General features: G+C 49.1%; 7 protein-coding genes, 1 long non-coding RNA gene, 2 other non-coding genes and 1 pseudogene across 20 annotated transcripts in view; 7 read left to right on the top strand and 4 right to left on the bottom strand.

Annotated features, from left to right (window-relative positions):
* CEP89 (centrosomal protein 89) overlaps positions 1 to 48,130 on the bottom strand; it is an 82,655-nt gene extending 34,525 nt beyond the window's left edge. For 2 of the 4 annotated variants that reach the window (XR_012513882.1, XM_003937315.4), the window contains exons 1-13: positions 48,003 to 48,130; positions 42,905 to 43,011; positions 35,157 to 35,315; positions 33,588 to 33,774; positions 28,726 to 28,828; positions 23,139 to 23,167; positions 20,708 to 20,750; positions 16,643 to 16,861; positions 14,035 to 14,177; positions 9,300 to 9,350; positions 8,263 to 8,346; positions 5,732 to 5,835; positions 635 to 750 (exon numbers count right to left, since the gene is read on the bottom strand). Coding sequence is in view for 3 of the 4 variants with exons in the window: in XM_003937315.4 (XP_003937364.2) it covers positions 635 to 750; positions 5,732 to 5,835; positions 8,263 to 8,346; positions 9,300 to 9,350; positions 14,035 to 14,177; positions 16,643 to 16,861; positions 20,708 to 20,750; positions 23,139 to 23,167; positions 28,726 to 28,828; positions 33,588 to 33,774; positions 35,157 to 35,315; positions 42,905 to 43,011; positions 48,003 to 48,041 (1,384 nt within the window). In the remaining variant the exon portion in view is untranslated. The remainder of the gene's footprint in view (positions 1 to 634; positions 751 to 5,731; positions 5,836 to 8,262; positions 8,347 to 9,299; positions 9,351 to 14,034; positions 14,178 to 16,642; positions 16,862 to 20,707; positions 20,751 to 23,138; positions 23,168 to 28,725; positions 28,829 to 33,587; positions 33,775 to 35,156; positions 35,316 to 42,904; positions 43,012 to 48,002) is intronic. The other 2 variants (XM_074386595.1, XM_010347870.3) reach the window with 2 other exon arrangements.
* A 262-nt stretch (positions 48,131 to 48,392) lies between these two features.
* FAAP24 (FA core complex associated protein 24) lies at positions 48,393 to 55,914 on the top strand. Of its 2 annotated transcripts, XM_039466748.2 has the most exons (5): positions 48,393 to 48,441; positions 49,013 to 49,131; positions 49,254 to 49,390; positions 50,788 to 50,940; positions 52,840 to 55,914. In XM_039466748.2, exons 2-5 carry the CDS (start codon positions 49,026 to 49,028, stop codon positions 53,089 to 53,091), a joined length of 648 nt encoding a protein of 215 aa, XP_039322682.1. In that variant the 5' UTR covers positions 48,393 to 48,441; positions 49,013 to 49,025; the 3' UTR covers positions 53,092 to 55,914. The 2 variants fall into 2 exon arrangements, with proteins under 2 accessions (XP_039322682.1, XP_074242690.1); XM_074386589.1 differs by lacking the exon at positions 48,393 to 48,441 and having other exon boundaries at positions 48,449 to 49,131.
* An 813-nt stretch (positions 55,915 to 56,727) lies between these two features.
* RHPN2 (rhophilin Rho GTPase binding protein 2) lies at positions 56,728 to 136,669 on the bottom strand. Its single transcript, XM_003937316.4, has 15 exons — positions 136,568 to 136,669; positions 117,922 to 118,037; positions 97,470 to 97,598; positions 95,296 to 95,371; positions 90,122 to 90,199; positions 88,633 to 88,757; positions 83,655 to 83,821; positions 77,527 to 77,714; positions 76,963 to 77,119; positions 73,483 to 73,602; positions 70,793 to 70,987; positions 68,742 to 68,818; positions 66,663 to 66,809; positions 65,667 to 65,822; positions 56,728 to 58,998 (listed from the first exon to the last, which is right to left on the bottom strand). Exons 1-15 carry the CDS (start codon positions 136,634 to 136,636, stop codon positions 58,738 to 58,740), a joined length of 2,061 nt encoding a protein of 686 aa, XP_003937365.1. The 5' UTR covers positions 136,637 to 136,669; the 3' UTR covers positions 56,728 to 58,737.
* LOC120362810 (large ribosomal subunit protein eL37 pseudogene) lies at positions 80,004 to 80,355 on the top strand (annotated as a pseudogene).
* A 12,652-nt stretch (positions 136,670 to 149,321) lies between the features above and the next one.
* Positions 149,322 to 200,627, top strand: GPATCH1 (G-patch domain containing 1). 2 transcript variants are annotated; one of them, XM_003937317.3, is made up of 20 exons: positions 149,322 to 149,450; positions 158,021 to 158,155; positions 160,349 to 160,434; positions 163,923 to 164,083; positions 164,735 to 164,832; positions 166,435 to 166,493; positions 166,885 to 167,124; positions 169,357 to 169,504; positions 172,646 to 172,725; positions 178,106 to 178,310; positions 180,644 to 180,943; positions 182,260 to 182,438; positions 183,299 to 183,426; positions 184,552 to 184,688; positions 185,030 to 185,196; positions 188,441 to 188,657; positions 190,721 to 190,828; positions 196,109 to 196,206; positions 197,608 to 197,750; positions 200,354 to 200,627. In XM_003937317.3, the coding sequence occupies exons 1-20, from the start codon at positions 149,378 to 149,380 to the stop codon at positions 200,382 to 200,384; spliced, it is 2,793 nt and encodes a 930-aa protein (XP_003937366.1). In that variant the 5' UTR covers positions 149,322 to 149,377; the 3' UTR covers positions 200,385 to 200,627. The 2 variants fall into 2 exon arrangements, with proteins under 2 accessions (XP_003937366.1, XP_074242688.1); XM_074386587.1 differs by having other exon boundaries at positions 149,345 to 149,413.
* LOC104652818 (uncharacterized) lies at positions 184,661 to 238,681 on the bottom strand. 4 transcript variants are annotated; one of them, XR_012513879.1, is made up of 6 exons: positions 238,449 to 238,681; positions 232,711 to 232,989; positions 230,442 to 230,561; positions 207,046 to 221,675; positions 197,150 to 197,237; positions 184,661 to 184,740 (listed from the first exon to the last, which is right to left on the bottom strand). It is a non-coding gene; the product is annotated as an uncharacterized LOC104652818 (long non-coding RNA). The 4 variants fall into 4 exon arrangements; XR_012513880.1 differs by lacking the exons at positions 184,661 to 184,740; positions 197,150 to 197,237 and having other exon boundaries at positions 213,618 to 226,557; XR_012513881.1 differs by lacking the exons at positions 184,661 to 184,740; positions 197,150 to 197,237 and having other exon boundaries at positions 213,618 to 225,589.
* Positions 191,531 to 191,669, top strand: LOC120362934 (U4 spliceosomal RNA). Its single transcript, XR_005578719.1, has one exon. It is a non-coding gene; the product is annotated as a U4 spliceosomal RNA (small nuclear RNA).
* On the top strand, positions 202,281 to 236,312 carry WDR88 (WD repeat domain 88). Its single transcript, XM_003937318.3, has 11 exons — positions 202,281 to 202,618; positions 208,424 to 208,534; positions 211,372 to 211,460; positions 213,642 to 213,705; positions 215,079 to 215,217; positions 217,059 to 217,188; positions 221,351 to 221,538; positions 225,787 to 225,869; positions 230,343 to 230,411; positions 235,244 to 235,336; positions 236,139 to 236,312. The coding sequence occupies exons 1-11, from the start codon at positions 202,337 to 202,339 to the stop codon at positions 236,310 to 236,312; spliced, it is 1,422 nt and encodes a 473-aa protein (XP_003937367.2). The 5' UTR covers positions 202,281 to 202,336.
* Positions 238,682 to 238,804: 123 nt separating the features above from the next.
* TRNAT-AGU (transfer RNA threonine (anticodon AGU)) lies at positions 238,805 to 238,878 on the top strand. Its single transcript has one exon. It is a non-coding gene; the product is annotated as a tRNA-Thr (tRNA).
* Positions 238,879 to 247,937: 9,059 nt separating this feature from the next.
* LRP3 (LDL receptor related protein 3) lies at positions 247,938 to 261,070 on the top strand. 3 transcript variants are annotated; one of them, XM_074386585.1, is made up of 7 exons: positions 247,938 to 248,524; positions 250,390 to 250,437; positions 255,033 to 255,192; positions 256,857 to 257,071; positions 257,449 to 258,565; positions 258,785 to 258,917; positions 260,129 to 261,070. In XM_074386585.1, exons 1-7 carry the CDS (start codon positions 248,452 to 248,454, stop codon positions 260,207 to 260,209), a joined length of 1,827 nt encoding a protein of 608 aa, XP_074242686.1. In that variant the 5' UTR covers positions 247,938 to 248,451; the 3' UTR covers positions 260,210 to 261,070. The 3 variants fall into 3 exon arrangements, with proteins under 3 accessions (XP_074242686.1, XP_039322359.1, XP_074242685.1); XM_039466425.2 differs by lacking the exon at positions 260,129 to 261,070 and adding an exon at positions 259,201 to 259,853 and having other exon boundaries at positions 247,940 to 248,524; positions 255,054 to 255,192; XM_074386584.1 differs by lacking the exon at positions 260,129 to 261,070 and adding an exon at positions 259,201 to 259,853 and having other exon boundaries at positions 247,940 to 248,524.
* Positions 261,071 to 261,089: 19 nt separating this feature from the next.
* Positions 261,090 to 278,182, bottom strand: SLC7A10 (solute carrier family 7 member 10). Its single transcript, XM_003937319.3, has 11 exons — positions 277,885 to 278,182; positions 267,958 to 268,162; positions 265,622 to 265,773; positions 265,279 to 265,404; positions 265,056 to 265,209; positions 264,210 to 264,333; positions 264,021 to 264,124; positions 263,608 to 263,704; positions 263,273 to 263,422; positions 261,505 to 261,682; positions 261,090 to 261,220 (listed from the first exon to the last, which is right to left on the bottom strand). Exons 1-11 carry the CDS (start codon positions 278,033 to 278,035, stop codon positions 261,090 to 261,092), a joined length of 1,572 nt encoding a protein of 523 aa, XP_003937368.1. The 5' UTR covers positions 278,036 to 278,182.
* Positions 278,183 to 282,640: the final 4,458 nt, after the last annotated feature.

Here is a 282,640-nt window from a genome sequence, read left to right as displayed (position 1 = left end):
GACCCTGTGTTATTTCAGATGTTTACCTCTCGTGGTCTTTCCCATTTCTAAGGTACTATTTTACCCTAAAACCAGCTCTGCTGAGTCTAGCACTATCACCTACAAGTGATTTACAAACTCATAGGATGATTAGAGACAGTGTAGTTTAAGAAAGCAATCTAGGCCGGGCGCGGTGGCTCAAGCCTGTAATCCCAGCACTTTGGGAGGCCGAGGCGGGTGGATCACGAGGTCGAGAGATCGAGACCATCCTGGTCAACATGGTGAAACCCCGTCTCTACTAAAAGTGCAAAAAATTAGCTGGGCATGGTGGCACGTGCCTGTAATCCCAGCTACTCAGGAGGCTGAGGCAGGAGAATTGCCTGAGCCCAGGAGGCGGAGGTTGCGGTGAGCCGAGATCGCGCCATTGCACTCCAGCCTGGGTAACAAGGGCGAAACTCCGTCTCAAAAAAAAAAAAAAAAAAAAAAAAAAGAAAGCAATCTATGCATTGAGGGTAATGACTTGGAAAGGTTTAAACAGTCGCATTTCAGTAAAGAATGTAAAACATGAAGGGGACCCCAGCAGGAGGGAGGTAACAGGGTAAGATGACAATAGTGACATCAGCGTGTGGCAAGCGCTCAGCCGGAAAGACCTCACCTTCTTGGAGGTGCTCCTGGTGGCTGTCCTTAGCCTTCCTTTGCTGAATCTCCAACTGCTCCAGCAACAATTTGTTTTCCTCTAAAACCAGTTTTGCTTGAGTCTGAAGCTGCCGCCTGCAATTGATTTACAAGATGAACTACTGTGATTCAGGTGCTGAATGGCTACAGAGACACTCTGGAATCTAAAAGGAAGCCATGGGTACTTTATAGGTCATGAATATCAAGCCATGTCTTCATGTTAAACATATTAACACAGCAACAAACCCTGCCATTTGCAGTAAGCTGGAGGAGGCCAGCCATGAGGTCTGAATTACAGACTGCTTCAGAAACACTCTTAGATGTCAAATTTCAAACACGTACAAAAGTAAAGAGAATAGAGTAGGAGACTCCCACGTGCACAATACCCAGCTTGAGCAGTCACTAAATGGCTGATGAGGTTTCATCTGTATAAACCTCTAATCCTGCCACTCACTATATTATTTTGAAGCCCATATGGCATATGTTTAAAGCATTTAGAAAGTTCCCATTTTAATTGTAAAATACTCCTCCATAATCAGCAGCATATTTGCAAAAAAAAAAAATATATTACTCTTAGCAGGCTTTGAAATGGTTTCCTTCCTCTCAGCAAGAGCAAACCCTCTCCTTCCAGCACAATGTAAATCCCAGCCCAGCTCAGCCCTCCAGATCACAAATTCTGATTAGAACGAGCTGAAGGGACCTTAGAAATCACCTAGTTAAATGCTGACCACCCAAAGTACACTGGGTGGTAAGTTTACTTAGTAAGCAATAGACAATCTCGATTTGCACTTAAAACCCTAAAGGTGAAATGGAGGAAGGAAAGAGATCAGATGAAAGGAGTCGGGCTTTAACACTGGTGTGGCCCCAACCATGGCTGTGCACTGGCTCCTGGGCACTGTGGGGGTGCCTCTTGCCTGCTACTGGCACCCATGGAGTAGGTTGCCATGTTGTCGGGAAGGGCCTCACCCCAAACTGGTCTGTGCCAGCCTCCTCACTCCCACCACAAACTGGGCAGCTCCACGATGGTCTGTTTTATGTTTCAGACTTACTTATTTTGAGATAGGTTCTCACTCTGTCGCCCAGGCTGGACTGCAGTGGTGAGATCTTGGGCCACTGCAATCTCTGCCTCAGCTTCCTGAGTATCTGGGATTATGGGCATGCACCACCACACCAAGCTCATTTTTGTATTAATTTTTTTGGGTAGAGACAGGGTTTCACCATGTTGGCCAGCCTAGTCTCAAACTCCTGACCTCAGGTGATCCTCCTGCCTTGGCCTCCCAAAGTGTTGGAATTGTGTGAGCCACCATGCCTGGCTGCATTTTGGACTAATTTATAAGACTTCTTTATTTGTTCATTCATTCATTTGTTCATTTATTTCCTGCTCCCTCCCTTCATTCATTTTGTTTTTTATTTTTTAGAAACAGGGTCTTGCTCTGTCACCCAGGTCATGCTCGGTCATCCAAGCACCATCACAGCTCACTGGAGCCTTGAATTCCTGGGCTTAATCAATCCTGCGTCAGCCTTCTGAATAGCTAGGTGCATGCCATCACGCCCAGCTAATTTTTTTTTTTTTTTTGAGACAAGGTCTTGTTCTGTCACCTAGGCTGGTCACAGCGGTGTGATCATAGCTTACTGCAGCCCCAAACTCCTGGCCTCAAGTGATCCATCTTGGCCCCCCAAAGAGTTAGGGTTACAGGGATGAGCCACCCAGCCTGGCCCATTTCTTTTTTAAATTAAAGGGATCCCCCATTCCTAAAAAAAAGTTCAAAATCTCAGATTTGGGTTAACACTCCCTCTTATTTTATTTATTATTATTACTTTTTTGAGACAGAGTCTTGCTCTGCTGCCCAGGCTGGAGTACAGTGGCACGATGTTAGCTCACTGCAGCCTCTGCCTCCTAGGTTCAAGTGATTCTCCTTCCTCAGCCTCCTGAATAGCTGGGATCATAGGCATGCGCCACCATGCCCAGCTAATTTTTTTTATTTTTAGTAGAGACTGGGTTTCACCATGTTGTCCAGGCTGGTCTCAAACTCTTGGCCTCAACTGATCCTCCTGCCTTGGCCTCCCAAAGTGCTGGGATTACAGGCATGAGCCACTGTGCCCAGCCACCCTCCTATTTTATAGAGAAAGAAACAGACCCATTAGGCCTGAGGTTACCCACTGATTCAGGGGAAGTTAGGGAAAGAAATACAAAATTTAGTTGCAGCCCAGAAGTTCATTGAGAAATTACTGGCAACCAAGCAGAAAGCGTCTGCTGGGCCAGATGCAGTGGCTCACACCTATAATCCCAGCACTTTGGGAGGCCGAGGTGGGCAGCTCACCTGAGGTCAGGAGTTGGAGATCAGCCTGTCTAACACGGTGAAACCTTGTCTCTACTAAAAATACAAAAAATAAAAAATAAAAAAAAATTAGCCAAGTGTGGTGATGGGGGCCTGTAATCCCAGCTACTCGGGAGGCTGAGGCATGAGAATCACTTGAACCAGGGAGGCGGAGGTTGCTGTGAGTTGAGATCATGCCTCTGCCCTCCAGCCTGGGTGGCAGAGCAAGACTCTGTCTCAAAAAAAAAAAAAAAAGCAAGCATCTGCTGAAGGATGAAGTCCGTGTACCGAGTGCCACGTGCAGGTTTAGCAGCCATGCACGTGTGCAGGTACCGAAAGCAGTGAGGAGCTCTGCCCACCAAGTGTGATGCTCCAGCTGGAGGGCAGTGAATTCAAAGGAAGGCGCTGGTGGCCAGGGAGGCCCCGAGCAAGCCTGACGCTCTCCCCATGCCGGTGTGGGCCATCACACTTGAGCAGAGGGCAGACTTCAATCCCAGCAAATGCAGGACTGGAGAACACTGCAGGGCTGTGGATTTGAAAGCAGGGCCTGTCTTTCTTTCCTTTGTTTAATTGTTTTCATTTTAAGGAAATGCAGACAAGTTGGATGTGTAGCTACATACAAGGCTAGGGAAGGAATCTGGGGTTCTGGAATCTCACAAGGTCTCTTGAGCCCCAGCCTGGCTAAGCTGCTTCCCAGGGCACTGTTCAAGGATGGCACGAGGGGAGACACACTAGGAACCCTGGCGGAAGGAAATCCAAGCTCAGGATTTGGAGGTCACAGAGCACCAAGACCCAGGAGTTGCCCGGGTCAGGCCCACCTGACACATCGGTGACCACAAAATCAGGGAGAACCAATAGTAAGAGTGCTGTTGACTCAACTCTAGATTTCTAAACATCACATCTAGAAAATACTTCATTTTTCCCAGTGATGTTAAGACATTAGAAAACACTAAATATAACATACCTATTCAAAGCGAGTAGTTTTGGTTTTCTTCGTCCTGCCTAGATACTGCTTTTAACCTTTTAAAGACACGTACTTTCTCTAATTCAGTTAACAGGCATTTGCTGTTGCTGTCCTAGATGCGGGGCCACACACACAAATAAACAGGACATTGGTTCTTGCCCTTGAGGAGTTCACAAAGGAGAAGAGGGAGGCAGATGTGGAGGCAGACAGGACAGGCAGGCGCAGTGTGGCAGGTACCAGGACCAGGGCATGTGTTTAGGGCCACATCAGAACTAGAGACAAGGGGCTGGGCACTGTGGTTTACACCTGTCATCCCCAGCACTTTGGGAGGCCAAGACGGGAGGACCACTTGAGCCTAGGAGTTCAAGATCAGTCTGGGAAACAGTGAGACCCTGTCTCTACAAAAAAAAATTTAAAAAATTGGCTGGGCATGGTTGTGCATGGACCTGTAGTCCCAGCTACTTGGGATGCTGAGGTGGGAGGATGGCTTGAGCCCAGAAGGTTGAGGCTATAGTGAGCTATGACTGAGCCACTGCACTCCAGCCTGGGCAATAGAGTGAGACCCTAACTCTAAAAAACATCAGAAACAGAGACACAGAGTGCGGTGGCTCACGCCTGTTAATTCCAGCACTTTGGGAGGCCAAGGCGGGCAGACCACTTGAGATCTGGAGTCCGAGACCAGCCTGGCTAAAATGATGAAATCCGTCTCTACTAAAACTACAAAAATTAGCCAGGCGTGGTGGCATGTGCCTAAAGTCCCAGCTACTTGGGAGGCTCAGGCAGGAGAATCGCTTGAATCCAGAAGGTGGAGGTTGTCATGAGCCAAGATCATGCCATTGTTGCATTCCAGCCTGGGCAACACAGCAGGACTCTGTCTCAAAACGAGAAAGGAAGGGGGGAGGGAGAGAGAGAGTGACACAAGGGAGCAGTAATGGCCCTCCTGAAGGCAGTGCTATAGACAAGGCACCATTTCAGCAGGACCCTAGAGGGTAAGGAGTGCAGAAGAGGCTTTTGAGGAAGGACAAGTTGGAAGTGGGGCAACCTCAGCTGTCAGGGCATCTGCCAGGGCAGGATGAATGGAAGCTAGTCATCCAGGCTTCATCCTGAGCTTTCTGTTCTCAAACCCTGGGAGCTATCACTGGGGCCTAAGAAGGGATGAGACTGTCCAGGTCTGAGATGGGAAAATCACCCTAGAAAAATACCATCTCAGAAAATAAAAAGCAGAAAGCAACTCTATTTCAGGTTTGAGAACCTACTTAGAATTTTAAAAGTCATCTTGAAAATATAAGTTTATCTTGAAAATGTAAGTTTAGAGACGGGCGCGGTGGCTCAAGCCTGTAATCCCAGCACTTTGGGAGGCTGAGGCAGGTGGATCACGAGGTCGAGAGATCGAGACCATCCTGGTCAACATGGTGAAACCCCGTCTCTACTAAAAATACAAAAAATTAGCTGGGCATGGTGGCGCGTGCCTGTAATCCCAGCTACTCAGGAGGCTGAGGCAGGAGAATTGCCTGAACCCAGGAGGTGGAGGTTGCGGTGAGCTGAGATCACGCCATTGCACTCCAGCCTGGGTAACAAGAGCGAAACTCCGTCTCAAAAAAAAAAAAAAAAAGAAAGAAAATGTAAGTTTAGAATAATTTATTAGGGTTTTACTGTATCTTATGAATTTCTTAGAAACTCTCCTTTAAAATATTGTAGTTAAAAATGTAATTATGTATTTCGTAATTTTATAACGTATTTTCCTATTATCACGTTTTTTAAATTAGCAAAAGAGCAGAAACACCACGCCACTTGCCATTCCTCAGTGGTAACAGGACTACGCTTATTTAACTCCTGGTGCAATTCTTCATTTTCTTTCACCACTTCCTGGACTCGCATCCTAAACATTCTCATTTCCTCCTGAAATAAAATATACGTAAATTACAACACACACATACACACACATCTCCATTTCTCCATTCTGGTGCTGTTCTGTGGCTAAAATCAAACGGTAACAAGCCTTTAGCAAGGTCTCACAACAGGCCAGCCTCCGACTCTCGGTACTGGCACAGGCGGTGCCTGCTCTCACGGAGCTTACGGTCTAGTGAGAAAGCACCAGTACAAAATGTAAGGCTGAGTATAAGAGGCAAAGCACCCGGGCTTCCAAGGACTCGATTCCTCATTTGATAACGTTGTTCTGCCACTGCCGAATACTGACATAAAAGGCAGAGGTGCCCATCAACACTGTCATTTTTCCTTTGTTTAAAGACTCAGGAAAAATGGGAGGTTTTTAATGTAAAAAAATAAGAACGTTTCATCCTTAATTAAAGCTAGATTTGGTGGGAAAGGGGTTAGTTAGTGTGGGAGTTGGAGGAAGCTCTTATTTATTTATTTATTTTTGTTTTGAGACAGGGTCTCGCTCTGTCTCCCAGGCTACACTGCAGTGATGCAATCATACCTCACGGCAGCCTCAACCTCCTAGGGCTCAAGCACTTCTCCCAGCTTAGCTTCCCAAGTACCTGGGACCAAAGTTGTGTGCCACCACGCCCAGCTGATTTTTGTATTTTTTGTGTGCCACCGTGTCAGGGTAATTTAAATTATTTTTTAAGGACCCTCCCAGCTCAGCATCCCAGAACAACCAACATTTCTCGACCTGCATCCTGGCAATCTAAAATCGCCACTTAAATAAGGAACACAGAGGAAGGGGCAATCTTCCTGCCTGAGTCTCTCATAATGCTGGGATCACAGGCATGAGCCACCGTGTTCCGCCAAGGCTCTTAGTTTTGTCCCTGACAACCACTGGAAAGTGTCTTACTAGCGCCATCAGTGTGCAGAGCCTCGTGGGCCATCAGCCGCAACACGAAGTCTGTGGCTAGACCTATTTTGACTCCTAACAGCCTGTGTCTGTTTCAGCTCCCACCAGTCTGTGCACGTGACAGTTCGGCTGAGCCTCCTCCATCAGGCCTTTTCCAGTTTCTGTGTCCTGTGCTGTCCTCTGGTGAGAATCCGAGGTGCCAATATTTACTCTGGTGTGCTTCTAAAATACTCTACTCCCAGCTGTCAGTGTTTACGCTTACACCCTTTTAACTTGAAGCGGCACTGCCATGTGTCCCCTCCTCTCGTCTCTCCACGCAGACACACTCACTCATGGCTGGCAGTCCATGTGACTCTTTTTTGGAACAGGGGTCAAGCAAACTATAGTGTGCAAACCAGCTGCCTGTTTTTGTAAATAAAGTTTCATTGGAACACGGCCTCACCCATTATCTACATGTTATCTTCAGCTGCCTTCATGTTGCAACAGCAGGGCTGAGCAGGTGCAAACAGAAAACTGCATGGCCTCCAAAGCCTAAATTATTTATTAATTGGCCCTTTACAGAAAGTGTGTGCTGACCCCGATTTACAGGGAGCACCAAAATAATATTATTAGTTATTAGGATTGTTACATATTCAGTTAGTACAAGGCTTATTCATGCTCTTACAAAATTAAGTGTCCAACACTAAGACTAAAGGAAAAGGAGCAAAATTCCTTTCCATGGGACATGGACACGGGACAGCATCACTGACACGGAACAAGCTGGAAGCCTCTTAAAGGACCCTCCCCAGCTCAGGATCCCAGAACAACCAACATTTCTCTTGCTGGATCTTTCCAATTTCAGGGATCTATATGGCCACTTAAATGAGGTACCCAGAGGAAAGCGGGAGGCACAGAAAGCGTCTACAACACCCACACAGGCTTGGCCTGCTGCGGTTAGAATGTGAGCTCTGCTGCCCGAAGCCATTCCATGAAATGGCAGTGGACAAGGCAGAAATGGATAAAAACCTCACTTCCTATCCATTTCCAACAGCTCAGTAATCGGACTTCCCTGGGGTCAGCTCATCCTAGAATTAAGAAGCATCTAAGTTTGCCTAAAACATCTCTAGCCTATTTCCTTCCCATGTCTGCCCAAATGGTCCTTCTAATGGTGGTATTGGCAGCTGCAGAGTACCAGGGAAGAAGGGTTTCCCTCCTGCTGTCTTCCCTGCACCCCAAGATCTCAGCCCAGATGGGCTGGCTGTCCAGAAAGCCATGGCTTTCCACGCAGCCCGGCCCTGGCCCTCCAGACCTCTCTCCTCGCTCCCTACCCACCCCTCCTGCTCTCCCAATCACTCCCTTACTTCCTCCCCTCTGCCTTCTTTCCCACACTCCCTCCATCCCACCCTGCCACACTCCTTCCTTCCTCCCTTCTGTCCTCTAATAAACATTTGATTAACTGTAATATGTTGGGCATATCCACATTCAAAATGTTTCTGTAAAATTTGAAGCGGTCCTATATTTTTATAAATCTTGTCTCTTCTGTGCCAGCCTACCTTGAGGGTGGCATTGAGCTCGTCCTTCTCTTTCATTATATCTTCATAAGCCAGCAACAATGGTGACAGGTACTTTGTATCCAACTGAAGACAGAGAGTAAAAGAAGGTTAATATATTTCATACATCTAAACACAACCAGCACATTTTTCAAAGGCAAGAAGATACATTTTTTTGAAATGGTTTCTTTGGTGGTGGTTGTTACTGTTTTTTAAGGACCTTCCTAGCTCAGGATCCCAGAACAACCAACATTTCTCTCCCTGGATCCTTCCAATTTCAGGGATCCTTCCAATTTCAGGGAACCCAGAGGAAGGCAGGAGGCACAGGAAGCATCTACGACACCGATACAGGCTTGGCCTCCTGTAGTTAGAATGAGCTCTGCTGCCCGAAGCCATTCCCACTCTGCCATCCAGGAGTACAGTGGCATGATCTCAGCTCTCTGCAACCTCTACCTCCCAGGTTCAAGTGATTCTCCTGCCTCAGCCTCCCAAGTATCCAGGACTACAGGCATGCACCATCATGCCCAGCTAATTTTTGTATTTTAATAGAGACAGGGTTTCACCATGTTGGCCAGGCTGGTCTCAAACTTTTGACCTCAAGTGATCCACCTGCCTCGGCCTTCTAAAGTGCTAGGATTATAAATGTGAGCCACCGTGCCTGGCCTGAAATGTTTTGTTTTGTTTTGTTTTGAGACAGAGTCTCACTCTGTCACCAGGCTGGAGTGCAATGGCTCGATCTCAGCTCACTGCAACCTCTGCCTCCTGGGTTCAAGTGATTCTCCTGCCTTGGCCTCCTGAGTAGCTGGGACTACAGGTGTGTGCCACTACACCCAGCTAATTTTTGTATTTTTAGTAGAGACGGGGTTTCATCATGTTGGCCAGGATGATCTCGATCTTTTGACCTTGTGATCCATCCGCCTCAGCCTCCCAAAGTGCTGGGATTACAGGTGTGAGCCACCGTGCCCGGCTGAAATGGTTTTTAATGGCTATGCAAATATAATCTGAAAATATGGGCCTGAAATTAAATAACTTTCACTTACCAACCAGGGTGGTATAGGGCCTTTGGATGGGAGGCCTTCAATATTTAAGCTCTAAGAACAAAACATATATTGAAGACAAGTTAAACCACACTTCCTCTGAAATTTCAAGTCTTAGATATTCTTAATCTAGACTGGGCATTGCCCATCTATGTATTTATCTATCTATCCGCCTACCCACCCACCTACCCACCCACCCATACACTCACCCATCTATCTACATATATGTGTGTATATATGAGAGAAAACTTGTTTCTGAAATATTTGAGAGTAATACACAGATATAATGCCCTTTTTCCTCTAAATACTTCTATTTCCTAAAAACAAAAACATTCATTTACTTAACCACAGTACTGTCATGAAAATCAGGAAATAACGCTGATAACAATGCTATTTTCATATATGTATGTGTATATGTACATATGTGTGTGTGTATATATAATAATATATATATATATTTATTACTGCTCCTTGTAGAGCAGGGCTACCCCATGGGTATTGGGCCTAGTATAGCCTATAATATTATTTTCTAACCTAACATACAGATTATCTTCAAATTTCATCTATTTTCCCACTAATGTTCTCTTCTAATAAAGGATCCAATTCAGGGTTACATGTTGCATTTAGCTGTCAAGTCTTTTATGTCTTTTTTTTTTTGAGGGTCTCATTCCATCACCCAGGCTGGAGAGCAGTGGTGAGATCATGGCTCGCTGTAACTTCTGCCTCCCGGAATCAAGCAAGCCTCCCACCTTAGCCTCCTCTCAGCAGGTAGGAAACACATCTGGCTAATTTTTTTATTTTTTGTAGAAATGAGTTTTCATCATGTTGCCCGGCTGGTCTTGAACTCCTGGGCTGAAGTGATCCTCCTGCCTCAGCTTCCCACAGTGCTGGGATTGCAGGCATGAGCCACCACTCCTGGCCCCCACCTTTTTTTTTTTTTTTTTTTTTTTCTTGAGGTGGAGTCTTGCTCTGTCACACAGGCCGGAGTGCAGTGGCACAATCTTGGCTCACTGTAACCTCTGCCTCTCAGGTTCAAGCGATTCTCCTGCCTCAGCCTTCTGAGTAACTGGGACTACTGGTGCCTGCCACCATGCCTGGCTAATTTTTGTGTTTTTAGTAGAGATGGTGTTTCACCATGTTGGCCAGGCTGGTCTCCTGACCACAAGTGATCCACGCACCTCAGCCTTCCAAAGTGCTGGGATTACAGGCGTGAGCCACCCTACCCAGTCTCCGACCCTTTTTAGTCTTTTAAAATCTGGAACATATCTAGTGACTTTTTTCATTGGATGTTCAACTTTCTCAATTAAGAAGCATCTTAGTTTGCCTAAAACATCTCCAGCCTATTTCCCTCCCGTGTCTGCCCAAATGGCCCTTCTAACAATAATTCTAATAATATCGTGACATTATTGAGTGCCTGGATTTTGTTACCTTCCTTTAAAGAGTACTGGTTTCTTTTCCTTCCTCCCTTCTCTCTCTCTCTCTTTCAGCTCCTAAGTTGCTTGTGGATCACCTTCATGCTTCTGAGGCTTGTTTTTTCACCCTGGTCATGGTAGGTCTATAGTGACCTTTCCTAAAAAGTTCATTTAGCCATACCTCTCAGGCATGGCCCTTCTGGGCTCTTGACTCAAAGCAAGGTCTCTCCATTGCGGCTGGGCAGAACTAGAAGGTTCCCAGCGCTGTGTGAGCTCTGGGAACCATGCAGCTCACAGTTCCCTGATCTTGTTTTCTGTCCAGTCTCCTGGAGTCTCCTACATATGTGCAGGGTAGTATTCCACAAGACACCAAGGCACCCCATGCAGAGTTAATGTAAGTAGCTCTTTCTCTCCAGGGCTCCCTCCTTTCTGATATTCGTGCCCTATAAATTCTAGTCTCTTCGGCTTCCCCAGACAGGAGAGGGCTCAGCTCAGGCTCTTCCTCCTTGCTCTGTGATCTGAGACTGCCTCTAGACAGAAAGCAGATCACAGGCTCATCTGTTTATCCTGCTGCTCTTGAGGGTCATAGGCCAGTGCTGCCTGTGTTTAACGTCTATAAACATTTGCATTACATATTCTGTCTGGTTTTCTATTTGTTTACAGCAGGAGGGAAAATCTGTTACAAAATCAATGGCCTAGAAAAAATAATTCTTTTTTTCACAAAAGCTTTCCAATGCAAACACCTTAATATTTATTTAATTACCCATTCACTCTGCAAACATTGGCAACTCACTAAGTCATTATGGACACTGCAATGCAACCCTTGTTATCCAGGATTCTATGACCTAGTAACAGAAATAAGTTCCACTAACACAAATGAACATGACATACAAAAGCAGTATAGGGTAGAATGCTGTAAGTACCTTCAGAGTAATTACAAACAAAAGTCTGCAATGGTTTAAGAGAGAGAGGGGGCTGGGCTCGGTGGCTCATGCCTGTAATCCCAGCACTCTGGGAGGCCGAGGAGGGTGGATCACTTGAGGTTAGTAGTTCGAGACCAGCCTGGCCAACATGGTGAAACCCTGTCTCTATTAAAAATACAAAAATTAGCTGGGCGCAGTGGAACATGCCTGTAATCGTAGCCACTCGGGAGGCTGAACAAGAATTGCTTGAATCCAGGAGGCGGAGGTTGCAGTGAGCTGAGATCGTGCTACTGCACTCCAGGCTGGGTGACGGAGAGAGACCGTGTCTCAAAAAAAAAAAAAGGAGAGATCAATCACTTCTGGCTGGGCTGATCAGGGAAGACTGCATTGGATAATGTGGCATTTGCACAGGGCAGTAGACATGGGAGGAGGCTGTCCCTAGGCCTGCCTGCCTGCCCCATGGTCCTGCACAATGCCCTGATTTAGCAAGCAGGTTTTGAATTATAGGACCCCCAAAAACTTCTTTTTTTTGAGACAGAGTTTCACTCTTGTTACCCAGGCTGGAGTGCAATGGCACGATCTCGGCTCACTGCAACCTCCGCCTCCTGGGTTCAGGCAATTCTCCTGCCTCAGCCTCCCGAGTAGCTGGGATTACAGGCATGCGCCACCATGCCCAGCTAATTTTTTGTATTTTTAGTAGAGACGGAGTTTCACCATGTTGACCAGGATGGTCTTGATCTCTTGACCTCGTAATCCACCCGCCTCGGCCTCCAAAGTGCTGGGATTACAGGCTTGAGCCACTGTGCCCAGGCAAGAACTTTATTTTTTGTTTAAAAGTTAGTATTGGCTGGGCGTGGTGGCTCACACCTGTAATCCCAGCACTTCGGGAGGCCGAGGCAGGCAGATCACAATGTCAAGAGATTGAAACCATCCTGGCCAACATGGAGAAACCCCATCTCTATTAAAAATACAAAAATTAGCTGGGCGTGGCGGCACGTGCCTGTAGTCCCAGCTACTCGGGAGGCTGAGGCAGGAGAATCACCTGAACCCAGGAGACTGAGGTTGCAGTTAGCCGAGATCATGCCACTGCACTCCACCCTGGCAAGAGAGCGAGACCCCGTCTCAAAAAAAAAAAAAAAGTTAGTATTATGTTAAGTGAAAGAAGCAGTCAGTCACACAAGGTCACGTCTTGTATGATTTAATTTCTATGAAATGTTCAGAATAGGCAAATTCATAGAGACAGAAAATAGATTATAGGTGACCAGGGACTGAGGTGGAGGAAGTGGCTGGCAGGGGAAAGTGTCAGGGAGTGACTCCTAACAGGTATGACACTTGCTTTTTTTTTTTTGAGACAGTCTCACTCTGTCACCCATGCTAGAGTGCAGTGACACAATCTTGCCTCACTGCAACCTCTGCCTCCCAGGTTCAAGCGATTCTCCTGCCTTGGCCTCCCAAGTATCTGGGATTTTAGGTGCGCACCACCACATCTGGCTAATTTTTTTTTGTATTTTTAGTAGAGATGGGGTTTCACCATGTTGGTCAGGCTGGTCTTGAATGTCTGACTTCAAATGATCCGCCCATCTCAGCCTTCCAAAGTGCCCGGATTACAGGAATGAGCCACCACGCCCGGCCAACATTTCTTGATTTAACAGAACTGCTGTAAAATTGATTGTGGTTATGGTTGCATAATTCTGTGACTACAACAAAAACCACCGAATGGTATCAGCGTGTGGAGTTGGACTCTGCAACTGTTCTTAGAATGGAAAACTCTACTTTCCTTTCCAAGTTCATGCACTGACAGCAGCTGCAACCTCCAAGAACGTGACTGAGAAGGGAGCAGCCAACGCAGACTTCCATTCTTTCACTTTTTTTTTTTTTTTTTTTTTTTAAATTTTTGAGACAAAGTCTTACTCTATCATCCAGGGTGGAGTACAGTGGTCCAATCTCAGCTCACTGCACCCTTGACCTCCCATGCTCAAGAGATTCTCCTGCCTCGGCCTCCTGAATGGCTGGGGCTACAGGCGTGCTAATTTTTAAAAATTTTTTATTTGTAGAGACTAGGTCTCGCTGTTGCCCAGGCTGGTCTCAAACTCCAGAGCACAAGCAATCCTCCCACCTCAGCCTCTGCAAGTGCTGGGATTCTAGGCATGAGCCACCTCTTCCAGCCTCTTTTACTTTGTATACTTTTGTATTGTCCCAATGTTTTACAGTCTCTATTGCTTTAATTAAAGGGAAGAAGGAAGGGAAGGAAGCAAGAAACAGAATGATCCTTAGAAACACTGTGCCTTGGACAGAGCTTTTCTTCTATCATATTATAATAAGAACCTCTCAAGACTGGAAATCAGTTCAACAGGAAAGACTGAAAAATCTGAAAAGCTGGTTTTTCATGATTGGAAACGTTACCTCTTCCTTGGACAAATGCCTGAATTTTGTCTGATACCGACTGAGTTCTACATTCAAACGATGCACGGTCATTTTCAACCCATCATTTTCGTCCACCAGTTCTTGAGCTTGTTTTCGCAGATAAAGTAACTCAGGTGCAGCAACTAGAAAAAAAAATAACAATTTAATATTATGCTATAAGAAATAATGTCCTATTTATCCTGATGTTATTTAAATTGCAAATCATTTGCTTTCCCCCCCTTTCACACTCAGAGACAATGAACTGTGTGTGTGTCTGTGTGTCTGTGTGAATAAATAAAAGTTACAAAGTTTTCCTTTTCTTTTTTTTTAAAGACAGAGTCTCGCTCTGTCGCCCAGGCTAGAGTGCAGTGGTACAATTTCGGCTCACTGCAACCTCTGCCTCCCAGGTTTAAGCAATTCTCCTGCCTCAGCCTCCTGAGTAGCTGGGACTACAGGTGCCCTCCACCATGCCTGGCTAACTTTTTTATTTTTATTTTTCACAGAGATGAGGTTTCACTATGTTGGCCAGGCTGGTCTCAAACTCCTAACCTTGTGATCCACCCACCTCGGCCTCCCAAAGTGCTGGGATGACAGGCGTAAGCTACTGAGCCCAGCCAAAGTTACAAAGTTTTTTGTTTGTTTTTTTTTTTGAGACAGAGTTTCACTCTTGTTACCCAGGCTGGAGTGCAATGGCGCGATCTCGGCTCACCGCAACCTCCGCCTCCTGGGTTCAGGCAATTCTCCCGCCTCAGCCTCATGAGTAGCTGGGATTACAGGCACGCACCACCATGCCCAGCTAATTTTTTTGTATTTTTAGTAGAGATGGGGTTTCACCATGTTGACCAGGATGGTCTCGATCTCTTAACCTCGTGATCCACCCGCCTCGGCCTCCCAAAGTGCTGGGATTACAGGCTTGAGCCACTGTGCCCGGCCCAAAGTTTTTAAACATTGAACAGTTAACATAATATTGGAAGTTTGTGCATGTACAATAAAGTAAAATAAAAATTCCCATTTGGAAAGGAATAGTCACTGTTTCAGATGACATAAAAATACGTGCTTTGAAAAATCATATCGAATACATGGAAAATATATTAGAGCTAATAACCTTCCTACATAATAGCAATGTTCTATTAGAAAACAAAACAGAAAATAGGCTGGGTTCAGTGGTTCACGCCTGTAACCCCAACACTGTGGGAGGCCAAGGTGGGCAAATCACGAGCTCAGGAGACCGAGACCACCCTGGCTAACACGGTGAAACCTATCTCTACTAAAAATACAAAAAAAAAAAAATTAGCTGGGTATGGTGGCATACACCTGTAGTCCCAGCTACTCAGGAGGCTAAGGCAGGAGTGGCTTGAACCCAGGAGGCGGAGGTTGCAATGAGCTGAGATCACGCCATTGTACCCTAGCCTGGGTGACAGAGAAAGACTATGTCTCAAAAAACAAAAAACCAGAAAATAGATCCCACAAGGTAACAGCACAAATAACTTAAAATGTACCTAAGATAAGAATTATGCAGGGCCTATATGAAAAAAACTGACACCACCTTACTTAAAGCTGTATTATCAGTTTCAGGTAAATAGAAAAAGGTATAGAGAAAATACTGGTGAATATTTATGTAATCTTAGAGTTAAAAATGACTTAATACCAAGGGTATAAGTCATAAAAGAAAAACATCTTATAAATTTAACCCAATTATCAACAAACTAAGAAAATATTATACCTATGAGAAAGGGATAAAATCTTTCATATGTAAGGAGCTCCTGCAAATCTGGAGCCACCAGCCAGTAAAGAAGTCAAGTGTCTGAATGTAAAGTGGACAACTTGGCCATGCATAGTGGCTCATACCTATAATCCCAGCACTTTGGGACGCCAAGCAGGAAAAATCCTTGAGGCCAGGAGTTTGAGACCAGCCTGGGCAACATAATGAGAGCTCGTTGCTATAAAAAGTTAAAAAAAAAAAAACAACCTTAGCCCGGCATGATGGTGCTCGCCTTTAGTCCCCGCTACTTGGGAGGCTGAAGTGGGAGGATCGCTTGAGCCCAGGAGTTCAAGGTATAGTGAACTCTGATCACCCCACTGTAGGCACCTGGGTAACAAGAGTGAGACGCTGTCTCTAAAAAATAAAGTGGGCAATTTTATGAAAGAAAAAGAAAATGACCTGAAAAGATATGAAAAAATATTCAAGCTAATCGATAACAAAAGAAATACAAATTAAAATACTATTTCTTTTTTTTAAAGTACCAGATCAGCAAGGAAAACATCATTGATAAGTCTATGGCAAAGAAGGAGCTTTTATATGCTTCTCTTGGGGATAAAAGCCGACGTGAAATATATGTAAGCAAAGCATCAAGTTCCAAAAGAAGTATTGGAATTTGTTTGTTTTTTAAAATTTAGCTTCTTTCCAACCTGAGGAATTTCTTTGGTGTAATACTGATATAGCAGATGAAATCAAATCTCAACAATCATAAGGATATTAACAAAAAGCCTGAAATATTAGAACATAAATTACCAATACAAATATCAACCAATATCGAAATAAAACATTAACTCAATAATTGACTGAAGTCCCGCTCATTCCTCTAATAAAAGCATCATCCATCCGCACCGTCCTGTGATGCCGCCTTCTCAGCCTCTTCCAGCTTTCGCTTCTCTTTTTCTGTTCCCTTAAGTTTTAACAGTAATTCTTTCCTTGCTTGTTTCATTGCATTTAGTTCAAGGGTGAGGCTTTGGTTCGTATTCTTTAGGTGCACATTTTCTTCTTTTAATGCCTCAAACTTCTCTCTGGTTATTTCTGTATGTCTTTGACGTGTTCTACCAGCTATATCTGAAAGGGTACAGGGGGAAAGTTTTAAAATGTTAATTGATGCTGACAATGTTACATCAAAATCATGTGACTTTATTCCAAAAAGCCCATCAGGCTTGGTGCCGTGTTCTTTGGTCCCTGGGAAGGGAGTGGCTTGTATAGGAAAGAGTAAGTGGCCTGGCGAGGTCATGGCAGTCAGAGAGATACTGAGGGGAGGCCAGAGCTGCAGGAGGCCATGCCTATTGTGATATGGCGTGGAAGGTTCAACTTGCAGGCAGCAGAAGCCAGCGGGGCTTTCAGGCAGAAGTGTGAGAAGAAAGAGGCTCTGGCTCTCAGGTGACTCCCTCAGGCCGGCAGGGAAGAAGGCAAGTTAGAATGAGGCCCAGCCCAACAGCCTAGGGGCAGCATTAGAGTGGGGACAGAGAGAAAGGGACACGTGAGAGCAGGACTCCAGGGCTGGTGGCTGGCTGGGTGCTGGCGGTGAGAGAGCAGCAGACTCAGGACGACCAACCAGGCCTGTGTCTGGCAGAGGCTTCCCCAGATAGGTGCGCACCGTGAAGAGCAGGTGGGGACGGAAGACGAGGAGGCAGGCTAGGGTTAGGACACAGGCCTGAAGGCACCAGGGAGAGAAAAGAGGTCACACGGGACCTTAAGAAGGAACATCAAGGCAGCGGGGTGGAAAACAGCGCTGTTCCATGGGGAGATGTGCTCTGAAAGGTCACAGGAGGTGAGGCTCCCATGGGCCCCTGGCCAGCACTCCTGCTACGGGAGGTACAGGTAGAAGGGAGCTTCCACACAGACAAGGGTAGGATGGCTGGTGGCCCCAGAGAGCCTAGCCCGACCCCTGCCACACACATTCAATCCCTAACATACGAAACGTGAGGCTCAGCAATGGGAACTCCATAGCTACACAGAAACAAGGGAACCCCGAAAAATCCAGAGAAAACAATGGAGATGAAACTGAAGATGGACGCCACAGCCTGAAATGTGCCAAGAGAGGACAGCTAGAAAACAGGGAGGGGTGGCTCCAGGGCCATGCCTTGCCCTGGTAGGACTGGAGACACGAAGTGGCCTAGGAAGAGCTGCTGAGGCTGGGCCTGGTGGCTCGCACCTGCAATCCCAGCACTTGAGGAAGCTGAGGCAGGAAGATCACTTGAGGCCAGGAGTTCAAGACCAGCCTGGGCAAATCGCAAGACCCCCATCTCTATAAAACTCTATCAATAAATAAAATTACATTTTAAAAGAAGCAGCTTGAAACAGCTGATGAGCTGTCCCATTAGACAACCAGAGGCAGAACAGCAGGGGGTTAACCCACCTGACCCAGGGAGCAATAGCAGAAATGAGTGCCCCTCCTCAGGCAGGACACACAGGCCCTGAGGGCAGAGAGGCAGGGCAGAGCAGGGGCCTGGAGAAAACCAGAAGAGGGGTTCCCAAGAATCCAGGCTGGCCTCACATCCTGACCGTCCCCATCAGTCGGTACCGCAGTCGGTACAGCCTGCCAGCCCGCTGGCCCTCCCTCTCTAGGCAGGGTGCAGTAAACAGAGGTAGCATCCCCCTGCCAGCCACAGGGAATCTCAGAGACCCCAAGAGGCAGCAAACAGCAGAGCCAGAGAAGCAGCAAAGGCAAGTGGGCGAGGAGAAGGGGCTACAACACAAACCCCAAGACTGGATGCGCACGGTGACCGCTTTCAGAGACACAGTCGGTGTCTCACAGAAACCATGGAAGTTAACATTCGATTAATACCATAAACTTAAAGCATGGGCCGGACCGCAGGATGCTCATCATGAAGAATGAATACATGGCATAGAAGTTAGAGCCCCAGCAATCGCCCAGAATACAGCACTGAAAATGCTGAGATTGAAAGGGTGCGAATAAACTGGATCTGACATGGAGGAGACTTAAAACAGCATTTCCAGAGCAGTGATGCTGATGGCAGTGGCGGTCCATCTAGACCAGCCACCACATAGACTCTAGAGCAGGGAGGTGTGGCCCAAGCCTCTAGCTCTGCAGAGCAGGCAGGAGCCCCGCCTTCCCTGGGTGCCGCTGCAGCACCCAAGCCCAGCTGCAGACCCAAGAATCTCTGTAAGGCCTCCACTAACCCCCAACAAGCTCGGAAGTGCCTGCTCCCACTGCCTGGCTTCACCCCACTGTGGGCACCCGCTTCAGAGACATGGTCAGGGATGCATGCTCCATAGTGCCATTAGGAGCCAGGGACAAGTGGGAGCCCTGCCCCTTCCGAGTTGGCGAGGCGGCAGCTCCCAGGGTGCTACTGCAAGTCATCCTCCCAAGTGCAAGACCCGGGTGTCTCTGCAATCTGCACCCTCGGAGCCTGGGAAGGCTCCCGTGTTCCTGCAGGCTCACGGGTGTTTGCTCCAGCTACCTGGCCTCTCCCTGCTCCTGGCGCCTGCTCTAATCTCGGAGCAGGGTTGGGGCCAAGTCATGGGCTGGCTGGGAGTGTGCACGCTCAGGGCAGTACTGATATGCCAGCACCCTGCCGCCTCAGCCCCCTCCGGACTTTGGGCACCCATGAGCACAGGAGGGAAAGTAAAGGGGGGCTGAGGGTGGCTCTGCACTGGCCTCCAGGTGCCCCTTGGTGTGAGCAGCCTGGGTGCCATGGACCGAGCAGCGGGAGGCAGACAGGCTCCTGGGTGGAGGCAGGCAGGTCCCCGGTGAGGCTCCATCTTCAGGTCAGGGAGAGCCTGCAGGCTGGGGACCAGGCTGCCCATCTGCGAAACGGCATTGGGAATTTGTGGTGCCTTTTCCAGGCCCACCCATGGCCAACCATGGACCAAATGGTACTCACTTTCTCCCTTCTGAGGTCCATAAAAGCCCTGGGCTTAGCCAGAGCAGAGGAGATGGGATGACCTCTGAAAGGTCACAGGAGGAGCTACCCTCTCTGCTGATAGCTAGAGAAGTCAGAGGACCAGCAGCAGAGAGGAGCAACCACTCTAGGGCCTCCTCTCTGCTGTAAGCTGGGCGGACATCAGGACAACCAGCTGCAGAGAAGAGCCACCCTCTCCAGGGCCTCCTCTTTGCTGAGGCTGCAGAGACAATCAGATGACCTGCCTGCAGAGAAGAGTCACCCACTCCAGGGCCTCCTCTCTGTTGAGAGCTGAACACTTGACAGGACAAGCTGCCTACAGAGAGGAGCTGCCCACTGTGGGTTTCCTCTGAGCTGTCCTAACATTCAGTAAAGCGCCTCAGCATCTTGCTCACCCTCCACTTGTCTGCTTACCTTATTCTTCCTGGACGCAAGACAACAACTCAGGCAAAGGTACACTGGCACCACAGACATTTCTGGCCAGAAAAGCAACACCCTAAAGATCTTGTAACAATGGGGGACCTAACAGCAAAAATTATAACCTCCATTTTGGAAGCTACTGAAGCTTCCCAAACTGTTTGGGTCAGGGGGATGCAACCCATAAAGCATTTTTGGACCTCTCCCTCTGCCTTCAGCCTCAGAGCAGAGCCTGTAACTGCACCCACCTGACCAGCATTGATCCCAGCACATCCCACAGGTCCACGTCCCTTCCCCCAGGGTCCCAGCACACCCCACAGGTCCACATCCCTTCCCCCAGGATCCCAGCACGCCCCACAGGTCCACCTCCCTTCCCCCAGGATCCCAGCACGCCCCACAGGTCCACGTCCCCCCAGGTCCAATTCCCACCCTCCCAGGACCCAAGCACATCCTGCATGGACATACGTCCACTACCTAGTGTTTCGACCCTCTCTTTTGAGACAAGGATGGAAATTCAACAACTAATACAAGAAAAATAAAATGTAATCTTTACTTTCAGATAAAATTAATCTGGATATTCTCCAGAACGACAAGCTTTTCAATATAACATAATTCAAAAGGCAGATACCTGGGGAGGGTGGTGGTTTCTCACGTAATGGAGGTTTTTCATCCTAGGAAAGAAAGAACATAAAGAGGAGTCAGTGCAGAGCATTAGTGTTTTGCAAAGTGGACACAGGCAGCTAGGTCATTAGACAGCAGGTATATAAGCATGCTTTATTTCCTTCATTTTGACGCTTGTTCTTAGTTTGTTTTAGCTTTCAAAACTTTAATATCTTTGTGCTATCCTACAGAAATAAAAAAAGAAAAAATTTAATATCTGCTATTTCTTTTTTCCTTTAAGACAGGGTGCAGCGGTGTGATCACAGCTCACTACAGCCTCCAGCTCCTGGGCTCATGCAATCCTCCCACCTCAGCCTCCCAAGTAGCTAGGATTACACATGGGCCATCACCCCTAATTTTTTTTTTTTTAGCTTTTTTTATTTTTTGGTAGACATGGGGTCTCATTTATGTTGTCCAGGCTGGCCTTGAGCTCCTGGGCCCAAGGGATCCTCCTACCTTGGACTCCCAACATGCTGGGATTATACTGTTTCTTAGACCTGAATTGTAGACCTTAAATGTCTTATCCTCTGGGGGGCTCTCTCAGGCTATAAGGGAAGGCCTGCCTGCGCTTTCTTCCTGCGTTTCTGCACCGAGTTCGGTGACTGCCTTTACAGGCAGATCCCATGAGTGGCAGGCTGTGGGCTCACATTTAAAAGCATGTGCTAGATAGGGCTGTCAGTGGTGTGTGGAGATGCCCACAGCAAACTCCAGCCAGGCCTCTTCTCACTGGGATGGGCAAAAAAGATCCCATCAATGGTGGGAAAGCACATTTGCAAAATGCTGAGAAAGGAACATTAATAAGATATTGCTTCTCAACCCCAAACCTAGAGGAAAGGGAAGGCTGGGAACTTCTGTTAATTTTTCCTTACACATTGGTGTGATATTAAGTTTCTAATTTTTGCTGACAAAGCAGACAAGGTTATAAATTAACTCCCCTGAGAAATGCTTAAGTTCCCATGACATAGTACAATGAGAAACTTAAGTTAGAACTATTTCCATGTTTGCAAATTAGTTATTAAAATTCTCAAGCCAGGCTGGGCACGGTGGCTCATGCCTGTAATCCCAGCACTTTAGGAGGCTGAGGCAGATGGGATCACTTGAGGTCAGGAGTGCAAGACCAGCCTGGCCAACATGGTGAAATCCCATCTTCGTTAAAAACACAAAAATTAGCCTGGCGTGGTGGTGCGTGCCTGTGGTCCCAGCTAATTGGGAGGCTGAGGCAGGAGAATCGCTTGAATCCAGGAGGGAGAGGTTGCAGTGAGCTGAGATCACGCCACTGGACTCTAGCCTGGGAAACAGAGCGAGACTCTGTCTCAAAAAAAAAAAAAAAAAAAAAAAAAAAAAAAACAAAACCTCAGGCCAGCCCTGTCACATCATGGCTGCAATCCCAGTGCTTTGGGAAGCCAAGGCAGGAGGATTGCTTGAGACCAGGAGCTTGAGACCATCCTGGGCAACATAACAAGACCTCATCTCTAAAAAAATGTTCTTTAATTAGCCAGGAGTGGTGGCATGTGCCTGCAGTCCCAGCTACTCAGGAGACTGAGGCAAAAGGATCACTTGAGCCCAGGAGATTGAGGCTCCAGTGAGCCATGATCACACTACTGCACTCCAGCTGGGTGACAGAGGGAGATCCTGTCTCAAAACACAACTTTTAAAAAAGACAAAATTATCTATTTGTTCTACATTCATTCTAATTATAAAGTAGTTTTTTTTTTTGAGACGGAGTCTTCCTCTGTTGCCAGGCTGGAGTACAGTGACGCAATCTCGGCTCATTGCAATCTCCGCCTCCTGGGTTCAAGTGATTCTTCTGCCTCAGCCTCCCAAGTAGCTGGGACCACAAGTGCGTGCCACCATGCCTGGCTAATTTTTGTATTTTTAGTAGAGATGGGGTTTCACCATGTTGGTCAGGATGGTCTCAATCTTTTGATCTTGTGATTCACCCGCCTCTTTCTAATCCTTTTTTACTTTCATCATTAAACTATGAAAAATATTAATTTCCTCATGTCTTAAAAGTATTTAAGGCTGTGCACAGTGGCTCATGCCTGTAATCCCAGCACTTTTGGAGGTCAAGGTGGGTGCATCACTTGAGCTCCGAAGTCTGAGACCAGCCTAGGCAACATGGTGAAACCCCATCTTTACCAAAAATACAAAAAATTAGCTGGGTGTGGTGATGCGTATCTGTGATCCCAGCTATCTGGGAGGCTGAGATAGGAGGATTGCTTGAGCCTGGGAGATGGAGGCTGGAGTGAGCTGAGATCATGCCACTGCACTCCAGCCTGGGTGACATAGTGAGACTCCCCTTCTCAAAAAAAAAAAAAAAAAAAGGTATTTAAAAGAAAAATTATGATGAAAACTCTATTTACTGAGAAAATCAGTTTTTTTTTAAAAAAAGATCTTACCTTTAAATTCAGAACAGAGTGTTTATCATCTGATTAAAAAAAAGAGAGAAAAACTTTTAAAGTAGGTAATAAAATGATACCACTCAGAAAAGTACAGTCACAGAAATTCGCCTTCTACCGAGGAGCTCAACAAGGCCCGGGACAGGGATAAAATTCACAGGGTCACAAGGCAAGTGGGTCCCAGGGCCAGGTGGGGGCCTGACTCTAAATTGTCATCTCTCTCCCAGACCCATTCCTGAGCACCATCTGTGCTCACGTGACTGCAGAACCAAGGGCCAAACTCTTCGGTGGCTCCAAACCTTCCCCGTGCCGGGCTCCTCCTCCCCTTCCGATACTCCTCCCCGCCACTCTCCCCATACATCTTGCTCACCCTTCCCCAGACGGGCCAATGCCAGACTCTTATCTGCCCACCCTCCCCATGTGCGGCATCCCACCTGGTCAGAAAAATAGTTGTTCCTTGAAGCAAACTATCTCAGCGGTAGAGAGGAAAACGAACCCCGCCCTGTTACTCATCTTCCACACATCTGCAATCCAGGTACCCTAGGAAGCAGGTGATCTTATACCCTAGTTTGCCTGTATACATTCATGTTGTGAAAAGCTGAACATCGAGTTGCTTTTTGAGATGGAGATTCACTCTGTCCCTCAGGTGGAGTGCAGTGGCACAATCTCGGCTCACTACAACCTCCGCCTCCCAGGTTCAAACGATTCTCCTGCCTCAGCCTCCCAGTAGTTGGAATTACAGGTGTGCGCCATGACGCCTGACAAATTTTTGTATTTTTATTAGAGTCAGGGTTTCTCCAAATTGGCCAGGTTGGTCTTGAACTCCTGACCTCAGATGATCTACCTGCCTCGGCCCTCAAAGTGTAGGGATTACAGGCATGAGCCACTGTGCCCGGCCCTGAGTTGCTTTTAACTTTCTACTTTTAATTTGCAGAGCAGAAATAACTGGCTGAAAATAAACTAGAAACATGCAAAAAATAGGGGAAAAAACCCTATAGAATTCAGACAACAGAAGAAAATGCTAGAGATACACAAAAAATTCTAAACCTACTTCCTGCTTGGGTGCGGCAGCTCATCCCTGTAATCCCAGTACCTTGGGAGGCCAAGGTGGGCAGATCACTTGAGGTCAGGAGTTCGAGACTAGCCTGGCCAACACTGTAAAACCCCATCTCTACTGAAAACACAAAAATAGCCAGGTGTGGTGGCACTTGCCTGTAATCCCAGCTACTTGGGAGTATGAGGCAGAGGATGCAGTGAGCCAACACTGTGCCACAACACTCCAGCCTGGGCAACAGAGCAAGACACCATCTCAAAAAAAAAAAAATCTACTTCCTGAGGTATTGAAAACACCAATAATTAAAACAAGTCATCACTGAAGAGCTCATTTTTGGCCAAAGTCGTCTTGATCAACTGTTCTTAACCAAACTGCTTTCAGTCAAACGTTCATGGGCAGCCCAGATTACTCTCCTGCATTGAAAACCAGATGAAATGCTGCCTTGCCCTTGAGTTCAGCCTACTGAGCCCTCCACCTCCTGTCACCTTCCCTAATTGGCAGATAACCACCTCTACTGCCCACCTTAGCACCCCAGACCAGTTTGCAATCTGCACCTCCTCCTCTGCAGCTGGGATGACAGGGGAAAGGCCTATGGCTCCGTCATCTCTGGCACACGGCAGGTGCTGAACAAATTTCCAGTGAGCACGTTTAAAGTGATACAACAAGAAAAAATTCTATTCTTAAGAACACCTTGACAATAGTCTTGATTTAGTATCCCATAATGCTACCTCAGACCTGACTGCTTTCATATTTAATAGAGTCTCCTATGTCTCCCTTAAATTCTTCACAAAATAAATCTGGGGGAGCAGGGGGACTGCATGAAATAGAATGGCAAAATGTTGACAGTTGGCTGGGCACACTGGCACATGCCTATAAACCCAAGCACTTTGGGAGGCTGAGGCAGGCAGATGGGTTGAGCCCAGGAGTTTGAGCCCAGCCTGGGCAACAGAGCAAGATCCCATCTTTACCAAAAATACAAATATTAGCCAGGCGTGTTGGAGCACAACTGCAGTCCCAGCTACCTGGGAGGCTGAGGCAGGAGGCAGGAGAATCACCTGAGCCTGGGAGGCTGAGGTTGCAGTGAGCCGAGATCACATCAGCGCACTTTCAAGCCCGGATGACAGAGAACAACCCTGCCCCCACCCCCCCCCAAAAAAATGTAGACAGCTATAGAAGCAGGGAGATACACAGGTTGGGAGTTCATTTTACTAGTCTCTCTACTTTTGTGCACATTAAAAATGATCACAATATAAAGTTTTTGAGGGCAATTAGTGCATTTTCCAAAGGAAAACATGCTATTTCATCTTACTCATCAACTTTTCAGAAAGAGTCCTGTCACCCAGGCTGGAGGGCAGTGGTGGAATTCGAGTTTGGGGTTTTTCAGAAGTATGCAGGGGCTTTTAATGCCCACCACAAAGCAGGCATCACTGCAGGAGCTGCCATCCCTCCCAACCACCACCTGTGCCAGAGGCATGGTCCCAAGTGTGCAGGTGGCCCCTGCCTCTCATCTCCAAATCCACCTTCCCGACCAGTTCATGTTACTGCAACAGCTTCACCCAGCCAGTTGGCGCCGTGGCAGGTTTCCTCTGCAGGGCGCTGGAGAGACACTCGAGGAGCTAGGGCTTTACTTTCTGATTCCAGCTTCCTCCGACTCTTCCTTCCTTGCATTAATTTCTTAAGTTCTATTTTTTAGAGTCTGAGGGTCTCACGGTATTACCCAGGCTGGATTCAAACTCCTGGGCTCAAGTAATCTTCCCACCTTGGCCTCCCAAGTAGCTGGGATTAAAAGTGGGATTACATGCCCAGATCCTTTCTTTCTCTTTCAATTTTTTTTTGTTGAGGCGGGGGGCGGGAGGGAGAGGGGCAGCAACATGCGTTATCTCCCATGGTGGCTTCTCCTGGCCCCCTATCCCAGTGAGTTTCATTAGGGCTGCACTGCACCTCAGCAAACTTCTCAGCCACCTGGCAGGCCACAGCTACATCCTCTCCAGGAAGGTGTGGATCTTGGTTCTGGGTGAGGTTCCTCCAGAGCTGCTTCCTCCTGAAAGCTGACTTTGCATTAGCCCTAGGGACAGCGCCTGCTCCCTTGAGCTGTTACTCCTGAATTCTTGAATATTCTCTTTACTCCTTAGTAGGCAATCCTGTTATTACTTTTTTTTTTTTAGAGACAGGGTCTTACTCTGTCACCTAGACTGGAGTGCAGTGGCACTATCACAGCTCACTGCAGCCTTGACCTCCTTCCTGGGCTCAAGTAATCCTCCCATCTCAGCCTCCTGCACAGCTGGGACTACAGATGTGAGCCACCACGCCCAGCTCCCAAACCTGTTATAATTAATAGTTCTTTATAGTACACTTTCCCCTTTTCAAGTCACTGTGTGTGTTCTGACTCCTGATTGGACCTTGACTGGCATATGCTACATCAAGCCGCACAGTGCAGATGTTAGACAAGGGAGGAGAGAACCAAATTTGGGGACATACGAAGACATTTGGCATGTGTTGTGAGATGAAAGACAGGTAACAAAACAGTGTCTACTTTATATACATCCACACTCTAAATTGTTAAAAGTCATTATCTATGGGAGCACAATTAAGTGTGTCCAGCTTTATGATGCGGTCTGGCTCTGTCCCCACCCACATCTCATCTTGAAATGTAGCTCCCATAATTTCCACATATCATGGGAGGGACCCGGTGGGAGATAACTGAATCTTGGGGGTGGTTTCCCCCACACCGTTCTTATGGTAGTGAATAAGTCTCACGAGATCTGATGGTTTTAAAAGGGGAAACCCCTTTCTTTTGGGCCTCATTCTCTGGTCTGCTGCCATGAAAGATGTCTTTCACCTTCTGCCATGATGGTGAGGCCTCCCCAGCCACGCAGAGCTGTGAATCCATTAAACCTCTTTTTCTTTATAAGTCTTTCGTATATCTTTATCAGCAGCTTGACAACAGACTAATGCACTTTATATATTTATGTATTTTTTTATGATGAGATAGTATTACTTTTGTAATTTAAAAAGAGATACACTTTTTACATAACTCTACTATTTAAAAATTATGCCAATTGACCAACAGGTGTTTTCCGGCCCCAGGATTCTGAGGCTGGCATCCTGTTTTCCTTGAGTAATGATTTACATAAACGTTTCCCTGAGCCTGAGCAACTCTGGAGCTGCTGATAAAGCAGTTGTTGGTTGTCCACTTGATGCCTGGCTCTCATCACTTCTAAAATGTGGAAACTGAAAACGTTTCCCTACCTTTTGCTGTAACATGTTGAATTCTCTCATCGTGATAAATCAAATGATACATGTCCGCGCACTCATTCACCCAACAGACTTTTCCTGATGGGCCACTGTGGGCCAGGTCTTTTCCCAAGCACTGGGACTAGGGAGACCCTATCTCTATCCCTATCTCTATTGCTTAATCCCAGGAGTTCAAGACCAGCCTGGCTAACACAGCAAAAAAAAAAAAAAACAAAAAACAAACAAACAAAAAAACCCCAGCACCTTGTACTTTAAAAACAACCTAATATCCAGGAGCAATTGACTGTGGAATAACTTGTTTTCTTTTCTTTTTGAGATGGGGTTTCATTCTGTCACTAAGGCTGGAGTACAATGGCACGATCTCAGCTCACTGCAGTATCTGCCTCAAGGACTCAAGCAATCTTCCCACCTCAGCCTCCTGAGTACCTAGGACCACAGACACACGTCACCATGTCTGGCTACTTTTTTGTATTCTGGTAGAGATGGGATGTCCATTTTTTGTAGAGACAGAGTCTCACTATGTTGCCCAAGCTGGCCCCAAACCCCTAACTAAACTCAAGAGATCTACCCGCCTTGCACTCCGAAAGTGCTGGGCTTATAGGTGTGAGCCACCACACCCAGCCTTGTTTTCTTGAGACAAGGTCTCATTCTATCACCCAGGCTGGAGTGCAATGGTGCAGTCACAGCTCCATTCTGCGTTTAAGTGATCCTCCCACCTAACCCTCCTAAGTAGCTGGGACTACAGGCATGCACCACCTTGCCTGGCTAATGTTTTTATTTTTACTTTTTGTTAAGACAAGGTCTCCCTGTGTTGCCCAGGCTACTTTCTTTTCTTTTTTTTTGAGACACAGTCTTGCTCTGTTACCAGGCGCCAGGCTGGAGTGCAGTGGCGCGATCTCAGCTCACTGCAACCTCTGCCTCCTGGGTTCAAGCAATTCTCCTAGCTCAGCCTCCCGAGTAGCTGGGACCACAGGCGTGCACCACCACGCTCAGCTAATTTTCCTATTTTTTAGTAGAGACGGGGTTTCACCATGGTCTCAATCTCTTGACCTCGTGATCTGCCCACCTCAGCCTCCCAAAGTGCTGGGATTACGGGCGTGAGACACCACACCCGTACCCTCATTTTCAATAAAAAATAAATTTCAAGTATATTCCCAGTTAAAATCAGAGAGCTAAAGCATGAAGGGGCAGTGGGTATGTTTTTCTAAAAATAAGCAATATTCATTAGGAAAAAATGTTCTTATATTTTATAAAAATTGTGGCTTTTTCTTTTTTTACCTTTTTGTTGTGTCAGCTGTGGTGCAGGAGGTGAGCCTGGAAACCCACCTTGATCGGAAATGCTTTCATCATCTTCACTGTCCACCCCATGTAACAATGGCACCTTTTTGTTATAAAAGACAAAGGACCAAAGAAGTGAGAAAGGTAACCTATATATGTAGCATGTCTCCTAACAAGTTCCAACATCTTTCACACCTTCGCCACTGGGAGTTCCCTCCATGGGCACTTCAGCTGCTTTTCTTAGTGACACACAAAAGGGCTACATCAGGTGGGGCTGGATGACACTTCCAGGCCCTCGGGAAAAGCTTAGGGAGCAAAGGCAACACCATTCAAGTTATGCTAAGGCCACTGAGAGCTCCACAAACCAGCCATGTTGCCAGGACAACTTCCCTTTCTCATCCCTGCCAGGGACCACCCGATACCACGCCACCCTGGTACTGACACCATGTTACTAGTTTCCGCCCATCCCTTTGAGATAAGCTGGAGTGCAGTGGTGTGATCACAGCTCAGGGCAGCCTTGACTTCCCAGGTGCAGGCGATCCTCCCACCTCAGCCTCCAGAGTAGCTGGGACCACAGGCGTGCAACACCACAGCCAGCTAATTTTTTTTTTTTTTTTTTTTGTAGAGACAAGGTCTCCTTATGTTGCCCAGGTTGGTCTCAAATTCCTGGACCCATGTGATCCTCCTGCCTCAGCCTCCCAAAGTGCTGGGATTACAGGCATGAGCACAGTGCCCGGTCCATGTTAGTAATTTTTATGCGGGACAAGAACTGCTGACCTACCCTGAGAGAGGACTCTCATCAAAGCCTGCAATATTCACCAATTATTTAAGTCCACTGTAAACTTCATTTACTGATGGACTCCCCTCTACTGTCCAAGAGTAGCTCATATATAGGTAACCATTCATGCTAGCTATATAGGAGCAACTGACATTTTGTTTCATCCCAACATGGCAGGGCCACAGAGTTGTCCTTTAGAGAGGCCCATGGGCCAGGAATGCGACCTGCCGCTGATGAGGAGGAGACATTTCCATTGGCAGGAACCTGGGGGTAGGGACAGGGGTTGCCTAAGAGGAAGAAAAAGAACAGTGAAGCAGGTCTTTTTTTTTTTTTTAACACACGGTCTCACTCTGTCACCCAGGCTGGAGTGCAATGACGCAGTCATGGCTCACAGCAGCCTCTACCTCCTGGGCTCAACCACTCCTCCACCTCAGCCTCCCAAGTAGCTAGGACCACCATGTCCAGCTAATTTTTAAATTTTTTTGTAGAGATAGGGTCTTGCTATGTTGAACAGGCTGGTCTTAAACATCTGGCCTCAAGCAATCCTCCTGCCTTGGCCTCCCAAAGGGCTGAGATTACAGACATGAGCCACTGCACCTGGCCTGAAGCAAGTGCTATGTGGTAAACTGTGCCTGGAGCTGTCTGGGTGGGCTGCCCTTCAACTCTCCTGATTCTTCAGTAAAATCCTCCTTTTGTGATTAGCTTGGCTTAGCTGGGCTGCACTGCCGGCAATGGAAAGGCTGTCACTGGGGCTGACAAGGAGGTGGTAGCAGGGAACAGCAAGACACCCTTGAGAAGGGGCACTTCACAGTAAGAGCTAAGGGTGCTAGGTCCACCTGCCTCTGTGGACACAATTCCAGGGTGACCTGGCTCTGGAGGAACAGACAGGTCTCCCAAGCTATTCATCGTTTGAAGAAAGAAAAAGTAAATGGACCCATACTTTTTTTTTTTTAGATAGAGACGGGGTCTCACTATGGTGTCCAGGCCAGCCTTGAACTCCTGTCCTCAAATGATGGCCTCCCACCTCCACCTCCCAAAGTGTTGGGACTACAGGCATGAGCCACCGCGCACAGCTAACCTCGAGCTTTTTTATCTCCCAGGAACAAACTGCCTGTTCAACCTGTCAAAAATATATCAAGCAGCTCACTATTCTCAAGGAAATGTGAAATGGATAAAGATGACTTAAAAAGCATCAGGAAGATGCCCAATATGGACAACTGTTTGACAGTATCTACTGTCAACCTAAAGCTGACGGTACATATGCCCTATGACCATACACACACCATTCCTCAGTATATGCCCACCAGAAATACACAGATACGTACATCAAGGGACACATCCCCAAATGTCCACAGCAGCACTATTCCTAAGAGCCCCAAACTGGAAACAATCAAGCCTCTGTCATCAGTAAAACAAATAACTGAATAGCAGTTGTACAATAAAATACACAGAAATAAGAACGAACCAGCCCCTGCTGTATACAGTAACTGAAGACTCCAAAACTCCAAACAGTGCATACCATTCAATTAAATTCATGTAAATTTTCAGAACAGGCAAAGCCAATCTCAGGTTACTCAGGTTATTTTTAAAGATAAAAGCTAATCTTGGCAATGGTTAACTCTGTGGGAAATAGTGACTAAGACGAAGGGAGATTTCTAGGGTACAAGTAATTTTTTTCTTAATCTGAGTGGCAGCTAGTTTTTGAAAATTTACTGAAATACACACTTATGATTTATTCACCTCTTGTGCATATTTTATATATCAATAAATAAGTCTACTAAAAACATACCTTTGTAAAGAATTTGTGATGCTTTCTTTAAATATACTTTAAAAGGCTTGGCTGGATGCAATGGCTCACACGCCAGTAATCTCAACACTTTGGGAGGATCACCTGAGGTCAGAAGTTTGAGACCAGCCTGACCAACATGGTGAAACCCCATCTCTACTAAAAATACAAAAAATTTGCTGGGCGTGGTGGTGGGTGCCTGTAGTTCCAGCTACTTGGGATGTGAGGCAGGAGAATCACTTGAACCGAGAGGCGGAGGTTGCAGTGAACCAAGATTGCACCACTGCACTCCAACCTGGGTGACAGAGCGAGACTCTGTCTCAAAACAAACAAACGAAACTATAATACAACAGTATTATAGTTGTTTACTTGTAGTAAAAGAATAAAAACACAAACTTCCAGCACGCACTCCAAATCCAAGAAAAGATGGGTTTCCAAGTGGGGTTGGAAGAAAAGGTAACATCAACCCTAGTAGTAACACTGCATTATTTATTTTCTACTTTTCACATTTAAAAATTTTCCCACTACACATGGCTCCTAGAGCCACCCTAACAGACATGCCTTAAAAAAACCAAAATATTTGTCCTTCTAACAAGGAAAGAGTCTCTGTCGGTCACTGTATTGCTTTCTTCCAAGGGAAATACAGTAGCAAGCTTTCCCTCTAGAAGAGTGGAGTGATATAACTCTATCTGTAGCATCGATGCAAAGTAACCAGCCGGCAAGTGTACAGGTAGGAGCAGTGGGCCTGACTCTGAGCCCGGGAGAGCCCAGCAGTAGCACCTCCCTCTCTGAGGCTCTGGGCAGCATCTGCCTATTTCAGAGCTCCTTGCTATGAGAAACCTAATTCTACATGTGAAAGTCTGTATATGCTGGAAAATGATGGTGAGTTCATGAAACAACCACATAAGTAAGGATCCCTCAAAATAAGCTCCCTAAGACCATTTAAAATGTATTTTAGGACCAGGTGTGTTGGCTCATGCCTGTAATCTCAACACTTTGGGAGGCTGAGGCAAGAGGACTGCTTAAGCCCAGGAGTTTAAGACCAGTCTGGCTAACATAGCAGGACCCTGTCCCTTTAGAGGAAAAAAAAGCCAGGTACAGTACCACATGCCTGTAGCCCCAGGTACTCAGGAGGCTGAGGCAGGAGAATTGCTTGAGCCCAGCAGGAGGTGGTTATAGTGAGCTATGATCATGCCATTGCACTCCAGCCTGCAGACAGTGAGACCTCATCTCGATTTTTTTTAAAAAGTCTTTTAATGTAGCAGAGGCTAATCAATATACATAAAATCAATAATGGTGTAGTTTAATGCTGCCAGTCTGTATATATAGACACTATGAATAACACATTATAATGATGGTGAAAAAAGAAAAGGGGCTGGGTACAGTGGCTCATGCCTGTAATCCCAGTGCTTTGAAAGGCTGAGGCAGGTGGGTCACTAGAGGTCAGGAGTTCAAGACCAGCCTGGGCAACATGGGGAAACCCTGTCTCTACAAAAAATACAAAAATTAGCCAGGCATGGTGGTGTGTGTCTACAGCCCCAGCTACTTCGGAAGCTGAAGTGGGAGGATCACTTGAGTCCAGGAGGTTGAGGCTGCAGTGAGCCAAAATTGTGCCACTGCACTCCAGCCTGGGGGACTGAGTAAGACCCTGTCTCAAAAAAAAAAAATAAATAAAGATAAAGGAAAAAGAGAAATGGTGCTCTATCTTGCCATTAAAGAAATGTCATCATCTAGTTTCCAAAACCTGGGAGCAGTTTAAAAATCGGGATTTGCAGAGCAGCTGGCAGTGCGGAAGTGTGTTTCCCTGAATCTCTGCGTGTGGTTCCCTGATGTGTGACAGGGCAATGAAGGGAATTCCTCACCGAGTCAGCTAAGATCAATGCACACAGAAGACAGAAACAGAGGCGTGCACAGGTATGTCAGCTCCCACCGAGAGATGCATGGCGATATTCCCCGTCAGGCACGAATTGAAAGAAAGGATGTAGTGTGCAAAATGATACCACAAAGGGACAGGAAATGTAGCTTCCAAGGTGGAAGAAAAGAGCAAGACTGCTAAGCTTTGAATGGAAGTCCACATTAAGAACGTAAAGATGTTCATCTTCGTTTTTGCAGGATAAAGAAGTTTATGTTTTAATCTAACCAGAGAGAAATGAGGCTGGACACGTCTAAAAAAATCAACCCCAAAGCAAATGCTATCGAATGTGGAATAGTGAGAAGAAATCCTTAGCAATGCACTAATTTACCAAAAGTTAACGTCAGGGTGAGGGTCAAGAAGAAAGCTGGGAACATGGAAAACACCTGATTTCTGTGTGGCACAGCGTACACGTCATCACCGTGGCCTCCTTCATCCTTCTGGGCACTGACATACCCCAACTCCTTGCAGCCGGATGACAGCTGAGTTTCAGAGTCCTCTTCTTCCCCATAGTCCAGCGTTTCAAAGGATGGCAAAGAAGATCTTCTTCCCATCTCATTCTGCCAATTTGGTCTGTATTACAACATTCACAAAGAAAACAAAGAAAAAAACCACTTAACACTTGACATTGATACACACACACGTATTAAATGCACTGCCTCCAAGTCCTTACCGTAAATGTGTGATAGTACAAAGTACACAGAAGCTAAAATATGACATTTTCCACCATACATCCTTTTGTACACTCAGCATACCCTTCTAGTTTCTGTTTTTAGAGTTACTGCATACATATACAATTTGTCTTGTTATAAATAAGAACTTTTTCTTTTTTGAAATAGGGTCTCACTGTCTCCCAGGCTGGAGTGCAGTGGTGCAATCACAGTTCACTGTAGCCTCAACTTCCCTGGGCTCAGGTGATCCTCCTACCTCAGCCTCCCAAGTAGCTGGAACTAACCACGCCCAGCTAATTTTTGTATTTTTTGTAGAGACAGGGTTTCACCATGTTGTCTAGGCTGGTCTCAAACTCCTTGGCTCAAGTGATCTGCCCACCTCAGCCTCCTAAAGTGCTAGGATTACAGGCATGAGCCACTGGGCCCAGCCTATTATTATTATTATTATTATTATTATTATTATTTGAGATGGAGTCTCACTCTCACCCAGGCTGGAGTGCAGCAGCGCAATCTTGGCCCACTGCAACCTCCACCTCCCGGGTTTAAGCGATTCTCCTGCCTCAGCCTCCTGAATAGCTGGGATTACAGGTACACGTGACCACGCCTGGCTAATTTTTGTATTTTTAGTAGAGATGGGGTTTCACCATGTTGACCAGGCTGGTCTCGAACTCCTGACCTCAGGTGATCTGCCTGCCTTGAGCTGTTTCTAGATGATTCCTGTACATCCTAAGCTCTCCCCTCAACCCTCTCTTCCTTAGGAGGAAATCGTCCTCACCCCCAGCCCTGTGTCAGCTCAAACACAGGACAAGCAACAAAGGAGATGATGATGAAAAAGGCTTAACCACCACAACTGCCAAGAAGGTCAAATTAGTGTGAATGTCCAGAGATACATGAGAGAGGTGAGGAGGGTCCACTCTCACTGTTCAGGCTGCTGCACGAAGAAACTTACAAAGGGCTGGAAGCAACGCTGAATTCATTAGCTCTGTGCGGCCCTGAAAATGGCCAGGACCCATACAAGTCAAATCTAACAAGATCCACTCTTGTTAGGATTGACTCTTGTTCGAACAGACCCCAGAGCAATTAGGTTGCTGGACAGTGTCCGTTTGACATTGGTGATAAAAACCCAGCAACTAAGACTAGGCATAAATACGTGTATGAGCACCCATGCACCCACACAGGTACATAGGCACACACATGTACATATGCACACACACATGTAGGGAACAGGCTGAGCTGCCCCTCTTCCACCCTGAGAGGAAGCAGAGCCGGCGATCTGGTCCCCACCGAGGCCTTAGCTCTGAGGTGGTGGCGTAGGGCTCGATGAAGCTGTCCTGTTCAACACTGCTCACGTCACTCTCAGACCGGGATCTCCGGCGAGGCTGAGGAATGGCCACCGTCCGCCCAGTCAATGTTGTCGCCAGAATGGCTGCTGCCAGAGCAGATCTGTGGACAAAAACATCCCAGAGACGGTGAGACACGAACACCCCAGGTGAAGGCTGAACAAGACACATGCAGGCTCACCTTCTGCTGGACAGTGTCGACTGAGCACTTACTCTGCACCCATCTTCTACCGCGGGCCATCGGACAATCGCATTCGGTTCTCACACAACTGTATGATTACATACTATTGCCATCCCATTTTCCATAGAAATTAAATGACTTGTAAAAATTTCCTAGCCAAAAGGAGGTAGAATCAGGCCTCTTATCAAGGCAGAGCCAAAAGCCTACATTCCAGTAGTTTTCTTATTAGAAGATGAGAATGGGGAAAAAAAAAAAAGATCTAGAAAGACATAAAATTTTCATCATCAAATTTTAAAATCTTTTAAGATTTAAAAGGACTTTAAACATTTTTTGCAAATTACTCAGGAATATCTTACAGGTAAGTTAGAGGCAACAGATTTAGCTCTGCCTAAAAAAGTAAAACAAAACAAAAGACCCCGTCCCAGCTCGCTGCCTAGGAAAATGTCCAGGTCACAGCACAGGGAGGAGGAACAGGGGGAGCCAGGCAGACTCCCTGAGTTGTAGAGATGGAGCTGAGAGTCAGGGACACCAAGGCAGAGAAACCTGCGGGAAAGAGTGCCAGAGAGGAGAGAACTGCAGAGAAAACCGGGCGATCCGGAGGAGGTCACCCAGTCTCAGCGGAACACTGCACAGCACAGGGGTGCGAGGAAATCACCCAACAGTGGAAGAGGAACCATCCACCAGGATCAGAGAAGCAGTGCCAGGTGCTTACACACGGCCCGGGACAGCAGCTGCTCCCACCGGGCAGACTGGAGAAACCTATCATTCATGAGACGCTGGCTGCAGCACTCAGAAAGGTCTGGCCCCCGGTGCTGGGGAATAATTAGACCCGGCTGCGCACGGCTCCACACCACACCTAACAAATTTTAAAAGAAAGACCTGAAAGGCCGGGCACGGTGGCTCAAGCCTGTAATCCCAGCACTTTGGGAGGCCGAGGTGGGTGGATCACGAGGTCGAGAGATCGAGATCATCCTGGTCAACATGGTGAAACCCCGTCTCTACTAAAGATACAAAAAAAAAAAAAAAACTAGCTGGGCGTGGTGGCGCGTGCCTGTAATCCCAGCTACTCAGGAGGCTGAGTAAGGAGAATTGCCTGAAACCAGGAGGTGGAGGTTGCGGTGAGCCGAGATCGCGCCATTGCACTCCAGCCTGGGTAACAAGAGTGAAACTCCGTCTCAAAAAAAAAAAAAAAGACCTGAAAGATCTAATGGTTTCCAAGCAATTGAACTACGTCCTGGAACAAAGGTCAAGGCGTTTTCAGGAATACAAAACTATCCAGCACTCAAGGTAAAATTCACAAGATCTTGTATCCACTTAGATAAGCAGGTAGGCAAAGAGACAGCAAACCATCATCTAAAATGAAGGCAACCATCAACTGAAACCCACTAAGAACTGAACACACATGTAGAATTGGCAGAAAAGCACATTCAGATAGTTATTACAGCTGTATTTCTTATGTTCAAAAAGCCAAGTAAGACATGGACGACTGTAAAAAATCCCAGCTTCATGAGATAAAAATGACAGCATCAGAGATAGAAAGTATCCTGGATGCGACATATTGCAGAAGATCAGTAAAATTAAAGGCAAAGACAACAGAAAATTACCAAAATAAAATGGAGATGGGAAAAAAAAAAGTTTTTAAGAGGATCAATGAAATATGGGATGAAAAAAACACTGTTTTTTATATTTTGGGTTTGGGGGGGTGGGGGTTGAGATGATTTCACTCTGTTGCCCAGGCTGGAGTGCAGTGGTGCGGTCACAGCTCAGCATAGCCTCAACCTCCTGGGCTCAAGTGATCCTCCTGCCTCAGCCTCTCGAACAGCTGGGACTATAGGCACACGTCACCACATCTGGCTAATTTTTATATTTTTTGTAGAGATGGGGTCTCACTATGTTCTCCAGGCTGGTCCGGAACTCCTGGGCTCAAGTAATCCTCCTGCCTCAGGCTCCCAAAGTGTTGGGTTTACAGGCATAAGCCACCACGCCTGGCTGCTGTTTTGTTTTAAATCACTACATTTTGGTGTAACTGTTACACAGCAATAAATAACTAATAGCCTCATCATCAAATGGTGCTGGAAAAATCAAATCTCCATATGCCAAAAAAACCCCATGGATCTATACCTTACACACTGATACTGTTTGGCTCTGTGCCCCTATCCAATCTCATCTGGAATTGTAATCCCCAAGTGCTGAAGGAAGGAAGTGATTGGATTATGGGGGCAGTTTCTCCCATCCTGTTCTTGTGATAGTGGGTGAATTCTCACAAGAGCTGATGGTTTTATAAATGGTAGTTTCTTCTCAGCTCTCACACGCTCGCTCTCTCTCACCTGCCACCATGTAAGACGTGCCTGCTTCCCTTCCTCTGTGATTGTAAGTTTCCTGAGGATTCCCCAGCCATGCAGAACTGTGAGTCAATTAAATCTCCTTTGCTTATAAATTACCCTGTCTCAGGTAGTATCTTTACAGCAGTGTGAGAACAGACTAATACACATACCATTTACAAACACTAACTGTAAATAGATTAGAGACCTAAATGTAAAGCCTAAAACCATAACACTTCCAGAAGAAAATGTAAGAGAAACCTTTGTGACCTTAGGTTACATAAAGATTTCTTCAACATGAGATACTGAAAGCATGATCCATAAAAGAAAAAATTGTAAGCTGGACTTCATAAAAATTAAGAACTTCTGCTGTTTGAAAGCACTGTTTAAGAGAATGAAAAGACAAGCCACAGATACAGAGAAAAGACTAGCTAATCACATATTTGGTAAAAGACTTGTATTCATACTATGTAACGAACCCTCAGAATGCAATCATGGAAAACAAAAAAAGCCGGGACTGTGATGTCTCCAGGAAGCCCCCAGTCTTCACCCAGGTCTCTGCTTACATCTCCTGGATGAAAAATGTCTTTGCCTCCAACTGAACATGTTCCTGTGTCCAACGGCCTTCCCAAGATGGTTCTGAGATCCGCAACAGGACTTGTGATCAATAAGGAATGCCCAAATTTGTAAATGGGCAAAGGATGTGAACAGATGCTTCACTGAAAAAAACATGCAAAGCTGACAAACACATGAAAAGATACTCAGTACCATTAGCTATTAGAGAAATGCAAAATAAGGCCAGGCGTGGTGTCTCACGCCTGTAATCCCAGCAATTTGGAAGGCTGAGGCAGGTGGATCACTTAAGGTCAGAAGTTCGAGAACATCCTGGTCAGCATGGTGAAACCCCATCCCTAAAAATACAAAAAATAGCCGAGTATGGTGGTATGTGCCTGTAACCCCAGCTACTCAGGAGGCTGAAGCACAAGCAGCACTTGAATCTGGGAGGCGGAGGTGGCAGTGAGCTGAGATTGCTCCACTGCACTCCAGCCTGGGTGACAGACTGAGACTCTGTCTCAAAAATAAGAGACTCCATCTCAAAAAAAAGAAAAAAAGAAAAAAAGAAATAAAAAAAAAACACAATGAAATACTACTACACGCTCATTCAATGTCCAAAACTTTAAAAACCGACTAAGTTAATCCCTCGTGCTCTTCTGTTGTAAACCGGGCCTATCAGAATGGCTCCCACAAAGGCGGGCAGCAAGAAGGATTGTTCTCTCATCAACAAGGCTGTGACCAGAAAGTACCCTATCAGCACTCACGAGCACATCCTATGGAGTGTGCTTTAAGACACTGTCCCTGGCACACACAAAGAGATCTGGAAATTTCCCATGAAAGAGTTGGGATCTCCAGATGTATGCATTGACACCGGGCTCCACGAAGCTGTCTCAGGCAAAGGAGCAAGGAATATCCCGCACTCTACCTGTGTACCACTGTCCAGAAAGGGTTATGAAGATGAAGATTGAGCAAACACGTGCCATACATTGCTCACCTACGTACCTGCCACCACTTTCAAACATCTACGTTCAGTGTGGATGAAAACTAACCACTGACTGTCCAAGTTATAAAAGATCCCCCCCACACACACACACAGTCACTCACACATGTGCACATGAACACACACACACACAGAGGCACTCACACGTGTGCACACGAACACACACACACACAGAGGCACTCACATGTGTGCACACGAACAAACGCACACTGACCAAACCACATGTTGATGAGGATATGAAGCAACTGGACTCGTATACTGTTGGTGGGAACATAAATGGGACAACAACCTTGGAAAACAGCTTGACAGTTTCTTAATAAATTAAATACCCACCTAGTATAAGGCCCAGCTATAGATATTTACCCAAGAGAAATGAAAGTATATATCCAAACATTTGTGTATACTTTTTTTTTTTTTTTAATAGAGATAGAGTTTCACCATGTTGGCCAGGCTGGTCTTGAACTCCTGACCTCAGGTGATCCACCCCTCGGCCTCTCAAAGTGCTGGGATTACAGGCGTGAGCCACCACACCTGGCCTGTGTATACTTTTTTTTAAGAGATGGAGTCTCGCTTTGTTGCCCAGGCTGGAGTGCAGCGGTGCAATCTCGGCTCACTGCAACCTCTGCCTCCTGCGTTCAAGTGATTCTTGTGACTCAGCCTCCCCAGTAGTTGTGACTCCAGGCATGCATCTCCACACCCAGTTAATTTTTGTATTGTTAGTGGAGACAGGGTTTTGCTGTGTTGGCAAGGTTGGTCTTAAACTCCTGAGCTCAGGTGATCCACCTGACTTAGCCTCCCAAATTGATGGGATTACAGGTGTGAGCCACCACATGCAGCCACTGTGTAAATGTTCATAGCAGCCTTTTTCTAGTAACCAAAATTACAAACAAACCAAATATCCATCAACAGGTGAATGGATAAACAAACTGCGGCATTTTCATGGTGAAATACTCCTCGGTAAGGAAAAGGATGGATCATTGACTTTCAGAACACGTGTGAATTGGAATAATCATGCTGAGTGAAAGAAGGCAGTGTATTTTATGTAATTCCACTTATATAAAATTCTGGAAAATACAAACCAATCCATAGTGCGAGAAAGGAGATGAGTGGTTGCCTGGGGATGGGCAGGAGCACAGAAGGTGGCAGAGAGGGGCAGGGGGAAGGAATTACAAAGAAGCATGAAGACTCCTGTCAGAATGATAGCTACATTTATTATCTTGTTTTCTTTTTCAGGACCTATCCTATTCTCTTTTGAAAACTTTTTTTTTTTTGAGACGGAGTTTCGCTCTTGTTACCCAGGCTGGAGTGCAATGGCGCGATCTCGGCTCACCGCAACCTCCGCCTCCTGGGTTCAGGCAATTCTCCTGCCTCAGCCTCCTGAGTAGCTGGGATTACAGGCACGCGCCACCATGCCCAGCTAATTTTTTGTATTTTTAGTAGAGACGGGGTTTCACCATGTTGACCAGGATGGTCTCGATCTCTTGACCTTGTGATCCGCCCACCTCGGCCTCCCAAAGTGCTGGGATTACAGGCTTGAGCCACCGCGCCCGGCCATTTTGAAAACAAAGTTTTTAGGGCTGGGCATGGTGGCTCACGCATGTAATCCCAGTATTTTGGGAGGTCGAGGCAGGCAGATCACGTGGTCAAGAGTTTGAGACCATCCTGGCCAACGCGGTGAAACTTCATCTCTACCAAAAATAAAAAAAATTAGCTGGGTGTGGTGGCTTCTGCCTGTCATCCCAGCTACTCGGGAGACTGAGGCAGGAGAATCGCTTGAACACAGGAGGCAGAGGTTGCAATGAGCCAACATCATGCCACTGTACCCTAGCCTGGTGACAAAGCAAGACTCCATCTCAAAAAAAAAAAAAACAAAAAAAAAAAACCATTTTTTTTTTAGAGGCAGAGAGGGCCTCACTCTGTTGCTCAGGCTGCAGTGCAGTGACATGATCATTGTTCACTGCAGCCTTGATCTCTTGGGCTCAAGTGATCCTCCCGCCTTAGTCTCTGCAGCATCTGGGATTGCAGGCATGCGCCACCATGCTCAGCTCATTTATTTTCTTTTTTTGTATAGACAAGGTTTTGCTATGTTGCCCAGGCTGATCTTGAACTACTGGGCACATGCAATCCTCTGGCCTTAGCCTCCCAGGATCAGGTTAGCCCAAGAATTCAAGAACAACTTAGGCAACATAGGGAGACCCCCATCACTGCCAAAAATTTTAAAAATTAGCCAGGCATGGTGGTGTGCCTGTAGTCCCAGCTACTCAGGAGGCTGAGACAGGAGGATTGCTTGATGCTAGGAGTTGAGGCTGTAGTGAGTCACATTTGCAGTAATGCACTCCAGCCTGGGCAACAGAATGAGACCCTGTCTCAGAAAAAAATCTTTTGTTTTGGCCAGGCCCCGGGGGCTCATGTCTGTAATCACAGCACTTTGGGAGGCAGAGGCAGATGGACTGTTTGAGCCCAGAAGTCCAGCTTGGGCAACATGGCAAAACCCTATCTCTACAAAAAATACAAAAACTAGCTGGGATTGGTGGTGCCTGCCTGTAGTCCCAGCTACCCAGGAGGCTGAAATAGGAGGATGGAATGAGCGTGGGAGAAAGGGGTTGCAGTGAGCCATGATTGCACCATTGCGCTTCAGTCAGGGCAACAGAGCAAGATCCTGCCTTGAAAAAAAATTTTTTAAAAAGAGAAAATTGTCCAGGTACGGTGTCTCACACCTGTAATCCCAGTACTTTGGGAGGCTGAGGTGGGTGGATCACTTGAGGTCAGGAGTTCAAGACCAGCCTGGCCAACATGGTGAAACCTCGTCTCTAAAAAAAATACAAAAATTAGCTGGGCATGGTGGCAGGCACCTGTAATCTGAGCTACTTCGGAGGCTGAGGCAGAAGAATCACTTAAACCCGGGAGGTGGAGGTTGCAGTGAGCCGAGATCATACCACTGCACTCCAACCTGGGTGACAGAGCAAGACTCCATCTCGTGAAAAAAGAAAAAAAGAAAATTATGTGTATAATTCAAAATTCCCTGTTAACCTAATACTTGGGAATTAATGCTTTATATTTTTTAAAAAATACTTATCACGGCCGGGCGCGGTGGCTCAAGCCTGTAATCCCAGCACTTTGGGAGGCCGAGGCGGGTGGATCACGAGGTCGAGAGATCGAGACCGTCCTGGTCAACATGGTGAAACCCCATCTCTACTAAAAATACAAAAAACTAGCTGGGCGTGGTGGCGCGTGCCTGTAATCCCAGCTACTCAGGAGGCTGAGGCAGGAGAATTGCCTGAGCCCAGGAGGCGGAGGTTGCAGTGAGCTGAGATCGCGCCATTGCACTCCAGCCTGGGTAACAAGAGCGAAACTCCGTCTCAAAAAAAAAAAAAAAAAAAACAAGAAAATACTTATCACATTCAATCACGAAATGTGAGAACGTCACACACCTGAAAGGGATAGACCTCAAGTCCATCCATTATCCTCAGAGACACCATCTTCACTGCGTCATTATGGAATCGTGGTAAACATTTGGAAGGATGTAACTCTAACCACCCTACTTGTAATTTTCTGGGCAGTTTGAGCAGTTCCAGGATCCAGGACTTGGGAGCCGGGCACAGGGGTGACCTTGGTGCCTGTCATGTGAGACTCACCTTGGTCTCTCTGGGGACGGGTTGGGGCTGCGGGGAGGAGGTGTGCGGGGCACAGCTGCCTTCGGAGCAATGCTGGCTGCAGGTAAAAGGCCATGGATGATGTGTTTCTGCACAAATGAAATCCAACAGAAGTCACTAGGTTGGGTCACTGGATCACCTGAGTCTTGTCACCAACCCCCTCCCCTGGGCCTGCAAGGGAACACCTGCATTGGCCACCCATGGATCCAAACCCATCAGAAGCCCACTCCTCCCTGCCATCCCGTCCTCATCAGGCCAGACAAGTGCGCACAGCCAGGAGCACCATGACAGCTGCTCACTGTGGAACCTTCTTGTCCTTCCCTCCTCAGAGCTTCCCTGGCTGTCCCCAAGAGTCACCCCCTAGCTCTCCCACATGTCCCACAGCACTGCCCCCAGTGATGTCTCATGTGACTCCCCCTACAGAGCAGGGTGACTTCCTGAGAAACAGGTGACTTCCTTATCTTTTTTTGTTTTGTTTTGCTTTTGAGACGGGGTCTTGCTCTGTTGCCCAGAGTGGAGTGCAGTGGTACAATCATAGCTCACTGCAGCCTCAAACTTCCGACTCAAGCAATCCTCCGGCCTCAGCTGTGCAAGTAGATGGGACTACAGATGTTCACCACTATGCCTAGCTAATTTTTGTATTTTTTGTAGAGATGGGATCTCACTATGTTGCCCAGGCTGGTCTCGAACTCCTGGCTTCAAGTGATCCTCCCACCTCAGCCTCCCAAAGTGTTGGGATCATAGGCATGAGGCACCGCACCTGGCCAACTCTCTTATCTTTATCAATCCTAGAGCACATTGCCTCACACCTCAAAGGGGCTTAATATAAAATTTTAGGTGGCTTATCTCCAAGATGAGTAATGAAAACTAGCTCCTACACACAATCAAAGTCAGAGAACCCCACTTTAGGTAACTGGGAGTCTCTGAGAAGTTTCTGGGTTTAGTCCAATCATTTTTTTTTTTTTGAGACGGAGTTTCTCTCGTTATCCAGGCTAGAGTGCAATGGCGCGATCTCGGCTCACTGCAACCTCCGCCTCCTGGGTTCAGGCAATTCTCCTGCCTCAGCCTCCTGAGTAGCTGGGATTACAGGCACGCACCACCATGCCCAGCTAATGTTTTGTATTTTTAGTAGAGACGGGGTTTCACTATGTTGACCAGAATGGTCTCGATCTCTTGACCTCGTGATCCACCCGCCTCGGCCTCCCAAAGTGTTGGGATTACAGGCGTGAGCCACCGTGCCCGGCTAGTCCAATCATTTTCTTGGCAGGAACTATTCATTCCCACCTACTAGAGGCAGAACACCATGACAGCAATGAAGACACCTTGTCCTCATCCCCGAAGTGGTGAGTAGAGAGGAAAAACACCGAATAGTTACTACAGAACATAGAATTATGGAATGAGCTGGGAGAAAGGCTCTCTCACTAAAAATGACAAAAATAAAAAAAGCATCAGTGAGATGTGGGAGAAAAACACTATCATTTTCTGTTTGGAGCCAGTAATTAGCACAAAGGGCTGGGGTGGTGCAGGCAGGGAAGCACTCCTCCAGGCCTGGGGCCAGCCTGGGAACTTTCAGATGCTTTCCTTCGAGAAAAGCACACAGGCATTTAGACTGGGCTTTCAAAGATGCCCACTGGTCCCACATTTGGAAACATTATGGAATATCATTCTAGGAAGCGGGAACAGCATGAACAAAGGAATGGAGCAAGACATTGGTTGCAGTGCTCTTACGGTTCTCTGTTTTGCTGGAGTACAGAGGCATCTGCAAGTGTGGGGTGGGGGAGAGGTGGGGACAGTTCCCACGGGAAGGGCTTTCAGAGCAGACGGAGGAGATCCCAGGGCCTAGTGAGAAGCACTCACTGGCAGTGGCCCCAGGAAAGTTAGGGAGTGGTTGGCAAGAGACACAAGGCTGGGAAGTGTGGCGCAGCACGGAGGCATCTTTCAGGAGTGAGGGATGGGCAGACCTTCCAGTCATCTCTTACAGCCCCTATCCCCCATTGCACAGTCACCCACAGGAGCAGATGCTCCAAGCAGTCTCTACCCAATACCCCCACTCTGTTTACCTCTCTGAGTGGTGCCCACCACCCTGCATCTGTCAAGGGATTCAACAGTCTCCACGTCTGTTTCCTCCCCAATCCCCACCACCACCTGCTGCACGATAAGAAAGGGTTTTTGTTTGTTTGCTTGTTTTGGAAACAGTCTTGTCTGTTCCCAAGGCTGGAGTGGGGTGGCATGATCTCAGCTCACTGTGGCATGATCTCGGCTCACTGCAACCTCCACCTCCTGGGTTCAAGCTATTCTTGTGCCTCAGCCTCCCAAGTAGCCAGGACTACAGGCATTTGTAGAGACAGGTAGAGACACGGTTTCACCATGTTGGCCAGAGTGGTCTCGAACTCCTGACTCAGGCAATCCACATGCCTCAGCCTCCCAAAGTGCTGGGATTACAGGTGAGAATTACCATGCCTGGCCAGAAAAGGTTTTCTTAACCTTTGAATCCCAGGGGCTGGCGTCCAGTAGGGTCCTCCAAAAGGGCTAAGATTTATTCTTGTTTCTCTTTGAAAGAGTGAATCCCCCATTGCACACTAAACATGTCTCATACCATCACAGTCATTTCCTAACTCTGGTCCCCTCGCCGATCATGTCTCTACCAGGCAGAAAAACCCTGAGGCAGCCCCACTCTCTCAACAGCAGGCACGTGTCCAGCACGGCATACTTGAGCTGATATAACTTGGTTCCTACCAAGAGTTACAGAATCTCTGGGGTGTCAATTTTACTGGCCGGAACCTCTGTGGCCACAGTGCCTTTGCCCAAGTTCTTGTCCCGTGTCCAGGAAGAATGAATGAGGTACGCAGACCTCAGAAGCATGAAAAAGAGTTTTATTTAGTCTGAGACCAGCTCAGAGGAGTGGGTAGCTCCCCTCTGCAGCCAGATCGTCTCATGAGCTCAAGTGTCAACCTCAGCAGAGAGGAGGCCATGGAGAGGGTGGCTGCTCTCCACAGGCAAAAGCCATTCCAATGTCTCTGCAGGTCTCTAAAGCTCTCAGCAGAGAGGGTAGCTCCTCTCTGCTGGTGGGTGGTCTCTGCAGCTCGCAGCAAAGGTTCTCCTCTCTGCAGCTGGTCATCCCGTCCCCTCATCTGTCTGCCCTCTTTGTCTTCTGACCGTCCTTTGCCCTGCTCTGGCTGAGCCCAGGGTTTTTATGGACCTCAGAGGAGAGAAAGTGCATGCTAATTGGTCCATGGGCAGCCATTGGCAGGCCCAGAAGAGGCTCCATGAATTTCTACTCCAGGGGACTGGCAGCCCAGCCCCCAGCCTTTAGGCCCTCCCTAGCCTGAGGCTGGGGCCATTCAGGGCCCCAGGGCTTGGCTCCAATCCTCCTCCAAGATCACAGCAGGTGGCCAGAGTGGAGAGAGGCCAGGTGATGGGAGCAGACACTCCTGAGCCTGCAGAGTTGGAGGGTGGAGGAATTGCCCCTTCCTGGGATGCCCAACAGGGCAGGCTGCAGAGACACCCCGGTCCTGTGCCTGGGAGGGCAGCCACAGCTGCACCTGGGAGCTCCCACCCGCCAACCTGGAAGGGGCAGGGCTCCCACCTGTTCCTGGTTCTTGCCTGCAGCTTCAGGCCCCACAGCTGCAACTACACCTGCACCTGCGAGGGCAGATCCTGCCCTTTCCCGGCTCCCTCAAGAGCACGGAGGCTGGGATCCGCAAGTGCAGTTTGGGTGGCTGTAGCCCCCGCCAGGAGGGTGGGGCTCCTGCCTGCTCCCTAGAACAGGAGGCTTGGGTCTGCAGCAGTTCACAAGGGGCGGGGCTTCCACTGGCTCCATGGAGTGTGCAGCCCCTGCCATCACAAGGACTCAAATTCATTTCCTGCTTCCCCTGCTCTTCCTGGGCAGAGTCCGTGTACTTCAGTACTCAGCCTCACCTTCCATTTCCCCAACAGCAAGTAATTCACTCTTTTTCAGGCCTTGGTATTTGCTGTCTTCTGTACCCAGAACTCTTTCCTTACTCTCCGCCAGGCCCAGGTGAACTCTCCACTCAACTACTGGCGTCATTGCCCTTCTGGTATACACGTCAACAGCAGTTCTTGTTTCACCATTTGGTACAGAATTATTTATGGGCTTGTCTATCCTCCAGACCATAAGCTGTCAATCAGTTGTGGGTATTAGCCCGCAGCGGGCACTCATTAATGTTTGCTGCTTTGAATGAAAACTCAGGCCAGGTGCAGCAGCTCACACTGTAATCCCAACACTCTTAGAGGCTAAGGTGAGAGAATTGCTTGAGCTAAGGTTTAAGACCACCTGGGCAGCAGAGTGAGACCCCATTTCTACCAAGGCACGCACACACACACACACACACACACACACACACATTTTTATGTTTTTTTGAGACAAGAGTCTCACTTTGTTACCCAGACTGGAGTGCAGTGACACAATCTCAGCTCACTACAACCTCCGCCTCTCCGATTTAATTCTCCCACCTCAACCTCCTGAGTAGCTGGGATTACAGGCACGCACCACCACACCTGCTAATTTTTGTGTTTTTAGTAGGATAGGGTTTCACCGTGTTGGCCAGGCTGATACTGAACTCCTGACCTCAAATGATCTGTCCACCTCAACCTCCCAAAGTGCTGGATTACAGGCATGAGCCACCTTGACTGGCCTCTACAGAAGAATTTTTAAAATTAGCCAGGCATTGAGACTTGGCAATGTGAGGCAAATAATAAAATAAATAAAAAATAGCTAGGCATGGTGGTGCACACCTGTAGCCCCAATTACTGGGGAGGCTGAGGCAGGGGGATCACTTGAGCCCAGGAAGTTGAAGCCGCAGTGAGCTATAATCGTGCCACTACACCCCAACCTGGGCGACAGAGCGAGACCCTGTCTTAAAAAATAATAATAAATAAATAAATAAATAAATAAATAAATAAAAAGTTTAGAACAGGAAAAAATCAAGGCTTCTTAAACTGAAAACCATTTCCTCTTGCGCCGCCACCTTGTCTGGATCTCAGACCAAACCCCAAACCCGCCCCAACCCTCTACCCGGCCCCACAGAGCCCCGAGCGCGGCGGGCGAGCATCTACTTACGAACTGGCTCCTGCGGCCTCTCCGAAACCCCAGGAACATCCTTGCGGCGCGACGAGGTCGGACCCGGGGCTGGACTCCTCATCAGCAGATCTCTCTACCGCCAGGGACCACCCACTAAAAGCCCGCTGCTGGCCCAACCCACAACACGCTTTCTCTTCGCAATGGACTTTGCAGTAACCATGTCGGCCATTGGCTCAGTTCGGCCTGCGACCAATCAGAGGTAAGGTTACTGCCACACCAGTCGTTCTTGGCAACCAGCGGGCTCCCGTTCAAATCCCCGACAGAGCGGAAATGTCCGCCCTATTCGTTCTCTTATTGGTCAGGATAGGCGTTCATTTCTGACACCACAGCCTATCGGCGCTGCGGTTGGCGGAGGGCGGGCTGGATGAAGGACTGGGCGGGCACCGAAGGCGTGAACCTGGAAGTGGCGCTACCCCAGGTAATGTGGACTCTAGACTCGGACGGTGGGGTCCCTGCGGCCTCGGTCTGGGCCCAGGATTAGACTAAGGAGCCATGGTGCAGATCCAGCTGGGGTGTCGGGTCTAGGCACGTGATGAAAATGAAGGAAGTGGACACCAGGACAAGAATCTCCTGGTTCTTAGAAAATTTATTTGGCCGCAGACAATTGGCAAAGGGGATTTCGCTGTGTTGCCCAGGCTGGTCTCGAACTCCTGGACTCAAGCGATCCTCCCGCCTCAGCCTCGGCCAGTGTTGGGATTACAGACGTTAGCTACCATGCTCAGCCCAGGATTCTGATCGTGCCTCAGCCCTTGTTGGAACCCAATGCCATTACCACCTCCACCATCACACACCCCCTCTCCAGCCACCCTGGCCTTCATTGAGACCTTTGTGTTTTCTTATTAGTAATTAAAAAGAGAATCTTATTTGGCAGTTCTTTGACAATTCAGTCTGCAGACGGGATCCTGCCCCAGAGGCCCCGGCTTGGAGTGGAATGCAGGGCCGTGTGAGGGAGAGCCTGCTCAAGTGCCGCCTGGCTTTTCCCTCCTTAGGTAGAGACTGACCATGGAAAGGAACCCCTCTGATGGCACGGGCCCCGTGCATGTGCCTTTGGGGCATGTTGTGGCGAATGAGAAATGGCGCAGGTCACAGCTGGCGCAGGAGATGCAAGGTGAGTGGGCTGCCCTCTGCCAGCTCTTGCCACCTCTGACACATTAAAAAATAAAAAAAAGTTTGCTGATTGCCATGTTTTCATCCAAAGCTCACGGAACTCTTTCTTCTCTGTATTTTAAGGGAAAATTAAGCTCATTTTCGAGGATGGCTTAACACCAGACTTTTATCTGTCGAACAGATGCTGCGTTCTTTATGTCACCGAAGCTGATTTGGTGGCAGGAAATGGCTACAGAAAGAGGCTTGTTCGGGTTAGAAATGTAAGTATTAGGCTCGGCGCTGCGGCAACGCTTGTAATCCCAGCACTTTGGAAGGCTAAGGCAGGTGGATCACCTGAGGTCAGAAGTTCGAGACCAGCCCGGCCAACATGGTGAAACACTGTCTCTACTAAAGATATAAAAGTTAGCTGGGTATGGTGGTGCACGTCTGTAATCCCAGCTACCCAGGAGGCTGAGATGGGAGAATCGCTTGAGCCTGGGAGGCAGAAGCTGTAGTGAGCTGAGATCCTGCCACTGCACTCCAGCCTGCTCGACAGAATGAGAATCCATCTCAAAAAAAAAAAAAAAAAAAAAAAAGAAAGAAAGAAAAGAAATGTTAGTATTAGATTCAAGAAACTGAAATTGGCCGGGCGCGGTGGCTCAAGCCTGTAATCCCAGCACTTTGGGAGGCCGAGGCGGGTGGATCACGAGGTCGAGAGATCGAGACCATCCTGGTCAACGTGGTGAAACCCCGTCTCTACTAAAAATACAAAAAATTAGCTGGGCATGGTGGCGCGTGCCTGTAGTCCCAGCTACTCAGGAGGCTGAGACAGGAGAATTGCCTGAACCCAGGAGGCGGAGGTTGCGGTGAGCCGAGATCGCGCCATTGCACTCCAGCCTGGGTAACAAGACTCCGGCTCAAAAAAAAAAAAAAAAAAAAAAAGAAACTGAAATTGCCAGGCATGGTGGCTCACGCCTGTAATCCCAGCACTTTGGGAGCCAAGGCCGGTGGATCACGAGGTCAAGAGATAGAGACCATCCTGGTCAACGTGGTGAAACCCTGTCTCTACTAAAAATACAAAACATTAGCTGGGCACGGTGGCTCACGCCTGTAATCCTAGCACTTTGGGAGCCGAGGCCGGTGGATCACGAGGTCGAGAGATCGAGACCATCCTGGTCAACATGGTGAAACCCCGTCTCTACTAAAAAATACAAAAAATTAGCTGGGCACGGTGGCTCACACCTGTAATCCCAGCACTTTGGGAGGCCGAGGCAGGTGGATCACGAGGTCAAGAGATCGAGACCATCCTGGTCAACGTGGTGAAACCCCGTCTCTATTAAAAATACAAAAAAATTAGTTGGGCATGGTGGCGCGTGCCTGTAATCCCAGCTACTCAGGAGGCTGAGGCAAGAGAATTGCCTGAACCCAGGAGGTGGAGGTTGCGGTGAGCTAAGATCGCGCCATTGCACTCCAGCCTGGGTAACAAGAGCGAAACTCATTCTCAAAAAAAAAAGAAACTGAAATTGAACATTGATTTGTTTCACCACCCCTCTTCCCTCCGTCTCTTGGTATCATTTATTTAAAGTCATTGGCCAGGCCAGGCAGGAAGTGATAGCACTCTTAACCTAAAAAGTAATTTGGTTGCAAAATGATTTACTGTCTTTTTTTTCCTTTCAAGTCCAATAATATTCAAGGAATTGTAGTTGTTGAAAAAACCCGGATGAGTGAACAATACTTCCCAGCCTTACAGAAGTTTACTGTGCTGGACCTTGGAATGGTGCTGCTTCCAGTGGCCAGCCAGATGGAAGCATCCTGCCTCATCATCCAGTTGGTGAGTAGCGATTCCTACACCTTCACAATTCCTACACCTTCACGGTAGCCCTGTCCTCATGCACACTCAGCTGCCCTCCCTCTAGCTGCAACCATGTATCCATTCTATGTCGTTCTCTGCCTTGGTTTATAAAACCTCTTTGCCACCCACACTCTAGGGAAGTATATCACAAAGTGCACAAGTTGGAGACCTGATTTTAGACTCCCAGGCTGTGATAGCTCCATCACTCATTATCCTGCCCTTTTGCTAGGGAAAATGTCAACTAGAGGCTGGGCATGGTGGTTCACGTTTGTCATCCCAGCACTTTGGGAGGCCAAGGTGGGCAGATCACTTGAGGCCAGAAGTTTGAGACCAGCCTGGCCAACGTGGCAAAACCCCGTCTCTACTAAAAATACAAAAATTGCCAGGTGCAGTGGCTCATGCCTGTAATCCCAGCACTTTAGGGGGCCAAGGAGGGCAGATCACCTGAGGTCAGGAGCTCGAGACCAGCCTGGCCAGCATAGTGAAACCCTGTCTCTACTAAAAATACAAAAATTAGCCAAGCGTGGTGGTGGGCGCCTGTAATCCCAGCTGCTCAGAAGGCTGAGACAGGAGAATTGCTTGAACCCTAGTGGTGGAAGTTGCAGTGAGCTGAGATCATGCCATTGCACTCCAGCCTGGGCAATAGGGCGAGACTCTGTCTCAAAAAAAAAAGAAAAAGAAAATACAAAAATTAGCTGGGCATGGTGGCAGATGCCTGTAATCCCAGCTGCTCAGGAGACTAAGACAAGAGAATCACTTGACCCAGGAGGCAGAGGTTGCAGTGAGTGGAGATTGCACCATTGCACTCCAGCCTGGGTGACAAGCAAAACTCCATCTCAAAAAGAAAACGTCAACCAGAAGCTGCTTTGTCTCATCCCCATGTGTTTTTGTTAAGCATTAGCACCTTGTGCAAGTTTTTTCTTTTTTTCAGACAAGGTCTTGCTCTGTTGCCCAATCTGCACACCCGGTGGAGTGCCGTGGCACAATCTTGGCTCACTGCAACCTCTGCCTGCCAGGTTCAAGCGATTCTCCTGCCTCAGCGTCCCGAGTAGCTGGGATTACAGGTGCCTGCCACCACACCCAGCTAATTTTTGTATTTTTGTATTTTTAGTAGAGACGGGGTTTCACCATGTTGGCCAGGCTTGTCTCGAACTCTCGAGCTCACGTGATCCGCCCACCTCAGCTTCCCAAAGTGCTGGGCCACCACACCCAGCCAACACTTATTTTTAAAATCAGTTTAGAGGCTCACACTGCTAATCGCAGCATGGGGGTAAGACCCAAACATCAATTGTGTGTGTGTTGTGTTTTTCTTTTGTTTTGTATGTGTTTAAATCTCCCCCTCTGATGTGGAGCTGGAGTTGAGAGGCACACTGCCGACGCAAGCAGCCACAAATGGCTCACAGATCCCTCTCTACCATATCCTTTGCGTCACGGTTCCTAACTTTCCTTGATACAGTGCTATTGTCTGCCTTTGTATAGCCATCGGTAACTGCAGACCAGGTTTCTCCTTTGAAGCAGGCTTCCTGCAGGGCCTGCGTGAAGTAGGTCTGGTTTGGGTGTAGCCATCATTTAATCCTGCACAACTGAAATATTTCTTAATGCACCATCAGAAAGTGTTGGAATTCCTCAGTGTGTTTTTCTAAACGTTCTGAAAACTCACGTTTTTGTAAATTATTAATGTCTTACTCCTTTGTGTGGTTCACCTTTTAACAACTTCACTCATGTCTGAGAAATCATATTCATGGCATATGAAAACATTTGTTCCCTTAAGTCAAGCCGAACCAAATGGAAAAACTAAATTTCCACAAAACAAATTTTAAGAAAATGGCCAGTTCTCCAGAGGGCGCTCACGTGCTGTTCCTTTCATTTGCGGTTCAGGTTCAAGAGCAAATCAAAGAGCCCAGTAAGAACCCTCTTCTAGGGAAGAAACGGGCCCTGCTGCTGTCTGAGCCATCCCTCCTTCGAACCGTGCAGCAGATCCCAGGAGTTGGAAAAGTTAAAGCTCCCCTTCTGCTCCAGAAGTTTCCAAGCATCCAGAAACTGAGTAATGCTTCCATTCGGGAACTGGAGCAGGTGGTCGGACAAGCAGTGGCACAGCAGGTCCATGCCTTCTTCACACAGCCCAGGTGAGGGCTGGCCTCAGGGACATGGCATCGTCTCCCCAGACCACAAACATCAGGATCTTGTTTTCAGCTTTAAAATACAAGAAAAAGGTCCTGGTGCGGTGGCTCATGCCTGTAATCCCTGCACTTTGGGAAGCCAAGACGGGTAGATCACCTGAGGTCAGGAGTTCGAGACCAGCCTGACCAACATGGAGAAACCCCATCACTACTAAAAATCCAGAATTAGCCGGATGTGGCGGCACATGCCTGTAATCCTCGGGAGGCCAAGGCAGGAGAATCGCTTGAACCCAGGAGGCAGAGGTTGCGGTGAGTCGAGATTGTACCATTGTACTCCAGCCTGGGCAACAGGAACAAAACGTCATCTCAAAAACAAAAACAAACAAACAAAAAAACAACCAAGAAAAAGGGCTGGGTGCAGTGGCTCACGCCTGTAATCTCAGCACTTTGGGAGGCTGAAGCAGGCGGATCACCTGAGGTCAGGAGTTCAAGACCAGCCTGGCTGATACGGAGAAACCCTGTCTCTACTAAAAACACAAAAATCAGCCAGGCATGGTGGCAGGCACCTGTAATCCCAGCTACTTGGGAGGCTGAGGCATGAGAATCACTTGTACTTGAGGGGTGGAGGTTGCAGTGAGTGGAGATCATTCTACTGCACTTCAGCCTGGGTGGCAGAGCGAGACCCTGTCTCAAAAAAAAAAAAAAAAAAAGAAAAAGGATTTCCTAACAGGTATACTTGGAGGTTAAGTTTAATTTTAAAAGTTTAAAAAAAGAAAAGGATTTCCTGTCACAGCAACTAGTGAAAGATGAGGTGATCTGAATGGAGCCTGTGGGTCGTCCTACCTTGGTGTCTGAGTTCAGCTTTTGAAGTTAGTGGGCCACAGAGAGCACTGCCTTCATTCTAAGATTAAAGGGGCTGGTGGGATCTTCCCAAGAGTCAGGGACTCTCATACTCAGCAAAAAGCCAGTTAGGGCTGATTTTAATGTGTGACCTCGACCTGCATCTGTCATGGAAAGTGCCTTCTAAAAAGCTTTGGTGACGCCAGGTGCAGTGGCTAACGCCTGTAATCCTAGCACTTTGGGAGGCCAAGGTGGGTGGATCACCTGAGGTCAGGAGTTCAAGACCAGCCTGTCCATGATGGTGAAACCCCATCTTTAAAAAAAATTAAAATTAAAATTAAAAAAAGAAAAAAAAGGAAAAAGCTGTGGTGGTGGAGGTGACCATCTAAGGAAACAAATGTACAAAGAAACACTGTGTATCCTAAGCCCCTTGTTCCTGGTGTCAGAGCTGCAGTTCTTCAGGTCTGGCCTTCATATACCTGTTCCTCAAGGCTGCTTCCAATGTAAATAAATAATTCCGCTACACTTCTTTCCTTTGTTCCTCCCCCCGCCCTTTTATTGGCAGATACACAGTTTGTTTATAATCACTTTGTATGTCTCCTGCACACAGAAAGTATGGAATCAGAAGCTCCCTTTAAAGTTGAAAACTCAAATGTACATGAGGCAGAAAAGGATGTGTTTGTAAAAATGTAAGACTCACCAGTGGGAGGACTCAAGAAAATGACGGCAGCAGCTGCATCCAGTGAGGGAACCAGGGGTTGGGGATCAAACGGTACGAAGTGCCCATTCAAAAAATAGACACAGGCAGCTGGGCACAGTGGCTCACACCTGTTATCCCGGCACTTTGGGAGGCCAAGGCAGGCGGATCACCTGAGGTCAGGAGTTTGAGACCAGCCTGGCCAACATGGTGAAACCCCGTTTCTACTAAAAATACAAAAAATTAGCCCGGTGAGGTGGTGCACCCCTGTAATCCCAGCTATTCTGGAGTCAGAGGTTGCAGTGAGCCAAGACCACGCCATTGTACTGCAGCTTGGGCGACAAGAGTGAAACGCCATCTCAAAAAAAAAATAGACACAGGCGCAGTGGCTCATGTCTGTAGTCCAGCACTTTGGGAGGCTGAGCTGGGAGGATTGCTTGAGTCCAGGATTTCGAGATCAGCCTGGGTAACATGGCAAGACCCCATCTCTACAAAAAATTTAAAAACTAGCCAAGCGTGGCAGACTGTAGTCCCAGCTACTTGGGAGGCTGTGGTGGGAGGATGGCTTGAGCCTGGGAGATTGAAGCTGCAGTGAGCTGTGATTGTGGCATTGTACTCCAGCCCACCCAACAAAGCAGAACCGTGTGATGAAAACAAGACAAAAACCAAAAAATAAACACAAAGATGCCATCTGTTTTAGAAAATACTAAGATAACCTGAAAACTCTTTAAGTTCTGCTTTGTGTAATGTTAGTAATTTTAAAAAATCAAAACATTAAAAATATTGGCCGAACGCAGTGGCTCATGCCTGTCATCCCAGCGTTTTGGGAGGCCGAGGCAGGCAGATCACCTGAGGTTGGGAGTTCAAGACCAGACTGAACAGCATATAGAAACCCAGTCTCTACTAAAAGTACAAAATAGCGCTTCTCAGCCTTTTGGCTAAGATCAAGTGTAAAAGTACAAAATTAGCTGGGCATGGTGGTGCATGCCTGTAATCCCAGCTACTCACGAGGCTGAGGCAGGAGAATCACTTGAACCTGGGAGGTGGAGGTTGCGGTGAGCCAAGGTTGCGTCATTGTACTCCAGCCTGGGCAACAAGAGTGAAACTGTCTCAAAAAAAACAATATCGTGGGCCAGGCGCAGTGACTGACGTCTGTAAGCCCAGCACTTTTGGAAGCCAAGGCTGGTGGATCACAAGGTCAGGAGTTCGAGACGACCCTGGCCAACACAATGAAACCCCATCTCTACTAAAAATAGAAAAGTTGGCCGGGCGCGGTGGTTCAAGCCTATAATCCCAGCACTTTGGGAGGCCGAGGCGGGTGGATCACGAGGTCAAGAGATCGAGACCATCCTGGTCAACATGGTGAAACCCCGTCTCTACTAAAAATACAAAAAACTAGCTGGGCATGGTGGCGCGTGCCTGTAATCCCAGCTACTCAGGAGGCTGAGGCAGGAGAATCGCCTGAACCCAGGAGGTGGAGGTTGTGGTGAGCCGAGATCGCACCATTGCACTCCAGCCTGGGTAACAAGAGTGAAACTCCGTCTCAAAAAAAAGAGAAGTTAGCCAAGAGTAGTGGCACGCGCTTGCAGTCCCAGCTACTTGAGAGGCTGAGGCAGGAGAATCACTTGAACCTGGGATGTGGAGGTTGCAGTGAGCCGAGACCACTCCGTTGCACTCCAGCCGGGGTGACAAAGTAATACTCTGTCTCAAAAAAAAAAAAAAAAAAAAAGGCCAGGCACAGTGGCTCACGCCTGTAATCCCAGCACTTTGGGAGGCCGAGGCGGGTGGATCATGAGGTCGAGAGATCGAGACCATCCTGGTCAGCATGGTGAAACCCCGTCTCTACTAAAAATACAAAAATTAGCTGGGCATGGTGGTGCGTGCCTGTAATCCCAGCTACTCAGGAGGCTGAGGCAGGAGAATTGCCTGAACCCAGGAGGCGGAGGGTGCGGTGAGCCGAGATTGCGCCATTGCACTCCAGCCTGGGTAACAAGAGCGAAATTCTGTCTCAAAAAAAAAAAAAAAGAAAAGTGCATTAGGAGGAGAAACCGTTTGAAAACCGTTTGAAAGAGGAGGGAATGAAAGTGAAATAAAAGTAAAAGGAAATACTCAGATAAATGAATATGTTTATTTAAATATTTATACAAACATGGCCCTAAGAGCAGCAGATACACTTTCCCAAAGATGGTTGCTTCCTTTAAGATATTGCACAACAGAAAATAGTTATCCTTAAAATTAGACTATATATTTTAGCTATGTAATGTGTACTATGTCAACAGTGAACCTTATTAGATTCACGGTGTCATCCAACTCATAGCAAGATAAAAATCGGCAGGAATGTTATTTTACAAAGTAAAATAGGGCTGGGGGCGGTGGCTCACACCTGTAATCCCAACACTTTGGGAGGCTGAGGCGGGTGGATCACCTGAGGTTGGGAGTTCGAGACCAGCCTGACCAATATGGAGAAACCCTGTCTCTACTAAAAATACAAAATTAGCCAGAAGTGGTGGTGCATGCCTGTAATCCCAGCAACTTGGGAGGCTGAGGCAGGAGAATCACTTGAACCTGGGAGGCGGAAGTTGCAGTGAACCAAGATCTTGCCATTGCACTCCAGACTGAGCAACAAGAGCAAAACTCTGTCTCAGAAAAACAAAACAAACAAACAAAAAAGTAAAATAGAGCACTGGGCATAGTGGCTCATGCCCGTAATCCCAGCACTTTGGGAGGCTGAGGTGGGTAGATCATTTGAGGTCAGGAGTTTGAGACCAGCCTGGCCAACATGGTGAAACCCCGCCTCTACTAAAAATATAAAAATTAGCCAGACATGGTGGCGGGCACCTGCAGTCCCAGTGACTCAGGAAGCTAAGGTAGGAGAATCACTTGATCCCAAGGGGTGGAGGTTGCAGTGAGCCAAAATCACGCCACTGCACTCTAGCCTGGGCAACGGAGCACGACTCGTCTCAAAAACAAAAACCAAAAAAGTCAAATAGAACTTTAAACTTGAATCATTTATATCTTTACCTTGTAAAATATAAAACTACTTTTTCACCCAAGACTTAAAATATCTAATTATGTACCTTCTACTTTAAAAATGAAAAATGTTTTGAGTATCAAACAGTATATGATCTACCTTGTAGATAGCATCTTCATCTAACACTGCCACTGTGTTAGCGATTCTTAACTGACCTCAAACTAGAAGGAAAGCTGCTCCTAGGTTGTTTTTATGTAATAAGTCAAGACAAATTTGGCACTAGACTTTTTCTAGAAATAGCATTCATATTACATTGATATAATAGTAACATCTTAGGCTGGGCGTGGTAGCTTATGCCTGTATTCCCAGCACTTTGGGAGGCCAAGGCGGGCAGATCACGAGGTCAGGAGATTGAGACCATCCTGGCCAACATAGTGAAACGCTGTCTCTACTGAAAATACAAAAAATTAGCCAGGTGTGGTGGCACGTGCCTGTAGTCCTAGCTACTCAGGAGGCTGAGGCAGGAGAATTGCTTGAACCTGGGAGGCGGAGGTTGCAGTGAGCTGAGATAGCGCCATTGCACTCCAGCCTGGGTGACAAAGCAAGACTCTGTCTCAAAAAAAAAAAAAAAAAAAAGTAACATCTTGTTTTAGGTTAATGAATTCCTATTAGGAAGCAGCACTTTGGAACAATTTTTAGTGACACAAATTCAATTCTATCATTATAGTCCTTTGACCTGCCTTAATTCCAGGGTCATCTGAATTCTAGTTTAAGGAATGATTATTAGCCAAACCTAGAAACAACTAAAAATTGTACTAATATAGGTAACCCCAATTTAACTCTAACAGTGACAAAAGTCATAACTATCACCATTAAAAATAGCCGTATTTCATATCGACACTAGTCTATTTACAATATATAATAAATAACTTGCAGCAGTATAGTGACGTGTCTCAAAAAAGTTATTTTTTCAAAAATGCCTAGAGGTTTCTTGTAACTTTCCTTCATAAAAACACATCGAATGAGAGTTTATACTATGAGAAAAACAGGATTTGAGAACAGAGAGATAATTTCCATTATGGCACAAACGTTTAAGGCTGAGTCAGCACCGGAAATGTTCGGGGCCCAAACGTGTCTGTTTCCTCACATTAGTACAGAGAACTGTCTGAGTTGAGAAGGCTGAAGGGGGAGGGCAGCTTCTTCTTGATCTGAGGCCGGGCAACCCCAACTGACGGAAGGCACAAGGTGCTGGCTGACTTCTGTCTGTTCTTGTTGGTGCCCCAGCTCAGGAAGGAAAGCTTCTTGGAGATCTTCTTGGTTTTATCCGTTTTGTCGTCATCCTCAATGGCTAAACAGATCATGGAGTAAGTTTTCTGCATTCCCACGGAGTATGTGGCGCACTTATTATGCTGCGTGTAGAAAAGGAAGAAAAAGAGTGTCAGGCATCATCAAGATAGCTGATAAAATCTACGAAGTTCAGCCGGGTGCAGTGGCACACGCTTGTAATCCCAGCACTTTGGGAGGCCGAGGTGAGTGGATCACTTGAGGTCAGGAGTTAGAGACCAGCCTGGCCAACATGGTGAAACTCCGTCTCTCCTAAAATACAAAAGTTAACCACGGGTGGTAGTGCACGCCTGTAGTCCCAGCTGCTTGGGAGGCTGAGGCACGAGAATCACTTGAACCCCGGAGGTGGAGGTTGCAGTAAGCTGAGATCGCACCACTGCACTCCAGCCTGGGCGACAGAGCGGGACTCCAGAAAATAAATAAAATTAAACAGATACAATTCTGAAACTCAGATGACCAATGCTTGTATAGAATTAGGTTCTTAAAACAAGGACAAACTTTTTTTTCTTTTTTGAGACAGGGTCTTGCTATGTTGCCCAGGCCAATCTTGAGCTCCTGGGCTCAAGTGATCTTCCTGCCTTGGTCTCCTGAGTAGCTAGGGCTCCAGGCGTGCGCCACCAGGTCCAACAAGGATAATTTTTAAGTACTATACTCAATAGTAATAATTCAAGCTGAGGAGCCACAACTCACATTTTAAGGTTCTTATATTTTAATAATACAATGGTCATGAATATGAAAATACAGGGTGGGGCGCGGTGGCTCATGCCTATAGTCCCAGCTACTTGGGAGGCGGCTTAGAGGGGAGGATTGCTTGAGCCCAGGAGGTTGAGGCTATAGTGAGTTGTGATTGTGCTACAGCACTCTAGCCTGAGCGACAGAGACCTCTGTTTCTTTTTTTTTTGAGACGGAGTTTTGCTCTTGTTATCCAAGCTGGAGTGCAATGGCGCGATCTCGGCTCACCGCAACCTCCGCCTCCTGGGTTCAGGCAATTCTCCTGCCTCAGCCTCCTGAGTAGCTGGGATTACAGGCACGGGCCACCATGCCCAGCTAATTTTTTGTATTTTTATTAGAGACGGGGTTTCACCATGTTGACCAGGATGGTCTCGAAGACCTCTGTTTCAAAAGAAAAGAGAAAAGAAGGGAAGAGGGGAATGGAGGGAAGGAAAAAGAAAGAAAATGCAGTGAGCAATAGGTGTCCCTGTCATCGTTATGATCATTATGCAACCCCTGCCACCATCCATCTCTAAAACGTTTTCATCTTCCTCAGCTGAAACTTTGTACCATGAAACACTCTCTACCGTTAACCTTCAAAGAATCATGTAGTATTCAAACTAGAAATCGAAGGAAACTTATCTTCTGAAGACTTCCACATGGTTATTGCCAGCTTCCAAGGTTTGCCTAACATTGAGATTGTTTTGTTCGCCATGTTTATTAATCAACTACTATGTTCTGGCACTAAAATTACCCATACAATCTATCTCTGGAGTGGTTGAGAATATTGGTCCTAATATAAATCCTAAGAGGGGCCGGGCGTGGTGGCTCACTCCTGTAATCCTAGCACTTTGGGAGCCCGAGGTGGGTGGATTGCCTGAGGTTAGAAGTCTGAGACCATCCTGGCCAACATGGTGAAACTCCATCTCTACTAAAAATACAAAAATTAGCTGGGCATGGTGGTGGGCGCCTGTAATTCCAGCTACTCGGGAGGCTGAGGCAGGAGAATCGCTTGAATCCAGGAGGCGGAGGTCGTAGTGAGGTGAGATTGCGCCACTGAAATCTCACAGCCTGGGATTCAGTGAGATTCCATCGCAAAAAATAAATAGATAAATAAGAGTTATGCAGCAATCAAGTAGCGATACTTCGAGCCCCTGAGGATGAAGACAGCTCCTCCTTTTCTAGAAGACTGACCACTAATCCCACCATGTTTTACGGAGAACACATAATGTTATTTAAAACAATAATAAAAATGATCCTGGAGACAGATGTGAGGTCTGCAAGCATTTCCCAACTCTCAGCTGGTCAGAGTCCATTGTATATCAGAACCACTGCCTTATAAATACCCTCAGGTCTCTTCCGCCCGACCCCAGCAATGCCAGCTAGCTCATCTCCACCCTCTGCCTCCCGCAGGGCCTATATCTGAAATGTCCATTGCTGAAGGACATTCACCAAGGCTTCCCTTGGAATTCTAACCCGACCCCAAACCTCTAATAGGCACCCATTTCCTGGCACTCCTGTGTGTCCCTAGTAATTTCATTCCCTTTTCTCCTATATACTTGTTTCTTTTCTTACCTTCTCTCTCCTTCTGAAGCCACTCACACACCGTCCTAAAATCCCCGCTGTATACTTCATGGCATCTGTCCCCAAAGACCAAGCCCTTCTATGTGCCTGGATCCCATTCCCTCTATCCTTCAGGCAGCCCTGCCTCCCAGACCTCTACACACATGCACATGCGTGCATGCACACACACACAGACACACACAAACTCTCTTTCTCTCTCTCTCTCTCTCTCTCTCTCTCTCTCTCTCTCTCTCTTTTTCTCACTCCCGCAATGCATACCGCCACTTTCTTTGAAAAGCCCTGCTTAGGCTGGGCACAGTGGCTCAAGCCTGTAATCCCAGCACTTTGAGAGGCCAAGGCAGGTGGATCACAAGATCAGGAATTCGAGACCAGCCTGACCAATGTGGTGAAACCCCATCTCTACTAAAAATACAAAAATTAGTCGAGCATGGGGACGCGTGCCTCTAATCCCAGCTACTCAGGAGGCTGAGGCAGGAGAATCACTTAAACCCAGGAGGCAGAGGTTGCAGTGAGCTGAGATCGTGCCACTGCACTCCAGCTTGGGCGACAGGGTGAGACTCTCAAAAAAAAAAATTGAAATATAATTCATATATATGCATAAAATTTACCATTTCAATACACTTCTGTGGCTTTTATTTATTATTTTTATTTTTGAGACAGGCTTTTGCTCTGACACCCAGGCTAGAGTGCAGCGGTACAATCATAGCTCACTGCAGCCTGAACCTCCCTGGGCTCAAGCAATCCTCCTGCCTCAGCCTCCTGAGTAGCTGGGACTACAGGCGTGTGCCAGCATGCCTGGCTAATTTATTTTATTTTTTGCAGAGACAAGTTCTCACCATGTTGCCCAGGATGGTCTCGAACTCCTGGGCTCAAGCAAACATCCTGCCTCAGCTTCCCAAAGTGCTGGAATTACAGGTGTGAGCCACCGTGCCTGGACATCAAAGATTTTTAGTATATTCACAAAGTTGGATGACCATCACTACTACCTAACTTCAGAATATTTCCAGCCCCCTAAAAAGAAACCTCTACCTTGTACCTTTCAGCAGTTCTTCCCCGCTCCCGTTGCCCAGCCCTAGCACCAATCTCCTTTCTGTCTCTGGATTTGCCTGTGCTGAGTATTTCACATCCATGGACTCACAGAATCCAATGGCTCGCTGGCCCTCTCTCCACTGACTGCTGTTGCCACCTCTTCACCGAAGTGTCTTTCTTTCCTACTGCCAAATGCAGTCGGCATGGCTGAGCCGCCCTCGTTCTTCACCTCTCAGCTGCATTCAGTGCAATCCATCACTCTCACTGCAAAGCTTTCTCCTCTAATTTGAGAAGCTCCTTTCCTCCCACCTCTCTGATCGCGCCACTGCACTCCAGCTTGGGCGACAGAGTGAGACTCTCTCTCTCAAGAAAAAAAAAAAATTGAAATATAATTCATATACATGCATAAAATTTACCATTTCAATACACTTCTATGACTTTTATTTATTATTTTTATTTTTGAGACAGGCTTTTGCTCTGACACCCAGTCTAGAGTGCAGCGGTACAGTCATAGCTCACTGCAGCCTCAACCTCCCTGGGCTCAAGCAATCCTCCTGCCTCAGCCTCCTGAGTAGCTGGGACTACAGGCGTAGTCCATTTCCTTTGCGCCTGCTTCTCTTCCACTCACCTCTAAATGTTTAGCCTCAGCCCTTGCCCCCATGCAGAGAACTGCATTTTGTCTCACAGCTTTAAATATCGTCCTTGTGCAATGATTCTCAAATATTTATTTCTAGCTGACCTCTTCCTCGAACTGAAGACTTCACATCCCATCTCCTCCTCTATGTTTACGTCTGACCGCTAACAGCATCTGAAACATTCATAACATGACTCGTTTTCTCTCTCCTCCACCTCCATCACACCCCTGTCACCCATCGTTATGAAAAATAACCAGGCCAGGCGCGGTGGCTCATGCCTGTAATCCCAACACTTTGGGAGGCAGAGGCGGGAGGATTGCTCAAGGCCAGGAGTGTGAGGCCAACCTTAGCAATATATCAAGGCCTCATCTCTACCAAAAAAGAAATTTACAATAAGTAGAGGAACAAATTAGCCAGGCATAGTGGTACATACCCGTAGTCCTCAGTACTTAGGAGGCTGAGGCAAAAGGATTGCCTGAGCCCAGGAAGTCAAGGCTACAGTGAGGTATGATTGTACTGCTGTATTCCAGCCCAAGCGACAGAGTGAGACCCTGTCTCAAAAAAATAAAAATAAAAATAAAAAAATAAAGGGCTGGGTGTGGTGGCTCTCACCTGTAATCCCAGCACTTTGGGAGGCTGAGGAAGGAGGTCAGGAGATCGAGACCATCCTGGCCAACATGGTAAAACCCCATCTCTAATAAAATACAAAAATATTAGCCTAGCATGTTGGTGAGCACCTGTAATCCCAGCTACTCGGGAGGCTGAGGCAGGAGAATCACTTGAACCTGGGAGGCAGAGGTTGCAGTGAGCCAAGATTATGCCATTGCACTCCAGCCTGGGCGACAGAGTGAGACTCTGTCTCAAAAAAAAAAAAAAAAAAAAAAAAAAGAAAAGAAATTTAAAGGTAGAAAAATAACCACTACCCCACTACTCACGTGACTGATCAAGCAGAAAACTGAGGCCTCACCTCCCTGTCCACCATCTCCTTTACACAAATCATCCACAAATCCCCCATCAGTTCCACCACCAAACTATGTACCAGGGATGCTCATGTCTCTCCATCTCTATAGCCACCCCCATCACCTCAGCCACTAACATCACCGGCCTGGACAACTGCCATGGCCAGTCTCCAGCAGCAGACGCCCTTCTAAAACAAACATCACACCACGCCAGTCCCCTTCTGAAAAGGCCCAATGGCTTCCAAGCTCCCATCACTGCCACCAAGGCCTCCCTCCCACCTCACTTCCCACGGCTCCCTCCCTTGTCCTGGTGATCTTGCCAAAAGGCCCTCTTTTTGCCTCTCTGGCAGGAGAAGCTTATTCAGCTGCAGGGACTCCGTACCTGTGGGTGCCCCTGCCCAGAAGACCTTTCTCGTCCCTCTGCAACTGGCTGGAACCTCCTCGTCACTCTCGTGTCTGTTCCAGCTCTGCCTAGATAGAGCCTCACCCCTCCCCAGTCATTCCACCGCCGTCACAGGTCTTTTTTCTTTTACAGCACTTATCAAAATCCCGACCATTTATTTGCTGACCTACTGCCAGCTTCGTGGAGGCAGGGACCTTATCTGTGTAATGTAAGCTGGAGCTCTGACACCTAAGAGAGGGTCTGGCACTCGGCTGATCCTCAATCAATATTTGTTGAATGAATAAATGAATGCCGTTACTGACGGAAGGTTGAAGGTACGTCATTAAGTGTGGCAAAGTGCAGAGGAGAACGTCATTAAGTGTGGCATGAATCCTCACGCTTGGGGAAAATTTTTGGTTATTTTGGAGACAGAGTCTCACTTTTGCCCAGCCTGGAGTGCAATGGTGTGATCTTTGCTCACTGCAACCTCCGCCTCCCAGGTTCAAGAGATTCTCCTGCCTCAGCTTCCCGAGTCGCTAGGATTACAGGCGTGCAGCATCACGCCCAGGTAATTTTTTATACTTTCAGTAGAGACGGGGTTTTGCCTTGTTAGCCAGGCTGGTCTCAAACTCCTGGGCTCAAGTAATCCCCCCACCTCATCTTCCTAAAGTACTGGGATGACAGGCATGAGCACCATGCCCGGCCTTCCTTGGGGAAAATTAAAGGCAATACCTGTGCAGGTGAACTTGAAGAGACTCCAATGCTTCCCAAATCTCCCAGAACATGGCTGATACTGTCTCTGGGGCATAGAGAGGGACTTTCACAGGTCATCTTAAGCTCTTCTGAATTACTGGAATTTTTTTTTTTTTTTTACCTTAAGTATGTATTACTTTTGTAATTAAACAATTTGATCAACAAAATACATCAGTTGATTATTTTATCTACAGGTTATTTTTAAAAGTTTGCTAGCCAGGTGCTGTGGCTCATGCCTGTAATCCCAGCACCTTGGGAGGCGAAGGTGGAAGAATGGTTTGAGCCCAGGAGTTCGAGACCAGCCTGGGTAATAGCAAGAACCTGTCTGTATAAAAAATAAAGAATTAGCTAGGGGTGATGGTGGGTGCCTGTAATTCCAACTACTCATGAGGCTGAGGTGGAAGGATCACTTGAACCCAGGAGATAGAGGCTGCAGTGAGTCATGATCACACCACAGCAAACCAGCTTTCCCTGTCTTTGGAAAAAAAAAAAAAAGTTTGCCAATTTTCTCTTTGACCCAAGGTGAGCACATTCCAGTGATTACAAGCTTAGGAGTCCAGTCGTTTGTACCATGTTACACAGGCAGGAGAAAGAGGGCCTGGTAAACACCTCTGGGGCTGAACTCACGTAGATTTCACTCCATACCACTACTGACTGCCCAGGGAGGTATCAGCGCTCACCATGGATGATGTGGAGTCCAGGAGGCTCACGACTTTCATCTCAATCTTGTCCTCACCAAAGCTCTTCAGTAGCTTCATAACCTCGCTCACCGTCAGCCACTTACAATCCACAAGTTGGATGGAGACAATATAGTCTCCTTCCCGGGCTCCTGCCACCTGCAAAAGTATTGTTGAAAATAAGTCAATGTTTAGTTCCTCAAATCCTTCAATCAGTCCCCATTCACAAAATAGGTAAATTTGCATCAAGAAAGCAAAAATTCACTTTGGGTGGCCAAGATGGGGGGAGGTGGGGGGGGGGCAGATCACTTGAGGTCAGGAGTTCGAAACCAGCCTGGCCAACATGATGAATCCCATCTCTACTAAAAATACAAAAATTAGCTCAGTGTGGTGGTGGGCACCTGTAATCCCAGCTACTTGGGAGGTGCAGGCAGGAGAATTGCTTGAACCTGGGAGGCAGACACTACAGTGAGCCGAGATCATACCACTGCACTCCAGCCTGGGTGCAAAAAAAAAAAAAAAAGGGCAAAAATTGGCCAGGTACAGTGGCTCACACCTGTAATCCTAGCACTCTGGGAGGCCGAGGCAGATGGATTACTTGAGGCCAGGAGTTTGAGACCAGTCTGGTCAACATGGCAAAACTCTGTCTCTATTTAAAAATACAAAAAATTAGCTGAGCATGGTGGCACGTGCCTACAATCCCAGCTGCTCAGGAGGCTGAGACAGGAGAATTACTTTAACCCGGGAGGCAGAGGCTGCAGTGAGCCCCAAGATAGCACCATGGCATGACAGTGACTCACTGCAGCCTCCACCTTCCAACGTCTCAAAAAAAAAAAAAAAAAAAAAAAAGACAGCAAAAATCAATCCTTTCCGTTTTGGGAATGTAGCACTCATGAGGCCTTTCACATAAAGTCAGGCCTTTGACATGGGTGAACCCACCCTAAATTCAATCACCCAGATATCTGTGTTTGCTCTCGACCCAGAAAAGCACGTGCTTACCGCAGCAGAGCAGTAAGGATCCAGGAAGTGCACCTGAACGGGGGCGTTCCCTCTCAAGGTGAACCCCAAGTCCCCTTCTTCTGCAGTGAAGTGGATGCTTCGAGGAGGCGACCACCGCTTATTAGCCGAAAACACAGATAAGGGGCCCTTTGGAAGACAGCATCGTTAGGTGTAGGATTTGAAGGCTGGATCAGACACTTGAAACCTAGAGGGAATTTTGCCTGCTGTCCTTGAAGATCTCATTTGGCCTTGGTCAGGGACAAATGACACATCTGGGTAAGACATGCTACAGCGGTCATGCAACAACAGGGAATGCCATCTTCTCAAACATAACCAATATATTTTAAATAAAATTAACTTTTTTATTTTTTGAGACGCTGTCTCACTCTGTCACCCAGGCTGGAGTGCAGTGGCATGATCTCAGCTCACTGCAGCCTCTACCTTCCAGGTTCAAGCAATTATCCTGCCTCAGCTTCCCAACTAGCTGGAATTACAGGTGCGAACCTGTTATTTTTGTATTTTTAGCAGAGATGGGGTTTCACCATGTTGGCAAGGCTAGTCTCAAACTCCTGATCTCAGGTGATCCACCCACCTCAGCCTCCCAAAGTGCTGGGATTATAGGCATGAGCCACCACACCTGGCCAAAATTATCTTAAATAAAATCTCTAATATAAAAAATTTAACGCCAAGCATATCATGCCTGTAATCCTAAGCACTTTGGGTGGCCAATGCAGAAAGATCGCTTGAGGCCAGGGGTTTGAGACCAGCCTGGGCAACATAGCGAGACCCATTCTCTACTAAAAAATTAAAAAATTAGCCAGGCATGGTGGCGCATGCCTATAGTTCCATCTACTCAGGCTGCTGAGGCAGGAGGACTTCTTGAGCCTAGAAGGTTGAGGCTGCAGTGAGCTATGAACCTGCCACTGTACTCCAGCCTGGGTGACAGAGTGAGACTATGTCTCTAAAAAAATTTAAAAATATAAAAAAAATTTTAAATCAACACTACCTAAAATTTATTTCTAAGATATGCTATAGTGCCAGGCACAGTGGCTCTGGCCTGTAATCCCAGGACTTCGGGAGGCTGAGGTGGGCAGATCACTGGAGGCCAGGAGTTTAAGACCAGCCTGGCCAACAGGGTGAAACCTCATCTCTACTAAAAATACAAAATTAGCTGACTGTAGTAGCGCATGCCTGTAATCCCAGCTACTTGGGATGCTAAAGCTGGAGAATCACTTGAACCTGCAAGGTGGAGGCTGCAGTGAGCCGAGATCGTGCCACTGCACTCCCGCTTGGGCAACAGAGCAAGACTCTGTCTCAAAAAATAAAAAAATAAATATAAACGAATAAAATGAAATATGCAATGGTCTGAATGTTTGTACCCTCTCAAAATCTGTATATTGAAACCTCATCATCAATGTAATTATTAGGAAGTGGGGCCCCTTGAGAGGTGATTCAGTCTTGGGGCAGAAACCTCAAGAATGGGATACACGTGGCTGGGCGCGGTGGCTCACACCTGTAATCCCAGCACTTTGAGAGGTGAGGCAGGTGGATCACCTGAGGTTGGGAGTTCAAGACCAGCCTGACCAACATGGAGAAACCCCATCTCTACTAAAAAGATAAAATTAGCCAGGCACAGTGGTGCATGCCTGTAATCTCAGCTATTCCGGAGGCTGAGGCAGGAGAATTGCTTGAACCTGGGAGGCAGAGGAGACTGCACCATTGCGCTCCAGCCTGGGCAACATAAGCGAAACTTCGTCTCAAAAAAAAACCTGAAGAATTGGATACATGCTTTTAAAACAGGCCCAAGGGAACTCATCCGCCTTTTCTGCCGTGAGGACACAGACACAGGTAGAAGGCCCCACCTATAAACCAGAACATGAGCCTTCACTGGATACCGAATCTGCCCATGCCTTGGTCTTGGACTTCCCAGCCTCCAGAACTGTGAGAAGTATATTTCTGCTATTCAAAGCCACCCAGTTCAAGGCATTTTGTTATAGCAGCCCACTTGGACTAAGACACCACTCGCCAAATTGAAGAGCTGTCCTTTTAGGTCATTTATGTAAAGAGCATTCAACATACCAGCTTCTGGAAGAAGTCCGTGATTGTCAGCTTGGAGAACTGGGGCAATATAATTTCAACCTCTTGCTCAGTTTTAGCTAGAAAATAACATTATAAATGGGAGGATAAATGTTTCTGTAATTGAAAAGGATCCTTAAAGGCTGGTGTTGTGGCTCACACCTGTAATCACAGCACTTTCGGTGGCTGAGGCAGCTGGATCACTTGAGGCCAGAAGCTCAAGACCAGCCTGGCCAATATGGTGAAACCCCGTCTCTACTAAAAATACAAAAAAGTAGCCAGGTGTGGTGGCAGATGCCTGTAATCCCAGCAATTCGGGAGGCTGAGGCAGAAGAAATAGCTTGAACCCAGTGGCAGAGGCTGCAGTGAGCTGAAGTCATGCACTGCACTCCAGGCTGGGAGACAGAGTAAGACCCCGTCTCAAAAAAAAAAAGTGATCCCTTGGGAAGGAGACGGTACGGTGCTGTCTCTTAGTCACAGTTCCTTCCCCTCAGGTTTAGACAGTAGTTCAAGAAGATGGAACACAGCTTAACCCCCGACCCCGGGTGAACTCTACCTTCCATTTGGGTACCTCCTGTGAGCCACAGGAGGTATAACTCATTCCTAAGCTGGGACCAAGGAGAGATAACCAGACATGTCCCCCACCTTCCCGATACCTCAAGGGCTTAGTAGGCTTCTTTGGCATTCATAAAACCCTATGAGGAGGCCAGGCATGTGGCTCACACTTATAATCCCAGCTTTGAGAGGCCAAGGTGGGTGGATCACCTAAAGTCAGACGTTTGAGAACTGCCTGGCCAACATGATGAAACCCCGTCTCTACTAAAAATATAAACATTAGCCGGGCATGGTGGTACGTGCCTATAGTCCCAGCTACTCGAGATGCTGAGGCTTGAACCCAGGAGGTGGAGGTTGCAGTGAGCCAAGATCACACCATTGCACTCCAGCGCCTAGGTGACAAAATCGAAACAACTTCTCAAAAAAAGAAAAAAAAAAAAAAAAAAAAAAAACCCTACTGAGAAGTCATCTATGTTTCAGGTGTTCAGGAGCTGTTATGGAAGCTTCATGCCTCACAGGACACAGTTCTGAGATACTGTGCTGTCTGTTTTCATCATCATTATTTTGAGACAGGGTGTCGCTCTCTCACCCAAGCTGGAGTGCAGTGGTACAATCACAGCTCTGTTGCAGCTTGACCTCCTGAGCTCAAGTGATCCTCCTGCCTCAGCCTCCTGAGTAGCTGGGACTATAGGTGCATGCCACCAGAACCTGGCTAATTTTTTTAAAAAATGTTTTGTAGAGATGGGGTCTCACTATGTTGCCCAGGCTGGTCTCAAACTCCTGAGCTCAAGTGATCCTCCTGCCTCAGCCTCCTAATGTGCTGGGATTACAGGTTTGAGCCACCGTGCTCAAACTTTTCATTATTAATGTGTGATATGAGGATTTCCTAGTGAAAAGGAGTTTTGCCAAATCATGACCACTGACAGCTCCACATCCCCACCAGCATCTTCACAGCAGGCTTGGACTACCCTTAACATAAGTCTGGTCAGTTTCTAACAAAGGATCCCAAGACAGGCTGATCATACGTGAGAACAACTGCATAAAAAGAATATCTAGGCCAGGTGTGGTGGCTCACACCGGTAATCCCAGCACTTTGGGAGGCCAAGTCGGGTGGATCACTTGAGGTCAGGAGTTCAAGACCAGCGTGGCCAACATGGTGAAACCCCATCTCTACTAAAAATACAAAAAATAGCTGGGAGTGGTTGTGGGCACCTGTGATCCCAACTACTCGGGAGCCTGAGGCAGAAGAATCACTTGAACCTCGAAAACAGGTTGCCGTAAGCTGAGATTGCACCACTGCACTCCAGCCTGGGCAACAGAGCAAGACTCCATCTCAAAAAAAAGAGAACTCTAGGGCAGAAGCAGCACCTTGGTCCCTGCCTGTGCAGCCCTCCCAGTGCCCAGCATGCAGCAAGGGCTTGCCTGACCCCCACAGGCCAGGCATGCTCTGTCTGCGGCACAGGCACCCCCACACTGGGCACACAGTCTAGTTTACTTACCAACAACATCGGGGGCCTTGATCAGGTTCAGCAGGTCATCGTCCTCCTGGTGCTGGGCGTACGTGAGCCGAGAGCGTTCCTGAGCCGCAGACAGCACTCTCTGCAGCACCTCGATGCTCCGCAGCTTCTTGCACAGGCTGACCTCCCGCACCGACTCCTCGTGATGCGTCAGGGCTCTGCGCAGGTGGGACTTCCCTTTGGACAGAAGCCAGCACCCACGTGACTTGCGGATCCACCAGGTAGAGCGGGAGGGCTCAAGGGGCAGCCCAAGAGGGTGGATGTTCTCTTTTCTAAAGGATCTGCCTGGATAGCTTGAGACTTTTATTAATATACTATTTTATTTCATTTTATATTTTATATTTAGAGATAGGGTCTCACTCTGTTTCCCATGCTGGAGTACAGTGGAGCAAGCATGGCTTACTGCAGCCTCAAACTGCTGGGCTCACGTGAACCTCCCACCTCAGACACCAGAGTAGCTGGGACCACAGGCATGCACCACCACACTTGGATAATGGTTTCTTTTTCTTTTTCTTTTTTTTTTTTTTTTTTTTTTTTTTTTTGTAGAGACAGGGTCTTGCTGTGTTGCCCAGGCTGGTCTTAAACACCTGGCCTCAAGCAATCCTCCTGCCTCAGCCTCCCAGAGTGCTGGGATGACGGGCATGAACCACCGTGCCCAGTTCCAAGCCTTCCTGAAATGCACATGTAATAAGCTCTCTTGTGTCCATAAGACGTTCACTCAACAAATATTTACCAAATGGGCTGGGTGCTAAAGATAAAGCAGTAAAGAAACAGGCTGTCTCTGGATTCCAGGAGTTTACATGTAGTGGCTGAAGACAGGTAACCAACAAGCAAAGAAGTCTGTAATGGATTGGGTGGTGATGTTATAGAGAAAAACAGAGCAGGGTAGGCAGAGATGGTAAGAGAAGACCAGGAATGGGGTTTTCCTTCCACCAGGCAGCAGGGTAAGAAGTGGCTAGATTTGAGATGCATTTTCTAGGTATAGCCAAAGGGATCTGCTAATCAAATGTAGGGTGAGAAAGTAAGAAAAGAGAAGCTTGCGCCTGGTGGTTCGTGCCTGTAAACCCAGCATTTTGGGAGGCAGAGGCGGGATGACTGCTGGAGGCCAGGAGTTCAAAACCAGCCTGAGCAACATAGTGAGACCAACACAGCATCTCTGCAAAAATTTTTTCACAATATTAGCCAGGTGTGGTGGTGCATGCCCGTAGTGCCAGGTACTCAGGAGGCTGAGGCAGGAGGATCACTGGAAGCCAGGAGTTCGAGGCTCCACTGATCTGTGACTGTACTGCTGCGGTGCAGCATGGGGGTCGGAGCAAGATGCTGTAAAGAAAGCAAATCAAAGAAAAGGAAAGAAGAAAGGAGGGAGGAAGGGTGCATGGGGAGGAGAGAAAGAAAGGAAAGAAGGAAAGAATGAAGGAGAGAAAGGAAAGGGAAAGAAAAGGAAAGTAAGGAACAAGGAGAGGGGAGGGGAGGGGAGGGCCGAGGGGAGAGAGCAAGGACGGGAGGGGAGGGAAGGGGAAATGGAGGGAAGGCGATAGGGAAGCGGAGGGAAGGTGAGGGGAAAGGAGAGGGGAGGGGAGGGGAGGAAGAATGGAAGGGGAGGGGAGGGGGAAGAGGGATGGGGTGAAGGGAAGGAGAGGAAGGATAGGAGGGAGGAGGAAGGGAGGGGAGGAGATGGAAGGGGAGGGGAGGGGAGGAGAAAGGAGAGAAAAGAGGTGGGGAGGAGGGGAAGGGAAGAGGGGGAAGGGGGAGGGGAGGAGAGGAAGGATAGGAGGGAAGAGGCAGGGGAGAGAAGGGGGTAGGGGAAAAGAGAGGGAAGTAGAGGGGAGGAGAAGGGAAAAGAGAGGGAAGCGGAGGGAAGGAGGGAAGAGGAGAGGAAAGAAAAGAAGACTGGAGGCGGGTGGATCACGAGGTCGAGAGATCGAGACCATCCTGGTCAACATGGTGAAACCCTGTCTCTGCTAAAAATACAAAAAATTAGCTGGGCATGGTGGCGTGTGGCTGTAATCCCAGCTACTCAGGAGGCTGAGGCAGGAGAATTGCCTGAACCCAGGAGGCGGAGGTTGCGGTGAGCCGAGATTGCGCCATTGCACTCCAGCCTGGGTAACAAGAGCGAAAACTCCGTCTCAAAAAAAAAAAAAGAAGAAGACTGGAGAGTGAGTCCGAGGTTTCTGGCCTGAGCACCTAGAGGGGTAGGAGCTGCCGTCACTGAGATGGGAAGCCGTTTCTGTGTGAATGGGTGGTGCCAGCCGGGAGGGTTAGGGTGGCGGAGGTCTGGTCTGCACATGGGAAGAGATATTCACACTGAGACATGGCAGAGACCAAACCGGGACACTTCATTACCAGTCACTCGGTGTTCTTGGTAATAAAGCCAGGCATAAGGAAATCGAACATCTCCCTCCCTGTGAGCATGGTACAGGCCCGCCCCATGCACCCCGAGGAGGTGGTCAAAGTCCCGGCTCCACAGTAGGAGACCTGGGTGCTTTGGAAGCCGTGAGAACACGGCCTGGGAAGACCTCTGAGGCTGGGGACTGCGCCTCTTGACTTCCGAACCCAAAGTGGCCACAATGGCTGGGAACACCCCTCTCTCCCAGGACCTCTCTCTGGCTGGCTGTGAGCAGGACCAGGTGGGCACCAAGTGGGACCCATGCCTGGGGCAGGGGAACACGTACCCAGCTGTCGGCGCTGCTGCCCGTTCTTCAGTGTGGCCAAGGGTGTCAGCCCCTCCGGCATGCGGTCGTAGAGCTGGGACAGGCACTTCTCCTGGTGGTCCACGTCTGTGCCTGGCTTCACTGCAAAGAGAACCACAGGTTAAATCCCATCTCGTAGACCTGGCCACAGACCCACGGAGAGATTTCTCTTTCCACCACATCTCCAGCTTCCTCTCTTCTGCAGTTTCACAAGGCATTTGGGATCATGGGTCTCCTTTCTGTCCCCTGGACACACCCCAGGCTGTCCAGCCCCTCAAGCTTATTTTTTTTTTCTTTGAGATAGTCTCACTCTGTCACCCAGGCAGGAGTGCAATGGCACAATCATAGTTCACTGCAGCCTTGAACTCCTGGGCTCAAGTGATCCTCCCACCTCAGCCTCCTGAGTAGCTAGGTCTACAGAAGTGCACCACCACATGCCATTTTTGTAAAGATAGGGTCCTGCTATGTTGCCCAGGCTGGTCTCAAATCCCCGGGTTCAAGCGATCCTCCTGCCTCACCCTCCCAAAGTGCGTGAGCCAACATGCCTGGCTACCCCAAAGCTTTTGCTCACTGGGACCAGCCACACTCCAGAGGTTCATAATTTGACCCTGAGCCCTGACACAATACCTCCTCCGACCCACTCACCACACAGAACCTCCTAGCATAGCCCAGACCCCATCATGCCCAGCCTGGACCCCTGCAGTAGAGCCCCTTCCCGCTTCAACCGCACCTTCCCTGGCGCGTGCGTATCCTGCTCTCAAACCTCACAAAACCACTCTCCACTTCCTCAGCACCCTCAGCCTCTGTTCCTGTGCTCACACTTCACGCCCTCTAGGCTGACCCTTCCCTCCTGTGCAGATGGAAAAAAATCAAACTCAAATGTCACCGCCTCTGAGAAGTCATCCACGACTAAACCATGGAGTCCACCTGCTGCCACATTTGTGTCTCTGCAGCAATCACTGAGGTACTATATAGTATTTCTGTTTCCAGACCTGGTCCCGCCTAATAGACTACACGGCGCTAGGAGTGGCAGCTCACACTTTCAGAGAGCATACAGTATACAAGGCACTATTGAGCTTTGCATACAGGCACTTCATTTCCATGACAGCCTGTGAGGTAGGTTCTTGCCATATGCCCATTTTACAGATGAGAAAATCGAGGCAAAGGACAGCTAAGTTACTTGCCCAAGGTTGTACAGTTCATTCATGGCACAGCTGAAATATGAACCCAAGAAGTATGGCTCCTTGGGTTCATATCTCAGCTAGCTCTGCCATGAATTAAAGACAGAAGAGGCTTTTTTTTTTTTTTTTTTTTTGAGACGAAGTTTCGCTCTTGTTACACAGGCTGGAGTGCAACGGCGCAATCTCGGCTCACCACAACCTCCGCCTCCTGGGTTCAGGCAATTCTCCTGCCTCCGCCTCCTGAGTAGCTGGGATTACAGGCACGCGCCACCATGCCCAGATAATTTTTTGTATTTTTAGTAGAGACGGGGTTTCACCATGTTGACCAGGATGGTCTCGATTTCTTGACCTCGTGATCCACCCGCCTCGGCCTCCCAAAGTGCTGGGATTACAGGCGTGGGCCACCGCGCCCGGCGAGGCTGTCTTTTTAATTCCTCAGGAGGCTGCCTGGATTAGTACTCATGACATCAAAAACCCCTGAGCAGGTGCCTGGGCTCATGCCTGTAATCCCAACACTTTGGGAGGATGAAGTGGCCAGATGAGTTCAGGAATTCAAGACCAGCCTGGCCAACAAGGTGAAACCCCATCTCTACTAAAAATCAAAAAATTAGCTAGGCATGGTATGTGCCTGTAGTCCCAGCTACTCAGGAGGCTGAGGCAGGAGAATTGCGTGAACCCAGAGGTGGAGGTTGCAGTGAGCTGAGATTGCACCATTGCACTCCAGCCTGAGGGACAGAGCGAGACTCCGTCTCAAAAAAAAAAAAAAAAAAAAAGATCCCACTTAAGCTATAGGTAAAAGTCAGTGTCCTTGCCTTGGACTCAACATTTAAACATGTGACTCAGTAAATAAGTAAATATGTAATATTTTCATGCATTTTTTTATTTTTAAAATTTTTTATAGAGAAAAAAGTTTCTCACTATGTTGCCCAGGCTGGTCTCGAACTCCTGGCCTCAAGCCATCCTCCCACCTCAGCCTCCCAAAGTGCTGGCATTACATGTGTCAGCTACCTTGCCTGCCCTAATGCCATTTAAAAATATCAAAATTAATGCAGAAAAGCCCATGATGACTAAAACATGCAAATTTCTTTTTTATCTAAAGTTCCAATATAGCTCAGCACAGATTTTTAGTGATCTCTATCTTTATTTAAAATTTCCACCAGGCATGATGGCTCACATCAGTAATCCCAGCACTTTGGGAGGCCAAGGTGGGACAATTGCTTGAGGCCAGGAGTTTGAAACCAACGTAGCCAACATAGTGGGACTCCATCTCTACAAAAAATTTTTTTTTTTTTTTTTTTTTTTTTTTTTTGAGACAGAGTTTCGTTCTTGTTACCCAGGCTGGAGTGCAATGGCGCGATCTCGGCTCACCACAACCTCCGCCTCCTGGGTTCAGGCAATTCTCCTGCCTCAGCCTCCTGAGTAGCTGGGATTACAGGCACGCACCACCATGCCCAGCTAAAAAAAAATTTTTTTTTTAAATTAACTCGTGTGGTGACATGTGCCTGTAGTCCCAGCTACTCGGGAGGCTGAAGTGGGAGGATTGCTTGAGCCCAGGAGTTCAAGAAGGCAGTGAGCCATGATGATACCACTGTACCCCAGCCCCATCTCTAAAAATAAATAAAATAAAATTCCTATCATCACAGATTTTTTTTTGCATCATTATTATTATTATCATTTTGAGATAATAATCTCACTGTGTCGCCCAGGCTGGAGAGCAGTAGTGCGATCTCTGTTCACTGCTATCTCTACCTCCCCGGCTCAAGCCATTCTGCCTCAGCCTCCTGAGTAGCTAGGATTGCAGGTGTGCGCCATGCCCGGCTAATTTTTGTATTTTTAGTAGAGGCGAGGTTTCACCATGTTGGCCAAGCTGGTCTCGAACTCATTACCTCAAATGCTCCACCTGCCTCTGCCTCCCAAAGTGCTGGGATTACAGGCATGACCACCGTACTCGGCCTGCATTAATTTGGATTCTTTTAAAATATTACCTTAAAATGTTATTTATCTTGATTCCTGCATTTTTGGCATTCCCTTAGATTCTAGATTCCAGGTGAAAACTCTTGCACCCAGGTAGAATTAACTTCCTCCCTTCAAAGGAACTTATAACCCCCATCCCCACCATGGCCTGTGCAGCAGCTGCCTCAGTCATGGGTCATTCCCATCCTCTGCCTTCGGCCTGTGAGCATCTCCAGGGCAGGCAGGTAGCTCTTGCTCAGTTCAGAATCCCCCTGGGGCAGCTGGACCATGACCCCGGCCAAACCCCGGAACCCTCCCCAACCCTTACCCTGGTGGTCGATGAGAAGGATGGCCGTGAAGTAGTGGGCCAGGGCCGCGTAGTGGTGGGCCTTCACGCAGGCCAGGCTGGCCCAGGAGTAGGGAATGTTCTCTTTCACCGGTGCCTGGCTCATGGCTGCGTGCAGCTGCTGGTAGACTTCTCCCACCTAAAACAGAGGGGCACTGGGAAGGGGCAGCCTGGCACAAGGGCCCTCATGAACCCAACTGCAGAGAAAGAGCCCTTTCTTCTTCCCATGCAGCAGCCCCTGCAAGGGGCCACTCCAGAATCTGGGAACAACTCCAAGCAACCCCTTGTTCTGTCATTGTCACAGTTAACAGGGAATCAGGCTGCCGTCATTAGGCTGGTTTTTAGGCTGAGCTGCAGATAGAATCAGTGATCCGTATCTGAAACACCAACACTTGCCAAGAAAACTCAAGCCAGCAGCACTGGCCAGAGCTGGCACACTGCCCAGGTCACAGGCAGGCTCCCATGGGAAGTCCCCACTCCTTCCAGTGCCCCTGCGCTGGCATCTCCTGCCCACTCCTCAGAGTCACAGGAACCAGGAAGTCTTACCTTGGCAGCCTCCTGAGCCACCTTCACCAACATGAAGAACTCATTCCGGATCCCGGGAAGGCTGATTTTCTCAAACACGCTTTCTTGGGCTTGTGCAAGCATCATTTTGACAAGCACACTGAGCATGGCAGGACTCATGTCGTAGCTTGGAGTATGGGTAAATGTCTCTTTCAGGTAGTTTAAAACCCCTAAAAGTGGAAAATGTTTTGCCCATTAGTTCAGGTTCATATTGACTTCACCATGTTGCTGTAGAGGAAGACAGGAGGCTGGGTGCGGTGGCTCATGCCTGCAATCCCAACACTTTTGGAGGCCAGAGTGGGCAGATCACTTGAGGTCAGGAGTTTAAGACCAGCCTCGGCAACGTGGTGACATCCCTCTTCTACAAAAACTACAAAAATTAGCCAGGTGTGGTGGCGTGTGCCTATAGTCTCAGCTCCTTGGGAGGCCGAGGCAGGAGATCACCTGAACCCAGGAGGAGGCAGAGATTGCAGTGAGCCGAGATCTCACCACTGCACTCCAATCTGGGTGACAAAGCAAGACTCCATCTCAAAAAAAAAAAAAAAAAGGAAAGATAGGAGAAAAAATGAGCATCCTAAAACAGCATCCTACAACATATTAAAAAATTGGATTCTCAGTCATATGGTCCAGCAATTCCAGTCCTAGGTATATCCCCAAACAAGAGAAAGTGGAGACTTAACTGATACTGGAACACCCACGTGAATAATGTTCTGAACATTATTCACAAGAGCCGAAAAGTGGAAACAACCCAGACATCCGTGAGCGGATGAATGAATAAACACAACGTGGCCTATCCATACAATGGAATATTTTTCAGCCTTAAACAGCAATGAAACTCTGACACATGCTACAATGTAAACGAGGACATGCTAAGTGAAACAAGCCAGTCGAAAAAGGACCAATATTGTAGGATTCCATTTAGATCAGGTAGCCGGGAGAGTCAAATTCACAGAAACATAACAAAGAATAAAGGTTAGCTGGGGCTGGGAAAGGGGGGCAATGGGAAGTTATTGCTTAACTGAGTACAGAGCCTCGGTCTGGATGATGAAAAAGTTCTGGAGAGAGCTGCACCCAGTGGCTACCACCTGTAATCCCAGCTACAAGGGAGGCCGAGGTGGGAGGATTGCTTGACATTAGGAGTTCAAGACCAGACTGGGCAACATACTAAGATTCCTGTCTCTTAAAAAATAAAAAAAATGTATATTTTTTTAAATTTTTTAATTTTTTTTTTTTTTTTTTGAGACAGAGTTTCACTCTTGTTACCCAGGCCGGAGTGCAATGGCGCAATCTCGGCTTACCGCAACCTCCGCCTCCTGGGTTCAGGCAATTCTCCTGCCTCAGCCTCCTGAGTAGCTGAGATTACAGGCATGTGCCACCATGCCCAGCTAATTTTTTGTATTTTTAGTAGAGATGGGGTTTCACCATGTTGACCAGGATGGTCTCAATCTCCTGACCTTGTGATCCACCCGCCTCGGCCTCCCAAAGTGCTGGGATTACAGGTGTGAGCCACCACGCCTGGCAAAAATATATATATATTTTAAATGTATTTATTTTCTTTATTTTTGAGACAAGGTCATGCTCTGTTGTCCAGGCTGGAGTGCAGTGGCACGATTAGGGCTCACTGCAGCCTCGAACTCCTAGGCTCAAGCAGAAGAGCTGGGACTACAGGCATGCACTAACCCACACCCAGCTAATTTTTACATTTTTTATACCGATGGGGGTCTCCCTATGTTGCCTAGGCTGGTCTCCAACTCCTGGACTCAAATGATCCTCCTGACTCAGCCTCCCAAAGTGCTGGGCTTATAGGTGTGAGCCACTTTGCCTAACCAAAAAGAAATTTTTTTTAAGCTCTGGACATATTTAGTGGTAATGGCTGCACAACACTATGAATGTATGAATATATGAATGTACGTAATGCCAATGAACTCCACACTTAAAAGTGGTTAAAATGTGCTTCTGGTTGGTAGGATAATTAAAAATTTAATAAAATAATTAAATGATAATTTCATGTTAAGTGTATTTTATCATAATTTTAAAAAGTTAAAATAGTTCTCCATATATATAAAAATACACACACACACACACACACCACACACACACACACACAATTTTTTTAACACAATTTTTTTTGTTTTTTGAGATAGAGTCTCGCTCTGTTGCCCAGGCTGGAGTACAGTGGCACAAACTTGGCTCACTGTGACCTCTGCCTCCTGGGTTCAAGTGATTATCCTGGCGCAGCCTCCAGAGTAGCTGGGATTACAGGCACACACCACCACATCCAGCTAATTTTTGTATTTTAGTAGAGACGGGGTTTCTCCATGTTGGTCAGGCTGGTCTTGAACTACTGACCTGATGATCCGCCCACCTTGGCCTCCCAAACTGTTGGGATTTCAGGTGTGAGCCACCCCACCCCGCCTTTTAACATAATTTTTAAAAACTGGATTATGGTTTCTGGTCCGGGTCGCAGAAGCAGGATGACGAAGGGAATGTCATCATTTGGGAAGCGTCGTAATAAGACGCACACGTTGTGCCGCTGCTGTGGCTCTAAGGCCTACCACCTTCAGAAGTCGACCTGCGGCAAATGTGGCTACCCTGCCAAGCGCAAGAGAAAGTGTAACTGGAGTGCCAAGGCTAAAAGACGAAATACCACCGGGACTGGTCGAATGAGGCACCTAAAAATTGTATATCGCAGATTCAGGCATGGATTCCGTGAGGGAACAACACCTAAAGCCAAGAGGGCAGCTGTTGCAGCATCCAGTTCATCTTAAGAATTTCACCGATTAGTCACACAATAAATGTTCTGGTTTTAAAAATACAAACAAAACAAAACAAAACAAACAAACAAAAAAACTGGATTATGTTCTGAAACACATTTCTATTGAGTTAAAAAAACAAACAAACAAACAAACAAACAAAAAAACCAGCCTGTTCCCTCAACTCCTGTGTCACCTGGGACAAAATTCCATTATGACGGGCATGGAGGTGAAACCAGACAGCAGGCAGAAGAACTGACTGAGGGGCTCACAGGGGGCCAGGCTCACACATAAAGCCTGAGTTATTCAGCAGTGCAGGGCTTTTCCCTTGGACCTCAAGGAAGATCTATTCTGGCCAGGCAAGGTGGCTCATGCCTGTAATCCCAGTACTTTGGGAGGCCAAGGTGGGCGGATCACTTGAGGTCAGGAGTTCGAGAGCAGCCTAGCCAACGTGGCAAAACCCTGTCTCTACGAAAATTATAAAAATTAGCCAGGTATGGTGGTACACACCTGTAATCCCAGCTACTCAAGAGGCTGAGGTAGGAGAATCGCTTGAGCCTGGGAGGCGGAGGTTGCAGTGAGCTGAGATCTCACCACTGCACTCCAGCTTGGGGGACAGAGTGAGACTCCAACTCAAAAAAAAAAAAAAAAAAAAAAAAAAAAAAAAAAAAAAAAAAAAAAAAAAAATTCAGCCCGTGCACTCCAACGGAAATTTTCATGCTGCAGCCCTCCACTGGCTTCTTTATAGTTTAGAAAATTAACTGTTTGAAGCACTAGCTGACAATCAATCTGTAAGTGAAATAGAATCTCTGACATGAATCTCATCTAACTGGTTCCTCTGGTTTTGTTGCTGAGCAAAAAAAAACCAAAACCCAGCCCTGCAGAGGGAGGGCACCTGCTGCTTGTGAGCTCCCCGGGGGTTCTCTCACACCCCGCACTGTTCTGCTTGCTTCATTTTGTCTACAGTTCGTCTCCACTGCTGTAATCTTGGAGACAGGACACAAGCGTGCCTGCCTAAGATTCCTCAGAAACATGAGTCCAGAAAAAAGATTTACAGCAAAAGAAATTGACTCGTACTTAGACTCTGAGCACATCGCTTCATCCCAAGAGACCAACCTTTTATTTTTTTAAATAACCATTTTTTGAGACAGGGTCTTGCTCTGTTGCCCAGGCTGGAGTGCAATGGCACAATCTTGGCTTATCACAACCTCAGCTGATCCTCCCAACTCAGCCTCCCAAGTAGCTGAAACTACAGGCAATGCACCACCACTCCCAGCTAATTTTGTACTTTTTGTAGAGATGGAGTTTCGCCATGTTGCCCAGGCTGATCTCAAACTCTTGGGCTCCAGCAATCCACCCACCTCAGCCTCCCAAAATGCTGGGATTACAGGCATGAGCCACTGCACCCAGCCTATTTTTTAATTAAAAAAAATTTTTTTTAGGGATGGTGTCCCACTGTGTCACCCAGGCTGAAGCGCTGTGGTGCAATCATAGCTCACTGCAGCCTCCAACTCCTGGTCTTCAGTGATCCTCACATCTTAGTCTCTGGAGTAGCTGGGACCATGGGCATGCACCACTGTGCCTGCTTAATTTTTAAATATTTTGTAGAGACAGGGTCTTGCAATGTGGCCCAGGCTGGTAGGACCAAGCATTTTAGCAGCAGAGATTCCACAATGAGTCAAAGTGGCAAAGCTACGGTTCTTCAGGAGCTTGCAGGGCAAAGTGATATCAGACAATGATCTACACAGGTGGAAGGAGCTCACACCCCTAAGCAGAATGTTGATGGTCAGCCCAGAAGGCAACACGCCATAGCGCTAACGTGAGGACGTGGGAGCTACACTGTAGTCTGCACTGTGCCCTGCTCTTGCATACATCCCCATGCAGAGTCTGACCCAGACACAGGCCCTGCTATAGGTGAGCAAGGCAGAACCCATGGGCATGTGTGAGCCGCACCAGGCTCACCCACAGCACTGGGTCTCGTGACCCCCATCCTCTATATGTGTAGGCACTCGGCTGCTTTTCTCCTCTACCCAGCACCTCTTTCTCATACTAAGTTTCCTCAGTGAGTGGCTGGGAAAAAAGAGGTTAAAATGGGAAAAGCAACTGAAAGTCCCCAGAAGCTGTAATCCCAGCACTTTGCGAGGTTGAGGAGGGTGGATCATCTGAGGTCAGGAGTTCGAGACCAGCCTGGCCAACACGGTGAAACCCCATCTCTATTACAAATACAAAAATTAGCTGGGTGTGGTGGTGCATGCCTATAATCCCAGCTACTTGGGAGGCTGAGGCACAAGAATCGCTTGAATCCAGGAGGCGGAGGTTGCAGTGAGTCAAGATTCTGCCACTGTACTCCAGCCTGGCGACAGAGTGAAACTCCATCTCAAAAAAAAAAAAACAAAAACAAAAAATTAGCTGGGCGTGGTGATGTGTGCCTGTAGTCCCAGCTACTTGGGAGGCTGAGGCAGAAGAATTGCTTAAACCTGGGAGGTGGAGGTTATAGTAAGCTGAGCTCTCACTACTGCACTCCAGCCCAGGCGATAGAGTGAGTGAGACTCCGTCTCAAAAATAAAATAAAGGCTGGGTACAGTGACTCACGCCTGTAATTCCAGCACTTTGGAGACCAAGGCGGGCAGATCACTTGAGGTTAGGAGTTCGAGGCCAGCCTGGTGAACATGGGGAAACCTTACCTCTACTGAAAATACAAAAATTAGCCGGGCATGGTGGCGGGTGCCTGTAACCCCAGCTACTTGGGAGGCTGAGGCAGGAGAATAGCTTGAACCCAGTAAGCAGAGGCTGCAGTGACTGGAGATTGTGCCACTGCACTTCAGCTGGGGTGACAAGAGGGAGACTCTATCTCTAAATAAAATAAATAAAATAAAGATAGTTCCCAGAATAAGGGACCTGGGCTACGAGACATCCTTCGAACGCCTCACTTGACAAAGGGTTGAGATCACCCACCACAAGCTGGAGAAGTTGGCAGAATGCAGGTGATATAAAGGGCACAGAGAGTAACATATACTGATAAGGTACACCTAATACAAGAAAAAGAAGCCTACAGTTTCACTGTTTGAGAAAAGTTCTTCTGATCTTCATGAAGGTGTTGAAACAGTCAATGCACTGCCATCCCAAGGGCCACTTGTTCGGAAAAGATTCATTGTCAGCCACAGGATTCACCACGTGCATCAGCCATCAGGTTTGAATCACTGAGCAAGTTTCTTAATGGGGAGTTACATCAGTGATGGAGACTAGTTTGGCCCTTGAGAGGGATGACCTGCAGACTCTTCAGTGGTGGGGGGGGGGGTCCCCTGATGCCCTGGGCAGGCCCCAGGCTCTGTCCAGGCAGCCCTAGAGGAGACATACCTGCAGCTCTCCGAAAGGCGTCTATGGCACTCTCCAGCCCAGCCTGCGTCTGCCGATTGCACCGGGTCCCGATCTGGGTATAGAGGGCCCCAGTGTTAAAGAGGACACTGGCCTTCTCCAGCAGCAGGTTCTGCTGGCTGACAGGAACCCCAGTGAGGGAGTCGTACCTATGTGAAAGAAATGCATTCCGAGACTACAGATTACTTGGCTAGTTAACGCTACTTTTGTGTGCACGCAAAAAAAATTCTTTTTATTTTTATTTTTAAAGAGTCAGGATCGTGGCCGGGTACGGTGGCTCACACCTGTAATCCCAGCACCTTGGGAGGCCCAGGCAGGTGGATCATGAAGTCAAGAGACCAAGACCATCCTGGCCAACGTGGTGGAACCCCATCTCTACTAAAAATACAAAAAATTATCTGGGCGCGGTGGACCGGGCCTGTAGTTCCAGCTACTTGGGTGGCTGAGGCAGGAGAATCGCTTGAACCCAGGAGGTAGAGGTTGCAGTGAGCCAAGATCGTGACACTGTACTCCAGGCTGGTGACAGAGTGAGACTCTCTCCAAAAATAACAAAAAGAAAAAAGAGGAAGAGTCAGGATCTCACTCTGTTGCCCAGGCTGGAGTACAGTGGCATGATCATAGCTTACTACAGCCTCCAAATTTAGAGCTGAAGTGATCCTCCCACCTCAGCCTCATGAGAATAGCTGGGACTACAGGTACATGCCACCATACCTCCCTAATCTTTTTAATTTTTTTAGAGATGGGGGTCTCACTATGTTACCCAAGCTGTTGTCAAACTCCTGGGTTGCCTGGGTACTGTGGCCAATGCCTGTAATCCCAAGACTTTGGCAGGCCGAAGCAAGTGAATCACCTGAGGTCAGAGGTTCGAGGCCAGTCTGGCCAACTTGGTAAAACTCAGTCAGTCTTCACTAAAAATACAAAAATTAGCCAGGTGTGGTGGCTGGTACCTGTAATCCCAGCTACTCAGGGGGCTGAGGTGGGAGAATTGCTTGAACCCGGGAAGCGTAGGTTGCAGAGAACCGAGATTGCACCGCGGCGCTCCAGCCTGGGTGGCAGAGTAAGACTCCGTCTCAACAACAGCAGCCAAAAAAACCTCATTTCAATAATAAAATTCCAGAATGCACATGCAATGAGGCTTCTGTTTCCAAGCAAGATGACAGGACTAATCACACTGACTGCCACAGCCACACGCAAAAATAAGGTTTCCCAACCAGGGCATCCTCCAGCAGGTGACCAGATAAACACACCGCGGGACATCCAGACAATGGAATATTAGCGCTAAAAATGGAGAAATGAGCCAGCGAGCCATGAAAAGATGCAGAAGAAACATTACGAAGTGGGCCAGGCGTGGTGGCTCACACCTGTAATCCAAGCACTTTGAAGGCCACGGTGGGCAGATCAACTGAGGTCGGGAGTTCAAGACCAGCCTGACCAACATGGTGAAACCCCATCTTTTTTTTTTTTTTTTTTTTAAAAACAAACATTACTAAGTGAAAGAAGCCAACCTGAACACTGCTATCTATCGTACAGCACACTGTAAGATTCCAGCACTCTGGAAAAGGCAAAACCCTGGAGACAGAAGAAAGATCAGGAATTGCCAGGATTTAGGGAGAGGGAGGGAGGAACAGGCAGAGCACAGAGGATTTTTCCAGCAGTGAAACTCTTCTGTAGGACACTGCAAAGGTGGACCACTGTCATTCTACGTTGACTAAAAGCCACAGAATACGCACACACAAGAATGAATCCTAATGCAAACTATGGACTCTGGGTGATAATCATGTGTCAGGTAAGTTCCTCTTATTTAAAAAATGTACCAGGCCAAGCCAGGCATGGTGGCTCATGCCTGTAATCCCAGTATTTTGGGAGGCTGAGGCGGGTGGATCACAAGGTCAGGGGTTCGAGACCAGCCTGACCAACATGATGAAACCCCATCTCTAGTGAAAAATACAAAAATTAGCTGGGAATGGTAGTGCGTACCTGTAATCCCAGCTAGTTGGGAGGCTGAGGCAGGAGAATTGCTTAAACCCAGGAGGCAGAGGATGCAGTGAGCCCAGAGGACACCATTGCACTCCAGCCTGGGCAACAGAGTGAGACTCTATTTCAAAAAAACAAAAACAAAAACAAAACAAAACAAAAAACAAGTACCAGGCCAGTGCAGTGGCTCATGCCTGTAATCCTAGCATTTTGAGAGGCTGAGGTGGGCAGACTGCTTGATTCCAGGAGTTCAACAGCCTGAGCAACACAGCAAGACCCAGTCTTTGTAAGAAAAAAGAAAGTGCCACTCTAAATAATGCCCATCTTTAAAAAGAAAAAGGTCAAGCACGGTGGCTCACACTATAATCACAACACTTCTGGAACTTGAGGTGGGCAGATCACCTGAGGTCAGGAGTTCAAGACCAGCCTGACTAACATGGTGAAACCCCATCTCGACTAAAAATACGAAAATTAGCCAGGCATGGCGGCACATGCTTGTAATTCCAGCTACTTGAATGGCTGAGGTAGGAGAACCACTTGAACCCAGGAGTCGGAGGTTGCAGTGAGCTGAGGTCATGCCACTGCACTCCAGCGTGGGCAACAGAGCGAGACTCCGTTGCAAAAAAAAAAAAAAAAAAAATGTGGACCAGGCATGGTGGCTAATGCCTGTAATCCCAACACTTTAGAGGCCAAGGTGGGTAGATGGCTTGAGCTCAAGAGTTCAATACCAGCCTGGGCAATATAGTGAAACCTGTCTCTACCAAAAATACAAAAAAATTAGCTGGGTGTGGTGGCATGTGCCTTTAATCCCTACTTGGGAGTCTGAGGTGGGAGGATAGTTTGATCCTGGGAGGTGGAGGTTGCATTGAGCCAAGATCACACCACTACACTCCAGCCTGGGTGACAGAGTCAGATTAAAAAAAAAAAAAAAAAAGAAAAAGTGTGTGTGTATATGTGTATGTATATGTATGTACACACACACATAGACACACATATATATAGTTCCTCCTAAATGAAATACGGTAATTACTAACCCCTCATAATTTTTCCTGAAATCTAAAAACTCAGGATTTGTCTTACTTATTTATTTTTTCAGACAAAGTCTCATCTGTTGGTTAGGCTGGAGTGCAGTGGCGCGATCATGACTCACTGCAGCCTCGACCTCATGGACTTAAAAGCGATCCTCCCAGCTGAGCCTCCCAAGTAGCTGGGTCTACAGGCATGCACTACCCATGCCCAGCAAATTTTCCCTAATTATTTTGCAGAGATGGGGTCTCACTGTGTTGCCTAGAGTGGTCTCAAAACTCCTGGGCTCAAGCGATATACCCACCTTGGCCTCCTAACATGCGAGGATTACAGATGTGAGCCACCATACCCAGCCTAGGACTTGTTTTATTGATTGATTGATTGATTGATTGATTGAGACAGAGTTTCGCTCTTGTGCCCAGGCTAAAGTGAAGTGGCACCATCTCAGCTCACTGCAGCCTCCGTCTCTGGGGTTCAATCAACTCTCCTGCCACAGCTTTCCCAAGTAGCTGGAATTATAAGGGCCTGCCACCACGCCCGGCTAATTTTTATATTTTTAGTAGAGACGGGGTTTTGCCATGTTGGTCAAGCTGGTCTCAAATTCCTAACCTCAGGTGATCCACCCACCTCAGCCTCCCAAAGTGCCAGGACTACAGGCGTGAGCCACTGGGCTTGGCCCTAGGACTTGTTTTAAAGTTCACTCATGGACCAGGGGGTGTGCAGACACCTTCTCCCTAATTCATGACTAAGGAGAAACCACCTTTCACCCTTTCAGCCACGCAGACAGCCCGCTGCATTTTTATGAAAAGTCACCTACCTGCTCCAGGTAGGCATCAGTAGCCATCCATCCGCTGTGGAAAATTTTAATTCTGATACGCCCCTGACCTACTAGGAGGTGTTCTTTCACTGACACTCCTAAGGACACTCAGAGAAAGGGTGCACCATCTCCAAAGTATCTTTTTTTAAGTTGTTTTCTTTTTTGAAACAGTTTCATTCCTTTCACCCAGGCTGGAGTGCAGTGGTGGGATCTCCACCCACTGCAACGTCCACCTTCCAGGCTCAAGTGATTCACCTGACACAGACTCCCAAGTAGCTGGAACTACAGATGTATACCACCTTATCCAGCAAATTTTTGTATTGTTTCTAGATACAGGGTTTTGCCACGTTGCCCAGGCTGGTCTCGAACTCCTGGGCTCAAGTGATCTGCCCACCTCAGCCTCCCCAAGTGCTGGGATTACAGGCAGGAACCACTGCACTCAGCCTCCAAAGTATTTGAACTATACTAATCTTTGAAAATACCGAATGGATCTAAGGTCATACCACCCTGACATGCCTGATCCCATCTGGAAATAGCAATTGGGGAAAAGAATCAAATATTCTGCTTACATTTAAAAAAATCTGATCAAAGCTGAGTATGTGGCTCATGCCTGTGGTCCCACTACTCAGGAGGCTGAGGCAGAAGGATCACCTGAGCCCAGGAATTCAAAACCAGCCTGTGCAACATAGCAAGAACCCATTTCAAATGAAACCTGATCTATTTGTTTGGTGCTTTTGTCTCATTGTACAAAACCTTATTTTTTCTCTCTCTCTCTCTCACTCACACATACACATGCATGCCCCTGTCTAATCTGAGACAAGAATCTTGCTTCTGGCTAATTTCACCTCAGAGCCCCCCGTGCTTCCCAAAGATACAACGAGCAAGAAAAAATGTCTTCTCCTTGGCTCCTTTTTTCTGAGAAGCAAGAGGCCACAGTCTGTTGGAGCCATCTCTGCCCAGATCCCCTTCATAAATAAATACCAACGTATTGACATTTTTTTAGACTTCCCCCAGATAAATGCAAGATAGCAAAGGGGGCTGAGGTACGCGGGAGCACCCACAGAGGGGCATCTGTGATGCTGAGGCTCCAAAACTGTGGCTGCTGTGGCACGTGAAGCGCCAGCACAGACCTCAGGCACCTACCAGGTGAACAGGAGTCCCATCTGCCGCGTGGGTGGAAAGAATCGACTCTCGACGAAGCCCAGCTGGATGAAGTATGTCATCAGCAGTTCCACCCCAGCCTCATCCCGGCTGGGTGTCCGACAAGCCTGCAAGGAAAAGAACCCCAGAGGGCAGGATCAGAGGAGGACACAGCTGACGGCCCTTCCCGGAAGGTGCCTTGCACACACCAGCAGGTGTCTGTAACTATTTCTGCAGTATGATGACCTCGCTGCAGGCATCATGAACTATAGGAAGGGTGGAAAGAATCTGCGAGGAATTCAGAAATCCTGGAATCCAGCCCCATCCCTGGTCTCTCCCCTTCTATGGTTTTCCTTTTATTTTGACTCAGAGTCTCACTTTGTCACCCAAGCTAGAGTGCAGTGGCATGATCTTGGCTCACTGCAACCTCCACCCCTCGAGTTCAAGTGATTCTCGTGCCTCAGCCTCCCGAGTAGCTAGGACTACAGGAGTGCAGCACCATGCCCAGCTAATTTTTATATTTTTAGTAGAAACAGGGTTTTGCCATGTTGGTGGCCAGTTTGGTCTTAAACTGCTGACCTCGGGTGATCTACCTGCTTCAGCCTCCAAAAGTGCTGGGATTACAGGCATGCACCACCATGCCTAGCTAATTTTTGTATTTCTACAAAATTACAATGTTGGCCAGGCTGGTCTCGAACTCCTGACCTCAGGTGATCTGCCTGCCTTGACCTCCCAAAGTGCTGGGATTACAGGCATGAGGCACCCCACCTGGACCCCTGCTATGGTTTTCTTTGTTCTGTTTTTGTTTTTTTTCTTTTTTCTTTTTTTTTTTTTTAAATAAAGACGGAGTTTCACCATGTTGGTCAGGCTGGTCTTAAACTCCCAACCTCAGGTGATCCGCCTGCCCTGGCCTCCAAAGTGCTTGGATTACAGGCATGAACCACCATGACCGGCCTTTTTTGTTTGTTTGTTTGTTTTTTGTTTGTTTTTTGAGACAGTCTTGCTCTGTCGCCCAGGCTGGAGTGCAATGGTACAATCTTGGCTCATTGCAACCTCTGCCTCCTAGGTTTAACCAATTCTCCCCCATCGGCCTCCTGAGTAGCTGGGATTACAAGCATCTGCCACCACACCCAGCTAATTTTTTGTATTTTAGTACAGACAGGGTTTCACTATGTTGTCCAGGCTAGTCTCGAACTCCTGACCTCATGATCCGCCCACCTTGGCCTCCCAAAGTGCTGGGATTACAAGTGTGAGCCACCGTGCCCAGCCCCTTCTGTGTTTTTTTTTTTTCTTTTTTCTTTTTTTTCCACTATCAGTTTGCTTTTTTTATGGGAAGAATTCTATGGTTTTCTTATGAAGCAAGTGGAATGGGTGATTCCAGCACCCCCAACCATCACCTCCATCCACCTGCAATTCACAAGCATGCAATAATGGGGTATCCTGAAGACTCAGAAAAGCCACCCTCCCCTCTCTGCTGCACACAAGAACTTACTTGTCTCAGATCCATAAGATCTGCGATTTCATCTTCATATAAATAGCCATCTTCACTGTAATGCTCCAGGATAAAATCCTTTAAGACAAATGAGGTTAGATACTATAAAATGTGACTGAAAACCATATATGTGCCTAACAGTAATATGTCAATTGTGACCCCATTTTTAAAAAGGCAGAATGAAGAAAAACTTATAGGACATTGAACACCGTAGCGATTTTCAAAGAGGCAGAATTTATTTTCTTAATTTTATGCAGTTTTTTTTTTTTTTTTTTTTTTTTTAAATACAGAGTCTCGCTGTGTAGCACAGGCTGGAGTACAGTGGCACAATCTTCACTCACTGCAACCTCCACCTCCCGGGTTCATGCAATTCTCCTGTCTCAGCCTCCCAAGCAGCTGGGATTACAGGTGCCCACCACAACGTCCAGCTAATTGTTATATTTTTAGTAGAGACAGAATTGCACTCTATTGGCCAGGCTGGTCTCAAACTCCTGACCTCAGGTGATCCACCTGCCTCAGCCTCCCAAAGTACAGGGATAACAGGTGTCAGCTGCCGCTCCTGGCCATAGATTTTGTTTGTTTGTTTTTTAAAACAAAACACAACAAGCTGGGCACGGTGGCTCTCGCTTGTAATCCCAGCACTTTGGGAGGCTGAGGTGGGCAGATCACCTGAGGTCAGGAGTTCAAGACCAGCCTGACCAATACGGTGAAACCCCATCTTAAATAATAATAATAATTATAATAATAATTATTATTATTTAAAAAAACAAAAACAAAAACAGAGTTTCACTCCCATTGCCCAGACTGGAATGCAATGTTGCGATCTCAGCTCACTGCAACCTCTACCTCCCAGGCTCAAGCTATTCTCGTGCCTCAGCCTCCCAAGTAGCTGGGATTATGAGCATGCGCCACCACGCACTGCTAATTTGTGTATTTTTAGTAGAGACAGGGTTTTGCCACATTGCCCAGGCTGGTCTCGAACTCCATCTGCCTCGGTTTCCCAAAGTGCTGGGATTACAGGTATGAGCCACTGCGCCCTGCGCCCAGGTTTTTAAATGTTGTCTTGCTTCAGTAACAACTCCATTACTGAAGGCTCCAGAACCATGGCTGCCATGGCATGTGATGGAGTTAAAGTTAATTTTTTGCTTAAAAATGTCTTTGTAGGCCGGGCACGGTGGCTGATGCCTATTATCCCAGCAGATCACAAGGTCAGGAGATCAAGACCATCCTGGCTAACACAGTGAAACCCCATCTCTACTAAAAATACAAAGAATTAGCTGAGTATGGTGGCAGGGGCCTGATATCCCAGCTACCCAGTAGGCTGAGGCAGGAGAATCACTTGAATCTGGGGGGCAGAGATTGCAGTGAGCTGAGATTGCACCATTTCACTCCAGCCTGGGTGACACAGTGAGACTGTCTCAAAAAAAAAAAAAAAAAAAACCTTAACTGAGAAACAATACCTTTCACAATAGCAGCAAAAGTACATTTTGAGGGATAAAATTAATACAATTAAGCAGACAACTATCAAACGTTACTGAAGAATATACGTGATTTCATTCACTGATTCAAAAAATGACTGTGTGTGTGTATGTGTGTGTGTGTGTGTGTGTTTGGAGACAGGGTATCATTCTGTTTTCCAGGATGGAGTGCAGTGGCTCAATTACAGCTGACTGAAGCCTCAAGGACTTGGGCTCAAGCAATCCTCCCACCTCAGCCTCCCAAATAGCTGGGACTAAAGGTGTGAGCCACTGCCTCTGGCCCTATTTCCTTACAATAAAACAAAAGCAGCTGGGCATGGTGGCTCACACCTGTAATCCCAACACTTTGGGAGGCTGAGGCAGGTGGATCCCTTGAGGTCAGGAGTTCGAGACCAGGCTGGCCAACAGGGTGAAATCTCGTCTCTACTAAAAATACAAAAATTAGCCAGGCATGGTGGTGGGTGCCTGTAATCCCAGCTACTCGGGAGGCTGAAGCAGGAGAATCACTTGAACCCAGGAGGCAGAGGCTGCCGTGAGCCGAGATCACATCATTGCACTCCAGCCTGGGCAACAAGAGCTGAAATTCCATCTCAAAAAAAAAAAAAAAAGAAAAAAAAGTAGCTGTCAAAATGCCATGTTTTCTTTTCTAAACTAATAGTTCAAGATGAGCCAACTAACAGGATTATCATGGGAAGTAAAATAAGCCGGGCACAGTATTCTCACAGTGGCTCATGCCTGTAATCCCCCCACTTTGGGAGGTCAAGGTGGGAGAATTGCTTGAACCCAGGAGTTTAAGACTGGGCAACAGTGGGAAACTCTGTCTCTATGAAAAATACAAAAATTGGTCAGACGTGGTGGCTCACACCTATAATCCCAGCACTTTCGGAGGCCAAGGCGGACGGATCACCTGAGGTCAGGAGTTTGAGACCAGCCAGACCAACATGGAGAAAGCCCATCTCTACTAAAAATACAAAATTACCTGGGTATGGTGGTGCATGCCTGTAATTCCAGCTACTCAGGAGGCTGAGGCAGGAGAATTGCCTGAACCCAGGAGCCGGAGGTTGCGGTGAGCCGAGATTGTGCCATTGCATTCCAGCCTGGGTAACAAGAGTGAAACTCGGTCTCAAAAAAAAAAAAAAAAAAAAGAAAAGAAAAGAAAGAGAAATACAAAAATTATCCAGGTATGGTGGTATACGCCTGTAATGCCAGCTACTTAGCAGGCTGAAGTGGGAGGATCACCTGAGCCCAGGAGGCAGAGGTTGCAGTGAGCCGAGATCATGCCACTGCATGCCGGCCTGGGCGACAGAGTCAGACCTTGTCTCAAAAGAAAAAAGAAAAAAAAAAAGAACGTAAAAGATTTCTTTGAAGCAATTTTCGCGATGCTATGATGAATTCCTATAACTGATGCCTGGGCTGTGTGGCACAAAGTTGGGTCACCTTGCACTTCATCCCCTTTCCCCTCCTTGATGGAAGCTGGAGGCAACTGGCTAAAAACTGGAACTGATGGAGTTGAGGAGAGAAGGCAGAGGAGGGTATTCTAGGCACAGGACGGTCTCCTGGACCCAGCTTGGAGGCATGGTCTTTCCTGGGTGCTCCACTGGAGCACCTATCCCACTTCCCACCTGAATGACCCATGGGCCCGCCGGCAGGGCTCGTGGCACTTCTGGCACTCAGCACAGGGCCAGGCACAGGTGGGCCTCTGAGGATCTGCCGAACAGAGGAGTCCAGATACCCAGGAATGGGGCAGGGGGACACATAAGCAAAGACTCTGGTTATTCAAATATTTAAGGGGAGTGAAGTGACATCTTTGATTTCCTTTAAAATTGCATCACAAAAATAAGACAGACTGATATTAGCCATTATTTTCTTTTTTTTTTTTTTTTGGTTTTTATTTTATTATTATTATTTTTTGTTTTTGAGACCCAATTTCACTCTGTTCAGCCCGTTGCCCGGCTGGAGTGCAGTGGCACAATCTTGGCTCACGACATTCTCTGCCTACTGGCTGCATGTGATTCTCTCATGCTCAGCCTCCCGAGTAACTGGGATTACAGGTGTATGCCACTATGCCCAGCTATTTTTTTTTTCTTTTTGAGACGGGGTCTTACTCTGTCGCCCAGGCTGGAGGGTAGTGGTGCAATTTCGACTCCCTGCAACCTCTGCCTCCATCTCCCAAGTTGGAGTGATTCACCTGCCTCAGCCTCCTGAGTAACTGGGATTACAGGTAGGCACTACCACGCCTGGCTAACTTCTTTGTTTGTTTTTTTTTTTGAGGCGGAGTTTCGCTCGTTACCCAGGCTGGAGTGCAATGGCGCGATCTCGGCTCACCGCAACCTCCGCCTCCTGGGTTCAGGCAATTCTCCTGCCTCAGCCTCCTGAGTAGCTGGGATTACAGACACGTGCCACCATGCCCAGCTAATTTTTTGTATTTTTAGTAGAGACGGGGTTTCACCATGTTGACCAGGATGGTCTCGATCTCTTGACCTCGTGATCCGCCCACCTTGGCCTCCCAAAGTGCTGGGATTACAGGCTTGAGCCACCGCGCCCGGCCGCCTGGCTAACTTCTATATCAGGCGTCCCCAAACTACGGCCGCGGGCTGCATGCGGCCCCCTGAGGCCATTTATCCGACCCCCCGCCGCAGTTCAGGAAGGGGCACCTCTTTCATTGGTGGTCAGTGAGAGGAGCACAGTATGTGGCAGCCCTCCAACGGTCTGAGGGACAGTGAACTGGCCCCCTGTGTAAAAAGTTTGGGGACGCCTGTTCCATATGCTTGGTAGAGACGGGGGTTTTACCATGTTGGCCAGGCTAGTCTCAAACTCCTGGGCTCAAGTGATCCGCCTGCCTCAGCCTCCCAAAGTGCTGGGATTACAGGTGTGAGCCACTGTGCCTGGCCTTCAGCCATTACTTTCAATGGCAAAAACCACAATGACCTTTGAACCAACCTATCAGACACAAGAATGCATAGACGGACAGCTATGTGAGGAAGCAATGACAGCAGTACGTTCTCAGAAGAATCTGCGTAGTGAGTACGCAGGGGTTCGCTATAAAATTCTTAACATTTTTTTGAGAAGTTTGGAAATTTTCATAATAAAATGTTAGAGAAAAAAACTCCAGCTATTCTTCCCAAAACATAACCTAAATAGGTTACACGATGTAAGAAAAAAAAAAGATACTATCCATAAACGAGGATATAAGTTTTAAATTTCAAAGCGTATCTGTGATGGATCCTCTCTGACTTGGCCTCCTGGAGAAGGCCAGCCTGGGATTCCAACCTGCCTTGCCCAAGACCCAGGAGGAGCTTCAGAAGCCATCAAAGGCGACAACAAAAATATGGAAGGAATAGATGTACAAATCGTCCACGTCGCTGGCTGAGAAGGGGCTCAGGGTCACTCTGTAGGCATCAACTGATTCTACCTGTTAAGCCTAAGGCCATTCATTGCAAGGGATACATATTTTCTCTATTTCCATTTTTTTCTTTCTTTTCTTTTCTTTTCTTTTTTTTTTTTTTGAAGACAGGGTCTCACTCTGTTGCCCAGGCTGGAGTACAGTGGCATGATCACAACTCACTGCAGCCTCCAACTCTTGGGCTCAAGCGATCCTCTCGCCTCAGCCTCCCAAGTAACTGGGACTACGGGCATGCACCACCGCCAATGGCCTATTTCCATTTTAAACACTGAGTTTGATGCTTTGAGATTTACCTTGAGGACGACTGAAAAGTCGACGTCTTTCGTTTCCTTCAGGCCAAGAGGAATCAGGGGAATCGTAAATGCCTCCCTGTGAGGAACACAACAGGTATATACGAACACCCCCAATCGGAACCCTGTGCACCCCACAGCCTTGCCCCACCAGCAGCCCAGCTAAGGCGCACACCCTCTCCTCACCCCGTCAAGTACTCACCTAGCCCACAGGCTCATTTTGCATAAGGACGATTCTGGTCACACCCCACCCTCTGCTCTAAAACTGACCCCAGCTCCCTAAGACATCTGGACCACGCCACCTAACACATCAGGTCCCTGGCGTCTTGACACTGATTTATCTTCCAGTCTCAACGCCTCGATGCTTCCCTTTTTTTTGAGACAGAGTCTTGCTCTGTCGCCCAGGCTGGAGTGCAATGGCGCAATTCGGCTCACTGCAACCTCCACCTCCCTGCTTCAAGCAATTCTCCTGCCCCAGCCCTTTGAGTAGCTGGGATTACAGGTATGCGACACTACACCCGACTAATTTTTGTATATATATATTTTTTAGTAGAGATGAGATTTTGCCATGTTGGCCAGGCTGGTCTCAAACTTCTGATCTCAAGTGATCTGCCCACCTTGGCCTCCCAACGTGCTGGGATAACAGGTAGGAGCCAGCGTGCCCGGCCCGGTCTCGATGCTTCTTTCAGCAGTTGTGTTTGAGAGTCTGTCGTGTGCCAGTGTCTGTGCCTGGGTCACTTGCTGCTCCCACCTGGGCACACCACCCTGCTGCCCTGGGCCTCCTTTGTCAGCTCCTCGCCCCCTCCTCCTCTGCTCCCCTCAGCGGGCACCACGGCTGTGGCAGCTCTTCAACACCCCCACATTCACAACTCAAGGTTCGTAGGCACCTCTTCTTTGGGGTGTGTCTAGGTGTCCCACCACCAGCACAGGCGATGCCATCAGGGCAGGAGCCCCATCTGACACCTAAGTGCACCTGCCCTCCAGCCCAGGGTCAGACACCATCCACCCCCTCTCCCCGAGCCGACCACCTCACTCAGTAACTCTGGCTGCCCGCCCGGGGAGTGCTCCCTCTGCCTACATTCCCAGGGGCTGGGCCAGCAGGAAGTGAACGGAGCTCAGGCTGTGTTTTGCAAACAGGGATTTGCCTCCCTGACCTGTAACAGGAGACCTCCTTGGGCCTCTCAGCCCTGCCCCACAAGAAGACCAGGAAGGCTGGGCAGGGCAAGGGAACAATGTGGCTGTAAGCTGAACCAGGCTCTGTGGCATAGCTGTGCTATAGGCAGGTGAGACCCATCCCGGGGTTACGGAAAGCTGGATCCTGCTGCAGGCTCCTCCGAGCCACGCAGGGCGGGAAGCAAGGTTTGCTTTTGCAACTGTCCAGGCAACGAGAAGAGGAGGAGCGAGTGTCCTGAGTCCCAGCTCCAGGACACTCTAGCCCCAATGTGGCACTGACAGCACCCTCTGGATGACCCTGGGCCTCCCAGAGTTTTCCCATCTGCACCATAAGGTCCTTTCTTTCCTGCCTACTTCCTAGAAGAGTGTAAAGATCAACTGTGCTAAGAAAGAAACAATCTGCTTAGAAAACAGAATAGTGCAGGCTGGGCGTGGAGGCTCACACCTGTAATCCCATCACTTTGGGAGGCTGAGGCGGGAGAATCGCTTGAAGTTGCAGTGAGGCAGAGTCTTGCTCTGTTGGCTTAGCTGTTGTGCAGTGGCATGATCTTGGCTCACTGCAACCTCTACGTCCCAGGTTCAAGCAATTCTCCTGCCTCAGCCTCTGAGAAGCTGGGATTACAGGCATGTGCCACCAAACCCGGCTAATTTTTGTATTTTTAGTAGACAGGATTTCACCATGTTGGCCAGGCTGGTTTCAAACCTTGATCTCAGGTGATCCACCCGCCTCAGCCTCCCAAAGTGCTGGGATTACAAGCATGAGCCACCGTGCCTGGCCTCACAGATGCCTTTTTGCCCAACACTGCAGGTATTTCCGAACAAACGGGCTCCTCCCCTCCAGTCTAGCACCTTGCTCAACCCCAAATCTGATGGTTCTCTCAATTCCCAAAGTGGGGGCTGCCACTCCCCTGTCTAGAACCCCATCTGGCCTCTTTATGCAGACCCTGAAGGCAGGCAGGCTCTCCGGCTCAGAGGCTTCTGGAAGGTGCGCTGCTCCCACTTACTCTGTGTTCTGATAGACCCCCAATGAGATGTTCAGCCCCTCCAGCTCTTCCTTGAGGATCTGCAGGTCTGAGTTGACAAAGCTCAGCTCCAGCCGCGCTTGCTCCCGCACCTTCGGGTTTGTGGCCACTCTATTCAAAGAGAAGAGGGAGAGAAGTGCCCTCAGCCAGGTATCCCTGCTTCTGGATGAACAGACCCAATCCCCAGTCCCTGCAGGGAGGATCAGGGCACAGCTTGCAGAGGAGTGCTAGGAGTGCCGGGTAAGGTATCTCAGAGACACAGGGCACCTGCCCACCTTGCAGCACATCTGCCAGCACATGGAGTTGGGGACACAGGCAATGACACTGTGAGCTGCAGACATGAACTTTATGACATCCTCCAAAAACTCAGCCTTCAGAAAGCAAAACTGCTCCCGGCCATGCCCTAAAAGGCTGTAAGCTATCCCCTTGAAAAGAAACAAATGATTCCCTCCAGTAGGAGAAATTAAAATAAATAAACAAATAAAAAATTTGTTTTTAAAAAAAGAAAGAAATAGCCGGGCGCGGTGGCTCAAGCCTGTAATCCCAGCACTTTGGGAGGCTGAGGCGGGTGGATCACGAGGTCAGGAGATCGAGACCATCCTGGTCGACACGGTGAAACCCCGTCTCTACTAAAAATACAAAAAATTAGCTGGGCATGGTGGCGCGTGCCTCTAATCTCAGCTACTCAGGAGGCTGAGACAGGAGAATTGCCTGAACCCAGGAGGTGGAGGTTGCAGTGAGCTAAGATCACGCCATGGCACTCCAGCCTGGGTAACAAGAGCGAAACTCCGTCTCAAGAAAGAAATGGATGATTAGCTGGGCATGGTGGCACATGCCGATAGTCCCACTACTCAGGAGGTTCGCTGGAGGCCAGGAAATGGACAGAGCAGTGAGCTATGATCATGCCACCGTACTCCAGCCTGGGTGACAGAGCAAGACACTGTTTCTAATAACCACAATAAAATAAGATGAAATAAAATATAAAAATATAGGCCGGGCGCGGTGGCTCACACCTGTAATCCCAGCACTTTGGGAGGCCCAGGTGGGCAGATCACAAGGGTCAGAATATCAAGACTATCCTGGCCAACATGGTGAAACCCCGTCTCTACTAAAAATACAAAAATTAGCTGGGCATGGTGGCCCGTGTCTGTAATCCCAGCTACTCAGGAGGCTGAGGAAGGAGAATTGCTTGAACCCAGGAGGCGGAGATCACAGTGAGCCGAGATCGGGCCACTGCCCTCCAGCCTGGCAACAGAGCGAGACTCCATCTAACACTAAGACACACACACACACACACACACACACACACACACACACAAAATAAATGAATCAGAAAACAGAGGAAGTGGCAATGCTTCCCAATTCATTCTGAGACTAGTATTAGCAACCCAAATCTAGCAACAGATAAATAGGATTATGCTCCGTAACCAAGTGGGATTTATACCAGGAATGTAAGGTTGGTTTAACATCTGAAAATCAATTAATATACCATATTAACAGAATAAAGGACAAAAAAGTCCATGGAGACTTCAACAGATATTTTTTAAAGTATGTGATAAAATCCATCACAGATTCGTAATAAAAATTCTCAGCAATGTAGAAATAAAAGAGAATTTATGAAATCTGATAAAAGACACCTACGAAAACCCACAGCTAACATCACACTTCATGGTGAATGACTGCTTTCCTCTTCTCACCAGGAACAAGGCAAAGATGCCCACTTTCGCTACTTCTAATCAATAATGAGGCAAATAAAGAAATTAAAGGCATCCAGATTACAAAGAAAGAAAGAAAACTATATTCACAGATGGCATTATCTTATATATAGAAAATCCTAAGGCATCCTTAAAACAATATTAGTACCGATAAATTTAGCAAGGTCACAGGGAACAATCAATACACAAAAATCGAATCTTTCTTATTTTATTTTCTAGACAGGGTCTGCTCTGTCACCGAGGCTGGAGTGCAGTATCACCATTATGGACTACTACAGCCCCAAACTCCCAGGCTGAAGCCATCCTCCAGCCTCAGCCTCCCAAGGAGCTGAGACTACCCCTTATTAGTCTGTGCATGCCACCACACCCAGTTTTTTTTTTTTTTTTTTTTGTAGAGATGAAGTCGCACCATGCTGCCCAGGCTGGTCTGGAAATCCTGGGCTCCAGCAATCTTTCTGCCTCAGCCTCCCAAAATGCTGGGATTATAGGCATGAGCCACCGTGCCTGGCCAATTCTATTTCTATATACTAGCAATGAACCATCTTGAAGTTGAGAAAAACACTTCATTCACAATAGCATCAAAAAGAATAAAATAGGAATCAACACAAGAATCACAAGACACATAAATTGAAAGCTACAAGAACAATGCTGAGATATATTAAAAGAAAAGCTATTTCATGTTTACGGATGGGAAGGCTCATTATTGTCAAGACACCAAGCCTCCTTAGTTGGTACATTCATTCTATGCAGCCTCAATCAAAATTCCACTAACCTTTTTAATAGACAAGCTGATCCTACCATTTATACAGAAATACAAAAAAAAAACCGCCGGGCGCGGTGGCTCAAGCCTGTAATCCCAGCACTTTGGGAGGCCGAGGCGGGTGGATCACGAGGTCGAGAGATCGAGACCATCCTGGTCAACATGGTGAAACCCCGTCTCTACTAAAAATACAAAAAATTAGCTGGGCATGGTGGCGCGTGCCTGTAATCCCAGCTACTCAGGAGGCTGAGGCAGGAGAATTGCCTGAACCCAGGAGGCGGAGGTTGCGGTGAGCCGAGATCGCGCCATTGCACTCCAGCCTGGGTAACAAGAGCGGAACTCCGTCTCAAAAAAAAAAAAAAAAAAAAAAAAAAAAAAACCTACAACAGGCAAAACAATTTCGAAAGATAAAAACAGAGTGGGAAGACATGTTATTTGATTTTAAAACTTGCTAAGAAGCTGAACCGGGCGTGGAAGATCACGTCTGTAATCCTAGCACTTTGGGAGGCTGAGGCGGGTGGATCACCTGAGGTCAGGAGTTCGAGAACAGCCTGGCCAACATGGTAAAACCCCATCTCTAATAAAAATACAAAAAAAAACTAGCCAGGCATGGTGGTGGATGCCTGCAATCCCAGTACTTGGGAGCCTGAGGCAGGAGAATCCCTTGAACCAGGAGGCAGTGGGGCGGGGGGTGTCAGCTGGACACGGTGGCACGTGCCTGTAATTCCAGCTACTCAGGAGGCTGAGGCAGGAGAATTGCCTGAACCCAGGAGGCGGAGGTTGCGGTGAGCCGAGATCACGCCATTGCACTCCAGCCTGGGTAACAAGAGCGAAACTCCGTCTCAAAAAAAAAAGAAGACAAAAGAAAATGAAAATGAAAAGACAAGCCACAGACTGGGAAAAATACTTTCAAAGTATATATCTAATAAAGAATCTGTATCCTGGCTAGATGTGGTGGTTCATAACACTTTGAGAGGCTGAGGAGTGTGGGTCACTATTTAAGCCAGGAGTTCGAGTCTGGCCTGATAAACATGGTGAAACCCCATCACTACTACAAATACAAAAATTAGCTGGGGCTGGTGGTGCACACCTGTAGTCCCAGCCACTTGGGAGGCTAAGGCAAGAAAATCGATCGCTTGACCCCACGAGGTGGAGGTTGCAGTGAGCTTAGCATACACCACTGTACTCCAGCCTGGGCAACAGAGTGAGATTTGCTCTAAAAAAAAAAAAAAAAAAAAAAAAGTTTTGAAGTAGAGCTTTTGAAACTTACTCAAAGACCTTACAGGCGCTCCCTCACGTTAAAGATTAGGAATCACCACTAAAATAACAGAACCAGTAACAACCACGTCCTAAATGAGGCCTGTGCTGAGCCTGTGTCAGTGAACCTTAGACTAGAGAAATCATACTCATGTCACGGATGAGGAAGCCCGAGGTTCATTAGCCAACAGCTCCAGCCAGCCAGAGAGACTGAGTATCTGACCTCTGTCCCTTTCTCTGCTGATGAAAACCCAGCCACCTGTCACCTGACTGTTTTGCTCACCACCTGGCCACCCTTCCCGCCAAGAGCAAACGCCAATGCCTTTCATTCACCCACAGTCGGCTCTCTCCTGAGGTTCTTCTCCCCGACCTCGCCACATGTGGCAGCACTCACCCTCTTGTGGCCCTGGAAGCCTGCACACGTGCACATTTGGATTCCCCCAGACAATAAGATATTGGAATTTCAGCTTGGTGAATTTCATCAATTTAGAGATTTGTGTGTGTGTGTGTGTGTGTGTGTGTGTGTGTGTGTGTGGCTATGACACCAGTGAGAAATGCATTTTAGGCCAGGCACAGTGGCTCATATCTGTAATCCCAGCACTTGGGGAGGCTGAGCCAGGCAGATCACTTGAGGCCAAGAATTCAACATCAACCTCAGCAACATGGTAAAACCCTATTTTTTTTTTCTTTATTTAAAAAAAAATTTTTTTTAATAAGAAAAAGAATAAAGAAGAGGAAGAAAGAGAAAGAGGAAGAGGGAGAGAGGATGGGGGTATTGCTTTATTGCCCAGGGTAAAATGCAATCTAAATATGGGTATGCCTATAATTGTCCTTAATAATGGAGATATAAAAGAAAATGAGGGAAGAGAATAACAAACGAGGAGCCAACCAACATTTCGTTTAAACTTCTAAGTTGATATGATGTGGTACTGATCTACGTATTCCTATATTGGGTGCGTATATATTTAGGATTTTTAGCTCTGCTTGTTGTTGCATTGATCCTTTTATCATTATATAATGTCCTTCTTTGCTTCTTTTGATCTTTGTTGCTTAATTGTAACTTCTGCTTTTTATTTATTTATTTTAGCTCTCTGTTTGGTTGGTAAATCCTTCTCCATCCCTTGTTTTGAGTCTTTGTGTATCCTTGAACGTGAGATGGGTCTGGATGCAGCATACTGATGGGTTTTAGTTTTTTATTCAAATTGCCTGTCTGTCTTTGGATTGGGGGGTTTAGTCGATTTAAATTTAGAATTAATAATAATATATGTGAGTTTAATACTGCCACTTAATATTAGCTGGCTATTTTGCCCATTAGTAGATGTAAATTCATTATATTGATGCTCTTTTTGGTATTTTTTTTTAGAAAGGCTGATACTGTTTGTTCCTTTCTATGTGTAGTGGTTCTTTCAGAAGCTCTTGTAAAGCAGGCCTGGTGGTGATGAAATCTCTGAGTGCTTGCTTATTCACAAAAAACTTTATTTTTCCTTCACTTGTGAAGCTTAGTTTGGCTGGATGTGAAATTCTGGGTTGAAAGTTCTTTTCTTTAAGGATATTGAATATTGGTCCCCACTCTCTTCTGGCTTGTAGGGTTTCTGCTGAGAGATCTGCTGTAAGTCTGATAGGCTTCCCTTTGTGAGTAACCTGACCTTTCTCTCTGGCTGCCCTTAGTATTTTCTCCTTCATTTCAACCCTGGTGAATCTGACGATTATGTGCCTTGGAGTTGCTCTTCTTGAGGAATATCTCTGTGGTGTTCTCTGTATTACCTGGAGTTGAATATTATCCTGCCCTACTAGGTTGGGAAATTTTTCCTGAATAATGTCCTGAAGCATATTTTCCAGCTTGGATTCATTCTCTTCGTCACATTCAGGTACACCTATCAAGCGTAGATTAGGTCTTTTCACATAGTCCCATATTTCTTGGAGACTTTGCTCGTTCCTTTTTATCCTTTTTTCTCTAATCTTGTCTTCGTGTTTTATTTCATTGAGTTGGTCTTCGACCTCTGATATCCTTTCTTCTGCTTTACCAATTCGGCTGTTAAAACTCGTGCATACTTCACGAAGTTCTCGTATTGTGTTTTTCAGCTCCGTCAATTCACTTTATTACTCTCTAAATCGTGTATTCTTGTTAACATTTCGTCAAATCTTTTTTCAAAGTTCTTAGTTTCTTTAGATTGTGTTAGAACAAGCTCTTTTAATTCACAGAAGTTTCTCATTATCCACATTTTGAAGCCTGCTTCTGTAATTGGAACACACTCGTTCTCCATTAAGCCTTGTTTCGTTGCTGATGAGGAACTGTGATCCCCCGCTGAGGGAGAGGCATTCTGATCTTGGGTATTCTCAGCCTTTTTTGGCTGTTTTCTTCCCTTCGTTATAAATTTATCCATCTGTGGTCTTTGTATTTACCATCTTTGTAATTGGTTTTCTGAGTGGACGTCCAACTTATTGATTCTCAGCGCCGAAATCTGAGCAACCCACTGTGCCGACTAAATCAGCGGCGTTAAGATTGATGGTGCTTTTCTGATTCTGCACCAAGAACCGACGCTCCAAGGCGCCGGCAAAACCGCCTCGCCAGTCACAAGAGTCACGCTGGCGACCCGTGGAGCTCCTCCGCTGGGAATCTTCTGGTGCGTGAGCAACAAGAATTCATGTGAAGGTGTGGCGCCCTCTCGTTCTTTGCGCTTTCACTGGGAGCTACAATCCCGAGCTGGTAGTGATCAGCCATCTTGGATCTCTCTCCCGGTAAAACCCTATTTCTACTAAAAAGACAAAAATTAGTCAGGCATGGTGGCATAAAAATTAGTCGGGCATGCCCGGCTAATTTAGTCACAGCTACTGAGGAGGCTGAGACAGGAGAACTGCTCGAACCCGGGAGGCAGAGGTTGCAGTGTGCTGAGATTGTACCACTGAACTCCAACCTGGGCAATAGAACGAGACTCCATCTCAAAAAAACAAAAACAAACAAACAAACAAAACACATTTTATATCACAACTCAGTACATGCATGCACACACACACAGAGATACACGCCCCTTTTGTGAGACACAAAAGTCTCAAAAAAGTCATAGATGTGATCCACTCCAACATATTCTATTCTACTCTAATAACTTCTTTTTTAAAAAACAATCATGTCTGCAAACTTCTAATTCTCTGATTATCAGACACTAACTGGGTATGCAACAATTCAATTAGATCTGACCCCCACTCCTGGGGTGAGCACATATGCCAGAGTAGAGGCTGGGTCCCACAAGGCTGCCCCCCATTTTAGGGACCACACATCCCGGGAAGGGGGAATATCTGCGCTTCTGACCGATGAGCTGTCAATCAAGGGTTCCCACGGCTGCTTCTCAGGTTTGGTAATTCACCTGAATGACTCCCAGTACTCAGGAAAGCACCTGATGCACTAGTACTGGCTTATGTTCAAGTATTCAATCCAGGAACAGCCAATTGAAGAGGTGCACAGGGCAGGTTATGGCGGGAGAGGGTCAGCACTTCCATGCACACTCAGGGTACCTCAATGTGTGCTCCCTGAACCTCATCGTTTAGGGTTCATTTTTGGGGGGGACAGGGTCTCGTTTTGTCACCTTGGCTGGAGTGCAGAGGCATGATCACAGCTCACTGCAGCCTTGACCTCCAGGGCTCAAGTGATCTCCCACCTCAGCCTCCCAAGTAGCTGGGACTACAAGCACGCACCACCACATCTGGCTAATTTTTTTTTATTTTTTGCCCAGACGAGATTCTACCATGTTGCCCAGGCTGGTCTCAAACCCCTGGGCTCAAGCAATCTGCCCGCCTCAGCCTCCCAAGTGGTAGGATTACAGGTGTGAGCCACCGCACCCCGCCTTATTTCATTCTTTGTAGAGATGGTGTCTTGCTATGTTGTCCAGGCTGGCCTCCAACTCCTGGGCTCAAGTGATCCTCCCTTATCCTCCTGGGTAGCTGGAACTACAGATATGCACCATTGTGCCTGGCTAATGTAGAGGGTTTTGGTTTTTGTGTTTGAGACAGTGCCTCACTCTGTCCCCAGGGCTGGAATGCAATGGCATGATCTCAGCTCACTGCAACCTCCGCCTCCCGGATTCAAGTGATTCTCCTGTCTCAGTCTCCCGAGTAGCTGGGATTACAGGCGCCTGCCACCATGCCCAGCTAATTTTTGTATTTTTAGTAGAGACGAAGTTTCACCATGTTGGCCAGGCTGGTCTCGAACTCCTCACCTCAGGTGATCCACCCACCTCGGCCTCCCAAATTGCTGGGATTACAGGTGTGAGTCACCACACCTGCCTAATGTAGGGTTTTCTATGGAGGCTTCATTAGGCATAGAAGATTATTAAATCATTGGTCACGGGTGACTGAGCTCAATCTCCAGCCTCTCTCCCCTCTCCACAGGTGGAGTGGGGAGGAGCTGAAAGTTCTAGCCCTCTCACCATGGCTTGGGCTTTCTGGGGATCAGCATCCATTCTAAAGCCTCCCACCAAGAGTGATCTCATTAGCATATAAAAGATATATGATAGTTTTATCACTCAGGAACTCTGTGCCAGGAACACAGGAACAGGACAAAGACCAAATATTTATCTTTTATTATGCCACAGCAACGAACTGAACTGATGTCATTACACACCACAGGTCACAATCTGCAGCTTGTAAAACCAATGCTACAAAGGGGTTATTGTGAAAACGACTGATTCTGTAGCTGATAATGTCCACAGGGATTAGGGTGGGGGGAAATTCTCCCATCCTTAAGTATCAGGAATGGCTTCATTTTTTTTTTTTTTTTTTTACAGATGGGCTTCCTTTTGGCTAGTGAATATAAAATGTGTTCCAGGTATATTCCCTTCCTCCTGTTGCCTGCCAGGAAGCTCAGAGACAAACCATGGCTCACATTTCACAAGGTATACAGGACTTTGTGGCCCTAGCCTAGCCTTATCTCCAGCTAAATCTCTCCTTTATTCTTCCCTCTCCTACGTTCAAATCTTCATTCACTCCTGATTTAATTTAACATGTTGTATGAATGCGCTAAGGGACCCTCAAATCCACTTTGGAATGCGAGAAGATGAACAATTATAATTTCTGGAGAGCAAGCCTTCTTTTTCTTGGTATTTTTTCCTGAAACCGGACATAGCCGTTTCCATATCATCAGGGTGCTGAACAAATTTCAGTTCATGGAAGAACAAATGACAGAGTGAGGACTACTCTCTCTAGGCAGCAAGGAAGCTGATTGGTTCTCAGCACCATAGTAGGTCCAACTTAAATATAAAAACTGAGTCCGGGCGCGGTGGCTCACATTGATAATCCCAATGCTCTGGAAGGCCAAGGCAGGGGGAACACCTGAGGTCAGCAGTTCAAGACCAGCCTGGCCAACATGGTGAAACGCCATCTCAACTAAAAATACAAAAATTAGCTGGGTGTGGCGGCACACACCTGTAAGTCACAGCCACTCGGGAGGCTGAGACAGGAGAACTGCTTGAACCTGAGAGGCAGAGGTTGCAGTCAACAGAGATCATGCCACTGCACTCTAGCCTGGGCAACAGAGCAAGACTCCATCTCAAAAAAATAAAAAAAGGCTGGAGGCAGTGACTCACACCTGTAATCCCAGCGCTTTGGGAGGCCGAGGCAGGCGGATCACCTGAGGTCAGGAGTTCAAGACCAGCCTGACCGACATGGAGAAACACCGTCTCTATTAAAAATGCAAAATTAGCCGGGCATGGTGGCACATGCCTGCAATCCCAGCTACTCAGGAGGCTGAGGTGGAATCGCTTGAACCCAGGAGGCACAAGTTGTGGTGAGCCAAGATCTTGCCACCACACTCCAGCCTGGGCAACAAGAGCGAATATTCATCTCAAAAAAAAAAAAAAAAAAAGAAAGAAAGAAAGAAAATGTCAATCACTCTGAAAACGGTTGGCAGCCAGGTGAGGTCTCGGGTTGGTTTCTGTAATGCTAACCTTTGGCGCAACCATGATTCAGAAATCAACCCTGGATTCTGAGCTTCGTTTCTAGCACAGGTGTTGGAGGCATTTGAACCAGAGCAACTCCATTTTGAGTGAGGGCTAGGAAAACGAGGCCGGGACCTGCTGGGCTGCATTCTCAGAAAATTAGACGTCCCGAGCCTCAAGATGTTTACAGCAAAGGGAACAAATTAATCATGTTGACTACAACAGACCCACATGGGAGTGTCAAGATATCCCGTTATGTGGACAGCAAAAGCATTCCTAATTTTGCTTTAAATAATATCAATTCTTGTAAAATACAGTAATTTTTAAAACTCAATTCTTTTTTTTTTTTTTTTTTTTTTTTGAGACAGAGTCTTACTCTGTCGCCCAGGCTGCAGTGCAGTGGTGTATCTTGGCTCACCGCAATCTCTGTCCGCCTCCCAGGTTCAAGTGATTCTTCTGCCTCAGCCCCTCGAGTGGCTGGGACTACAGGCACATGCCACCATGCCTGGCTAATTTTGTATTTTTAGTAGAGATGGGGTTTCACCATATTGGCCAGGCTGGTCTCGAACTCCTGACCTCATGATCTGCCCACCTCGGCCTCCCAAAGTGCTGGGATTACAGGTGCGAGCCACTGCACCTGGCTTACTTTTTCGTATTTTTACTAGAGATGGGGATTTTGCCATGTCTGTCAGGCTGGTCTCAAACTCCTGGCCTCAGGTGATCTGCCCACATTGGCCTCCCAAAGTTCTGGGATTACAGGCATGAGCAACTGCACCCAGCTGTCCCAACCATTTCTTTCTTTCTTTTTTTTTTTTTTTTTTTTTTTTTTGAGACAAGAGTTTTGCTCTTGTTACCCAGGCTGGAGTGCAATGGCGTGATCTCGGCTCACCGCAACCTCCATCTCCTGGGTTCAGGCAATTCTCCTCCCTCAGCCTCCTGAGTAGCTGGGATTACAGGCACGCGCCACCATGCCCAGCTAATTTTTTGTATTTTTAGTAGAGACGGGGTTTCACCATGTTGACCAGGATGGTCTCGATCTCTTGACCTCGTGATCTACCCGCCTTGGCCTCCCAAAGTTCTGGGATTACAGGCTTGAGCCACCGCGCCCGGCCTGTCCCAACCATTTCTAAGCCCAGGCCGGGGCGATGGACAAAAATAGAGACAGCCCAAATTAGGGATTGTAGCCAGAGCCTCGGTCATCAATACTGACGCTCTGTACCCAGGCTGCCCTTCTGAAGAGAAACAAATGGCTCCTATGGGCTTTTTTTCAGAAGAGCACAGCCTTTTTCTGCTTCTGCCCCTATAGTCTAATAAATGGTGTTACAGCCAAAAAAGAACTTCAGGCGAACTGAGAGTGGGCAGACGATGTGTCAGCCCTTTCCTGCCCACAGTCCTTCTGCACAGGTTCTCTGCAGTTTCCCTGTGGCCTGGACCACCAAGAGAGGGCCTCCTCCCTGGGGTTTTTCATGATGAACATGCACATAGTATTAAGAGTCAAAAGTATCTCGCGCGGTGGCTCACGCTTGTAATCCCAGCACTTTGGGAAGCCGAGGTGGGTGGATCACAGGTCAAGAGATCGAAACCATCCTGAGCAACATGATGAAACCCCATTTCAATTAAATACAAAAATTAGCTGGGCGGGTGGCGTGCACCTGTAAGTCCCAGCTACTTGGGAGGCAGGAGAATCGCTTGAACCCCGGAGGCAGAGGTTGCAGTGAGTAAGACTGCGCCACTGCACTCCAGTCTGGTGACAGGGTAAGACTCCATATTGGAGAAAAAAAAAAAAAAAGTCCAGAATGAGAAGGCTGGACATGTGGCACACACCTGGAGTCCTAGCACTCCGGGAGGCCAAGATGGAAGGAATGCTTGAGACCAGGAGTTCAGGAACAACCTGACCAACATAGCAAGACTCTTGTCTCTTAAAAAAAAAAAAAAAAAAAAAAAGTGGGGGTCGGGGGGATGCTGGGCGCAGTGGCTCACTCCTGTAATCCCAGCACTTTGGGAGGCTGAGGCAGGCAGATCACTTGAGCTCAGGAGTTCGAGACCAGCCTGGGCAAAATGAGGAAACCCCACTTCTACCAAAAGTTAGCCAGGCATGGTGGCAGGCACCTGTGGTCCCAGCTACTCGGACACTGAGGTGGGAAAATCGCTTGAATCCAGGAGGCAGAGGTTGAAGTGAGCCAAGATTGCGCCACTGCACTCCAGCCTGGGTAACAGAGTGAGACCTCATCTCAAAAAAGAATGAGAAGGTGTTCTGCTTACTCTCTCTGAGTGACCAAACCACCAAGTGTGAACAGGGGAAGAAGGCCACACTCAACTATTTCCTATAAAAACTGATGACATCCATATAAACTTTTTCTCAATTTGGAGCCTCTGAGAACTTTTCCACCAAACAAAGCCCCTATGTGACAATAACTTCTCTGCCCCAAGTCCCAAATTTCCTTAACATCCCAGTATTTTGTCTTACAGATACATGTGAGGTTGGCATGGTGGCTCCCAACACTTTGGGAGGCTGAGGCAGGAGGATCACTTGAGGCCAAGAGTCCGAGACCAGCCTGGGCAATGGTCTCAAACTCCTGACCTCAGGTGACTCGCCCACTTTGGCCTCCCAAAGTGCTGGAATTACAGACATGAGCCACTGTGCCTGGCCTGAAAAGTTTTTGTTGTTGTTTTTTTTTCAATACATGTGGCTGGGCATGAGTGGCTCAGGCCTGTAATCCTAGTACTTTGGGAGACCAAGGTGGGTGAATCACGAGGTCAGGCATTCGAGACCAGCCTGACCAATATGGTGAAATCCCATCTCTACTAAAAATACAAAAATTATCCGGGCATGGTGGCGTGCGCCTGTAGTCCCAGCTACTCAGGAGGCTGAGGCAGAAGAATTGCTTGAACGCAGGAGGTGGAGGTTGCAGTGAGCCGAGATCGTACCACTGCACTCCAGCTTGGGCAACAAAGCAAAACTCCATCTCAAAAAAAAAAAAAAATGTATATTTTGCATTCTGTCCCTGTTTGTTTTGGTGGAATTATTTTCCCCAAGTCTTTTAATAAAATCGTCCTTCCAGGAATAAGCACCAAGCCGACACAGTGACTTGCCGCAGCTTCAGTGACCTTATTAGAGCAGCTTAGCGTTAGTCTCTCTGATCCCAAATCCCACTCTGCCAGGGATTCGAGAGGCTGGAGTGAGGACTGTCCCATCCCCTGCTGAGGTGGCTGATCAGGCAGACCCGCAGGACATCTGCTCCCTGCCTGTCTCTCGGTGGAGGAAGGCGGGACTTGGAGTTGGTCAGCCCCAAAGGCTATGGAGTGCTCACAAATCCCACCACAAACACACACCAGCCCTCCCACAACTGACAGTATGAGCTGTTATTAACCTCAAGTCACTCTCATGACAGCCAAGGCCACCCCAGGTTACTCCTGACCTAGAATTTCATCACCCCTAGGTCCAGGGGTCACAAGTAAACTGGAGGCCTGAGAGACTTGTTCACTGGGCTCTCAGGGTGTTATTATCCCCGCCGCCCCCTGCTTAAAAGAGTCCCCAAAATAGTGGCTCATGCCTGTAATCCCAGCACCTTGGGAGGCTGAGGCAGGCAGATTACTTGAGATCAGGAGTTCGAGACCAGCCTGGTCAACACGGCGAAACCTCATCTCTACTAAAAATACAAAAATTAGTAGGGCATGGTGGCAGATGCCTGTAATCCTAGCTACTCAGGAGGCTGAAGCAGGAGAATTGCTTGAACCCGGAGGCAGAGGCTACAGTGTGCCGAGATCGTGCCATTGCACTCCAGCCTAGGCAACAGAGCAAGAATCTGTATCAGGGCAGTGGGGATCAACAATCAATCAGAAGATTAAACAAAAATCCCCAAATCCCTAACTTCTCCTGGAAAAAAAATTAGAAGATGCAGCAACTCTGGCCCTAACCTCCCTGAGGCAAACTGCAGTTGCCCCATCCAGAGAGGGCATATGCTGTGGACTTCACCACAGTCCCCACCACTCCCTATTGTCTCACAGCAGAGAATCCAGCCCCATTCACTCCTTTCAAGTCTACCTGATCCCTGTAAGCCTAGGAGCAAGACACTTTTGATCTAGTCCAACAATTCTCAGCACAACAGTGGAACCTGAAGTCCAGAGAGGTTAAACAACCAGCTCTTGTTCAAAGAACTAGTTAGCTAAAACCAGTTAAAACTAGGCAACCTGCTTTAAATTTCACAAAGATTGCCTCAATTTCAGAGAAACTTTGTCACGTTTCTAACCTAGTTTTTCTCAAGGGAGGGAAGACAGCTGGGAGAAGACAGAATATTGTCTCTGCTGGGCCTAAATGAAAAAGTACAGCCAGGCACGGTGGCTCATGCCTGTAATTTCAGCACTGTGGAAGGCCGATGCAGGTAGATCACCTGAGGTCAGGAGTTCAAGACCAGCCTGGTCAACATAGTGAAATCCCATCTTACTAAAAGTACAAAATTTAGCCGGGCATGGTGGCACATGCCTATGATCTGAGCCACTCGGGAGGCTAAGGCACGAGATTTGCTTGAACCCAGGAGGTGGAGGTTGCCAATGAGCTGAGATCACGCCACTGCACTCCAGCCTGGGCGACAGAATAAGACTCCATCTCAAAAAGAAAAAAAAAAAAGAAAAAAACTGAAAATACATTTGAAGTATTTGGTATCGTCCTAAGCAAACTCCAGGAAGCTCATGGACTCCTGGCTCAAATAAGACTTTGAAGGGTCACAAAGTCTGGCTTTTCAAGTGCCTGCCCAGCCATGATACCCTTCAACAGCCCTCAGGTAAGGGCTTAGCACCCCCATTCCATTCCTGCATTTCTGGGGACATCTCCAAACATCCCCCATCCCTATTCCAACGGTTCCACTTTCCTTGGGGGCTGCAGTGGGAAACCTGAGAACCAGAAGACAGAAGGAAAGCAGGGCCCATTTTACAACTGAAACCACCCATGGCCTGCAGGGACAGCCACGTAATCGGTCGCCCAGGGACACCACGGGGCCAGAGCAGCACTTGGCAAAACGCCCCATTTGTTTTCGGGAATCCGTTGGTGCTTACTGAGTCAGATTAATAAATACCTCCAGGGTTTCCTCTGACAACATTCTCCAGCAAGGGGCACTTTGAACCTTTGGGCCACTGTGAGAATCATTAACAACCCCCACCCCCACCCCTGCCAACCCAAGCAACTGCCAGTGTGACAATGAGCTTGAGCCAGGCTTGGGCCTCAGAAGGGGTGACTGCTGGTGTCGTTAAGAGAATAAGACACACAAAACTGTCCTAGTTCCTGCCTGAGAAACTGCAAGTTCCCTGCTCCCAGGGGCCTCTCCAATCACCCTCTCTCTGTCTCTAGGGCTGGCCACCCTGCGCCAAACTCTATCACATTCAGAGTTCATTGTTCCCTAGAAAACATCACTTCTTGAGGTGATTCAATTTGTTTACTTGTCTGTGAAGGTCTCCTCCCATCCCCCAACAAGGGATATCCCAAAAGAGGGCCTCGTTTGAACTGCATGCACCTCAACTCTGCCTGCCATTGAAGAGGTGCTCAATAGCCAGGCACAGGGACTCATGCCTGAAATCCCAGTACTTTGGGAGGCTGAGGCAAGAGGATCACTTGAAGCCAGGAGTTTGAGACCAGCCTGGGCAACATAGTAAAACTCTGTCTCTATAAAAATTTTTTAAAAATTCAATTGCCGGTGGCCGGGCACGGTGGCTCACGCCTGTAATCCCAGCACTTTGGGAGGCCGAGGCGGGTGGATCACGAGGTCAAGAGATCGAGACCATCCTGGTCAACATGGTGAAACACCGTCTTGACTAAAAATACAAAAAATCAGCTGGGCATGGTGGCGCGTGCCTGTAATCCCAGCTACTCAGGAGGCTGAGGCAGGAGAATTGCCTGAACCCAGGAGGCGGAGGTTGCAGTGAGCCAAGATCGCACCATTGCACTCCAGCCTGGGTAACAAGAGCGAAACTCGGTCTCAAAACAAACAAACAAAAAAAATCAATTGCCAGGCGTGGTGGCTCACGCCTGTAATCCAAGCACTTTGGAGGCCAAGGCGGGTGGATCACCTGAGGTCGGGAGTTCAAGACCAGCCTGACCAACAATGGTGAAACCCTGTCTTTATTTAAAAAAAAAAAAAAAAAAAAAAAAAATTCAATTAGTCAGGTGTGGTAGTACACACCTGTAGTCCCAACTACTCGGGAGGCTGAGGAAGAAGAAATCGCTTGAACCTGGGAGATGGAGGTTGTGGTAAGTCAAGATTACACCACTGCACTTCAGCCTGGGTGGCAGAGCCAGACTCTGTCTCAAAAAAAAAAAAAAAAAAAAAATTAGCCGGGTGTGGTGGTGACCTATGAAGGCACTACTGCCCTCTAGCCTAGGTGACAGAGTGAGATTCTTTCTCAAGTCTCAAAAAACGAACAAAAAAAGGAGGCCAGGTATGCTGGCTCAAACCTGTAATCCTGAGGCTGAGGCAGGAATATTGCTTGAACCCAAGAGACCAGCCTGGGCAACATAGTGAGATCCCTGTCTCTTTTTAAAAAATAAAATAAAACAGGCTGCGAGGGCCGGGCGCAGTGGTTCAAGCCTGTAATCCCAGCACTTTGGGAGGCCAAGGCAGGTGGATCACAAGGTCAAGAGATCGAGACCATCCTGGTCAACATGGTGAAACACCGTCTCGACTAAAAATACAAAAAATTAGCTGGGCATGGTGGCGCGTGCCTGTAATCCCAGCTACTCAGGAGGCTGAGGCAGGAGAATTGCCTGAACCCAGGAGGCAGAGGTTGCGGTAAGCCGAGATGGCGCCATTGCACTCCAGCCTGGGAAACAAGAGCGAAACTCCATCTCAAAAAAAAACCAAAAAACAAAAAAAAACAGGCTGGGTGTAGTGGTTCACTCCTATAATCTCAACATCTTAGGTGGGTGGATCACCTGAGGTCAGGAGTTTGAGACCAGCATGGCCAACATGGTGAAACCCAGCTCTACAAAAAATGTAAAAATTAGCCAGGGGACAGGGAGCAGGGTGGTGCGCTCCTGCAATCCAGTTACTTGGGAGGCTGAGGCCCAAGAATCGCTTGAACCCGGAAGGTGGAGGTTGCAGTGAACAGAGAGCATGCCACTGCACTCCAACCTGGGTAACAGAGCAAGCCTGGGCAAGAGAGCAAGACTCCATCTCAAAAACTAAATGAATGAATGAAAATAAATGAAGGTGAGGCATAGTGGCTCATGCCTGTAATCCCAGCACTTTGGGAGGCCGAGGTGAGTGGATTACCTGAGGTCAGGAGTTCAAGACCAGTCTGACCAACATGGAGAAACCCCATCTCTACTAAAAATACAAAATTAAGCCGGGCGCGGTGGCTCAAGCCTGTAATCCCAGCACTTTGGGAGGCCGAGGCGGGTGGATCACGAGGTCGAGAGATCGAGACCATCCTCGTCAACATGGTGAAACCCCGTCTCTACTAAAAATACAAAAAATTAGCTGGGCATGGTGGCTCATGCCTGTAATCCCAGCTACTCAGGAGGCTGAGGTAGGAGAATTGCCTGAACCCAGGAGGCGGAGGTTGCGGTGAGCCGAGATCGTGCCATTGCACTCCAGCCTGGGTAACAAGAGCGAAACTCCGTCTCAAAAAAAAAAAAAAAAAAAAATACAAAATTAGCTTGTCATGGTGATGCATGCCTGTAATCCCAGCTACTCAGGAGACTGAGACAGAAGAATCACTTGAACCCAGGAGGCGGAGGTTGCAGTGAGCCAACATCATGCCCCCCCACTCCAGCCTGGGCAACAAGCGAGACCTTGTCTCAAAACTAAACTAAACTGGGCCGGGCGCGGTGGCTTAAGCCTGTAATCCCAGCACTTTGGGAGGCCAAGGCGGGTGGATCATGAGGTCAAGAGATCGAGACCATCCTGGTCAACATGGTGAAACCCCGTCTCTACTAAAAATACAAAAAACAAAAAACAAAAAACAAAAAACAAACAAACAAACAAAAAACTAAACTAAACTAAACTAAACTAAACCAAACCAAGCCTGACACAGCAGTAGCACTGCTTTTCCTGATGGAGTGGGTGGTTCAACAGAGTTGCTTATATAATTCTTCTGGACCTCTGATGTATTCAACAATAATAAATAAAAATAACTCATGCACTTAGAAGCACATTCAAACACTGACAGGACTAAAATGGAAAGTGAGTCACCTCTACCCCCATCCTCAGTCTTGCCCCAAAGGGCCAAATCTGCTAACAGCTTCTACCTTCGTCCTTTTGTGTGTATACAAAAGCGTATGTACAGGCCGGGCGCGGTGGCTCATGCCTATAATCCCAGCACTTTGGGAGGCCGAGGCGGGTGGATCACGAGGTCAAGAGATCGAGACCATCCTGGTCAACATGGTGAAACCCCATCTCTACTAAAAATACAAAAATTAGCTGGTCATGGTGGCACACGCCCGTAGTCCCAGCTACTCAGGAGGCTGAGGCAAGAGAATTTCTTGAACCCAGGAGGCGGAGGTTGCGGTGAGCCAAGATCGCACCATTGCACTCCAGCCTTAGTAACAAGAGCAAAATTCCGTCTCAAAAAAAAAAAAAAGCATATGTACAACATCCTCTTTTTTTCTTTTGAGACAGAGTCTCACTCTGTCACCCAGGCTGGAGTGCAGTGGCGCAGCCTCGGCTCACTGCAATTTCTACCTCCCAGGTTCAAACAATTCTCATGCTTCAGCCTCCTGAGGAGTTGGGACTATAGGCATGCGCCACTATACCCAGCTAATGTTTGTATTTTTAGTAGAGATGGGGTTTCACCACATTGGCCAGGCTGGTCTCGAACTCCTGGCCTCAAAGGATCCACTGGCCTCGGCTTCCTAATGTGCTGTGGTTATAGGCATGAGCCACCATGCCTGCCTGTATATGTACAACATCCATTAAACACACATACATGCACTCAGGGTGTGCTGCTCTGAACTTTTCTTTTTACCTCTTAATATCTCAGAGGTGTTGCCTAAGGAGCAAACGCAGACCCATTCAGAAATGAACTGTCCCCAAGGTCATGACCAGAATCCCTCCTCCTGCTTGACTGAGTGCTCAAGGAAGCAGCCCACGGGGAGGAGGTGACCCTGCCATTCACTCGAGTCTGTGACCAGACGCTGGGAGCCTCAGAGCCTTGTGGCTCTTTTACAGACATTCAGTGTATCTGTTTTTCCAAACAACCCCTCAGGAAGGCTCCAGGTTTCCTAAGGCCTTCACCGATGAAGCTAACCCACTGGGAATACCCATGATCAGTATCCTCACAGACATTTTGGCACCCTCGTCCCTGGAATCCCTGAAAGTCCCAGGAAGCTCCAAGGGACTTGCAGTTTTAAGCAGGTAAGCCAGGCCCTTCTCTGCTGGAGTTCAGGTTCTGGGTCCCCAAAAGCACTCCATGTCTCTTCCTGAGGCCCCAGGAGGCATCTTTTCCACTCACCTGGGCAGCAGCATGGTGCCCACCTCAACTACATATTGTAAAAGGTGGCATGGGGCCGGACGTGGGGGCTCATGCCTGTAATTCCAGCACTTTGGGAGGCGGATAGATCACTGAGGCCAGGAGTTTGAGACCAGCCTGGCCAATATGGTGAAACGTCATCTCTACTGAAAAGAAAAAATTAGCCAGGCATGGTGGTACACACCTGTGGTCCCAGCTGCTTGAGAAGCTGAGGCAGGAGAATCACTTGAACGCAGGAGGCAGAGGTTGCAGTGAACCAAGATCAAGCCACTGCACTCCAGTCTGGGCGACGGAGCAAGACTATCTCAAATCAAACAAACAAAAAAGGTGGCAGAGGGCTAAAAAGAGTCACCAGCAGAACTCTGAAGGAAGAAGAAACTCTACACTGTTTGTAAACAGAATGAAGCTGGCACACTGTCTTTTGTTGCATTTTGTTGCCTGGAAAGGGTTTATACGGGTCTAGACACAAGTAAGGCTTCTCTGAGTTCTATGCTGGATAAGTAACTGTTCTAGCACCAGAGCATACTAATGAGTGCCCTAGAGCATGGGGCTATGCTGAGCCCTCTCATTAGCAAGGTAGACACTGGCAATAGAAATGTCCCACCTTGGCTGGGCGCGGTGGCTCAAGCCTGTAATCCCAGCACTTTGGGAGGCCGAGGCAGGTGGATCACGAGGTCAAGAGATCGAGACCATCCTGGTCAACATGGTGAAACCCTGTCTCTACTAAAAATACAAAAAATTAGCTGGGCATCGTTGTGCGTGCCTGTAATCCCAGCTACTCAGGAGGCTGAGGCAGGAGACTTGCCTGAACCCAGGAGGCGGAGGTTGCGGTGAGCCGAGATCGCGCCATTGCACTCCAGCCTGGGTAACAAGAGCGAAACTCCGTCTCAAAAAAAAAAAAAAAGAAATGTCCCGCCTTTCTCTTTCCTGCCTTTCCTTCCTTTAGATATTCAATAAACATTTACCAAGCAGATTCTATGCCAGGCATAGTGTCAGGCAGTGGAGAAAACAGACAAGTCCCAGATAAAGCCAGGAAACAAACTTCAAGACAATAATTGGGCTTCCCACCAAGATGGCTGGCTGAATTGAGGCCAAACGCCACACTGCCCACATCCATCTGACACCCACCCAATCCCCAAACACACAAACAGGCAAAGTATCTGTTTCCAACATAACTGAGCTCCAGGCAAGAAAGGATGACTGCAGATGCCAGAAATGAGGAGGAAATCCAAAGCTGAAACCAAGAGCCAGGCCTGGGAGTTCAGGGAACGGATGGTTAGGACTCAGGAGAGGCAGGGAAGCCAGAAGGCACCTACTTCAGAAGGTTTTCCGCTCCTGTCCTCATCCGCACGGCTTTCAGGATCTGCTGATTCAAAGCAGCTCTTTGGTTCTGCAATTTACTCCGGCCAGTTTGTGCAAGGGGATTACAGCCCTGAGGAAAAATAAGAGATACCCCTTCAGAGGTCCGCCACTTTAAAAATGATGACAGTGTTTAACATAACGGAAAATGTTTAACTTTAAAAACAATCTTTTCTGAAAACAAAGCATCTACAGAGAAAATATTGAAAAGTATAAAGAAAAGTCACTCATAATAACACAATTCCAAAACAGCCACTGTGAATTCGTCTTTCCTTATATATTTTATTTATTTTTATTATTTAATTAACTTATTTTGGAGACGGGGTCTTAGCCAGGCGCTGTGGCTCATGCCCGTAATCCTAACACTTTGGAAGGCCAAGACCAAGGCAGGTGGATCACTTGAGGTCAGGAGTTAAGAGACCAGCCTGGCCAACATGGTGAAACCCTGTTTCTACTAAAAATACAAAAATTAGCCCGGTGTGGTGGTGTGTGCCTGTCGTCCCAGTCACTCAGGAGGCTGAGGGATGAGAATCGCTTGAACCTGGGAGACAGAGGATGCAGTGAACTGAGATGGCACCACAGCACTCCAGCCTCAGCAACGAAAGTGACAAAAATAAATTATTCCAGTAAATAATTAATTAAAGACATATCTCTAGGGCAGAGTTATAAGATCGAACTCCTTTAGGGCTACCGTGGCCCAGCCCAATCATACTCCAGGACAGAAAGGCACACACTCCCGTGTGACTACTTCCCCTCATTGTTACTATCTACTTTTTTTTTTTTTTTTTTTTTTTTTAGACAGAGTCTTGCTCTGCTGCCCAGAATGGAGTGCAGACACGTGATCCTGGCTCACTGCAGTCTCCTGGGTTCAAGTGATTCTTGCGCCTCAGCTTCCCAGGTAACTGGGACTACAGGCGCATGTCACCATGTCCAGGTAATTTTTGTGTTTTTAGTAGACACTGGATTTTGCCATGTTGCCCAGGCTGGTCTCAAATTCCTGACTTTAAGTGATCCGCCTGCCTTGGCTTCCCAAAGTGCCGGGATTAAAGGGGTGAGCCACCGCACACAGGCTAGATCATATGATTTATTCTATGTTTAACCATTTGAGGAGCTATCAGACTCTTCCAAAGCGGTTATACAATTTTACAAACCCGCCAACAGCACAAGAGTCATCTGCATCTCACCAATCCCCGTGCTGGTTTATCCTTTTTGTGAATGCTGCATTGTATGGGTGCTGTCACTCACTGTGGTCCTGAACTGTGTCTCCCTGACAGTTAATGACGCTGAATATCTTTTCATTCATGAACTTATTGGCCATTTGTATGTCTTCTTAGAAAAAAATATCAATTCGGATCCTTTGTCCAGTTTTGTTTTTGTTTTTGTTTTTGTTTTTGTTTTTGAGACACGATTTCAGTCTGTCTCCCAGACTGGATTGCAGTGGTGCGATCTCGGCTCACTGCAACCTCCGCCTCCTGGATTCAAGTGATTCTCCTGCCTCAGCCTCCTGAGTAGCTGGGACTACAGGTGCATGCCACCACACCCAGCTAATTTTTGTATTTTTTGGTAGAGATGGGGTTTTACCATGCTTGCCAGGCTGGTCTTGAACTCCTGACCTCAAGTGATCCACCCACCTCAGCTCCGCAAAGTGCAAGGATTACTGGTGTGAGCCACCACACATGGCCCTCCTTTGCCCAGTTTTAAACTGGGTGTCTTTTTATCTGTGCCCAGTTTTACACTGGGTTGTCTTTTTATCTGTATAGTTGAAAATTACAATTTTTTTTTTCTTTTTTTTTTTTGAGACGGAGTTTCGCTCTTGTTACACAGGCTAGAGAGCAATGGCACGATCTCGGCTCACCGCAACCTCCGCCTCCTGGGTTCAGGCAATTCTCCTGCCTCAGCCTCCTGAGTAGCTGGGATTATAGGCACGCGCCACCATGCCCAGCTAATTTTTTGTATTTTTAGTAGAGACGGTGTTTCACCATGTTGACCAGGATGGTCTCGATCTCTTGACTTCGTGATCCACCCGCCTCGGCCTCCCAAAGTTCTGGGATTACAGGCTTGAGCCACCGCGCCCGGCCCGAAAATTACAATTTTTAATCTTTGCCAAGTTGACAAGCAAAAACAGATATCTCATTCTTCTAATGTGTATGTTTATTGTTAACAGTGAAGGTAAAGGTTTTTCTGATCACTTAAATGTTTTTCAGCAAACTGTCTGCCTGTGTTCTCTGACCATTACGACCTGGGGTATTTGGATTACAACGTTTCATGCTACAAAGTTTAAGATCAGAATGAAAGCTTTATTTTAACTTAATGGTGTTCTTCCCACCCAGACAGGTAGAAGCCCCAGGACCTGAGTTAGAACCACATTCCTGTTTGACGCTTATCTCTATGCCCCACCCACTGATGCAACTCCCTGGGAGTGGTCTGGCCAGCAAGTGAAGACTGTCCTTCCTCTCTCACTGAGTCACATCTCAGGCCTGCACATACCTGGTCTCCCCAACCTCTGTGCCCAAGCCACGACCATGGCCCGGACACCAAGAAGGGAGATATGAGTTACCTATAGCTGAAACCTTCTCAGGGATCCCAGTAGTCTCCTTCTACAAAAATTTCTCATTCTTGGCCAGGCATGGTAGCTCAAGCCTATAATCCCAGCACTTTGGGAGGCTGACACCAGAGGATCGCTTGAGGCCGGGAGTTTGAGGCTGCGGTGACCTTTGACTGCACCACTGTGCTCTAGCCTGGATAACAGAGTGAGACTCTGTCTCCACAAAGAATAATCATAAAAAAATTAAAATAATAAAACTAAAAGACTTCTCATTCTCAGTTCTCAGCAGATCACCACCACCTGTCCCTCACACAGCCCCACAACCTAATTTTATTTTCCCTGTCTTGAAAGGACATTTTCCCCTAAGTTCAAATTGCACAAATATTCAAATCTGAGTTGAAATAGATATATATATTTTTTGAGGCCGAGTCTTGTTCTGTCACCCAGGCTGGAGTGCAATGGTGCAATCTCAACTCACTACAGCCTCCACCTCCCAGGTTCAAGTGATTCTCCTGTCTCAGCCTCCCGAGTAGCTGGTATTATAGGTGCCCACCACCACACCTGGCTACATTTTGTATTTTTAGTAGAGATAGGGTTTCACCATGTTGGCCAGGCTTGTCTCCAACTCCTGACCGCAGGTGATCCACCCACTTCAACCTCCCAAGTGCTGGGATTACAGGCGTGAGCCAGGGCATCCGGCCCTGGAATGGATTTTAAAGTTAATATCATTTAAAGCAGGAAACGATCCCCGATTTTGTCTTTTTTTCAGATTTGAGATTAAAATATCTTTGGCCATGCACAGTGGCTCACACCTGTAACCCCAGAACTTGGGAGGCCGAGGCGGGTGGATCACCTGAGGTCAGGAGATCGAGACCAGCCTGGCCAACATGGTGAAACCCCATCTCTACTAAAAATACAAAAATTAGCTGGGTGTAGTGGCATGCACCTATAATCCCAGCTACTCTGGAGGCTGAGGCAGGAGGCAGAGGTTGCAGTGACCTGAGATAACACCACTGCACTCTAACCTGGGTGACAGAGCAAGACTACATCTCAAAAGAACAAACTAACAAAATTTAAATATCTTTAATGTGGGCCAGGTGGGGTAGCTCACAACTGTAACCCCAGAACTTTGGAAGGCTGAGGCAGGCAGATTACTAGAAGCCAGGAGTTTGAGACCAGCCTGGCTAACACAGCGAAACCTGACTCTCTAAAAAACATACAAAAAAATCAGCCGGGCATGGTGGCATGCGCCTGTAATTCCAGCTACTCGGGAGGCTGAGGTGATAGAACGGCTTAAACCTGGGAGATGGAGGTTGCAGTGAGCTGAGATCATGCCACTGCACTCCAGCCTGGGCAACAGAGCGAGACTCCATCCCCCCTCTAAAAAAAAAAACTTTAATGTTAAGCTATTATAATTTAATGTGTTAACATTAAAGAACTAAAACAACTGTCAGTCTCTTTCCACTTCCAAAAATGACTATGGTTCAATCGGACTCAGAATTACCTGGATCTCCACTGCTGTGTTTTGTTTTACGTACAGGGAAGCTTGAATAACCAATTCCTTCACGTACATTCCTAGAGTTCAGATAAGCAGCCATTCCAGCCTACAGATAAGAACTTTTTTTCTGTTCGTATGCTTTACCCAACTTCTGCCGGCTTGGAATCACAAGACCCTAGCCAGCCCACAGCTCTGTGGTCAAATTTCTAGATAAAGCATAGGAATGCTTAGGGTTAGATTTGACTGAGTAATTGGACCCAAAACCACATTACTTCTTCCTGACAGGTAAGGATGCTGGGCCCTGCTGGGGAATGCCAGAAATACCCAGGGCCTGTGTGGAAACTTCCCTGAGAGGTAAATCTGGACAAGACTGCCAGGAAGACTCCCTGGCATCACCAGAAACTATCAGCCGTCTGCTAGCCCCTGCCAGGGGCTGCTCTGTAGGGACAAGGTAGGGGTTCTACCATCCTCACCCATAAATTTCTCACCCCACCCCAAGTCTTGTCTAATAACAAGACCTTAGCCCTGAACAAACAACTTCCAGAGCAGCCTCTGCAACTTGGATACTGGGATTGATTCTCAACAGAACAGAGAGCTGCTTTGAAACTGGAGTGAGGGTTTGCACCAGGGACTGGGGCTCAAAGTCTCACATTTGTGGGGCCGACTGAGCTGTCCTGACCTTGGGGGCTACTGTTGACAAGTTCTACAGTGACTTTCTCCTCCATGGAGTCTATTCCCTCCCCACACTAAGGTTCAACATTTCCATCAGTCTGAAAGTAGGAATGGTGGTCAGACAGCCAACCCCCAAGTAAACCAAGTACTCCATCCTGGCCAACTTGGTGAAACTCCATCTCTACTAAAAATATAAAATTAGCTGGGCATGGTGGCAGGCGCCTGCAGTCCCTGCTACTCAGGAGGCTGAGGCGTGAGAATTCCTTGAATCCGGGAGGTGGAGGTTGCAATGAGCTGAGATCGCACCACTGCACTCCAGCCTGGTGACAGAGTGAGACTCTGTCTCAAAAAAGAAAGAAAAGCAAGTACTGAGTGTCATCACCAGCTGTACAGGCAACTCCTGGGGTTGGCCCACTTATGGGGATCCTGGCAGGCAATCACAAGGTCAGGAGTTTGAGACCAGCCTGGTCAATATGGTGAAACCCTGTCTCTACTAAAAATATAAAAATTAGCCAGGCGTGGTGGCTCATGCCTGTAATCTCAGCTACTCAGGAGGCTGAGGCAGGAGAATTCTTGAAGCTAGGAGGCGGAGGTTGCAGTGAGACGAGATCCCACCATTGCACTCCAGCCTGGGCAACAAAAAAGAAAAGAAAGTCAGAAAGAGATCCCTTACCCAAAACTGACCATGCTGGCACCTTGATCTTAGATTTCTAACCTCTAGAACTGTGAAAAATAAATGCGTGTTAAGTTAAAAAAAGAAAAAAACTGGAGGCAGGCAGTTAATTAGGAAAAAAGTAAAGGGCCAGGTGCGATGGCTCACACCTATAATTCCAGCACTTTGGGAGGCCGAGGCGGGTGGATCACGAGGTCAAGAGATTGAGACCATCCTGGTCAGCATGGTGAAACCCCGTCTCTACTAAAAATACAAAAAATTAGCTGGGCATGGTGGCACGTGCCTGTAATCCCAGCTACTTAGGAGGCTGAGGCAGGAGAATTGCCTGAACCCGGGAGGCAGAGGTTGCGGTGAGCCGAGATCGCGCCATTGCATTCCAGCCTGGGTAACAAGAGCGAAACTCCGTCTCAAAAAAAAAAAAAAAAAAAAAGTAAGTAAAGGATGGTCAAGCTACTCCTGGAATTGGCCAGTTTTTCTTCCCCCGCAGGGACCCCTCTCTGTTCTGGACAGTGCCTGGCACCTGCTTCCCCTCCACCCTGGGCAACAATATGGGCCCTTTTTCCACACAGCCAAAGATAAAGCTCACACATGCAGCAGTGTTTCCAGCAAATTTAGGGCAATGTGCAAGCTTGGGATCTAGAAGTTCAGGCTAAAACTAAGTGAGAGACGACACAGCAGGGCTGGGTCAGCTCCCAGCCAGAGAGACCTTCCCACAGGATACAGGAAGGCAGTTGTTTTTTTTTTTTTTTTTTTTTTTTTTGAGACAGAGCTTTGCCCTTGTTGCCCAGGATGGAGTGCAATGGTGCAATCCTGGCTCACTGCAACCTCAATCTCCTCCTGGGTTCAAGCAATTCTCCTACCTCAGCCACCCGAATAGCTGGGATTACAGGTATTTGCCACCACACCTGGCTTTTTTTTTTTTTCTTTTTTTTTTTTTTTTGTATTTTTAGTAGAGACGGGGTTCCACCATGTTGGCCAGGATGGTCTTGATCTCCTGACCTCACGATCCACCTGCCTAAGCCTCTCAAAGTGCTGCGATTACAGGCGTGAGCCATTACGCCCCACCAAAGGCAGGTGTTTTTAGCTGCTTCTCCAGCAAAGATTATTTTCTCTGCCTTTCTCACTCCTTCCTGGTTATGCAACCCCTCACTCAACCACCAAACTCTAGCAAACAGAATTGCTTGTTTATAAATTAGCCAGAGCTATCAACAAGAAAGCACAGAAAACAGCATGCATTACCCTGCAATACACACATACATCTAATTAAACTTTTCACCACACTGGAGATTCAGGGCAGGCTGAGTGGAAAGAATCTAGCTTGTCCATGTCCGTAAAAATAAAAATATGAATTTGGTACCTGTTAACAGCCCTCCTGCCCTTCTAGGATCTCCGCCAGGTGTCAGGGCTGGAGGTCAGGGTCCAGCCGTCTCCCAGAATCCCAATCCATTCACATGGGGATGGAGGGGGGGCTCAATATGAATCAACACAGCCATAATCTTTAGTCACAAGTGCCCTTCAATATATTCCAGAAATCTCTATAAACCCCTACTGGGTGCCAATCATGGTTATTTTTCAACATGCTGAATAATTAGGTTTTTTTTTTTTTTTTTTTTTTGAGATGTAGTCTTGCTCTGTCACCCAAGCTGGAGTGCAATGGTGCAATCTCAGCTCACTGCAACCTCCACCTCCTGGGTTCAAGCAATTCTTCTGTCTCAGCCTTCCGAGTAGCTGGGATTATAGGAATGTGCCACCATGCCCAGCTAATTTTTATATATTTTTTAGTAGAGACAGGGTTTTACCATGTTGGCCACGATGGTCTCTAACTCTTGGTTTCAAGTGATCCACCCACCTCAGCCTCCCAAAGCGCTAGGATTACAGACATGAGCCACCACACCCAGTCTTGAATAACCAGGCTTTTACTGTGTCTCCCACCACATCAAATCACAAACGTTTCCATGAATGAATTGTATTTCCAGACCAATAATCTGCTTATTTCAACTGACAGGACACACCAATAGTTTTAATAGTGGTTTGTTTGTTTGTTTGTTTGTTTTGAGACAGAGTCTGGCTCTGTCACCCAGGTTGGACTGCAGTGGCGTAATCTCAGCTCACTGCAACCTCCGCCTCGTGGGTTCAAGTGATTCTCCTGCCTTAGTCTCCCAAGTAGCTGGGATTATAGACATGCTCCACCATGTCCAGCTAATTTTTGTATTTTAAGTAGAGACAGGGTTTTACCATGTTGGTCACGCTGGTCTCGAGCTCCTGACCTCGTGATCCGCCCACCTCGGCCTCCCAAAGTGCTGGGATTACAGGCATGAGCCACTGCACCTGGCCAACAATTTATCTAAAAAGCATCCCTGGTGTGGTAGAGGCGAGGCCGATATGTGCATGTGACTTTTAATTTGTATACCTCTGGGATTATCTTTTTGCAGTGACTTATGTTACTTTTTTTTTTTTTTTTTTTTTTTGAGACGGAGTTTCGCTCTTGTTACCCAGGCTGGAGTGCAATGGCGCGATCTCAGCTCACCGCAACCTCTGCCTCCTGGGTTCAGGCAATTCTCCTGCCTCAGCCTCCTGAGTAGCTGGGATTACAGGCATGCGCCACCATGCCCAGCTAATTTTTTGTATTTTTAGTAGAGATGGGGTTTCACCATGTTGACCAGGATGGTCTCGATCTCTTGACCTTGTGATCCACCCGCCTTGGCCTCCCAAAGTGCTGGGATTACAGGCGTGAGCCACCACGCCCAGCCCTATGTTACTTTTTTAATACAAATAAGACTAGCGAAAAGAAACTACCTCTTAAATTATTATTTTATTATTTATTTTTTTTTTAATTTTTTTATTTTTTATTTTTTTAAAAAATATGTTTATTTATTTTTATATTTTTAGTAGAGATAGGATTTCTCCATGTTGGCCAGGCTGGTCTCGAACTCCTGACCTCAGGTGATCCACCTGCCTTGGCCTCCCAAAGTGCTGGGATTACAGGTGTGAGCCACTGCGCCCAGCCTTATTTTTTATTTTTGAAACAGGATCTCACTCTGTTGCCCAGGCTGGAGTGCAGTGGTACCATCTCTGTTCACTGAAGCCTCAAAGTCCTGGGGCTCAAGCAATCCTCCCACCTCAGCCTCCCAAGAAGCTGAAACTACAGGTCCAAACCACCACGCCTGGCTAATTTTATTGTATTTTTTGTAGAGACAGGGTTTTTCCAATGCTGCCCAGGATGCTCATGTGATCCACCCATCCCGGCCTCTTAAAGTGCTGGGATTACTGGTGTGAGCCACTGCATCCAGCCCTGTTTTTGATCACCTGCCGTTTCTCTTCTTTTTTTTGAGACAGAATCTTGCTCTGTCGCTCAGCAGGCTAAAGCAGGCATCTCCAAACTGCGGCCCACGGCACATGCAGCCCCCTGAGGCCATTTATCCTGCCCCCCACCGCACTTCAGGAAGGGGCACCTCTTTCATTGGTGGTCAGTGAGAGGAGCACAGTATGTGGCGGCCCTCCAACGGTCTGAGGGACAGTGAACTGGCCCCCTGTGTAAAAAGTTTGGGGACGCCTGGGCTAGAGGGCACTGGCACAATCTCAGCTCACTGCAACCGCCACCTCCCAGATTCAAGCGATTTGCCTGCCTCAGCCTCCTGAGTAGGTGGGATTACAGGCACACAGCACCACGCCCAGCTAATTCTGCATTTTTAGTAGAGGAGACGTTTCACCATGTTGCCCAGGCTGGTCTTGAACTCCTGGCCTCAAGTGATCCTCCTGCCTTGGACTCCCAAAGTGCCGGATTACAGGCATGAGCCACCACACCGGGCCCCTTTTCTCCAGGCCCCTTTTCTCTTCTTACAATCAAATGGAAACTTGGCCATAGGGAACCCTGAGGGTCTGAATGGGCAGCCCTGAGGGACTCACATCATTCACCCTGGTCTCTCTGTCCCTGGTGCTGCAAGTGGAGGACCTTGTCCTCTCCTGGCACCCATTACTGCCGCTCTGCCAGACACCCAGCCTCTGGCTGAGCTGTTCCTGCAGTCCCACTGTGCCTTATGGCCACCTCCAATGCAGTCTTTGTGGCATGGGACTCTGGTACCTGAGCCAGAGGAGGAAGTGTTGATCAGGCCAGTGCCCAGTAGCATCAGGTGGCTTGTGGCAATCATCCAAATAGCCCCAGGAAACAAGGGACATTTACAGTGTTACAGCTCATCACGTTGACTCTCCTCTGAGTCACCCTGAAAATTCTGTTTCTGCCAAGGGACACCTCCTGGCCAGGATTCCCCAGTGGAGGGCTGTTGGTAATGGGGGGCCCTTGGGGCTGATGGCAGATATCATGCAGCTGGACAGACCCTCTCCAATGCCACAGTCAGCCCGCATCCAGCCTGGCCTTCAAGATCTGGCTTAGGGCTGGGTGCAGTGGTTCACACCTATAATAGCCCACCACTGAGATGGAATGATTGCTTGAGGCCAGGAGTTCAAGACCAGGTTAGTCAACACAGTAAGACCCCATCTCTACCAAAAAAAAAAAATTTTTTTTCAATCAGCCAGGTGTGGTCATTTTTAATCATGTTTGTAGTCCCAGCTACTTGGGAGGCTGAGGCAGGAGGATCACTTGAGCCCAGGAGGTCAAGGCTGCAGTGAGCTGTGATGGTGCCACTGCACTCCAGCCTGGGCAAAAGAGCCAGATTCTGTCACCCTAAAAAAAAAAAAAAAAAAAAAATCAGCCAGGCATGGTGGCTCACGCCTGTAATCCCAGCACTTTGGGAGGCCATGGCAGGAGGATCATAAGGTCAGGAGATTGAGACCATCCTGGCCTTATGACAGGAGAACCCCCGTCTCTACTAAAAATATACAAATTAGCTGGGTGTCCTGGCACATGCCTGTAATCCCAGCTACTCAGGAGGATGAAGCAGGACAATCGTTGAACCCCCAAGTCAGAGGCTGCAGTGAGCCGAGATCGTGCCACTGCACTCCAGCCTGGAAACACAGTGAGACTCCATCTCAAAAAAAAAAAAAAAAAAAAAAAAAATCTGATTAGACCTTGATGGGGAAATCAGGGGTGGGGTCAGCATCACCAACCTTTACTCTCCTCTGCCTCCCTCCCTCTCTACCTGGCAACTGCCTCAAGACTCCAAGGGGATGGATCTAAACAGCCAGCGGGGTAACATCAGTACCAACAGAGCTGAGGTTGCTGATTCCGCATGAGCCACGCTGTGCCTGGTAGACTCAGACCATCAGAAGGCTTCCTCATCCACATGTGTGGTCATAAAGGATACACGCAAGTGTTTAACATGAAATTGGCCCTCGCTAAGATGAATGCTGCTCATTCCGAGAGTAGATCCCTGCTCCTTGCAGAGGACTGGAGGGAGCTTCTGGGTTAAAACAAACAACAACAAACAAAAATTATCCTCCTTCTTTCTCTGCCGGAGCCTCCAGGAAGCCCCAGAGCCAATAGAGACCATAAACCAGGACACAATGAACCCAGAGGCCCCGACCAGCCTAGAGTTTTCTGTGAACAAGAAACAACTTCTCCTACAGCTCTTGAGTAAAAACAAAGGAGCTAAATTCATTTGGGGGCATTAGCATTCCCAAAGGATGAAGAGGCAGAGATAAGAACTGACAATGCCTCACTGTGTACTCACTCTCTTCTTCTACAGAGTACCAAGACCTTTCATTTCCAGCCTTCCCGTGGCCCTAGGGAAAGGCTTTCTCTAGTTTCTTTCCAGCAGCTTTTCTTCATGGTCAAGAACAGATTTTCCTGTGAATTTTAATACTACGGGGTACAGGGGCAGTTGCAGAAAAGGAATCTGCTATCAGGATGCAACATTCCAGAAACTTACATTACTCTGCAATTAACTATAGGCCAGAGCACCATAATTCTTCCAAGATTTAGGAAGTGCATAAAAATCTGGGGAAAAGAAGTTACATTTCCATTGGTTGTCTTTTTGAGAAAGCAATTTATAGTAATCTTATAGAGCTGTACTTCTGTTTAAACACAAAAAAGGCCGGGCACGGTGGCTCAAGCCTGTAATCCCAGCACTTTGGGAGGCCGAGGCGGGTGGATCACGAGGTCAAGAGATCGAGACCATCCTGGTCAACATGGTGAAACCCCGTCTCTACTAAAAATACAAAAAATTAGCTGGGCATGGTGGCGCGTGCCTGTAATCCCAGCTACTCAGGAGGCTGAGGCAGGAGAATTGCCTGAGCCCAGGTGGCGGAGGTTGCGGTGAGCCGAGATCGCGCCATTGCACTCCAGCCTGGGTAACAAGAGCGAAACTCCGTCTCAAAAAAAAAAAAAAAAAAAAAAAAAGAAAGAAAAAAAAAAAAAGAAAAAAGGAAGGAAGGAAGGAAAGAGAAGAAAAGAAAAAGAAAAAATGAGAGAGACATGATTTTATAATAGACCTGAAAGGTTTCTTTTTTCAGAGACCTCCCGAGGTGCCAGCGGAGATCAGGAGGTCCGTACTGGGGGCGTCAATGCCCATCCTGAGGCAAAGTTATGTTCTGAGGCTCTGTACAGCCCAGTCATTCTACTTGATTCCAAAAGGCCAATTAATAAGGGGAGTCCTGGGCCGGGCACAATGGCTCACCCCTGTAATCCCAGGCTGAGGCAGGCAGATCGCCTGCGGTTGGGAGTTTGAGACTAGCCTGGCCAAGATGCTGAAACCCCATCTCTACTAAAAATACAAAAATTAGCTGGGCGTGGTGGCACATGCCTGTAATCCCAGCTACTCGGGAGGCTAAAGCAGGAGAATTGCTTGAACCCAGGGGGCGGAGGTTGTAGTGAGCTGAGATCATGCCATTGCACTTCAGCCTAGGCAACGAGAGCGAAACTCCATCTCTTAAAAAAAAAAAAAAAAAAATCAAGGGGACTCTCTCTCTCCCCTACCAGTGACTGTCTGACACATTCAGGATTCATGTCCAGCCCACATAAGGAACTTTTGAGCAGTTAGGTGCACAAGACACAGTTGAAGTTCTGTTGAAGGCCCATGGACTAGCCCACTTTTTGCTCTCTAGCGAAGAGGCTGATTCCAGGCTAGGCACAGTAGCTCATGCCTGTAATTCCAGCACTTTGGGAGGCCTAGTCGGGCGACTCACTTGAGGTCAGGAGTTCAAGACCAGCCTGGCCACCATGGTGAAACCCCATCTCTACTAAAAATACAAAGATTAGCCAGGCATGGTGGCCAACACCTGTAATCCCAGCTACTCCGGAGGCTGAGGTAGGAGGATCGCTTGAGCCCTGGAGGCAGAGGTTGCAGTGAGCAGAGACCACACCACTACACTCCAGCCTGGGCGACAGAGCAAGACTCCATCTCAAAAAAAAAAAAAAAGCCAAGAGGCTGATTCCTTTTCAAGCATCACGCATGGCCGGAGCCATCCCAACAAAGCACCTATTCCCAGCTCTGCTCAGGACTCCAGGAAATGAGACCTGCTGGGAACTTCTGCCAAAGAAACCATACTGAGTCAGGGTCGGGAGTGCCGCTGAACCTCCCGAGGGGTCAGGCACTGAGCTGTCACTCCATAAATCCTTTTCGGATGAATGGAGCAGAATGGCATTTTAAAGAAAAGGGGAGGAAAGGCATGACACAGAGAACAGGATGAAAGAGAAGCCTGACTTTAGTGGAAATTCATTTGATCCTTCAGCGTGCACAAAATCCCAATAGTCAAGATACAGGGCCAGGGGCGGGGACTCACGCCTATAATCCCAGCACTTTGGGAGGCCAAGGCAGGTGAATCACTTGAGGTCAGGAGTTAGAGACCAACCTGATCAACGTGATAAAACCCTATCTCTACTAAAAAATACAAAAATTAGCCAGGCATGGTGGTGCATACCTGTAATTCCAGCCACTTTGGAGGCTGAGGTGCAAGAATCACTTGAACCGGGGAGGTGGAGGTTGCAGGGAGCTGAGACTGCACCACTGCACTCCAGCCTGGGGGGCAGAGCAAGACTCCATCCGTCCCCCCCAAAAAAAATACAGGCTGGGAAGCCCAACCTGGGGAGAGATGCTGCAACATTCCAGCTGCTTCTCCGGTCTCAGGGATCGACACTCACTGCCCCCCGCTGACTCAGCCACCCAATCAATGCAGCTGCTGTTGGCAACCCTCACCCCCTCCACAACTCCTGTGATCCCTTCCCAGCTCACCTTCTCCCTGAATCTCCAGCCATCCCCACCCAACTTCCTCACCTTTGTCTTTAACTGGCTCTGGACTTCCTCATTCTAAAGCAAAGCTGTCTTCTCTCTCCTCAGCTCCCTTCTGTGTCCAGCAGTATTTTCCCTGCCCTTCTCCCCTGATACCCTGTCACACTGACCTGTGTCCCCAACTCTCAACTACGCATTTCCTAAAGACTCTTAAAGGACTAAATCCAGGACCTTCCAGCATCCTTCTGACTCGTCAAGCCTTGCTCCACTAACAAGACTGACCTCTCAGCTTCCTAGACACCGCCACCCTCCCCACCCACCCCTAAAGCAGAAGAACTCTTCCCTTCTGGCCCAGATCCTTTCACTCAGTACTCCGACTGTTTTCCAACTGGTGCCACCCAAAACTGCACCTCCAGCGAGGGCGTCCGCATGGCTGTGGGTCCATACAGTGTGCTCTCCAGTGGGACCGCCATGTGGATAGCCCAGGAGGACCTCAAGTCTACCCATCCATGCACTAGCCTCAGGTTCACCTCCTCTCGAGGAGGCGCATGACCAGACGCCTCAGGCAGGTATTGTGATGCCTTTTTTTTTTTTGAAACAGGGTCTCATTCTGTTGCCCAGGCAGGAATGTAGTGGCATGATCTTGGCTCACTGCAGCCTCCACCTCCCAGTTTCTCCGATCCTCCTGCCTCAGCCTCCTGAGAAGCTGGGACCACAGGTGGTGCCACCACACCTGGCTAATAGGCAGGCATTTTGGATTCTCATTGGCAGCTCCTTCCCTGCCATAACCTGTCCCATCAGTTCTTTCTCTCTCTACCAGACACTGCCTTTTCTCCAGGCCTATCATTCCAGCTTCCTCATCCCTAGAATCCCTGCCTTCACTGTGGCCCCCTAGTCTGAGCTAAGGGTACAAGCTGGTGGAAAGAATGGGTGACTGAGGCTGTGTTTACAATGCCCTTTTTTTTTTTTTTTTTGAGACAGGGTCTTGCTCTGCCATCCAGGCCAGAATGCAGTGACATGGTAACAGCTCACTGCAGCCTCCACTTCCTGGGCTTGGAATATCTTCCCACCTTAGCCTCCTAAGTATATGGGATTACAGGAACACACCACTATGCCAGGCTGATTTTTAAACTTCTTGTAGAGATGGGGTCTTGCTATGTTGCCCAGGCAGGTCTTAAATTCCCGGCCTCAAGCGATTCTCCTACATCGGCCTCCCAAAATGCTGGGATTATAGGTGTGAGGCACCCCACCCCACCCACAGCACTTTGTCACTGACTGTATCATCAATAGTCCCTAACAGAGAAGGAAGGGCAAAGATGATAGATATTAAAAGGGGCTAAATCCCCCGCCAATGCCTCCCTGCCTGGCTCCACCATAGCTTCTTTCCCAGGGATCAAAGTGGTCTTTCTCATACACAAATCTCACAGGTCTGGTCCTGCTTTAAATACTTTGATGAGGCCGGGCGCGGTGGCTCAAGCCTGTAATCCCAGCACTTTGGGAGGCTGAGGCGGGTGGATCACGAGGTCAAGAGATCGAGATCATCCTGGTCAACATAGTGAAACCCCGTCTCTACTAAAAATACAAAAAAATTAGCTGGGCATGGTGGCACGTGCCTGTAATCCCAGCTACTCAGGAGGCTGAGGCAGGAGAATTGCCTGAACCCAGGAGGCGGAGGTTGCGGTGAGCCGAGATCGCGCCATTGCACTCCAGCCTGGGTAAGGAGAGCGAAACTCTGTCTCAAAAAAAAAAAAACAAAAAACAAAACAAAACTTTGATGGATTCCACAGTTCCCAGGTCAATCAAGATGCATGACCCTGAACTGCCTGGCTCCCACTAACACCTCCACACCCTGGGCGTCCCTACAAAGCACTCACAATGCCACAGCTCTCAACAACCTGTTCCCTCTGCCTGAAGGGCTCTTCCTCCCCTTCTTCACCTGGACAGCACCTGCCTTTCATTCAGCCAGCATTTTGTTTTGTTTTAATTTTTACTTTTTAAAATAAACTTCTTTTAGAGATGGGGTCTTGCTGTGTTGCCCAGGCTGGTCTGGAATGCCTGGCCTCAAAGGCCTCAGCCTCCCAAAACTACTGGGATTACAGGTATGAGCCACCATACCCGGCCCGAATTTGCTTTAGGTCAAATTGGCTCAGGTCATAGATGAGGAAAGATTCAACATCAACACCTTTTATTTTCCTAAGACAACTAGACTCTTTGAACTGGAATGACTTAACATGGAGTACCAGAACAATCGTTACAAGGTCTCATTTTGAAAACTGATGCTTTTAAGTAAAGCAATGAGTCCTCTTATTTTGTACACCTGATTCTCTCATCCAGCACCAGAGAAACTGCATCTAAAAAAACATGGCCAGGTGCCGTTGCTCATGCCTGCAATCCAGTACTTTGGAAGGCTGAGGCAGGTGGATCACTTAAGGTCAGGAGTTTGAGACTACCCTGGCCAACATGGTGAAACCCCATTTCTACTAAAACTACAATTAGCCAGGCGTGGTGGCACACGCCTCTAATCCTAGCTACTCGGGAGGCTTGCTTGAACCCAGGAGGCAGAGATTGCAGTGAGCCAAGATCATGCCACTGCACTCCAGCCTGGGTGACAGAGTGAGCGAGAGCCCATCTCAAAAAAAATAATAATACACCTGGGTGCGGTGGCTCATGTCTGTAATCCCAGCACTTTGGGAGGCTTAGTCGGGCGGATCACCTGAGGTCGGGAGTTCAAGACCAGCCTGACCAACATGGAGAAACTCAGTTTCTACTAAAAGTACAAAAATATAGCCAGGCATGGTGGTGCATGCCTGTAATCCCAGCTACTCAGGAGGCTGAAGCAGGAGAATCACTTGAACCAGGGAGGCTGAGGTTGCAGTGAGCCAAGATTGAGCCATTGTACTCCAGCCTGGGCAACAAGAGAGAGAATCCTTCTCCCCCACTCCCCCCTCCAAAAATTTGCTGGCCTGGGTGGTGGGCACCTGTAATCCCAACTACTCGGGAGGCTGAAGCAGAAGAATCACTTGAACCCAGGAGGCAGAGGCCGCTGTGGGCCGAGAGAGCACCATTGCACTCCAGCCTGGGCAACAAGAGTAAAACTCTGTCTCAAAAAATAATAACAAATTAAAAAGTGAAAAACACCCAACTGTGCACCTTTCCTAGTTCCCTTGGCCATCCACTGTCTTTCCCAGTGCGGTGCCAAGAAGTCCTCCCTGGGCTGGCAGACGTGGAGGAGTCCCACAGGAAAACGTGTTCTGGAAGGCTGGGGCCCACCCCTCACAGGTGTACTCCTCTCGCTGCCATTTTCCCCCAGGTGCTGGTGGAGTTCCAGAGCTACACCTGTTCAGAGAACAATCTGGCGAGGAAAGGTCCCAGAAAGAGGCAGCAACTTGTGGGAGGCCACACGGCAATTTTGTGGGAGTGGCAGTCAAGCCCCGGGGCCTGAGGACAGACGTAGGAATTCCCAGGCCAGGCCTCCTCCTGCAGTTCCATAGCCTGTGATCCTCTGTCCCAAACGCCGCACATAATTAGAAGCTATAATCCTGTAATTCCATGATGACATCTTTGAACTTAAATATACCTCAAAATTACTTTTTTTTTTTTTTTTTTAACGCTAAAAGCAACTTCACAAAAAAATTTTCCCACTCTGTCCCACACTATCCTGCCCAGGGCCCATCACCAGTGAGCAAAGCCCCAAGTCTCTGTGTCACCTGGAAGAAAGAGCAAGACGCCAAGACCACTTAGGAACTGGATCCTTAGGCTTTGAACAATCAAGAATTCATTCGTTCGTGGGAAATAGTTTCACTTCCCTATTTATAATTACGCACTGTAGTATCTGAAAATCAACAACAATCTCTACACCCACTCGGTGATCCCTGGCCAAAGGCCAAAAGCTATTTTTAGACTCCCTCGGGACCTAGAGGGAGGAAGGCGTGGAAGATATAACCATGACTCCCGGCTCCAAACCATCTTTTTAGCCCAAGTCCTGCCGCCTGCGGGTATCCCACGGCCTCTGCTCCGCGGGCTGGGGTCGCTTTTGAGGCACTGAGTTCCCTGACTGTGATCTTCTGGGCAGAAGGCGGCAACGTGAGCCCCAGAGCTCCCGGGACGTGTCAAGAGCCCGCTTGGCCCGCCCGCGCCCGCGCCCGCAGCCGGCCCCCGCCAAGTCTCCCCGACAACAAGATAAATCCGCTTTCGCACAGTGAGACGCGCAGGATCGCCGGCCTCACCTGCGGCGCTCACGCCCTCCTAGGCGACCCGGAGCCGAGGAGGGGGCAACGGCGGAGGACACATCCCACCAGCAGCTCTCCCCTGCCCCGTGAAAAGTCCCACAGGCGGACGTGGAAGCATTTTGGAGGCAAAAAGAGACAACTGGCCGGGCGCAGTGGCTCGCGCCTGTAATCCTAGCACTTTGGGAAACAGGGGTGGGAGGATCCCTTGAGCCCAAGAGTTCGAGACCGGTCTGGGCAACAGAGCGAGAACCCATTTCTACAAAATATTAGCCTGGCGAGGTGGCGCGCCTGCAGTCCCAGTTACTCGGAGGCTGGGGCTGGAGGATCGCTGAAGCCCAGGAATTCGAGGCTGCAGTGAGCTATAATCGCGCCACTGCACTCCAGCCTGGGCGACAGAGCGAGACCTCGTCTCCTCAAATAGGAGACCGCCAACCCTCCTGGGATGGTCTTTCTGTCTCCACCCGCGCTCCCACCAAGCGCTCCTGCAAGGCTCCCGGAAGCTAAGGGCGCCACCGCAGCCAGGAACCGGTCCTTTCCCCAGGCACTAGGGATCGCAAGCGTGGGGTGTGTGTCGGGGGGACGACCCAAGGACCCCTCCAGGTCCTACTCCCGCACCTGCGCGGGGCGGCCACATGCGCCTCCCGTACTCCCCGCCCAGCCCCGGATGCCACCTGCCCTGGACGCCGGGAACACCGCCGCCCTCCTTCCTCCCCGCCGGCCTCCGTCCCGCCAGCGCCGGCCCAGTGCGCCCCCTCCCCCTCCTGGCCTGGCGGACCCCGACCCCGCGCTCCCGCAGCCTCTGCACCGCCTGGGAGGAAGGAGGTCTGGAGCCCGCAGGTCCCCGCCCGCCCAAGGCCGCCCACCTTCCGAAAGTAGCCATCGTTCTCCTTCTCCAGCGGCTGGGGGGTCGCGGGCAGCAGCGTGTCGGTCATGCTGGCGGCGCGGGCGCGGACTGAGCCGCGGTGGTCAAGGCTGGCCGGAGAGGACGCGCGGCCCCTCCCCTTGCCCCGCCCTTCCCCTCCCCTCCACTCCCGCCCAGTCCCACGGGCCTTCTAGCCCCGCCTGGGACCCAGCCCCGGAACCCTAGAGACGCTCCCGGCCCCGCCCCGGGCCCCGAGCCCGCGCCCCTAGCGGCGCTCGTCACCCAGAGACCTGCGCCCTGGGCGCGGCGCCTCGGGGTTGTCTCTGGGCGTCGTGGCTGACTCAACTTTGCGAGCGCTGGGAGGGCGCGGGGAAGGCACAGAGGTGTCAGGGGCCGCAGCGAAGCCTCTGTCTGGGGACGTGCGCCCTGTCCCGGAGCCCGGAGAGTTAATGAGGAGGACGTGGGTCCAAGCGCGTCCCTCCTGGGTGAAGCCCGCGCGCAGCGGGGGAAGGGGCCAGACGCAACGCCACGTCGAGGGCGCTGCGGGAGCTCTGGGCCCTGGACCCGGCGGTTCGGAAAAGCTTTTCTCAGGAGGAGTGCCCGGGGCCGAGGGAGCGTCGGCTGAGCCGCCGATCGCCTTGCCCGGACTACCGGGGCTTGTTCTCAAGGGGGTCAACCCAGCCGATCCCCCGTCCCAGCTGCATAGACGAGTAGGATCCGCTGGGGTCTCGGAGGGCGCTGAGCGAGGTGGCCAGGAGGGGGTTTGTGTCCTAGAAACAGCGATGTCCTTGAGCACAGTTAAGAGATGGGATCTCGCTCTGTCGCCCAAGCTGGAGGGCAGTGTTGCGATCTCGAATGAGCCTGGACCTCCCAGGATCAAGCGATGCTCCAGTCTCAGCCTCCCAAGTAGCGAGGACTGCAGGTGCGCGCCACCACGTCTCGCCCTGTCTCCCAGGCTGGAGTGCAGTGGCGTTATCTCGGCTCAGTGCGACCTCTGCTTCCCGGGTTCCAGCGATTCTCCTGCCTCACCCTCCTAAGTAGCTGAGATTACAGGCTCTCGCCACCACGCCCCGCTAATTTTTTGCATCTTTAGTAGAGACAGGGTTTCACCATGTTGGCTAGGCTGGTCTCCAATACCTGACCTCGTGATCCACCCGCCTCGGCCTCTCGAAGTGCTGAGATTACAGGCGTGAGATACCGCGCCCGGCATTTATTTATTTATTTAATTATTTATTTTGAGACGGAGTTTCGCTCTTGTTGCCCAGGCTGGAGTGCAATGGCGCGATCTCGGCTCACCACAACCTCCGCCTCCTGGGTTCAAGCAATTCTCCTGCCTCAGCCTCCTGAGTAGCTGGGATTACAGGCACGCGCCACCATGCCCAGCTAATTTTTGTATTTTTAGTAGAGAAGGGGTTTCACCATGTTAACCAGGATGGTCTCGATCTCTTGACCTCGTGATCCACCCACCTCGGCCTCCCAAAGTGCTGGGATTACAGCGTGAGCCACCGCGCCTGGCCCTATTTATTTATTTTTTTAATGCAGAGTCTTACTACGATATTCTGGCTGGCCTTGAACTCTCGACCTTAAATGATCCTCCCTGGTTGGCCTTTCAGAGTGCTGGGATTACTTGTGCGGGCCACTGCGCCTGGCCCAGAGCGCGGTTCTTTTTTTTTTTTTTTTTTTTTTTTTTTTTTTTTGAGACGGAGTTTCACTCTTGTTACCCAGGCTGGAGTGCAATGGCACGATCTCGGCTCACCGCAACCTCTGCCTCTCCTGGGTTCAGGCAACTCTCCGGCCTCAGCCTCCTGAGTAGCTGGGATTACAGGCATGCACCACCATGCCCAGCTAATTTTTTGTATTTTTAGTAGAGACGGGGTTTCACCATGTTGACCAGGATGGTCTCGATCTCTTGACCTCGTGATCCACCCGCCTCGGTCTCCCAAAGTGCTGGGATAACAGGCTTGAGCCACCGCGCCCGGCTTCAGAGCGCGGTTCTTAACCACTACTACAGACCTCAGTTTTCTCGGCTGCAAAACGGGGCTCTTTTATTATTCTTGTATTCTTTTTCTTTCTCGGGCTGCTGGAGGGTATTAGGACAAAAGTGAGTGTTGGGGAATAGGGATGAAGTTGGTTTAGGAGGGAAAGGGTGACCCCTGGAGACGGGTTTTTAATCAGTCTCCCACCAACCTCCTGCCTGCTGCTAGACTGTGGGCAGACGGCTGGCAGCACGTGGCGCCGCGACCTTGCCAACTCAGCGGGGACCCCCACCCCGCGCGAACACGCTCCTCCCGGCTGCTGTCTTGCTGTTAGGACTGCTTCTCCCCCAGCAGGACAGCCCTCAGCGGTATAGATGCCGCAGGTGGAACATAAAGCAATGTGCTGCAAAACCAGCCCAGCGTTAACAACTAAAAAAAAAAAAAAAACAAACAAAAAACGGCGGGGTGGCTTAAGCCTGTAATCCCAGCACTTTGGAAGGTGGAGGCGGGTGGATCACCTGAGGTCCGGAGTTCAAGACTGGGCTGGGCAATATGGTGAAACCGTGTCTCTACTAAAAATACAAAAATTAGCCGGGCGCGGTGGCTCAAGCCTGTAATCCCAGCACTTTGGGAGGCCGAGGCGGGTGGATCACGAGGTCAAGAGATCGAGGCCATCCTGGTCAACATAGTGAAACCCCGTCTCTACTAAAAATACTAAAAATTAGCCGGGCGCGGTGGCTCAAGCCTGTAATCACAGCACTTTGGGAGGCCGAGGCGGGTGGATCACGAGGTCGAGAGATCGAGACCATCCTAGTCAACATGGTGAAACCCGTCTCTACTAAAAGTGCAAAAAATTAGCTGGGCATGGTGGCACGTGCCTGTAATCCCAGCTACTCAGGAGGCTGAGGCAGGAGAATTGCCTGAGCCCAGGAGGCGGAGGTTGCGGTGAGCCGAGATCGCGCCATTGCACTCCAGCCTGGGTAACAAGAGCGAAACTCCGTCTCAAAAAAAAAAAAAAACAAAAAAACAAAAAAAACCTAAAAATTAGCTGGGCATGGTGGCACATGCCTGTAATCCCAGCTATTCAGGAGGCTGAGGCAGGAGAATTGCCTGAACCCAGGAGGCGGAGGTTGCGGTGAGCCGAGATCGTGCCATTGCACTCCAGCCTGGGTAACAAGAGTGAAACTCCGTCTCAAAAAAAAAAAAAAAAAAATTAGCTGGTCGTGGTAACAGGTGCCTGTAATCCCAGCTACTGGGGAGAGGCTGAGGCAGGAGAATCCCTCAAACTCCAGAGGGGGAGGTTGCAGTTAGCAGAGACCTACACCACGCCACTGCACTCCAGCCTGGGTGACAGAGTGAGACCTTGTCTCAAAACAACAACAAAAAAGGTAGTCACTGGAAACATAGTAGAGGGTGCAGCTGTCAGAGACGTTTCGGAAGTGAGTGTCTTTGAGCCTATGTGTTTCCCAAACTGTATAGGAAGCTATTGGGTTGGTGCAAAGGTAATTCCAATTACTGAGTGAGTTGTGCCAGTCACAGAAATGTAATCAGAAATTCAGCCTCTGCAGCCTGCAAGGACAAAACACCCCCATCCGGATTTAATCCTGCAGATGCTGCCCCACGACTTCCACCAAAGCCCATTAGGAGCTGAGTGCTTGAGGAGTGAAGAAAAACTCCTCTAGGAAAAAAAAATTCTATTAAAAACAAAAAAGAAGCAACTATCAATCTAATTTCAGCACTGGCAGGTCACATTATTACTTGCAAACAGCTACTACCGTTTCAAGGATCAGGGAGCTGTGGGTCTCTCTCTTACATTTGTAATACTAATAAACTTATCAATAATACAGCCTTACTTTGGCCAGGGAGTTTATAGATATTATGTTTACTTCTTGAGACCCTTCTGCAAATAAAAGCAATAACCTTCATTTGACAGATGAGAAGAGCAAGGCTCAGAGCAATGAAGTGGCCACCAGCATTCCCCTTGCTGGCTGAGATCATTCCCTACTGCCTTCAGATTTTTGCTTTTTCTGCCACCTTAAAGCTCAAATTGCTGACCAGGTGCGGTGGCTCACACCTGTAATCCCAACACTTTGGGAGGCTGAGGCAGGTGGATCACAAAGTCAGGAGATAGAGACCATCCTGGCTAATACGGTGACACCATCTCTACTAAAAATACAAAAAAATTGCCGGGCGTGGTGGCGCGCACCTGTAATCCCAGCTACATGGGAGGCTGAGGCAGGAGAATCGCTTGAACCTAGGAGGCAGAGGTTATACAGTGAGCCGAGATTGTACCACTGCACTCCAGACTGGGCGACAGAGCGAGACTGTGTCAAAAAAAAAAAAAAAAAAAAAAGGTGAATACAATAAAAGCCAAAGTATATTATTAACTCTAGCCAAACATCATTGCCTTTTTGAGTTGTTTCTGTTGTTAAGAAGGAAGAAGAGGCCAGGCACAGTGGCTCATGCTGTTAGTCTCATCACTTTGGGAGACCAAGGCGGGAGAATCGCTTGAGTCCAGGAGTTCAGCCTGGACAACAAAGTGAGACCTAGCTCTACAAAACAAACAAACAAATACAAAAATTAGCTGGGTGTGGTAGTGTGTGTCTGTAGTCCCAGCTACTCAGGAGGCTGAGGTGGAGGAATCACCTGAGCCCAGGAAGTCAAGGCTGCAGTGAGCCGAGATCACACCTCTACACTCCAGCCTGGGCAACAGGAGTGAGACCCTGTCTCAAACAAACAAACAAACAAAGCCAGGCGTGGTGGTGCATGCCTATAATCCTAGCTACCCAGGAGACTGAGGCCGGAGGATCCCTTGAGCCCAAGAGGTAGAGGCTGCAGCGAGCTATGATCGTTCCCACTGCACTCCCAGCCTGGGCAACAGACCAAGACCCTGTTTAAAAACAAATAAATAGGCTGGGTGCAGTGGCTCGTGCCTGTAATCCCAGCACTTTGGGAGGCCAAGGCAGGTGGATCACAAGGTCGAGTTCAAGACCAGCCTGGCCAATATGGTAAAACCCCGTTTCTACTAAAAACACGAAAATTAGCTGGGCATAGTGGCACACACCTGTAGTCCCAGCTACTCAGAAGCCTGAGGCAGGAGAATTGCTTGAACCAGGGAGATGGAGATTGCAGTGAGCAGAGATCACACCATTGCACTCCAGCCTGGGCAACAGATCGAGACTCTGTCTCAAAAGATAATAATAATAAAATTAAAAATTAAAAAGGATGAAGAGTAAGAAAAGGACACACAGTGTTAAAGACACGCCAGCCCACCCAAAGACTATCTCCTGAGCAGCTTCAGAGGAAAAGGGGCACCTCTCTGTGTGAGTCCCAGCAGGGCATCTCTCCCGGTCACATGAGCCATCTGAGGGTCAGTGCTTGGGGCTGCAGCTGCGCAGAACTAGACAACTGTAGACATTCTCATGACTCATCGCAGTGGTGTGCACCGATCTGTTTTCCTTATCTCTCACCCCGCAATGACCAGGAAATTCGAACTGCTACCACAAACCTGACCAGACAGCAGCATCTCACCTCCTTTTTTTTTTTTTTTTTTTTTTTTTTTTTAGGATGGAGTTTCGCTCTTGTTGCCCAGGCTGGAGTGCAATGGTGGGATCTTGGCTCACTGCAATCTCCTCCTCCTGGGTTCAAGTGATTCTCCTGCCTCAGCCTCCCAAGTAGCTGGGATTACAGGTACCCACCGCCTCTTCTGGCTAAATTTTGTTATTTTTATTTTGTTATTTTTATTTTTTTGTTTTCTTTTTCACACACAAGTTTTTAGTTTATTAAGCTTTTAGTGAAAAATCCACAACGACCATAGATAACATCATTGAAGCTTCTTTACTCCTTCGGCTGTGATCCAATCTCCAGCTCACTTTTTGCCAGAACCAACATTGGCCTTTGCAGTCCCCCTGACTTTCTTCATTCTGTTCTTGCGTTCCTTTCTTTGCTTTCTTGAGGTCTTTTTCTTCTCATACAGGCCATGTCTTATTTTTCTTTGCATAATCCAGGGAATCATAAATCATGCCAAAGCCAGTTGTCTTGCCACCACCAAAATGAGTTCTGAATCCAAATACAAAGACGACATCCTGTGTGGTCTTGCACATTTTGGCTAGTTTTTCCCGAATTTCTGTCTTAGGCACTGTTGCCTTCCCGGGGTGAAGGACATCAATGACCATTTGCTTCCTCTGAAGCAGTCGGTTGGTCATGAATTTTCTAGTGCGGAGAGTTACTTACTGTGTCGTTCATGATGGCAGCCTATCCTTACAAAGCCTGGGAGGAAAAGCCCGGCCATTCATATCCTAAATTTTGTTATTTTTAGTAGAGACAGGGTTTCACCACGTTAGCCAGGCTGGTCTCAAACTCCTGACCTCAGGCGATCCACCCACCTCGGTCTCCCAAAGTGCTGGGATTACAGGCATGAGCCACTGCCCGGCCTCTCACCTCTTACTTGTCAACCCCATTTGTGGTCTGTGCAGCAAGAACCACCCATGAGCCCCTGTGCTACTAACGAAAGAGTTGGGTGCGAACTTCTCAGCTAAACAGAAGACTAAAATCTCAACTGCAAACAACTTTTTTTTTTTTTTTTTTTTTTTTTTGAGACAGAGTCTCGCTCTATCACCAGGCTGGAGTGCAGTGCAGTGGTGCAATCTCGACACTGCAAACTCTGCTTTCTGGGTTCAAAGTATTCTCCTGCCTCAGCCTCCTGAGTAGCTGAGATCATAGGCATGTACCACTATGCCCAGCTAATTTTTGTATTTTCAGTCAGGCTAAATTATATTGGTCAGGCTGGTCTCGAACTCCTGATCTCAAGTGATCTGCCAGTCTCACAGCCTCCTAAAGTGCTGGAATTACAGGCATAAGCCACTGTGCCTGGTCTACAATGCATTTTTTTTTTTTTTGGAGGCAGAGTCTCACTCTGTTGCCCAGGCTGGAGTGCAGTGGTGTAATTTCTGATCACCACAACCTCCGCCTCTTAGGTTCAAGCAATTCTCCTGCCTCTGCTTCCTGAGTAGCTGGGACTACAGGCACACGCCACCATGCTGGGCTAATTTTTGTAGTTTTAGTAGAGACAGGGTTTCACTATGTTGGCCAGGCTGGTCTCGAACTCCTGACCTTGTGATCCTTCTGCCTTGGCCTCCCAAAGTACTGGAATTACAGGTGTGAGCCACCACGCCTGGCCCTGACCTACAATATATTCTTAAGCATAGCTGTCATTTCCTGCATACTTATTCTATGCCAGGTACTTTCCTAAGTACATTTCATGCATAGCTGCATTCCCATAACCCTATGAAGTGAGTACTTTATCATCCCCATTTTACAGAGAAGGAACCTGAGTTCAGGGGTCACCAGCCTGCTAAGCAGGAGAGTCAGGGGTATCTGATGCTATGCTATACACTATGCTATATTACACTTAAAACTGCATTACACGTATGCTACTAAAAAGGGAAAGTATTTGGATATATGGGAGGAAGTGATTGTGGATTTAAAATAAATGAATTACAAGCCTGGGCAGCATGGTGAAACTGTGTCTTTTAAATAATACAAAAATTAGTCTGGCGTGGTGGCACATGCCTGTAGTCTCAGCTACTTGGGAGGCTGAGACAGGAGGATGGCTTAAACCTGAGAGATTGAGGCTGCACTCCAGCCTGGGGGACAAAGTAAGGCCCTGTCTCAAAAAACAAAAATAAATAAATACAAATAAAAGAATAAATGAATTACAGCCTGGCCGTGTTTTTTTGTTTTTTTGTTTTTTGTTTTTTAATTAAAAAAAAATTTTTTTTTGAGATGGAGTTTCACTCTTGTTACCCAGGCTGGAGTGCAACGGCGCGATCTCGGCTCACCGCAACCTCCGCCTCCTGGGTTCAGGCAATTCTCCTGCCTCAGCCTCCTGAGTAGCTCGGATTACAGGCATGTGCCACCATGCCCAGCTGATTTTTTTCTTTTTTGTATTTTTAGTAGAGACAGGGTTTCACCATGTTGACCAGGATGGTCTCGATCTCTCGACCTCGTGATCCACCCGCCTCGGCCTCCCAAAGTGCTGGGATTACAGGCTTGAGCCACCGCGCCCGGCTATTTCTTTATTTTGAGACTGAGTTTCATTCTTGTTGCCCAGCCTGGAGTGCAATGGCATGATCTCGGCTAACCATAACTCAGCCTTCCAAGTTCAAGTTATTCTCCTGCCTTAGCCTCCCGAGTAGCTGGGATTACAGGCATGTGCCACCACGCCTGGCTAATTTTGTATTTTTGGTAGAGATGGGGGTTTCTCCATGTTGATCAGGCTGGTCTCGAACTCCTGCTTTCAAGTAATCTGTTTGCCACAGCCTCCCAAAGTACTGGGATTACAGGTGTGAGCCAACACACCCAGCCCATTTTTAAAATTTTTTATAAAGATGGGGGTCTCATATGTTGCTAAGGCTGGTCTCAAATTCCTGGGCTCAAGTGATCCTCCTGCCTCGACCTCCCAAAATGCTGGGGTTATAGGAGCGAGCCACCTCACTAGGTCAATTACTGTAAATATTTTTTTGTTTTTTTTGTTTTTGAGACCAAGTTTTGCTCTTGTTGCCCAGGCTGTATTGCAGTGGTGTGATCTCAGCTCACCACAACCTCCCAAAGTGCTGGGATTGCAGGTGTGAGCCACTGTGCCCATCCCTGGGCTGGAGTTTTTAAAGGTTTTGGAGTAGGTGAGGCATGGAGATCATTGATGAGTGGAAGAGTGCAGGGTGAAATCCTGGGACACGGAGAGGAAGAAGCTGTGTGATCCTCATGCTCTGGGGGGGATCTTCAAACTGGTTGCTGAAATTCAGGATGTAAGGTCTTTTAGGCCAACTGACCGTGCCATGGACAACATCATGGTCACCTCTGTGATCTGCACAGATGAGTTCCTGGAACTAGAAAGTCTGAAGTAACTGGAAGACCATGAAAAGGGGAAGGATGATGAAACTCTGCAGTGCCTAATTAACTTGAGACATTCTTCTATTGTTTCTTGATCCTGCCTCAACTGATAAGGCAATCGGACTTTTTTTTTTTTCTAAAGATGGGGTTTCACCATGTTGGTTAGGCTGGTCTTGAACTCCTGACCTCAGGTGATCCGCTTGCCTTGGCCTCCAAAGTGAAGGCAATCGGACTTTGTAACTGACCTTGGTCAACCCCGTGAATCCAGATCCTATGACCCCCTCTCAGCTTGCAAAAACTGCCCTCAGCTGTAACTTCTGTAACTTTCCACTGCCTACCCCAAACCTATAAAACCAACTCCTATCCCACTACCCTCCGCTGACTCTCTTTTTGGACTCAGCCCACCTGCACCTGGGTGAATGAACAGCATGCTGCTCACACAAAGCCTGTTTGAGGTGCCTCTTCATTCAGAGTGCACATTTTAACATAGGTCTAAAAAGCACCTTAAGGGATCCTTAAACAAAAGCCTTATGATTCTAAGGTCAGAGATCCTGTCTATAGGAGCAATGGGGATGCCAATCAATTCTCAGATAGTCTTAGGACCCTCCATGTAAGCTTACAGGTAGGATTTCTGACACTAGAGGCTAAGACTGTTTAAGAATTGATTTGGGCTGTGGGTGGTGGCTCATGCCTGTAATCCCAGCACTTTGGGAGGCTGAGGTGGGTGGATCACTTAAGGCCAGGAGTTTGAGACTGGCCTGGCCAACAGGGTGAAACCCTGTCTCTACTAAAAGCATAAAAACTAGCCGGGCACAGTGTTGGGTGCCTGTAATCGCAGCTACTCGGGAGGCTTAGGCTAGAGAATGGCTTGAACTCAGGAGGTAGATGCAGTGAGCTGAGATGGTACCACTCCAGCCTGGGCAACAGAATGAGATTCTGGCTAAAAAGAAAAAAAAAAAGAAAAAAAAAAAAGAAAGAAGAATTACATCTCCATTCTCCATTGTTCCTATAGACAAGATCTCTAACCTCTAACTTTGGAATCATAAGGCTTTTGTTTAAGGATCCCTTAAGATGTTTTTCAGGTCTCCTTATTCCAGCATAACCAGAACCAAGACCCCCACAGAGGATGGGAATTAGCATGAGAATACAGCTTTTTCCTCTCCGGGTCCCAGGACTTCACCCTGCACTCTTCCACCAATCTATGGTCACCACACTTCAGCCCACTTCAATACTCTTAAAAACACCAGCCCCAAATTCCCTGAGGAGGTGGATCTGAGGTTTCCTCTCATCTCCTCTTTTGGTGGCCCTACGATTAAACTTCTTTCTCTGCTGCAACATGTTATCTCTAGACGTTCAAGTACATAAGGCAATGAACTTGTTATGGTTGCAGTGTTTTCTCCTACCTCCAAGAGCAAAGTGAAACCCCAGAATAGCTTATGCACTGCTGGTGGGAATGTAATTTACTTCAGCCATTGTAGTTGAAAATTATAATGAAGGCCGATGTGGTGGGTCACTCCTGTAATCCCAGCACTTTGGAAGGCCAAGGTGGGTGGATCACCTGAGGTCAGGAGTTCGAGACCAGACTGGCCAACATGGCAAAACTCCATCTCTACTAAAAAAATACAAAAATTAGGCCGGGCGTGGTGGCTCACGCCTATAATCCAAGCACTTTGGAGGCCAAGGCAGGCGGATCACCTGAGGTCGGGAGTTCAAGACCAGCCTGACCAACATGGTGAAACCCCATCTTAAAAAAACAAACAAACAGGCTGGGCGCGGTGGCTCAAGCCTGTAATCCCAGCACCTTGGGAGGCCGAGGCGGGTGGATCACGAGGTCGAGAGATCGAGACCATCCTGGTCAACATGGTGAAACCCCGTCTCTACTAAAAATACAAAAAATTAGCTGGGCATGTTGGCGCGTGCCTGTAATCCCAGCTACTCAGGAGGCTGAGGCAGGAGAATTGCCTGAACCCAGGAGGCGGAGGTTGCGGTGAGCCGAGATTGCGCCATTGCACTCCAGCCTGGGTAACAAGAGCGAAACTCCGTCTCAAAATAAATAAATAAATAAATAAAAATAAAAAAATAAAAAAAAAACCAACCAAACAAAAATTAGCCAGGTATGGTGACGCACACCTGTAGTCCTAGCCACTTGGGAGGCTGAGGCAGGAGAATCGCTTGAATCCAGGAGGTGGAAGTTGCAGTGAGACGTGATTGTGCCACTGCGCTCCAGCCTGGGTGACAGAGTGAGGCTCTGTCTAAATAAATAAATAAATAAATAAATAAATAAATAAATAAAGGCTGAGTGTGGTGGCTCACGCCTGTAATCCCAGCACTTTGGGAGGCTGAGGTGGGCAGATCACAAGGTCAGGAGAGCTCTAGACCAGCTTGACCAACATGGTGAAACCCCGCTTCTACTAAGAATACAAAAAAACAAAAAAGACAACAACAACAACAACAAAAACAAATTAACTGGGTGTGGTGGCACATGCCTGTAATCCCAGCTACCTGGGAGGCTGAGGCAGAAGAATCACTTGAACTTGAGAGGTGGAGGTTGCGGTGAACCGAGATCACGCCATTGCACTCCAGCCTGGGCAACAAGAGAGAAACTCCGTCTCAAAAAAAAAAAAACAAAAACAAAAACAAAAACGATTACAACTGGAAAGCAGCCTGGAGATTTCCCGAAGAACTTAGAACTACTATTAGTTCTCCAGCTATCTCATTACTGGGTATATACCCAAAGGAACGTACATTGTTCTACCATAAAGAAACAAGCATGCATAGGTTCACTGAGGCACTATTCACAATAGTAGAGATGTGGAACCATCCTAAATGCCCACGAACAGTGGACTTGATAAAAAAAAAAAAATGTCCACATACACCATGAAACACTACACAGCCATAAAAAAGAACAAGACCATGTCCTTTGCAGCAACATAGATGGACACAAAGAAGGGAATCCCAGGGGCTGGGTGCAGTGGCTCACACCTGTAATGCCAGCACTTTGGGAGGCTGAGACTGGCAGATCGCTTGAGGTCAGGAGTTCAAGACCAGCCTAGCCAACATGGTGAAACCCTGTCTGTACTGAAAATACTAAACAAATTAGCCTGGTGTGGTGGTGGGCGCCTGCAATACCAGCTACTTGGGAGGCTGAGGCAGCAGAAACACTTCAACCGGGGAGGCGGAGGTTGTGGTGAGCTGAGATCGAGGCCACTGCGCTCCAGCTTGGGCAACAGAGCAAGACAGTATTTAAAAAAAAAAAAAAAAAAAAAAAGTTTATAACAGATACCAGGGCCTACTTGAGGGTGGAAGGTCCAAGGAGGGTGATGGGAAAAACTACCTATTGGGTAGTACGCTTATTACCTGGGGAGGAAATAACCTGTACCCCAATCCCTTGAGACATGCGATTTACCTATATAACAAACCTGCACATGTACCCCTGAACCTAAAATAAAAGTAAAATAATAATTATTATTATTAAAAAATACTATTTTTATTAAGTGAAGCCCCAGTGGGGCAAGCAGAAAATCTGGGAGCTCAGCCATTTCCCTGGCGGTGGCTGGGTGGGCGGTGGGAGTGGACAGGGCTGGCAGTGACTGCTGCCAGGGCAGGTGCGAGGGACGGGGGTTGGGGGTTGGGCAGGCATCGGTGTCGCCTAGCAGGGAACAGTTGGCTTCCAGCTTATGCCAGGAGTCTCCTCCTCACCCGCACATCGCGAGGCTAGGATGGGATGTCGTGGCTGCCAAATCCTGCGAGGCAACTCCTGTCTGGGTTGGCCTCCCACAGGACGGACGTGAGAGTCCGGGGCTGCAGGCTCCGGCAGCGAGGGCACCTTCCCCGGCCCGCGGACCCAGCCTTCTAGAATCACCAGGATTCGCGGAGGAGAAAGAGCAAAGGTGTTTGGCCTGCCGAGGCCGCCGTAGCGAGGGGGCGGAGCCCGGAAGAGCAGGATGGCGGCGCAGGACAGTGACAGCGACGAGGATCTGGTCAGCTATGGGACTGGGCTGGAGCCTCTGGAAGAAGGTGCGGGCCGCATGGGCCAGCGGAGCCTGTGGAAAACAGGCCAGGCGCCCAGGATTCGGGCCACAAAAGCACAAGTCCGTGCTAGATCATTGTTAGGTCGTTCTCAGCGTTGGGAACGCGGCGACGAGGGAGGCTTTTGCCGCGCTCTCAGGGTGCTCATCTTGGAGCGACTTACAGGGATGGGAGACACAAGCGTGGCCAAACCAGGGGGCGGCGGGATAGAAACAAGAAAATGACGGAGTGGCTAGCGTGAGAGCGGGGGATGCTCAGGCAGTTTCTTCCCTGGGAGAGGACGTTTGAGCTCAGACTTGAAACCGAGGATGAAAACAACCACAGGCAAATCTAGAGGGAAAGCATTTCAGGCAGAAGGAACATAAAGGGCAAAGGCCCTGAAGTGGGAGCCAGTTTAGGAAATTGAGGGACGGGCAGCACTGGTGTGGTTGCAGCAGACGGCAGCATGGGAGACAGGCAGAAGAGGATGTCAGAGGGGCTGGCCAGGGGCTGGATCTTACTTGGTAGGGTACAGAGTTTGGATCTTGTACTAAGTGCAGGAGAGACATGGGAAGTAACACAGGGAGGGATGTATGTTAGACCACCATGTTGGTCAAGCTGGTCTAGAACTTTCCTGACCTCGTGGTCTGCCCACCTCAGCCTCCCAAAGTGCTGGGATTACAGGCATGAGCCACCACCCTCAGCCATTTTTTTTTTTTTGGTTTGTGTACATATATATATATATATATATATATATATATATATATATATATAATTTTTAGAGACAGGGTTTTGCTCTGTTTCCCAAGCTGGGCTTGAACTCCTGACCTCAAGTGATCCTCTCACCTCTGCCTCCCCAAGTGCTAGGATTACAGGCGTGAGCCACTGTGCTTGGCCAATTTTTAGTATTGTTCTAGCTTTGATGTTGAGAATACTGGTTGGGGAAGGGTAAGTATGAAGCAGGGAGATTAGCTAAAAGGTCAGGAGGCTGGGCACAGTGCCTCACGCCTGTAAAACCAGCACTTTTAGGAGGCCAAGGTGGGCGGATCACGAGGTCAGGAGTTCGAGATCAGCCTGATCAACAGGATGAAACCCCATCTCTACTAAAAATACAAAAATTAGCTGGGCACAGTGGCAGGTGCCCATAATCCCAGCTACTCAGGAGGCTGAGGCAGGAGAATTGCTTGAACTCAGGAGGTGGAGGTTGCAGTGAGCTGAGATTGAGCTGTTGGACTCCAGCCTGGGTGACAGAGTGAGACTCTGTCTAAAAAAAAAAAAAAGGCGATCAGAAGACGATGTTGGCGTGGATGGGACAGTTAGCAGTGGTGGTGGTGTGTAGTGGTTTGGGTGGAGATATATTTTGAAAGCAGAGTTGACCATACTTGAGATATATTTTGAAAGCAGAGCTGATCGTACTTGCTGGTGGAATGTGGGGGTGAGGGGCAAGGTGAATCAAGGTTCTCTCCGGTGTTTCAGGTCTGTTCCACTCAATGACTTGTTCAGCAAATTATGTACCAAGTGTTCGGTAAGGGCTGTTGGCTGTGCTAGACCTGTGGGGAAGGCAGAGGAAGAATGGTGTAATCATTGGGCCACAATTTATTTGTACACCTCCTGTTGGTGGGGGTCCTCTCACTTTTCTCACCCTTGAGAAAGGTTGATTGTTCTTCTGGGATATCTCCACTTATGCCCCTTTTATTTCCTACAGACAGTTCTGAAAGAAACTTCTGCTGGATACTGGCCCTACTTCTACCCTCTGCTTACAAAGTTGAGAAATGGGCCAGGCACAGTGCTTCACACCTGTAATCCCAGCACTTTTGAGAGGCTGAGGTGAGAGGATCACTTGAGGTCAGGAGTTTGAGACCAGCCTGGGCAATGTAGTGAGACTCTGTTACAAAAATAAAAATTAAAAAAAAAAAAAAAAAAAAAAAGAAGAAACAAAAGTCTGAGAAAGGTTAGTCTTTTGAATGCTTTTTATGTGTTTGAAGTCAGCTGTTGCATTTCCTTAAGATATCTCTGTTTTAACTCACTATCCCAAGTTCTTTTTTTGTAGACAGGGTCTTGCTGTGTTGACCAGGCTGGTTTCAAACTTCTGACCTCAGGCAATGCTCAGCCTCCCAAAGTGCTGGATTACATGCGTGAGCCATAGTGCCCAGCATTTTTTATTTAAAAAATAGAGACAAGGTCCTTCTATGTTGCTTAGGCTGGTCTTGAACTCCTGGCCTCAAGTGGTCTTCCCAGCTCAGCTTCTCAAAGTGTTGGAATTAGAGGCGTGACTCTCTATGCCTGGCCCCAACCATATAGCCTCCCCCCAGCCCCACTCCAAATGGAGTCTCACTCTGTTGCCCAGGCTGGAGGGCAGTGGTGTGATCTTGGCTCACTGCAACTTGTGCCTTCTAGGTTTAAGCCTCAGCTTCCCAAGTATTTGGGATTATAGTCACATGCCACTATGCTTGGCTAAGTTTTGTATTTTTAGTAGAGATGGGGTTTTACCATGTTGGCTAGGCTGGTCTTGAACTCCTGAGCTTAAGTGATCCATCCGCCTTCACCTCCCAAAGTGCTGGAATTACAGGTAGGAGGCACTGTGCCTGGCCCCCAGCCTTGCATTTGAAGAAGGAAGGGACACTGGATTTGTAGACTTTGTTTTTCTGTACTAAAAACATCCTTTAACTTCTCAGTAATACAAGTTTTTGGGGATTGATTCATTGTTTTCTAAGCACTTTTTTTTGAGATAGTTTCACTCTTGTTGCCCAGGTTGGAGTGCAGTGGTACAATGCCGGCTCACTATAGCCTCTGCCTCTCAGGTTCAGGGGATTCTCCAGCCTCAGCCTCCCAAGTAGCTGGGATTATAGATGCCTGTAACCATGCCTGGCTAAGTTTTGTATTTTTAGTAAACACAGGTTTCACCATGTTGTCCAGGCTAGACTCGAACTCCTCACCTCAGGTGATCTGCCCACCTCTGCCTCCCAAAGTGCTGGGATTACAGGCATGAGCCACTGTGTCCAGCTAGTCTTCTAAGCACTCTGAAGTTTAAATGTACTCTGTCTATATTTTACAATATAACACACTAGACTAATAATTATTTTTAATTTGCTTTGAAGTGTTAGCGACAGGTTAGATAGGCATTGGTGGAGGAGAACTCTATTGCCAGCCCTGACAGAAAGATTTATTAAATTAAGAGTTAGCCAGGGAGCCTAGTGACATTGGCTGAACTTTATAGACACATAGACCTTCTAATCTGGAAGGAAGGGGCCAGATACTTACCTATTCTTTTCTTAGACACTTCCACTTGGTTCTAGATTCTTATCTACAGCCCATTCTATACCCAGCTTAATTTTAGGGCCAATTTCCTCCTCCTCGATGCTGTGACTCTCACATTTAAAACTACCCGTGGCTTCCTTTGCCCCGAGGACATACCATAAACCTTTCAACACCATGTTCAAAGCCCCGTGCACTGTCCGCCTTCCTTTTTTCTGAGACGAAGTTTCACTCTTGTTACCCAGGCTAGAGTGCAGTGGCACGATCTCGGCTCACTGCAACCTCCACCTCCCGGGTTCAAGCGATTCTCCTGCCTCAGCCTCCCAAGTGGCTGGGACTACAGGCATGTACCACCATACCCAGTTAATTTTTGTATTTTTTTAGTAGAGACGGGGTTTTACCATGTTGGCCAGGCTGGTCTCAAACTCCTGACCTCAGATGATCCGCCTGCCTCAGCCTCCCAAAGTGCTGGGATTACAGGTGTGAGCCACCATGCCCGGCCTGTCAGCCTTTCTGCTTCCATCTTTCGCTCACTCCCTGGACCACTTTCTCGATACACCTGACCTTGCCCTTTTATCCCTCCTGTTTCCTGACGGGAGTCCGTGCCTTTTTTGTGTGCCTATCTGCAGCTACCAAAATTCTGCTCATTCCTAATGGTGGCTAATGCTGCACTCCTTGTTACTGTCAGAAGCACTCCGGTGCGTGCAGGTCTTTTCTGCTGGGCTCTGAGTGTCTTGAGAAAGGGGAGAGTTGTGCTCAGTTTTCTACACTGAGGGTCTAGAAGGGCTGCTTGCATGGCAATGCCCTCAGCACACTTTTTTTTTTTTGAGACAGAGTCTTGCTTTATCTCCCAGGCTGGAGTACAGTGGCATGATTATGGCTCACTGCAGCCTTGGCCTCCTGGGCTCAAGTGATCCCGCTTAGCATCCCCTAGCCCCCAGTAACCAGGACTACAGGCTCATACCACCATGCCGTTAATTTTCAAAATTGTGTCACTGTGTTGCCCAGGTTGGTCTCAAACCACTGCTACTAATGACTCGAATCACTCCTACCTTGGCCTCTCAAAGTGCTGGGATTACAGGTGTGAGCCACCACACCCGGCCCCCTCACCCTTAAAAAAAAAAATCTAACCATTAGCCAACCAGGGGCTTGTTGAACTTCTGGTCAGGGATATGAGAGGGAGGAACAGTATAGGAGGCATCTCTGGCTTGGAGACGGAGTTGAGATCTAGGTTCACCTTTGTGCTTATTAGCTGTGAGTCTCAGGGAATTTAATCAGTATCCTTATCAGAGTATGATAAATGAGATAATATGTACTAAAGGAAGGAATTAGTTGGCATTAGTAGCCTTAATTAGGACATGGCCTGGCTAAAATGCCACCCAACTCCGCTCTGGAGTTTTCCGTCACTGGTTAGAGGTAGCACCTTCTCCTTAGGAGCCCTGCAGGAGCTAGTTGGCCACATTGCTTGGCCCTCATCATCTGCCTCCACAGGTTCCACTTGATTGTCTGCCCTTTTGTCTCTCCTTCCAGATCAGAAGCACTTCAGAATAGCACCAAGCAGCTGGGTGCTTGGTGAAACCCCATCTCTACTAAAATACAAAAAATTGGCTGGGTATGATGGTGTGCGCCTGTAATCCCAGCTACTCAGGAGACTGAGGCAGGAAAACTGATTGAACCCAGAGACGGAGCCAAGATTGTGCCACTGCACTCCAGCCTGGGTGACAAAGCGAGACTCCGTTTCAAAACAAAAGAATAGCACTAAGCGCTGGCAGCACCTGCTCCCTCTTACCTTAGCCCAGTGGGACAGCTGGCAATGCCCGGAGACCTTTTTGGTTGTCATGCTTGTAAGCTGCTACTACAGGCCCAGGATGCTGCTGAATATCCTGCAGTATATGGACCATTCCCCTGAAACAAAGACTTCTCCAGCACAAAATATGTTGAGACTGAGAAGCTCTGCCTTAGCCAAGAATCATGCCAAGTGCACATATAGTAATGGAATGTGTGTACTGCATTTCCAAGAAAAGGTGAAAATTTGGGTTATGGGACCCACATTGTAACTTCGTCCTTCAGAGGGAAAAGACATTGAAGTTGATATTAAGTGATATTCCCCAGGGCTAGGGACTGTGCTCAGCTGTTTACATATGATATTTAATCTTCCTTACCACCCTACAAAGAAAGGCTTCTTTATTGCCCTGATTTTACAGTTGTGGAGGCTAAAGGTTAGAGCAAAGAAGTAACTTACTCCAGATGACAAATCTTTTTTTTTTTTGAGACAATCTCACTCTGTTACCCAGACTACAGTGCAGTGGCATGGTCTCAGCTCACTGCAACCTCCTCCTCCTGGATTGAAGCGATTCTTCTACCTCAGCCTCCCGAGTAGCTGGGACTACAGGAGCCTGCCAGTATGCCTAGCTAATTTAGAAGGGGATTTGAACTCAGATCTCTTGGTCTTTAAATCTGGGCTCTTGGCCAGATGTGGTGGATCACACCTGTAATCCTAGCTACTGGGGAGGCTGAGGCAGGAGAATCACTTGAGCCCCGGAGGTGGCCGTTGCAGTGAACTGAGATCATGCCATTGCACTCCAGTCTGGGTGACTGAGTGAGACTACATCTCTTGTTTTTGAGATGGAGTCTTGCTCTGTCGCCCAGGCTGGAGCACAGTGGCACAATATTGTCTCATTGCAACCTCCACCTTCTGGGTTCAAGCACTTCTCCTGCCTCAGCCTCCTAAGTAACTGAAATTACAGGCTTGTACTGCTGCATCCAGCTAATTGTTTTTTTAAATTTATTTTTATTTTTTGAGATAGAATCTTACTCTGTCACCCAGGTTGGAGTGCAGTGGTACAATCTTGGCTCACTGCAACCTCCACCTCCCGGGTTCAAGCCTCAGCCTTCTGAGTAGTTAGAATTACAGGCTTGTGCCAACATGCCCAGCTAATTTTTGTATTTTCAGTAGAGACAGAGTTTCCCTATGTTGGCCAGCCTGGTCTCAAACTCCTGACCTTGTGATCCGCCTGCCTCAACCTCCCAAAGTGCTGGGATTACAGGCATGAGCAACCGTGCCCTGCCGTTTTTTTTTTTTTTTTTGAGACAGAGTGTTGTTCTGAGTGCGATCTTAGCCCACTGCAACCTCTGCCTTCTGGGTTCAGGTGATTTCCCCGCCTCAGCCTCCCGAATAGTTGGGACTACAGATGTGCACCACCATGCCTGACTACTTTTTGTATTTTTAGTGGAGACAGGGTTTCACCATATTGGTTAGGCTGGTCTTGAACTCCTGACCTCATGATCCGTCTGCCTTGGCCTCCCAAAGTGCTGGCATTATAGGTGTGAGCCACCGTGCCTGCCTGTTTTGTATTTTTAGTAGAGGTGAGGTTTCACTATGTTGGCCAGGCTGGTTTCAAATTCCTGGACCTCAAGCGAACCGCCTGCCTTGGCCTCCCAAAGTGCTGGGATTAAAAGCATGAGCCTTCATCTCATAAATAAATAAATAAGTAAATAATTTCTGTTTCTTCCTCTTCTTACTAAGTACTTATAGGCATTTAATTTGCATAACAACTCTATGAAATAGCTGTTACCATTAGTGTCACATCTGTTTTAAAGATAACGAAATTGAGGCACAGAGAGGCAAAGCTGATCAAAGTCCAGTGCCAGTAAACGGAGTTGGCTTGAAACTCCAGAGCACTGTGACTCTCCACCCTTAACTCATACCTTTAGCCACTGTATAACCTACTTCTTGTTCTGAACCTTTGATAATAACTTGATTTTTTTTTTTTTTTTTTTTTTTGAGACAGAGTCTTGCTCTGTCACCCAGGCTGGAGTGCAGTGCTGTGACTGGCTCACTACAACCTCTGCCTCCTGGGTTCAAGTAATTCTCCTACCTTAGCCTCCCGAGTAGCTGGGACTACATGTGTGTCCCACCACGCCCAGCAAATTTTTATAGAGATAGGGTTTCACTATATTGGCCAGGCTGGTCAATATAGTGGTCAAACCCCTGACCTCAGGTGATCCACCTGCTTTGGCCTCCCAAAGTGCTGGAATTACAGGTGTGAGCCACTGTGCCCGGCCAAAAATAACTTGATTTTTTTTATTTTTAAAAAATTTTAAATAAATTTAGGATTCTGAATTGCAGTTGATAAAATGAGGCAGTAGCTTGTGCCATAGTACCTGGCACTTTAAACCTAAGGAATTGTCAGGCTAGGCCTAAAATGTGTTAGATTAAATTCCCTTACTTGTGTGGTGTCACAATGCAGCCCTTTCAACAAAGTAGGAAAAGGAATAAGGTTTAAATACACTGTGGAATCAGGAGACACATAGAAATTAAGGAAACTCTCAGAAGTTGGGGGAAATAGGCAATACCAAAGGAAGCATTCCAGATTCAGGGATGGTGTGAAGTTCTAGAAGTATGGAAGTGTTTCTTCCCTTGCCACCTGCCACCCCAGCTTCTTGCACTCTTCATTTGAAGCCGGATAGTTCAATTTCATCTGTCTGAATTCTCCTGACAATATAATTAGTGGGTTTTTTTTTTGTTGTTTTTTTTTTTTTTTCTTTTTGAGACAGAGTCGCTGGGCGTGGTAGCACATGCCTGTAGTCCCAGCTACTCGGGAGGCTGAGGTGGGAGGATGGCTTGAGCCCAGGAGTTCTGGGCTGTAGTGCGCTATGCCTATCGGGTGTCTGTGCTAAGTTCACCATCAATATGGCGACCTCCCGGGAGCGGGGGTGCAGGGCAGAGCAGGGACCACCAGGTTGCGTAAGGAGGGGTGAATGGCCCAGGTCAGAAACAGCAGGTCAAAACTCCTGCTGATCAGTAGTGGGATCGTGTCTGTGAATAGCCACTGCATTCCAGCCTGGGCAACATAGCAAGACCCCATCTCTTAAAAAAAAAAAAAAAGAAAAGAAAAAAGAGACAGTCTTGCTCTGTCTCCCAGGCTGGAGTACAGTGGCACGAACTTGGCTCACTACAACTTCCACCTCCTGGGTTCAGGCGATTCTCCCTCAGCATTCTGAGTAGCTGGGATTATAGGTGCCCGCCACCATGCCTGGCTAATTTTTGTATTTTTTAGTAGAGACAGGGTTTCACTGTGTTGATCAGGCTTTGTAATGGAATTTAGTGGGAAAAGCAGGCCATAGTTCTCACATAAGCTTATAAAATATATTGTTTTCTAGGCTATATAAAGTAGTAAAGTCTAGGAATAACAATTTAATTTAAATGGTTGTATCTGAAGTAAACAAGTTATTATGTTTAATAACTGACATTTTCCCTAAATTTGAACCCACCATTTCCTACCCTCTTTTTCATTTAAAAAATGTTTTTGGTTTTTTTTTAGGTGAAAGACCAAAGAAACCAATTCCTCTTCAGGATCAGACTGTCAGAGATGAAAAAGGAAGGTATAAACGATTCCACGGGGCTTTTAGTGGAGGTTTCTCTGCCGGATACTTTAATACTGTTGGCTCAAAAGAAGGTATGATTTTCCTACTTACAGCTATTATATCATTAAAGCAAATGATCGAACTATTGATTCTACCTCACCCTTGTTTTTTTTTTTGAGACGGAGTTTCGCTCTTGTTACCCAGGCTGGAGTGCAATGGCACGATCTCGGCTCACCGCAACCTCCGCCTCCTGGGTTCAAGCAATTGCCGCAGCCTCCTGAGTAGCTGGGATTACAGGCACGTGCCACCATGCCCAGCTAATTTTTTGTATTTTTAGTAGAGACGGGGTTTTACCATGTTGACCAGGCTGGTCTTGATCTCTGGACCTCGTGATCCACCCGCCTCAGCCTCCCAAAGTGCTGGGATTACAGGCTTGAGCCACCGCGCCCGGCTGTTTTTTTTTTTTTGAGATGGAGTCTTGCTTTGTCACCCAGGCTGGAATGCCATGGTGTGATCTCGGCTCACTGCAATCTCCGCCTCCCAGGTTAAGTGTTTCTCCTGCCTCAGCCTCCCAATTAGCTGGGTTTACAGGAGTGTGCCACATATTTTAAAAAATATATACCTCCTTTTTTTTTTTTTTGAGATAGAGTCTCACTCTGTTGCCCAGGCTGGAGTACAATGGCACTGTCTTGGCTCACTGCAATCTCTGCCTCCAAGGTTCAAGCAATTCTCCTACCTCAGCCTCCTGAGTAGCTAGGATTACAGGCGCATGCCACCATGCTCGGCTAATTTTTCTATTTTTAGTAGAGACCAGGTTTCACTATGTTGGCCAGTCTGGTCTTGAACTCCTGACCTCATAATCCACCTGCCTCGGCCTATAAAAGTGCTAGGATTACAGGTGTGAGCCACCACACCTGGCTTAAAAAATACATACCTTCTAATCAGATGATTAAATGATGATAATGACTTCCGTTCTTACTGTGTGTTGTCATTCACAAAGTATTCTTACACAGAATCTTTCAGTTAATCATTGACTGTCTCTCGTGACTCAGTGAGTGAGGAGGGCAAATGTCACGGGGATCTTGCAGATGAGGCCACCAAGGGTCAGAGAGGTTAAGGAGCCAGCATGGTGTTAGTGCTGAGGAAGAGTCACCAGGTGCCCTCTCCAGATACTCAGACACTGGGGACCACAGCAAGACTGGCTCTTCGGTGCTCTCTACCTGGGGAAAAGAATCAGCTAAATCTTTTATGTTATGTACTTTTTTTTTTTTTTGAGACGGAGTTTCGCTCTTGTTACCCAGGCTGGAGTGCAATGGTGCGATCTCGGGTCACCGCAACCTCCGCCTCCTGGGTTCAGGCAATTCTCCTGCCTCAGCCTCCTGAGTAGCTGGGATTACAGGCACGTGCCACCATGCCCAGCTAATTTTTTTGGATTTTTAGTAGAGACGGGGTTTCACCATGTTGACCAGGATGGTCTCCATCTCTTGACCTCGTGATCCACCCGCCTCAGTCTCCCAAAGTGCTGGGATTACAGCTGTGAGCCACAGCACCTGGCCCCAATGTGTTTTTATACACTTATTTATTTTTAGAGACAGAATCTCTCTCTATATCCCAGGCTGGAATGCAGTGGTGAGATCTTGGCTCATTGCAACCTCTGCCTCCTGGGTTCAAGCAATTATCCTGCCTCAGCCTCCTGAGTAGCTGGGATTACAGGCGCCCACCATCATGCCTGGCTAATTTTTGTATTTTTAGTAGAGAAGGGGTTTCACCATGTTGTCCAGGGTTGTCTGGAACTCCTGATCTCAGGTGATACACCTGCCTCAGCCTCCTGAACTGCTGGGATTACAGGCATGAGCCACCGCATCCTGCCTTTCCATTTTATTTAATTAATTTATTTTTTGAGACAGGGTCTCACTCTGTCACCCAGGCTTTAGTGCAGTGGTGCGCCTACCAAGAGTAGACCTTCCCAGATGTCTCAGCTCACAAGACCCTTGAAGAGAATCAGAAAGGTGTATCACTCTTAGAGAAAACTAAACAACTTTTTGTGCAGAGGTTACAGACATATGTGACCTCCAGAACATTCCCTCTTTGTAGACATGGCACATGCTTGGTAACTATGGTCAGGGAAAAAGGGCATTAGTTATAGGACTCCAGTGTCGGATGGAACTGGGGGTCTGGCACAGCCATTGCCCTTGGACCAGCCAGGTTGAGTCCTTGGACTTGGTACCCTGAGTATTGCCTAGATTCCTTCTAGGATTGTAAAGCTCTAAACTCTTTTCTTTCAGGATGGACACCCTCTACCTTCGTGTCTTCACGACAGAACAGAGCAGGCAAATCTGTTCTTGGTCCTGAAGATTTCATGGATGAAGAGGTGGGTGTGTAAAACTTTAAATGCCAGTTAGCTGGTGGGACATGTATAGTTGTTTGCTGTAAGTGCCTTCTGTCTCCCCAGAAGGTCCAATGTACGATTTCCTCTTTGTGTGTAAGGCTTTATCTTTTAGGTATTTGATGTACAGTGTCCTGTACATCAGAGGAGTCTTGTTCACTGGAGGAGCATTTTATGCTGGGGCCAGTTTCTAAAATCAACAGTGGAAAGGAAAAGTCATATATAGGCTATATATAGGCAATTTACTTGAAAAACCTCCATTGCCCCAGAAGCTTAGTATACATGGTGCTGGGTCTGCAGCTTTCCACAGTAACTTCCAGGCATATTGCAGTAAGAAACCGTGAATGACTACACTAACATTAAACTTCTGCCATCTTAAAACCTGGTTGTGGATTCACCCATGATGAAGATTAGATAGGGAGGGAGAGGAGAGCTATTCAGAAAGAATAGCTAATACATGCTGGGCTTAATACTTACCAAGGTGATGGGTTGATCTGTGCAGCAAACCACCATGGCACACGTTTACCTATGTAACAAACCTGCACATCCTGCACATGTACCCTGGAACTTCAAAGTTGAAGAAAAAAAAAGATTAAATAAAACACTTATATCAACATACTTTAGGCTGCTGGTAAGAGAAAAGGAAGTTTCCTTCCTTTTTTGAGTAGCATCATCTAGAAGGAAACATGTCTCATGTAGCAAGAAGTCTAGATGCTGCTGAGGCCCCAGGCAGTCTCTTCTCAGTCTCCTGCTGGCAGCTTGTCCTTTTACTACCTCTCCTCATGATTCCAAGATGGCTATAGTAGTTCCAGGTGGAACATCCAGGCTGATGTCGCCCAGGAGAAGAATTTTCCTCTTGGTCTTTTTTCTGTTTTTTTTTTTGAGACGGAGTTTCGCTCTTGTTACCCAGGCTGGAGTGCAGTGGCGCGATCTTGGCTCACCGCAACCTCCGCCTCCTGGGTTCAGGCAATTCTCCTGTCTCAGCCTCCTGAGTAGCTGGGATTACAGGCACGCGCCACCATGCCCAGCTAATTTTTGTATTTTTAGTAGAGACGGGGTTTCACCATGTTGACCAGGATGGTCTCGATCTCTTGACCTCATGATCCACTCGCCTCGGCCTCCCAAAGTGCTGGGATTACAGGTGTGAGCCACTGCCCACTGCGCCCGGCTGTTTTTTTTTGTTTGTTTGTTTTTTTTTTTTTTTTTTTTTTTTAAAGACAGAGTCTCAGTCTGTCACCCAGGCTGGAGTTCAGTGGCACTATCTCGGCTCACTGCAATTTCTGCCTCCCAGGTTTAAGCAATTCTCCTACCTCAGCCTCCCAAGTAGCTGGGATTACAGGTGCGTACACCACTATGCCCGGCTAAGTTATGTATTTTTAGTAGAGACGGGGTTTCACCATGTTGGCCAGGCTGGTCTCAGACTCCTGACCTCAGGTGATCCACCCACCTGGCCTTCCAAAGTGCTGGGATTACAGGTGTGAGCCACTGTACCTGGCAGTCTTTTTTCTTAAGAGCAAAGAAGCTTTTCATATAAGCTCTACCATGAATTTTCTCTTTTTTTTTAATTTCTTTTTTTTTTTTTTGAGACAGAGTTTCGCTGTTGTTACCCAGGCTGGAGTGCAATGGCGTGATCTCGGCTCACCGTAACCTCCACCTCCTGGGTTCAGGCAATTCTCTTGCCTCAGCCTCCTGAGTAGCTGGGATTACAGGCACGCGCCACCATGCCCAGCTAATTTTTTGTATTTTTAGTAGAGATGGAGTTTCACCATGTTGACCAGGATGGTCTCGATCTCTTGACCTCGTGATCCACCCGCCTCGGCCTCCCAAAGTACTGGGATTACAGGCTTGAGCCACTGCGCCTGGACTTTAATTTCATTTTTTTAAAAAAATTTCTGACTAAACATCTCAGAATAATTTTCTCTGTATCTGCTTGCACAAATTGTTTTACGTGCCCATTCCTAACACAGTCCCTGGCAAGGAAAATGGGATGAAAATGACTGTCTTAGATAAGACACAAAGCCCAACTTCCTAACCCTGCCTCTCCAACACTGGGAGTACCACTCCTGCAGTGCATGGCAGTGCAGAGGAAGGCAGGTGCCTTGACGTCAGGGCTCTGTAAGGAAAGAGGAAGCGTGACAATGGCTGGACAGGCAGCCAGCAATATCTGCCCCAGTAAAGGCAAAAGCACCTGACTCCAGGCCTGGCACACGCACACTTGCAAATGCTCGCTGGCTGGGACACCAAGCTTTGTCCCCTTCATGCTGACCTTTGAGATACTGTTGAGAAGAACATGGCCCTTACTTCTTGTCTTTCCAGCTTGGTCATGCTCGGGATGGCCCTGATGAGCAGTGACTGTCATTCCCTGCCCTTAGTCACTGGCTTTACCTAGTGTGAGGATAAGGTTCTAAAGTCAGTGTGAAGCCGGGCTTGGTGGCTCACACCTGTAATCCCAGCACTTTGGGAGGCTGAGGCAGGTGGATCACCTGAGGTCAGGAGTTTGAGACCAGCCTCGCCAACATAGTGAAACCCTATCTCTACTAAAAACACAAAAAATTAGCCAGATGTGGTGGTACATGCCTGTAATCCCAACTACTTGGGAGTCTGAGGCAGGAGAATCACTTGAACCTAGGAGGTGGAGGTTGCAGTGAACTCAGATTGTGCCATTGCAGTCCAGCCTGGGCAACAAGAGCAAAACTGTGTTAAAAAAAAAAAAAAAAAAAAATAGCCAGGTGCAGTGGCTCACACCTGTAATCCCAGCACTTTGGGATGCTGAGGCTGGCAGGTGGATCACCTGAGGTCAGGAGTTCAAGACCAGCCTGACCAACATGGAGAAACCCAGCCTCTGCTAAAAATGTAAAATTAGCTGAGTGTGGTGGCACATACCTATAATTCCAACTACTTGGGAGGCTGAGGCAGGAGAATCACTTGAACCTGGGAGGTGGAGGTTGTGGTGAGCCGAGATGGCACCATTGTACTCCAGCCTGGGCAACAAGAGTGAAACTCTGCCTTAAAAAAAAAAAAAAAAGGGCCGGGCGTGGTGGCTCAAGCCTGTAATCCCAGCACTTTGGGAGGCCGAGGTGGGTGGATCACGAAGTCAAGAGATCGAGACCATCCTGGTCAACATGGTGAAACCCTGTCTCTACTAAAAATACAAAAAATTAGCTGGGCATGGTGGCGCATGCCTGTAATCCCAGCTACTCAGGAGGCTGAGGCAGGAGAATTGCCTGAACCCAGGAGGCGGAGGTTGCGGTGAGCCGAGATCGCGCCATTGCACTCCAGCCTGGGTAACAAGAGCGAAACTCCGTCTCAAAAAAAAAAAAAAAAAAAAAAAGTCAGTGTGTACATCTGTCACTCTGCTGATCCTGACCTAAATTTTGTAGTTTTAACTTTTTTTAAAAACAGAAATAAAGCTATGTGATGTATTGTGTTTAATCACTTTCCAAATAATATAATTGTTTGAATTTTTTTTGAAGGATCTTAGTGAATTTGGGATAGCACCTAAAGCGATTGTCACCACAGATGATTTTGCCTCCAAAACCAAGGACAGAATACGAGAAAAGGCCAGGCAGTTGGCCGCTGCCACAGCCCCTATTCCTGGAGCCACCCTCCTTGATGACCTCATAACGCCAGCAAAGTGAGCGTTTCCTTCTCACTGTTGTGATCTTAGCACAGGTGTTTTGCATGTATACGATTCTTTTGCTTAGGGATAGTTTGATTGTAAGTAAGACAAACCTTCTTAGGCTCAAAGTCTAAGTGAAAAAGGGGTTTTACCAAAAGAGTCTTGCACTGTCACTGTACAAGAGATCAAGAACTCCAGCCACTAGCTGTGCTGCTGGGGTTTACGGAGGCTGGAGTGCTGTTGGGAATTGCAGTGACTTCTCCCGCCACTCCTCCGACCTTATAGCCTCGCTCGTCTGCCTCCTTCCACCCTCTCTTTCTGTGTATCTCCTTGTTGTGCTCCTGGGCTTGTGGCCTGATATTGGCAGCCTTAGACTTTCATGGATTCCCAGGCCACATGCCTGGCAAGGACTATCTAGTGTCCCTGTCGGCCCATCCTAAAGGCCCAGGAGAGAAGACATCTGATTGACCTCCCCAGTTTAGGCATGTACCCCCGTGCAGCCCGCTGTGGCTGGAATGGCAGGGTCACACCAGTTGTCACGTGGGTGAGGGCAAGGGCCCAGGCAAGGCAGGTGTAGGAATGGAGCAGGAACTCAGAAGCTGCTTATTTCATTCTCTTTGTTAGCATTATTTTGAAGAGTTTGTTTTCAATGCCCTGCTATCCTAGATTATCCGTTGGTTTCGAACTGCTAAGAAAAATGGGTTGGAAGGAAGGGCAAGGAGTTGGTCCTCGAGTGAAGAGACGGCCGCGCCGCCAGAAACCTGGTATGTATGTTAACTCATTAACGGGCATCACTTCTGCAGGGTGTTTTTTTGTTTTTGTTGTTTTTGAGGTCTTGCTCCATCGCCCAGGCTGGAATGCAGTGGTGCGATCTGGGTACCACTGCAGCCTTGACCTCCTAGGCTCAAGTGATCCTCCCACATCGGCCCCCCAAATAGCTGGGACCATAGGCACGTGCCACTATGCCAGGCTAATTGTTTGTATTTTTTATAGAGACAGAGTTTTGCCATTTTGCCCAGGCTGGTCTCCATCACCTGAGCTCAGGCAGTCCACCTGCCTTAGCCTCCCAAAGTGCTGGGATTACAGGTGTGAGCCACTGTGTCTGGCCAAGAGTGTACATTTTAATGGCTGCAAATTCCACTAAACAAAATAGCTGGGCCCAGTGGTATGCGTGTCTTCTAAGGCTTTTTATGTGTAACGCATGATAGCTTCCAGAAAGGCTGTACTAGTTTATGCTTTTTGCCAGCAGCATATGAGAGTTCATGTTTCCTACCCTCCCCAAAAGTCACAGTTTAACATTATGACTTTTCACTTATTTCTTGTCCTTAAGTCTCCCCAGCCAGACTGTAAGTGACTCTTTGAGGGTAGCAGTCATTCCTTTTGGGTTCTTCATGCTGTGGGCAGTATTGGTTACTCGTTGACCACATTATTGCCAGGTATGGCAGGTGCTGGTAGAAAATGATTCCTGGCTAGGTGCAGTGGCTCACACCTAGAATCCTAGCACTTTGGGAAGCTGAGGTGAGAGGATCCTTGAGCTCAGGTGACCAGCCTGGGCAGCATGGTGGAACCCTGTATTTATCAAAAATACAAAAGTTAGCCAGGTGTAGTGCAGTGCGGCTGTGGTTCCAGCTACGACTCAAGAGAATAAGGTGAAGACCGGGCGTGCTGGCTCTCACCTGTAATCCCAGTACTCTGGGAGGCCAAGGCGGGTGGATCACCTGAGGTCAGGAGTTTGAGACCAGTGTGACCAACATGGAGACACGCCCATCTCTACCAAAAATACAAAATTAGCCAGGTGTGGTAGTGGATGCTTCTAATCTCAGCTACTCGGGAGGCTGAGGCAGGAGAATCATGAACCTGGGAGGCAGAGGTTGCGGTGAGCCAAGATCCGCCATTGCACCCCAGCCTGGGCAACAAGAGTGGAACTCTGTCTCAAAAAAAAAAAAAAAAAAAAAAAAAAAAAAAAAAAATAGGGTGAGGTGGGAGGATGGCTTTAGTCCAGAAGTTTGAGGCTATAGTGAGCTATGATCATGCCACTGTACCTCAGCCTGGGTGACAGGGCGAGACCCTGTTTCTAAAACAATTCCCAGTGAGCTGCCTCTGACTGTAATGCTGTAGTATGTTTTATAAATGTACCCTTGTACCTCTGATGAGTATCAGTGATTTTTTTTTTTTTTTTTTTTTTTTTTGTGGAGGCAGGATCTCACTGTTACTCAGGCTGGTCTTGAACTCCTGGGCTCAAGTGATCCTCTCACCTCAGCCTCCCAGAGTGCTGGGATTACAGGTGTGATCTACCATGCCTGGCCTGGCCTGGGTTTTCTATTTATAGTCACTCATGACTATTGCATTTGAAATCTCTTTTCTAGATCCTGGAGTCAAAATCTATGGCTGTGCATTACCCCCCGGAAGCTTAGAAGGATCTGAGGTATTGCATGGGCTGACTGACCTTCAGTTTGGTATAGTAGCACCTGTTACTCTATGATTGCGAAATTTTAGGTTTGGAGACAGTTTTAGAAATCAAATCCCATAACTGTACAGCGAAATACTCATACCCTAAAGCTATCCCCATTATATCAGCATATGTATCGAGCAACATGCCAGCACCACAGATACCTGGGTCTGTTCAGCTTCATAAAATGGAGTTGGTATTAGCATCCTTTGTACTGGGAAGTGATTTAGTAACATTTCTAACAGCACCAATGAAAGTTTGCTAATTGTTGTGGGTGGCATTAATCACTGTTCTTTCAATTAGTATTCTGTGGGTTTACGTTGTACCATGCAGTGACTCACCTCAATTCCACTTTAAATGGAAATAGGGTGAAGATGATGACTACTTGCCTGATAATGTGACCTTTGCACCCAAAGATGTCACACCTGTGGATTTCACACCTAAAGATAATGTACATGGCCTGGCCTACAAGGGCCTGGATCCCCACCAGGCACTGTTTGGAATGTCGGGAGAACATTTTAATCTTTTCAGTGGTGGTTCTGAGGGAGCTGGCCATCTTGGAGAAATGGGACTGAATAAAGGAAGAAAACTGGGAATTTCAGGCCAGGTAAAATGATTTATTTCTATTTTATAAATGGGGAGTTATTAATACATGAGCCTACTTTTTTTCTTCTTCTTTTTTTTTTTTTTTTTGAGACAGTCTTGCTCTATCACCCAGTGTCACCCAGGCTGGAGTGCAGTGGCACAATCTCAGCTCACTCCTCCCACGGCCTCCTTAGTAGCTGGAATTACAAGTTAATGTCATCATGCCCGACTAATTTATTTTTTATTTATTTATTTTTTTTGAGACAGAGTTTTGTTCTTGTTACCCAGGCTGGAGTGTAATGGCACGATCTTGGCTCACTGCAACCTCTGTCTCCTGGGTTCAGGCAATTCTCCTACCTCAGCCTCCTGAGTAGTTGGGATTACAGGCACGCGCCACCATGCCCAGCTAATTTTTTGTATTTTTAGTAGAGATGGGGTTTCACCATGTTGACCAGGATGGTCTCGATCTCTTGACCTCGTGATCCACCCGCCTTGGCCTCCCAAATTGCTGAGATTACAGGCTTGAGCCACTGCGCCCGGCCTGACTAATTTTTATATTTTGTAGAGATGGGGTCTTGCTACATTGCCCAGGTTGGTCTCAAACTCCTGGGCTCAAGTGATCCTTCTACTTTGGGCTCCCAAAATGCTGGGATTACAGATGTGAGCCACTGCGTTTGGCCTTGTTATTTATTTTTTTAGAGATAGGGTCTCTGTTGCCTAGGCTGGAGTGCAGTGCAATCACAGCTCACTGTAGCCTTGAACTCTTGGGCGCAAAGAATCCCCCTGCATAAGGCTTCCGAGTAGCTGGGACTACCGGCATCTGCTACCATGCCTGGCTAATCTTATCTCTTTGATTTAGTGATAGTCCAATTACAATCTGCCTCTCCAAGTTTAGCTCCAAGTTTTACTACTTGGGCTATTTCCCAGGGCTGCAAGCCCTAAGTCAGGAACCCGGGGTAATTTTTACCTGGGAGACTTGCGTTTTTCCTTTGGGAAAGGTAGAGAGCTTTTTACTGATTGTCCATTCTCTCAAATTGATTTAGACGTTCTTCTCCTTTTATTTCCCCCCTAGTCCTCAAGTGGAACCAGATCAAAAGTTCTTAAAAAGCATTTTAAAAATGGTGACTTTGCCATTTCATTATTACCTTTTTTTTTTTTTGAGACGGAGTTTCGCTCTATTGCCCAGGCTGGATTGCAGTGGTGCGATCTCAGCTCACTGCAACCTCCACCTCTGGTTCAAGTGATTCTCCTGCCTCAGCCTCCTGAGTAACTGGGATTATAGGAATGCACCACCATGCCCAGCTACTGTGTGTGTGTGTGTATGTGTGTGTGTTTCTAAGATGGAGTCTCATTCTGTTGCCAGGCTGGAGTGCAGTGGCACAATCTCAGCTCATTGCAACCTCCTCCTCCTGGGTTCAAGCGATTCTTCTGCCTCAGCCTCCCGAGTGGCTCGGACTACAGACGTTTGCCACCACACCCAGCTAATTTTTGTTATTTTTGATAGGGATGGGGTTTCACCATGTTAGCCGGGATGATCTCAATCTCTTGACCTCGTGATCCGCCCACCTCAGCCTCCCAAAGTGCTGGGATTACAGGTGTGAGCCACTGTGCCTAGCCTAATTTTTGTATTTTTAGTAGAGATGGGGTTTCACCATGTTTACCAGGCTGGTCTTGAACTCCTGACCTTAGGTGATCCACCTGCCTCGGCCTCTGAAAGTGCTAGGATTACAAGTATGTGCCACTGGCCCTGGCCACCTTTTCTTTTAATATATGTGTTTTTTTTTTTTTTTTTTCAGTCTTTTAAACAAAAATGCCAGTTATTAGAGGCTCCTTCCTGCAGATACCAGGAGTTCCTGTAGTGGCCGGTAGAGTAGTGGCGGTCCTCAGACCCCGGCCACCAGCGTCGGCCCAGGCCACACTGATCAGTTGATGAACATTTCTCCCTTTCTCCTCTTGGAAGCCACATTTCTGCCTCTGCACTGCTGCTTGGCTTTGATCTCCACTCCCCTTCCTTTGCTAGTACTTGGAGCCATGGCTGTTGTGGGGACTGGAGGGCAGCATTAGCACTGGGGACATGGCATTTATATCTGGTCATTGTTTTCTAAAAGCTTGTGTCTGTGTTGATCTCGGACTCCTGTTCACTTCTCTCCTGGTGATCTTGAAGGGCCAATCACATCTTTTAAGTAGCTTTATCCCTAAAGATGCTAGGCAGACCCTAAAACCCGTACTCAGTGTGAAACCTTGTTTTTTAAAGGCTTTTGGTGTAGGTGCCCTGGAAGAGGAAGATGATGATATCTATGCCACAGAAACTCTATCCAAGTATGACACTGTTCTGAAGGACGAGGAGCCTGGAGACGGACTCTATGGTTGGACAGCACCCAGGCAGTATAAAAACCAGAAAGGTAATTCCACAGACGCAAACCTGGTGGCAGAACCAAGTGTCAGGGTGTCAGGAAGAAGGGGTTGCAACAGCAATATAGGTCAAAGACACAGGATGAGAAGCAAAACAGAGAAGTGAGGCGTGGGAAGTGAAACAAAGGCAGCATTCAGACCTGGCCGAGGCCTAAGCCAGTTGTCAAGGTGGGGCCCAGGTGGGAAGGAGCGAGAGGTCTGTAATCAGGGAAAGAAGGAATACCTAGACCAGTGGCCACATGGCTGCTCAGAGCTGGCAGTGGGTCAAAGGGAAGCACCCAGAGCTCGACGAACTGGGCAGGTGGCCAAAGGAGGCCAACGCATATGGCAGGTCAGAAGGTCAGGTCAGGGGTCCAGGAGGCAGGTACACCAACAGCCTGCAGCAAGATGGAGCTGGGTGCCCAGTCCATCTCCTCCCTTGAGTCCCTGGCTCTGAGGGGGTTCTTGTTGGAATAAGAGGCTGACATCTCTCAACACAACCTTAACTTTAAGCTGTGTTGATATTTCAAGGTGGATCAGATCCTGTGGTTCAAATTCACATTTCAGTTGTTTCCAGAAAAGGTGCAGAGGCAGACAGTGTAGAGTTGGTATTAGTGGCATGTGATTTGGAGTCAGTCACACATGAATTTGGATGCCAGCTCACCACTGCCCAGCTTTGTGACCTTAGGCAAGTCTATAATCTCTCTGGGCATCGGAGTCCACATTTTAAATTGAGGATAAAATCCACTCTAGAGGCGGTTGTGAGAATTAAGTGGTATAACTCAGTGTTTGGCACAGGACCTGCCTCAAAGACTGAAGAAATGGCCCTACTATTCTTTGGTTATCGTACAGTCATGTGTCACTTGACTGGGATGGTATGACAAGGAACCAGGGTTTTACACAGGATGCTAGAAGGGCATGTGTACCCAGTGTTAGGAGACTTAACCTCTGGGAGGTTAGTGAGCTGCTGTTACTTCCTCTTTTTTTCTTTCAAAATTTTTTTCTCTTGAGTCATTTAGCTTCTGAGCTTTCTTCCTTTTGCCTTCCTATAGTTTCTCATTTCTCTCCCAAAACTATGAATTATTTTTATATAACTTAAATGAAGATAGGTTAATATATCATAATATACTACCAATTTTTTTTTTTTTTGAAGATGGAGTCTCACTCTATTGCCCAGGCTGGAGAACAGTGGCACCATCTTGGCTCACTGCAACATCTGCCTCCTGGGTTCCAGTGATTCTCCTGCCTCAGCCTCCTGAGTAGCTGAGATTACAGGAGTGTGCCACCATGCCCACAGAATTTTTTGTATTTTTAGTAGAGATGGGGTTTCACCATGTTGGCCAGGCTGATCTTGAAGTCTTGACCTAAGGTGATCCACTCACATCAGCTTCCTGAAGTGTTGGGATTACAGGCGTGAGCCACCAGCCTGGCCATGGCTGATTTTTTTTCCATGATCAATAGGGCTATAATGAATATTTTTCTGGTTCTGTCTTTATGCACATTTATTAAGAATTCTTCAGAATGAATTCATAAACATGAAATTTCCGGGTTTTGAGAGAATACAAATTCTAAGAATGTGAAATTGAATCCCACATTACCTGAGGAAATTTTAGTAAGTTCTAGAAGCTTAAAAAAACCCAACATGCTGGGTGCAGTGGCTCGTGCCTATAATCCTACCTCTTTGGGAGGGTGAGGCGGGTGGATCATGAGGTCAGGAGATTGAGATCATCCTGGCCAACATGGTGAAACCCCGTATCTACTAAAAAATACAAAAATTAGCTGGCTATGGTGGCGCGTGGCTGTAATTGTGGCTACTCAGGAGGCTGAGGCATGAGAATCACTTGAACCCAGGAGGCAGAGGTTGCAGTAAGCCGAGTTCGCACCACTGCACTCCAGCCTGGCAACAGAGTGAGACTCCATGTCCAAAAAAAAAAAAAAAAAGCCCAGCATGAGTCAAAGCACAAAGAATGGTTTTGTGGGGAGGGGAGTGATGTGGCGGTGCTGAATGATGAGTGGCTAAAAGCCTTAGCTCATCTGCACTGTGGGCTGTTTCCTGCTCCAGGCCTGAGCTCCTAGCCCATATAAGAGCTTGTGATAGTCATAAAAGGGGCTTTTGAGTGCAGAGAATGCAGTTCATGTATGAGGAGTTTTGGCAGAACCACTACAAGGAAAACCTTGAGAATCAAATCAAAGGGCTTTTGTTGATGCGGTTGTCTCTATGACCAGGAGACAATTCCCAGCTCTGGGTCAGAGAGCATTGGTCATTCAGTTTCCTATGTCTGGGATCTTTACATCTTCTTAGAATTTTGTTTGAGAAAAAGGCATACGTCTCCTTTAATTTGTACTAAGATGAGATTACAGGCTGACCTGGTGGCATTGCCTTTTGTCCCCATTTGGACTGTTGCTAAGGAGAAGGCCAGGTAGTCACTCCGTGGTTCTTCACCTAGTTTTACACATGATGTGGTCACAATTGTGATTTTTATTTTTCCCCATACTTGTTCTCTTGGTGGTTTTTCTTGAGATCTTTTACTCCATGGGGTATATCCTTTGGTGCCCCTAAGGTACTTTTTTTTTTTTTTTTTGAGATGGAGACTTGCTGTCTCCCAGGCTGGAGTGCAGTGGTGTGATCTCGGCTCACTGCTACCTCTGCTTCCTGCTCAAGCAATTCTCCTGCCTCAGCCTCTTGAGTAGCTGAGACTACAGGCACCTGCCACCTTGCTTGGCTAATTTTTATATTTTTAGTAGAGATGGGGTTTCACCATCTTGGCTAGGCTGGTCTTGAACTCCTGACCTTGTGATCTACATGCCTCGGCCTCCCAAAGTGCTAGGATTATAGGCATGAGCCACCAGGTGTGCCCTAAGGTACTTTTTCTAAAAGTTACGTCAGTGTACTTGTCTGGGAGGACCACAGCCTGTGACCTGGGTAGCCTAATCTTTCAAGGGCGGTGTGGGCTGGGCCCTAGTCACTGAGTCAACAGAGGTGTGGGGCTTTGCATGCCACTTGTTCTTCCCTTTACTGGTGCAGTTGAGTGATTATCATGTATAACAGGTACTATTTATGTTCTTAGAGATAAGTATGTCCAACACTGACATGTTCTGTCTTATTCTAATCGTCTCTGCTTCTGGAATTAATCAATGTCATCATTTTGTAGAATCAGAGAAAGACCTTCGATACATTGGCAAAATTTTGGATGGATTTTCCTTGGCTTCTAAACCTTTGTCTTCTAAGAAAGTAAGAAAAACTTTTTTCTTTTTTTTACTGGTTTAGTGCTTAAAATATTTGCTGCTATGTGATCTGAGTTCTACTAACAATAGGAAAGATAAGTAAATTATGTTTTTAAAACAATAACAGCCTAGTTACTAGTGATTGTCTACAAAAATAGACTGGGTACAGTGGCTCATACCTGTAATCCTAGCACTTTGAGAGGCTGTGGGGGTGGATTGCTTGAGATCAGGGGTTGAGACCTATCTGGCCAACACAGTGAAACCCCATCTCTACTAAAAAAAATTGAAAAAATTTGCTGGACGTGGTGGCTGTAATCCCAGCTACTCGGGAGGCTGAGGCAACAGAATTGCTTGAACCCAGGAGGCAGAGGTTGCAGTGAGCCAAGATTGTGCCACTGCACTTCATCCAGCCTGGGAGACACAGCAAGACTCCATCTCACACAGAAAAAAAGAAAAACATTCTACATGAGAAATATCAGGGCCAGGCACAGTGGCTCATGCCTATAATCCCAGGACTTTGGGAGGCTGAGGTGGGCAGATCACCTGAGGTCAGGAGTTTGAGACCAACCTGACCAACATGGAGAAACCCCATTTCTGCTAAAAATAAAAATTAGCTGGGTGCGGTGGCACATGCCTGTAATCCTAGCTACTTGGGAGGCTGAGGCAGGAGAATGGTTTGAACCTGCGAGGCAGAGGTTGCAGTGAGCCAAGATTGGGCCATTGCACTCCAGCGTAGGTGACAAGAGTGAAACTCTGTCTCAAAAAAAAAAAAAAAGGAAAGAAATATCAGTCAGTAGCTACATTGTGATAAAAGTGTCTAATTGCTAATGTTTTAAATTCAAACTTCAAGTGAGTGGCTATTTACAATAAGAGAGACATACATTAGAAACCAGCGGAAGAATGAAATTGCCATGATTCTAGGGGAAATAAAGGTTAAGGAAAAGTGGAAAACATTAAGAAAGCCAGCTAACCTATAGCCCTGGCTCCTCCCCATGCTCTGAAGCTAGCATGGGCAAGGTTCCCTGACCTCTTCAGCTGAGCCGAGCAGAAGGCAGAGAAGCCACATGCAGGTAGCTGAAGTTCAAGGAGAGCTCTGGCCGGGTACGGTGGCTCATGCCTGTAATCCCAGCACTTCGGGAGGCCGAGGCAGGTGGATCATGAGGTCAGGTGTTTGAGACCAGCCTGGCCAACATGGTGAAACCCTGTCTCTACTAAAAACACAAAACAATTAGCCAGTGGTGGGCGCCTGTAGTCCCAGCTACTCAGGAGGCTGAGGCAGGAGGATCGCTTAAACCTGGGAGGTGGAGGTTGCTGTGAGCTGAGATCACAGCACCGCACTCCAGTCCAGGCAACAGTGTAAGACTGTCTAAACAAAACAAAACAAAACAAAACGAAACAAAACAGAGAGCTCTGCATGCCTTTGCAGATAGCTTTGTTTTTGTGAGGTGCTGTCACAGCCACATGTGAAGCTCTGCTCTTAGGCCACATGGCACTCTTCCTGTAACCACCAAAGCCACATGCTTACAAGCACCCTCAGGAGGGAGTTGGGGTGCTGGCCATCTGCCTTGTCAGCATTCCTGTTTTAGATTGTTTCATGCTTTAATCAGCTTTTTGTTGTTTTATTCGACAAACATTTGTTCAGTACCTCTAAGGGTTAGCCTGTAGTTATCCGGGGCACGGAAGGCCAGGGGACAGCTTTGATTTGTTTCGTTGTGATAGCCAGCAGAATATATCTAGGACAGTGCTGGGCACACAGTAAGCTGCTATTATTAATAGAAATATCAAATAACATTAACGGAAAATGCAGGTCTTTTACATATATGAAAAGGAAGCATGAGGCTGGGTGTGGTGGCTCACACCTTAATCCCAACACTTTGGACGGCGAGGGGGATTTGCGGGTAGGAGTTTGAGACCAGCCTGGCCAACATGGTGAAACCCCGTCTCTACTAAAAATACAAAAATTAGCCAGGCATGGTGGTATTTGTCTGTAATCCCAGCTACTCGGGAAGCTAAGGCAGGAGAATTGCTTGAGCCAAGAAGGCAGAGGTTGCAGTGAGCCAAGATTGTGCCACTGTACTCCAGCCTGGGCAACAGAGTGAGACTCCATCTCTAAAAAGAAAAGGAAACATAGTTTAAAAATGGAGAAGCACTCACTGGTCCTTAGGATAAACAGGCCAGCCTGGCCCCAGGTAGCTCCCATCCAATGAAGGTGGCAGTCACACAAGTATAGAGTCATGGGACAAAGATCCCTAAGTGGAGAGATACAGTCTTGGGGGTTCCTGGTGGTTTGCTGGAGTAGGGCTTTGGGCAGGAATACCTCAGAGGAAGACTGCATTCACCTAGCCTTTCACACACAGATTTAGATGGTTCTCTGGATCTGAGTCTGGAGGCGAAACAGAACAGTGATTTGGCAGAGAGAGAGAGAGAGACAGACAGAGAGAGAGAGAAAAAGAGAGAGAAAAAGAGAGAGAGAGAGAGAGAGAGAGAGAGAGAGAGAGAGAGAGAGAGAGAGAAATACTTTCAATCCAGGGCCGGGCGTGTGGCTCATGCCTGTAATCCTAGCACTTTTGGAGGCTGAAGCAGGTGGACTGCGAGAGTCTAGGAGTCTGAGAACGACTTGGGCAACATGGCGAAACCTCATCTCTATAAAAAACACACAAAATATTTGGCTGGGTGTGGTGGTATGTTCCTGTAGTCCCAGCCTCTTGGGGGCCTGAGGTGGGAGGATGGCTTGAGCCTGGAAGGAAGGTTGAGGCTGCAGTGAGCCATGATTGGCCACTGCACTCCAGCCTGGGAGAGAGTGAGACCTTGTCTCAAAAAAAAAAAAAGAAAGAAAGAAAGAAAGAAATACTATGAATCCCATGGAGGATATAGAGAAGTTTCAGGCATACTCCTTTCTGCCGTGCTCCTCTGGGTTTTTGTGTGGTGGTGACACAAGAGTGTTTTCTGGCTGATTTGGGGGTCTGTCTCCAGAAGGTGATGAGGCTAAGATGATAAAAAACAGGATTTCTTGACAATGATAGCACCATTCTTTATGGACTTTCATTGTGGCAGGGGCTTAACCCAGGCTGCTCCTTAACAACCACCTGGGGAGCTTCAGGAACTCCCGTTGTACCAGACTCTCTGGGGTGGGGTGCAGGCATTAGCATAGTTACAGCTCCCCAGGTGAATCCAGCCTGTACCTGGGCCTGAGAACCAGAGGAGAGATGCATCAGGAGAGAGGGGTCGCAGCTTTCAGCTACGGATTTAGTTCATTGTGGACTTTAGCTTTCACGTAGCTTAAAAATTCAGTGTGAATTTGAGGGGGAGCGGATAGTAAAGAAGAGTCTACAAAATAGCTTAAATAACAAACACATGTGGGTTTGTTAGACCAAGAACAAGGGAGACCATTTAATAGTTATTTAACAATATCTAGTACTTTAACTTGTCTGCTATGCCATCATTCATGCCTGTCAGTATTGGAAATCCCCAAATTTCCCAAATATATTTCAGTTTCACTTAACTTTTAAATTAAAATTTTTAAATTCCTGTCTCCACTGCCCACCAGGTTCCTAGGCCAGGTCCTCTCGGCTTTACCCACAGTATTCATAGTAATGTCTTGGATGAAAAAATAGGCTGGGCGTAGTGGCTCATGCCGGTAATCCTAGCACTTTGGGAGGCCAAGGCAGGTGAATCATTTGAGATCAGGAGTTTGAGATGAGCCTGGCCAACATAGTGAAACCCTGTCTCTACTAGAAATAACAAAAATTAGCCATACGTGGTGATGTGTGCCTGTAAGGTGGGAGAATCGCCTGAACTCAGGAGGCGGAGGTTGCAGTGAGCCAAGATCTCACCACTGCATTCCAGCCTGGGTGACAGAGCAAGACTGTCTCAAAAAAAAAAAAGAAAGAAAAAATAAGGCCTGAAGCTTCAATTTGGAACTGAAACATAACTAGAAAAAATAATTCTGAATTTAAAAATAACTAATTGTTATTATTATTATTATTTTTGAGATAGAATCTCACTCTGTCACCCAGGCTGGAATGCAGTGGTGCAATCTTGGCTCACTGCAGCCTCCACCTCCCAGGCTCAAGCAATTCTCACTCAACTTCCCAAGTAGCTGGGATTACAGGCATCTGCCACTATGCCTGGCTAATTTTTATACATTTAGTAGAAATGAGGTTTCACCATGTTGGCCAGGCTTGTCTTGAACTCCTGACCTCAAGTGATCTGCCTGCCTTGTCTTCCCAAAGTGCTGGGATTACAGGTGTGAGCCACTGCACTTGGCTATTATTATTTATTATTACTATTATTTTTGTTTGAGACAGAGTCTCACTCTGTGGCCTAGGCTGGAGTGCAGTGGCGTAGTCTCAGCTCACTGCAACCTCTGCCTCCCAGGTTTAAGCAATTCTCCTGCCTCAGCCTCCTGAGTAGCTGAGATTACAGGTGTATGCTACCATGCCCAGCTAATTTTTGTATTTTTAGTAGAAATGGGGTTTCACCATGTTGGCCAGGCTGGTCTCAAACTCCTGAGCTCAGATGATCCACCCACCCTGGCGATTATAGGTGTGATCCATTGCACCCCCTATTATTTTTTAAATAATTCTTTTTAGTTTTGTAGAGATGGGGTCTCACTATGTTGCCCAGGCTGGTCATGAACTCCTGGGCTCAAGCAGTCCTCCTACCTTGGCCTCCCAAAGTGCTAGGATTATAGGAGTGAACCACTGCGTCCAGTCATTATTTTTCTTTTATGCTTTGAATGGTGGGCCTGCCCTGTCTGTAGGCCCTCACATTACTGATTTATTATCATCTTTATTGTTCTCATCCTATAAAACAGGCAGATTAGCTTCTCTCTGTAGAAATGGGTGGGAGGATGCTGGATGCGGTGGCTCACGCCTGTAATCCCAGCACTTTGGGAGGCTGAGGCAGGCGGATCACCTGAGGTCGGGAGTTCGAGACCAGCCTGACCAACCAGGAGAAACTCCGTCTCTACTAAAAATACAAAATTAGTAGTGCGTGGTGGTGCATGCCTGTAATCTCAGCTACTAGGGAGGCTAAGGCAGGAGAACGCTTGAACTGGGGAGGCGGAGGTTGCAGTGAGCTGAGGTTGCACCATTGCACCCCAGCCTGGGCAACAAGAGCGAAACTCCGTCTCAAAAAAAAATAGAGATGGATGGGAGGATATTCAAAATGCCTGATCCCTGGAACGCGGTGGCTCTCGTGACCCTCCAGGTCCAGAGGGGATGCTGGCTGGACCTCTGGCCTGTCTGTTCTTGTGCTGCCTGTCTGCTGGATGTTAACCTGGGAAGGGGCGAGGTTAACAAGGCTCAGAGTTAACATGTTTTCCTGATTAAATTAAACCTGATCTTGCAACCTGTATTTTCTGGGTTTTGTCTCATTTTGTTAAGATCTATCCACCCCCAGAGTTGCCAAGAGACTATCGACCAGTGCATTATTTCAGACCCATGGTGGCCGCCACCACCGAGAACTCACACTTACTGCAGGTATTATCAGAGTCCACTGGAAAGGCAACGCCTGACCCAGGGACACACAGTAAGCACCAGCTGAATGCCTCCAAACGGGCAGAGTTGCTCGGAGAGACGCCTGTTCAAGGTATGTGCCATGGAGAAGACTGGAATCATTACATTTAACATAACTCAAGTTATCAAAACCAAAATTGAAAGTTGTTTTCCCGCTGAAGTTTTTTACGTGAATTTGTATTCCTGAACTATGGAAATAACACTGTCGATTGTAAAAATGTGCATATCTTTTAGTTCTTTTTTTAAATTTTAAGTATTTATTTATTTATTTTGAGATAACATCTGTCACCCGGGCTGAAGATAGTGTCTCGATAACTCTCTGTAACCTGGAACTCCTGGGTTCAAGCGATCCTCCCACCTCAGCCTCCCAAGTTGCTGGGACTCTAGGCATGTGCCGCCACCACCCTTGGCACTTTTTTTTTTGAGACTGAGTCTCACACTGTTGCCCAGGCTGGAGTGCAATGTCGCCATCTCGGCTCACTGCAACCTCCACCTCCCGGGTTCAAGCAATTCTCCTGCCTCAGCCTCCCAAGTAGCTGAGATTACAGGCCGCCACCACGCCTGGCTAATTTTTTGTATTTGTAGTAGAGACAGGATTTCACTGTGTTGGCCAGGCTGGTCTTGAACTCCTGACCTCGTGATCTGCCCACCTTGGCTTGCCAAAGTGCTGGGATTATAGGCATGAGCCACTCACTGTATCCAGCCCACCTGGCACATTAAAAAAAATTTTTTTTTAAAACAGAGATGGGGATTCACTCTGTTGCCCAGGCTGATCTGGAACTTCTAGCTTCCCAAAGTTGCTGTGATTATAGGTTTGAGCCTCTGTGTGTGGCCAAGGCTGTTTTTACACCTTCAGTTTGATTGACGTCATTCAAATCATAACCTTTATTGTTGCCCTATTTTTCCTTTTTTTTTTTTTTTTTTGAGATGGAATATTTTTTCTTGTTGCCCAGGCTGGAGTGTGAGACTAGGTTCACGACAACCTCTGCCTCCCAGGTTCAAGCAATTCTCCTGCTGGGATTACAGGCATTAGCTATCATGCCCAGATAATTTTTTGTATTTTTAGTAGAGATGGGATTTCTCCATGTTGGTCAGGCTGGTCTCGAACTCCCAACTTCAGGTGATCCACCCGCCTCGGCCTCCCAAAGTGCTGGGATTACAGGCATGAGCCACCATGCCCAGCCCTGTTTTTCTCATACCCCTCCTCTGTTGGGGGCTGGCGTGTTGCTCCTTTACTTCCTTCCTGTCTCCACTGTCCTCGGAGCTCCTGGACCAGGTCCTGGCATGGGGTTGGCACCCATGAGTGTTTGTGCCACGAGTGAGGGCTTGCTGGGGAGCTACAAGCGGAACCAGGGTTAGTTGTGGCAGACTGAAGGTCTGGAGCCGGGGATGTCAGGTTCTCCATCCTGGGACCACTCACATGACCTGTAAGCGTGCGTGTGTTAACTTCCATTTTTGCTGAGTGTAAAACAGGAATCTTGGCTGGGCACAGAGGCTCACGTATGTAGTACCAGAACTTTGGGAGACCAAGGTGGGGCGATCTCCTGAACCCAGGAGTTGAGACCAGCTTGGGAAATATGGTGAAATCCTGTCTCTACAAAAAATACAAAAAGTAGCTGGGCATGGTGGTTGTGTGCCTGTGGTCTAAGCTACTCAGGAGGCTGAGGTGGGAGGATCACTTGAGCCCAAGAGGTGGAGGTTGCAGTGAGCCATGATCACACCACTGTACTCCAGTCTGGGTGACAGAGTGAGACCATGTCTCAAAAAACACATTGTCCAGGCATGGTGGCTCACGCCTGTAATCCCAGCACTTTGGGAAGCCAAGACAGGTAAATCATCTGAGGTCAGGAGTTCAAGACCAGCCTGGCCAACATAGTGAAACCTCATCTCTACTAAAAATACAAAAAATTAGCCAGGCATGGTGGTGTGCACCTGTAGTCCCAGCTACTCAGGAAGCTGAGACAGGACAGGAGAATTGCTTGAACCCAGGAGGCGGAGGTTGCAGTCAGCTGAGATCATGCCACTGCACTCCAGGCTGGGCAACAGAGCAAGACTTCATCTTAAAAAAGGAAAAAAAAAATCTGGGCGAGATGGCTCACACCTGTAATCCCAGCACTTTGGGAGGCCAAGGCGGTGGATCACTTGAGTTCTGGAGTTCAAGACCAGCCTGGCCAAAGGTTTAGAGATCTCTGAAAAAAACCTCATCTCTGGAAAAAAAAAAAAAAGAGGAATCTTATTTTATCATTGTCTAGTCTACAGGGATATAAGAATATAAATGAAACACTGAACATAAAATGCTCATCCTCAATTATGTAAATTTGTGATATTGAAAATGTATATACAGAGAAATGTAAATGTGATTGTCTTATGACTCTTTTCATCTCTTCTGATTACTGTTTTATTTAGGTTCAGCTACTTCAGTGTTAGAATTTCTGTCCCAAAAAGATAAAGAGAGAATCAAAGAAATGAAGCAGGCATCTGACCTTAAAGCAGCTCAGCTCAAGGCCAGAAGTCTGGCCCAGAACGCCCAGAGCAGCCGAGCCCAGCCCTCCCCTGCAGCGGCTGCAGAGCATTGCTCTTGGCACATGGCATTGGGTGGTAGGATGGCCACCCTAAAAGCCAGCAACTTCAAGCCTTTCGCCAAAGATCCGGAAAAGCAAAAGCGATATGAAGAGTTTTTAGTACACGTGAAACAGGGTCAGAAAGGTGGGTGCTGCGCCTGGGTCTCCTACATCTCAGCCACGGCGGGGTTATGTTGTCACTGTTCCCATCCCAGACCTAGACTGACAGTTGAAGTATGTCGTTCTGTCAGTGTTTTTGCTTTATCCTGCTGCAAATAGTGCAAAGGTTTCAGGCCTTGGCTCTTGGCTTCAGAAAGCAAGAACAGTTAGCTTATGTTCATATCTCAGGCCAAAGCTAGCTGTTTAATAGAGAACACAGCTGGCAGTGGCCAGTGCTAACTTAGAGACCATTTGGTGTCTGCAAGTCCTTGACTTGTATTTCACATTTCACATCAACATCATCTTCCACCTTATCTGAAGATCCTGACCATCCACTCCTGACTCATAGTCTAAAATTGGACTTAAAACAATAGTTAGCTATTGAACCATTACATAGGGAAAAAAAATCACTTTGTGGTCTGTGAAGTAAATACAGCAAGAATGAGGAAAGGGGTTGCTGTTGTATGCAGTAGTCCTTGTGAGAGGTTATCAGTAAATTACAGGGTTGTTTTTTATAACAGATCTTTGCGGAGTGTAAAGTCTATTTACTGTGCCTTAATGCTCTACTAGGAACCTACACCACTAATGTTTATTTGCTTTAAAAAAAATTTTTTTTAAAGGCCAGTGCAGTGGCTAACACCTGTAATCCCAACATTTTGGGAGGCCAAGGAGGGTGGATCACCTCAGGTTGGGAGTTTGAGACCAGTCTGACCAACATGGAGAAACCCTGTCTCTACTAAAAATCCTGCCTCTACCAAAAAAAAAAAATATATATATATGCTTTTAAAATTTTTTTTAATTTTTTTTTTTTTTTTTTGAGATGGAGTCTTGCTCTGTTGCCCAGGCTGGAGTGCACTGGTGTGATCTTGGCTCACTGCAACCTTGGTTCATTGCAACCTCTGCCTCCCGGGTTCAAGTGATTCTCCTGCCTCAGCTTCCTGAGCAGCCGGGATTATAGGGGCGTGTCACCATGCCCAGCTAATTTTTATATTGTTAGTAGAGACGGGATTTCACCATATTGGCCAGGCTGGTCTCAAATTCCTGACCTCAAGTGACTTGCCTGCTTAGGCCTCCCTAAGTGCTGAGATTACAGGCGTGAACCACTTTGCTTGGCCTAAATTTTTTTTTAAAAGCATGATTTTGAAGGAAAGAGCAATATTACCTGCCAAATTCCTATGGTCATAAAAACAAAGATAAGGACTTGTGAAATAGACAGGGATACAGTGGTGCCCAGCAGATGTTCTCTTATAAGCCCCATGTTTTTCTAAGAACTGAAGCCACTTCTCGTTCTCTGTCCCGCAGATGCTCTGGAGCGCTGTCTGGACCCCAGCATGACAGAGTGGGAGCGAGGCCGAGAACGGGATGAGTTTGCCCGGGCGGCCCTGCTGTACAGGTCTTCCCATTCAACCTTGTCCTCCAGGTTCACTCACGCCAAGGAGGAGGACGACTCAGATCAGGTTGAAGTCCCTCGAGACCAAGAGGTCTGTCATCATCATGTCCCTTACCTTGTAAACTTTAATATTAAAGCACTGCCTAGCCAAATATATACATATTAGATGGGAGTTTCGCTCTTGTTGCCCAGGCTGGCGTGCACTGGCATGATCTTGGCTCACCACAGCCTCTGCCTCTAGGTTCAAGCGATTCTCCTGCCTCAGTCTTCCAAGTAGCTGGGATTACAGGCATGTGCTACCACACCCAGCTAATTTTGTATTTTTAGTAATGACAGGGTTTCTCCATGTTGGTCAGGCTGGCCTCAAACTCCTGAGCTCAGGTGATCCACCCGCCTTGGCTTCCCAAAGTGCTGGGATTACAGGCATGAACTTCTGTGCCTGCCCTTTTTTTTGGTGGTGGGGAGGGGACGGAGTCTCAATCTGTTGCCCAGGCTGGAGTACAGTAGCACAATCATAGCTCACTGCAACCTCTGCCTCCCTAGTTCAAGCAATTCTCCCGCCTCAGCCTCGTGAATGGCTGGGATTATAGGCGCCTACTACCATGCCCGGCTAATTTTGTGTTTTTAGTAGAGATGGGTGTTTCTCCATGTTGGTCAGGCTGATCTCGAACTCCTGACCTTAGGTGATCCACCCACCTCGGCCTCCCAAAGTGCTGGGACTACAGGCATGAGTCACCGCACCTGGCCCCTGGCCAAATAATTTTAACCCTCAGTGAGAAGATCAAAATATACATGGTATAGGAGAATAAGAAACCGTTTTATGTACTGGAGCAAAAATGTTACAGCATAAGCTTTTTCACAGTTCTAGAAGATTGCTTGAAACTTTTAAATGGGAGAGCAGTCAGGTCAGTTCTGTGGCCACTTGATGAAACAATGCATGTCTTTTCCCAGAATGATGTTGGGGACAAGCAGTCAGCTGTGAAGATGAAGATGTTTGGGAAGCTCACCCGAGACACGTTTGAGTGGCACCCTGACAAGCTTCTATGTAAAAGGTTTAACGTCCCTGACCCTTATCCAGAGTAAGTTGTATAAACCTTCATGTCAGTACAAAACGTATTCTTGATATTAATTTTCCTCTTACATACTCATATAAATTATTCTTGCTTTTTCTACATGAACTTATTTGTATATCCCTGGATTTACAAATCTATACATTTTGTAGATTTGCTTTGATAAATTACTTCTATAATTTGTTACTAAAAATCTGGATAGCAAACTTCATTGCATATAGAAGCTATGAAACTCAGATATGTCAAGTTACAAAAGCATCATGTCTCTCTCATTTGCCCCCTTATTACTGCTCATGTGGTTTACATTTATAATGTTACTTATATTTTCTAATTATCATTATAAAAGTTAAACACTTTCTTATTTGATTAATAGCACTTCAAGAGGTGGGGTGTGGTGGTGCGTACTTATAATCCTAGCTTGGGAGGCCAAGGCAGGAGGACTGCTTGAGCTCAGGAGTTTGAGGCCAGCCGGGGTAGCATAGTAAGACCCTATCTCTAAAAAATCAAGCAAACAAACAGAACACTTCAAGATAGTAGGCTGGGTGTGATGGCTAACACCTGTAATCCCTACACTTTGGGAGCCTGAGGAGGGTGGATCAGTTGAAGTCAGGAGTTTGAGACCAGCCTGGCAAAACCCTGTCTCTACTAAAAATACAAAAATTAGCTAGGCATGGTGGCACGTGCCTATAGTCCCAGCTATTTGGGAGGCTGAGGCAGGAGAATCTCTTCAACCCGGGAGGCAGAGGGTGCAGTGAGCCGGTATCACACAACTGCACTCCAGCCCTCCAGCCTGGGTGACAGATTAAGACTAAATCTCAAAAAAAAAAAAAAAAAAGACAGCATATGCAGTTGAACCAGAGACTTTGTCAGAAACTTTAGGTATATTTTTATCAGTGGAACTTTTCCTTAATGGAAATCCATTTTCAAAGTTAAATTCTTGCCCTTACCCTAATGGGGAAAAACTCATGGGACCTAAAAGCCATCCAGATTCTCGAACTGCTTTGAGAAGTGAAAGCATCTTAGGGGACTTTTTAGTCTTGCGGAAGATGTGGAAAACTTGAGATGGAAAGCTTTTCAGGAGGTGGATTTTATCCTACCAGTTATTATTAAATTGATTATTTTTTCAACTCCCAGTTCAACTTTAGTTGGCTTACCAAGAGTGAAGCGTGACAAGTACTCAGTCTTCAACTTTCTGACGCTCCCAGAGACAGCTTCCTTGCCCACCACTCAAGCATCAAGTGAAAAAGTATCACAGCACCGAGGTCCTGACAGTGAGTAGGGCGTCCTTGGGGTCTCCGATTGACCAGGGCCTCAACCCCTAGCCTGTAGGAAGACAGAATTAAAGGGTAATTTAGCCCTAATGATATGAATGAATGGTGCATATTCTCCCTCTGTTGAGAGAGTTGCTCTTATTAATAACTTAGTTCATGTTGTAATGGTCCAGATATTTACTCTCTGGGGTTGAGTCTCTGCCACCTACCTCCCCAACACCCCACACGGTACCAGGCCCCAGAATGGGTACGCTGACATTCTGAGTGAATGAAAGAGCAATGGTAAAGAACTTGCCTTCTCCTTGCTAGTGAAGAACGTATATCTATATTCTACCTTTCAGAATCAAGAAAACCATCCAGATGGGATACCTCTAAACATGAAAAGAAGGAAGATTCCATTAGTGAATTTTTAAGTTTGGCTAGATCAAAAGCCGGGCCACCTAAACAGGAGTCCAGCCCCTTAGTAAACAAAGAGGAAGAGCGTGCACCAGAATCACCCACAAATAAGGTATCTGGGGCTTCCAGATTCTCTTTGCTACGCTGAGTGTGGCCTTTGCTTTTCTCTTTGGTGACACTTTCTCCTTGTGACTCACCAGCAGAGGCAGCCAACTATTGATCCATTAAAGGCCATTTGGCTTGTTTCTAACTTTTGGCTGTAACAAATAAAGCTGCTGGGGGCATTCATGTACAGGTTTTTGTGTGAATGTAAGTTTTCATTTCTCTAGAGTACAAACTTAGTAGTAGGAAGCCTGGAAAATATGTACATGTGTATTTAACTTTATAAGAAGCAACCAAACTGTATTCCAAAGTTATTTTTGCTTTATGTATTTTGAAGTGCTGTTGTTAGGTGTATATACATTTAGGATTGCTATTTCTCTCTTTTTTTTTTTGAGGTAGAGTCTTGCTCTGTCACCCAGGCTGGAGTGCAGTGGCATGATTTTGGTTCACTGCAAGCTCCGCCTCCCCTCCGAGTTCAAGTGATTCACCTGCCACAGCTTCCCAAGTAGATGGGACTACAGGTGTACACCACCGTGCCTGGCTAATTTTTGTATGTTTAGTAGAGATGGGCTTCACCATGTTGGCCAGGCTAGTCTTGAACTAGGATTGCTATTTATTTTTGGTGAATTGACCTTTTTTCTTTTTCTTTTTTTTTTTTTTTTGAGACGGCGTTTCGCTCTTGTTACCCAGGCTGGAGTGCAATGGCACGATCTCGGCTCACCGCACCCTCTGCCTCCTGGGTTCAGGCAATTCTCCTGCCTCAGCCTCCTGAGTAGCTGGGATTACAGGCACGCGCCACCATGCCCAGCTAATTTTTTGTATTTTTAGTAGAGACGGAGTTTCACCATGTTGACCAGGATGGCCTCGATCTCCTGACCTCGTGATCCACCAGCCTCGGCCTCCCAAAGTGCTGGGATTACAGGCTTGAGCCACCGCGCCCAGCTTCTTTCTTTTTTTTTAAGAGATGGGCTTTCACTCTGTGCCCAGGCTGAAGTGCAGAGGTGTGATAATAGCTCACTGCAGCCTTGAACTCCCAGGCTGATGCAATCCTTCTGCCTCAGCTTCCCGAGTAGGTGGGACTGCAGGGACTCACCACCATGCCTGGCTGATTTATTTATTTATTTATTTATTTATTTAATTTATTTTCAGAGAAAGGGCCTTGCTGTGTTTTTCCAGGTTGGTCTCAAACTCCTGTCCTCAAGCAATCCTCCTGCCTTGGCCTCCCAAAGTGCTGGGATTACAGGCATAAGTCACAGTGCCCTGTTGACCTTTTTGATATTATGTAATATCACTCTTTATCCCTGGTAATTTTCTTTAGATCAGTGTTTGTGTAGTATTTTTTTCATCTTTTTAACACATCTGTTTCATTATATTTAAGGTGGGTTTCTTATGAACACCATGTCACTGAGTCTTTCTTAAAATACATTTTGATAATCTATATTCAACATCTGCATTGAATGTGATCATCGATATTTTTGGATTTAAGGTATATGATGTCATATTTTCTGTTTATTCCCACTTTTTTGTTCCTTCCTTCCCTCTTCCCTGACTTCTTTTGGATTACTTGAATAATGTTTTTTTTTTTTTTTTGAGATGGAGTTTCACTCAGTCGCCCAGGCTGGAGTGCAGTGGCACAATCTCGGCTCACTGCAACCTCTGCCTCCTGCATTCAAGTGATTCACTTGCCTCAGTCTCCCGAGTAGCTGGGACTACAGGCGCACACCACCTGGCCCAGCTAATATTTGTATTTTTAGTAGAGATGGAGTTTTACCATATCAGCCAGGCTGGTCTCGAACTCCTGACTTTGTGATCCACCCGCCTCCGCCTCCCAAAGTGCTGGGATTACAGACATGAGGGACCATGCCCAGCCTACTCAAATAATTTTTAGTATCTCATTTGAATTTTTCTATTTTTTTGGTCACTCTCAGGATTTTTGTTTTTAGTGATTGCTCTACGGATTATAGTATACTTAATTACCTTTTTACAGTTTACTGAGAATTAAATGTTTTATTACCACTTCAAGTATAATGGAGAAGCCTTAGCACACTGTAGGTCCTTTTACTCTCCTCCCTCTATGCTCTTACACACATGTACACACAATGAACAGTCCATCAAACAGTGGTGATCATTTTTGCATTTAGTCATTACACGTATTTTAAAAGAACCGACACAGAGATAATAGCCTACTCTGTTTAATCAGATATTTTCCATTTCTGTTGCTCCTTCTTCAGCCTTGAAGTTCCACGTTCCCCTTACCTATCACTTCTGAGGAACTTCCTTTAGCATTTCTTTTAGGGTGGTTCCAACAAGTGATTCTCTTAAATTTCTGTTATCTGAGAATGTCTTATATTTTTGTCTTCATTCCTGAAGGATGTTTTTGCTGGATATAAAATTCTGGGTTGATAATTTTTAAAAATTAAATTGCTACATCCTCTGAGCTTTCATTTCTGATGAGAAATCTTCAACCATTCAGATTGTCTTCAGGCTGTGCAGGTGGCTCACATCTATAATCTCAGCACTTTGGAAGGCTGAGGCAGGAGGCTTGTTTGAGGCTAGGAGTTTGAGACTACCCTGAGCAACATAGTGAGAGCCTATCTTTACAAAAAGTTAAAAAACTAGTTGGATGTGGTGGCATGCACCTGTGGTCCCAGCTACTCAGGGGGCTGGAGTGGGACGATCACTTGAGCCCAGGAAGTCAACACTGCAATGAGCTATGATTGCAGCATTGCTCTCCAGCCTGGGTGACAGAGTGATACCCTGCCTCAATAAAAACCCAAAAACAAATTATTATTCCTCTTTACATAATGAGGTGATTTCTCCCCTACCTGCTTTCAAGATTTTTACTTGGTCTTTGGATTTTAGCTGTTTGATTATGATGTGTCTGGGTGTGAATTCTTTTGAGTTTATTTTGTTGGGGTTTGCTAAATTGCCTGAATCTGAGTTTGGAAACAGAAGAGAGGCACAGTGCTCTATTGCATTTTTGGGGATCCTTTGCAGTTCTGATTAATGACCAGTCCATGCGAAATTTCAGCTGCTTTGACCTCATCAGCACATTCCACAGTTGTTGACTCAGAAACACCACAAAAATAAAAGCTATGTGAGTGATCACTGTTTAGTTGGGTGGTGTGTGGCTATGGATACCCAAGTACATGAGCATAAACATAGATATGTGTGTTTGGGAGTGTATTCTAGAATGTCTCCTCCCTTTTACCCTTGCGTCTGTATCCCTGACTCTTATTTTACTGTTAATACAGACAGTCAACAAAGGTGTGGACACACAGGTTGAAGGAGAAGGAAGCCGCCCATCCATGGACTTATTCAGGGCCATCTTTGCCAGCTCCTCAGATGAAAAGTCCTCATCCTCTGAGGATGAGCAAGGTGACAGCGAGGATGATCAGGCGGGCTCCGGGGAAGCCAACTTCCAAAGCTCCCAAGACACTGACATGGGGGAAACATCATCTGTGGTTCACGGTATGTCAGTATTTCAGACTCAGGGATTTAAAGGAGAAGACGATGCTCTAGGACAGCTGCTTCTTTGCTTACTCTGTAATCTTAAACTCAAATCATTAGCAATCAGTGATATGTAAACTTTTATATATATATATATTATTGGTTTGTTTGTTTGTTTTCCTTGAAACAGGGTCGTGCTCTGTTCCCATGCTGGAGTATAGTGGCTCAGTCTTTGGCTCACTGAGCCTCCACCTCCTGGGTGGAGGCTGGGCTCAAGCAGTCCTCCCACTTCAGCCTCTTGAACAGCTGGAACTACAGGCATGTGCCACCATGCCTGGCTAATTTTTGTATTTTTAGCAGAGATGGGGTTTTGCTATGTTGCCCAGGCTGCTGTCGAACTCTGTTGAGGAGACTAGTGTAGGAGACTCCATCTCAAAAAAAAAAAAAAAAAAAAAAAAGGCTGGTGGCTCACGCCTGTAATCCCAACACTTTGGGAGGCCAAGGTGGGCAGATCACCTGAGGTCGGGACTTCGAGACCAGCTTGACCAACATGGAGAAACCCCATCTCTACTAAAAATACAAAATTAGTTGGCATGGTGGCACATGCCTGTAATCCCAGCACTTTGGGAGGCTGAGGCAAGTGGATCACTTGAGGTGAGGAGTTCAAGACCAGCCTGGCCAACATGGTGAAACCTCGGCTCTAAAAAAAATACAAAAATTAGCCAGATGTGGTGGTGCATGCCTGTAATTCGAGCTACTCAGGAGGCAGAAGCAGAACTGCTTGCGCCCAGGAGGCTGTGGCTGCTATGAGCCAAGATGGTGCCACTGCACTCCAGCCTGAGACGGAGTCTTGGTCTGTCACCCATGCTGGAATGCATTGGTGTGATCTCGGCTCACTGATATCTAGTGAGAAATAAGGCACAGTGGCTCATCCCTGTAATCCAGCATTTTGGAAGGCTGAGGTGGGAGGATCACTTAAACCCAGGAGTTCAAGAGCAACCTGGGCAACATTTCAAGGACCCATCTCTACAAAAAGTAATAAAATAAAAATATATATAGTTTCTTCTTAGGTGATTACAAATACCAGCCTGTTTTCTTTTTCTGTGGGGAAAAAACCCTGTATTTTTTATTATAAAGTCATCTGTACTTAATTTTAAAAGGTTAGAGAAATGTGGAAAGCTTGAATCTCTTGTAATTCCACTTCGCAGAAATAACTACTGTGGCTTTTTTTTTTTTTTTTTGAGACAGAGTCTTACTCTGTCACCCAGGCTGGAGTGCAATGGCGCAATCTCAGCTCACTGCAATCTCTGCCTCCTGGGTTCAAGCGATTCTCCTGCCTCACCCTCCCGAGTAGCTAGGATTATAGGCGTGCACCACCACGCCTAGCTAATTTTTGTATTTTTGGTAAAGACAGGGTTTCACCATATTGGCCAGGCTGGTCTCAAACTCCAGGCCTCAAGTGAATCCACCTGAGGTGGCCTTGCAAAGTGCTGGGATTATAGGCATGAGCCACCATGCCTGGCCAAAAATAACCACTGTAAACACTTTGATATGTAGTTTTCTAGACTTTTAAAATTTTTATATGTCTTCTATCTGAAAATATAGTAATCTGTTTAAAAAAAACATTATCAACGTGAATATGATCATTTATCTTCAAGGTTTTTCTTTGATAATTTATTTTGAGTGAAACTCATCTCCCACAGTTCTCTGGGATGGGACATAGTCTTACATTCCTGATGGTTTTTAAGCTTTTTCCTTCTCAGATGACCCTTCCTTGGAGACACATTTTCACCCTTCAGGTCTTAGGGGAGCTAGGCAATGTGCCCGCAAGCACACTTGCCATCCTGTACCTTAGCTCTTTGTACCCTTGGTCACAGGCACCCTCATGTGACTGACTTCCAGCTCCGGAGTCTGCAAGGGCAGCACTGGGGTCTGTGTGTTTGTTCACTGCTGCATCCTTAGCACCTGGCAGATGTGAAGTGGTGTGGGCAAGCACATGTTATCTGGTGGCAATAGACATGAATGAAAGACAGAGACACTAACATGGGGCAGACGAATAATGTGAACACCCTGCTGTTTTTCAGCTCTTGTGCCAGCACCCCAGGAGCCGCCACCTTCCTTCTCGATACAAAAGATGCAGATAGATGAAAGAGAAGAGTTCGGCCCTCGGCTGCCTCCTGTCTTCTGCCCCAGTGAGTGCAGAGCTCTTTGGTTCATCTGTTTTTATCAGTGTGTGACTGCCCTGAGATGGGGCAGCGTGACTTACAGCCGACCGGACATTATGTGCTCGCTTCTGGTTTATGTGTTTTATGGTGATGTTTTAAACCCGTTGTCTCCACCTAGTGCCTGAAATGATAGTTGTTCCTGTAAAGCTTCAGAGACCTCCAAACTTCATTTCCTTACCTGCCACTTGTTTACAGGAGGGTCCTAAGTATCTTAAGTTATGTTATAGAAATATAAGTTTCTTGGCCGGGCGCAGTGGCTCACGCCCCTAATCCCAGCAGCTTGGGAGGCCAAGGTAGATGGATCACCTGAGGTCAGGAGTTTGAGATCAGCCTGGCCAGTGTGGCAAAACCCCATCTCTACTAAAAATACAAAAACTAAGGCCGGGTGCGGTGGCTCATGCCTGTAATCCCAGCACTTTGGGAGGCTGAGGTGAGTGGATTACAAGGTCAGGAGTTCAAGACCAGCCTGGCCAAGATGGTGAAATCCTGTCTCTACTAAAAATACAAAAAATTAGCAGGGTGTGATGGTGGGCTGTAATCCCAGCTATTCTGGAGGCTTAGGCCAAGAATTGCTTGAACCCAGGAGGCGGAGGCTGCAGTGAGCTGAGATTTCACTACTGCATTCTAGCCTGGGTGACAGAGTGAGACTCCATCTCAAAAAGAAAAATTAGCTTTGCATAGTGGCAGTATCGTAGCCAATGAGGTTTATCTGAGGCACAATTATTGCTAATTGAAAACTTTTCCCAATACCCTGCCATGAAGACTTGCAATATAGTCAGCTTGGGCAATTTTTGACAGTCTCTGGAGACTGAATATTAAAAAATTAAAAAAAAAAAATTCACTGGACATGTTTGCACACATGTCTGTAATCCCAGCTACTCAGGAGGCTGAGGCAGGAGAATCGCTTGAACCCTGGGGGGCAGAGGTTGCAGTGAGCTGAGATTGCACCATTGCACTCTAGCCTAGGCGACAGAGCAAGACTCCGTCTCAAAAAAAGAAAAAAAAAAAAAAAAAAAGACCAGGTGCTGTGGCTCACACTTGTTATTCCAGCACTTTGGGAGGCTGAGGCAGGCAGATCGCTTGAACCCAGGAATTTGAGACCTGCCTGGGTGACACAGATAAAAAATAAATACACAGGTGTATAAAAAATAAATAAAGGAAAAAAGATAATAAAGAAATTTTTTTAAATTGCATACAAAGATGGGACGGGAATTGCAAGGAGAAGAGTATTTATGACTCTTATTTATTTAAAAATTTTAATTTCTTAATTGATTTTTCAGCGAGGGTCTCATTCTGTCACCTAGGCTGTCATAGCTCACTGCAGCCTTGGACTTCTGGGCTCAAGTAATCCACTGACCTCAACCTCCCAGCCACTATAGCCAGCCAGGCTTCCTGTTTACTTTAGCTAATGTAGCAAATAAAATAAAATAGTCCTTTTAGAAGTAAATACACTCCATCCCCAATTCTGTTCCCCAAATATCTGTCAGCAACTTCTATTAAGCGCCATCTTAAACTGGCATCTCAGGTTAAAACATTTAGACTGGTTTATTATTTTTTTGAGGGCTGGGTTAATAAACATCTGTAACATGGCTCAGATCTATAAATAACACGTAAATTCCATTATTCACTTTATAATTTTCCATGGTGCCCATATGTGAATATTGGTTTGGTTAGCAAACTGCTTTCAAAGACAGGATAAAAAAACAGAAAAAAAAAGTATGAAGTTTTGACAAGTTGCAGTGAATGTATTTATTTTATTTTTGAGCCAGAGTCTTGCTCTGTCACCCAGGCTGGAGTGCAGTGGTGTGATCTTGGCTAACTGCAACCTTCGATTCCCAGGTTCAAGCGATTCTCCTGCCTCAGCCTCTGAGTGGCTGGGACTACAGGCACGTGCCACCATGCCTGGCTAATTTTTTTGTATTTTTGGTAGAGATGGGGTTTCACCATGTTAACCAGGATGGTCTCCATCTTCCGACCTCATGATCTGCCTGCCTCCAGAAGTGCTGGGATTACAGGTGTGAGCCACTGTGACCGGCTGAATGTATTTCTTATTTGCTACAGTTGTTCATCATGTTTGTTTTATTTTGTTTTGTTTTGAGACAGGGTCTCACTCTCTCACCCAGTCTGGAGTGCAGTGGCACAATCTCGGCTCACTGCAACCTCCACCTCCTGCATTCAGGTGATTCTTCTGCCTCAGCCTCCAGAGTAACTGGGATTACAGGTGCCAGGCTAATTTTTTGTATTTTTAGTAGAAATGGGGTTTTGCCATGTTGGTCAGGCTGGTTTGGAACTCCTGACCTTAAGTGATCTGCCTGCCTCAGCCCTCCAAAGTGCTGGGATTATAGGCATGAGCTACTGTGGCCTAGCTGTTCAGCTCTTTAGTTTCAAATAGGTGTCAGCACTTGAAAGCCAAGTCTTTTATGTCTGTTTCCCATAATGTCTTTGATACCCTTGTTAACAGTAACTTAATTTGGTCTCTGGGTTATTTAGGGAAATTATTTTTCAAAAACTAATGTTAAAAAAAGGTTTGGGCTGAGTGTGGTGGCTCATGCCTATAATCTTAGCACTCTGGAAGGCTGAGGCGGGAAGATTGCTTGAGTCCAGGAGTTTGAGGCCAGTCTGGGCAATATAGAGAGACCATATCTTTTTTTTTTAATTAATTTATTTTTTAATGTTTTTATTATTACTTATACTATTTTTTTTTTTTTTTTTTTTTGAGATGGAGTCTCACTCTGTTGCCCAGGCTGGACAGTGGCACGATCTCGGCTCACTGCAACCTCCGCCTCTCAGGTTCAAGTGATCCTCCTCCCTCATCCCCTCTGGTAGCTGGGATTACAGACATGTGCCACCATGCCTGGCTAGTTTCTGTATTTTTAGTAGAGATGGGGTTTCACTATGTTGGCCAAGCTGGTCTCGAACTCCTGACCTCAGGTGATTCACCTGCCTTAGCCTCCCAAACTGCTGAGATTACAGGCGTGAGCCACCATGCCTGGCCCTTATTATACTTTTAAGTTCTGAGATACATGTGCAGAATGTGCAGGTTTGTTACATAAGTATACACGTGCCATGGTGGTTTGCTGCAGCCATCAACCTGTCATCTACATTAGGCATTTCTCCTAATGTGAGATTACATCTCTTTAAAAAAAAAAAGTAAAGAAAAAAAAATTAGCCTGGTGTGGTGGTGCATGCCTGTAGTCCCAGCTACTCAAAAGGCTGAAGTGGGAGGCTCATGTGAACCCAGGAGGTTGAGGCTGCAGTGAGCTATGATCCTACTGTAGCAGTCCAGCCTGGGTGACAGAGCAAGATGCTGTCTCAAAATAAATAAATAAATAAATTGCTGGGCACGGTGGCTCAAGCCTGTAATCCCAGCACTTTGGGAGGCTAAGGCAGGTGGATCACGAGGTCAAGAGATCGAGACCATCCTGGTCAACATGGTGAAACCCCGTCTCTACTAAAAATACAAAAAGTTAGCTGGGCATGGTGGCACGTGCCTGTAATCCCAGCTACTCAGGAGGCTGAGGCAGGAGAATTGCCTGAACCCGGGAGGCGGAGGTTGCAGTGAGCCAAGATTGCGCCATTGCACTCCAGCCTGGGTAACAAGAGCAAAACTCCGTTTTAAATAAATAAATAAATAAATAAATAAAATAAAAGAATTTTGGGAAAAAAGCAACAACAACAGTAGTTTTGGGAGGTCGAATTTGGAAAAATCTGGTTGGGCATGGTAGCTCACCTGTAATCCCAGCACTTTGGGAGGCTGAGGTTGGAGGATCCTTTGAGTCCAAAAGTTCAATACTAGCCTGGGCAACATAGGGAGACCCTCATTTCCACAAAAAAATTAAAAAATTAGCTAGGTGGGGTGATACTTCCCTGTAGTCCCAGCTACTTGGGAAGCTGAGGTGGGAGGATCATGTGAACCCAGGTCAAGGCTATAATGAGTTGTGACTGCACCATTGCACACCAGTTTGGGTGACAGAATGAAACCCTGTCTCAAAAAAAACAAAGAAAAAGAAATAGGACTACAAAGTTGTAGGCATCTGTTAAATGAAATTGGAAAATACTCATCCTTATGAAACATCTTGAAACTTTTTTTTTTTTTTGAGATGGGAGTCTTGCTCTGTCACCCAGGCTGGAGTGTGGCACAATCTTGGCTCACTGCAACCTCTGCCTCCTAGGTTCAAGCAACTCTCCTGCCTCAGCCTCCTGAGTAGCGAGGATTACAGATGCATGCTACCAACCATGCCCGGCTAATTTTTGTATTTTTAGTAAAGTTGGGGTTTCACCATGTTGGCCAGGCTGGTTTTGAACTCCTGACCTCAAGTGATCTGCCTGCCTCAGCCTCCCAAAGTGCTGGGATTATAGGCGTGAGCCACTGCTCCTGGCCAAAACTTCTCTTTAGGTGAAAAAAATCGATTAATGACTTTCACTACTTCTACTATTGTGAATTTTTGTTGGTTTGGTTACCTGGAAGTTAATGACCTATGAAAACATTTTGGTCTCAATTTGGAGATGGAGAATTGAGGCATATGCAAATTCTTTAATTACTTGGTCTTGAACTCCTGAGGTCAAGGATCCTCCTTCCTGGGCCTTCCAAAGTGTTGGGATTGCAGGTGAGAGCCACTGCTCCCAGCCCATTATGTTGTTTTGATGGTGGTTTTCAGTGTTTCCACTTATAAGACAAATTATTGTAAAATACGTTTCTGTAGAGAGAGGATGATAAAAGATCATCTGACATTTAGTTGCCAGATTCTGAGCTTTGGGGGATGTGGCCCTGTCTAGACTAGTCTGTGTCCCAAAAAAGACTGGGATTCTTAATTTCTCATTTTATAGTTGGGAAAACTATGCCTGGGAGAGGTTAGGTGATATGCTGAAGGTCACAGTACCGGCAGCGGAGCTGAGTTCCAATTCCAGTCTGTTTCTGAGCTTATCTGATGATGTTGAATTACAAAAGGCTTGTGGGCTTTCTGGTCTGATTTTATCTGCATCTGGCAGCTGGGGTCATGGCAGGATACTGACTGGATCACACAGGTCTTTGCTGAGGTCTCTGGCAGCTTTCTAAATACAGCTCTGCAAGGTGGTGTGCTAATCTGTTTATCAGTGAGGCAGAAGCTAATCTGAGGGCAGGAGTCCTTCCTCCGTTAAACATTGCAACTACACCAGACACCTGATTCAGTCATTCAGGAGCTTAGTTTTGGACAGTCTTTGTTTTCAACCTATATAGGTCCTGCGTTTATTACCTTTGTGTTTCAGATGCCCGTCAGACCCTTGAGGTTCCTCAAAAAGAGAAACATAAAAAGAACAAAGACAAGCACAAGGTCAAGAAAGAGCATAGGCGGAAGAAAGAGAAGGTGAGAGACTTCTGCGTGCCTGGGATCAGTGTGGCATGGGACCAGTCGGTCAGCCCCCCAGAGTGTCATATACCGCAACTGAAGAGCGGATCTTGTGGCTAAGTCAGTTCTATCTGAGCCTTCACAGAAATGTCCACAGTGAATGCAAACCCTTGATTTTTCAGAAACATTTTCTTTTGCACTTAAAAAAAAAAAAAAAAATTTAAGACAGAGTCTCACTCTGTTGCCCAGGCTGGAGTGCAGCAGCTTGATCTCGGCTCCTGCAACCTCCGCCTCCAGGGTTCAAGTGATTCTCCTGCCTCAGCCTCCCAAGCAGCTGGGAGTATAGGCATGCATCACTATGCCCAGCTAAGTTTTTGTATTTTTAGTAGAGACCGGGTTTCACCATGTTGGCCAAGCTAGTTTTAAACTCCTGACCTCAAGTGATCTACCCACCTTGGCCTCCCAAAGTGCTGGGATTATAGGCTCGAGCCACCGTGTCTGGCCCTTAAAAAAACTTTTTTTCTGAACATTAAAAAGTAGAAAAAAGGGCATTTAAGGATTTTAGAGCAATAGGTGAGTATTAAATAATAAAACTACTTCTTATTTATTGAAGGTATTATTTTCAGCATTTCTCAACTACTTTGCTTTTACTACAATTTGAGGTTTTAGTCCATCACTTGCCACTTGAAGTAAAAGAAGTTGAATAGAAGGCAGGCGTGTGCTTTCACTGTTGACGTCTCTTATTTCATCATCCATGTCTTCTTTTGGGTTTTAATTAGGTTAATGTTCTTGTTGGGTACCCAAAGTAGTCAGGGCTAGCAGCTGAAGAAACTGGAAACAGTTTCATCACTGGCTACAGAAGGAAGCACTCCCATGTGTGGAGGATGACAGGCATTCCCTCCTAGCGAAAGGAAGAAAATGTGTGCTGACAGGCCCGAAAACGAAATCCGTTTGTCCTTACCAGTGTATCTGCTGTTTGGTGACCTGCCAGTTTCTTCCTTGTGGTCTTCCCGGGTGCCTGTCATCCTGACATGAAGTTTCCCAGAGGCCTGACAAAATAAACAAGTAGGGTTCACTGGAGGCGGCACAGGTCCCCACGCATAAGATGTGTGGTGTCGTGTCTTACGGCACCAAGTGTTACAATGGGTCTCGTCTGCGCCTTCTTGGTTCCACAGTGTCTGTTGCTGGAGAGGCAGCCGGGTCAGGGTGCACAGTTGAGAGGGGCACAGCTGTCTGCCCTGTGCTGTCTTGTTAGGCTATCACTGTCACTCTAAATGAGGTTTAAACATTTTTTTTGAACGACTCTACCCCTGTAGCCTTGTTAACCTTTCTGTGTATTGAATTAAGGAGGAAAAAATACATTTGTTTCCCCTTGCCATTGTTTTTTTGTTTGTTTTTTGTTTTTTGTTTTTTTAACAGAAAAAGAAACACAGGAAGCACAAACACAAAGGCAAGCAAAAGAGTAAAAAACTGGAGAAAAGTAGTAGCTCCGAGAGTTCCGACAGCAGCGACAGTCAGAGTGAGGAAACTGCAGACGTGTCACCCCAGGAGCTGCTGAGACGGTGGGCAGTGGGAGATGGAGGTTTTTCAGAAACTTTTAGAGGCTTACTGAGTGCCTGATGTATTTGCTTAGAGGCAGATGTCAGAAACGAGAAATTGGTAGGCAGGGCACAGTGGCTTACCTATAATCCCAGCACTTTGGGAGGCTGAGGCTGGAGGATCACTTGAGCCCAGAAGTTGGAGGTTGCAGTGAGCCATGATGGCACCTCTGCACTCCAGCTTGGGTGACAGAGCAAGACCCTCTCCCTAAAAGAAAAAAAAAAATGTATATATTAACTAGGTTTTTAAAAAAGTTTTGCCGGGCACGGTGGCTCAAGCCTGTAATCCCAGCACTTTGGGAGGCTGAGGCAGGTGGATCACGAGGTCAAGAGATCGAGACCATCCTGGTCAACATGGTGAAACCCCGTCTCTACTAAAAATACAAAAAAGTAGCTGGGCATGGTGGCGCGTGCCTGTAATCCCAGCTACTCAGGAGGCTGAGGCAGGAGAATTGCCTGAACCCAGGAGGCGGAGGTTGCGGTGAGCCGAGATCGTGCCATTGCACTCCAGCCTGGGTAACAAGAGCGAAACTCCGTCTCAAAACAAACAAACAAACAAACAAACAAAGTTTTAATATCTAATTATGTAAGTGATATGTGAATATATTATCATTATGAAAATTCAGACCTTACAGCTAGTGCTTAAAGAAGCCCTGAACAATTCTCCAAACCTCTACTTTTTTCACAGTAACCTCTGCCACCAGTTTCGTATGTACCTTTAAGACCTTTTTTTTGTGCAAACCACCCCCCCCACACACACACACACACTCACATACATGGACACACGTACACATTTTTTTTTTTTTTTTCAGACGGAGTCACGCTCTGTCACCCAGGCTGAAATGCAGTGGAGTTATCTTGGCTCACTGCAACATCTGCCTCCTGGGTTCAAGCAATTCTCCTGCCTCAGCCTCCCAAGTAATTAGGATTACAGGCTCCTGCCCCAACACTTGGCTAATTTTTTTTTTTTTTTTTTTTTTAAGTAGATACAGGGTTTTGTCATGTTGGCCAGGCTGGTCTTGAACTCCTGACCTCAGGTGATATACCCACCTCAGCCTCTGATGCTGGGATTACAGGTGAATCACCATGCCCGGCCTATGCACACACTTTTGTGCACATTTTAGATATAAGTAATACAATTTCATATAGCATATATTTATAGGGTATGAATTTTATTTTTTGAGACAAGAGTCTTGCTCTGTCACCCAAGCTGGAGTGCAGTGGCCTGATCACAGCTCACTGTAAACTCTGCCTGTGTGGCTCAAGGGATCCTCCTACCTCAGCCTCCAGAGTAGCTGCGAGTGTAAGTGTACACCACCGCGCCCAGCTAATTTAAAAAAAAACTTTTTTGTAGCGATGGGATCGCTTATGTTGCCCAGACTGGTCTCAAACTCCTGGCCTCAGGTGATCCTCCTGCCTCGGCCTCAGGTGGGAGCCACTGCACCAGCTTACTCTTGCCAGTTTTATCTTTATGTGAACTCTTTGAGTGTCTGGCTTATGAGCTTCCTTCAGGTGATTGTGGGTGGCAGTGATGGGCCTGTAGCCATTGCTGTGGAAGATTCCTTCTTGTGAGCATGCCACAGTGTGTTTATCTGCTTATTTTGTGGACACTGGCTTTTCTACTTTGAGGCTGTGGAACAGGGATCTGTAGCCAGTGTCACCCAGCTCTGTTTTGAATAGAGCTGCCACAAGCATTCCTATATATGAAATTGAGATTTAAGACTGATAACTTGGGGGCTGGACATGGTGGCTCATGTCTGTAATCCCCGCACTTTGGGAGGATCACTTAAGCCCAGGAGTTCGAGACCAGCTTGGGCAACACAGGGAGACCCTGTCTCTCAAAAAAAAAAAAAAAAAAAAAAAAAAAAAAGCCGTTTCAAGCTTGGGTCCTGGAGTGAATATATTTTAGTTCCTTCCCAAGGGTCATGCAATGGATGAGGTAGGTGAGTGAAACTGATATTAAAAATTGCTTGTATTCTCAAGGCTAAGTAAGACTAGGGAAAAAAGTTGCTTTTAAAAATGGTCTTGGCTGGACGCAGTGGCTCATGGCTATAATCCCAGCACTTTGGGAAGCTGAGGTAGGCAAATCGTCTGAGGTTGGGAATTCGAGACCAGCCTGATCAACATGGAGAAACCTCATCTCTACTAAAAATACAAAACTAGCCAGTCATGGTGGTGTGCACCTGTAACCCCAGCTACTTGGGAGGCTGAGGCAGGAGAATCCCTTGAACCCAGGAGGCAAAGGTTGCGGTGAGCTGAGATCGCACCGTTGTATTCCAGCTTGGGCAACAAGAGCAAAACTCTGTTTAAAAAAAAGCAAAACAAAAAAGGTCTTAATATCTTAATATGAGGTGTGGGTGAGTGAGTCTCTGTGTTTTCAGGGTAGTAGAAGCATTTTAAGAGCACAGATGAGACAGTACTTGATTGTGGGTTATCATGTGTGCATTTTATAGGTTCAGACATGCTGCTGTGATTTCGGGAGGCCTGGCATTCTCAGCTTCACAGAGCTGCTTGGTTTTTCACTTCCTAGCTAACTTTCCACTTCTCTTTTCTGTTTTCTTTTCCAGGCTGAAATGTCTTCCGCTAAGAAGGCAGTAATTGAAGGCTGCCTTGGCTTGTCCTAGAATCATTTCTCCTCCATGATGGAAGCCTAGTGATTGTTCAGTTAATGTGTTGTACAGAGTGTATTTACATGTAAATTCCTGCTGTAAAATAATTTTTAAAACCTTGACATTTCAAAGACTGCTTTGAAAGGTTGCAGAAATTGATTTCTATTTTTAATTTCAGTTAGTGTCAGAGGAAAAAATCCAGACTGAACAGTTTAATAAAGTGGAATTTTTCTATTTTCTTCTCGATTTTTAAAAAATATCCTAGGACGTTAGAAGTTAAAAGTGAAGGTTTCTCTCTGGTTTTGTGTTGAAGACAGTCTGGACTCACTGAAGGACACGTGTGTGAGAGGGGGTGGTTGTGGCCTCTCCTGCCGTTTCTTGGAAGTGAAGCTCTTTCCTCTCTGGGTGGCTGGCGCCCAGGAAGCCCCATGAGAGGAAAGAGCTAGGGCCTGACGGGTTCTCAGCCTCTCAGGGTGGATGTCACTTAAGTGTCTAAGGCAGGCAGAGAGACCAGTGGGAGACCGTGCACCCACAGCCTGGGTTACATGACCACATGCTACCTCATGTGCACCAAGGAGACTTTTTCAAAAAATAAAGTGCAGACCAGGTGTGGTGGCTCATGCCAGTAATCTTAGAACTTTGGGAGGCTGAGGCAGGAGGATCGCTTGAGCCCAAGAATTCCAGACCAGCCTGGACCACATAGAGACCCCTGTCTCTACAAAAAATAAAGTACAGAGCACTTTTACATTATGAAAGTAGCATCATAGATCACAACAATTTTAAAAGCAGAAAGAAGGAAGAGGCTGGGCGCAGTGGCCTACGCCTGTAATCCCAGCACTTTGGGAGGCCAAGGCCAGCAGATCACTTGAGGCCAGGAGTTCAAAAACAGCCTGGCCAACATGGTGAAACCTCATCTCTACTAAAAATACAAAAAAATTAGCCAGGTCTGGTGGGCACATGGCTGCAACCCCAGCTCTGTGGGAGGCTGAGGCACAAGAATCCCTTGAACCCAGGAGTGGAGGCTGCAGTGAGCTAAAATTGCGCCACTGCACTCTAGCAGCAGCCTGGGTGACACAGAGACTCGTCTCAAAAAAAAAAAAAAAAAAGAAAATCACTTTTACTATCACCCGAAGATGACACCCCTCAACATTTTGAGTAATTCCATCCAGTCCTTTTCTAGCTATGAGGCTATCTGACTGTGGTAGCATTTTGTTCTCTTACTGTTGTTGGCATTGTTGCACATAGCTCCCTCATGCTATTACCAGTTTTGTAGACCTGCCCCTAATAACTGCATCCGTCTTATTTTGTGCAGGGGCCATGTCATAACTGACTGACTTTTTCTGTTTTGACATGAAGTGGGTTGGCCAGGAGTCCTACCCAGGCACAGGAAACGTAGAAATTGCCCTGGGACAGGGAGCCAGGGAAACCCCAGGGGAGGGCTGAGGCTGGGGTGCTGGTTTTGCTCCCTCCACCTGGTTCCTCTTGTTCTCAGAACGCAAAGCCCATATACATATATATTTTTATTTGCAACGTCTGCCTCCTGGGGTCAAGCCATTCTGCCTCAGCCTCCTGCGCAGCTGGGACTACAGGCATGCGCCCCGACACCTGGCTAATTTTTTTTTTTTCAGTAGAGACGTGGTTTCACCATGTCGGCCAGGCAGGTCTCTAAAACTCCTGACTTCAGGTGATCCTCCCGTCTAAGCCTTCCAAAGTGCTGGTATTACAGGCGTGAGCCACAGCGCCCGGCTGCAAAGCCCATTTTTCTATGGGTAACCTGCGCTGCGTGGGGTGGCACCATTTTTCACTCAGCAGGCGAGCAGGCAGTGAGGTCGTGGGCCCGGGGTAGCGCGCGCCTCCGAAGGCCAGTGTGCGCATGCGGGCGCGTGGCGCCACCGTTCCCAGCCAGACCTGTGGGCGGCCACCGGCGGGCTAGGCTTCGAAATGGCCTCCCCGCCGCGGTGCTCCCGGACAGACCCAGACAAGAACTGCAAGCTGCCCCCACCCTCGGCCCCCACTGGTGGTTACTCTGCCGGTAGGCTGTCCTGGGGGGCCCTAGTGAGAACCTTAGGCTGTTTCAATCTGTCGATCCCGCAGAGGCACAGAAACGTGCAGCTGCTGGCCACTCTGGACCCCCTGGCCTCCAGGGAACCACCACCGCTGCTGCCCAAGAAGCATGAGGTACCGGAGAAATTGATCTGGGGCGACCAGGACCCTCTCTCCAAGGTCAGAACCGGCACTGCGGTGAGAGAGGAGTGGCCTGTTTTCCACACGAGGGGAAGGCGCTCATGCTGGGGGAGAACCCTGGGGAACCCAATTGGCTTCACCGGGACCCCCAGGGAGGCCCTGGGCCCATTCCCCCATCTGTGGCACATCCAGTGGGTAAAGTCAGACACAACGGAGCAGGGCCTGCTGGAGCTGCCACCCGCTGGGGAACCAGGACTCATTCCGCCAGGAGGAGGGTCTGCACGGCTATGTGCACCCTGACCCCACCCAGACCTTGGAGTCTCCGAAGGGCCACCCACAGTGATGATCCTAATTGCAGCCCAAGGGTCAGTGGCACATCTCTCCCGGTGCAGGAGACAGAGTTAGCGTCAGAAGAAACAGGAAACTCAGAATAATAATAATAATAATAATAATAATAATAATAATAATAATAAATTGGGCCAAGCAAGGTGGCTCACACCTATAATCCCAGCGCTTTGAGAGGCCCAGGTGGGAGCCCAGGAGTTTGAGACCAGCCTGGACAACATAGTGAGAGCCCATCTCTACAAAAAATAAACTTAGCCAAGCATGATGGGGTGCACCTGTGGTCCGAGCCGCTTGAAAGGCTGAGGCAGGAGGATCCCTTGAACTCAGGAGTTTGAGGCTGCAGTGAGCTATGATTGCACCACTGCACTCCAGCCTGGGCAACAGAGCGAGACTCTGTCTCCAAATTTAAAAAAAATTAAGACAAAAACCAAAAATTGACCAGGTACAGTGGCTCATGACTGTAATCTCACACTTTGGGAGGCTAAGGAGGGTAGATTACTTGAGGTCAGGATTTCGAGACCAGCTTGGCCAACATGGTGAAACCCTGTCTCTCTACTAAAAATGCAAAAACTAGCCATGCATGGTGGTGCATGCCTGTAATCCCAGCTACTCAGGAGGCTGAGGCAGGAGGATCACTTGAACCGGGAGGCGGACGTTATGGTGAGCATCTCACTCTGTCTAAAAACAAACAAAAAGCCAAGAACACAAAACAAAACAGAAGCCAATAAAGAACACTCTCAATAAGATTCTCATCATTAAATCATGCTTGGCCTTGATTTAACGCACTCACATGCAGATGTCACAGTGTGTTTTTAATAATTTCCTCGAAACCTCTGCCTGGCTTCCCAGCATGTTTAAGATGAAGTCTGGCCATCTGCCTTCTAGGCCATTTCGAATCTGGCACCTCTCCGTGTTCTCCTCCCCCATCCCCCTGTCTTGCTGATCTACAAGCAGGTCTGGCCTCAGGTCTCCTGGCAGGTCCCTGCCCCCATGGTGCTGCCCTCCTAGGGAGGCCCTCCCTGACTGCCCGTCTAAAGTAGCCGGGGCCACCATCTCCTCCGTGGCTCTTGCCATGGCCTGACATCCCCGTACTGTCCCTCGAGTGTCCTTTCGTTGCCAGCAACTGGCCCCTGGAGGTTGGGGAGTTTGCTTCTCAGTGGTTGCTGAGCTGGCCTCAGGTCCAGGCCCCATGAGGGAGGAGACTCTCTAAATTTATTTGTGGAATAGTTGAGTGAAGGCCATGCATAGAAAAACTGTTTTGTGGCTGGGTGCGGTGACTCACGCCTGTAATCCCAGCACTTTGGGAGACCGAGGGGGGCAGATCATGAGGTCAGGAGTTTGAGACCATCCTGGCAGACATGGTGAAACCCTATCTCTACTAAAATAAAAAAAAATAAAAAAAATAAAATTGCTGAACGTAGTGACACCAGACTTTAGTCCCTGCTATCAGCTACTTGGGAGGCAGAGGTAGCAGAGAGCTAGATCTCGACACTGCACTCTAGCCTGGCGACAGAGCAATACTCCAACTCAAAAAAAAAAAAAAAAAAAAAAAAACCATTTTGTTTTTGCATAAATTGCTCTGTCCTCTGCATGAGCTTTGTCAGCACCCCTGAAATGCACCCATGTGTTGGGGACTTCTCTCCGCAGCCCGTGGGACTCCTTTATCTAGTGGATCCCAAAGCACTGTGTGCAGAAAAAAAACCTGAAAGGAGGTCCCCAGAAACGCCTGCGGTGAGGGCATTGGAATGCTTTCCCACTCTTGCTGATGTTTTTCCATGACGGAGTTCTAGGTTTTTTTCCTTCTATTTTTAAAATTAAATTATATATAGTTAAAATTATTATTTAATTTTAATTTTTAAGTTTTTGTAGGGGGGGGGGGTCTTGCTCTGTTGCCCAGGCTGGTCTTTTTGTTTGTTTTTGTTTGGTTTTGTTTTGAAGACGGAGTTTCACCATGTTGGTCGGGCTGGTCTGAACTCCCAACCTCAGGTGATCCGCCCGCCTTGGCCTCCAAAGTGCTTGGATTACAGGCGTGAGCCACTACGCCTGGCCCAGGCTGGTCTTAAACTTCTGGCCTCAAGTGATCCTCCCTCCTCTGCCTCCCAAAGTGCTGGAATTGCATCCATGAGCCACTGCGCCCAGCAAATTTAATTTCAATGTTTAACGATAGTTCATTTTTCCTAATGAGATAAAAAACACAAACCCTGCAGGGGCGGCGGGGGCTGGGGTCGCCAAAGGCAGGGGCTTCGGCGCTGGAGGGCAGGGGTGGGCACGGGAGGGCTGTATAGTCATGTCCTGGGGATGGGGGCGGCTGCTGGAGTAGGGAGCCGTCTCTGTAGGCGCGCCCCCGCCCGCCCGGCTTAGCAGACTCCCCCAGCGGCCGAGCCCGGTGCAGTCCTGAAGGCTGAACCTGCATCCCTGTGTCCCTTTGTCCCCACGTCCCAGAGTCCCTAAGAGGCGAGGCATCCTCTCATCCCCTGCATCTCCACCTGCGCGTTCCCGACATCCCCCGCATCACCTGCAACCCCGAAGGACACCGCTCACCACTCAGGCACCCTGTACCCTAACACTGTCTTCCAGGCCACACCCCTTGTCTCGCCTCCAATATTTCTCCACCCCTACACTTCCGCAGCTCAACGTGGGACATGTCGCCATGGGGAGGGGGGGGCGGGAAACGGGGCATCTTCAGGCTTCCCTGCTTTGTCCTCTTTTTTTCACCCCAGTGTTACTGAGATATAATTCACATATCATATAATTGAACCATCGAATCTGTAGTGGTTTCTAGGGTATTCACAGAGTCCTGCACTCCCCAGTTCCCCAATACCCATCCTCCCGACTGCAGGCAATTCTACTTTCTGTCCTATTCTAGACCTTTTACAGCGATAGAATCAAGCCGTATGTGGTCTCTTGTGGCTTCTTTTCCTTAACATAACGTCCTCAAGGTTCATCCATGTTGTAGCCTGTAGCGGTTCTCCCTTCCTTTCTCATTATCAAGTAATATTCTGTTGCGTGACCGTGACACGTTTTTTTTTTTTTTTTTTTTTTTTTTTTTGAGACGGAGTTTCCCTCTTGTTGCCCAGGTTGGAGTGCAATGTCGCTATGTGGGCTCACCGCAACCTACGCCTCCAGGGTTTAAGCGATCCTGCCTCAGCCTCCCGAGTAGCTGGGATTACAGGCATTCACCACTATGCCCAGCTGATTTTGTATTTTTAGTAGAAATGGGGTTTCTCCATGTTGGTCAGGTTGGTCTCAAACTCCTGACCTCAGGTGATCCACCTGTTTCGGCTTCCCAAAGTGTTGGGAGTACAGGCGTGAGCCAGTACAGGCGCGCCCAGCCGCCACATTTTCCTTACCTGTTCTTCAGTTGATAGATATTTGGGTTGCATCCACTTAATGCTATGAACATTTTTTTTTTTTTTTTTTTTTTTTTTTTAGGTGGAGTCTCACTCCAGTCGCCAGGCTGGAGTGCAGTGGCACGATCTCGGCTCACTGCAACCTCCACCTTCCAGGTTCATGCGACCCTCCTGCCTCAGCCCCCCTAGTAGCTGGGATTACCGGCAAGCACCACCATGCCTGGCTAATTTTGGTATTTTTAGTAGAGACAGGGTTTCGCCACGTTGGCCAGCTGGTTTCAGACCCGTGACCTCAGGTGATCCACCTGCCTGGGCCTCCCAAATTGCTGGGATTACAGGTGTGAGCCACCGCACCTGGCCGAACTGCCTATTTTGCAAAGTGGCTGCAGTATTTTACGTTCCTACCAGTGGTGTGGGAAGACTTCAACTATTCTCATCCTTGCCAACACCTGCTGTAACGGGACTTGGATGATATCCATCCTAACGAATATGACACGGTATTACACGGTGGTTTTCTTTTTTCTAGACAGAGTCTGGCTCTGTCGCCCAGGCTGGAGTGCAGTGGTGCAATCTCGGTTCACTGCAGCCTCTGCCTCCTGGGTTCAAGCAATTCTCCTGCCTCAGCCTCCCGAGCAGCTGGGACTACAGGCACACACCACCACGCCAGGCTAGTTTTTGTCTTTTTGGTTAGAGATGGGGTTTCTAATTTTCCACACGAAGGGTCTCTGCCCCTCAGCAGTCAGGGAGGCAAACAGGAAAGATTTTACTCACGTGGACACGGGATCCAGGTGTCCCAAAGTGAGGGGCGTCCCCCAGTCTGTGCCCTGGAGAACGCTGCTCCGCACTCGCCTTTCCCCCCAGGTCTATATGAGGAGAATGTAGCTCCGCAGACCGCCATGACACGCGACGCACGCCGGCGTCCTGACGCCACGCACGTCGGCGCCGTGACGCTACGCACGCCGGCGCCGTGGGGCCACGCAGCCACACTGTGGTTTTCATTTGCACTTTCCTTAGTGATGTTGAGCGGCTTTTCATGTGCCGTCAGCTGTTTGCATATCTTCGTTTTCTTTCATTCTTTGTGAGACAAGGTCTCACTCTGTTGCCCAGGCTGGGACTGCAGTGACATTATAGCTCACTGCAGCCTCTGCCTCCCGAGTTCAAGCAATTCTCATGTCTCAGCCTCCTCAGTAGTTGGGATTACAGGAGTTTACCACCACAGCTGGCTATTTTTTTTAAAAATTATTATTTAGTAGAGATGGTTTCGCCATGTTAACCAGCCTGGTCTTGAACTCCTGGCCTCAAGTGATCCGCCTGCCTCAGCCTCCCAAAGTGCTGGGATTACAGGAGTGAGCCACCATGCCCAGCCCTTGCATATCTTCTTTGGAGATATATCTATTCAAATCCTTGGCCTATTTTAAATTTTAATTTTAATTAACTTATTTAAAGACAGGGTCTTCCTGTGTCACCCAGGCTGTAGTGCAGTGCTACAATCATAGCTCATTGTAACTTTAACCTCCTGGGCTCAAGCAGTCCTCCTGCCTCAGCCTCCTTAGTGGCTGGGATTATAAGTGTGAGCGACCATTAAAAAAAAAAATGTGTACAGGCAGTCTCACTGTGTTTCCCAGACTGGTCTTGAACTCCCAGGTTCAAGCAATCCTCCTGTCTCAGCCTCCCAGAGTGCTGGGATTACAGGCATGAGCCACCGTGCCCAGCCAGATTTTTTTTTTTTTTTTTTTTTTTTTTTTTTTTTGAGATGGAGTCTCACTCTGGGCCCAGGCTGGAGTACAGTTGTGCAATCTTGGCTCACTGCAACCTCCGCCTCCTGTGTTCAAGCAATTCTGTCTCAGCCTCCTGAGTAGCTGGAATTACAGGTGTGTGTCACCACGCCTGGCTAATTTTTGTATTTGTAATAGAGACAAGGTTTTGCCATGTTGGCCAGGCTGGTCTTGAACTCCTGACTTCAGTGATCTGCCTGCCTTGGCATCCCAAAGTGCTGGGATTACAGGTGTGAGCCATCGCACCCGGCCAGAATTTTTAAAATTCATTTTTTTCCAGGTGGTTTATTGCAAGTGTTTGGAAATAAAATTGTGTTGTACGTTGATCTTGTGTCCTACAACATGTTGAACTCATCTGGTCTCTCTTTTATCAGATCCCGTTTAAAATTCTGAGTGGCCACGAGCACGCTGTGAGCACTTGCCACTTCTGTGTAGATGACACAAAGCTCCTCAGTGGCTCCTATGACTGCACCGTGAAGCTGTGGGTAGGTGGCCCGCGGTTAGGTGCTCCCGAAGCCAAAACGTCTCCTGAACTTAGGCACCTCCTATGTTGAGTTCCTCAGCCCTGAACTCACAGGCACTGTGGGTCCAGGTTTGCATGTCTTCTGAGCAAAGTACCAGAAGAAAGGGGAGGCCAGCCTGGGTGAAGTTAGGGTGGCTGCTCCCAGCCTGTGGACCTGGAAACAGTGGGAATGGGATGGAGACCTTTAGACTGAGAGCACCGCACCCATTTTTTTTTTTTTTTTTTTTGATATCGAGTTTTGCTCTTATTGCCCAGGCTGGAGTACAATGGCATGATCCCAGTTCACTGCAACCTCCACTTCCCGGTTTCAAGTGATTCTCCTGCTTCAGCCTCCTGAGTAGCTAGGACTACAGGTGTGCGTTGCTACTCCTGGCTAATTTTGTATTTTTAGTAGAGACAGCGTTTCACCATGTTAGCCAGGCTGGTCTTGAACTTCTGACTTCAGATGATCCACCTGCTTCAGCCTCCCGAAGTGCTGGGATGACAGGTGTGAACCACCATGCCCGGCCCCCACACCTTTTTTCTTTCTCTTTTTCTTTCTTTCTTTTTTTTTTTTTGAGACAGAGTCTTGCTCTGTTGCCCAGGCTGGAGAACAATGGCAGGATCTCGACTCACTGCAACCACTGCCTTTCGGTTCAAGTGATTCTCCTGCCTCAGCCTCCCTAGGAGCTGGGACTAGAGAGGCATGCCACCACACCCAGCTAATTTTATTTTATTTTATTTTTAGTAGAGATGAGGCTTCATTATGTTGGCCAGGCTGGTCTCAAACTCCTGGCCTCAAGTGATCCGCCTGCTTCGACCTCCCAAATTGTTGGGATTACAGGCATGAGCCACTGCGCCCAGACACCCCATCCACACCTTTTTTAGAGAATGGAAGTCCCGTCTGTGTTGGGGCCTAGGATGTCATCTCTCTCCTGGTTTTAGTCCAGGAGGTCAAGGGTTCAGTGAGACATGTTCTTGCCACTGCACTCCAGCCTGGGTGACAGAACAAGACCCTGTCTCAAAAAAAAAAAAAATTTGGTAGTTTTTTTCATATTATTACAAAGGTGATATGCTTTTATTACAGGAAACATATGAAAACACAGAAAGGAAATAAAACCTCATCTTTCCATGACCGCAGAGTTAATTGCTGTGAAAATGTTGGCATGTGTGTTTTTTTCTTGTCCACGTACATCTGCATACATTTAAGAAATTGGGACTGTACAGAAATACTGAATATGTACCCACCATAAACTTAGATGCCAAATATTGTCACATCTCTTTTATTTTCCAACTATTTATTAGCCCCCCTTTCCCTCATTCATTTGAAGTCTAACCAGTATTTCCCCCTTAAATTGTCTGGGTCCACAGGGGTGGGGTCGTGCTTCCAAATGCCCAGTGTAGAGGGAGTGGGCTCACATGTGTACAGCCGCTGTTCCTGCTCTCGGCTACGTGGTGTCACTGTCGAGTCTAAAGCTGCATAGCCCTGCGGACACTGATCCATTCCAGTGTATTGCCCTGAGCTGGCCCTGGATGGGCCTGCCCAGAGTGCGTGCATGAGCCTCGGTCCCACACCCCAAGATAGACATTTTCTTTCTCGCTCTTTCTTTTCTTCTCTTTTTTTTTGAGACGGAGTTTCGCTCTTGTTACCCAGGCTGGAGTGCAATGGCGCGATCTCGGCTCACCGCAACCTCCGCCTCCTGGGTTCAGGCAATTCTCCTGCCTCAGCCTCCTGAGTAGCTAGGATTACAGGTACACGCCACCATGCCCAGCTAGTTTTTTTTGTATTTTTAGTAGAGACGGGGTTTCACCATGTTGACCAGGATGGTCTCGATCTCTTGACCTCGTGATCCACCCGCCTCGGCCTCCCAAAGTGCTTGGATTACAGGCGTGAGCCACTGCGCCCGGCCTCTTTTCTTCTTTTTTTTCTCTTTTTCTTTTCTTCTTTCTTTCCTCCATCCCTCCCTCCCTCCTTTCTTTCTCTCTCTCTCTTTCTTTACTTCCTCCCTCCCTTTGTTTTTCTGGACAGCGTCTCACTCTGTCGCCCAGGCTGGAGTGCAATGGCACGATCTCGGCTCACTGCTGCCTCCATCTCTGGGGTTCAAGTGATTCTCCTGCCTCAGCCTCTTGAATAGCCGGGACTACGTATAGGCACCTGCTACCACACCCAGCTAATTTTTGTCCTTTTAATTAATTTATTTATTTTTGAGATGGAGTATTGTTCTGTCACCCAGGCTGGAGTGCACTGGCTCGCTCTCAGCTCACTGCAACCTCTGCCTCCTGGGTTCAAGCAATTCTCCTATCTCAGCCTCCTGAATAGCTGGAACTACAGGTGTGAGCCACCACACCTGGCTAATTTTTTGTAGTTTTAGTAGAGACTGAGTTTCACTCTATTGGCTAGGCTTGTCTTGAACGTCTGACCTCAGGCGATCCACCCACCTAAGCCTCCCAAAGTGCTGGGATTAGAGGTGTGAGCCACTGCACCTGGCCTGGAAGATATTGCTAGATTCTGCACAGCCTTTTTGGCCAGTAGGAAAGGAAAGCATGATCTGTTTGCAGCTCTGCCCCTAGCATGGCCAGTTTCCACCTGGTGTCTGCGGAATTGTGGGGGATGCTGTGAATGGCAAGGATGTCTGTCCCACTCAGGGGACATGTTGCAAAGTTCTTTCATCTTTTGGAGCTGAATGAGAGTCCCAGGACCATAGAGTTCACGGATTTTGCTACCAGAGACAAGCTAAGGGCTAATGTTGACCTCAATTTACAACTTCAGTGACCACGGCAGTGACCACTCTCTCCCCCTCTCTCTCCCATTGATTTGAGGATGCGGTGGATGGTTCTGTGGTTCGTGATTTTGAGCCCAGGCCCAAAGCTCCTGTTGTAGAGTGCAGCGTCACAACCGACAGCAGCAGGTGACCTTTCCCTCGTCTTACACTGGGAAGAGGGAGGGTGAGCAGGCAGACCACGTATAGGCATGCCTGTGATGTTTCTAAGTCATAGACATGGAGTCTCACCATGTGGTCTAAGCTGGTCTTGAACCTGTGGCCTCAAGCAATTCTCCTCCTGCCTTGGCATCCCAAAGTGTTGGCATTACAGGCATGAGCTGCCACTCCTGGGCTTTTTTTATTTTAATTTTTTATTTAGACAGGATCTTGCTCTATTGCCCAGGTTGGAATGTGGTGGTGCAAACACGGCTCACTGCAGCCTCGAACTCCTGGGCTCAGTGATCCTCCTGCCTCAGCCTCCTGAGAAGCTAGGATTGCAGGTGTGCACCACCATACCTGGCTAATTTTTGTAGAGACAGGGTTTTGCCACATTGTCCAGGCTGGTCTCAAACTCTTGGGCTCAAACAGTCCTGCCTTGGCCTCCCAAAGTGCTGGGATTACAGGCATGAGCCGCTGTGCCTGGCCTGTTTTGTTTTTGTTTTTGAGATAGGATCTTGCACCCAGGCTGGAGTACAGTGGTGCAATCATAGCTCACTGCAGCCTCCAACTCCGGGGCTCAAACGATCCTCCTGCCTTGGCCTCCCAAATGCTGTGACTGTAGGCATGAGCCATCACCCCCACCAGGAATTTGTTTTAAAATTGATTTACTTTAACCCTGAACAGCAGCTATAAAATAGTTAGTAGAAAACTGATATGAGAATGTAAGTTTCATGGGAATTTATCTTTTTTTTTGAGATGGAGTTCTGCTGTGTTGCCCAGGCTGGAGTGCAGTAGTGCAATCTTGACTCACTGAAAACTCCACCTCCTGAGTTCAAGTGATTCTCCTGCCTCAGCCTCCTGGGTACTACAGGTGCACACCATCAAGCCTTGCTAATTTTTGTATTTTTAGTAGAGAAGGGGTTTCACCATGTTGGCTAGGCTGTTCTTGAACTCCTGACCGCAGGTGATCTGCCTGCCTCGACCTCCCACATTACTGGGATTACAGGCATAAGTCACCATACCCGCCTGGGAATTTGTCTTTTTTTTTTTTTTTTTGAGACGGAGTTTCACTCTTGTTACCCAGGTTGGAGTGCAATGGCACGATCTCGGCTCACTGCGACCTCTGCCTCCTGGGTTCAGGCAATTCTCCTGCCTCAGCCTCCTGAGTGGCTGGGATTACAGGCACGCGCCACCATGCCCAGCTAATTTTTTGTATTTTTAGTAGACACGGGGTTTCACCATGTTGACCAGGATGGTCTCGATCTCTTGACCTCGTGATCCACCCGCCTCGGCCTCCCAAAGTGCTGGGATTACAGGCTTGAGCCACCGCGCCCGGCCGGGAATTTGTCTTATATACAGGACAAACTTTCCACACAGGAACATGCCATGTAAGAAGACAAGAATACATTTGTGTTTTTTGTACAAGAAAACATTTCAGAACAAAATAGTCTCTTGAACTGTATTCCTGTAAAAAGACAGATATGTGAGCAGAGAGGAAAGTGTTCTATTTTTCTGGGTGTAGAGATCCCTTTAGAAGAGGAAAACAGTTGGGAGGCTGAGGCGGGTGGATCACCTGCGGTCAGGAGTTTGAGATCAGCCTGATCAACAAGGAGAAGCCCCGTCTCTACTAAAAATACAAAATTAACTGGGCGTGGTGGCACATGTAGTCTCAGCTACATGGGAGGCTGAGGCAGGAGAATCGCCTGAACCCAGGAGGCAGAGGGTGCAGTGAATCGAGACTGCACCATTATACTCCAGGCTGGGCAACAAGAGTGAAACTGTCCTAATTGTCTCTGTTGTAAAGAATCAATGTTTATCTGGTCGGGTGTGGTGGCTCACACCTGTAATCCTAGCACTTTGGGAGGCCGAGGCAGGTGAATCACTTGAGGTCAGTAGTTTGAGACCAGCCTGGCCAACATGAGGAAACCCCTTCTCTACTAAAAATACAAAAATTAGCTGGGCGTTGCGGCAGGCTCCTGTAATCCTGGCTACTGGGGAGGCTGAGGCAGGAGGATCACTTGAACTTGGGAGGTGGAGGTTGCAGTAATTCGGGATCACACATTGCACTCTAGCCTGGGTGACAGAGGGATGCCAAACTCCTAAAAAAAAAAAAGAAAGAAAGAAAGAAAGAAAAAAGAAAAGAACCAATGTTTGTCATTTTATTTTCAGAGTCATTGCCGCCTCCCATGATAAGACGGTGAGGGCCTGGGACCTGGAGACAGGGAAGCTGCTGGTATGTATGCCTGCCCAGCACTGGGGCCCAGGGGCTTGACCCAGCCTTAGGCAGCTTTGGGTTGGCCCCAGGGTCGGGGGAGGTGACAAAAGCTCCTCTTCTAGGAAGGAAGCGTGTTCCTGGGGATGGAAGGTGCAGATGTGACCTGCACCCTACAGCAGCCATTGCTTGCAAAAAGTCTGGAGCGTGCAGGGGGTGGAGGGTGGGCACTGGGGGAGGAAGATTCCTGGAGGAGGCAGATGGAACGAAGGCTTCTGCTTGAAAGATGGCAAGGGTTTGGATACACAGAATGAAGCCAGAATCAGGGTGGGGTGTGGGGGCTGGTATTCCAGACTCCCCTGTAAGACGTTTGGATTTGAATAGGCAGGAAGTGGGGCTGAGGCCATGGGAGAAAGGCTTTGTGCCCCCAAGAACCAAGGTTCTGGCCCTTACCAGTCTGTTCTCTTTCTCTCTTGGAGGGGGCCACTCTCTGTCCATCCAACAGGCCCAAGACTCCCACCCGGCCCTGCTCCCCCTCCAGGTAGCCATAGCCCTGCTCAGGGGCCTCCTTGGGGTCTCCTGCCTCACCCCTATTGTCCCTCCCTCTCAGCTCCTACAGGCCTTTCCTCTTCCTTTCGTTGAAAAACCACCTTTCTTGTTAGTGCAAAGGCCAATTCATATTCATTGTAAACATTTTTATAAAGGCAAGATAAGCCAAGTTTTTATTTGATGATGATGATGATTATTATTTTGAGCCGGGGTCTTGCAAGCTCTGTCACTCAGGCTAGAGTGCAGTGGCGCCATCATAGCTCACTGTAGCCTCAAACTCCTGGGCTCAGATGATCCTCCTGCCTTAGCCTCCCAAGTAGCTGGGACTACAGGTGAGCACCAACTACACCTCACTAATTTTTTTTTTTTTTTTTTTTTTTTTTTTTGAGACAGAGTCTCACTCTTGTTGCCCAGGCTAGAGTGCAGTGGCACAATCTCAGCTCACTGCAACCTCAACCTCCCAGGTTCAGGTGGTTCTCCTGCCTCAGCCTCCTGCGTAGCTGGAATTACAGGCATTCATCACCATGCCTGGCTAAGTTTTTGTATTTTTGGTAGAGATGGGGTTTCTCCATGTTGGTCAGGCTGGTCTCAAACTCCCACGTCAGATGATCCGCCCGCCTCGGCCTCCCAAAGTGCTGGGATAACAGGCGTGAGCCACCGTACCCAGGCTTACCTGGCTAATTTTTTACTTTTGTAGAGATGGAGACCTTACATGTTGCCCAGGCAGGTCTCAGCCTCCCAGTCTCAAGCGATCCTCCAGCCTTGGCTTCCCAAAGCACTGGGATTACAGGTGTGACACACCACACCTGGCCTAAAACCACCTTTTGATTGTTGCTCCATTTCAGTGGAAGGTCAGGTATGACACCTTCATCGTCTCCTGTAAGTTTTCTCCTGATGGTAAATATGTGGTCTCAGGCTTCGACGTGGATCACGGAATCTGCATCATAGATGCTGAGAACATCACCACCATTTCCGTTGTCAAAGGTGAGGGTGTGTGGGCCTGTCTCTTCAGTCTGCCCCAGGAATAGCCACTTGTCACTGACAGTGACCTTCCATAGCTTTATTTGGTGAAACTGTAATGGTATGAAGCATGTCATTGAAGCTGGGACACTAGGCTGGGGGTGGTGGCTGGGATGACACCTGTAATCCCAGCACTTTGGGAAGTTGCTTGAGCCCAGGAGTTTGAGACCAGCCTGGGCAACAGGGTGAAACCCTGTCCCTAATGAAAACAAAACAAAAACTAGCTGGGTGTGATGGCGTGCACCTATAGTCCCAGCTGCTTGGGAGGCCGAAGTGGGACGATCATTTGTTCCCGGAGGTGGAGGTTGTAATGAGCTGAGATTGAGCCACTGGACTCCAGCCTGGGAGACAGAGTGAGATTCCTTCTCAAAAATAAATCAGTCAATAAACAAAAAACACACCAACACAGATCCTCTTCAGTTAATGCTTTTCCCTTCATTCAGTCTTGTGCTTTTAACAAATGATGCAATGTTCATTTCCAACCTCATGTGGTCATTAAGCCTAATCTTTTATTGAGTGGAGGCTTGGCCGTCTTAAGATTTTTACCGTTTTTTGTTTTTCCCAGAGACAGGGTCTCGCTATGTTTCTAGGCTGATGTCAAACTTCTGGCCTCAAGCAATACTCCTCCCTCAGCCTCCCAAAGTGAAGCATTATAGGCAGAAGCCCCTTCACCCAGCCTGTTTTTTTTTTTTTTTGGAGATGGAGTCTCACTGTCACCCAGGTTGGAGTGCAGTGGTGCTCATTGCAACCTCCACCTCCCCAGTTCAAGAGATTCTCCTGCCTCAGCCTCCTGAGTAGCTGGGATTACAGGAGCCTGCCACTATGTCCAGCTAATTTTTGTAATTTTTAGTAGAGACAGGGTTTCACCATGTTGAGCAGGCTGGTCTTGAGCTCCTGACCTCAGGTGATCTGCCCACCTTGGTCTCCCAAAGTGCTGGGATTACAGGCCTGAGCTACTGTGCCTACCCTATTTTTAAAATATAGAAATAGTAATTGTCATATGACAGTTTCCTGGTTGGGACATTGTGCGAGGGTGATGCCACATGTTCCCAAGGGGGCTGCTGGGTGAAGGACATGGGGGGATCTCTCTGTTATTCCTTACATCTGCATGTGAGTTTACAGTTATCTTAAAATTAAAGTTTAAAAAACTGTAATCATTGTAAAGATATTCATTATCAGCCAGGCACAGTGGCTCATGCCATGTAATCCCAGAACTCTGGGAGGCTGAGGCGGGTGGATCACCTGAGCAGAAAAGTTTGAGACCAACCTGGCCAACGTGGTGAAACCCTGTCTCTCCTAAAAATGCAAAAATTTGCCAAGTGTGGTGGTGGGCGCCTATAATACCAGCTCTTTGGGAGGCTGAGGCAGGAGAATTGCTTGAACCCGGGAGGCGGAGGAGGTTGCAGTGAGCCAAGATCAAGCCATTGCACTCCAGCCTGGGTGACAAAGCAAGACCCTGTCTCAAAAAAAAAAAAAAAGAAAGAAAGAAAAAAAAAATTCATTATGTAAGGAAAAAAGCAAAAGGCTGTTGTGTCAGTCCTGTCTCCTCCCTAGAGGTACCTTTTATGAACTATACATTGCTGGGCAGCCTTCCTGAACCCTGTATGTGTACCTGTGTGTACATGTATTTGCACACACAGCATTGCTTCTCATATGTGCTTTCTGTTTCTTTTTATCGATGTGGCACTATGCCATGTGCACTGCCCCACAGCTTCCCTAATAGCCCCCCAACAGCCCATCTCACACTCTACCTCCAGCCCGGCATGAGGAAGGCATGATCTCGATTCCCTTTCCGTGCTCTGCAGATCATCACACAAGGTCCATCACGTCCTGCTGCTTTGACCCCGACAGCCAGAAGGTGGCTTCTGTCTCACTGGACAGGTGCATCAAGATCTGGGATGTTAGGTCCCAGGCCACGCTGCTCACCATCACTAAGTGAGTTGGGCCACAGGAAGCCAAAAGGGAGCTGGGCGGGGCATCCCCATCCGTGCCCTCCTGGATTCCACACAAGCCAGCGTCCATGTGGACACGTCTGTAGCTTGGTCATGGGTACGAGGAGAAGGCTGGGAGTGGGCAGGCTGGGGGAGCCATCAGCTGTGACTTGTGGGCTGGGCCTCATATACATTTGTTTCAGTGTGAGCCACTAGTGGAAACCATTGTGCAGAGAAGCCCACAGAATGTGAACTTCCACCATCTCCTATAAAATGGGAAGGTCTGGCTGGGCTCATGGCTAATGGCTATAATCCAAGAGCTTTGGAAGGCCAAAGTGGGAGAATCACTTCAGGCCAGGAGTTCAAGACCGGCCTGGGCAATGTCACGAGACCCCATCTCCACAAAAAATTTAAACATTAGCTGGGCGTGGTGTCATACACCTGTAGTCCCAGCTACTCACGAGGCTGAGGCTGGAAGATTGCTTGAGTCCAGGAGTTTGAGGCTGCTGTGAGCTCTGATTGTACCACTGCACTCCAGCCTGGACAATGAAGACCCTGTCTCAAAAATTAAATAAATAAAATGAATTAAGTGGTTTCAGAGATATTACATTATCATTTAAAAAAATGCTGGTAATACATATATATATGACATAAACCTTGACATTTTAACCATTTTTAAGTGTGCAATTCGCTGGCATTCATTACATTCACAGTGTTGTGCAACTGTCATCACCATCTAGTTGCAGAACGATTTCATCATCTCAGACAGCAGCTCTCTACCCATTAGGCAATAACTCCCACTCCCCATGCCCCCAGCCCCGAGCAACCTTTGGTTTACTTTGTCTCTACCCTGAAGGTTCATCTGTGTTGTAGCCTGCATCAGAACTTCATTCCTTTTTTTTTTTTTTGAGAGGTAATCTCGCTGTGTCGCCCAGGCTGGAGCGCAGTGGCGCCATCTCAGCTCACTGCAACCTCCACCTCCCAGGTTCAAGAGATTCTCCTGTCTTAGCCTCCTGAGTACCTGGGGTTACAGGCATGTCCCACCACACCTGGCTAATTTTTGTATTTTTAGTAGAGACTGGGTTTCACCATGTAGGCCAGGCTGGTTTCAAACTCCTGACCTCGGGTGATCCACCCGCCTTGGTCTCCCACAGTCTTGGGATTAAGAACTTCATTCCTTTTGGTAACTGAACAGTATTGCATCGTGGGTGTATACACCACATTTTGTTGATCTGTTCATCTCCTGATGAACTCTGACGTTTCAGTTGTTGTGAAAATGCTGCTATGGACACATGAACTCTGATCCACCCGCCTTGGTCTCCCACAGTCTTGGGATTAAGAACTTCATTTCTTTTGATGACTGAACAGTATTGCATTGTGGGTGTATACACCACATTTTGTTGATCTGTTCATCTGCTGATGAACTCTGACATTGTTTCAGTTATTGTGAAAATGCTGCTATGGACACATGTACATGTGACTTTGAGTTCCTGCTTTCAATTCTTTATATATATATATATATATATATATATATATATATTTAAGATGGGGTTTCACCATGTTGGTCAGGCTGGTCTTGAACTCCCAACCTCAGGTGATCCGCCCGCCTTAGCCTCCAAAGTGCTTGGACTACAGGCATGAGCCACCACGCCCAGCCTCAATTCTTTATATTTTATTATTGTAATTTTTGAGACAGAGTCTTGCTCTGTTGCCCAAGCTTGAGTGCAATGGCATGATCATAGCTCACTGCAGCCTCAGATTCCTGGGCTCAAGTGATCCTCCTGCCTCCTGAGTAGCTGAGACGATAGGCGCACATCACCATGCCCAGCCAATTTTTAAATTTTTTGCAGAGATGGGGTCTCATTTTGTTTCCTAGGCTAGTCCTGAACTGCTGAGCTCAAGTGATACTCCCACTTTGGCTTCCCGAAGTGCTGGGATGACACATGTGAACCACTGCACCTGGCCTGCTTTTAATTCTTTACGCTGTATACCCAGGAGTAGAATTGTTGGATCATATGGTAATACTGTGCTTAGCGTTTTCAGGAATGGGGACCTTGCTTTTGAATTTTGCATTAAGACCTGAAAATGATATAGTGGGTCTTGCTAGAGGATTTAAAACATTCATAATCTCAACTGATTTTGAAGCTTGCAAAGGGTACACCTTAAGTACTTTTCATAACTTTTAGCTTCAATTGCCAAACATGATTCAGAAAATTCAAGAGGCCGGCGTGGTGGCTCAAGCCTGTAATCCTAGCACTTTGGGAGGCCTTGGAGGGCAGATCACTTGAAGTCAGGAGTTTGAGACCAGCCTGGATGATATGGTGAAACCCCATCTCTACTAAAAATATAAAAACTAGCCTGGCATGGTGGCGGGTGCCTGTAATCCCAGCTACTCGGGAGCTTGAGGTGGGAGGATTGAACCCAGGTGGCAGAGGTTGCAGTGAGCTGAGATTGCACCACTGCACTCCAGCCTGGGCAACAGAGCAAGATTCTGTCTAAAAAAAACAAACAAACAAACAAACAAACAAAAAACAACAAAAGAGAAATTGTCTTTCAGGTTGGGCATGGTGGCTCATGCCTGTAATCCCAGCACTTTGGGAGGCTGAGGCAGGTGGATCATCTGAGGTCGGGAGTTTGAGACCAGCCTGACCAACATGGAGAAACTCCGTCTCTACTAAAAATACACAATTAGCCAGATGTGGTGGTGCACGCCTGTAATCCCAGCTACTGGGTAGGCTGAGGCAGGAGAATTGCTTGAACTCAGGAGGCGGAGGTTGTGGTGAGTTGAGATTGCGCCATTGCACTCCAGCCTGGGTAACAAGAGCAAAACTCCGAAACTCTGTCTCAAAAAAAAGAAAAAAAAAAAAGAAATCCTCTCTCATTCATATTGTTTTTCTCCTCTAGGTGAAAAAGTCATTTCTCTCTTGCTGCTCTCAAGATAGTTTTGTTGTCCTTAGTTTTCCGAAGCGTAATTATGTGTCCAAGTGTAGATTTCTTTGGATTTATCCTGTTGGGTTTTACTAAGATTCTTGAAGCTGTAGGTTTATATATTTTGCCAAATTTTGTAAAATTTCAGCCATTTTTAAAAATCAATTTTTTTAAAACAGAGTTTCGCGCTTGTTGCCCAGGCTGGAGTGCAATGGTGCAATCTCAGCTCACTGCACTCTCCTCCTGGGTTCAGGCAATTCTCCTACCTAGGCCTCCCAAGTAGCTGGGATTACAGGCACGTGCCACCACGCCCGGTTAACTTTTGTATTTTTAGTAGACAGTCCTCCCTTTTTTCTCTTGCCTTCACTCACTATGGTTTGTAGTTTATTTATTTATTTAGAGACTGAGTCCAGCTCTATTGCTCAGGCTGGAGTATGGTAGTGTGATCTCAGCTCACCGGAGCCTCTGCCTCCCAGGTACAATGAGGCAGGAGTGCCTCAGCCTCCCGAGTAGCTGGGATTACAAGCATGTGCCACCATGCCTGGCTAATTTTTGTATTTTTAGTAGAGACAGTGTTTCGCCATGTTGTCCAGGCCGGTCTCGAACTCCTAACCTCAGGTGATCCACCAGCCTCAGTCTCCCAAAGTGCTGGGATTATAAGTGGGAGCCACTGCTCCTGGCCTGTAGTTTAGTTTTTGGTTGCTGGCTTTTTAGCACCTGGTCCAGGAAATGTGATACAAAAAGGAAACCAAGGTACCCATGGTGGGTGTTGCTTGGGTGTCAAGACCCCTAACTATTCGGCCTCTTCCCTGCACCCTTCAGAGTCTTATGTTTGCTTTATAAACAATGTTGGCCTGTGTGGTGGCTCAAGCCTGTAATCCCAGTACTACTCTGTGAGGCCAAGGCTGGCGGATCACTGGAGCCCAGGAGTTTGAGAGCAGCCTCGGTAACATAGCAAAACACTGTCTCATCATGTTTTGAGAAATGCTGGAATAGCATGACAGTCTGAGCAATTCATATCTGGACTATGGTAGGCAGTGATCCAAGGCATGATGGATGTGAGCTCCCAGGAGACGCTGACCCCTGCTTAGGTTGTCTTCAGGTCCTCCTGGGGCAAAGTGCTAGCATGTGTACCCCGACCATGAGCTCGCAGGAGACGATACCCCCCGCTTTAGGTATGTCTTCAGGTCCTCCAGGAGCAAAGCACTAATGTGTGCACCCCACCATCTGTGTTTCAGGGCGCATTCCAATGCAATCTCAAACTGCTGTTTTACCTTCAGTGGCCACTTCCTGTGTACAAGCTCCTGGGATAAAAACTTAAAAATATGGAACGTCCACACAGGGGAGTTTCGAAACTGTGGAGCCTGTGTGACCCTGATGCAGGGCCATGAAGGTTCCGTCAGCTCCTGTCATTTTGCCAGAGACAGTAAGTAATTAACACGCAGAAGGACTCCACTCCTGTGGGAATGCTGGACAGAGTTCATCTTCCATTCAAATGGACTCTCCTCAGTGCAGACAGAGAGGTGATTTCCAATGATGCTGACAGGGAGGGGGGATTTTTCCCTATAAGAACAAAAAAGTCAAGAGGGAAGACCATAGGCACAAATTTATAGTGGCAGAAACTCTGCTCAATGTGGCTTACACAACCAAGAAATTAACTCCTGTAATGGAGAAGTCCAAGAGCAGGTCTGACATCAGGTATGGATGGGACAATAGAGTTAACACTGTTGGGAACCCAGTTCTTCACTCTCTCAACCTAGCTTCCCTCTGTATCAGCCTTTACACAGAAGGTGGCAAAGATGGCTGGGTGCGGTGGCTCCCAAAGCTTTGGGAGGCCAAGGTGGGAGGATTGCTTGAAGTCAGGCGTTCAAGACCAGCCTGGGCAACATAGCAAGACCCTGTCTCTACAAAAAGTTTAAAAATTAGCTGAGTGTGGTGGTACACACCTGTAGTCTCAGCTATTTAAGAGGCTGAGGTGGGAGGATCACTTGAGCCCAGGAGTTTGAGCCTGTAGTGAGCTAGAATTGTGCTACTGCACTCCAGCCTGGGCAACAGAGTGAGACCCTGTGTTGAAAAAGAAAAAAAAAAAAGGTCTGGCACAATGGCTCACACCTGTTATCCCAACACTTTGGGAGCTTGAGGTGGGAGGATCACCTGAGGTAAGGAGTTCAAGATCAGCCTAGCCAACATGGTGAAACCCCGTCTCTACTAAAAAATACAAAAATTAGTCAGGTGTGCTGGTGGGCACCTATAAGCCCAGCTACTCAGGACGCTGAGGCAGAAGAATTACTTGAACCTGGTAGGCAGAGGCTGCAGTGAGCCTAGATTATACCACTGCACTCCAGCCTGGGTGACAGAGTGAGACTCTTATCTCTGGGGAAAAAAAAAAAACATATATCTATATCTATATCTATATATATCTCCTACCTCTGATTTTATATATAATAAAATGTTAAAATATATTTTATATCTATGTATATAATACATATATAATGAAAGAGATGAAGCTGACCCCTAGTGCTCCAGCCAGCCTGGTTCTGGCCCCTGGCAGTCCTGAAGAGAAACCCTCTGTCTGATAATGCCAGAACAAGTCCCAGGGAAGACTCCCACTGGCTCAGCTTGGGACACATGCCCATCTCTTAATGAATCACTTAGCAGGGAATGAAAGCCTCTGATTGGCCAGGTCTGGATGACTTGCCCACCTCCAGAGCTAGGGTTTGAGGTTAGAACCCTCCGATCCAGAGGGACTAAGAGTCAAGAGTTGGCAAGGAGTGTTTCCCCACAGGAAATTGGGGAGCTGTTGCCAGGTGACGGGACAAAGATGTAAATGGGGACAGGGACAGGAAGCCACCACGGCTAGCCAGCCCCAGGGAGGGAAGGGGGTGCTATCAACACCCAGGAGCCAAACATATGTTCCGCTATCCTGGTGAGAAGTGGAGCTTGCTCTGTGTGTCTAGGGGCCCCAGCTGACACACACGTCATTGGGGCCTGGCTTGAGAAGCGCTAGGGTGTTTCCAGGCAACTTTACCTCTTCAGCAACACCCCTTATCTAAGTCCCACCATGAGGCGCTCCGCCAGCTTCGGTACTTGGCTTTAGGGGATTCAGAATCACATGCAGTGGAGCTGAGATCACACCACTGTGCTCCTATACTCCAGCCTGGGTGATGGAGTGAGACCGTTTCAAAAAAAAAAAAAAAAAAAAAAAAGGAGGCCGGATATGGTGGCTCACTCCTGTAATCCCAGCACTTTGGGAGGCAGAGGCAGGCAGATCACAAGGTCAAGAGATCAAGACCATCCTGGCTAACATGGTGAAACCCAGTTTCTACTCAAAATATAAAAATTACCTGGGCATGGTGGCGCGTGCCTGTAGTCCCACCTACTGGGAGGCTAAGGCAGGAGAATTGCTTGAACCTGGGAGGCAGAGGTTGCAGTGAACCAAGATCGCGCCACTGCACTCCAACCTGTCGACAGAGCAAGACTCCGTCTCAAAAAAAAGAATCATGTGCAGTCAATGATGATTACTCCAGATTCTGTGTTTGTGAATTCACCTACTTGCTGATCTCTATTTGTAAACCTAAAGTCAACATTCATGGCACTTTCTTTTTTTTTTCTGAGACGGAGTTTCGCTCTCGTTACCCAGGCTGGAGTGCAATGGCGCGATTTCAGCTCACTGCAACCTCTGCCTCCTGGGTTCAGGCAATTCTCCTGCCTCAGCCTCCTCAGTAGCTGGGATTACAGGCACGTGCCACCACGCCCAGCTAATTTTTTTGTATTTTTAGTAGAGACGGGGTTTCACCATGTTGACCAGGATGGTCTCGATCTCTTGACCTCGTGATCCACCCTCCTCGGCCTCCCAAAGTGCTGGGATTACAGGCTTGAGCCACCGTGCCCGGCCATTCACGGCACTTTCAAGGTCACTCACAGGTGTGAAGAGCAGCAAAAAATCTAAGTCACCTCCCAGCTGAGGTTGGACAAGGCAACATTCCGTCTCCTTGTTTTACCTCTCACGTGGTAAAGTGTCCTTTTTGTGGTCTGTATAGTGCCACTGTTTCTTGTTTGTTCGTTTGTTTCTTTACTCCCTCTGTTGCCCAGGCTGGGGTGCAGTGGTGCAATCCCGACTACTGAAACCACTGCCTTTTGGGTTCAAATGATTCTCCGGCCTCAGCCTTCCAAGTAGCTGGGATTACAGGTGTGCACTACCACGCTCAATTAATTTTTGTATTTTTTGTAGAGATGGGTTTTGCTATGTTGGTCAGGCAACCTTTGGGAGCATGGCAACCTTGTTGGTCAGCCTCCCAAAGTGCTGGGATTACAGACATGAGCCACCACACCTCACCTTTGTCTTGCTTGTTAGTGATTTCGCTGTGTAAAATGACTCCTTTGGCTGTGTGCGGTGGCGCACGCCTTTAATTCCAGCTCTGGGGAGGCTGAGGCGGGAGCATCGCTTCAGCCCCGGAGTTTGAGCAACATAGTGAGACCCCATCTCTACCAAAAAAAAAAAAAAAAAAATTAACCAGGTGTGCTGGCACACGCTTAGAGTCACAGCTACTTGGGAGCTGAAGTGGGAGGATTGCTTGAGTCCAGGATTTTGAAGCTGCTATGAGCTACGATTGCACCACTGCACTCCAGCCTGGGTGACAGAGCAAGACTTTGTCTCAAAAAAATAAAAAAATAAAAAATAAATAAATAAAATGGTCCCCAACCACAATGCTGAAGGGCTGTTTACTATCCTAAGAGCAAGAATTCTATGATTGGGAAAATACATGCATTCACTCAGGCATGAGTTATAGTGATGTTGGCTGTGAGTTCAATGTAAACGAATCAACAGTATATATTCAATTAGTTGTCTTTAAACAGAAACACACATAGAACAAGATTATGTACTGATCAGCTGAGAGGCATGCTGTGAACAGAGGCTCACAGGAACCTGGCCCTGTATTTCACCTGGGAGCAATGGTTCAGTATTCGCTAATTCCACATCTGTGTCAACTTTATAGAACAGAGGTCCCCAACCTTTTTGGGCCCAGGGGCCAATTTCATGGAAGACAACTTTCGGGATGATCCAAGCATGCCCTTTATTTTTATTATTATTACACTGTACTGTATAGTGAAATAATTACACAACTCACCATACTGTAGAGTCAGTGGGAGCCCTGAGCTTGTTTCCCTGCAACTACACAGTACCATCTGGGTTCGACGGGAGACAGTGATAGATCGGGCTTTGGATTCTCATAAAGAACGTGCAACCCAGATCCCCTGCATGCACAGTTCACAATAGGGTTGCGCTCCTATGAGAATCGTATGCAGCTGCTGATCTGACAGGAGGCGGAGCTCAGGTAGTAATACGAGTGATGGGGAGCAGCTGTAAATACAGATGAAGCTTTGGCTTGCTTGCCTGCCGCTCACTGTCTGCTGTGTGGTCCGGTTCCCAACAGGTCACAGATTGGTACCAGTTTGTGGCCCAGGGTTTGGGACCCCTGCCATAGAACATAACTACTGTGAATGATGAGAATCAGCTGTAATTGGCTTGGGGTTGTGGAGCTGCCCCAGGAAGGGTTTTAGTGTAGTCAGAGTGAGCTGAGGTGGTGCCTTGCCAAGGCATCCTCAGCCAGCTTTGGGCTGACTTGGTTTGGAAAGATGACCCCCATCTCCACCCTTTCATTTTGTGTTGCAGGCTCTTTTCTCATTTCTGGAGGGTTTGATAGGACTGTGGCTATTTGGGATGTAGCAGAAGGCTACCGGAAGCTCTCCTTGAAGGTACACGTGGCCAGCATGAGATGGAGGATCTGAGCTTCCCTCCTGAGTCTTTCCCATGCTCAGTGCTGGGTGCTGGGGACACAGCTGTGGGTGACACAGACCTAGATGCCTCCCGTGAGCTGATGAAGGATAGACAAGAGGCCAGCAGACACACCACTGGCTGTGAGGAGTGAAATGGAGAAACCACAACAGGGTGACATGATGGGTACAGACGTGGGGGACCCATCGACATTGCAGGGGCAGGGAGAGCTTCCTGGAGAAGGAAGTGTCTGAGCTGAGAACTGGGTGGAAAGAAAGCACTGCATAGGTGGGGATCTCGAAGAAGAAGAGGATTCCAGGCAGATGGAACAGCCAATGCAAAAACCCCGAGGTGGGAGTGTCCAAGAACAGCAGAAGTTACTGTGCAGGGCCAGATGCGGTGGCTCACGCCTGTAATCCCAGTACTTTGGGAGGCTGAGGTGGGCGGATCACCTGAGGTCAGGAGTTTGAGACCAGCCTGGGCAACATGCTGAAACCACATCTCTACTAAAAATAGAAAAATCAGCTGGGCATGGTGGTGTGCACCTGTAGTCTTAGCTACTTGGGAAGCTGAGGTGGGGGGATCGCTTGAACCCGGGAGGCGGAGGTTGTAATGAGCTGAGATCGTGCCACTGCACTCCAGTCTAGGCGACAGAGTGAGACTCCACCTCTAACAAAACAAGTCAAAACAAAACAAAAAACCAGAAATTACTGTGCAGAGGGATGGCATGAAAGGCTTGGGCTTCCAAAATGGGGGTGTCAATTGAATGTTCTTGGCTGCAAGTGAGAGGAACCCCAACTCCGAGTGGCTCTATGATAAGAGGATGTGTTATCCAACACAGCAAGATCCCTGGATTGCCTCATGCTGTGCCCCTGCTCCCCAAGGGGCCCTGCACCCAGGATTTCTCCCTGGTTTCACAATCTCACTGTCACCTTTGACTGTGAATGCTTGGTCTTTCTGTGCCCAGGGACACAAACGGACGTGTGTCCTTGAGCAGCCCATGTTCAGGTCCCTGGGGCTGGTCTGTCTGAGCTGTCTTCTCCTAGGACTTGGGGAGGCAAAATGAGTTTGCTCACAGCAAATAAACAGCTTGAAATGGAATGTTAAACCTCTCGGTGCTTAAAGTCCCTCTGTCATCCAGGTGCAGTGGCTCATGCCTAGAATCTCACAGCATTTCGGGAGGCTGAGGCTGGAGGATCACTGGAGGTCAGGAGTTCGAGACCAGCCTGGCCAACACAGTGAAAACCCGTCTCTACTAAAAATACAAAAATTAGTCAGGCATGGTGACAGGTTCCTGTAATCCCAGCTACTCAGGAGTCTGAGGCAGGATAATCGCTTGAACCTGGGAGGTGGAGGTTGTGGTGAGCCAAGATCTTGCCATTGCACTCCAGCCTGGGCAACAAGAGGAAAATTCCATCTCAAAAAAAAAAAAAAAAAAAAAAGAATCACTAGAGGAGCCTGGGAGGTAGAGGTTGTAGTGAGCCGAGATTGTGCCACTGCACTCCAGCCTGGGTAACAGACCTGGTTGTTCTATTTTGTCTCCTCTTCTCTCCTCTCTCTCTGTTCTCCCATCCTCAAATTCCTATCCCTTTATTATAATAAGCAGTTTAATCTTTTCCTCTGACCACACCATGGTCTCACCTTCTGCCTCTTTCCACATGGAGAAGGCCAAAGAAGGAGAGAGATGCTGGCGTAGAGCCAGACATCATTCAGTGTCTGAGGCAGCAATGGCATCTATCTGCTCTGAGTTCCTTTTTACCCAAAGAAAACATCCCACTCTTGCCTCTGCTTAAGCCACAGTGGATCAAGTTTGCAGTTACTGGAAGCCAAAAGCCCCCGCATTTACAGGGCCTCTGAGGCGTATTTCCTAGAACAAAGAATGTAAACGAAAATCTGAGACCAACTGGGAATATAGTATTTCTCCCCTCATCCTGCTAAATACCCGAGTACTATTTAAAAAAAACATACACAGGGGCACACACATTTGTAGTTCCAGCTACTCGGGAGGTTGAGGCAGCAGAATCACTTGAGCCCAGGAGGTTGAGGCTGCAGTGAGCTATGACTGAGCTGCTACACTCCAGCCCGGGGAACAGAGTGAGACCATGTCTCAAAATAAAAATAACTAAATACATAAACAAAGAACGGGCTGGGTGTGGTGGCTCATGCCTGTGATCCCAGCACTTTGGGAGGCTGAGGCAGGCGGATCACTTGAGGTCAGGAGTTCGAGACCAGCCTGGCCAACATGGTGAAACCTTGTCTCTACTAAAAATACAAAAATTAGCTGGGCACGGTGGCGGGCACCTATAATCCCAGCTACTTGAGAGGCTGAGGGTGGAGAATCACTTGAACCCAGGAGGTGGAGGTTGCAGTGAGCGGAGATTGCACCATTGTACTCCAGCCTGGGCAACAAGAGCAAAACTCTGTCTCAAAAAACAAACAAACAAACAAACAAACAGAAGCAACAACAGACCTCAGTGCTCACCCTCCTTCCAGCCCTGAAACAAGCCCTGTCCCCACCTCCACCTGCCCGTCCCCTATCCCAATCCAGTCCTACCTCACGCATTAAAAAAAAAAAACAAAAACAGCCGGGCACGGTGGCTCAAGCCTGTAATCCCAGCACTTTGGGAGGCCGAGGTGGTTGGATCACGAGGTCAAGAGATCGAGACCATCCTGGTCAACATGGTGAAACCCCGTCTCTACTAAAAATACAAAAAATTAGCTGGGCATGGTGGCGCGTGCCTGTAATCCCAGCTACTCAGGAGGCTGAGGCAGGAGAATTGCCTGAACCCAGGAGGCGGAGGTTGCGGTGAGCCGAGATCGCGCCATTGCACTCCAGCCTGGGTAACAAGAGTGAAACTCTGTCTCAAAAAAACAAAAACAAAAACAAAAACCAAAATGTGCATATATCACGTCTTTACACTTTGTATTCTACCCTAAATGTTGTTGACGAAACCAAGGAAGTACAAAGCCGTTCTGCTATTTCCTTTTTTTTTTTTTTTTTGAGACGGAGTTTCGCTCTTGTTACCCAGGCTGGAGTGCAATGGCGCGATCTCGGCTCATCACAACCTCTGCCTCCTGGGTTCAGGCAATTCTCCTGCCTCAGCCTCCTGAGTAGCTGGGATTACAGGCACACGCCACCATGCCCAGCTAATGTTTTTGTATTTTTAGTAGAGACGGGGTTTCACCATGTTGACCAGGATGGTCTCGATCTCTTGACTTCGTGATCCACCCGCCTCGGCCTCCCAAAGTGCTGGGATTACAGGCTTGAGCCACCGCACCCGGCCCTGCTCTTTCCTTTTTATTTTTTTAGACGGAGTCTCACTGTATCCAAGCTGGAGTGCAGTGGCCTGATCTCAGCTCAGGGCAACCTCTGCCTCCCAGGTTCAAGTGATTCTCCTGCCTCAGCCTCCCGAGTAGCTGGGACTACAGGTGCGCACCACCACGACTGGCTAATTTTTGTATTTTTAGTATGGTTTTACTATGTTGGCCAGGCTGGTCTTGAACTTCAGACCTCGTGATCTACTCGCCTTGGCCTCCCAAAGCACTGGGATTACAGGCGTGAGCCACCACACCTGCACCCCACACCCCGCCTTTTTTTTTTTGAGACAGTCTCACTCTGTCGCCCAGGCAGGAGTGCATTGGCATGATTATGACTCACTGCAGCGTCAGCCTCCCCGGGCTCAGGTGATTCTCCCACATTAGCCTCCTGAGTAGTTGGGATTACAGGCACATGACACCATGCCCAGCTAATATTTTGTATTTTTAGTAGAGACGGGGTTTCATTATGTTGCCCAGGCTGTTCTCAAACTCCTAGACTCAAGGAATCCGTGCACCTCAACCCCGCAGTGTGTTGAGGTTACGGGTGTGAGCCACTGCGCTCAGCCAGCTACTTTTAAATGTAAGCAACGCTGGACTCTTTTTTTTTTTTTGAGACGGAGTTTCGCTCTTGTTACCCAGGCTGGAGTGCAATGGCGCGATCTCGGCTCACCGCAACCTCCGCCTCCTGGGTTCAGGCAATTCTCCTGTCTCAGCCTCCTGAGTAGCTGGGATTACAGGCACGCACCACCATGCCCAGCTAACTTTTTGTATTTTTAGTAGAGACGGGGTTTCACCATGTTGACTAGGACGGTCTCGATCTCTTGACCTCGTGATCCACCCGCCTCGGCCTCCCAAAGTGCTGGGATTACAGGCTTGAGCCACCGCGCCCGGCTAACGCTGGACTTTTGACTTCCTGTTGTTTTCTAAGATAGGGGATCTCACTCTGTTGCCCAGGCTGGCGTGCAGTGGCATGATCACGGCTCCCTGCAACTTCCACCTTCTGGGCTCCAGTGACCCTCCCACCTCGGCATCCAAAGGGCAGATGATGGGTGTGAGCCACCACACACAGATTGTTTCGGTTGTTCTTTCAAAATAATTTTTCTCCATGTTCTCATGAAAATTTGTTATTTCTTCAGGGCCATAATGACTGGGTGACGGATGTTGCCGTCAGCAACAACAAGAAATGGATCCTGTCTGCTTCCAAGGTAAAAGTGGCCAAGCTTGGAGTGACTTACCATATCCATCATATTCATCAGAATTGGTGACAGTGGGAGAGTTACTGGCAAGTGTAAACGTCCCGGGTGGGTTCGGTGAGGTATCTGTACCTGGCTGGGCCATCGCGTTCACGGAGCTGCCTGGGAATGTACATCAAAGGATACCATCAAGAAAGCAAAAAGACAACTTCAAGAATGGGAGAAAATAGTTGCACAGCATGTATCTGGTAAGAGATTAATATATAAAATACATAAAGAACTTCGAAAACGGAACAACAGAAAACAAACAACCCAATTCAAGAATGGGCAAAAGACTCAGACATTTCTCCAAAGAAGATATACCAATGTCCAAGAAGCCTATGACAAGATGCTCAACATCATTATCATTAGGGAAATGCAAACAAAAAGCACAGTGAGATAACACTTCGCATCTATTAGGAGGGCATAATAAAAAAAAAACTCAGAAGATAATGAATGTTGGCAAAGGACGTGGAGCAATTGGATCCCTTGTGTGTGACTGATGAGAATGTAAAACAGTGCAGCTGCTGTGGGAAATGGTTTGGCAGTTTCTCAAAAGCTTAAACAGAGCTACCATATGATCCAGCAACTCCACTTTTGGGTTTATATTCAAAAGAACTGAAGGCAGGGGCTTACTGATACTTATATGCCAGTGTTCATAGTAGCATTATTATTATTTTTTTTTTTTTAATTTTTTTTTTTTTTTGAGATGGAGTTTTGCTCTTGTTACCCAGGCTGGAGTGCAATGGCACGATCTCGGCTCACCGCAACCTCCGTCTCCTGGGTTCAGGCAATTCTCCTGCCTCAGCCTCCTGAGTAGCTGGGATTACAGGCACGAGCCACCATGCCCAGCTAATTTTTTGTATTTTTAGTAGAGACGGGGTTTCACCATGTTGATCAGGATGGTCTCGATCTCTCGACCTCGTGATCCACCCGCCTCGGCCTCCCAAAGTGCTGGGATTACAGGTTTGAGCCACCGCGCCCGGCCCACTTACAAATAGTTAAAATGGGCCGGGCATGGTGGCTCACGCTTGTAATCTCAGCACTTTGGGAGGTTAAGGTGGGTGGATCACAAGGTCAGGAGTTTCAGACTAGCCTGGACAAGATGGTGAAACCCCATCTCTATTTAAAATACAAAAATTAGCTGGGTGTGGTGGTGTGCCTGTAGTCCCAGATATTCAGGAGGCTGAGGCTGGGGAACCGCTCGAACCCGGGAGGCGGAGGTTGCAGGGAGCCAACACCGCGCCATTGCATTCCAGCCTGGGCGACAGAGCGAGAATCCATCTCAAAAAAAATAAAAAAGCCAGTTAAAATGGTATTATAGGCCGGGCGCCATGGCTCAAGCCTGTAATCCCAGCACTTTGGGAGGCCGAGGAGGGTGGATCACGAGGTCACGAGATCGAGACCATCCTGGTCAACATGGTGAAACCCCGTCTCTACTAAAAATACAAAAAATTAGCTGGGCATGGTGGCGCGTGCCTGTAATCCCAGCTACTCAGGAGGCTGAGGCAGGAGAATTGCTTGAATCCAGGAGATGGAGGTTGCGGTGAGCCGAGATCGTGCCATTGCACTCCAGCCTGGGTAACAAGAGCGAAACTCCGTCTCAAAAAAAAAAAAAAAAAAAAAAGAAGGTATTATATTGTATATATTTTACTTCAATTAAAAAACCCAGGCCGGGCGCGGTGGCTCAAGCCTGTAATCCCAGCACTTTGGGAGGCCGAGGCGGGTGGATCACAAGGTCAAGAGATCGAGACCATCCTGGTCAACATGGTGAAACCCCGTCTCTACTAAAAATACTAAAAATTAGCTGGGCATGGTAGTGCGTGCCTGTAATCCCAGCTACTCAGGAGGCTGAGGCAGGAGAATTGCCTGAACCCAGGAGGCGGAGGTTGCGGTGAGCCGAGATCGCGCCATTGCACTCCAGTCTGGGTAACAAGAGCGAAACTCCGTCTCAAAAAAAAAAAAAAAAAAAAAAAACCAACCCAACAATGACATGTTTCTTTCTGTCCCTTAATACAGTGGGATATTTTTGCTTTTCTGTTTCCATGGCAAATAATACTTCTCTGAACTGCCTGCAGCCCCTAGGATATCCTTTTAGTTTCTGTAGTGGTAAAACTGAACACTGTCAAATGTAAAATTCGCTCCAACTTACATTCTGTTCTTATCAAGCCCACATTATACTGATTCCTGGTGTCAACCCAATGTGATAACTTCAAGCTAAATATCCCATCAGGAAAAGCATTTGAGCATGGATACTTAAGATTTTACTTACTGGCTGGGTGTGGTAGCTCACACTTGTAATCCCAGCACTTTGGGAGCCAGAGGCAGGCCGATCGCTTGAGGTCAGGAGTTCGAGACCAGCCTGGCCAACATGGTGAAACCCCATCTCTACTAAAAATACAAAAATAAGCCAGGCTTGGTGGCACACGACTATAGTCCCAGCTACTTGGGAGGCTGAGGCAGGAGAATCGCTTGACTTGGGAGGTGGAAGTTGCAGTGAGCTGAGATCAAGCCATGGCATTCCAGCCTGGGCATTAGAGTGAGACTCCATCTAAAAAAAAAAAAAAAAATTTACTTACTGGCAAAAACAGGTTCTTTGAGTTGCAGGTTTTATTTCCCAGTATTCCAAAAATGTCTAAATGTACTAAGTCTTCAAGCTTATTTTAAAAGACTAAGTATTTGTCAGGGCATGGTGGCTCATGCCTGTAATCCCAGAACTTTGGGAGGCTGAGGCGGGCGGATCACCTGAGCTCAGGAGTTCAAGACTGGCCTGACCAACATGAAGAAACCCCATCTCTGCTAAAAATATAAAATTATCCAGGCATGGTGGCACATGCCTGTAACCCCAGCTACTCGGGAGGTTGAGACAGGAGAATCGCTTGAACCCAGGAGGCAGAGGTTGCAGTGAGCCAAGATCATGCCATTGCACTCCAGCCTGGGCAACAAGAATAAAACTCCATCTCAAAAAAAAAAAAGGTAAAAGACTAGGTATTTGTTAATGAAGTCACAATCTCGGCTCACTGCAACCTCTGCCCTCCAAGTTCAAATGATTCTTATACCTCAGCCTCCTGAGTAGCTTGGATTACAGGCACGTGCCACCACATCTGGCTAATTTTTGCATTTTTAGTAGAGCCAGGGTTTTGCCATGATGGCCAGGCTGGTCTCAAACTCCTGACCTCAGGTGATCTGCCTGCCTGCTTTGACCTCTCAAAGTGATGGGATTATACGTATGAGCCACCATGCCTAGCCTAACATTTTTTTTTTTATTCTGTAGGTACGAGGTCTCACTCTATTGCCGAGGCTGGTCTTGAATTCCTAGGCTCAAGCCATCCTCCTGCATATGCCTCTCAAAATGCTGGACTACAGGTGTGAGCCACCATGCCCAGCTTGAAACTAACTTTTGAATGACAATATCTAAGAGCTGGGAAGAATTTTTCATTACCATGATTTGGCAAGCCACTTGCTATAATGTAGAAAGTACGCTTATTGGTAAGATCTGACAGCTCTACACAGCCTGAAGCCAACACATCTGTTACCAACATGTGCCCTTTGTTCTCCCACAGGACATTTAATTGCAACTGCTGAATCAAGAAATGTAACATACTCGGCCGGGCGCAGTGGCTCAAGCCTGTAATCCCAGCACTTTGGGAGGCCGAGGTGGGTAGATCACGAGGTCAAGAGATCGAGACCATCCTGGTCAACATGGTGAAACCCCGTCTCTACTAAATATACAAAAAATTAGCTGGGCATGGTGGCGTGTGCCTGTAATCCCAGCTATTCAGGAGGCTGAGGCAGAAGAATTGCTTGAACCCAGGAGGCGGAGGTTGCGGGGTGAGCCGAGATCGTGCCATTGCACTCCAGCCTGGGTAACAAGAGCAAAAACTCCGTCTCAAAACAAACAAACAAACAAACAAACAAAAAAAAAGAAATGTAACATACTCAGTGTATCCATTTCTTTATTGCTGCTATATTAAGTTACAGGACTGTACTGTTTAAACATTAACCAACACAAATTTACTATCTTACATTTCTGTAAGATAGAAGTCTGACAAGTTCTCATTGGGTTAAAATCTAGGTGTCAACAAGAATGCATTCCTTTCGGGAACTATTATTAACTAAAGTCCATGGTTTACATTGTTTCACGCTTTGTGTTGTATAGGTCTATGGGTTTTGCCAAATGAGTACCATATGTCTACCAATACAGTGTCATACAGAATAGTTTTTTTTTTTGTTTGTTTTTTGTCTTTTGTTTTTAGATAGTGTCTCGCTCTATTGCCCAGGCTGGAGTGCAGTGGCACGATCTTAGCTCACTGCAACCTTCGCCTTCTGGGTTCAAGCCATTCTCCTGCCTCAGCCTCCCAACTAGTTGGGACTACAGGTGCATGCTACCACACCTGGCTAATTTTTGTATTTTTAGTAGAGATGGGGTTTCCCCATATTGGTGAGGCTGGTCTCGAATTCCTGACCTCACCTTCTTCTGCTTCTCAAAGCGCTGGGATTATAGGCATAAGCCACCGTGCCCAGCCATATAGAATAATTTTACTGTTCATCCCTCCTCCTCTTCCCCATCATCCTGGGCAACCACTGATCTATTTACTTTCTTTACTTTTGCCTTTTCCAGAATGTCAAGTGGTTGGAATTACACTCTATGGCCTCTTCAGGCTGGCTTCTTTGGCTTAACAACGTGCATTGAAGGTTCCTCTTTCTGTGCCTTGACAGCCCAAGTCTTTTGACTGTTGAATGATATCCTTTATATGGAGGTACTGCAGCCTGTTTTATGACCACTGGTTTCCTATTTGTTTTAGGATAGGACCATGAGACTGTGGAATATTGAAGAAGTTGAGCAAATTCCTTTGGTAATCAAGTACAAAAAGGCCATGGGCTTAAAGTTGAAACAGGTTGGTATTGGGTAAAATGAAGCCCAGTGAAAGCTTTCATTAGTTCCCTCTATAATTTGTCATTTAAACAAACTTTGGGCACCTAGGGATGCAAACGTGAACAAACAGACCGACATTTTTGCCCCAGCGGAGCTTAAATTCTAAAAGAGGAAACAAAGAAGAAAGACACAAGAAAAATGTGTAGTAAGTCACCTGGTGTTAAGTAATTGATAGAAAAATACACAGGAAAAGGGAATAGGAGTGCTGGAGGTTGCAAGATTTTAAAAGTTGGTTAGGATATGTCTCATTGAGGTGGCCGCTATTTCTATTTGAAGGTGGTGAGGGGGTGAGCTGTGTAGATACTTAAAAGAAAGAACTTCCACCTGGGTGCGGTGGCTTTCGCCTGCAATCCCAGCACTTTGGGAGGCCAAGGCGGGCAGATCACCTGAGGAGGGAGTTCGAGACCAACCTGGCCAACACGGAGAAACCTCATCTCTACTAAAGATACAAAATTAGCCAGGCACGGTGGTGCAAGCCTGTAATCCTAGCTACTTGGGAGGTTGAGGCAGGAGAGTCACTTGAACCCGGGAGGTAGAGGTTGCAGTGAGCCAAGATTTGGCCATTGTACTCCAGCCTGGGCAACAAGAACAAAACTAAGTCTCAAAAAAAAAAAAAAAAAAAAAAAGAGATTCCAGAGAAGGGAGCCCTTGCCTTGCCTTGCCTTGCTCAACGTAGCTGGATCAGGTGGGAGAATTCTAATCATGTGCCTGGAACCCCTCTGATGAGCACCTCCTTTCTGTTATTTTAAAATATTCCATGTCAGTGCGAAAGATGTGACAGGCCTTTCTCCATCTTTGAGAGTGACACCTCTTCTGAAATATTCACCCAATGCGTGTTCTGCCGGATAGATACAAGGGGCTTGCCAGCGGAGACTTCATCATCATCATCATTGGAAAGCGAGAACTCACCGTTGCCGAGGGGAAGCAAGGGTGACTGACAGCCACAGGACCCTTTGGGTGGCATGAGCACAGGCTACCTAGCATGCAGGTTTCGGGGCTCTGCAGGGACTTTCTCTTGCACCCCTCCCAGGCTCAGTAGTCCTGTTAGACTGGGGCAGAACACAAGCCTTGGCTGGGCTCTCAGCGCTTGGGAAGTGAACACTTTATTTTCTGTTTTCACGCAAAATAAATCTAATTCCTTTGGAAAACAAGTGTGCGTGTGCATTTGAAAAGCAGTCTTGCTATTTCCTAAGCTTTATGTCTTGGTGTTCATCCCGTTTGATTTTTGGAACACATATTTGACTCACATTATGGAGTCTGGAGTTGTCCTGTAAGGTGACCCGTGGGGGCTGGCACCAGTAGTTCTGGAGAAAGGGTTTGTCAAATAAATATGACAAGGCATGGGGCCCCCTCTGTGGACGTGAAAGCAAGATACTATGGGTGCCTCCCTGGCTAATGCTCCCAGAGGGCCACCTGACTGGGGCAGACGATGATTTGGTTAGCTAAGGGGGTGGCGGTGGCACTGCCATCACAGGCTGTCTCACATTGTCTCTTCTAGACTTCTCAATTTCCAGAACTCCCAGGCCGATGCACAGCCCTCTTCCTGCTGCCACGGCATATTGTACAGCATGCATCAGTCCAGAAAGAGTCAAGTTTTCCGTTAATAAGATGGGCCCCCTTTTCCACTTGGTATGGTTCACATGATTCTCATCAAATATCATTAATAGGCCCCTTAGTCCATTTAAAAAGCTTAACTGAGCCTGGGCACAGAGGCTCCTGCCTGTAATTCCAGCACTTTGGAAGACAGGCAAATGAATAGCTTGAGGCCAGAAGTTTGACAGTAGCTTGGGAAACACAGCAAGACCTCTCCACAAAAAACAAAAATACTAGCCAGGTGTGTGGTGCACCTGTAGTCCCAGCTGCTTGGGAGGCCAAGGCAGGAGGATCGCTTGAGCCCCAGGAGTTCCAGGCAGCCAGTGAGCTATATGATTGTGCCACTGCACTCGAGCATGCGTAGCAGAGCAAAAAACCCAGCAAGACTGATTTATATATTATTACATAATGTCTAGTGTCAATTGTCTGGCGTCCAATAATTCTGTGCATAAGCACCATGGCCTGGCAATTGTCATGTGGGTGGGTCCCATGTCCCATGCCATCCTTGTCAGTCACAATGGGGTGACTGGTCAGATTCAAGTTGTCTGTTCAATGCTTATCCATTCATTTACATGAATGATGTATGAATGTGGCAAAACTCCACTTATATCCTCCCAGCCACTGGAGTCTCCTTGCAGAGAGGTTCCGTCGCTAGTGGCCTCCCTCCTCCCAGTTGAATCTGAGGCCTTAGCACACATGAACAGACATAGATAATGCACCCCCATGGCTGTGGAGGGAGGCTAGACGGCAGGTGTCAACACGGCCCCCACGGATGGGTTCACCCATCAGTGAACCATCAATATGAATATGACGCGGTGTGCGCAAGACACTGGGTGCCTCCCTGGCTAATGCTCCCAGATGGCCACCTGCCCGGAGCAGAGGACAGCTTGGTTAGGTGCCAAGAGGGTGGCGGTGGCATTTCCATCACGGGGTGTCTCATGCTGTCTCCTCTAGACTTCTCAATGTCCAGAACGCCCATGCCTATGCGCTGCCCTCTTCCGGCTCCCAAGGCATAGTGCACAGCGTGCATCAAGCCAGAAAGAGGCTGAGAGAGCAGCTTAGGTTCCTAGTGCACACCATACTGGGTGAACCTTTCTGTGCATGCTGGAGGGATGGTGGGTGGATGGGTTGGCAGTGTTCAGCTGCGTCGTTGCCCACAGGCCCTCTGGAAAGTGCGGGGACCAGTGGCTGGTGTAACTGCGTGAGGACACCCAGAAGGGGCAAGTGAGGAACCAGGGCGGAGAGGGCCTTGCCTGCTCTGGCAGCTGAAACCCCTTCATATAAGGTGTCGGTGCCCCACGCCAGCAGCCTGGGAACCCCGAAGCCCATGACCCCTCCTCGGAGCCTTCCTGACCCCTCGACTTTTCCCCAGCTCAGGATCCGCGGGAGAAGTGACTCAACTGAAGTTATGGCCCCGGGAGCTGGCGGGGCCCCCGGTCTTCCCAGGCTAAGGTTGCGGGACGGAACGGTCCGAAGCTTACCCGGGTCACCGTCGGACAGAGGCGGGTGTGCAGGCCGCGCTGGCGGGGCCGGAGGTTCTCCGGGGCGGGTAGGGGCTCGGCCGCACTACCCTGAGGTCCAGTCCTTGCGCGACTGTTCCCCAAAGGCGGGGCGTCCTGGCTCCACGTTAGAGGAGACGTTACTGTGGCCGTGAAGCCTCGCCTTCTTGGACTCGGCTTCCTCAGCGTAGCCCGAGCTTCCGGTCTGGGTCTCCGAGGCTTATATGAATCGGAAGCTACACTACGCGTGCGCTGCAGCAGGTCAAATCTGTGCGCATGCGCGCGACTCAAGAGGCTAATAGTAATAAGGAGTTATCCGGGAAGACGCTCATACGGGTGGCGCCGTGGCTTAGTTGGTTAAAGCGCCTGTCTAGTAAACAGGAGATCCTGGGTTCGAATCCCAGCGGTGCCTCAACCGAGCGCCCAAGCTCTTCCCACTTTTGCTCCTGCACTTTTGTGCCCCGAGCCCTAGCCCGGCTGCCCCGCACTATGCGGCTGTAAGGGACAGCCCGAGAGGCCGACGAATCTGGGTCCGCAACGGGGCGTGGCTTCGGCCAAGGGGGCGGGGACAGGCGGGCCTCAGACTCCACCTCCTCGGGTCTCGGGCGCTGAGGGGCGTGGGCGGTACGGGGACCCGGGAGACAGCGGTTGCCATGGTGCTGCCTAGCGGTGGGAAGCGCGGGGGCGCAGAAGCAGCAATGCGAATCCAGCGCGGAGCCAGAGTTCGCCCCCAGGCTGCTTCCGCAGGGCGGGCGGTGGATGCGCCCTCCCAGGCCGGTTTCTGTGGCGTGGGTTTCTCGCGCTAGTCTTCGTGGCTTCAAGCGGCCGCTCGGGGTAGCCCACGCGGGTGCCGATCCTCGACGGTCACCGGGCTTAGCAGAGTCTTGCAAAGTACTGCAGATTGCCCGTCTTTCTGCAGCCGCGCAGTGGGTGCAGCCGTTTCACAAATGCGAGGCCAAGGCGGCCCCAAGAGGAGGGGTGTGGGACTGAGTCCGGTCAGCGTGACCGTCAGTCTGATGACTGCGCGGAAACTCCAGGCCAGGGAAAGATCGCAGGGGACTCTGCGCCCATTGCAGACGGCCAGGTGAAGGCTGAAGCCTGCTGCCCGAGCTGAGGTTGCACCCATATTTGCATGTGGAGAGCTATTCCAAAGCAAGTGCATCCGAGGATTTGCGGGTGGTCGGGTAGGGAGGAGTGAGGCATTGGAGTTTTTACAAAAATTCTCCAGGGATTCACCTGTCAAACCCAATAGGATAGTCCCAGTGCAGTAATTGCAGTCATGGGATGAGGCTGTGTTCCAAGTAGTAAAATTCACCTCCCCAGAAGCAGTTATTCTTTCTGCCTCTTCTGTGAGTCTGGGTTTATTGTTTCTGTTTGTTTCTCTCGTTTTCCAGTCAATTATTGCGCCTTTGCAGCTTCGTTGCTTTTGATTGACATTGCCCGGGAAAACTTGTAAGGCTTTGCAGTGCTGATAGAAGCATTCTCCTAGATCCAATCAGGGATGAATTTATTGGAAACTGGGCTTGCGTCATTGTGGGACTGGTTTATTTCTGGTTCATACTTAGCCACTGCAGTCCAGTCTGGGCAACAGAGCGAGACTTCATCTCAAAGAAGAAAAAAAAAAGTCCCTTATTGGATACAGGATTTGAAATCTTTTCTCCCTTTCTTTTTCTCTTTACTAATTATTTATTGAGATGGAGTCTCACTGTGTCCCCAGGCTGGAGTCCAATGGCATGATCTCTGCTCACTGCAACCTCAGCCTCCCGGGTTGAAGCGATTCTTTTGCCTCAGCCTCCCAAGTAGCTGAGACTACAGGCGCGTGCCACCATGCTAATTTTTGTATTTTTAGTAGAGACGAGGTTTCACCATGTTGGCCAGGCTGGTCTTGAACTCCTGAGCTCAAGTGATCTGCCTGCCTGACTGCCTAAAGTACAGGAATTACAGGTGTGAGCCACCACACCCAGCCTAATTTTTTTAAAAGAGAAAGTAAAAAAGTAAACCATAGGGCTAGGTGAGGTGGCTCACACCTGTAATCCCGCACTTTGGGAGGCCAAGGTGGGCAAACCAAGAGGTCAGGAGTTTGAGACTAGCCTGACCAACATGGTGAAACCCCCTCTCTACTAAAAATACAAAAATTAGCCGGGCGCACCTGTAATCCCAGTTATTTAGGAGCCTGACTGAGGCAAGAGAATTGCTTGAACTGGGGAGGCAGAGGTTGCAACGAGCTAAGATTGTGCCATTGCACTCTAGCCTGGGCGACAGAGTGAGACTCCATCTCAAAAAAAAAAAAAAAAAAAAAAAAAAAAAAAAAAAATATGCCGGGCGCGGTGGCTCAAGCCTGTAATCCCAGCACTTTGGGAGGCCGAGGCGGGTGGATCACAAGGTCAAGAGATCGAGACCATCCTGGTCAACATGGTGAAACCCCGTCTCTACTAAAAATACAAAAAATTAGCTGGGCATGGTGGCGCGTGCCTGTAATCCCAGCTACTCGGGAGGCTGAGGCAGGAGAATTGCCTGAACCCAGGAGGCGGAGGTTGCGGTGAGCCGAGATTGCGCCATTGCACTCCAGCCTGGGTAACAAGAGCAAAACTCCATCTCAAAAAAAAAAAAAAAAGCCATTCCGCTATTCATTCTATCAAGCCAGCTGTTTAAGATTGGTGGGGAACGTGACAACACCAGTAAATTCCATAAGCATTGTCGCACTTCATTTGTGGGAAACTGAGTTCCTTATTATTATTATTATTATTATTATTATTATTTTGTGACGAAGTCTCATTCTGTAGTCCGGGCTGGAGTGCAGTGGTGCAATCTCGGCTCACTGCAACCTCCACCTCCCAGGTTCAGGAGATTCTCCTGCCTCAGCCTCCTGAGTAGCTGGGACTACAGGCGACTGCCACCATGCCAGGCTAACTTTTGTATTTTTAGTAGAGATGGGGTTTCATCATGTTGGCCAGGCTGGTCTGGAACTCCTGATCTCAAGTGATCCACCCACCTCAATCTCCCAAAGTGCTGGGATTACAGCATGAGACACCCTGCCTCACCTACTTTATTTTCTTTTTCAAATATTTAATTCACGTGTCATAATAATCCTCTCCCTCCCGGCTTTTAGAGACAGAGTCTTACTCTGTCACTCAGGCCTCGAACTCCTGGGCTCAAGCTATCCCTCTAACCTCAGCCTCCTGAGTAGCTGGGACTACAGGCCACCACTGTGCCTGGCTATTTTTTTTTTTTTTTTAATTTTGTTTATTTTTATAGAGATGCAGGTCTCACTAAGTTACCCAGGCTGGTCTCAAACTCCGAGCTGAAGTGATCCTTCCCTTGGCCCTCCAAAGTGCTGGGATTACAGGTATGAGCCAACTCCCCCAGCCCTTTCTCTGTGTAATGGTGTTTCATTTGATTTGAGCCAACATAATACTGTTCTTAAATAAAATAAAAATGAGTGGATTTAAATGCAACGATTAAGTTCATAATAAAGATGGGCTGTCTGTGTGGTGGAGGGGCCCACTGAGGGTAGCACTGCCCTCTCCCTATTGCTCCCCACAAGGAATCCCAGGGTCTCTCCCAGGGCTGATGGTCTTGCTACCAGACACCTGGAGCCCCTCCGCCAGCTGCTTTGAGCTTTCACTTGGGTTGAAAGTGAGCTCGGCCTGCTCCTCTCACCTGCTGTGAATAAGAAGGGGCCACTCCTTGGGACAGAAGGGTTGTCCCATGACCTTCCTCATCCACCCCTCCAACCTTGTGTTCCCACAATCTGTATTTAGGCCTTGAGACTAGGGCTGTCCCAGGGTGTCACTTTTATTCCTGTGGCTCTGTAGTAACCTATTTTGTGTTGCTATAAAGGAACACCTAAGGTTGAGTAATTTGTAAAGAAAAGAGGTTCATTTGGCTCACAGTTCTGCAGACTGTACAAGAAGGTTGGCACTGGCATCTGTTTCTGGCGAGGGCCTCAGGAGGCTTCCAATCAAGGCGGAATGGCCGGACGCAGTGGCTCACGTCTGTAATCCTAGTACTTTGGGAGGCCGAGGGGAGCAGATCACTTGAGGCCAGGAGTTCCAAACCAGCCTGGCCAAGAGAGCGAAACCTCATCTTTACTAAGAAATACAAAAATTGGCTGGGTGCGCTGGCTCACGCCTGTAATCCCAGCATTTTGGGAAGTCAAGGCGGGCGGATTACTTGAAGTCAGGAGTTCCAGACCAGCCTGACCAACATGGAGAAACCCCGTCTCTACTAAACGTACAAAATTAACCAGGCATGGTGGCACATCCCTGTAGTCCCAGCTGCTCGGGAGGCTGAGCCAGGAGAATCGCTTGAACCCGGGAGTCGGAGGTTGCAGTGAGCCAAGATTGTGCCATTGCACTCCAGCCTGGGCAACAAGAGTGAAACTCTGTCTCAAAAAATATAAATAAATAAATAAATAAATAAATAAATAAATAAAAACAACACGCTGGGCATGGTACCTGTAATCCCAGCTACTCGGGAGGCTGAGGTGGGAAAATCACTTGAACCTGGGAGGCGGAAGTTGCAGAGAGCTGAGATTGCGCAATCAGCCTGGCTCCAGCCTGGGCTACGGAGTGAGACTAGGTCTAAAAAAAAAAAAAAAAAAATTCCAATCAAGGCTGAAGGCAAAGGGGGAGCCAGTGCCACCTGGCAACGGAGGAAGGAAGTAGGAGGAGGAGCCAGGCTCTTTTTTTTTTTTTTTTTTTTTTTTTGAGACGGAGTCTTGCTCTGTCGCCAGGCGGGAGTGCAGTGGCGCGATCTCAGTTCACAGCAACGTCCGTCTCCCAGGTTCAAGCGATTCTCCTGCCTCGACCTCCCCAGTAGCTGGGATTACAGGCACGCGCCACCAAGCCCAGCTAATTTTTGTATTTTTAGTAGAGATGGGGTTTCACCATGTTGGCCAGGCTGTTCTCAAACTCCTGACATCGTGATCCACCCGCCTCGGCCTCCCAAAGTGCTGGGATTACAGGCATTAGCCACCGTGCCCAGGCACCAGGATCTTTTAAGCAGTCAGCTCTCACTCATTCATTAGGGTGTGGAGAGCACTCCCAAGACCCAAATACCTCCCACCAGGCCCCACCTCCAACATTGGGGGGAGGGGTCACATTTCAACATAAGGTTTGGAAGGGACAAATATCCAAACCATATCAGGAGCCAAGAGGGTTAAAGAACAAATCTTACCTGTTAACCACCTTGGGGTTTCTGATGAGCTCGGCCCCATTCATAATTTAGTGAGGTGGACGAGATTGGATTGATTCTCCCCCAAATCAATACACAAATGATTATTGCTTCAGGGCACTTCCGAGTGCTTCAGGAAGGCCGAGGGAGCTTTTTGGTTGAAAATGGGAACTGCACTCAGCACTGGAAGTTCCTGCAGAGAGGGTTATGTAAACCAAGGGGCAACCTGCTGCTAAAATTTTCATTGCAATAAAAGCCTTTTTTTTTTTTTTTTTTCTAGAATGGTGCTTTTATGACATACTTACTATCACCGTTCCAGGCCTGTAATTTTAAAATTGCTGCTCAATATTGAAGGAGAAAGGATTTTACCGCCGCTGGTCTATTAAGGTTCTAGGAACTGGCTGCAGCCTGGAGAGTGTCTTTGGCTAGACGCACTTGGGTAAACCACACCCACTGCCCCGGACGGACAGACGTTCCTGCAGACGCAGCAGGCTGCATGGGTGCACTGTGGCTGGGTGTTCCCCAAGCACTTCCACAGGCGAGCAAGCACTCAGCTCTGAGCTTTGCTCTTCCCACCTGAACTGACCAAAATTCCCCCCGCCCCCACCACCCGCGCCAGGATTGCAGAAATGCTAGGAAGCTGCACTGAAGTCTATCCAACCCCGTGCCGCCTGCCCCATCACATAGAGCTCAGGACGAAATGCTGTTATTGCAACCATATATGTTGCCAGTTTATTTGTAGTATTTTAACTTTATTTTTATTTATTTAGTTTTGAGGGAGAGTCTGGCTCTGTCGCCCAGGTTGGAATGCAGTGGCGAGAAGCGGCTCACTGCAACCTCCGCTTCCCAGGTTCAAGAGATTCTCCTGCCTCAGCCTCCCGAGGACCTGGGATTACAGGTGCTCGCCTTGGGGCCTGGCTAATTTTTGTATTTTTATAGAGATGGGGTTTTGCCATGATGGCCAGGCTGGTCTCGAACTCCTGGTCTAAAGTGATCTGGCATTTTCAGCAGTGGGGCTGAACCAATTTGCATGTTAAGAATGTGTGATGAATTGAGAGTCAAAGGACCACATGGGGGGCTTTTGTGGAGGTCCAGGAGAGAGGAGATGGTTGCTGGGGCCAGGGAGGTAGTCATGGTGATGGAGAGAGGTGGGTAGATTTGAGATACATTGGAGGGGCTAGCAGGTTGTAGTGATGGTTTGGATGTAGGGAGATTGGGTAAAAATTATTGACTCAGTACTGAACGTGGCAATGAACTGAGTAGGGCACAGTAGAGAAGGGGCAGATGTGGGGGTGAGGGGTGTCTGGTCTATGTCTCAGGATAACGTGGGGTTTGCCCTCCTGGAAGTCACCTGTGATAAACCTGGACAGGTGATCAGAAAACAGTTTTTTCAGTTTTATTCGCCAAAGCCACTTTTGGCCTTTGACCTTCAAATAAATTCTAGGATTTTGTTGTTGTTGTTTGTTTTGTGTTTTTTTTGAGACAGGGTCTCACTCTGTCGTCCAGGCTGGAGTACAGTGTATGATCACGGCTCACTGAAACCTCAGACTCCTGGGTCCAAGCGATGCTCTCACCTCAGCTTCCTATCTGAGACTGCAGATGCATACCACCAGGCCCAACACATTTTAAATTTTTTTTGTAGATCCAGGGTCTTGCTATGTTGCCCAGGCTGGTCTCGAATTCCTAGCCTCAAGTGATCTTCCTCCCTTGGCTTCCCAAAGTGCTGGGATTACAAATGTGAGCCACTGCCCCTGGCTGATTTTAGTTATCTGAAATCAGGAAAGACACCGTTCAATGCAGAATTCTCTTCATTGGTGTCTGGTAAGCAGCTGGATAAGAGAGGACTTGAGTTTGAACATCTGCCTGTGGGTGAATGATGGGGGAGGATGTGGGACTCTCCTGTGTCATTGTTTTCTTCTGTGTCACATGTGCGCTTGGACTGTGTGGCTGATCAGTGGGCAATGGTGGTGGCCCTCTTGTTTGGGATGGGGTGGGGACTTACGTGGGATGCCTCTGTGTGCCTTCCGTCTCCTCTCTGCCTGTCCTGTGACTCCTTACTCCTAGAGCAGATTCCTGAAGGCATCACTGGCCCACAGTGAGTTTGACAGCAGCTTTGCTTCCTCCTAACCAGGAAGCTTCTTGCCAGGAAGCCCCTGCTCTCATGTCTGAGTCCCTCTGCTGCCACACTGCTCCCTCACCTGCCCCAGCCAGTTCCCATGTTCTAGGTCCACACCCATCATCTCCTTCCCAGTACTGAATTCTTCACTAGGTGGAAGCTTTCAGATTGTGATGAATAGACACATTCTGGATATAGCTTGAGTCAGTGGAGGATGTTTATGAAAAGGTGTCAGAGGTGGAGGGGCCCAGGCGACTGCAGCTAGAGTGGAAGAGTGTCGCAGCCGAGACAGGAATACCAGGAATCTTTCCGGAAGCGGTGGGAGGGTGGTGGGGGGAGAGGATTGGGCCAGAGCTGCATTGGGGACCCCCAGCAAGGGTCCTGCCTGGCATGGCAGCCTCTAGGGGGCACTAGACCATCATGAGACAAACTGGAAATGGGGTGTCAGAGAGCCAAGGTCTCAATATGGGCGGGGAATAGGATAGGGGAGTGGGACACTCACCTTGGGCACAGAATTGAAGGAAGTGGCAAAAAACTCAATAATCAAGATATCAGCTTTTTTTTTTTTTTTTTTGAGACGGAGTTTTGCTCGCGTTACCCAGTCTGGAGTGCAATGGCGCGATCTCGGCTCACCGCAACCTCCGCCTCCTGGGTTCAGGCAATTCTCCTGCCTCAGCCTCCCTAGTAGCTGGGACTACAGGCGTGCGCCACCATGCCCAGCTAATTTTTGTATTTTTAGTAGAGACGGGGTTTCACCATGTTGACCAGGATGGTCTCGATCTCTTGACCTCGTGACCCACCCGCCTCGGCCTCCCAAAGTGCTGGGATTACAGGCGTGAGCCACCGCGCCCAGCCGCAAGATCTTGTCTCTACAAAAAATTAGAAAATTAGCCTGGCATGGTGGTGCACACCTGTCATCCCAGCTACTTGGGAGGCTGAGGTGGGAGGACTGCTTGAGTGCAGGAGTTTGAGGGTACAGGGAGCTGGTTGCAGCACTGCACTCTAGCCTGGGCGACAAAGCGAGACTGTCTCTTAAAAAAAACTAAGCAGCAGCAGCAGCAGCAGCAGCAACAACAACAACAACAACAAACAAACAAACTGCAGATCCACCCTACCATTGCCCGTGCCACTGTGGAGAGCTTTTGCCATGCATAAATAAATGCCTGCTCTTCCGGAGCCAGCAGTCTGAGGGGATTCTGAAACCAAATTACACACAGGCTAGTGCTCTATGCGGTCAATCCGTAATGTACCTTGCTATTTGATTTTTACATTCTTGAATACATTTCCAAAGAAGTCTGCTTTGGAAAAATCACCAGAGGAGTTAGAAGAGAGAGAACAAGAAAACCCAGAAAAACTAAGAGGGTTTTTCTTCCCCTCAATTTTTATTAAAATCCAATGAACCTGTGCAGTCTGAGTGAGTGACTGTGTAGGCTTTCACTAACGGACCATCAGTTTCAACCTCTCCATATACGGAGAATATCAAATGAGGTGCTGGAGGTGTTAGAAAAGGGTTGGGAGCCTCAGCTCAGGTTGGTGGGCCCTCTGTGCCATGGAGCCTTTGGGGACCTCTGATTTCATCCGTCTTGACCCTAAATGGCCTTCCCAAACCTTCCCCCTGTCTCTCCTGATTTTGCCTCGTTGGATTCAACCTCTTGGTGGACAGCTCTCCAGATGGCAGCCCCAGCTTAAGAAGCAGGCCTCCTCCTCAGTGCCCAGCCTCTCGAGGATAATGGGTTACAAGGTAGGCTCAGGGGGCCCTGGGAGATGTCTAGAGGCCTCTGGCCTCATGTTCACCAATGTCCCTTCATAGGTCTTGCTCGGCACAGGAGGTTTCTCTTAGAGACGTGACAGGGCACTTGGACTGCAGCAAGTGAAAGAATTGGAGGGGCAGAAACAGGGACACCTTTCGAGGAAGACAGGCTTTAGCCTTGCGCCAGCCCCGTGAGGTCCCCTAAGCAGCCCTCTCTCTCCCACCTTCTCCCAGTCCAGGAGGGACCAATTCATGGGCCCGGGAGGAGGCCAGGCGAGCAGCGGCCGGGACACAGGGCACACCGCCAGCCTGGAGCGCTGGGCTGGAAGGCTGGGGGCGCGGACGGGGCGGGGCTTGTGCGTGGAGCTGTCCAGCACCCCAAGGCGGGGCGTGCGCCCCCCGGCCCGCCCCAGCCGCCTCCGCCCGCCCTGCCAGCGCCACTGCGGCTCGGCGGGCGCGTCACGTGGCTGGCGCAGCTAGGCCTCCGGGCTCCGGGCGCGGGTGAGGGGCCGGGCGGGACGGCCGACAGACCCACGGACGCTCCACCGGCGGCACCCGGCCGGGCAGGCTGGGCGCAGCGCGGGGCGGCCTGGGGTCGCCTGGGCCGGGCGGGCTGCGCGTCGCGGGGCATGGGCGCACCGGGGGTCCCCGGGCCCAGGCCGGCCGCGGCGGGGCTCCCGGGGCGCGGGGGCAGCGGCGGGCGGGGGTCCTCCCTGGCGGCCGCCGCTGAGCCCCTGCGGGGCCCGTGACGCCGCTGCCGATGTGGCCCCGGGTGCGCTACGGGCCTGCACCGCCACCGCACAAAGACGCCTCGGGAGCCGCCGTCTGCACCTGGGCCGCCGCCGCCGCGCCAGCCGGAGCTCGAGCCCCAACCCCGGCTGCAGCCGGAGCCACAGCCGGAGCCAGGCAGCAGGAGGCGGCGCCTGCGGGCGGCCGGGCCAGGCATGGATAAGCGCGCGGCCGTGGGGCTGGAGGGCGCGCCGGGCGCCCGGGCGCAGCTGGCCGTCGTGTGTCTCGGTGAGTGGGCCGCGCCGGCCGGGCGGGTTCGGGTCCCCGTGTGGCAGCTCCGCGCGGCGCCCGGACCGATCCCATCTCCAACCTTGGCTTCCCGGGGCACCGCACCGCGGTGTCTCCCGCGCGGAGGCCCAGAAAGCGCCCAGTACCGCCTGTCCGCCCGCCGGGCTCCGGGCCTGGGAGGGCGACTCTGGTGGCGCAGCCCCGGATCCCTCCCCGCTCAGAGTAGCGCCCGGAACCCAGGGCTGAGCGCTGGCAGGCGGCCCTTCGTGCAGGCGAAAACCTTCACCAGGCCCGCCCGCGCTGAGCCTGGAGGCCAGGGGGTCCCGGGTGCTGGGGACAAAGGCCAAGCCGGCTGTCCCCTGAAGAAACTGTTTCCGGCCCGGAGTTGGGGGTGGGGGTGGGTGTGAGTCACAGATGGGGACTCGGGGTGCGGGGCAGGGCTGGAGGAGGGTGCCGGAGTGGAGGCAGCTTCCAGGGGACTCCTGTTTTCCGTTTGTGTCTCTCACCCCCGGAGCAGGCCTGTTCAATCTAGGGGGTGCTTGGGTTGGGCCAGGGACCCGTCCAGCTCAGGCATGGGGTGGGAGGGGCTCCCACCTTGCCTGGGAGTTTTTCTGTCCAGCTTTCCAGGGCTGTGTGTGGGCGAGAGTTAAATCCCCAACCCACATGGCTCCTTTATTTACTGTGATGAAGGAGGGAGGCCATTATAAGAACTGAGGGTCATTAGGGGACACCCTGTGATGTCACCAGTGAGGGCTCTGTAACCTGACAGGTTTGCTGAAGCCACTGAAATGACAAAGTAATCACCCCCAGGCATCAGGGAGCTCTCAGGCTCCGGCAGGCCCTTGCCCCAGCTGTGTGAGGCTGGCTCAATGGGATGTACATACATTGGAGAGAATGGAGAGTGTAAACCCAGCGCACCCACCCCAACCTGGGTGGGGGGCTGTGTGTGCTGGGCTCTGAGCTGCTGGATGCTGGCATCCTTGGTGAGCAGGGCAGAGGGACAGGCCCTTCATGCTCAGCTTTGGCCTGGCTCTGTCCAGGGGGCCTTGGTGTCCTGAGTCGGGGCAGCGGCTCCTGCTCCCTGGCCAGGCAGCGTCTGACCCACATCCTGAACCCCTGGAAGTTGGACTTGACCCCCAACTCTGCCCATATCTTCTCTCTGGTTGCTTAACCCCTGGGGCAGAGCAGAAGGTGAAAGTAAGGGCCAAACCCCATGGAGGTGGGTTTATCAGGGCTGGCTGGGGAGCTTTTGCCTCCCTTCTCAAGGTTGGCGTGGCATGGGGGAAGAGCGTGGTTCCGTCACTAGCTGTGGGCCCTGTAAATGGGGATGATCAGAACTGCCTCCCCTCCCGCTCCTGCTGCTGCTGGGCATGCAAAGCCCCTTGGAGGGGGAAGCTGTCAAAGTAGCAGGAGCAGGCCAGGCATGGTGGCTGGTGCCCGTAATCCCGGCACTTGGGAGGCCAAGGCAGGAGGATTGCTTGAGGCCAGGAGTTTGAGACCAGCCTGAGCAACACGATGAGACCTCATCTCTACAAAAATAAAAAATAAATGACCAGGCATAGTGGGCCACACCTGTAGTCCCAGCTACTTGGGAGGCTCAGGTGGGAGGATTGCTTGAGCCTAGGAGTTTGAAGCTGCAGTGAGCTATGCACTCCAGCCTGGATAACAGAGCAAGGAGGCAGGGAGGTGGAGTAAGGTTGGGCTCTCTTGATGGGCAGGCTTGGGCTGTGCTCTGGGCCTTGCACGGTAAGAGGAAGGGGACCAGTGGGCCAGCCTTGGGTTTAGCTGTGGTGTCCCGCATGGGCTGCTGCTGGTCTCCAGCAGGTACCTGGGACCCTTGACCCCCCTCTTTGTGTCTCCCTCAGTGAACATCTTTCTCACCGGGAGGCTCAGCAGTGCGGTTCCTGCCTTAGGTAAGTAAGCACTTTCTCTCCTTCCTCCCTCCCTCCGGGCCCTTCTGGGTTTGTGGCCCCTGAGGACAGGCCTTCAGGGTCCTGTCTCCACCCCGAGTTCCCGCCTGCATCTTTTCTGCATCACAAAGGAGCTGTTTGGCTTAGGACAGGCTTCAACTTCTCTGAGCCTCAGTTTCCTCATCTGTAAAGTGGGTGAAATAACAAGGTCTAGTCGAAACCTGGCTCTTAGGGTTCCGTGAGCCAGTGAGGCAAGCTCTCCATGTGGTGCCTGTTACATGGTGGCTTTATACCACTGGCAAGCTGCTGAGGGTCCCATGGAATTGACATCTTGTGCCCTCACTTGGGCCGTGGACTTCCCTGATTTCCATGAGGCACTGTGAGATACCTGCCTATTTCTTTTTTTTTTTTTTTTGAGACAGAGTCTTACGCTGTTGCCCAGGCTGGAGTGCAGTGGCTCGATCTCTGCTCACTGTAAACTTCCCCTCTCAGGTTCAAGCAATTCTCCTGCCTCAGTCTCCAAGTAGCTGGGATTACAGGTGCCTGCCACCATGCCTGGATAATTTTTTAATTTTTATTAGAGACAGGGTTTCACTATGTTGGCCAGGCTGGTCTTGAACTCCTGACTTTGTGATCCTCCCACCTTGGCCTCCCAAAGTGTTGGGATTACAGGCATGACCCACTGTGCTCAGCCGATGCCGGCCTATTTAAAAACAATTCCTAGGCTTTAATTTATAGGGGTATGATGGTGGGAAGACACAGAGTGGCCCATGCCATGGAAAGAAGACTTTATTAATTTTCTTGAGAGGAGGGGCATGCCACGCCATGCAGGGCCACCTGGGAATTACTAAGTTTGGACAAGCAGAAGCAGGAGTGGGAGAAAGGGATACGTTAGAGCCGGCATTAGGGCTTCCATAGGAAATTCGAGGCAGCTGGGCACGGTGGCTCATGCCTGTAATCCCAGCATTTTGGGAGGCGGAGGTGGACGGATTGCGTGAGTGTAGGAGTTTGAGGCCAGCCTGGCCAACATGGCGAAACCCCATCTCTACTAATAATACAAAAAATTAGCCGGGCGTGGTGGCTCATTCTTGCAATCCCAGCTACTTGGGAGGTTGAGGCAGGAGAATCGCTTGAACACGAGAGGCAGAGGTTGCAGTGAGCTGAGATCGCACGACTGCACTCCAGCTTGGGTAACAGAGCAAGACTCTAAAAAAGACAGTTGAGGCAGGGCAGAGTAAACAGTCTAGGATTGGCTGGATTGAGTCATTCTGCTGGACTTGGGCTATGGGGGTGCCCACTGGTTGCCTAGTAGCTGGTCTGGAGGTGCTTCAGGGCAGGGAAGGTATTGGCTTGGTGTGGGAGGTTAGATAAGAAGGTGGGTGGAGGGCGTGGCCTTGCATCAGCTGCACGTGAAAGGTGAGTTCTAGGCAGCTGACTTGCAAGGGGGAGGGAAATATTTTGGCCAAAAGTACATACAGAATCCGAGAGGACACAGTGAGAAGGCTGCCCCTGCCTCTGCCTGTTGGCGTGAGTCTGTCCAGCCGCTGGCTGTCTTTAAGCTCCGACCTCGTCCCGAGCACTGCAAAGGCCATCAAGAGCTGGAGGGGTGGCAGAGCCCATCCATCCTCCATTGCTGGAGGGAAGGGGCTGCTGGGGTTGGTGAGTGGATAAGCCCAGGCCCCCTGGGGCCCTCGTGCTGCCTGGAGAGTCTGAGAGGGGCCTCAGGGAGCCAGTTCTGTCATTGATAGGCCCCCCCAGACCTCTGCAGCTCTTGCTAATTCCACCTATATACTGCCATTTCCAACAAGGATTTCTATAAACACGTTAAGTCTGGCTGGGTGCAGTGGTTCGTGCCTGTCATCCCAGCACTTTGAGAGGCTGAGGCAAGAGGATGCTTGAACTCAGGAGTTTGAGACCAGCCTGGGCAACACAGTGAGACCCCTATCTCTACAAAAAAAAATCTAAAAATTCGCTGGGCACCCTCCTTCCCTCCCTCCCTCCCTTCCTTCCTTCCCTCTCTCGCTCTCCCTTTCTTCCCTTCACAGTCTTGCTCTGTCACCCGGGCTGGAGTGCAGAGGTGTGATCTTGGTTCACCGCAACCTCTGCCTAGGTTCAAGCAATTCTCCTTCCTCAGCCTCCCGAGTAGCTGGGATTACAGATGTCCGCTACCGTACCCGGCTAATTTTTGTACTTTTAGTAGAGATGGGGTTTTGCTACGTTGATCCGGCTGATCTCAAACTCCTGACCTCTAATGATCCACACGCTTTGGCTTCCCAAAGTGCTGGGACTACAGGCCTGAGCCACTACACCTGGCCTCTTGGGTTTCTTAACCCTACACCTCCCAAGGAATCCCAGTTCAGCACCTCAGGACTCTGCGGGGTCCTCATGGCTGGTGGCCTCACCCGGTAGAGGGAACCAGGCTGGGGCTGGGGCTGGGGTGACTTTGAATGTTCGGATGGCTGCACCCTGAGATCTCTCTCCAATAGTTTATCTCCTCCCCTTGACCCCGGGCTGGGAGCGGGATGTACAGTACAGTGCTCTATTTCCGGGGCAGGATCGGAGGCTCGTTGTAGGGGCTGCCTCCCAGAGCCTTGTGTAAGTCTCAAGTGCAGAGGCTCTGGCTTGCACCTCATTGACCTGGGCCTGTCAAGGGTCTGATGGTGACTCGGTGGTCCCCCCAGCCTTGCTCTAGGGCCGAGAGTTCTGTTCTTATCCTTGATGCTCTCATGAGCTGTTCATGGGGTTGCCAGCTCCCTATTAGTCACAGTCCTGGGTCACCTGGACCTTCACTGTCCCCGTAGGCCCCCAAAGGAAGGGGCTTCAGCTCCCAGCTCATGCCTCCAGCTGCCCAGCAGGTCCTCAGACGGACCCGTCCACTCAGGGACCCACATTTATGGAGCACCTGGCATCCTTCAGGCACCGTGCAGGGTCCCAGACACAGCCAGCCCTGCCTTCCTGTGTGACGTTCATTTGTCAGTCTTAACAACAAAAGGGAAATTTGGTGTGGCCCAGGCTGGGGGAAGGGGCGGAGGGCAGGAGCTCTGCAGGAGGCAGCCTGGAGGGCTTCTCTGGGAAGAGACCACAGAGCTGGGAGTGGAAGCTGAGTAGGAGTCCGTGAACGGGATAAGAGGGTGGGGAGAGCACACACTGTGGACCACCAGGGCCTCCAGAGCGAAGTCCCCTTCCATTGTGAGGGATTGGAGAGGTCTCGGGGGGGGGGTTCTAGGGGTTATGGGAGGGACAAGGCCGAGTGCGGCACAGGGAGGGGCTGGGGCCACTGTAGTGAATTGTGGTTTTGTCCTGAGAGCATGGGAGGCAGCCAGAGGGCTCTCCTCTCTTTTCTGCAGCTGGGTCCCAGACAGTCCTGCTGAGAACCAGAGAGAACTCTGCAGGGTCATTCTGCCAGGGCCGGCATTGGGAGGGCAAGGAAGGAGTGTCACTCGGGAAAAGGGTTGTCTCTCACCTCTCTGAGCCTCAGTCTCTCCATCTGCAAAACGGGCCCTGCCTTTATCTCAGGCTGTTGTGAGAATCAGATGGACCAGCGTGGAGAAAGGTCTAGGGGGATGAAGGGTAGGGGAGGTGGCCAAGTGCAGGGGCCAGCCACCCGGTCCTAGGAGGGCCAGGGCACAGCAGGGCAGGGCAGGCTCACCATGCTGCCCTGGCTGGTTTAGAAGCAGACAACATGGAGAATGCATGGGTTAAATTGAGGCCAGTGGGGCTGGGCACAGAGGGCTCCTCCCTTGAGCTGGTGGGCATGATGCCCTTTGTTCAACCTGAGTGGTATACAGTTGGCACTCCATGAATGCATGTTGGCTCAGTGCTGCAATGAGAAGCCGAGGCCACCAGAGGATTATGGTGACTCCTGACTCTGCCCCTCCCAGGCAAGTCACTGACCCTCTCTGAGCCTGTTTCCTCACCTTGTTCTGAGATCTACCTTTGGTGGCTTCCCACTTGTACTCAGGATAAAACCCGAATTCTGCACAGGGTGTGATCAGACCCAGCTTGCGTTTCCAGCCACAGCTGGACTTTGCCACCTCCCTGCAGGCCTGTCGTAGGATCTTCTTCACTCCATCCAGGGGTTCTGCATAAAGTCCATCTGCTCCCACCCCCAGCCTGTGAGTTCCATAGAGCAGGCCTTATTCCTGCCTTACTCAGAGTGCTTGGCACATAGTAGGTGCTCAGTAAATACATGTTGAGTGAGAAAGCCCTGGGAGAGCAGGCAGGGGGCTGTCACAGGATGGGCTACGCCAGCCGGGCAGGCCTAGGGGTGTGGACTTCTCCACCGAGCCGAGGCGACAAGGCTACGCCTTGGAGCTTCTGGCTGCCAGGAGGGGTTGTTGGTGTGTTCGCTCCCAACCCAGCCAGAGATGCAGGGGACAGGACCTAGGCTCTAGCCTACTGCGTAGGGTTGGGGACTGCAGGTGCCCAGAGGATAGGAGGCCCGCCTTGGCCTCCCGTACGCACCACCTCCATGAAGTCCCGAGTTGCGGCCTTGCCCTTAGCCATGGCCATTCTTTGGCTGGACTCGATCCCACCATGGGGGAGGCCTGTGCTGAAGCCCCATCTGCCCCTGACCGCAACCCGCTTCCCAACCAAAGATGGGCCGGCCTTTCCGACAGCGGCCTGCAGCGGGAAGCTGGAGCAGCACACAGAGCGGCGCGGGGTCATCTACAGCCCGGCCTGGCCCCTCAACTACCCGCCGGGGACCAACTGCAGCTGGTACATCCAAGGCGACCGTGGGGACATGATCACCATCAGGTAGGGGTGCCAGGGGGTGTTAGAGGGAATCACAGTGGGCCTACGTGCGTGGGGTGGGTGAGCATGTGTCTTGAGTGTGTGAGGTGTGGAGGGTGCATGCCTGAGGGTGTACGTGTGTGTACACAGGTGTGGGATTACGTGCATGTGTATGAGCGCTTGTGTGTGAGCAGGTGTGAACAGGTATGTGGGTGTGTGCATGTGTGAGCATTTGTGAACAGCTGTGTGCGCGTGCAGATGTGTGCATGTGTGAGGCAGGTGTGTGTAGGTATTTCAGCAGGTGTGTAGTATGTGCATGTGTGTGAGCACATGTAAGTAGGTGTGTGCATATGTGAGTGCACGTGTGTGTATGTGTGTGAACACACATGTGCCTGTGTACATGGCCAAGCCCATGTCAGAGGAGACATAAAGGACACGTGTGAGAGTGCACATGTGAGCACATGTGTGTGCACAGCCATGCCTGCACAGGTGCAGAGCATGCATGTGAGCATGCATGTAAGAGAACAGGTGTAACCATGTGTGTGCGGTAAGCATGCATGTGCACATGTGAACACACACACGTGAGTGTGTCCACTGCCCTGAGTCTCCATGGGCCTCTGTGGCAAGGTGCCCAAGCTGGACCTCTTCCTGCTTTGAGCATCGTTCATGGGGTGTATGGGGTCTCAGTCACTCAGCCCTGCCAGGAAGGCAGGGCCAGCACACACACCACTGGGAACACAGCCTGGGACTGGTGGGTATCATCTGATGTCTCTGAGGTGGCAGGGGAGTCCTCTCTGTCCTGCAGGGGTGGCTGGGGGCCAGGATAGCACTGAGCCCAGAGCATGGTTTCCGGAGGGGGCCTTTGGGAGAAGAATGAAGCCGGCAAAGTCTGGGTGCTAGAGCCTCAGGGACATGCAGAGGGAAAGAGGGCCAGGCAGTGAGCAGTGGTCCTGAGGGGCTGGAACCCCCAGCCAGGGGTGGTCATGGCAACATTTGGCTGGGGTGTCACTATGGGTTCCATCTGCCATAGTTTTCCTAAATGCCAGAGCCCCAAAGGCACAACCCCCCTCTTACTCCATAACTTCAAAGCATGAGGATGTGATGAGCATGGGCAGAGTCTGTCCTAGTCTCTGTGCCTCAGTTTCCCCAAGGGCCAGCTGGTTCAGGGCCAGTGTATCTCCTGAGGTGACAAGCTGGCAACCTGCTGCAGCCTCGGCCAGCCCCGTAGGCAGAGTCTCACCCTCAGTGCCCATGCCTGGGACTTTGTGCTGGGCCAGTCCCAGTGGACCCGGCTGGAGGGGTCTGGGCTTTTGGGCTTCTGCCCTTTTGGGGAGAATGTCAGGGCTTGGGGCTCTTGACCACCTGCTCCACTTTGGCTTCGGGCTGGGGGTGCCCTGTGCACTGATGGAGGGTAGGGAAGCCGTGGCAGAGCTGGAAATGACCTGCGTGGACGTCGTGATTCTTCATGGAGCTGCCTGTGCACACCTGAATGGGGACAGCGTGGGGACGGAGTGCCTGAGAGTGGAGGAACCAGGCAGTCTGGGACACGAGGAGTGGGGGTGGCTAGCTGGGACGGGGCTGGCTGTCCTTGCTGACCAGCCTGACCCCTCCTGGCTGGTCCACAGCCACGGAGGTCCCTCCTGCTGCCTCATGTCTGGGTCCTCTCCACACCCCACCCCCACCCACAGCTTCCGCAACTTTGACGTGGAGGAGTCCCACCAGTGCTCCCTGGACTGGCTCCTGCTGGGCCCAGCGGCTCCGCCCCGCCAGGAGGCCTTCCGCCTCTGTGGTTCCGCCATCCCACCTGCCTTCATCTCCGCCCGTGACCACGTCTGGATTTTCTTCCACTCAGACGCCTCCAGCTCCGGCCAGGCCCAGGGCTTCCGTCTGTCTTACATCCGAGGTGATGGTGGCCGCAGGGTGGGCAGGACACCAAGGAGCACATGGTGCATGCCCACAGGCTCCCGCCCACAGGGGCAGCACCCTCCACAGGGCCCCGGCTCCCACGGGGTGTCCCCCAACTGTCCTGTCAATCTCAGGACAGTGGCAGGACTGGGCATGCCGGATGCCTTGGACTCTCAAGGTCACTGGCCCCACTTCCCAGTCTTGGCTAGTTGTGGGAACTCACCCCTAACCCCAGGCTCAGGTCAGGGACTGAGTGTGCCCTGGTGTTGGGGGGTCTCTGCCTCCACCACCTGCCCACTTCTGGCCCCAGGCCCCCAGGCCGGAGGGAGGCTTTTCTGTCCCCTGACTTTCCCCTGCTACCTCTCCACCGCACAGGGAAGCTGGGCCAGGCGTCCTGCCAGGCAGATGAGTTCCGCTGTGACAATGGCAAGTGCCTGCCCGGCCCGTGGCAGTGCAACACCGTGGATGAGTGTGGGGACGGCTCTGATGAGGGCAACTGCTCAGCACCCGCCTCTGAGCCTCCGGGCAGCCTGTGCCCCGGGGGGACCTTCCCGTGCAGCGGGGCGCGCTCCACGCGCTGCCTGCCGGTGGAGCGGCGCTGCGACGGCTTGCAGGACTGCGGCGACGGCTCCGACGAGGCGGGCTGCCCTGACCTGGCGTGTGGCCGGCGGCTGGGCAGCTTCTACGGCTCCTTTGCCTCCCCGGACCTGTTCGGCGCGGCCCGCGGGCCCTCGGACCTTCACTGCACGTGGCTGGTGGACACCCAGGAGTCGCGGCGGGTGCTGCTGCAGCTGGAACTGCGGCTGGGCTACGATGACTACGTGCAGGTATACGAGGGCCTGGGCGAGCGCGGGGACCGCCTGCTGCAGACACTGTCCTACCGCAGCAACCACCGGCCTGTGAGCCTGGAGGCTGCCCAAGGCCGGCTCACTGTGGCCTACCACGCACGTGCCCGCAGCGCTGGCCACGGCTTCAATGCCACCTACCAGGTGAAGGGCTACTGCCTCCCCTGGGAACAGCCGTGCGGGAGCAGCAGTGACGCTGACGGGGGCAGCGCGGGTGACCAGGGCTGCTTCTCAGAGCCACAGCGATGCGACGGCTGGTGGCATTGCGCCAGCGGCCGAGACGAGCAGGGCTGCCCCGCCTGCCCGCCCGACCAGTACCCCTGTGAAGGTGGCAGTGGTCTGTGCTATGCACCTGCCGACCGCTGCAACAACCAGAAAAGCTGCCCCGACGGCGCCGATGAGAAGAACTGCTTCTCCTGCCAGCCTGGCACCTTCCACTGCGGCACCAACCTGTGCATCTTTGAGACATGGCGCTGTGATGGTCAGGAGGACTGCCAGGATGGCAGCGACGAGCATGGGTGCCTGGCCGCCGTGCCCCGAAAGGTCATAACGGCGGCGCTCATCGGCAGCCTGGTATGTGGACTGCTGCTTGTCATCGCGCTGGGCTGTGCCTTCAAGCTCTACTCACTTCGCACGCAGGAGTACAGGTGGGTGCACGGGACCGGGCTTCTTCATTGCCCAGGCTTGCTGTCCCTGCAGCTGTGGGTTTGTAAACGGGGGCATGGGCCAGCCACGTGGAGGCTGCCTCAGTGCACACTGGGGTCCCTACATCTTGGGATGTCTGGGTGGAGGGCTGTCCCAGAGTCCTGTTGCCGCTGCAGGCACCCAGCAGCCCCGCCACGTCTCCCTCCGCCCACGGCTTCTAGGGCGTTTGAGACCCAGATGACGCGCCTGGAGGCTGAGTTCGTGCGGCGGGAGGCACCCCCGTCCTATGGTCAGCTCATTGCCCAGGGCCTCATTCCACCAGTGGAGGACTTTCCTGTCTACAGTGCGTCCCAGGTGAGCCCCGGAGGGCATGAGACCCCTCCCGGGCCAGGCCTCAAGCTGGACCTCAGAGAGGGCCCAAGACAGGGGGGCTGGGTGGAACAGCGTGCAGAAGAGGCTGGTCCAGGGGTCACAGGAGCAGGAAGCAAGGTCTGGGCAGGGTAACCTGGGGGCCCACAGCCAAATGAGGGGTGGACAAGGTGGTCTTTTGGGTCTCACGTCCCTTTGGGGGGGTGTGCTGACCCCTGCCCCCTCAGCCACCCCTCCCCGCCCCCCCCACCCCCCGCCCACTCCGCAGGCCTCCGTGCTGCAGAATCTTCGCACGGCCATGCGGAGACAGATGCGTAGGCATGCCTCCCGCCGGGGGCCCTCTCGCCGCCGTCTTGGCCGCCTCTGGAACCGGCTCTTTCACCGGCCACGGGCGCCCCGAGGCCAGATCCCGCTGCTGACCGCGGCACGCCCCTCACAGACCGTGCTGGGCGACGGGCTTCTCCAGCCTGCACCAGAGGCTGCCCCCAACCCCCCGGCACCCCTTATGGACACAGGCAGCCCCAGGGCGGCCGGAGATGGACCCCCCAGTGCCCCCGGCCATGCACCGGAGGTGGGACCTTCAGGGCCACCCCTGCCCTCAGGCCTGCGAGACCCAGAGTGTAGGCCCACGGACAAGGACAGAAAGGCCTGCAGGGAGCCTCTGGCAGACGGCCCAGCTCCTGCGGATGCACCTCGGGAGCCCTGCTCAGCCCAGGACCCGCACCCTCAGGCCTCCACTGCCAGCAGCACCCTGAGCCCCCACTCACCAGAGCCACTGGGGGTCTGCAGGAGCCCCCCGCCCCCCTGCTCCCCAATGCTGGAGGCCAGCGACGACGAGGCCCTGCTGGTCTGCTGACGGCTGGGCACGCTGGTGACCGCCACAGCCCCGCTTTGTAACCAGGGAATACACAGTCATTTCTACCCTGCCTCTGCGTCCTTTTTTACGGAGAGGCCCTCCGGGGCCCCCAGCGAAGGGGCTGGGCCCTCAGCTGGCTGGCTGTAGTGGTGGGCATGGTGGGCGGGAGCTCTGAGACTGAACATGGGGAAGGGTAGACCGGTGAGCCACTGAGTTCAGTCTGCAAGGTCCCGGTGTACACAGCACCCTGGGGTCTCACTTCTCTCCCCGCACTCCATTCTGGGAACCCATTTCCAGAGAAGCAGGGGGCCAGAGCCTTTTTGCTTCATCCGCCCTGCAGTGGCACCCGTCGCCCCCAGAGCTGGGAGTTGTCGTGAGGATGGAGCCGTGCCGTGGGGACGCTGGATCTCATCCACGGTGACCGTTCTGCCCACGCCTCGCCCTCCTCCTGTCCAACAGGGCCCCTGGAGGAGCTGAGTTGGGCGGCTCCTGCGAACCCTCATGTCCCTGGCCAGGCGGGTGCCCTCTGCCCTCCCTGAGGGTCTAATCTTCTGGGTACTATGGCAGGGCTGGGGTATGTGCCTGGCATCAGGAAGCCCCTGGAGTCCCCTGCAGGCCTCGAGGCCCCCAGGACATGCTACTCTGTGCTTTCTGGGAACAGAGAGGCTGAGGCACCAACAGCAGTGGCCACATTAATGCCATCCTATCTCAGGGCCTCAGTTTCCCCACCTGTAAGCCAGGGTGCAACTGTAGGCTCTGAAGTCCTGACCTTCACTCTGTGATTTACAGGAGGAAAGACAATCCCAGCCGGTAGCCCCTGAGTTCTGGGTGGCCAAGCTCAGACTGGCATGGAGGGCCTGGGGGAGGGGCAGACTGAGCTGCTCCCCATCCTAGACATCCCTTTGGGGAAGGCGGACTCTGGGTGCCATGGTAGGGAGTGCCTGTGTCAAGCGGCAAAGCCCCCAAATGTCAAGAGCCTCCTCCAGAGCTGGCCAGGAACATGTATGCACCCACTGAGGTGCACCCCAGCTGGCCCCGTCTGTGCCCATCAGGGACTCCCCGTAGCACAAGCGAACAGCCAGCCCTGTTTATTTATAGGCCTTTTCGGGAAAAGCTAGCAGGGCAGCGCTAACACAGGAGACCCAGTCCACATTTTAGGGCTTCCTTAAAACAGGCTTCTAAGAGTCGTATCTTTTTTTTTTTTTTTCCAGAAAAAAAAAAAAAAAAAAAAAACTCTTTTGCCAAACATCTCCTCAATAAACATGTAAACAGAAACAGCTGCTTCAGTCTCTACAAACATCTCATTGTGGCTTCAAGGGCTTGTCTGTGGCGGGCAGTGGGGAGGGTGGGCAGGGGCCATTCTCCTCTTCCTCGGGGGCATCCTGGGGGTAGACCACGAAACACAGCTCCTGGCCCCAGCGTGTCATGGACTCTGAGGACAGACAGATGGACCTTGGGCCCTGACCTCGTGGGATAGAGGTGACCCCCAGCTCTGGACACCTCCCGTTGGGCAGGGATTTTCAGGGAGCTGCTCCGTCAGTACACGTGGATTCTGGAAACTTGGGGTACATCTTGGGGAGGGCCATTTGGCGGCGACTGGGCTCTGTGTTCCCACCTCAGCTGCTTGACACCCAGCTCTGGGTGAGACTGTAAGAAGGAGGTCTGGTCCGCGGGCCCCGCCCCCTGTGCCACGTGACCTGTGGCTGCCTGGCTCACCTGTGAGTCTGTGCACACACTTCGGTTTGCTTCTCCAGAACACTCCCAGAAAGAAAATGGGCACCCCCGTCAGGATGATGATGACGCCAACCCCACAGACCATGGGCTCTGAGACGAAGCTGAAGACCAGCAGGAAGGCCCAGAAGACCAAGTAGGCCACGGGGATGAGAAGGTTCACCTGGGGAAGGGGTAGCAGGAACACCGATAGGGCAGAGACCCCAGCTCTCTGCACCTCCGACCCTCGGGGGCGTTTCCTCCCTTCCCTGGGAGCTGGGGCCTGAATTGCAATTGCACTCAACTACACCCCCTCTTGGTGACAAGCCAGTGTTTTGGAGGCCAATTCGTGGGTCGGGCCATTGGCCAGTTTTGCTGAAGACGTTTCAAAGTCTCAGTGGCGCAGAGCTCCACCCAGAGGTTGTCTGTGGACCTGACGCTTGCACTTGGCTGGAGGTCAGTGATTTTTTGGTGTTTTACATTTCAGGCACTGAGCACTTCTCCACTTAAGGATTTATATACACATCGTGGGGGGCTTTACTTTTTTTTTTTTTTTTTATTTTGAGATGGAGTCTCGCTCTGTTGCCAGGCTGGAGTGCAGTGGCATGATCTCGGCTCACCGCAACCTCCGCCTCCTGGGTTCAGGCAATTCTCCTGCCTCAGCCTCCTGAGTAGCTGGGATTACAGGCACGTGCCACCATGCCCAGCTAATTTTCTGTATTTTTAGTGAGACGGGGTTTCACCATGTTGACCAGGATGGTCTCGATCTCTCGACCTCGTGATCCACCCGCCTCGGCCTCCCAAAGTGCTGGGATTACAGGCTTGAGCCACCGCGCCCGGCTACTTTTTTTTTTTTATTTTGAGATGGAGTCTCGCTCTGTTGCCAGGCTGGAGTGCAGTGGCATGATCTCGGCTCACTGCAACCTCCACCTCCCTAGTTCAAGCGATTCTCCTGCCTCAGCCTCCTGAGTAACTGGGACTATGGGCATATGACACCACAGTCAGCTAATTTTTGTATTTTTTAGTAGAGATGGGGTTTCACCATGTTGACCAGGCTGATTCTCAATCTCCTGACCTTGTGATCCGCCTGCCTTGGCCTCCCAAAGTGCTGGGATTATGGGTGTGAACCACTGAGCCCAGGGGGGCTTTGCTTTTAGCTCAGGCTGTGGTCTTCTGTGTTTGTGTGGGCTCATGGAATCCCGGCAGCCTTTGTGACCTTGAACAGCTCCCGAGTCTTGTTTTCTTTAATTATTTTAGAGGAAGGGTCTCCCTCTGTGGCCCAGGTTGGAGTGCAGTGGCCCTAGCAGCACTCACTGCAGCCTTGACCTCCCAGGCTCAAGCGATTCTCCCACGTCAGCCTCCCAAGTAGCTGGGACCACAGGCTCACACCACCACCCCAGGCTAATCCTTTAATTTTTGATTTTTTTTTTTTGCAGAGAGGAGGTCTCATTATGTTGCCCAGGCTAGTCTCAAACTCCTGGGCTCAAGCCATCCTCCCACCTCGGCCTCCCAAAGGGCTGGGATAGGCATGAGCCCCTGCGCACGGCCCTGAGCCTCACACTGTCCCTGTCTATACACTGGGAGCATTCAAAGCACTGACCGCATGGGGCTGCTGTGAAGAGTGGGTGCCTCAGTGCAAGGAGAGCCCTGAGCAGGGCCCAACACTCCGCAAAAGCTGGCACCTCCCGCCCCACCTGCCCCTGATGCCCACTGTGGATGCAGGGGTGGCTCTGGCAGCGCCCGGCACAGGGGCCAGCCATCCCAGGGGCCTTACCTTGATAGGCCTGTGGAGTGCCGGCCGCCTCCAGCGCAGCAGCAGCAGGCCCAGGATGGTGACGCCGTAGCAGAGGTAGTTGATGAAGGACACGTAGTTGATGAGCGTGTATGTGTCGCCCACGAGCATGATGATGGCCGTGGCCCCGCACTGGGAGAGGACCTGGGGCTGACGGCCAGCCCCCAGCCTGCCTCCTGTTGCCCCTGCAGGATAAGCCCTGGTCCCACCCCACACCCCTGCCCCGGAATGGCTCATCCCTGCCATTACCCGGAAGGTCCCTCGTTGCCGGGTAGCCCTGCCTCCACTCCCTGCCTAGCCCAGGTTCCCCAACTTACACAGACGAGGAGGGCGGGGATAGGGGTGCAGCGTCTGACATGGATCATGGCCAGCAGGCTGGGCAGGTGCCCCTCTCGGGCTCCAGAGAAGCACAGCCTAACATCGGGGACAGAGATGGGCACCGGCCACATCCTGGGTCTCGGCTCCGGACCTGCTATTCCTCTGAAGTTGTTGCTTCTGACCTCCCTCTCTGATCCCCCACTGGGCAGTTCTTCCCCTCATCCAACCCGCCTCCCTCTTGCTTTGCTTCCCAGTTGTGATCAGACACTTGTTACCGGTGGGATCATCACCCCAGCTTCAGGCGGACTCTTCTCCCGGCAGGTTTCCCTTCCTCTGGCCCCTGGCATGACTGGCACACAGCTGCGCCCCAGCCTTCCCTCCCCATGCCCACCTCTTCCCCCAGTGCAGTTACCTGGAGGAGGTGAACAGGTAGCCATTGATCCCTCCGAAGGTTGACAGTGCCACGGAGACGGGCATGACCCAAGAAAAGTAGCCCAGCAGCTTCTCCCCGAAGGTCTGAGTGGGCACAGGAGAGAGGCCGTGTGTGAGGCTGGGGCAGGGGCCTGGGCAGGAGCCGGGGACCGAGCAAGGGACCACTCACCACAGCCACCGCATTGGACGAGAGCAGCTCCTGGGGGGACATGGCCGTGAAGTAAGCGATGTTGGTGAAGGTGTACACGAAGGTCACCAGTGGGATGGAGATGAAAATGGCACGAGGTAGGTTCCTGGGGGCAGGCAGTGGAATGCGTCAGGGTCAGCTCCTGAGGGTGCAGGGCCCCGGAGACCCAGCCACGGGAGCAGCTGATAGTCTCTATGTCTTGTGTCTGCTGAGGGTGTTGGGGCAGGAAAGGGGGTATTGCTGCCCAAGACACAGGGATGCTGCTGTCTGACCTTCCCCACCACCCCCACCTGGACACAGGATGGGAGATGGGGGAGGGGCCTCATCACATCTTGAGGATGATGAAATTGCATACAGCAAAATCAGCCTGGAAAATTCCCCAAAATGGCCCCAGAGCCCACTCCGAAGACCAAGGGTCTTCCTGGAACTCTCCAGTCCCAGCTGCTCGGCTGCAAAGGTTTGCTGTTGGGATCGCTGGCTGAGCATCAGACGCAGTCATTGGCTTCACTCGTAGGGACCATATTGTGTGCATATGCATCATTTTAGGCCAAATGCAAATCTCTGGATCTATTTACAGCAGGATGACGATATTCAGCCTTTCTGAGGCCCTGCAAGGGGCTGTGACGTGTCCATGGCCCGAGAGAACAGGGCTGGGCTAGAATGCAAGCTCCCCCACCCCCCACCCACCGGCTTTCTTTCCAGGGCAGCAGGCATGGGACACCGATGACCAGCCTGAGCCGCAGGTGGCAGTGGGGCTGGGCAGAGAGGCTGCCTCTTCCATCAGAGGGCCTGGCTATTTCCCAGGGCCTGGTCAGGGGCCCCACTCACTTTCGGGCGTCAACCATCTCCTCGGTGACATAGTTGAGGAAGTTCCAGCCACTGAAGGCGAAGGAGCCCTGGAGGAAGGCCAGGGCCAGGTGTCCCACGGAGGGCGTCATCCAGAAAGCAAAGGCATTGCTGGGCCTCAGCTCCTCGAAATGTCCTGGGGGGCCCAGAAGTCAGGGGTCAGCACCGTCTCCCCAGCCCGGCCCTCACCCCCACTCGGCCCTACCTTGGAAGATCTGGAGAAGGCCCACGCCAATGATGAGAGACAAGGCCAGCAGCTTCCCGCCTGTGAATACATCCTGGATGCGCGTGGCCCAGCGCACGCTGGAGCTGTTCACCCACGTCAGGAGCACTGTGGAGAGAAGGTGAGGGTGGGCACCGAGGCTGGGACCTTTCACAGTGGACCACGGCCAAGTCCAGCCCAGGTGGCCCGAGAACATTCTGCAGCAGTTGGAATGCAAGAACCCTAGACTCGAAGGGAAAATCTCACCCCGCTGTCCTGCTCTGGGCAGGGTGGGGCCGCCCGGGCAGGCAGCTGGTCTGGGGAGAGGCCCAAGGGTGATGCTTACTCAGGCAGGCCATGGACAGCATCCGGGAGGCTGCGGCGGGGGGGATGCAGTTGGGGAACACGGGCTGCAGCACGTAGTTGGAGAAGGTCATGGAGATGACGGCCAGGCTGGTGGGGTACATGATGAGGACCGCACTCCAGAGCAGCAGAAAGCTGGAAGGAGCGGGGGCGCGAGGGGCTCAGGCCGCCTAGAGCCCTTTCCGGCCAACCCGGCCCTGATGTGTGCAGCAGGGCTGCCCTGGGCCCGGCAGCTCGGGGCTGGTGAAGGGACCAGAGGCCCGCACTGGTCCAGGGAGGCAAGGTTAACCCTGTTGAGGTCTCATGGCTGCGTGTACAGACTTTCAACAGAGAAGGCATTATTCATACTTCAATGTTGACAGAGCTGCCGCGGGGCAGGTGCTGGGAACCACATGGGCACCAAACACCTTTCTAATGATGACTACAACGCCCCACCCCCCACCCTTGGACACAGTCTGTTTCCCGAGCTGGGGTCCCTGTCCCTAGACCTCTCAGCTTTAGCCCTGGCTCTAGCAGAGTCCTGTGGCTGAAGATGGGTGATTCTGAGCTGTGGCCCCTGGCCAGCCCTCCAGGGAAAGGACTGCCTCATCGGGGATGCCAGCCGCCTCTGGATCACCTGCCCCTTGCCCGGCTTCTGGGACATCCTAGCTCCGTGGCCCCCTCCTCCTAGGCATCCCCTCTGCCCAGCGCTGCAGGTTGGATACTCAGGGATGAGGCCCTGGCCCTCTTCTCCCTCCCAATGTCCTCTCCAGGCCTGAAGCATGATTCTTCTGTTTTCTGAGTCCCAGCCCCTTTGAGGACCCCCTCTCCAGAGGAGAGCACCACAGACGTACCCACAGCGGCGTGCAAGCCCTAGCAGGTCCCCCCATCCAAGGCTGCCCAGTTAAGGGCCCCTGGCCCATATCCCTCAGTACAAACTTTGTACATTTCAGCCCAGATTTTTCCTCTGAGCTCCAGAACATCTAGGAGCCTCTCAGTAGGAAAGTGGGTGCCACCCCCCCTCTCCCTGTGCTATGCTGGCTGCCCCATCTCCTTGAATCAGGCTTCTAAATGATTTTAGAATCTGCCTGTACCTTTGTGGCTCTTGGCACAACTCAGCTGGACAGATACAACAGCTTCAATCCCCCGATGCTCTTCAAGCCCCGGCGCCTGCCGTGAACCCACCGTGACCTCACCTCTAGCTGCAGCAGACTCCCTGAGCACACCTGGGCCACCATACCCTCTGTTCATGCTTCCCCAGTGCCGGGATGCCTTCCTCACCGGTCAGCTAGTCCAGGTGGGGAAAATCTTCCTCTTCCCCCCAGCCTCGGGGCAAACACTGCTTTCCTGGGAGTCCTTCCTAGGAGGCGCACTGCTCTCTTTGCTGGGTGGCTGCTGCCTCTTATATCCACTCTCAAAGCAAGGCTCCTCCAGGCCTTAATCCCATTTAAGGGGCTGCTTCCTCGCTGTTCTGTGAGCAGTTTGGGGACAGGGGCAGACCTTTCTATCTCTGCCTCCCAGCCCTAGGCTCACAGTAGGTGGTCAGCAAATGCTCCCTGGTGAATGAAGGAAGAACAGCAAGGTGCTATGGAAAGGGGACCTCTGGCCGGGCATGGTGGCTCATGCCTGTAATCCCAGCACTTGGGAGGCTGAGGCTGCATCACTTGAGGTCAGGAGTTCGAGACCAGCCTGGCCAACCAACATGGTGCAACGCTGTCTCTACTAAAAATACAAAAAAAATTAGCTGGGCATGGTGGTGCGTGCCTGTAATCCCAGCTACTCAGGAGGCTGAGGCAGGAGAATTGCCTGAACCCGGGAGGCGGAGGTTGCGGTGAGCCGAGATCACGCCATTGCACTCCAGCCTGGACAAAAAGAGCAAAACACTGTCTCCAAGAAAAAAAAGGAGGTGGGGGGAGGACATCTTACAGGGTGTATGATAAGAATATCGCACATCCCTCCTCGCTCCTCATGTAACATATGGGTTTACCAAAATCGAGACCCTTCCTTGGCTGGGCACTCACATTACCTAGGGGTTTCAGAGAATAAGAGTCCCCCGTCCCTAAGTACAAGGCAGGGGGTGGGGTCCAAAGGGACCTCTATTTGAAACAAGATCAACAGAGGCCCAGGGGCCTGCAGGAGTGCCCAGCACACATCAGTGGCATGGGCCTCAGTGCCAACTGCCCTGGCCTCAGAAGGCTGTCTAGCACTCCCACGCCTCTCCATCCACCACCACGACCTCCCTAGGAAGCTGGAAGCAGGAGTGGAAACTGAGGCCAGGACTCAGCTGGCCATCCCATTCCCGAGAGGGTGTCCCCCTGCCCACCAGTGCCCCGCACTCACCCAGCCAGGCCCCCGAAGATCTCTGTGACGTAGGCGTAGTCCCCACCGGACTTAGGGATGGCAACTCCCAGCTCTGCATAGCAGAGGGAGCCCAGAGCCGTCACGCCCCCACCCAGGACCCAGACGAACAGGGCCAGACCCACAGAGCCTGAGTGCTCCAGGACCCCCTTGGGTGAGATGAAGATGCCCGAGCCGATGATGTTCCCTGTGTGGGGAGAGATGGGGAGGCGTCAGGCCTGGGGTTCCCTTCACAGCCTGGCCTTCGTATGGGGATCTGCCTGCCACCAGGAGGAAGAGAGCCTGGGGTGCTTCCTGGAGGAGGAGGAAGGAGGTAGGCTGGAGGTGTGAGATGCCACTGGCCTCAAGCTCAGCAAGTGCCGTTCTGGGCTCATCATCTACTTCTTCCTCAGTCCCTGACATGGGAAATGTCACCTCATCCAGCTGCCCAGGCCCCTCTGCCAGAGATGGGACCTGTCTGACTTCCTCAGCCCTCCATTGCCCCTGTGAGGTGGGGCCGGCAAAGTGAGGAGGCTGAACCACCTGAGCGACGGCAGACAGTGGCTCCCCAGGGACCTCACAAGATCCATGCTCAGCCCTCACGTCTGCCTCAGAGTCCCAGGCGTATCAACCTGCAGCCACTTGTCCTGCTTCCAGCCCGCTGGCCAGAGCTGGCCCCTAACGCAGGATTTTGACCACTCTCCTGCCATTTTCCCACTAACCAAAGTCCAAACTCATGGAGTGGCTCAGGAAGTAGCATCTCCTCCATGAAGCCCTCCTTGACCACATCGGGTTTGGGATCCTCTTCCTATTTCACTTTCTTTCTTCCTTTCCCTCCCTCCCTCTATTCTTTCCTTTTTTTTTTTTTGAGACAGCTTCACTCTTGTTGCCCAGGCTGGAGTGCAATGGCGTGATCTTGGCTCACTGCAACCTCTGGTCCCAGGTTCAAGCAATTCTCCTGCCTCAGCCTTCTGAGTAGCTGGGATTACAGGTGTGAGCCACTATGCCTAGCTAATTTTTTTTTTTTTTTTAAGTAGAGATGGGGTTTCACCATGTTGATCAGGTTGGTCTCGAACTCCTAACCTCGAGTGATCTAGCTGCCTCAGCCTCCTAAAGTGCTGGGATTACAGGCATGAGTCACCACGCCCAGACTTCTTTCTTTCTTTCAGAGAGGGTTTTGCTCTGTCACCCTGGCTAGAGTGCAGTGGCATGATCATAGCTCACTGAAGCCTGGAACTCTGGGCTCAAGAGATTCTCCCACCTCAGTCTCCCTAGTAACTGGGACTCCAGGTGTATCACCACACCCAGCTAATTTTTTTTTCTTTTTTTCTTTTTTTTTTTTTTACTTTTTGTAGAGACAGGGTCTCATATTGCCCAGGCTGGTCTGCAACTCCTGGGCTTAAGTGATCCTCCCTTCTTGCCTAGGATTACAGGTGAGTGCCGCTACATCTGGCTAATTAAAAAAAAAAAAAATTGTAGAGTTGGGGGGTCCCGCTATGTTGCCCAGCGTGGTCTCGAACTCTTGGGCTCAATTGATCTACCCACTTAGGCCTCCCAAAGTGCTGGGATTACAGGCAAGAGCCACTGTGCCTGACCCGTCTGCTTTCTGACACGCTGGGAAACGTTCAGAGGGGCCAGCTATGGTCTGTAGAGCAGGTTCCCGGGATGAGCAAGACTCTTGAGTGCCTGCTGAGCCCTGAGCTCCACGAAGAGGGACAACGTTCTGGGCTATATGGGTCTCACCGTCTGTGCACGGGAATCAGGTAACCTCACTGGAGAGCTGCAGTAGGGCCTGTCCAAGAAGAAATAAACCCGGAAACTCAGGCCTTGTGAACAAATAGCCCTGGTGAGACCAGCGGCTCAGCCCCCATGCAATGGCCACAGCAGACCCTGTCCTGGGAGGACAGCTCCATCTCCCTCAGAGCAGGGCCCGCCTCCTCCACCTGCCGGGCCCGCAGGGGGCTGGATAAGGACACCGTTGTAGCTGCCAATTTGCATTCAGTCCTTGTCCACGGTGCTCCCCCACTGCCCCCACCCCCCACCGACACAGATTTCCAGTCTGGACAGCTACGACACCCCACTCGGTTTTCCGGTCACATCCCAGGAGCCCTAAATACATCCAGATAAGGATGAACTAATTCCTGTGCCCCAACCCCCAGAGATAAGCTGTACCCTTAGTCTATTTCTGGGGGTAGAGAAGCGCCTCCCTCATCTAGCAGAGGGGCCCGGGCCTGGGTGGGCTGTAAGGTTTCTAAAGGGCCTTTGAGTTCCCTCCATCTGCCAGCAGGGCCTCTGTTCTCAGGACCTGGCGGAGTGGGATTTGTAGAAAGCCAGGGAGGTTGGAAGCCAGCGGGGGCTGGGTGGCCTTGGAAGGAGCTGAGCATGCTCACGTGGGGAACATCCCAGGCTCTGAGCCACCCACCCTGCAGAGAGCCCGCCATACGTCTGCCAGGCGGGGCCTCCTGGGTGGGGCTCCGGGGGAAGCCACACCTGGCACCCTCTCTTCCAGGGCCGTATCATAAGCCTTGTGCCCAGTGGCTGAAGACTCCAATACTGAGCTCCATGGGGGAGGGGAAGCCACTATTGTTTTGAATTCATGGCCTCAGGCCACAGTTCAAGACTTCCTCCTTTGAGGCTCAAAGGACCACCTTCGTTAGTCAGTGTCTCTGGGGTCCCAGGGGTTTCTCCCTCTGGGCCTAGACCACTTGTCGCATTGGCCCCAGGATCATGTGTGAAGGTGGCAGAAAAATCGCATCACACCCCCTCACTGGCTGCTGCCAGCAGTGAAGGGTGGGTGGGGCACTGCATGAAGCAGCCGGGACCTCAGGCTTGGGTATGGAGGAGGGAGGGGGCTGTGGACAGGGCTGGGGGCCCCCATCAATGCTCCAGTGATTACAGGAGAGGTGTGGGAGGAACCAGTGGATTTCTTTTTTTTTTTTTTTTTTTTTTTTTAGTAGAGACGGGATTTCGCCATGCTGACCAGGCTGGTCTTGAACTCCTGGCCTCAAGTGATTCACCCACCTCGGCCTCCCAAAGTCCTGGGATTACAGGCATGAGCCACCGCCCCAGACCAGATCGGTGGAGCTAGAAGGGGGCTGCTGGGGTTCCTGCTCAGTCCTTCCCAGTGGCGTGGGAGGTCTCCCTTCCAGACCCTGTATTCCGGCCAAGCGGATCTACCTGATTTGGGGAGCAGCAATGAAGAAGCCAAGGCCTTGGGGAACCTGGTTTAGAGGGGCAGGAACTCAGGGCGGAACAGGATGAGGGGGCGCGGGATGGCCTGGAGATACCACTGAGCCCTGTTGGGTGTCTGATCCATGGGTGACCAGAGGGATGTGGGGTCTGAGGCCTCCACATTTCCTGTCCACCCAGTGGAATGACAGCTTGGTGGGCCCTGCAGGTCCCCTGGGGGTTGGAGCTCTGGGCAGGTAGGTGAGGAAGCGAGTGCCCCATAAGCCGGCCTTCCTAGAGTCTCCGCCACCCACCCCTCTTCCCTGAGCCTTTGCTGGGTGGCTTTCATCACATTAAGATGTTTGGCCTGATGGGGCTTACTGGGCTCCTCGGAGGAACGAACAAAGGACCATTGTTCCCCACGGCCACTGCGGTGCGCGCTGACCTATTTCTGGAGGCAGCGGCAGATTACGGAGGTCACAGGGGCGGCCCGTGGAGGTCAAGTCACAAAGCGAGCTACCTCCTGGGGTATGCGCGTGGGGAATGTGCAGTCTGACTCGGGGAGGGGCAGGGAGGGCCTGTCGGGCCAGGATACTGGCACCTGTCCTCATGCCTTGAAGCACATTCTGGACTTCAGGCCAGTGCTGCCCTTTCAAGCCTCAGTTTCCCCATCTGCCAGGTGGGGCCACTGGGCTAGGGGGCAGCAGAGGGCTAGTCCAACCCTGACTTCAGCAGGGAGGATGCACCCTGCATATCTGGGCTGGTCCAAGGGAACGGTCTGCTCAGGGGCCCTGTCTGCTCAGGGGCCCTGTCTCCGACTGTGGCAGGTCTCTCCCCAGCTCACTGGCCTCCCTGAAGCAACACTACCTCCAGGAAGCTCTCCCTGCCTGTCCACTTTGGCCCCTGCAATCTAGACATTGCCCCATGCCCATGATACCTGGACGATGGCTGGGAAGGGATTCTTTTATTTGATGTGGGCATTCTCAACTCTGTCTGGCACCTCAGAGGCCATGGGAAGTGCTTTTGTATCTCACTATGCACTGCCATCTCCCTTGGAGACCCCCTAGGCAGCCCCATCTTTCCTCTAAGACCTGAGCTACCTGGGACCCCAACACCCTGGGGTGATCAGCTGGGGCCGGCTGCGACCTGGGTGAAGCCTCTCCCCCAAGCGCACGGGTGCCCTCACATCCTCACAGTAAGCCTGTGTCAGGTACCTCTCTCTGGGAGGAAGCCTGTGACCACTGAGGTCTGGGCAGCACCCCAAGGAGGTGAGCGGGGACATCCAGGATGTGCCTGGAACTGCCACTTGGCCGGCACCCACCTCCAGCCTAACCCACTTTCTTTGGAGGCAGGGGATGGGCGGAAGTGTGCAGCCCTCTCCGGCTCATTCAGCCCAGCCAGCCTAGCCCAGCAAACCTTGCCCGGGCCCTGTCTCCTGGCCGAGGCTTGTCATGGTCGCTGGTGAGTGCCACGTTGCTGAATGCAACAGTTGAGCCCTTGGCCACGATATTGACTCATCAGCAACATGTGACAGTGGCTCGCCTGTCACTCAGCCTCCTGGCCACCCCCTCATCTTACTGGCTTCTCCCTTCTCCTCTTCAGAATCCCTTATCTTGCATGACTTCTAGACACTGGGTACCCAGGGCTCAGTCCTGAGGCCTCTTCTCTTTTCTTTCCATGGTTTCTTGAAGACCTCATCTATCACCCTGGCTTCTGCTGGCAACTCCTAAATTTATATCCCTAGCGTGGACCGTTCTGCTAAATGAAACCTGCAGTGAACCACTCAGCAGCAGACATGACAGACTTTCCATGATCAAAACGGAATTCCTGACTTTCACCTCCTCGCCCCCAAAATGCTCCTCTCTTTCCTGATCAATAAATGGCAAAACATCCTCCTGGTTGCTTGGGCCACAACCTTGCGTCACCCATGACTCCTGTTTCTCCCCCAGCCAACGTCCATCCCATCACAAATCCTTTGGCTGTCACCTTCCAAACTCGTCCAGAACGGAACCTCCTCTGACACCACGACGGCCACCGCCCTGCCCTCAGCCACCGTGGTCTCTTGCCCGAGAGACCCAGAGAGCCTCCTGACCGGCCTTCCTCCTCCCACCTCCTCCCCTACAGGCTCTTCTCCAGAGTGAACCCTGGAAACCAAACCCCATCACCCCTCTGCTCAATATCCAGGCCTCCCACCGGGCAGAGAGCAAAAGGCAGTGTCCTTAACACAGTTGGCAATGCCCGCACACACTGAACCCAGCCGCAGTTCGACCTGAAATCCCCTGCCCCGCTGTCTGCATCCTCCTTCCTGGTTTGACTGTCTGGTCTTAGCACTTGACAAGACACGCACTGGGCTTGTGCATCTTGTTCGTGAGACTCCCACACCAGGATGTCAGCTCCAGGACACGGATTTTGTCTGTCTTGACCCCTGTGATGTCTCCGGCACATAAGTCAGTGCCTGACACCATTCAGTATGTGGTGGTTGAATAGATGGCTGGGTGTGCCCAGAACTGGCAGGCCCCCAAAATTATAGTTAGAAACTGAGGCTGCCACCCGCCCCGGGGTCAGATGCCCTCGGCATGCATCTGACCCCGGTGGGGGGGTGGCAGCCTCAATTTTCCCACCTGTAAATAGGACTGTGGTGGGAAACAGGCAAGCCCCTACATAGCTGTATGCCTCCCCAGGGCCCCGGGGAGGAGGGGCTGGAGCTCTGCAGAGGTCCGCCTTCCTGGGAAGCTCAGCCACCTGCACACCTGGAGACCAGGGAGGGTCCTGGCTGAGGCTGGGTGAGCAGGGATTGGTTCCTGAGAAGCTGAGGTTCATGACGTCAACTCCTGAGTCCCTGAACACACATCTGACCCACAAACCCTTGCAGGAGCTGGATTCTCAAGCCAAAGAGAGAGCAGAGGAAGGGCCTGGTCAGCAGACCCGGGGAGAGACTCCCACTTTGGAGGATGTGGGTGTGTTCCTTGGATTGTGGATGCGGCGAGGGAGCTGGCTGAGGTTGCTGGGTCAGTATGAGAGGTCTTATGAGTCCAGCCACTGAGGGAGGGGCAGACTCCCTGGGCTGTCTGTTTGTCCGCCCATAGTGGAGTGGGAACTCAGCGGAGCCTAGTTGGACAAGCTCCCAGCTCGGTCCCCAACCCTCCCCCCTCCAGGGCTCTGACTCTGGCCCCAATTTGCCCAGCATCAGAGCAGTATAAAGGGCACTGGGGCCGGGCACGGTGGCTCCCACCTGTAACTCTAACACTCTTGGAGGTTGAGGTGGGAGGATCACTTGAACCCAGGAATTTGAGACCAGCCTGGCAACATGGCAAAACCCAGTCTCTATAAAAAATACAAAAATGGGCCAGGCGTGGTGGTGGGCACCTGTGGTTCCAGCTACTTGGGAGGCTGAGGCGGGAGGATTGCTTGAACCTGGGAGGTCGAGGCTGCAGTGAGCTATGATCATGCCACTGCACCATAGCTTGTGTCATAAAGCAAGACCTTGTCTCAAAAATAAAATAAAAGAAAAGAAATAAAATAAAATAATAAAGGGCACTGGACTGGGAATAAAGTCCAAATCTGGTTTCGAACCCTAAGCCTACCACTTGGAGTACTATCATTTTGCTTCCAACCTTAGTTTCCACCTCTGTAAAATGGGTATAAAAATTCCTACCCTGCAAGGTGGACATGAGATTCAAACGAAATAAAAGAAGAATATGTTTTCTTTTCTCTCTCTCTCTCTCTCTCTCTCTCTCTCTTTTTTTTTTTTTTTTGAGATAGAATTTCCCTTTTGTCGCTCAAGCTAGAGTGAAATGGCTCCATCTGTGCTCACTGCAACCTCCACCTCCTGGGTTCAAGCGATTCTCCAGCCTCAGCCTCCAGAGTAGCTAATTTTTTGTATTTTTAGTAGAGACGGGGGTTTCACCACATTAGCCAGACTGGTCTTGAATTCCTGACCTCAGGAGATCTGCCCACCTAGGCCTCCCAAAGTGCTGGGATTACAGGCGTGAGCCACCACACCCAGCCAGAACATGTTTGCATAAAGTGGTAAGAGGTGCTTTTCTGAACAGATAATTGGATGTGACTGTCCTGCAGAGCCCCTGCCTCAGCCAGCTCTACCTCCTCCAGCCTGGCCAATTCCCTTCTAGCTGTGCTTGTGGTGGCTGGCAGGCGCTACCCAAAACACACTTGATGTGAGTCTCACACCGGCCATAGCCCGCTCTCCCAGGTCTTCCCATCCTGGAAAGCCTCATTTCCCAGTTTGAGCTGTAGCAGAGGGTATATGTGGGACAGAGTGACAGAATCTTCTAGGAGGGTCAATGTGGAAGTTTTGGAGATAACATGTTCAGTAACTAGTAACAAACAAGGTAGGTTATGAAGCAGCACTTTGGGAGGCCAAGGGAGGCAGATCACTTGAGGTCAGGAGTTCGGAACCAGCCTGGCCAACATGGTGAAACCCCATCTCTACTCAAAATACAAAAATTAGCTGGGTGTGGTGGTGCGTGCCTGTAATCCCAGCTACTCGGGAGGCTGATGCGGGAAAACTACTTGAACCCCTGAGGCAGAGGTCGAAATGAGCTGAGATTGTGCCACTGCACTACAGCCTGGGAGACAGAGTCAGACTCTGTCTTAGACAAAAAGAAAGAAGGAGGATGTCAAGTTCTCAAGACTTTTAAAGCGAAAATATGACACTTGCAGACATTTTCGATTCTGACCAGGATCCCCAAGGTATTGGTGGAGAGAGTGAGCCCACCTGGGGCAGAAAGGTAGGGTGGGCTGGGGAGGGGAGACCCTTAGGACATCAGGAGTGGAGGGTGTGCAGACCCCAGCCCAGTCCTCCCTTGTCCAGTCCCCACCTCCTATCACCTTCTGGTTGAGGTTGACCTCTCCTTGCTTTTTCCTGCACCGTCCAGCTTCTTGCCTGCTGTAACCCTCCAAAGCTCCCCAAGCCAGGCTAAGACCATGGCTCCTCAAGACCACCGCTGAGTGCCCCGGGCTTGGGTTCTGTAGCCGAATCCACCATCCTTGGTTGGCCAAGTGGCCCTTTACCCTGGCTCTGTCTTCAAGGTTTGGAGGCCAAGGTAGTAGACTTGGCACGGCAGGAAGAAACTGAAGGGTTGGGGAGTTGTCAAGGCAGACTTGGGCTGCATGGGAAACTTACAGGTCTGTCCTGGGGCAGGGTGACGGTGGAATTGGCCTTCTTTACTCCCAGCACCGCCACCACCACCAGGGCCTCCTTCTGGGGAGAGAGGAGCTGGGCAGCCTCCCTGTGACTTGGGGAGGATGGGATGTGGGGAGGGGAGAGTAGGAAGGCAGGTCAAGGATGGTGAGCTTAGCTGAAGAGCCTGGGCACAGCTGTGTGTCTCTCTGCACCTGCCTGGCGCTTATAGCTGGCTCTGGGCATGGTCTCAATCCCGTGACTCAACCATGATGTGTGAGCTTCCCCTTCCCCAGGGGACAGCTCCTGGAGAGGGTGTGGGTCAAGAAAAAGCTTTAATCAGCACCCTGGCCAAATCTCCAGGACCAGCCCTTCCTTCCAGCAGACAGTCAGGCAGGGGCATCCTAGGTCAAGAAGCTCCCAGGGCCAGGTCAGGACCAGGTTCTGGGAGACAGCATTCTACGGGGAGGGGGTGGGATGGTGGAGAGACCTGGACAGGGGTTGTGTTCAGGGGCCACTCTGGATGTGAAGAGCTGCTAAGGTGGGGTGGAAGAGAACGAGGTGAAGACCCTGGGTCTGCCCTACTGACCCCCCCACTTTTCTCCATCTCCAGGGATCTGAGGGTGGGAGGGCGGTGAAGACACAAGCGCTCCCACTGTCAAGGGACTGGGAAGACTGGCTGGTGGTAAGGTGAGAACAGTCAAGGCCCCAGGTAGTCATCCCACCTCTTCCCAACCCACCTCTCCTGTCCCTTCCTGGAGGGGCTCAGAGGCACCTTGTGTAGACAAAGAAACAAGTCTGGATTAGTCAGTATCTATGACTTGGGACAGAGAATGGAAAAATACCACCACCATTCCCATGACCCCTGAGCTCACTGCCTACCCAGAAACCCCAACGTGGAGGCAAGACATGGACCCATTCTCAGGTGGGGACACTGGAGTCTGCCCCATCTGTCCGGGATCCCAGCCCAGGGAGCGGGGGAGCGGGCTGGCCTTCTGCAGGCTGCGTCTGCCCACGGCTGCCCCCTCCCTCCAGTCGCTGGCTAACCCGCCCCCTCTCCTGGGTCTTGCTGCCAAGCCCCGCAGTCATTGCGTGCTCTGAACCTCCGTCCCCTCTGTGCCGGCTGCGCTTGTCCACTCTACCCACAGGACCTCCTGCTTTCCAAGAATAAGTCACTGCACTGCGTGGCACCCGGACCCTGCACACAGTGGGGACTCAGACTGACCCACAGTCCAGAACTTGGGGAGCTCAGCCTGCTGCAGCCTGACCAGCCCCCACACTCCTCAAGTTCCTGCCGCTCAATGCAGGACTGCAGTCATGGCCATTTCACAGATGAGGAAACCGAGGGTAACTTTCTTGCAAAAGCCCCACAGCAAACTCGAGTCAGGAGTCCAGCCGTGGAGGGGACCCAAAACTCCCCCAGGTGCAGGCGGCTGGGAGATGCGGACACGGAGCTTTGGCACCCTGGACCCCGCGAGCGGTCATTGCGTGCTCTGAGGCCAGACCGCAGGTGCCCCAGGCAGACCCGTCCGAGCGCCCAGAGACGGGGCGCCCCTCTGTTGGAGCGGCTGCGCCCCTCATTTGGCCTCCGCCCGGCGCCCACCCGCCTCAGTTCAGCTCACCGATGATGATGGTGCAGGCGCTCAGCAGCCCGATCTCCTTCTTGAGCGCCACCCGCTCCGAGGCGCCGGGGCAGGGGCCTGGGACCCGGGAGGGCGAGGGCGCAGGCCCCGGGTTCCCGCGCCCGCTCAGCTGCTGCATGTGGCCGGCCATGTCGCTGTCCCGCCGCGTCCCCGCTCCCTGTGCTGCCCTGTCTGTCCGGCCGGCAGCCAGTCCGTCGGTCGGTCGGTGCGCTCGCGGCCCTCGCTGCCGGGACAGCGCCCACAGGCGGGCGCATGCGCTGGCGTCGGGCCCGGGACTGGGGGCCCCGGGCGGCCCTGGGAGGGGCGGAAGGAGGGCCGGCCCGCAGCCCCCTCCCCCGCCTCCCTTAAAGGGAACGCCCCCTCCCCCAGTCCCGGCCTGGGAAGGAAGGAAAGGACTTGGGGTAGATCTAGGAAGGACTTCCCAGTTGGGCGAAGGAAGGGGCCCTCCCGTTGCTGGAGTGGCGTTCATTCTTGGGGTGGGATAGGGGAGCAGAGCTCCAGGCAAGACAATCCTTGCCCCCTGGGAGGCCGAGGGGGACGGCAAGAATAGCAGCTGACCGCGTGTAGGAATCCAGTGTGTGCCGCTTTAGTACTCCATGCCCGCACTCTGTGTGTGTGTGTGTGTGTGTGTGTGTGTGTGTAGGAGACAGCCCGCAGGTGGATCCATTCTACTGATGGAAGTTGAGGCCCAGAGATAAGCAGTGATCGCCAAGCAAGTGTAGGGCTGGGGCCAAACCCTTTCTGGTGCCCCCTTGGCTCCCAGGAGGACAACTTCGGTGGGGGATGGGCTGAGTTCTGGAACTCTTCTGAGGGATCCAGGTGTCCTATGCACCCTGGGTCAAAGGCCTGAAGGTCGGGGTGAAGACCCCGGGGGCCCTAATCCTCATCACGGGGACCCTGGCCTGTGGGGAGCCCTGGACATGGCACGCCCACCCCACCAGGCTCTAGGCCACCCCCGGCCTGAGGTCCCCACTAAAGGCTCCTCGTGATCAGAGTGAGAGATGAGCGGACTAGAACTCGGGTCTCTGGCGCAGGTCTAGCGCGGTCCAGCCCGGCGCGAGGAGGCCCGGCTACCTGGAATGCCCGGGAAACAGGAGAAGTGGGCTGTGGCCGCGGGAGAGGGTCGGGTGTGCCGGGTCCGAGGAAGGCTGCCTCCTCCCGGAAGCCGTCTGGACTGTGCAGCCCAGGCGGGCAGAGCAGATCCAGGGGGGCCGCGTCGGGGCCACCGGGGCGGCGGGCGGGGCGAGCCTGGCACGGTGCGGCAGCGGCGGAACAGCCTTTGTCTCTTCCTGGCGGCTGCGGCGACGCGCCGTCCCTTGCATGCGGATGAGGCCGCGCCGGGCGCCCCGTCCTTCCCCCAAGTCGCGGCCTCTGGGTTTGCTGGGGCCCGGCCAGGGGTCCGACGGCCGCAGGGTGGACCCGGGTGGGACGGGGCGGGGGCGTGGCGTGGAGGTGGGAGCGGGGCGGGGCCGGCGCTTGCAGGCAGCGGGGAGCTTCGAAGTTGGGGGCGGGGACCTTGGGTAAGAGTAGGAGCCGGAGGATCCAGGATGGACTTGCTAGGGGGACGCCACCCGGCGAAGCTGCATCCCTCTCGCTTCTGTCTTCGGAGTCCGGCATTCTTGGCGCCCTCCACGTCCGGCCCCAGAGACCATTCAGAGGCCGGCTCTCTTAAAGGAGCCTCACGCAGGGTCGGGGCAGCCCTGGCTCCGGAGACCCCTGATTGTCGAGGGTGTCAGGGGCCAGGGGCCTCGACCTTCTGGCTTGACTCTCCCCACCCAGTTGCCCTCGCAACTCTAGGGTCTGCTGGGAAAGGGTCTAGCCGGGGCTGGTGCAGTCAGGGACAGGTTGCCAAGGGGCAAGGGCTGGCGCTGGCCTTGCAGCTCTGAAGCCTGTGGTTTTCGAGGGTGTCCCTCTGGGACCTGGAATGTGGAGTATGCGTTTGTGGCGGAAAGGTCGGTCTAGGGCTTTGCACAGGATGGAGTCTGTATGTTGTCAGCCAGGCCCCATAGCTCAGGAGGTCCTTTTCGTGGAATTGAACTAGAATCTGCAAACTCCAGTGGGAACAAAAGGTTAGTGGGATTGGTCTACCATCCAAAAATCAATCAGCATGATCCTTCACATTCATAGAGAGAAAAAAGGAAAACCTCAACAGATGCAAAAAACAGTCATCCGTGATTTCAACAAACAAAAGAACTCAGCAAATAGAAATGGAAAAGAACGTCCTTAATGAGATAAAAGTATCTACCTAAAAACGAATCTCCAAAAAAACCAAAAAAACAAACAAAAGCCCTACAGCTCACATCATGTTTAATGGTGAAGTTCTGAATGCTTTTGTACTGAGATTGGAAGTGAGAAGGGATGCTGGCACTCATCAGTATTCTATGCAATAGTATACTGGAGGTCCTAGCCAGAGTAATAAGGCAAGAAAAATAAGTAAAAAGGTATGAAGATAGGAAAGGGAGAGATAAAGCTGCCATTCACATATTATGTGATTCAGTATGTAGAAAAAAAAATTACGGCCGGGCGTGGTGGCTCACGCCTGTAATCCCAGCACTTTGGGAGGCCGAGGCGGGTGGATCATGAGGTCAAGAGATCGAGACCATCCTGGTCAACATGGTGAAACCCCATCTCTACTAAAAATGCAAAAAATTAGCTGGGCGTGGTGGCGCGTGCCTGTAATCCGAGCTACTCAGGAGGCTGAGGCAGGAGAATTGCCTGAACCCAGGAGGCGGAGGTTGTGGTGAGCCGAGATCGCGCCATTGCATTCCAGCCTGGACAACAAGGGTGAAACTCTATCTCAAAAAAAAAAAAAAAAAAAAAAAGAAAAAGAAAAAGAAAACAAATTACAAGTTAATTTAAGAAAGATAAATTAATTTAGCAAAGTCACTAGATAGAAGCTTAATATACAAAAACTAATTGTATTCTATATACTAGCAATAATTAGAAAATGAAGTTAATAATAGCATAAAAATCAAATACCTAAGAATAAATCTAGTGAATGATGTGTACAATTTTTATGCAAGAAACTACAAAACATTTCTGAGAGAAATTTTTTTTTTTTTTTTTTTTTTTTTTTTTTTTAGACAGAGTTACGCTCTTGTTACCCAGGCTGGAGTGCAATGGCATGATCTCGGCTCACCGCAACCTCTGCCTACTGGGTTGAGGCAATTCTCCTGCCTCAGCCTCCCGAGTAGCTGGGATTACAGGCACACCCCACCATGCCCAGCTAATTTTTTGTACTTTTAGTAGAGATAGGGTTTCACCATGTTGACCAGGATGGTCTCGATCTCTTGACCTTGTGATCCGTCTGCCTCAGCCTCCCAAAGTGCTGGGATTACAGGCTTGAGCCACCGTGCCCGGCCTGAGAAATTGTTAAAGACATAAGAGTTAATGGAGGGATATACCATGTTCATGGATTGGAATTTAAGATATTGGTCTCTACATTGATCTATGGAATTGGTCAATACATCCAATGCAATTTCCATAAAAGCACCAGACAACTTTGTTGTTGATTACAAGGCTTTTTGGAGAGGTGAAACTCAACAAGCTGACTCTAAAAAGTATATGAAGAAGAACAAATCCAGAGGACTTAACTGCAGTAAGGAAGACAGTGTGGCATTGATGCAAAGATAAACAAATCTACTGGTGGAACAAAACAGAAATCGAGAAACAGATCCATCCTGGTTTATTATGACAAACTTGATATTGAAGAACAGTGGAGAAAGGACAGACTTTTCAATAAGTGCTGGTGGATTTATATATTGGGAAAAAAAAAAAAAAAGAAGAACCCTTTAATGTCACCCTTATATTATACCCTAAAACCAGTCCCAGGTGGTGTACATGTGAAATGCACGTGTTAAAGATGAAACAACAAAGCTGCTAGAAGAAAACTTAGGTGAGAGAATAGATACATTTTGTTAAACAGACACAAGAAACGCAGTAAGAAAGTGACAGATTGGACTACATTAAGATTAGAAACTTCTGTCAATCAAAAGACATAATTAGAGAGGAAAGAGTAAGCTACATGTGAGAGAAGTTATTTCAATACATATAAGTGATAGAGGACTTACATCTAAAAATATAAGCATATGACATGTATTGAAAAATATGTATCAAATCAATAGAAAAAAGTTTTAAAATAGGTCAGCCATGGTGGCTCATGCCTGTAATCCCAGCACTTTGGAAGACCGAGGCAGGCAGATCACTTGAGGTCAGGAGTTCAAAACCAGCCTGGCCAACATGGTGAAATCCCGTCTATACTAAAAAGACAGAGATTGGCCAGGGTGGTGGTGGTGAGTGCCTGTGGTCTCAGCTACTCAGGAGGCTGAGGCATGAGAATCACTTGAACCCAGGAGGTGGAGGTTGCAGTGAGCCAAGCTCATGCCACTGCACTCCAGCCTGGGTGACAGAGTGAGACTCCATCTCGGAGAAAAAAACAAACAAAAAAAAAAAAAAAAAAAAAAAGACTTTAAATAGGTGCTTCCCCAAGGAGGATGTCTAATGGCTCTTAAACCCCTGAACAGGTGCTGAACCTCATGGGTCATCAGGGAAATGCATATTAAAATGAGAGAGAATAAGATACCACCGCGTAGCCATCAAAATGGTGAAAATCACACACCCAGTGTTGGCAAGGATGTGGAGTTGGTACCACCAGTTTAGAAAAACATGTGGCATTACCACCAAATCCCTCTGGCCCAGCATCTCCACTCTGTGTTAGATACATCTTGGACATCGT

Source organism: Saimiri boliviensis, chromosome 14, assembly GCF_048565385.1.
Source record: "Saimiri boliviensis isolate mSaiBol1 chromosome 14, mSaiBol1.pri, whole genome shotgun sequence".
In the NCBI taxonomy this organism is placed as follows: domain Eukaryota; kingdom Metazoa; phylum Chordata; class Mammalia; order Primates; family Cebidae; genus Saimiri; species Saimiri boliviensis.
This window is presented reverse-complemented; position numbering and strand designations above follow the sequence as displayed.

Coding starts and splice junctions, on each gene's coding strand:
- FAAP24 (XM_039466748.2), top strand. CDS start 49,026: ATGGAAAGGAACCCCTCTGATGGCACGGGCCCCGTGCATGTGCCTTTG. Junction 49,132..49,253: donor GCTGGCGCAGGAGATGCAAG/GTGAGTGGGCTG, acceptor CTGTATTTTAAG/GGAAAATTAAGCTCATTTTC. Junction 49,391..50,787: donor GGCTTGTTCGGGTTAGAAAT/GTAAGTATTAGG, acceptor TTTCCTTTCAAG/TCCAATAATATTCAAGGAAT.
- SLC7A10 (XM_003937319.3), bottom strand. CDS start 278,035: ATGGCCGGCCACATGCAGCAGCTGAGCGGGCGCGGGAACCCGGGGCCT. Junction 265,405..265,621: donor GCTGTCCATGGCCTGCCTGA/GTAAGCATCACC, acceptor TTCTCTCCACAG/TGCTCCTGACGTGGGTGAAC. Junction 263,705..264,020: donor TACCTGTTCACCTCCTCCAG/GTAACTGCACTG, acceptor CCCCGATGTTAG/GCTGTGCTTCTCTGGAGCCC.
- GPATCH1 (XM_003937317.3), top strand. CDS start 149,378: ATGGCGGCGCAGGACAGTGACAGCGACGAGGATCTGGTCAGCTATGGG. Junction 164,084..164,734: donor GACCTCATAACGCCAGCAAA/GTGAGCGTTTCC, acceptor CTGCTATCCTAG/ATTATCCGTTGGTTTCGAAC. Junction 164,833..166,434: donor GCCGCGCCGCCAGAAACCTG/GTATGTATGTTA, acceptor TCTCTTTTCTAG/ATCCTGGAGTCAAAATCTAT.
- LRP3 (XM_074386584.1), top strand. CDS start 248,452: ATGGATAAGCGCGCGGCCGTGGGGCTGGAGGGCGCGCCGGGCGCCCGG. Junction 250,438..255,032: donor CAGTGCGGTTCCTGCCTTAG/GTAAGTAAGCAC, acceptor TCCCAACCAAAG/ATGGGCCGGCCTTTCCGACA. Junction 255,193..256,856: donor GGGGACATGATCACCATCAG/GTAGGGGTGCCA, acceptor CCCCACCCACAG/CTTCCGCAACTTTGACGTGG.
- WDR88 (XM_003937318.3), top strand. CDS start 202,337: ATGGCCTCCCCGCCGCGGTGCTCCCGGACAGACCCAGACAAGAACTGC. Junction 213,706..215,078: donor TGGAGACAGGGAAGCTGCTG/GTATGTATGCCT, acceptor GCTCCATTTCAG/TGGAAGGTCAGGTATGACAC. Junction 225,870..230,342: donor ACCGGAAGCTCTCCTTGAAG/GTACACGTGGCC, acceptor TTATTTCTTCAG/GGCCATAATGACTGGGTGAC.
- RHPN2 (XM_003937316.4), bottom strand. CDS start 136,636: ATGACCGACACGCTGCTGCCCGCGACCCCCCAGCCGCTGGAGAAGGAG. Junction 118,038..136,567: donor ACGATGGCTACTTTCGGAAG/GTGGGCGGCCTT, acceptor ATTTTTCCTCAG/GGCTGTAATCCCCTTGCACA. Junction 68,819..70,792: donor CAAGGCCCCCGATGTTGTTG/GTAAGTAAACTA, acceptor GTTATTTTCTAG/CTAAAACTGAGCAAGAGGTT.